Source organism: Pteronotus mesoamericanus, unplaced genomic scaffold (genome assembly GCF_021234165.1).
Source record: "Pteronotus mesoamericanus isolate MK-2021 breed Mesoamerican mustached bat unplaced genomic scaffold, CSHL_Meso_final contig_41, whole genome shotgun sequence".
Taxonomy (NCBI): domain Eukaryota; kingdom Metazoa; phylum Chordata; class Mammalia; order Chiroptera; family Mormoopidae; genus Pteronotus; species Pteronotus mesoamericanus.
In genome coordinates, this window is record NW_026555152.1 from 3,649,155 (window position 1) to 3,937,512 (window position 288,358).

The 288,358-nt window shown below is 38.5% G+C and overlaps 2 protein-coding genes across 7 annotated transcripts in view; one reads left to right on the forward strand and one right to left on the reverse strand.

The window, feature by feature from the left end:
• Positions 1-561: 561 nt before the first annotated feature.
• FLT1 (fms related receptor tyrosine kinase 1) lies at positions 562-188,334 on the forward strand. Its single transcript, XM_054577121.1, has 31 exons — positions 562-586; positions 710-1,078; positions 26,390-26,486; positions 26,872-27,098; positions 48,603-48,727; positions 52,243-52,405; positions 52,511-52,647; positions 55,166-55,340; positions 56,330-56,447; positions 58,527-58,696; positions 59,117-59,276; positions 79,695-79,809; positions 87,979-88,087; positions 94,261-94,569; positions 99,194-99,340; positions 128,979-129,110; positions 141,633-141,739; positions 145,863-145,995; positions 150,832-150,936; positions 154,179-154,292; positions 156,333-156,421; positions 159,863-160,019; positions 160,439-160,536; positions 161,199-161,321; positions 162,895-163,006; positions 164,605-164,704; positions 171,938-172,043; positions 172,314-172,456; positions 179,788-179,872; positions 182,288-182,382; positions 185,527-188,334. Exons 2-31 carry the CDS (start codon positions 1,015-1,017, stop codon positions 185,726-185,728), a joined length of 4,017 nt encoding a protein of 1,338 aa, XP_054433096.1. The 5' UTR covers positions 562-586; positions 710-1,014; the 3' UTR covers positions 185,729-188,334.
• A 5,224-nt stretch (positions 188,335-193,558) lies between these two features.
• Positions 193,559-288,358, reverse strand: part of PAN3 (poly(A) specific ribonuclease subunit PAN3) — a 140,906-nt gene continuing 46,106 nt past the window's right edge. For 2 of the 6 annotated variants that reach the window (XM_054577126.1, XM_054577122.1), the window contains 15 exons: positions 263,547-263,694; positions 228,860-229,107; positions 227,660-227,716; positions 226,363-226,467; positions 225,487-225,544; positions 219,171-219,332; positions 218,823-218,939; positions 218,634-218,735; positions 214,917-215,082; positions 213,713-213,803; positions 208,680-208,819; positions 206,019-206,148; positions 205,502-205,566; positions 199,666-199,804; positions 193,559-196,541 (listed from right to left, as the gene is read on the reverse strand). In XM_054577126.1, the coding sequence (XP_054433101.1) occupies positions 196,401-196,541; positions 199,666-199,804; positions 205,502-205,566; positions 206,019-206,148; positions 208,680-208,819; positions 213,713-213,803; positions 214,917-215,082; positions 218,634-218,735; positions 218,823-218,939; positions 219,171-219,332; positions 225,487-225,544; positions 226,363-226,467; positions 227,660-227,716; positions 228,860-229,107; positions 263,547-263,694 (1,869 nt within the window). In that variant the 3' untranslated portion in view covers positions 193,559-196,400. Of the gene's footprint in view, positions 196,542-199,665; positions 199,805-205,501; positions 205,567-206,018; positions 206,149-206,511; positions 207,039-208,679; positions 208,820-213,712; positions 213,804-214,916; positions 215,083-218,633; positions 218,736-218,822; positions 218,940-219,170; positions 219,333-225,486; positions 225,545-226,362; positions 226,468-227,659; positions 227,717-228,859; positions 229,108-263,546; positions 263,695-288,358 lie in introns of those variants that run through there. The other 4 variants (XM_054577127.1, XM_054577123.1, XM_054577124.1 and 1 more) reach the window with 3 other exon arrangements.

The window sequence follows — 288,358 nt, forward strand, 5'->3', positions numbered from 1 at the left end:
TGCATCTGCGGCCGAAGACACAGGCGCGCTGCACTTTCTAGGGACCCGAGCGGGTCCACAGTCTTCCCAAAGGTGCCAGGCAAGGGTCCGGTGCTCTCGGGTTCCCCTAGTCTGTCTAGTCCCTGGTGCTGTCGGCTTCCGGCGCCTTTCGACGTCTGGGGACTTTCAGGGGATTCCGGGGTGGAGGTGCGGCAGGACAAGGCGGGAAGACCAAGGAAGGGGACGGAGCCAGACTGCACTTCACTCTTTGGTGCCAAGGACACCGCGGCTAGTTTCCCACGGATCGGACTTTCCGCCCTGGGGGTGGGAGGTGGAGCGCTATTCCTGTGCCCTTACCAGCTTCTGGCGGCCCCCTGGGCTGGGTAAGCTGGGCGGAAGGAGCCTGCCAAGATTTCCAGAGCGCTGAAGATAGTAGGCACGCGGACTACAGGGTCGGGAACGAGGACCCAGAACCTGCCCCGGCCGTGCTCCTGGGCCAAGCCGTCAGCACCTCCCCACGCGCGCGCGCGCTCGGCCCCGTTCCCGCATGCCGGACGGCCCCCGCCCCTCTCCGCAGCCGTAGGGAATCAGGTCCCGGAGGAAGAGGGTAGGTGGGGAGGCGGATGAGGGGTGGGGGACCCCTTGACGTCACTGGAAGGAGGTGCCGGGGTAGGAAGTGGGCTGGGGAAAGGTTATAAATGGCCCCCGCCCTCGGCTCCTCTTCTACGAGGTCCGCTAGAGGCTTGGAGCGCGCCGGACAGACACTTCTCGCGACTCTTCCCCGGCGGCGGCGGCGGCGGCGGCTAGGAGCGGACTCTGGGACGGGAGCGAAGCGGCCAAGGACTCTGGGCTGCGAGGATTACCCGACAAGTGGCTGTCTGCCTGACTGGAGCCGCAGAGAGGGGCGCTCGAGACGCGGAGCCGGAGTGCGGGGTCGGCGGCGGCGGCTGAGTGGGAGAAGTCAAGCTCGGGCGGCTGGGTCGGTCGCCCGCCAGGAGCGCGGGCACCAGGCAAGCAGGCCGCGTCGCGCTCACCATGGTCAACCGCTGGGACACCGGAGTCCTGCTGTGCGCGCTGCTCGGCGGTCTGCTTCTCACAGGTGAGGCGCAGCCGGTGCCGCGATAGGCAGGCAGGGTCACACCCTGGGGGGGTCGGGGGCACGAGGGGAGGCGAGCCTCGGTGGGAACCTGGGACCCGAGTCTCATTGTGCACGCCTAGGGTCTTGGAGCCTTTCTCCTCTGCCGGGCGGTCAGGGCGCGCGCCTAGGAGAGCAACTGGCGGGGCCCGAGGGCATCGGCGCCCTGGACGGCACTGGGGATGCCCCTTGGCCACTCGAGTCGCTCACGCTCTGTGCCTGGTTCTGGGAGCGCCGCGCACCCAGACCTCGCAGGCGGCCGGTGCACGGGACCCTCTGGAGCCTGGCGCCGCGGCTCCCAGAACGCCCGCGATGCCGCCCGGGGGCTGAGCTGAATGAAGCCCGACATTGGTGATGTTGGGCACTGGCCGCGACGTCGCGCCTCGAGAGGGAAGGAGGAGAGCCCTCTTGGAGGCGGTCGTGTGCTTGCCGGGAGCAGATAGATCCCAGGGGGTGGCAAAGCCTGGTATCCTTTAACCCACTTGCGGCCCCCAAGCCCGACTGTTCACCGAATGTTCTACGAGCGTCCACTCCTCCCGTCGGTCGCCGACCACCTGACCGGAGCGCGCTGCGCACAGCCACACGGGTGAGGCGCTTTCCACCAGTCCAGCCCAAATCAGCTCAGGTCGGCCACCTGAGTGAACCTGACCGACGAGGGCAATCCAGAACCCAAATACCGTTAAGTTTCGGAATTGCAAGCTTAACCTTGAAATTCCGACAGCAGAAAGGGCGGACGATTTGTACCAGAAGATGCGGTGTGAGCAATCGGTGAGATCCACCCCTTTGTGGGGTGTTAGGGAAACTGGCTGCCGAACTGTCGGGGCCAGGAGGGCACACCGCTGTCTGGGTGGAAGGCGACCCAGCCAGGAGTCAAAGCCCGAGGGTATTTAAAAGCTTGGGTCGCGTTTCTGCCCATTGGGCCGAGTAGCCAAGCCTTTGGTTGAGTCCCTCTAGGCAAAAGACAGTAACACCAAGTAAGCTACTGCAGTGATTCAGGTAAAGTCAGTAAAGTTGAGCTTATTTTTAAAAAATGCTTGATGAACCCCAAAGGCTGTAACAGTTAAGTATTCTTTTTCAGTGGAAAGACTAATTAGACCGTCAGTTTTTAAATAACAAACAATAGTTCCAATTAGATTGGTGAAACCATGGACCCAAGAGGCAAGGCGCAGTCCTAATGTCTGAGAACCGCGCTGTTAAGTTGGAAAAAGTTGCCAAAATAACTATGAAATGGAAATATTGCTGTTCTAATTCAAAAATACATTATTTTAGTTTTGAAAAGTCTTTTGAAAAAATTGCTTAGAGCATCTAAATAACTTGCTGAAATCCATCCGTCTATTATGTAAAGCTATCTAGGTAAATTATTTTGAGTCCAAAAAATGGAAGGAAGAGTATATGTTGATTGCATTTTCTACTTCGCACAGCTATATTTTTATTTTTGTTTCAAAACTGTGGTTGACTAGTGAGGTATAGTTCTCTTCGTGGTTAAGGGCCACTTAGATTGGTGAGGATTTGCAGAAACTGGTAAAATCCTCTTGTGATTTGTCTTAGATTTTATTTTACTTAAATGAGGCAAGGGTCTTGGAACTCTTGTGTGATTTTTTTAAAAAAAATTTACATATGTAAAGGGGCGAGAACCCCTTTACCTGCTGGTTTAAGGAATGATCTATCAGCCTTTAGGCTTTGTAATTGTGAAACCCGCCTTCCCAGACCACAGGCTTCTCTGGTTAAAAGACATCTCAAAGCAAAAGAGTCGCTGCATGCTTTCTAAACCAAATCAGGACCTTCAACCTAAACTGAAGGGCTGCAGCTCTGGGTAGGGGGTCCTGAAAGGGGCCACGTTTTTTGCTGGGTGGATTTATCAGGAGTCCACTTGCACCCATCATGGGCGTGGTCTGCGCACCTTCAGGTACTCTAGATCCTTTGTATACTTATCAGTTATTATTACTGTTTGTGAGTGATGTGCACATGTGCCTTGAGAGAGAAAATAACCAGATGTTCCATAATACAAAAAGGTAGTGCATTTTCCCCCAAGAGTGTATTTCCACCTTCTTCCAAATATCCTGGGAAATAAAAAGATGCCAATAATTCAGGTATTTTTCAAGTCCTCAGTATGGCAATGTGTTTTTCTTAAAAAGGATACCAGTCCTCCTTTACTCTACTCAGTCTCATTTTCTTACTTTTAAGTCACCACACCCTTGATTAAAACCACGACTCCTTTTTCTGGCCCCATGTTTCTTGAGTTTTTCAACAGCTATCATTTAAAGTTTGCTGCAACTAGCTATAAATTCTTCACTTGTGAATTTTGTGAGGGAAGTCTACATTAATACATAAAATTAAATCAAAATGTACATGAAAATAATATCCATTTCCAAACTGAGTGTAATAAATCTCATAATAAAGTTAATTTTACATAACATTTTTTGTTGTTTTTCCCAAGGTTTATGCAGCCACTCCTTTTTGGTTGTGTTTTTCTGAATTACATATTGAAAACATTAATTATTTATAGCACCTCTGGCAATTCACTTAGTTTTCCAACTGATGGATCATGTTGCAGGTGAACTGTAGGTAGTCACCTACTCTAGTTCTTGAATATTTTAACCCTATTTGTTTCTTATTATTTGAAGTTTTTCTTTCCCTGTTGAAAATTCTATAAAAGACTATCCAGTTTCTTTTCTCGTGAAGTCTAAGTGTCTTTTTTTGTTTTCATATGTAAAATTTGGAAGTTACAATAGACGATTGTTTCTAAGACCCTTTCCCAACTCTAAAATTCAGTAAATGATTCCAAGCAATAGGCTGAACACTGTGTCTTTTTCTCCTCCCTTTACCTACATCCGCATATAGGATGGATAGTAAACCCTGCGATGACAGAGCTAAGGGTAGAAGGATGAACAGGGTTTCCCCTGTTATCAGTAATCACATTGTATTTTCTTTTTCACTAGCAGAATGTACCTGACCAACCAATTAACTTGGTCTCCAGTGGGTTGCAAGAGATAAGCTGTTAGAGTGTGCCCAAGCCAATCGTAATCATTATCTTGGGGTTTTTGTTTTTTCCTAGAGGAATGTGTAACTCTAGAAAGTAGAGTTTACTTTATAACTCTAGTTACATTAACTCTGCTAAGGATGCCAGTCATTTTAAACCCATATGCATTTCTTTTTATTATTATTATTATTAATGCTCACTTTATTCTAAAAGAAGTTTAGAATTCAATGAGGATACTAAGCCTCTATTTTATGTGACTTTTTAGAACAAATCAAATAATCACTTTGTTCTCCTTACCAAAAACTATTGAGACATTTTAAATCTAATTTGAATGTATAGACTATAGAAGTTGAAAATCGTGTGTTGCAAAAAAAAAAAAAATAGCTTTCTATTAACAAAAAAAATAGCATGTCTTTGAGGAAGGTTATCCAGGCCACCTCAAAGTTATGGCTGGTATTTACCCTGCCTTGGGAAGTTCTGCAAAGCAAGAACAAATAACAGGGCAGTAGTTTCTGTAGTGCTGCTTTAAGATGAGATGTGAATGTGAGTGGGCATAAGAATGGAGAGAAAGTGAGGAAAGCTCCCTTGGCACTTGGGTATGAAATGAAAAGCTTGCTTATTCAGGTTCTTGGTTCAGTTGGGTCAGGAGTTCATTGGATATCAAGTGCTTACTATAATTTTTCAGAGCATGTACTTTGTCATTGTGGATTGGGGAGAAAGGACATTTGAAATAACACTCAACCTTATATATATATTTTTAAGTACAATATATTATTAGGAATGGTTCGAAGCATTAGAAGCATCTGTTGCATTGGGTTTAACCAATTTACTGGAACAGAAGAATCCCTTCTGTTCCATTGGCCTTACCATACTGGTGAGCTGGTTTGGAAAGACAAGATCTTCTGCCACTTGCTTTTCAGGATTACTAGTGGTTCCTCACACACTTGGGTGCTTGGAAAGTGCATGCTGCTGATTAAATTACTGGATTTTATACCAGATTTGAGGGAAGGGAAGGAAATGGGAGGAATGGGGTAATTGAGGGAGACTTGAAAGGAAAGTCTCTGGCTTAGCATCTGGGACTGCAGGGGGATTTCATTAAGGAAATGGTTCCATTGAGTCTGCTGGAGATAGTGGACTAGATTTCCTGCATTGCTGTTGGGGCGGATGTGGGGGGATGTCAAGAATTCCTGGGGATTTCCCATCAGTCTTGGTGAAGCCATTTCTGATTATTGCTCCTCTCCTTGATGTTTTGGAGAGACTTCATGAACATATACATTGGGAAAGTGAGATAGATAGAACCTCATAGATGGAATCTATTCACTTCAGAGATAAGAAAACCGACCCAGAGCAGTTGAGTGATTCTTTTTCAACAGTTGGCTAATGGCAGATGCAGGAACAGAACCTAGTGTTCGTACTACAGATAACATTTCTTCTTCATTTTTATATTTCCTCTATCCCAGGCAGAATAGAGGTATTCAAATATTTGTTGAATGAAATTATTACAGTGCTAAACAAGGTCAACAGCTGGCTAATGGCAGATACAGGAACAGAACCCAGTGTTCATAGTTCAAATAATATTTTTCTTCATTTTTATGTATCCTCTACCCCAGGCAGGGTTGAGGTATTCAAATATTTGTTAAATGAAACTATTACAGTGCTAAAATTTCTTTTTAAACCCAACATTGTTTTTTTAACATGAAATTTTCATCAATTTTTTTAAAAAACCCATAGAGGTTTGAATTAAGAATGTCCAAGTTATGGCTGATCAGTGGTTCACTGAGAGATAGATGTAGTACAGAGATTAAATTTCCTTGTGGTCAGTGCTATACAGACTCTACCTCTGTCAAAAGAATTACTCATCTTTTTTAGATGAGCCTTGCACGTTCATTGCTCCATGTTCATTCATGCTGTTTGTCTGCTAGACTCTTTTTCTCCTTGTGCCTCTCCCCCTCCCCCTGCCTTCAAATTCCAGCTCATAAACCATCCCCATGAATACCTCCTTGTAGCCCCAGGCAGAATGAATGGTTTCTCCTGCTCTTATATGTACCCTCCTAAATAGAGCCCCTCTCTGTGCCCCTTTCTAGTTCTCACCTGGAGTTGTTAGTGTTCTACTTATGTGGCTGTGCCCTCACCCTTTGAGAAGAAGAGACCCTGTCTTAACTGTCCTTGGATCCCCAGCACCTAGTGTGATACCTGGCATGGAGGTTCTCAGGAAGTGCTGGGATGAATGTGTGAGTGAATTAAGGATGTAACCATACTATCATTTCAAAGAAGAAATCTCTCAGGGCCATATATGAATTTATTTCAGCATATGAATGTGCTTCTACCAGTCCATTTGGCCTCAGTTACAGTGGATTCTTTAGAGGGACTGTTCTTAATAAATGATGATTATATTCAATAGTGAGTGACTAAAATATAGAAAATCAGCTATGAACTTCAACTCTCTGAGATACTTATTCTCCTGTAATCCCTTCTTTTTTGTCATGATGCTTCACTGGGACCTCTGAACCCCCAAAGCCAGGTTTCAGTCTGTGCAGAAGTTCTGTCTTAGCCTCTATTGGTGAGAAACCAAGTACTGAGCTTTACTCTGCAGTGTCTTACCCAATTTTTAGAGAAAACAGTGCTCTTAGATTTTATGCTTTGACTTACTCATCCTCTCATAGACTCAACACTGAGTCCTTGGGTGCTAGGCTATAATGGAAAACTGAAGAACAGAGACCTTTCCAAACATAGCATCAATGCTCTGCTTGAAGAGCAGCCTTTGATTTCAAATCACTAGACCAGGCTAATCTGCATGATTTCCTCTTTCCTTAGGATGGGTTCTTCTCAACTGTTCATGCAAACAGGCTCCTGGCAGGATCATCCTACTAAGTAGGTGTGAAACATGGATCTGAAAAATCTAAATCCCATGGTTGGGGCTCAAGTTGATGCTTCCCTTCCCCCACTTCCACCCCCAGCCCTACACTTTACACATGTCCACAGCATACTCTAAAACATGCTTTTCCAAGTGTGGTCTGTGGTCCAGCATCCACTGAGAACTTAATGAATCAGAGCCTGTATTTTAATAAAGTCCCCAGATGTTTTCTTTGAACATTAAAAATTGAGAAGCACTTGGCCAAGACATGGGAACAACCTTAATGACCTTTGATAGATGATCAGATAAAGAAGACAAGGTCCATATACACACTCCAATACCGCTCAGCCTTAAGAAAAGACGAAATACAGCCATTTGCAATGACATGGGTAGATACTGAGAATATCATGCTTAGCAAAGTGAGTCAATATAAAAAGTCAAGAACTGTATGATTTCCCTCGTGTGTGGGATGTAAAACAGAAAGCAACAAATGAACAAACAAGAAAAGCAAGCAAACAGAAACCCATAGACACAGACAACAGTACTGTGGTTATCAGAGGGAAAGAGGGGCAGAGGGGTAGAAAAGGGTAAAAGGGGTCAAATATATGGTGACAGAAAGAGACTTGACTTTTGTCAGTGAATACACAATGCATTATAGAGATAATGGATTATAAAAGTGTACACGTGAAACCTATATAATTTTATTAACCAATGTCATCGCAAAAATTTTAATTGTTTTAAATTGAGAAGCACTGAGAGACTCTTAGCTCTGACATCAAGGTCTAAATCCTCTGATGTATCCTTTGATATATCCTTTGACCTGTGTGACCAATGGACTAGACCTGGGTCAACCAGGAGCCTCTTCTGGCTCCCACGTCGTTCTTTTGCCCAGCTAGGACTCTTCTGGAAGAGTCCAGAAGTAGGACTCTTTTTACAAAATCTTAGACTTAGCTTGGACCTGTAATCAAAGCAAACCAGTGTGGTCTTGAAGATACTATGGTTAACCAAATCCTAGGTGCAAGATTAAGGTTTTAGAAAATATGGACTTGGTGGAAAAGAGTAAAAATGAAATTAAATAGATAGGTTTTAACCATAAATAAAAGTTTTATAAGACAATGGCTTCCAAAACAAAATTACTTGGAGGTAAAAACCAGCCACTGTCTTCTCCAGAATCTTTGTTGTCAAGGAGGCATCACTGTCTCATGGTGTCATGCAATAGTTGATAACAAATACTTTGTGCTTCTTACTGGCTTGAAATTTAATGTGCTTTTCACTTGCATCCTTCCTTGTCTCATTATTGCAAATCTTGGAAAATGCTTTTGTCTTTTCACAGATTATCACAGTGCTCACAGGCATTTTTCTCAGCTTAGTCTTCAATTTTTCTATTTAATGGGTGGAGGTAAATAGATTTCCTTTCAAGCCACCAATCATGTGGTTTACATAAGCCAAGCTATAACAATGATGAGGTTCTTTTGTTAAAAGAGGCCTGAAGTGAACCTTGTATAAATGAAAAGCCTTGGCTTTCATTATATAAAAACATGAAGCCACTTAAGCTCAAGACCACCTTTAACAAAACCCTGAATAGTAACTAGTGTGCCCATTAGGGTCTGTGAAACCCTTTGCTTCTCACCTAGGTCCATGGTCTCCAGTCCGGCCCTACATAGAGTCATCTGGAGAGTTACGTTGGGTTTTTTTTTTAAAACTCTCCTTGCCCTGCTATACTCCTGACCAATTTAATCACAATTGGTCAAGTGGGACCCAAACATCAATAATTTTAAAGCTCCCAGGTGTTTTCAATGGATGGCCGAGGTTAAGAAACTCTTGTATTATCAGACATCCAAATCACCGGGAGAACTTTGCTACACTAGAGTGTTGGGCCCCACCATAGAGTATCTGATTCGGTGAGCCGGGTGGGGGCGGGCGGCAAGAATTAGCCTTTCTAACAATTTCCCAAGTAATGCTGATGCACCTACTCCAGAGACCAGACTTTGAGATCCTCTGCCCTAGGGCTGCTTTGAGAGGCCTGGCCACCTGGGAGGCACCTGCCCTGTGCCAGTCTCTAAAAGGCACTGAATCATCACCAGACCTATAGCAAGTTGGAGAAAACTGTATTTACAAGAATTCCTGCAAGGAAGAGTGTGTGTTACTGGTGTATAGAAGGGATACGAGAATAAAGTGCTCGGAGCGTGCCATCAGATGTGGTAGAATTGCCTTCTGAGGAAACTGGGTCACATACCCCAGTGGGTTATGTAAATTAGGAGCCAGAACTGAATTCCTGGTCTATACAATAGTCCTCCTTCTCTGCTTTTGCACCAGAGAGCATTCAGCCTTCCCTCTTTATAAATATTGGAAGACACCTATAGAGTTGTTTTTTTTTTAAGGTGCCATATATGGTCCTGTCCCAGGCACCCATGTGCTTTGGTCCAGCCCTGCCTCCCTCCACAGTACAGTGTTGTCTGAAGCCTCACAGTGCTTTCACTCTCTAATTGAGCCTCTGTATCCGTATTTCCTTTGCTGGGATGTGGCCCCTGACTTGGGTGGCTGAATTCTACCTGTTGGAGCAGCGTGGTTCTGCTGGTGTTTGTGATGTGCCAGAGGTCTGTCCCCATTGGTGAGAAAGGTCACTGCCTGGTTGGAGACAGAGCTAGCCTTCCACTGTGCGGAACCATGGTGCTGGGATATTTTTTGTGGATTACGGAGCATTCAAGCTGCTCCTCCTTCCCTGAGAGCATCTAGGGTAACTATAGGGCATTGAAGGCCTCATATTGTGTGAGTTCCATGTGGACACATTTTCAAATATAGAAAAGGCATATGCATTATACACTACTGAGACACTGTTTCTGCAGGGCTCAGTCATGGCAGCATTTGTATCTGTCATCTTTTGCTACCCAACAGGCTGCCCCCAAACTCCAGAGCCTAAAAGAGTTTACTCTGTCTAACAGTTCCATGGGTTAGAAATTTGGGGCTGGGCCCAACTGTGTGGTTTTTCTTCCAGTCTCACCTGAGTCACTCATGCAGCTGTAGTCACCTGGCATTTCAACTGGGACCTTGATGCGTGCTTGTCACTGGGCCTCCATCTGCATTCAGTCTTTTCCCTACATAGAGGCAGGGGCAGTCCAAGAGGGAGATGGTCGAGGCTGCATGGCCCCTTGAGGCCTAGGCTTTGGAACTACAACCACAGCCCTCCTGCCACCATTTGAGTGGTCCTAACCCCAAGTTAAGGATTGGGGAAATAGGCTCCTCTCTTGATGGGAGGAGCTGTATAACATTGTAACCATGTTTAGTACACCACTGTTTAGTACCTAACCCTTTATTTTCAGTCTAGATATTAGGTTGGAGTTTAGCCAAGATATTAATAGTGAATAATGCCTTGATCCTTCTACACAGAACCTGTGAGTGAGACAACTGGTCTAATGGAAAAACCTTCCTATTCAGAGATCTTTTGATTAGGGTACGTGCCAGGTTGGGGCTATTAGCCTCTTATGAATACCATGACACCAGCAGGGGAAGACAGTTGAGCCTCAGTTTCTGAGCATAGACAGCTCTTGGGGTTTATAGCATAGGACCTCTCTGAGCACCTTCTCCTGGAGAATGTGGTGAGGCCTCATGCTTTGAGCGAGGGAGAAAGGAGGAAACTAATCTCTATGGATTGTCAGGCACTTTGACTTTACATTTGTTATCTTACCCAGTCCCAGGAGGTAGCACAGTACTCTTCAGTGTGAGGAAACTGAGGCTGAGGTCAATTAAATACTTTTCCTAAGATCACAGAAGTGGTAAGTAAGACTGAAATTGTTTCAGTCTCATTGGGTCAGACTCCAAACCTCCCTGCTCACACCCCACCTCCCAGCCTAAGGGAAAAAGGGGAGAAAGAAACAGTCATGGATGACAGTGTACTGGTCTTCTCTTCTTTCCAAACCATTCAATCCTTGGAGTTTTGTCATCTCCAAAGAATGTGAGAAGCACTGCTACCCCAGCTTAAAGTGGCCTCGGGAGATTCCACTTCTGCTTCTGGCAGACACCGTTAAAAGTCTCTATGAAGACAATTTTAACCATGTGGGTTTTCTTATTGGGGCATTCAAGGATCATCCCAAAAACTCAAGTCCAATAAGAACTCCAAAGAGATTAAGAACATGATTTGGTATGGCCTCTCAAGCTGCTCTCCTAGAAGTGACTTGAAATGCAAGCAGAGGGACAGAAGGCTAGGCAGCGCTTTGATTCTGAAAAAGGCCTCATCACACAGGTACTCTGAAAAAGCTGGGTCGCCCAATGCTAGGTTGCTCCCAGGAACCCAGTGTCTACTGCACTTTTTAGATCCCAGAAACCTCAAAGACTTGGAGCTTTTTCTCAATGGAACTGTAGTACAGGGAAGGACCCTGGTGTGTGTTTGACCCTGAAGGCAGTTGCTGCCTGGATTGGAGCAGGGGCAGGCTAAACATGACTCCAGGGGAAGGCGGAGGAAAGCATGGAACAAACATCTCCTGGGCATGTACATTTTTTTCTTTTTTTCAATCCTCACCCAAGGACATTCTCATTGATGTTAGAGAGAGAGGAAGAGAGAGAAAGAGGGAGGAAAGCATCAATGTGAGAGAGTAACATTGCCTGAGCCCTGACTTGGGACTGAACCTTCAACCCAGGCTTGTGTCTTGACCTGGAATCGAACCTGTGACCTTTTGGATTATGGGATGACACTCCAACCAATAGGGCCACATGGCGAGGGCATCAGCATGTGCACTTTTAACTTTGCTTTCCTGATACTGAAACCTGGAAGCTAGGGAAGCTTGGTGATTTGCAGATGGTCACGCTTTTATGGAGTGACCAGACTAGGATCCAAACCTAGGTCTTTTTGATTTTAAAATCAGAGCCCTTTCCACTGACATTTACCCCAACATACCTTGAATGTTAAAATCTATGAATTAAAGAAAATCACTTTTGTTTTCAGGGTTTAGAATAACAAGCTGTTGTGTCTGAGGAAAAGACAACTAACTGTTCTAGCATTTGCCTGGAGGCGTTCCTTTCTGTCTGGAATGGCCACAGCTATGGGCCTTGACCTCTCCATTTGATTGGCAGCCCTTGTACTACTGTCAGAAATGGAAACAATTCTTTGGGCCCTGGTGTTGCTCCTTGGGTCTCTTTCTCTTCCTCAGATCATTCCTCTCAGGTATTCAAACCTGCTAGAAGTCAAGAAAAAAAAAGCATTTCACTTATTTCTTCATCTATTACTAGGACAGGGGCACTTTTCAATACCAGATAATGGCCATGTTTATCTAGTCTGTGAAATACCCTATCCTGCCACCTGTAAGGAGTTTTTTCTTCTTCTTTTGTTTCAAGGGAGCAGTGGGAAGTGGTCAAATAGATATATGGTTTGGATGAAAATTATAAAGAGTGAGATATATACTCTTTGATTTTAATGTTTGTTTTCTTTTCCAAAGTTGGCATTAGAGAAACCAAAAATATATGTAAACAGATGGAAAGGCAGGGATCTATTAGAGGGAATTGCAAACAAACAATGTTAAAAGGCTATGTAAACCCTTGTTACAGCATTTCAACTATGATTAATGATATTGTTTTCATTTTGGAAAATACTGTTTAACTCTCTTTTCCACTTAATGTCTACGGCTGGATCAGATTTTTGTTCTCTGTTGTTATTTGGAAATGTTTATAACTTTGAAAACTTCTCCATAGGGAATTCTGCTAAAACTAAAGGGAAAAAACCCATGGGGATTGAGTAATTCCCCTATTAGTTAATTTTTTATTATTCCCTATTATTGCCCTAAAATAGACTTTGTGTACCTATAGCTTCTTGAGTGTTAAGGGATTCTTGGCACACATTGTTGATGCACAGATGAAATGTGGTTCTGCTACTCACTCCCATTCCCTGTCCTCAAAACTCGTAAATGAAAAATACCATATACAAAATCATTTAGCATTCAGGAAATTAACATTTAGCATTCAATAAATTAACATGAATGCTAATTTTCAAGAATTTCTATTTCACTTTAACCTTTATAGATAGGACATTGAACTTAGTGATTCTATATCCAGATATAACTCTTTTTAGGAGTAGTAAAATTCTAAAATGTAGAAATAGAGTCATTGCCTTTTATTTTAAATGTGCAGATGAGCATGGGATTGCCTCCCTGGGAAATCCATTCACCATTTTGGAGGAATGTTAAGTACAAACCTGAGGGGATATGTCTTATAAGAAATATATTTTCTTACAATGTTTTGGAGTACTATATTTTCTGGTATGATTTCATGAGGAAAATTATGGATCATATCAACTCTAATTCTGCTCATACTAATTTCATAAGCAGTCTTCACTCTAGGTTTATGTCCAACTTCCAATGTGAGTTCAGGTAGGAACAGAAGATTCTTCTTTTAGAATATTTTAACTTTCTCTTAAAAGATACTTAACACAACTAACACCAATTAGCACATTATATTTTATTGCAAGATATAAACATGGTTGTATTTTTTTTTACTACATTTACCATTGTCTTATTTTGTGACATTAACTGAATTTTACTGAAGTGAATCACTTAGGCTAGCAAAGAAGTTGTGACTCCTTATACTCAAAAACAGGTCCTTTTTAATACATGGCATACATAGCTTTGAAGTGATCTCTACTTGTTGACTTAGTCTTCCACATTTCTTGGAATCCATCTAATCTATTTCTAGATGACTCATGTCCTAAGAGACCTCTCAGGGTTCAGAGGCCTTCAAGAAGAAGGGCTTGTTCTGATCCATCTTCCAGCCATGAATCCAATACAGTGCCTGGTACATAGTAGTCACTCAATAAGTGCTGGTTGAACTGACTGAAACTGTATTCTAACCATTCCGCTGGGTCTCAGAGGCCTTTGAAGGAGTCATGGTTCCACATTAGTTCTCCTTCCAAGAACATATGTGTGAGAGTATGTGTGGGTGGAGGGGGTTGGCAGGCATATGTCCAAATGCTTGTGGTAATGCCCCTCACATATCTGAAATGTTCTGTTTCTTCCATTTGGACCACTCTCTGGTTCCAGTGACCCCTTTCTGGTCCGTAGCTGAGCTTGCCATGGGCTCCTGAATTGAATCTAGACTCAGGATTCAGAGTGAGAAACTAAGCTGCCCAGACACTGGAGAAATGGTTACCAGGAGATATTTCCTCTCATGAATCCTCCTGCTGGGATACTCATAGCTGGGCAAGGTTTCCAAACAGCACAGAAGGACCATTTATGGAGAACTTTAGATTCTAGGTATGCCAACACAGCCTAAATGTACTAGGTAATGTTATTGCTGTTGCCATTTTATTTCCATCTTAGACAAGAACATTTGGTCTGAAAATTATTTCTTCTCAACTCTCAACCATCGATGGTGTAGCCTAGGAAGAGGAGTGCCAAGTGGGGACAAGTTAAGTCCTGGCTAATGTATCACATCCCATGGTTTTTCTTTTATGAGCCTCATTGCTCCATCTCCATCCCAGACCTCTTCCGTAGTTACAAAAAGTACAATGTGACCTAGGCATATATTCAATATATTCTAGCAAATGTTCACTTTTGGCTTTTTTTCTAGTGGCAAGTGAAGTCAGGTAGGCCCGAGACTATCTACCTGTCTATCTATCAATCAATTTGATCTCTCTCTCTCTAACTTGAAGAAGACAACAGGCCTTTCTCCTCTCAGTCGAGAGGTCAAGGAAAGCAGAATTGTAGAAGCCAGAGACTTTGAAAGGCAGTTGGTAAGAACTGCTTAACAAGGAAAGATGAGCTTACAGGGTTTGAAAATTGGGAAGTCTTTGAAGAGAGAAAGACTCACTGGTGTTTCCTTTAGTAAACACACACACTCAATTCTTTAGGCCTTACCTTCAACATCATTCTTCTGAGAGAATTTCCTCACTCCCTGGACTGGATTAGCTACCTCCACAGCTGGTACTTCCCTGTGATAACATACAAATATAATATACTTTTATATTTATGAAAAAAGGAGTTTTAAGTATAAAATTACATACATCTATATTTACTTGTTTATCTGTTATCCAGCCTCAGTTAGAAACTTAAAGAAAACAATCGTCTTATTATTGTATTTTTCTCTTAGTATATGTTTAAAATAGCAAGTGGAAGACTAAATACTGAGGCTAATGATTGGAGAAATCAGCACGGTGAGAGGGTGAGAGGAAGGGGTCATACGGGAATGTGATAGACAAAAGAGGGGGGGTTTCCCTATTCCTAGAATCATAGATCTTTTTCTGGGAGTTGAGTACTTTAAGTTTGTGGGAACAGCTCTGGTATTAGGGACCTCACTACCTCTCCACAGAGTTCCTCCTTCTGACTTTATGTGACTTCTACTGATTGGTTCTGATCTTGTCCTCCAAGATGAGCTTGATCATAATTTATTTTAAAGCCAATTTCTGTTATGAGTTGGCTATTATGGTTTTTGGGGTCTTTTTTTTAGCAGAGATGTGGTATCTTGGATGATATTTAAAAAAGACTAACTCTAGAAACAAAGTTGCATATAGATTAATGAAAATATAAGAGTAAAAATATCCCAAGAATTAAAAACAATGTTCTCCAGGTTTAGGGTACATATGACTTAAAGTCTCCTGTGGATGTTTGTCAGGAAGACCTTCACATCACATACTGAAATGAATGAAAATCATTCAATAAATTATTTTTTTAAAAGTTGAGATAATGCTGGTAGAAGCATACTGCTTTTACTAATTCCATCTAAGATAAGATTTTTTTTAAAGTTTGTAAAATCTTAAGAAGGCACAACTATTACAAATATGTGCTATGTAAATTTAGCAAGTCATAAGAAAACGTGAAAATTAAAGGAACCCAGGTTTTAAAAACAGAATACTAAGTCAACATGCCCATCCCATTGTCTAAGCAGGATTAGTCTCCAAAATATGCCCAGGGAAAAGCAATTATATTTCAAATAGTTTAATTTAGAAGGAAATTGATTTTGACAATAGAAACACAATGGTCAAGGATAGTGTTTAATGAGCCTTAGAAAGTATGCTTAACGTAGCCTTCAAAAATTCAGTTCTTCTATGATGGATCACTTTATTGCACACTCTTGGCCATTTAAATCTCGAGGGTGAGACGCTTTTGTGTATATTATTGGTTATGAAGACAGAGATATCTCAACTTTCCTCTTAATGAGTGAATTTACAAAGCACCTTCTTTATAGACAGTCTAAAATACTCCAGAAAAATGGTTTCAATATAATTAGTACTTCATAAACTGTCCAAGTAAGCTTAAAATTAATATCAAAATTTTATCACACTCAGCCTTCCAATTTCCTTTTATTTCTTCCCTGTTTTTATATGCAAAACAATTGGTATTCTCTCCTTATTTGTAATAGATTATAAAGTTAAAGACTACATGAAAAGAATAGACTAATCGTTGGGTTAGCTATAATAATATTTTCAGCTTTTTCTTGCATGAATAAATTGCCTGCCTCCCTGTGTGCTAGCCTTTCTTCTTCATTTTATTATACAAAAATTTTTAAATCATTTTTTATTTTCAATTATAGTTGAAGTACATTATTATATTAGTTTCAGGTGTATACTCCAGTGATTAGACTTTATGTAACTTACTAAGTGATTGTCCTGATAAATGTCACACGCATCTGACACCACACACAGTTATTAGAATATTATGGACTATATTTCCTATGCTGTACTTGACATCCCCATGACTATTCTGTAACAACCAATTTGTATTGTACTTCTTCATCCCTCCACCTCTTCCACCCATTCCTCCACCCCCTGCCCCACCTGGCAATAGTCAAACTGTCCTCTGTATCTATGAGTCTGCTTCTGTTCTGCTTGTTCATTTATTTTGTTTTTTAGATTCAATTGTTATAGATATGTTTTTATTGCCACTTTTTTGTTCATACTTTTATCTTCTTTTTAAAGAAGAAAAAGTTAAGGGAGTTTATCACCACCAGACCAGTATTATATGAATTGTTAAAGGGTCTTCTTTAAGAAGAAGAAGAAGAAAAGATAAAAATTATTATACACAATTTCAAAGACATTATTTTAGATTCAGAATGAAAACTTTAGCATGATGCATTTTTTCTGGTTAACTAATAGCATCACAACAATCGGTTCCATGATATTTTTCCCCCTAGAAAGATCTGTGTGAATCTGAAGGTTATCTGTGTTACATAGGTTTATAGGCAGTAGCTAAACTAAAATGTAAACATTCCAATTCTGATTCATGTGCTTTAACCATTATATGGCAGCTCCTACACTGAATTGATAAAATATTTCCCAGATCTTCTTTGATGCTTTCCTTCCTAAGGGAACCCACAGAGGCCCATGTAAGCAACATGTCCATGAAATTCAAAGACCTGCTGCCATCGTCTCCATAGATGCCTGAAACCTTGACATTGAACAGTACTAGATACAGAGTAATTGGTAAAATATTGGGTGGTTGACCAGATGTAATTCCAGTGCCATGTAGAATAAGGAAAATTTTTGATTTCAAATTGTGGCCTGCATACAATCAATATAATGCTGCCAAATGAATAACTGTTTAAAGTTCAAGCATTTTATTAATATTACTGCTATTCCTAATGCACCTCTATCTGAATGCTGTTTCAGCGATAAGCACTGACTTGATGCTGAAGTGTTTTAGAGTGTTATGATTCTAAAGAGAATGCACCAATTGAAGAAATATTAACAACAAAAACACCAGTTACTTCCATTGAGCCACGTGTTATATATTGAGTCTTGCATATATTGTATTTGTTTATTGAAATTGCACCCCTACTGAACAATCTCTTTTTCTGGTGTTCACAACCTGAAAGTTAATATATATTGGTCTGAAATCAACATGAACAATAAGTAGCATAATACTACTGGTGAATATGATCCATTCTATACAAGATGACATCAGGCCCAGCTACCCCAGAGTCCTCTGCTGAACGGTGACATCAGATAAGAACATATGCCAGTGGGGAGTATGCTTCAAGTGTAATCCATTTCCTGCTATTGATGGAGAAACAGAGACATGTCTGAGCCCTGCCTAGTGGATGAAACCACCCTCCCAGCATTTTTAGGTTACAAAGACCATTTGTTCTGCTCATCTCTTTTGCCGTAGCCAGATGAAGGTGTACCAGTCTTCTCTCTTGAAATACTTCCCGAGCTATGTCTCATGCACTGTCAACCAGATCTTGACCCCTGCTCCAGGCAGCTCAGATAACGTCCACAACATTGTCTGATAAACTGAAATGACATGTTGTTAGACAGCTCCACAGAGGTGGTTTTTGAACCTATTCAACAAAAGAACAGCAGTGTAGGAGGAGAGCATTTTGGGGGAATAGGTAACTCCTTGGCCGGCAGGAGATTTCTCACTGACTGACCTTAATTAACTCTGATGTCACATGAAAAGGAGCTGTGCATGGGTACAGGTCATTGGAAGGGTAGGCTCCTGATGGTAGCCTGTGACAGGCCTAATGATAAATGAATGTGCTCTTTTAAACCATGACCCTCCGAGAAGCCAGTGTCAAGTAAAAAGCTCAAAGAGGTATACTGAAGCTGTGCCCCCTCGTAAACAGCAACGGTAGGAATGTTGATGTTATTAGAGTATTTTTCTCTTAGTAAACATCTCAAACCACACAGAATTTTTCCTTTTAAGTAACTTTTATAAAGTTTAAGGAAAAATGAGCAAAGTCAATAATCCATGCCTGGATGGAATGAATAATGTCCAAGATCTGATCTTTTTAGACGTTGCCCACTTCAGTGGTTCATTTTGGATTGTCCGTTGTACCATGTGCTGCAAAAGCTATTGATGGATTTGATGGCCGACAATTGAACCATGAGTTGTAAAACAGCTTTAGAACAAACCACAGCAGAATTATTTAAATGAACTTATCTGCAGAGTAGTGGCAATGCTAACTGCTGAAATTAAACATTTAAAATAATTTTCACTTGTTTTTTTTACACTTGAATTTAAGACATAAATGTTACATAAATGACTACTTTAAATTTTCTGTTAAGGCAGGGAGACCAGACACTTCACTTTTCAAATCTAAAGATTTTGGGGATCACTTACTATAGCAAAAACTGTAAAGCAAGAAGCCAGTAAATTCTTTTTGTGAGTCCATGTAGTAAAATAGTGAGATTTCCATAATGTAAAGATGTCAAGAAAAATAGCAAATCCCTGGCATTAGCAACTTTCTACAAATAAAATGTACACGGTGCGGCAAAACTAGGTTTATAGTTATGAGTACCCAAACAGAGTTTATTCCTGTATTATTATTTGTTAATTATTGTATTATTTTCTATAGGAACAACTGTAAACCAACTTTATCCCCACACTGTATTGTTGCTGGACAGCAGACACCTAGACATTCAGTGCTCGAGCAACCCTGAAGATCAGTAACACAATTACTCTCACCTAAAATGTCCCATTTGTTCATCTAAAAGTCACAAATAATCTTATCAACCTAAGGGATTAGTCAGCAGTGAGTAAGAGCTTTGTGCTATTGTCCAGTACAAGTCCATTTCTAGCGCCCAGCCCAGGAGCTTTTTCAATGCCTAGAAGAATGAAGAATGTGATTAGGACACACACACTATAAACCTCTTTCATTTCTATATCCACCTCCTCACTCCACCCAAAACAAACTTGATGTTTTCACAAAGAGGAAAGTGTACATACTGGTAGGTAGGTACTTATGTGTATCTATGTAAACATTCTTTCATTTCTTTAGGTGCTTCCTTGACTTAAGGCCAGTTGATTAGGGGAAAAAAATAACATTTTACAAACTGATGTCATGGTTAATTGTGGCACTCAAGTTACGATGCTGCTGTGCAGATTCCCATGCCTGTCCCATCTTTGATTTAGTCTGTTGGTAGATGGAATAGGAGCCCTGGGGCCTTTCCCTATCATCCCATTTGTGAAAGAAAAACATACATATGAAGTCCTCCTTTACCTAAGGCCCTCTTGCTAATTAGTGCATTCAGTAATAACGTACACTTCATACTATCTGATAAACAGTTTACTGGAGGCATGACACAGAGATTAAGACCAAAGTGTAACTTTTTATTAAGTGCTAGAGCCCTACAGGAATTAGCATTTCAAACAAAAATGTTGGTAGTTCCTGGAAGTTTGGTTTACCTGCTATTGCATTCTTAACCAGTCTTCCCCTCTTGTCACCAACCAAAAAGATTCTACAAGATTTAGTCTGAAACTTAAGCTTTTAATAAGCTACATCTTGAAGAAAGAATATCTTCTCTTATGAATTATGTCTAATTAACCTCACCCAACCTTGGTAGAAGCTCATGATCTTAAAATCAAATTTTAGAAACATGATACTTGGGGATTTATATTTAGGTAAAGAGGTCATTTATCACATAGGATTATGCACTGTTGGAAACATGGTATGTTAAATCAAAGACAGATGCATCTCATTTGAAATAAATTTAATATACAAAGCTTTGTTAAAAAATATATAAATTAGAAATCACTAATTTTAATATAAAAGGAACACCAGCCGGTTTCTTCAGAGAGCTCTCACAACATAATTTTCAATGTGACTCAGTTTGTTAAAATTTCAATTTCAATAAAAATTTGTTATATAAAAATTCAGTTAAAATTCAAAATATATAATTAGAAGTGATTTAAAATTAACATTAAACTAAATTTATAAAAATATTGTGATTTGGGGGAATAATGAGTTTTTTGCAGTATGTTTGTAAAACTTGTAATACATAAATAGTTATGTTATTGATCATGAAGGAAAATGTGTTTCTCTAAAAGCAGCCTTGTAAAGCTTTGAGCAGGAAAATCAACTGCCATAAAATGTAATGCTGATGGGGTTGTATGTGGCAACAAAGTTCAAAATAGCTTGATGTTCTAAGCCTTCACCTTAACTCTGTGATTATTTTAGTCATGAGGTTTTCTGTTTTTTAAAAAATAACAGCTGTATTGAGATAAAAGTCACATTCCATAAAACTCACTGCTTTAAATTGTATAATTTGGTGGTTTTTAATATATTCAGACTTATGCATCTCTCACCACTATATGATTTTAGAACATTTTCATCACCCTGAAAAGAAACCCCAGTGCCTACTGTCAGTCACTTTCCATCATTCCCCTCTTTCCCTAGCACCAATCTGCTTTCTGTCACTGTGGATTTGCCTACTGTGAACATTTCATGTAAGTGGAATCATATAATCGGTAGGCTTTTGTGACTGGCTTCTGTACTTAGCATAATGTTTTTGTTTTTGTTTTTCAAACAAGAAAGATTTATTTTCTCACGGTTCCAGAAACTGGACATCCAAGTTGTAAGGAAGTTTGATTTCTCCTGAGGCCTCTCTCTTCGGCTTGTAGACAACTGCCTTCTCACAGTGTCCTCACACGGCCTTTTTCTGAGTGCACTAGAATAATGTTTTCAGGAGTCGTCCATGCTGTATCATGTATCAGCACTACATTCCCTTTTATTGCCAAAAAGTGTTCCGTTGTATGGCTGTACCACCTTTTGTTTATCCATCTATCATTGGTGGACATTTGGGTTGTTTCCACTTTTTGGCTACTATGAGTAATGTTGTGATGGACAAGTTTTTATACGGACATATATATTTAGTTCTCTTGGGTAGACACTTAGGAGCGGAGTTCCTGGATCATATGTTAAACCTATGTTTAACCATTTGAGGAACTGCCATACTGTTTTCCAAAGTGATTGCACCATTTTACATTCCTACCAGCAACATATGAGGGCTCTAATTTCTCCAAATCCTCACTAACGCTTGTTATTGTCTGTCTTTTTTATTTAAGCTGTCCTAGCAGGTGTTAAGTGGTATCTCACTGTGGTTTTGGTTTGCATTTTCTTGGTAACTACTGACAGCAGTATCTTTGCATGTGCTTTTTGGCCATTTATATATATATCTTCATTGGGAAAATGTCTATTGAGATCCTTTGCCCATTTTTTGAAATTGGGTTATTTGTCCTTTTATTAGTCATAAGTATCTTTAGAATGTGATTTCTAACTTGTACATTTGGTATCAATTCCTGTGATTTCAGTATCATAGAATTTTTAGTCTGGAAGAGATTGTAAGAATCTAAGTCTAGCCCCCTCTGTTGACAGATGAAGAATCTGAGGCTCAAAGTGACTTGTCCATGGCCACAACAGAGCTAGTTAGGAGCAGACCTGGGGAGATTGATGACTAAATAAAAAATGGAAACGTGGACATTTCATGATTTGTATTTGAATAAGGCCCCTTTCAATATAGGAGAGACAGGGGTTAGTATCTGGAAGAAGTGGAGCTAAGGTACTTGTCTTGAAGTGGCATTCGACTAAAAAGCATTGATATGAAATGGGAAAAAAACAATCAGTTGCCTCCCGTACGCACCCCATGGGCCTCGATGAGGAATTGAACTGGCAACCTTTTGCTTTGTGAGATGATGGCCAAACAACTGAGCCACACCAGTCAGGGCTTGTTCTGTACTTTCAGTCAGACTTTACATAATAGTCTTCTCTCAGCCTTAAAATGGTGAGCTGTGTATGGTTCCTCATGATCTATAGTGGGAGTTCAGTTTTTGGACCCAGCACTGTGACTTTGAAGAAAGAGCCCCAATCTCCTGATATAAGGAAATTTCTTTGCCCCTAATGATTATATTGTAGTTGACTTGGATGAAAACAATAGTTCACAGACCACCTAGTTCACTGAGAGGACAACAGTTCTTCAAAACCAGACCTCTAGGCTACCATGGCAAATGGGACAGTTTTGATCCCCATCTGAGCTTCACAATGGGAAAGTCATTGTAAAGTTGTAGCATTCCACCCTTGGAGATGAGGTAGTTTGTGGATTTGTTTCTGAATGAGCAGTGTGACTCCAAGCTACTTTCTTAGAAGAGCAAACTGAATTGCACATGGTATGAAGTAGACACATATGTGGACATGTACGTATTTATATCTTTATATACAAGTATATCACTCCTGAGAACATATCTGATATGCAGTAGGTACTCAAAACATGAAGTTGTCATTACTCAAGCATGTTTGTGGACATTAAAATGCCTCAAAGAAATGTTTTAAGGCCTAATGTCATTTCAGAGCATTTGAAGAATAAATATTTCACTTTCCTTTTTCCTTATTAGTTTTCCTGTTAAGCTGTATCTTGACACTTCCATCAATCTTTACGAGACTAGTTTCCTATTAACTGAGGAATGGTGATGTACTCAGGGTCCAGTTTCTTGGAGATACATTTTCCTTATACTTCTCCTTTCCTTTATTTTAATCAACTACTTTTATCTATCTTCTTCATTCCAAGTGCAAAATTATGTCAGTGGAGATAAATGATATAGCAAAATATTTTTCTTAGCCTTTTCCCCCTAAACTTTCCAACAACCCTATTTTGTCTCAGCATCTTATTTAGCCACTCAGCTGTGTGTCTTCTCTCGGTTGGAGGCTGGAATGGGAATGAAGAAAGGAACGTGCAGATGGCGTATCCTTCAAGGGATCTTCTCTCTGCTGGCATTCGGGTGGTCCTTTGAGGTCAAAGCTTCTCTCTGATGAGGGTTAGGATTCCTGGTGTTCTAGGTAGCTGATAAAGAAAGAGTCATATGATTTGGAAACCAAAGCATCAGGCAGTGGGAATAACCCGTGCCATGGAAAGGGAGGCAGCTTCTCCACAGCCCCTCCTAGATGAGAAATCTCTTTGGCTCCACAAAAACCACACAGATCACCTCAAGCAATGCCAGAATTTTCCTCAGGAAGCTGTGCTGGATCTTTTCCAAACACAAACAATTGTTCAACTAAATCCCCAAGGTCTCATGCCATAAAGAAGGGCAGAAATCGTTCGGCTTGGACATTTCTCAGGGCAGGTGTTATCAATTTTGGCCTGTGGCTTTTAGAGAAACCTAGCATTCCCATGGATCACTGGTTTTGAGCTTGATGTTGCCTCAGGGAACCCATAGATATGAATGACTACAAAAGACCTTCCTAGGCGCCTGAATGGGTTAACTTGTTTTATGGGGTTATTCGGTAGACCAGTTTTGTCCATGTGAAACAGTGATTTTAACTTAAATTAGTTAGTATTGAACTATTTTTTTCTAGTAGTAATTTGATACCAGGACCTATTATAAATAAAAGTTACTTTTAAAATAGTAACTTACATGATCAGCAACACTAGAAAAGTAGAAAATGTTTATTTCATATCTTTGCAATTACATACTCAGAAAAGTATTCCCTGACAGAAGGGTGGATAGGAGCAATTCTTCTGGATATTAGTGACAGTGGGTTTCTGCCACATGCCACACAGCACGGCCACCACCTAGATGGCACAGCACTGAATCCACACTCAATACCTGTAAGAGAGATCGTGGGTTTCCCAGTTTTATAAATAAATAATGCCAAAAGCCATACAATGAGTAAATGAAGAAACTAAGCTTCAAATGTAGACCTTTAACTGAGTCTAGTTTTGTTTTGTTTTGTTTTTTTTTGTTTGTTTGTTTCTAGATATTAGGACCCAAGAGAAACACTAGAGAGCACTGCTAGACTTAACTGTGGAATCAGACATGTGTCTCTCATCTCTTAGATCTGTGATCTAACATTAAAGCCTGGAGGACCAGCCAGCTCAACCTTCCACTTTGAAATCCATGGCATAAACCAATTTTTAAGTAAAAAATATTCTTTAAATTTGGCTCTAAATCCTTAACTTTCCTCCCTCCCAGAATATCTTTCCTCCCTCCCCCAACCATTATCCCTGCTAATCCCTGGGTTTTTACTCGGCCTTGCAGCTGCCTCAGCAGGAAGAGGAGGAGGAATGTGAGAGGAGGGGGCAGTGGGGGAGCAGAGAAGGAGGAGGTGGAGAGGTCTTTACTGAGATCCATCCTGACTAGTCAATGAGAGCTTCAGGAGAAAAATCAACCTCGACAGTACCAAAGGCTCAAATAGCCGTGAAACTGGGACTGGTAATGGAAAGTCAGACATCCAAGCTTATCCAGTCTAGTGTCTCATTTTCCAGATAAGAGAACTGAGTAGTGGAGAGGGGAGTGACTTGTCCAGGTTCACACAGCTAGTCAATAGGACAGGTGTTATTATTGTGTAGTATAGAGATGTACAGATTTTAAGGCACTTTTGCAAGGCCTATTTTATTGTCTTTCAACAATCATGAAATATGCTTGTCAAATGTCACATAGGTGCAGGAAATTCCTATTTTTCGGTTCCACAGCAGAAGGAACTTGGAGATTATGTGAGACAAACCAAATGGCTTCTAAAACTGATTTTGATTCTAGAATTAGTTTTCCAAATGAGGAAACCAGTTCAGAAAGAAAGTGACTTGCCCAAAATATTACGGTTTAACTAACGACTGAGCTATGTCTAGAACACAGGAAAATTTGTATGTGTTTTGTATTCAGAAAAAAAGTTCACACAAGCCATTTATACAGTTGACCTGCACTGGTATTAGAATTATATTTTGGATGACATTGATATTTTATCCTGAGAGTTTTTAGTAAGTTACTACTGTCAACATAGGAAACATCCAAACCTACAGAGAATTTTTATGGGTTTATTTGAGCCAAACTGACAACTTCCAGGAAGCAAAACCTCAGTGGATTAAGAAAATGCTCCAGAGAATGGCAGTTTTGCAGCTTATTTTATACATTAGCATCAGAGGAAGAGATGTGAGAGGGATTCCATGAAATCCATTGGTGGTAGATTAAGGGGTAGGAGAAAGCAAAGCAGGGAAATCTCTGGGATTGGATAAAAAGTAAAGCAGAGACACAGACCTCTTTCACATTGGTGGATATACAGGAAGGTTAATAGTTAACAGTTCCAGCACACAGAGATGGTATGTGGGGAATAAGATAACAATGGGTGGGGGAGTTCCGTGGTCTCTGCTCCAGTGCAGAGGTTGTGCCCTGAGGGGTCTGGAAAAGGAGCCGGCTCTGACATTTTGAAGGTATGCTATGTTAATTGCAAAACGACAATAGACCTGCTCACGACAATAGACCTGCTCACGTAAGGTTGTGGTTGATGTTTCTCAAGGAAGATAACAGCATAGGACGTGACTACCTGCCATGACCCACATTTGGTTAAGAATTTTGACGTCCAGACCATCCTATGTAGTCACTTTCAGTCTCTGAGTGTGTATGGCCACCATGCAGGCCTCCCCTGAGCTTGGAGAGTTTAGTATGGGGTCCCTTTTTTGTCTGCATTATGTAGTCTTAATGTAGTTGCATTTTAAACCACATATAAATCTATTAATGTTTTAAATTAATGGGCTTTTGGATATTAATTAGATCATTTGTCATAATAGGATATATAATATTCTTGAGTAAGACTTGGACTAGAAAAAAAATTAGTGAATTGAGAGAAATTTGTATTAGCCTTACCTTTCTGCATATGAAAGTAAGTTAAAGGTGAAAATTTATCTTTATGGAAAGATATAACTTAAAAAAATATGAGAGGACAATTTGTAAATAATACATTTCAAAAATTTATTTTCCAGGATCTAGTTCAGGTTCAAAATTAAAAGGTCCTGAACTGAGTTTAAAAGGCACCCAGCATGTCATGCAAGCAGGCAAGACGCTGTATATCAAATGCAGGTAAGTGACTGTCAGCTTCGGGATTATCTGGCTGCCCTTCCTAAGGTGGAGTAGGAAGGTCACCTCTCAGAACAGAAAGGTAGGGACTTCAGCGGTCTCTTCTGATTTGCAAAGTGCAAACCACAAGTGTCCTACTTCATGTAGAGGTAAATCACCTCCTAAAGAGACTCACTCACTCAAGAGGAAACAGGGGAAGGGAAGCCCTGAGCATTTTTCACCTTTATTCTGAGTTGTTTAAAAGTTTTTCTAAATTTAGCATTGCTTTTCTATAAAGAAGATGACAACACTTAAGAAAGGACCCCAGAATAGCATTTCCCCATGAGATGAGTGCCTAGAAGCTGGCCCCAGTCCTAACTGTGTTTTCTTTTCTTTTCTGTGATTGCAGAGGGAAAGCAGACCACTCATGGTCTTTGCCTGAAACAGTGAGAAAGGATAGCAAAAGGCTCAGCATAACAAAATCTGCCTGTGGAAGGAATGGCAAACAGTTCTGCAGCACTTTGATCTTGACCACGGCCCAGGCAAACCACACTGGCTTCTATAGCTGCAAGTATCTATCTATTCCTGCTTCAAAGAACAAGCAAACAGAATCTAAAATCTATATATTTATTAATGGTAAGACTTCCATTTTCTACGTTGTTTCTTTATAGTTTCTCAGAGGGTCATAAACATACCCTGATCCCTTGAAAAGGGGGCTGTCCCAGAGAATGGGAAAGAAGGGGGCCAAGGAAGAGTTTCTAGCCTAGTAGTAGAAATTTTTAGAATGCATTTTTAATGCATCTCTTGAGCGTCCGTTTCAACTAGAATTTTCATGGACCACTAGGTCAATTGTATGCTCCCTGAAGGAAAGAGATTCTTGTCTATTTTGTTCACAAAATAGAATCGGGTCTGGCACATAGAATAAACGAATGACAAGAATTTAGTTCTTTCTCTTAATTACTGAGAATCTCAACATGTAATGCAAGATTTTTTTGTCCTTTAACACAACTGCATTCTTTTATACATTAGAGTTGTAAAATATTGTTCTTTATGCATAATTCATAAATGTAATGTTGCTAATTGTTTCTTGAATGCTATAAAATTGGCTCCAATTGGTGATGTTGTATGATTTCATGCTCCTTAAGCAAGTGCCATTGATATAAGAGCTGGCATGTGCCATTATATAGGAAAAAGGGCAAAAGGTAAAAATGAATCGTTATTCAGTTATAATTTTTATGGTACTATTTTTCCTTAAAGAATGAAAAAAATTCTCTAAGGAAATTCAGAGGGAAGAAGTGTAAAATTCTTAAATATAAATTGACAATAGAAATGGATCCCTGAAGAAGAATAAGGAAGAAGGCCTGATATTTTGTTCTTCCTTGGAAGGGATTTTTTTTTAAAAAATGAGGTTCTGGAGAACATAAAGCAAAATTAGTAGGCACCTTAGGCCCAAAGGCAAATTAAAAGACAAAGCAAAACAATCAACCATACATATCAATAGCCTAAATATATATCGTGTATACATCCAGGTGAGTTAAAGAACTGGATCCTTGCATTGGAGACAGTACCATGGAATTAGGTTTTGGTGGAAATCTTTTTGACTTTTTGAAAGAAGGCAACTAGATAATGTTTTAACAGAGCCATATTAATAGCAGATTCAGGATTAGCCTTAGGAGACAGTGGAACAGTTGTGTGCTATTAGCAGTGATATCTTTTTAGCTCTTATCAGCCTGATTGAGATAGAGCCATTTTTCTGTTCCTGTTCCTCCAAACTCCTGGTTTTACATTTTGCACTTTTCCAGGTGGGTAGGTAACTGGAGGAGACACCATCTTCCTAGCAGTTTGCCATGGTAGGAATGCAATGATCCCACTTAAAAACAAGAGGAAGTAGGCCAGGGGTCTTTGCTGAGGGAAGTGAACCCACTTCTACAGGAGGGAGGGGCAGGTGTCAGGCAGGAAGGCAGGAAGCCAGACAGGGTGGAGGAGGTGCAGAATAAAGGAGAGACTTTCAGAGATTTACTGTTGCAGCTCCGGGAGAAAGCAGACACAAAGTGATGGGAAACCTATATACTCAGACATCTATTCTCTTCTTCTAGTTCCGCACGGTCGTTTTGCTCTTTCTGGCACTTGTGGAAGAAAAAACACTTTATCCCTGTCTTTCTGAGGAAGTGGTATAAAATTCATTCATGCTAAAATTATCATAAAATTATCTCCTATGGGTTTATCAGACTCTGACTTGCAAATTAAATAATTAAATAAGTAAAAGAAGACCATCTCTTTTTCTCTTTCTCTCTCTAAAAAATAATGTTCAGCTCTTTTTGCCCTTAACTCCTACACTGTTCAGCAGACGGTGTGCGTTTCTGGAGGTGGTAGGTAGGGAGTACAGCACCCATCTTCTTCAGTTCCTTTTGAAAATAGAGGAGAAACTTAGCCACTTAGAATTATTTCCATTTCATCTATACAACAAAGCAGATCTGGCAAGCAGTCATTACTCTGGTGTCAAATCAATTGCTAATCTAAGTGCCATGGGGGCAAGATCCATGTCTGTTTAAATCACTTCAGTCTGCAATGTGCCTCCCCGGTACAGTGCCTGGCACATAGTAAGAATTCAGTAATATTTGTTAAACAGATAAAGGAAGGGATTAACAGGCCTATGTAGAATACTCTGTTGAAATTGACACTGAGGATAAATTCCAGGCTAAGTAGAAAGTGCCACAACTAATTATTGATGTCTGTTATGTGATTGGAAGAGAGAGTGGTGGCCATTGTAACGTGTATTTATCATATCTGCTTGCTTGCAGTAGTCCACAAATATTAGCATAAAGTTACAAGTCCCAGTATCTCAAAACTCCTGCACAATCTGGTTAGATATTAGGGAATGGAGCATTTCAAAGACCATGTTCTTAGAGAAGGAAGGGTTGTGAAATGTGTTAACTGTGTATCATAGGATGTAACTGTGGAACATCTATAAGTGCTCTGACTATTATATATGAGTTCACTGGAAAAAATTATGGGACTGATTATTTTCAATAGCACTAATACTAAAAGATTTTGAATTAATAATAGTAGCCATAGAAGAGCACCCAAGTCTTCTTTGTTAATTAATTTAATCAGTAAATATTTAGGGAACACATGCTATGTGCCTGTCACTGAACTAATAATGTGAACCCTTACATTGATTATGTTATCTTTTTCCTCATCTCATTATCACACTTTACCGAAGTCCAGTGCAGCTGTGATATAATTCATTAAGCAGTAGTAACTTTCCCAACTATCCTAACATTTTATGCATTTCATATTTTCATTATTTTATTAATTCTCTTTCTGAGAAAATTTGATCTTAGGCTTCTCTTTCTACTGAGTCCTTACTACATTGCAGGTTTCATTTCATTTAGGATCATATAACTCATCTCTGGTCACGCAGGATTGGCTCTGGGATTAATAAAACTCCAACCAATTTCTAATATACAGCTGTGATTACTCACTAGTTATGAACTCATTATCACTTATTTATTGTTGTCAAGTCCTTACTTAGAACACATTATTCTGTTTGTGGAGGATTTCTGCCCCTGATAAGCACCTGCAGATATGTTGGCATTTTATTTTGGTTTTCTCTAAAGAAAAACACTATTAGGCATAGATTTGTAGTCTGATAGAGTTCCAAGAAAAAAAGAAATTAGGGATGCATAGCTTTGTCTACAAGAAGCCAAATTCAGTGTGTGGATGATAAACACACCATTACTTAGACATCAGTGATCACCTGCTGTGTAAAATGTGCAGTTCCCGTCTGAGCACTGATTTGGACATAACCTCTGCTATGTACTGTACAGAAAGTCAGTATCACCACTCTATCATTACAGCTTGTATAAACCCACAAAACCTCTGACATAATTTATTAACTTCATTTAGTCACTCAAGTAATTATATTTGACTACTTTACTTAATTACTAAATTGTCTGATAAAATTTCCTTTAATAACTTCTTACATTTGTAGTTTCTTTTCATTTAAAAAAATTGTGCTTACATTGTACTCGTTAAATCTCACAGTAATCCCTGAAGTTGTCTTCTCTTCATCTTACCTGCGAAGAACCTAAGATCCACTTCACGTCCAGGCTACACAGGGAGTGACGGGAGAGTGTTAGCAGCAGAGTGAGCAGGCAGGTTCTTCTCCTCAGAGTCTCAGTGGTGGGAGGAAATCGGAGGGGCCAAGACTGAGGCAGGCAGACCAGGTAGGGCCTTCTGCCAGAGAGGCAGGAGAACAGGCAGGCTAAGGTCATTGTCGTAGCTGTGATGAAGGAGAGGTGGTGGATTGGAGGGATTCCATCGACCTTGGTGAGTGGGTGGGGCAGAGTGGGTGAGGAGGGGGAGGTCAAAATGACACTCGGAATTCAGGGTAGAGAGGGCAACTGGGCAACTTGCTGCAGGTCCCCTGGCCAAGCAGAGCTTTGTTTCACTAAACTACATAATGCAAAGACAACGACCCTTCTCGATGATACTCCCGTGGCATGGTCTCCACAAACGGCTCTTGAATGAGAGTAGCCAAAAAATGAATGGAATCTCACAGGAACTATAGCTACAAAATTCTGAGTCATAAATAAAAATAAGTTGTAAAGCACTCCTTAATGCTTTGCTAATTATGAAGCTAAAATATTTCTAGATAAATTGTAATGTTAGAGCTGTTCAGGTGATATTCATCTCCTGTGTTGAGAAAAAAGGACCACTCTTGCGTTTCTTTTCTGTCCCTGTGGTATACAGGAGAAATGGGCTCCAGCCCAGCTTTTTCTAAAAGTTAGAAGATTTCATTGAAATTATTATTGTATCATATGAGTTGTGACTGTAAAGTAAGGAAACTGACCAGGAAAATTTTTAATGGCATCTCCAAAGTTTTAAATACTTTGTCAGCATCTCCAATTCAGTTAGAAAGACCGCGAACTTGGCATGCTGAGTTCCCCACACCATGAAGTCAGCCGGTACCTCTGCAAGCCCAAGCCTTTCAGGGCTATTTAAGTGTAATGTCTTCCCTTGAAAATTATAATTGAAAAGGGAAAATAATGGGGTGTGAGTGCTGTGGCTGAATGGATATATTCTACTTCTTCCCTGTTAATGAAATTCATCTCTTTTCTTCTGCTCCTTCTCACTTGATTATTTTTCTCTCTGAGTCTATTTAAGCAAATAGGTTGGACCGTTATCATAACAGGTTTTTCCTCCATTGGTTCTCCCACATGTATAAAACTGATGAGATTTGCATAACAGCTTAATTTCAGGTGGAAAATGATCAGACACACTGGGTATGTAATTGAAAAGTAGTAGAAGTTCTAACCACCCAGTTATTCTGTGAGAGAATAATCATTATGCTTTCACATAAATATACTTAGTAGGAAAATGTCTTACCTGGCCATGGGACCTTGAATAAGTAAAAATAATAACAGCACAGATAATCTGAGAAGAATTTAATGTACTTGTTGGTACAGCACTTCAGATTTTTCTGAGAGTTTTCCTATAATTATTTCTGAGATAAACTAAGTTGGTATTATTTCTTCTACTTTTTATATGAGAAAATAGCCTCAATAACCTGCACACAAAAGAGAGAGCTAATAAAATGACAAGCTAGGAGGGGACCCAGATCAGGTCCCTGGATTAGGGCTCTTTCCGGCACACTGGAGTTTTGGCCATCGACTTCAAAGTATGAATTAGTTGTTGTTTTAGTCTTTAAGAATATAGATTATATAGTTGGTAAGTTTTTTAAAATTTCAAATTTCATGGTGTTTTTCTGACTGATAGACCTTGAGAAACAAACCCTGATCCCAAAGAGCTTTGGGTTGTCCCTTCATGGGGACAGAGCTTGTTTTGGCACTGTGTGCACACGGTCTCATGGCTGCATTGTAACTCATACATCATGGGCAAGCAGTGCCACACTACTTACTAAGTCGAACAGGGTTTTATTTATTTATCCTTACCTGAGGACATTTTTTCATTGCTTTTAGAAAGAGAAAGGCAGAAAGAAATATTGATGTGAGAGAGAAATATCGACTGCTCGCCTTCTCTTAATGTACCCCCAGTCCTGACCAGGAATTGACCACGCAGTCGTTCAGTCTACAGGATGACACTCCGGCCAGCTGAAGCACACCAGCCAGGGCAGTTGACAGGGTTTTAAAAAACCTGCCTCCCAACCCCTTAAATGAGCTATGAAATCTAGTTAGTAGGCTGTGGTCAGCATTTAAAAAAAAAAAAGGCAGAATAGAATGGAAAAGTTTGAAGTATATTGCAAAAGGTAAAGGTAAGTATTGTTTAGTAAAAATTCTTTTTATATAAAAATTTGTTTCCATTTTATACACATACTTCCACATATACTTTATACCCATATATATGTAAAAATATATGTGTGTGTTTATGTTGTGTTTAATGAATTTCATGTAAAATGTATTTCTTATTGTGTAACTTGGTGTAATAAGTTTAAAAGTTTTCTGCTCTTTAAAGTTTAAACAAGCAAACATTAATGTTTTAACAGGCTTAGACAGGGTAAGTCATCTCTCTATATTTTTTCTGAACAAACAGCACCAGTGGTAAGTAGCATGGTGTTTTTTGTACACCGCTGCTGGAACAGCGGCCAGAGGCAGTGTGGCTGTGGAAGTGCCCCCTCTCTACCAGGTGCTGCGGCTGCACTGCTGCTGTGTGGTTCTGTGCAAGTACTTGTCCCCTTCCTGAACTGGGCTTCCCCACCTGTGGGTGTGACCCAGGAGGTGTGTCAGCAATGGAGTCTCCCTGCGGTGTGGATTGCACACCTGCTACATGTAAGGCCCTGTTGTTTGTCCTGTGAGAGGCACAAGGGCAAAGATATGGGATCTTATCATCTTGGAATCCCCTGGTCAATTTCTAGGACCATGACTTATACTAGATTTTTTAAACACACAAGTTTAACTTTTGTAATGAATAGCTATTGTTCAAAAGTGGGTCTTTCCAGGGGGTGAGGATGACTCCAGTAGTCCTGAATGAGGCCCCCATCAGGCATTCTGTTCCAACACTGCCTTCCCCTAGATTCCTACCCAGGTTGACATGCTGCAAGGCACACATGGCGTTCTTGGTCAACATTGCTTAGCTGAGGACTGGCTGGCAGCTGGTGTTTGTTGACCAATGCGCCACACTGGTGTGTCAAGTCCCACCAGCACCACCATTAGAACAAACAGGGACATGGATGAAGAGTAGCAGCTGGCGGCTTTACTCACAGATCCTCTCAACTGCCACTGTTCCCTCTTGGGTAGTAACAGTATTTGTGAGGTGGAAATGCACAAAGGATGTCAGCCCTCCAACCTGAACTGCAAGGTCTTGCTGCGTCCAACGGTCGCACACTCCGTCATTGGGCAGATCAGATCTGGGATAAGCATAGACAGCATCGCAAGGCTGCATGCACTTGCAAAGCCTCTGAAAACACTTCAGTGGAATCATGGTCATAGTTTTGTGAGAGAAGCTTGAAAATGGAAGTATTGGGTCTACTCATCAAAATTGGTCAAATTCTTTTGGCCTGAACTTCTTAGCAAATTTATGACATTAGCTACTATGGCTTGGTTATTTTTTTAAATTCATTTTTAATTTTTAAACTTTTATATTTTTAATTGAATTTATTGGAGTGGCATTGGTTAATAAAATTATATAGGTTTCAGGTATACCATTCTATAATGCATCATCTGTATGTTGTATTGTGTGTTCACCATCCCAAGTCAAGCCTTCTTTCATTGCTTTATCCCACTTTATCCTTTTCCCCCCTAGTTTCCTCCACCCATTCTTCTCCAGATTTAAAGGTTAGTTTTCAACGTGTGCTCATTTACCCTTCCCCTGCCCATCCACAGAGCTCCACACATCTTCCTTACTCACATCACCTCCATCTCTGGCATCTTCTACTTATTATCTGAAACTTGTGTCTAATCTGGCATGAATCTTTCAGTAAGACTTGGTTTCCAAAGTTTTGGTCTCAGGAATTGTCTAAGACTCCTACCCGAGTAGTTACCTGAACCCATAGTTGTTGAGGAGAAAACCTACCAGTCACCTTGTACCACCTGGAAACAGTGAATGCAGACAGGCTGGGAGATGATCATATTTTTCTTCTTACATCATTGCCTGATGTATTTGTTCAGCAGACAGATGAACACATTTGGATGCACAAAGTTGGGAAATTTGGACTTGTGTCCAAATGAACTGAGACATGTCTGAAACCCAGGTGGGTTTCCTAAACTGGCAGCAGTCCAAGGCTGACTTGCATTTGCAGAATTCTACTTCAGATGATCTTCTGTAAAGAATTCCTAGGAATTTTTTGGCCTGGCTCTGCATGCAGCTTCATCAAAAACCTAGTGCAAGGTCATGTTTTGCTGGAATGTCTTTTTCATTTTGATGAAGTTGTGTAAAAAGGGAAACAAATATTTCTAGGATTTAGAATATATACTGACAGCACTGTTGATTGGAATCGCAGACCACTCCACAGCCTGGCTCTGTGTTCTCTCTAGAGCTGAAGCGTAGAGGAGATTATCCATTCTATCCATCACTGGGGGACAGCTGATTAGGACCACATGGCTAGAGTTTAGACAAGAGCAACTTAACTCTTATCCACTCTCCTTTCCAGATACATGAAAGTTTGATGGAAGACATTCTTGATGTCTTTAAGCCCTGCCATTTCACATTTCCCTTCTAGGAACATTTTTGTCATTAGACACTAAGGGACTTTGACTATAGAAAACACTCATGGGCGATCGGGACAGAAGCCACTCATGTTAGTAGCTTTGGTGGCAGTCAGGTGTATTGCATCCTCTTCCTTTAGCCCCCGTCCCCGATCTTGTGTTCACCTAGCATGTTCCTAGGAATTTCATCCTTAGCGCTTGAAGGTACCTGCCAAATGTCCAGCCCATTCCTTCAAGAGAGAACATTTCCTGACGCTCCCTAGGCTCCATACCAGAGAATTTTGGCATGCCAGTTCCCTGGAGCCATATTGCTAGGTTTTGCTAGCAAAAACACAATTGTATATAACCAGGCATTAAGTACAACTACATAAATACTCAAAAATAATCAGAATGAACATAGGCTTGAATGAGCCATTTGGACATAACCTAAGACCTTGAAAAGTTAATGATTGTGGTAGAATTACAAAATCTCGAGATGGCAGTAAAGTCTGAAGGCAATAAAATTGACCTTATCCTTTCATTTTCCCCCTACAAGCAAGGAATATGGAAAATAGTACATCAAAACTTTATGGTTTAAAGGAGTATTTAAAGTCTCCTTCAAGTTATCTTTTTCAAAAATGAGCAAGGGACTTTTTCAGGAGAAATCCCCTTCAGCTGGAAAGGCTTCCGTTTCCGACATTTTGTAACTTTCTTTAACAATGATAAACAAGGGTCTGGCCTGCAGGAGAGGAGCAGGTGATTAGTTTTGGTCTTTATGGTCCTTACAGTTCGGATACTCGTAAGTTTTCCTTTACTATTTAAAGTTTTTGTTGTTTTGTCATCTGATGCATTTTTGCTGGGTTACCTTGGCAGTGCTCTTGGCATACTCATTGTGCTATTCAAAAATCAGTGACTACTAAGGCAGAATACTCCTCCCTTCCTTCCTTCATCAAATATCAATTAATAAGCTATAGCCAAAACAGTGTGGTCTGGGGTTCAAGTTAGGTTCAAACCCCTGTTCTGACACATTCGAGACATTGGCACAAATTCCTTCCTAAGAATAACGGTTAACACTGAGGTCTTGCTCTGTGCTGGACTCTGTTCTAAGCACTTTGCGTATGTTACCAGTTCCATTCTCACAACTCTCTCAAGTAATACTGTCATTTTCATCTCCTTTTCACAGAACAGCTAAGTAACTTGCCCATAGAACTAGTCATATAACTAGTACATGTAAGTCATATAACTAGTACATGGTAGAGAAGGCAATGAAGTTCTTGTCTTAACCACCTCTCATAGTCAGGAGTTCTTATATATAAAACCCTTAGCATCAGGGTTTGGCCTGCAGTATGCACTGTGTTAGTGTTTACTGTTACTGTAATGGGGAGGCTGTGTCGGAGACAGCCCTTATAAGAACAATCTCAGGCTTTTAATTGACTACACATTTAACAAGAAAGTGAGTACGGTCTTGGGCTACACTAATAAATATACAGTGTTCTACTGAGGGGGTGCCAACCTCACTGTTCAGTTCACACTCCAAGGGGGGCACTGGAAACAGGAATTCCAAGCAAATTAATCCCTCTCAGCTTCACTTTCATCATCTGTAAAATGGGTACCCATCTCATGGGGTTGTGATCGTAAAATAATTTATGATTTATCATTTTCATTGGCAAGGAAATTGAAGAAAATGGAATGTTTAATCTAAAAAGGGAAAGAATTGAGTGGGAAAATAGGAAACATGACTGCGATGGTCTCTTTCAACATTTTCTTAGGTGAGAAACAGGTTAAGCCTCATCTTTATAACCCCAAATGGCAGAACTACTATCTAAGAATGAAAAAAGTCAAGACAGGCAGATTTCAGCTTTACACAGGAAATGCTTTCTAACATGTAAAGCTATCCCAAATGAACTGTCTTAGAAGAAGGTGAGCGCCTCGTGTGTGAAGGTACTCCAGCCAGGACAGGTGCTTACTTGGTGAGATTGGGCAATATCAGGCCCTTCCACTGTTGATATTTGACATGAGCCTGTGGGTGTAACTATCATTTGTTGATAACTGCATCAGGTTCATTATATATATCATCTCATTTTATTCTAACAACCCAGTGGGGTAAATTCGATTATCAGTCATCTTTTACAGAAAAGTTGGAAAAATTCCATACCGTGTTTGAGGTTGTGTGCTTGTAAATTACCAAGTCAAGCTTTGGGCCCAGGTTGACTCCAAAGCTTTTGTTCTTTCCAACATGGCTTGGACTAGCCTTCCAGCCCAACTCCATCCAAGCTTTGTGTGCAGAATAAAATGGTGAGGAGGGAGGTAGGGCACTGTGCAAACTGAAAGTGTTTGGGTCAGATTCAGCTAATGTACGTTTTGATTGGCAGACTTACTGCTTTTGGCTGCCAGTATTTAGCAATTGTCTTAAAATTTGGAAACTCTAGTCACATTGGCGCAAATTCCCACTTGGCCACCACTGGCTGCAGCGTGCAGGAGTCGCCCCTTTGTCACAGCCCCACATTCTCAACCGCCGCCGCTCCTACCTGCCTCACATCCTGGCGTCCTGCTACTCCACTCGTTTGCCCTCCTTGCCAGGCCTCCAGAGGGATGCCATTGTGCTACACCAATGTAAACATTTTAGCAAGTGCACAACCAATCCTAAGCTCAGGAATAGGAAAGTGCCTGTCGCATTTTCTAGACGGAAAGATTGAGCCTCAGCCAGAGTCCCATGATGGCACAGGGCGTCAGCGCAGGTCCTGACCTCAGTAGAACCCTGGCTCCTAGGTCCCCACTGCACACACCCTGGAGGGAATGTTCTCCTCATGGGAAGTGTGGAGGCTGCACTCTGAGGAAACCTGTGTCCTGGCTGGAGAGGAATCTGACCAAGCCCCTGCACCCTTGGAGGGCATTTTATCTCTAGTCTTCATAAAACAGGACTTTCTCTGGTTTGAGTACCCTTGGTTCTCAGGTGTTTTCAGAGACCCTCCCAAGAGTCCCCAGCACCTTATATTTAGAGACCTAGGCAGAGGGCCCAATGCCTCAAGCTTGATTTTAATAGAATTACTTATCAGTCTGTTGTTTTATATTTCTAAGCTCTGTGAGAAGATCCCATATTAACTGTGTCTCTGTGCCACCAGCTCTCCCACTGGTGTGGATATTTGGAGATGAAGTTGTCACTCCCAAGTCCTTGGGGGAGATTAGACCAGGTTTTGGTATGGTGGAGAGAGAATGGTCTAGGATCAGGAAACTGGAATTCAGTTTTGGCTCAGCCATTAACATCATTCCTGTGCATATAGGAAGGTCTCTCCTTCTCTCTGGACCTCAGTTTCCTCTTCTGTAAAATCAGAGGCAGTGTTAGGGTATCTTAAAAGTCCCTGAACAATTTCATGATTCAGAGTTAGAGCCAGGAATAATAGGATTTGGGACATGGCCAAAAATCTTGGCAGTAGAAGGAAAAAATTATAGTAGTTTATCAGAGCTCCTTGCTTTTTCCTTTCCTTTCTCTTTCATTTCCTCCTTCCCCTCCTCTCTCCCTCCCTTCCTTCCATCTATCCATCTGTCCATCTTCCTCCTTCTATCTTCCCTTCCCTCTTCCCTCCCTCTCTCTCTTCCTAACTTCCCTCCTATCTTTGTCTTTTTCTCTCTTCTTTTGAGAAACTTTACTTGATCAAGATGAAGATATGACTGAGGTCATTCACTTGGTGAACATAGAAATCGAATAAGCAGCTTTATGTGAACAGTCATGGAGCAGAGTTCTAGGAAGCCTGGAAAGTCTGAGACCTTCTTTACATTCCCTGATCTTCTGGCCTAGTCAAGCTTACTATCTACCCAGCACTCCACTCTCTTCTAGATCTTCAACTAAGATCTTGAGATCTTAGCTCTAAGTTTGTAAAAATGCTGTCCCTATTCTCCTTCAATGCAGAATTTAGTACTTCTTCCTCTAGTCAACATGAAAGTGGCTGTGTGTGGGAGACATGTGTGTTGACCATGCAGCTAGACTCTAAGGACCTTGAGTTACTGGACTGTGCTTTATGCACAGTGCTAGGTACATGATATGTCCTAATTTCACCTTTTTTTTTTTTTTTTTTGCCTCATCTGATATCTTCTCCATAAACATGAGTTGACTATGTACCATGTGTCCAGCCTGTGCTGGACAGTGAGTTCAAATGATTGATCACCCTGGTCACCTGCTGCTAGCCATACACATTTCAAGGAATGGAAGATGCCAGAGGAAGGAAAGAGGGAGGCCCATTGTCTCTATTCTCTTCTCTCCTTTCTAACTCTCGTCCTTTTCTCTTCCCTTGCTATCCTCTCAGCTGTTGTAAGTCGGCCAGTCGGCCTTCAAGTAAGACAAGGCAAAACTACATCTTTCTCTTTTGAAGATAAGTAGGTAGGTGGGAAACAGCTTTTTTTAGAAAGAGGAATTTCTTATTTTATGCCACACAAACAATGCATTTTTAAATTTGTTTTTAATTTAGGATGGCACCTTAAGTTTGAAACATAATGAGCTTTCTCTACTTACCTTGCTCTAAAAGAAATATTGTGTAAGCACTCTGTCCAGAGGGCAGAAGCTGGCAGCTATCATTCTTGCATCAACTGTAGTGGGATTATTCACATTTGAATCCTGATACTGATTCACCACTAGTGGTGACAGTGTCTGTATTTTTAGGGCAATTGGTAAATTACAGCAGAGGTGTTACGATTTTCATTTGAATAACCATGATAACTCACAGGAAATACTTAATTGTACACTCAGTGTGGACTATAATGCTCAGACACATCAGTTAGGTAACTTCCCATCTAAAGGAAGACCGATACTTCATTAAGTTCCCTGCTGACCTAGGGCTGCCAAGGAGAACGGAAGGACATATTTGCAATCAGGATGACTTTGTCACAGGAGAAGATACCATTTTTGTGAGTGGCCCACCCAGGTGCAGAGGGGAGTGGGAGAGAAAGTTGCAAGACCCATAAGGTGAGGAGCCTGCACTGGATGATCTCTAGCAACTACTGCAGCTCAGAAAACAGTGGATCACCACTTCTAAAAAAGAGCCTAAAGTTCTGTTTTCTTCAATGTAAGGTTTTTGAGATATAAGGCACATACCATACAATTTATTTAAAGTGGCCAGTATAGTTGTTTTTAACATATTGACAGATACATGCAGCCATCACCACAGTCAATGTTAGAAGATTTCATTATCCCAGAAAGTGTCCCCATACCCTTTAGCTGTCACCTTTTATCCCCCAGCCCTAAGCCACCACCAATCTACTTTCTGTCCCTATAGATTTGCCTGTTCTGGATTTTTTCATATAAATAAAATAATAAAATATATAAATATGTGCTAGCTTTAGCCATGTTGTACCATTATCAGTAGTTCATATTTTTATTGCTGAATAATATTCCACTGTGGATCTACAGTTCAGCTATCTTTTTACCAGTACATGGACATTTGAGCAGTTTCCACCTTTTGGCTATTATGTATAATCCTGCCATGAATTTTCATCCTCTTGGGTAGAAATTGCTGTGTTATCTGCTTAACCATTTGGAGAACTGCCAGACTCTTTCAAAGTGGGCACTATTTTACACATACCAGCAATGTATGAGGGGTCTGATTCTTCCACATTCTCATCAGTGCTTGCTATTGTGTCCTTTTCCTTCTAGCCATCCTGATAGGTATGGAGAGTGTCTCATTCATTAAGTATTAGTAGGTTTTGTATAATCATATTATAAATATATTTGTATATGCAGTATATATTAGAGACATTATATATACATACTATATATCTAAATTTTAGTATATTCTATATATAAGTATATTTTATATATCCTAGATACAAGTCCCTTACCAGATGTATAATTTGCAAACATTTTCTCCCATTCTGTGGCTTCTTTTCATTTTCTTATTAGTATTTTTTGAAGCACAAAAGTTTTAAATATTGATGAAGTCCAACTGATTTATTTTTTTTTCTTTTGTTGCTTGTAACATGTACAAGAATCTAATGCCAAAACCGGGAGGTGAAGATTTACTTCCTTGGTGTCTTTTAAGAGTTTTACAGTTTTAGCTCTTACATTTAGGTCTTTGATCCATTTTGAGTTAATATTTGTTTGTGATGTGAAAGTCCAAATCCATTGTTTTGTGCTCCAACACAATTTGTTGAAAGGTCTAGTATTCTTCCCCCCATTGAATGGTCTTGGCACCTTTATTGAAGGTCAACTGACCAGGTTCGTGGGCTTATATCTGGACTCTTAGTTCCACTCCACTGATCTACATGTCTGTCCTATGCCAATACCACACTGTCTTAATTAATCATTGTTGTTTATGGTTTTAGTAGTAACTTTTGACATTGAGAAATGTAAGTCTTCCAGCTTTGTTTTCCTATTGCAAGATTGTTTTGGCTATTCTGGCTCCTTGCAATTCTGAATTTTAGAATCAGCTTGTCAGTTTCTACAAAGAAATCAGCTGGCATTCTGATAAGAATGGCATGGAATTTATAAATCATCTTGACATTAGTAAGTCTTCCAATCTATGAACATTTTTTCATTTATTTATATCTTTAGTTTCTTTCCATAATTTTCTTTAGTTTTCAAAGTATCAGTTTTATACTTCTTTTGTTAAATATATTCCTAAATACTTTCTTCTTTTTGATGCTATTATAAATGGAATTGTTTTCTTAATCACAGTTTCAGATTGTTCATTACAAGTATGTAGAAATAGAATTCAATTTTATACATTGATCTTGGATCCTGCAATTTTGCTGAACTAATTTAGTAGTTCTAATAGTTTCGTAGTAGATTCCTTAGAATTTTCTATACACAAGATTGTGTCGGCTGAAAATAGAGAAAATTTTACTTTTTTCTTTCAAATCTGTGTGCCTTTTATTTCTTTTTCTTGCCTAATTACACTGGCAAGAATATTTATTGCAATGTTATTTATGTAGCTCTTGAACCTCTAGTATGATGTTGAATAGAAGTGGCAAGAGTGGACAACCTTATCTTGTTCCTAATCTTAGGGGGAAAGTATCCAGTGTTTCACCATTATGTATGATGTTAGCTGTTAATTTCTTTTGTAGATGCCTTTTATCAGATTGAGGAAGTTCCCTTTTACTCCTAGTTTGTTGAATGTTTTTACCATGAAAGAGGTTTGAATGTTGTCAAATGCTTCTTCTGCATCTAATAAAATAATCATGTGGTGTGTGGTTTTTATTCTATTGATATGGTATATTAGTGATAGTGATTAATTTTTAGATGATAAACCAATTCTTGCATCCCTGGGACAAATTCCACTTGGTCATGGCATAGTATTATTTTTATATATTCATATTTCTAGTATTTTGTTGAGTTTTTTGCATTCACATTCATAAAATATACTGACCTATAGTTTCCTTTTGGTCTCAGGGTAATAATGACATCATAGAAAGAATTGAGAAGTTTTCCCTTCCTTCTTTTTTTTAGAAAAGTTTGTGAAGAATTAGTATTAGTTCATTTGATAGAATTCACTTGCATCTGGGCTTAGGCTCTTCTTGGTGGGCAGTTTAATTACTAATTCAATCTCTTTACTTATATGTCTAGTTGGGTTGTCTGGTTCTTGTTCAGTTAGTTTGATGTCTCTCTAGAAACTTGCCCATTTCATCTGTTATCTAATTTGAAGGCACACAATTAGAATATTCCTTTATAATTTTTTTATTTTAATAATGTCAGTAGCAATGTCTACTGTTTCATTTCTGATTTTATTCATTCGTCTTCCCTCTTTTTCCCTCGTGTTGCCTGACTAGAGGTTTGTCAATTGTGTTTATTTTTTTAAAGAACTAGCTTTTGGTTTCATGGATAGTTCTCTATTGTTTCTCTGTTCTCTAGTTCATTAATTTTCACTCTAATCTTTTATTTCCCCCCTTCTGCTTCCTTTAATTATTAGTTGTTATTCTTTATTTATTTTTAGAGAGAGGGTAAGGGAGGAAGAGAGGGAGAGAAACATTGATGTGCGAGAGAGACATCTATTGGCTGCTTCTCACATGCCACCAACCAGGGAACTGGCCTGCCGCCCAGGCATGTGCCCTGACCAGGAATCAAACCAGCAACCCTTTGGTTTGTGGAATGACAACCAACCCATTGAGCAACACCAGCCAGGACTTTTCATAGAATTCAAAGGTGGAAGATTAGGATATTGACTTGAGATCTTTCTCCTTTATCAATCTTGGCATACAGCTGTAAGTTTCCCTCTAAACATTGTTTTAGCTCCATCCCATAACTTTTGGTGTGTTGTATCTTCATTTTCATTCATCTCAAAGTATTTTTATTTCCATTTTGATTTATTTTTTGATTCATTAGTTATTTAGGAATATGTTGCTCAATTTCCACATATCTGTGAGTTTCCCAAGTTTCTTTCTGTTATTTATTTCTCATTTTATTTCACTGTAGTTGGAGAACATACTTTGTACTATTTTCATCCCTTTACATTTATTGAGGTTTGTTTTATGGCCTAACATATAGTTTATCCTAGAGAATATTCCATGTGCACTTGAGAAGAATGTATATCTTGCTGTGATGGGTGGAGCATTCTATAGATGTCAGTTAGGACTCGGTGGTTATTAGTGTTGTTCAAGTTCTCTACTTCCGTTTTGATCATCTGTGTAGATGTCCTGCACATTATTGAAAGTGGGATACTAAAATCTTTTATTATCATGGCATTGTCTATTTCTCTCTCTATTCTTTTCAGTTTAGTTTCATTTATTTTGGTGCCCTGTTGTTAGCTGCATATATGTTTATAATTATATCTTCCTGGTTGATTGACTCTATTGTTATTATAAGGTGTCCCTATTTATATCTAGTAACATTTCTACTTTTAAATTCTATCTTAATTGATATTAGTATAGCTATCTCAGCTTCCTTGTGGTTGCTCCAAAGCACTGTTTTGAATTCTCTAAGGTTTTGATGGGCAGGGTAAGTCAGTGAAGAAATTGCCTCTTTTCCTCCTTTTTTCTCATATTTCAAATGAAATACTTCACCAGTCAACAAACTCTTCTTGAGCAATGGGTATGGTTCACATCACAAGGATCTGCATGATGCGAAAACTCTTATGTCTGGACGAAACCCTGTTCATGGGATTGAATTAGTTCCTTATCCTCTTCAATTCATCCTCAATAAATTTAAATCACATCCCCTTTTAAAATAACTAGGAGTCCTCGTGACAATGACTTAAAGGTAAGGAAAATGAAATTAAAGGGAAAAGAAATCATAGGAATAAACAAGTGCTAGGAAATAAGATACTTACTTTTGAATACCTCAAGTCAGAAAAGCTCCCTGAGTTCTTTGGGTTAGCACTTGCTCTGAGCCCAGTAGAAGAACTGCCAGGTGAGGCCAGTGGGAAACAGAGTGGAGTGAGGATGGCACACTGGGGCCTCTGTCTGTGTGCCCTGATATGCCACTGTGATTACAGATTTCAAAAGGAAGAAAGAAAACATAAAAAAGAAAAAAGATGTAATGCCATCCTGAGTGAGAGTCCCTGTTGGATATTTCCCTGGTCTGAATCCACTTGTTTTGAGGGATGAGAAAACCTCATATTCTGTGCCAGTTTCCTGTCACTGCTTTGAGCTTCATGAGTTCAGAGAGGGGAGGGTGATGTGGCCTCTACCGAGCCGTGTGTTGGCATGGGCCCCTGGTGACAGTGTGTCTGCGCCGCCAGGACACTGGGAATCTTTGGGGCAGTTCTACTTCACTCTTTCAACAACTAGTCAGTTTGGTCTCAGGAAACCACTCTGCAATGATGGCTGGGTTTGAAAGTAATTTCTAATTTTGTGACAAAGAGAAATGTGTCCTATGGAGTAGAAAGTGGTTTTACTGGTGATATTAATGGAACTGTGACCCATTCTGTATCTATGATCCTGCAAAACAAAAGATGTCCATACTCTAATATGTCAGGCAAGTTCACTCTTAGTCCTTCCTTGAAGCAAACTGCAGAAGAAATATACTATTAAGCCCAGAGAATATTGTTTGTGAGTGTGTGTATATATGTGTATCTATAGTCATGAGCTCATTTGCAAATGGTCTATAATGCCACTATAAATGTGATACAAATGATGTGTTTTGAATTATGTTAGGAGGGACACACTTGTTGAAGTTCTGACATTTAACAGAATTGCGGTGGGCCCAGTGCTGAAGTTGGTATCAGCTTTTAAAGGCCAATAGCTGTAATAAAATTCATGAGTTTGGGGGATCCAAAGTGACAAAGGGAAAAAAGAAATCCAAAGGCATGTGGAATGAACCTCTTCTGTTTTCACTTGGCATTCACATTCACTAGCCTAGAAATCACTACACTGATGTTTACTATTTCTTGCAGGAACTTTTATGCCAGTGTCCTTGGTTGAAAAATGGTTGCTTAAGGCGACAGTAAATTAAATGTGACTCATTAGTAACATGAATTAAACTATTTCCTGGTGTTTGTGTTTACCTTGAGACTAACAAAGGAGACAAAAATATAGACTCGCAGGAGGAAGAAAAGGAATGATCAAATCCCGTGGTCTCTGCCCAAGTGTCTAGCTAAGCATCTTTATTCAGGGGGAGAATTTTGTGTTGACAATGAATCTTTGTCCACGTATAATTAACTTTTCCTCTCTGCAGATGCTACTACACACATTAAGCTTTCCCACCAGGCATATAACTGTTAACTGTGATACTTAATGTCTCATTCTAGTATGTTGGACAAAACAAAAGTAAATCAAATGCAAATTTTATACTGTTCCTCAAGCAAAAATGGATGGTGGTTTATAATTTATAACTTAAATTTAAAAATTAAAACTGTTTTTATAAAATAATATACAATTTCCAGAAAATCTGACAAATACAGAAGAAGATAAATGAGAAAATAACCCATGAAGCCACTACTCAAAGATAACCATTAATATTTTAGTGTATGCATTTTGGAGTTCTTTTTGTGCAATTATATGAATATATACTTATACTTTTACTAGTTAAGATCATGAGTATAGTTTGTGATTTTCATATATTCTAACCCCCTCTGCCCAGAAGTTCAAGTTTTTCACAATAATAAGAAAAGTAACAACTAACTTATATATAGTACTGACTATCTGCCAGGCACCATTCCAAGCACTTTGCATATATTACTTAACATAAGCCTCATTATGAACCTTTGAAGAAGATTTTATGAATGAGGCACAGAGGGTGAAATGATTTGCTTGCTGTCTCACAACTAATAAGGGGCAGAGCCAGGGTTCAGACCAAGTTATAAAGTGTGTGTTCTTAATCACAGTGGTCTGTTGCCTCCCTCTGACTCTCCACCTCTCCTGCCCCAAAGCTGCAGCCCAGCCCTGCCTCCTGCTGATCATCCTCTTCTCAGGATTCCTCTAACACTGGGTAGTAGGACATGCCACATCCTTTCTCCTGAATGTGTGAAAATCAGCCCCATCTCTGAAAAACAGTCTCCACCTACAGCCCTTCCTGTGGGGGAGCCCTTCCTCAAGAGAAGGCTGGAGATTCCCACTGAAAGAGAAACTGGCCTCCAGGCCTGGCTCTGCTCACAACTCATTTCATCTGTTTACACCTCTGTTTTCTCATGTATACAGCGATGGCGTTGGACAGCCCTTCCTTCACTTATTGGCTCACTCAGTCATTCATTTAACACCCGTTGGGCAGTTTTCCTCTATTTCCTCTGCTGTAGGAATTCATCATCCAATGTGTAGCCACAGAAGTGAACTGCAGTTCAGAGTCAGTGTGTTGTCATGATGGGAGGATGCTGGGGATGTCATGAGAGCCCCTGAGCTGGGCTGGGGCAAAGACGGTACAAGGAAGGGCTAGCCTGCGAGGTTTCCCAGAGGACAAGTAGAAATGATTTAGGCCTCCAGGGGCAGCTGAGGTGGGCTGTGGTGGCAGGGCCTCTCGAGGGCCCCTCTAGTGCGTTCCAAGCCATCCCGTCCTCAGCAGGCTACAGCAGTGTCAGCAATGGCACTTTTATTTTTTGGATCAAAACTATAGGAATTTATTGTTTCACATTCTAGAAGCTAGAGGTCTGAAATCAAAGTGTCAGCAAGGGCATGTTCCCCTGAAACCTGAAGGGGAGCATCCTTCCTGCCTCTTCAGAACTTCTGGCAGATGCCAAATCCCTAGACCTAAAGCTTCCCATGGCATTCTCCCCTGTATGTGTGTCTTCAAATGGCCAACTTTTTATTAGGACACCAGTCATATTGGGCCAGGGTCCACCTTACTTAGCTGAAGTAATTACATCAACAATAACTCTGTTTGTCTCCAATGAGATCACATTCTGAAGTACTAGCAGTTATGACTTAAACATACCATTTGGGGAGGAAACTCAGTTCAACCCATAACAATCTCTGGGGCTACCACTGAGTCTAGGCAACCTTGTCTTACTCACTGTTCTTGTTTCTCCAATTCCTTCTCCACTCGGCATCCAGAATGAGCTTCTTCCACTCCAGAAAGCAGGTGAGGGCCTAATTAGTTCTTTCAGGTCCAGGTGGAGAGTGTTAACATAGGACTTCTTTCTGCCTGGACATCTCAGGCTAAAACCAAGGGAACAAGATGGGAACACAGTAACTCCTGAAAGAGCTCTGTCAATGGATTACTGAAGGCAAGGTTATAGTACATGTGAGGATGTTTCTAACAGGATCTGATGCTCATCCTTGTCCCCCAGAGGAACTACAGGGAAGCTGAACAGGTGGCTTGGCTCCTAATGACCTCTGAGACTGGCCAAACGCCGTCCTTTTAAAAGGCTGTAGCTTGGTGACGATTTAAAGACTTTTCCTGACCTCTTTGCATGAACTTTTGTCATATTTTCTGTTAGTAATGAAGTGGTACATACTAAAGAAAAAGACCTACTACGCATATGGAACCAATGCAGTATTCACCACAACTTCTCCAGCCCCTCTCCGCACCCCCTAAGTAGCTCAAACCACCGAATTCATTATCAGTCTGCAGGAAAAGGTTTAAAAAACCTTAAGTCATGCTTTGGCCATTCAAATACTGTCACCTTTTCAACTTGACACCTTCCCATCACCTCTATCCATGTCATCTGCACTCCAAAGACATCTGATTATTGCACTTTCCTTTGACTTCTTACAGAGCTCTGGAGTGGCTTACAAAGCTTCTTACAAAGTGGCTTCCTGAGGCACTTATCATAGCTGTGGTGAGAAGTTTATGCAGAATAGTGTCCTTTCTCTCTCACTTGCATTTTGATGGCTTTTCCTCATAGTGGTCTAAACAATCCTCTCCCTCCTCATGTCACAATTCCATATCAGGCCATCAGGGCAATCTAACTGAAGGCCAAGACCTGAATAAGCAAGTCAACTTATTAGAGAAGCTTTCTCTTTCTGGGCACAACCGCAGAGAGCCAGCTTCAGGGGCAAGGATGTGAATGTACAGATTACAATAGGGGGATGGATGATGTACTATGGCAGTATCCATACTGCCTTGCCAGTTACAGGCTCTAGATGTTTGCGATATAATCATTTATATATGCATATATTTCTCCATTTTCTTCTCATTCAGATACAGATAGACCTTTCTTAGAGATGCACAGTGAAGTACCTAAAATGATATATATGACTGAAGGAAGGGGGCTCGTCATTCCCTGCCGGGTTACATCGCCTAACATCACTGTCACTTTAAAAAAGGTAAAGTTGAGCAACACTATTCTCAGAAGCTTTTTACTGCAAATGAGCATAATGAAATTTTCGTCATTTTATATCTGTGGAATACTTCTCTTAAAGACATTTGGGCTCCTCAGTGGGCTTTTAATAACATTTTTTTAGTATAAAGTATAAGAGCTTGAAGTTATACTTGTGCATGTATTTAAATGGATAAAATGATAATGTCTTAAACATAAATCTATGAGGAAAATGGAGGAACTGAAATCATGAAAGTTTTGCATTTGCCACATATCCAAGTATCTACAGATGTGAGAAAGAGCAATTCTATTGCTTATACAAATTAGTAACTTGGCACAGTGGTTAATAGATTTTTGCTAAAGACAGAACTGTCAGGCGGATGGTTCTCTGAGCTCTGGTCTTTGGTGGAGTTGGGGGTTTCCTGGTAACAAAAGGCTTTTCTCTTACTGCGCATCCAAACTTAGCCTCTTAAGAGGGGAAAAAAGGGAAAGAATGTTATAAATGAGATGGTCTTCCTATTATGTTGTAAATTGTGCATGAGGGGAAGGAAGATATTTAAGGTAGAATTTAAAAAAAGCAAAAAAGCTAAACTGTGGCAGTCCCACTAACTCACCAGTAGTAGGAGTTTAGGAGTACACGAAGACCAAGAATTGGATAAAAGCTCCTTAAATGAAAAAGTGCTGACTCCTGAGCGCTTTAAGGGGAAAAATTAAGGCTGTCCCACCACATAGCAGCAACTCAGGGTGTGTGTGGTGTGGTGGTGGCGGTCCGTAGGATCAGTTTAGGGTGACTTTCGGTAACATCTATCAACCCTGAATACTGAAAGGGGATAGAGGTGTCTCCCTGTCTTCATCCTTTGCATTCGCTCTCCTATGGTTTTCATTTAAGCCCTCAATACAGTCCACCAGAGGCAGGTTTGGGCTTCTATCACATCTGTGTATCATTGCCAGGAAATATGAAATCCTTGTATGTGAGAGTGGAAACAGCAGAGGAGGCTAATTCCACTGATGGAAGAAAAACCTGAGGCTCCCAGGGAGGCAGGGCCCATGTCTTGACTGCTCCTTCGGAGCCCCGCCGCCCTCCTGTAACTGCCCAGTTTGCACTGGGGGAAGACCAGTGTGGTGACGGGCAGGGGCCCAGGCCTCCCTGCGTGGCTTCTTACCTGCTGGGCAAACTGGCAAAGCTACCTCATTCTCCTCCTTTTGGAGATGGGAGCAGTCATAGCAGCGCTCACCTCACATGATTATTAGGAAGGCTAAGTGAGGTGATCTGTAGAAAAGCATTTAGAACAATGCCTGGTGCAAGGTAAGCCCTAATCAAGGGTTAGTATTTTTATTACTTAATCTAGCAGTTTAATACTACACTTGATTATTACCAAGAAGTCTTTTCAATAGCATGGCATTACTCCTCTTAGTCTGATCTGTTAATTGCTCTATGATTGATATGAAACAAACCATGGGGATGGGAAACTTCTCTGTTTCAGGCAAGCCCCTTGCTTTTTTGCCCTAATGCAGATCTGTTGCAAGGAACATCCCCAAATTCCCACATGTAAAACAATTTTTAAAGATCTATGACAGAGAGAGAGAGAGAGAGAGAATGAATCAAGTTCTAACAGGGATTCTGGTTTGGCACATATATATTGAAAATACTCTGACCTATTACATATATAAGCTGATTTGACGTTAGTAAAAGGTCTTTCCCTTCTGTTTCTCATATGGGGCTTTTTCTTCAAATTTGCTGGCCACACACCACCACCCCCGCCCCACCCCACCGCTTTCCAGTGCTTGCTTCTTCAGAGCCATTGTCAGCTGCAGACAGGCCTCCCTGTTGGCACTTCTTCCAAGGTACCCATCATCCACCTGTTTATGACACAGGCGGCCACTGCCACAGCTGACAAGCCTTGTAGTCTTTTGCTATTTGAGCTCTTGTCAGCCAGAAATAAAGTAACTTGTTAGTGAAATCCTAGTCGGAGAAGCTATAGATAGATTAGAATAAGATCTAAAGAACACTTTGGAGGAAATTTTACTGTTTTTAAGCTGTGCTGAGGAAGTCTGTCAGCAAACCTATCTTTCAGATTCAGCACAGGCTAGTCTTCACATATTTTTAAAGTACCACGATTTCAATCCCTGACTTAATTTTTTCTGAATTTTTCTCTTAATAGTTTGCACTAAGTTAGAAGAGAAAGTTGTTTTTCCCCACTGGATGCAAAGCATTCCTAAGTTTATAGATAGAATCCTGATTTTCTAAAACATAAAGTATGCCCTTCAGTCTCTTTAAGGTTTTTGTAAACAGGATATAACTCATTCCAACCTGAGTAACACTCAGGTAACAGTCACATATCCACATACACATAGTCACTGGGAGAGAGGCACTTGTGACGTCTGCAATAGAGATTCAGCCCCAGGACCACAAATGCCAGCCAGATTAGCTTCTTCAACAAGCAGTATAAACAAATGATAAATGCATAGCATGATGTAAGGTGTACTTTTTTAAAAAGAAGGTAGAAAAGATTTTAAACTTCTTCATGCAGTTTGGCTTTTCCTTTATGATCTCTGACGGTAAGGTAATCTGATTTTTTTTTTTTCCTTTTCCAAGTTGGGACAAACATTAGTGGCAGTGGGTAGATCCTGCCTCTCAACCTGGGCTGGCAACCTGGCGTCCAAGGGATTTGTCCAGGACCCTCTGTGCAGCGACGACCCTTTATAATGTCCAGTCCCAGGGTGGACTGTTTATATTGTAGTCTCCAGAAATGAAGTCCTTGAGGTTTAGAAGAAGGCATAAGGGGAGGGTCAGATCCTGGATTCTTTTCTTCTGTTTGGACTCCCTGTGCTTGGGAATACTTTGAAGAATTGGAGACCAGTCCATCCATCCCAGTGCCTCTGGCCTCCTCATCTATTGGCAACTGTCTTCACTGTTGGCAGCCTCAGCTTCAGTGAGGGGAGTGGGGGGCGGTTCCCCTCCAGAGGTAGCTGGTGTCCTCAGCCTTCTCAGAATGACAGCCCAGAGAAGGCTCTGAATCTTGAAGGATCTGGAATGATTTCTAGTTCCTTTAAGACTGCCACCTCTGTTGTGAATTGTGCAAAATAGGAAGACAAGTTACAGAATGTTAACAGCTCCAGATAAAGACATTCATGAGCATAGCCTGGCAGCCCCTTGGGAAATATACTAATCGGTTCCTCTATTGAGTATCAGGCCATCAGGCCAGTTTATTACAAAGGCTCCCAGAGGCCAGAGAGACACAGGCTCCCACTAGAAGTCTGACATGACAACTAGGTCCATCCTGGGTGGGGGCAGATTGTTGTTAAAGCTGATAATCAATTATCATAATTATTCTAATTTATCATAATAAATGTGTATCTTGCTACATGCAAAGAAAACTAAAGAGCCATTTATAACAAACTAGATTTTTTTACCTGTGCTATTTTTATTTTAGATGAAAATTATGTTTTCTCAAACTATTAGTGAAACTAATTGCCACAGTGTTAATATGATTTTGTTAGAGCATGTTTCTTCCTTTTCAGTTTCCACTTGAACCTCTGATCCCTGATGGAAAAAGAATAACCTGGGACAGTAGGAAGGGCTTTATAATTTCAAATGCAACATACAAAGAAATAGGGCTTCTGACCTGTGAAACAACAGTCAACGGCCATTTGTACAAGACAAACTATCTCACATATCGACGAAGTAAGTGATGTTCCAAAGGCATGAACATAAAACAAAATGCTCAAGGGTTTAATCTACCTAATGAAACCATGATTTTTTTAAAAATATTATTTCTTATGCTTGTAGCCAATGTAATCTTTGATGTCCAAATGAGCACACCAAGCCCTGTCAAGTTACTCAGAGGCCATACTCTTACCCTCAACTGTACTGCCAGCACTGCCTTGAATACAAGAGTTCAAATGACCTGGAGTTACCCTGGTAAAGTGAGTGACCAATTTTTCTATTTCTTCTATAAGATAGTATTTTCTACTTAGTAGTGAAATGACACTGTGTTTTTATAGTGGGAAAAATCAGAATGTTTTGTCTTCTATGGCAGTTTGAGTCAATAAAGAAGCTTTGCGTTTGGTTTGCGTGTTTTCCTTGCTTAGCATTTCATGAGCCTGATATGCATAGATAGGGTCTTTTGATGTCTGGAGGTTTCGTTTTGAAGTGTATAGAATGGTATTTCTATTGCATGATTCTGGGTAGAAAAAGGGATTGTTTCATCCTCGGAAACCATTCTCCAGGATTTAGAGATGAGAGAAATTTATCACTAATACCGGGCAGGGACTGTCTTTTGTAACAGCAACAACAAAAAGTTGTTGTCAGCACATTAATTTGAGATACTGGCAGACAGTCAGGCACCTGATTGGAGCATGTTTGGAAAAGATAATACAACCCAGCCATCCAGGCTTCCATTTGTTAAGTGACAAAGGAGCGATTCTGTCCCTCAGAAAAATCAGAATAATGAAGGTTGAGTTGGGTTCCCTTATACATATTAAACATCCTTGCAAACAATAGTTATTTTAAAAATGTGTAGATGGGGAACCTATGATAAACTGTTCAGAAATGTTTGACAGTAGTTCCAGCCCCCATTTCTTGTGTCAGTTTGATTTAAGTGGCACATCCCAAATATAGTCATCTGTTATGTCATTCAAGTTGCCAATCACCAAGTTCACTTATGATTAAATTATGTACAAAAGTTTCATGCATCAGCCCCAAGCTATTGTTTTTCATCAACATTTCTTGCCATGAAAATTGAATAACTTGGCAATGAAAAGGTGTAACAAGTGCCCTGTAGGGACACATTAAGGACTCATTAGTCAAAGTATTTTCTAGAAAGTAGTATTGTTTCATTTAAATAGAAATGCTATGACTTGTGGCAATATTTTCAGGGTTTTGATAGAAATCAAATATTCTCAATCAATTAAATATTTTCAATAAATGCCAAGAGGGAAGAAACTTTCATCCTGTTAATGTTGCTGCTCTAAGTGAAAGTATGATAGTACATCTACTGAAAGCCAATAGCCTTCTGACATGGCACTGCCCAATAGAACTTTCTGAGATGGAAATATTCCACATCACCGCTGTCCAGTACACTCACCACCAGCCACATACATATAACTAATGAGCACTCGGAATGTTGCTAGTGTGACTGAGGAAGTGAATTTTTAACTTTGTTTACTTTTAACTTAAATAGCCCCATGTGGCTGGCGGCTACAGTACTGGGCAACTCAGTTCTGAAACACAGGATCAGTTGTTTTCCAAGGCAGAAACAATATCAGTGTTACTCAAACTTAGAAAGGAAAACATTTTCAAAGGGAGAAGGGGAGGTAACACCTCTGTAAATTGCTGAAAGTCCCTCATCTGTTATTTTAGAGGACTGAGTGTCTGATTTTTGATGGTGGAGATTGACATTTTCTCCCTGGTTACTGCTGAGAAGGAATAAAATGGCCTAAATGTGTATCTGTCCCAACAAGACAAGAAAAGGAGAGGTGGGTAAAAGTTATGAAATATGGTGCAGAGGAGAGAAATTCAAGGCTCAAAGATCAGTTCTGGATAGTTTCCAAAGTCTTTTTTTCCATGCTCCCTCATGAGGAAGAGTGGAGAGAAGAACATAACATATTATGTGCTATAAAATAAAATGTTTAAAGAAAAAAAAGAGGGAGGGAAAATGAAAAGAAAAGGCAGTGTGACCTCATCTTCTCAAAACCAGGAGCAGTCAGTGTGGCCAGTTTACAGGGCCGACTCTCAAAGCCTGCTGCAGGTCTTCCCTGAAGGAAACACGAGACAGCGCCCCCCAAGTGGTAGCTAACCATGTCGGTGGCTTTCCCCCAGATCCATTTAGTGTGATTTAGCAGAAATTGGCAAGCATGGCTCAAATGGTGAAATAATGAAGCTGGGAGTGTTACACCTTAGTAGGTGTGGCCAGGAGTCACTACCTTTTCCTTCAATTCAAGTAAGGAAGCAGAAGAAAGCTCACATGGTGATTTATTAAGAGAAATACTGTCATTAAGCCAGATGCTGAAGGTGATTGTTGCCTGCATTTGTGTATGAGGTCTGTGCCTAGAGAACATGTTGCTGTTTAGAGAAGTGTGTGTGCTAGAGGGAAGACTCTAGATGTCTACACCAAAGACTAGTTCTTGCCTACTTTGGCTGGTGTCTCTGACACTTCAGTGTCTGTCTGTACAAGGACAAAAATCCTGCTAATATGACTGAGTAATGACGAGAAATGGTTGAGATAATGCATGTGAAAGTCCATCTGAAGGAGAGGAAGTGCTCAAAAATGCCACCGTGGTGCATATGTGAAATACCCAGACAGAGACGTAATTTCCAAACCTCTTGCTCCAGGTGGGTTTGCTTCTCAGCTTCAAATGTTGATATCAGTAATGAGCCAAGAAGTGCTATCACCTTTAAGTGTGAACAATTACTACTTCTATATTTGTTATGTTTTCTTTCTAGAAAAATAAGAGTGCCTCTATAAGGCAACGATTTGACCAAGGCAATTCCCATGCCAACATATTCTACAGTGTTCTTACTATTAACAAAGTTCAGAGCAAAGACAAAGGCATTTACACCTGTCATGTGAAGAGTGGCCCAAACTTCAAATCTGTTAACACCTCAGTGCGTGTATATGGTAAGCAACTCAAGCTCTGCTTTCGAGTCATTGTGGTCGGGGGGGGGGGGGGGGGGGTTCAATAAACTTTCTTTTGGCCAAGAGGAACACAGTCACGAACAAAGGCAATGTTGTCCCCTCCCACCCCCTGCCAAAAAACAAATCACATTAAGTGCTCTTTAAATTTAATACTTTTGAATTGAACAGAGAATCTTTTCCTTACAAGTTTATTGTGGTTAATAACAACTCAGGTCATGTTAAAATCTATATGAAATCCTTTATTTAGTGTTCCTTATAAACAAAACAGAAAAATAGGATTATTTTTACGCTTATTTTCAAGGGAAAGTTTCTAAGGTATTACTATGATTTAGAGAAATAAAAATATGCTATCATAAGTTATTTAGAACTGATACTCTTTTATCCCTGGTTTTACTCTCATGAAATCCTGATATTGTTGCCTAATTCCAAAAGGCAAATTCTGTTAAGAAAATACTTAAACCTCTTTAGAAACCTCAAAAACCTTATTTATTACTTTTCACTGTTGAAAATAAAAGCAATGTGAGGAGCAAAAACCAGGGGACAATTCTATCAATGCCTTTGATGCTCTTTTGACGTTCTTCAGTTGATTTTTATACCGAATTAGTTGTTTTAGGGTGCCTGGAGCAACTTTCTCTCATCATACTCATTTGGCCTGAGAGGTTTTTAGAACTGAGAGGTTTTTAGAACTGAGAGGTTTTTAGAAGCATCTTTCTACTTTTTTGTTATTTTGATGTAGACACTTAAGTTGTTTCACTTTTTGTTGGCCCAACACTGCTTTTATGCCTCCAGGACTTGCAACCATTTGATTCGAAAGTTTTTCACCACTTAGGATACTTTTAAGTTATTTCACTCATTCATCACTATTTGGGCTCATTGATAATTCATCTCTATTTATTCCTTGGTTGCACTCTCCTTTAATGACAGAGTGAGTTGGGTTTTTGATTTTAATATATCTATCACTTCTTTCAAAGATGATGCATTCATCACTGTGAATCATCGAAAACAGCAGGTGCTTGAAACTGTTGCTGGCAAGAAGTCTTACCGGCTCCCCGTGAAAGTGAAGGCATTTCCCCCACCGGAAGTCGCATGGTAGGATCAAAATTATTTTCCTATCAGTTCACAATAAGCTTTATAAGTCAAGATGCGGAGATCACTGCCTTGGATTCCAAAAATAATCAAGTTCCCCAGACAGCGGTGGAGAGCTAAGAGCTGTGTTGCATCTGGGCTGGGAGTGGAGCAGGCAGGAAAGAGGGCAGGGAGGGGCGATGCTGTGTTAGGAGGGAGCAGGGATTAGGGTTTTTGAGTGCTCATTGCAATTTAGTCTTTCATTCACTCTGACTAAATTTCTGCATCTTTAAACCTTCCTATGATGTCAACACCCTCTGAATGGAACATGTTGGGCAATGACTAGGAAGCCTCCTGAATAAATAGCATGCTCTATTAACCCTGAAGAAGTGGCCCTTGTGACAAGGATAGTAATTCTTTTATTATCTGAAAATAATTCTTTTCTATACAGCTGGGATGAAAGTTTCAGTCTTGTTGTAAAATTAAACATTATTAGAGACAAGACTTAATTCAGTTGCAGGGGTGGACAAATGCACCTACTTGAACTAATTTTGGGGGGTTTTTTGGCTCAAAGTTTACATATTCTGAAACTCCTTAAGCAGTTTTTTTATGCTTGCACAACACCTGATGTGAAACAATGTAATCCGTTTATAATCTGCAGTCGTTTTTTTAAAGCACTATTGAACGCCAGAATCCTTGGCTCTATTACATTTTAAAACAAAGAGTTTAGTACAAAGCTGATTAGGAAAACAACCCATGCAATATAGAAGTGGGGCCATTTTAGAATCTCCTCGACCAGAGCTTACTTTGCTTTCATTATCATATGAGCCTTGTGTTTGTTCTCAGTTTCCTCAAACAGTTCATAGGTAATTAAAGAGAAAATTACATTTGTGCTAGGTCCCTTCATGCTGTTGCAGTAGAAGAGAGATTTTCGGGGGAATTTCATAATATCTAGGAAGTTTAATAGTGAATTTCCTATTAGTGTACATTATTCCTTAATAGGAATTTAATCTCTCCAGGAGCTGCATTCCATCTTTCCGAGTCCAAGTGTAATCCCAAGCATTAAACGGTACTAATTTCTTTAGTCACTAAGTAGCAAGGACCTGAAACAAACAAACAAACAAAAAATCCATTTTCAAACCTACTGACTTGTCATTTAAATGCTTTGGAACTGAGACCCATCAGTAATGGGAATTTGTTTGCAGAGCTCTGTAATACATACATAGATATGAAGTAATAGCACTTTCAATGTTATATGCCTTTATGTAGAACACAGTAAACTCTTAACAGTAAAAATTGCTCATTTCAAGAACAATGCAGTTTAATTAAATGATGTAATTTTAAAGTTAAAAGAGATCCTTGAGAAACTCTATAGAAAACTTGGAGCAACCGAGGCCCACACGGACAAGCATGCACTGGCTGAGCCAGGCTCAGCACTCGGGCCTCTTGATGTTCTCAGTACTGTAAGCAGCTGCATGATATCTAGGCATCACTTCTATATTTAAAGTTAAAAACATTTTTTAAGTTTATACCTTTTGTTTGTGAGTTTTGTGCTTTAACTATTCTTCCTCAGGGGAAAAATCTTGGTAATCTTGATTTCACTCTAGTTTTTGAAAGGGACAACTGCTGTGACCATTTATACAGCTAATAAGAACTCCACATGAGATCACAATAGGAAAGTCTATTTTTATTTTTATCTGGAGAAGTGATCTAGTTGATCTGACTTACAATGGCCCTTGTACTGCTGGTGGAGCCTCATGGAAAACTCTGGAAAACATCTCGGAGGGAATCGGCTAGAGCTTCTGGGTCACTGCTTGAGTCGCAGTGGCGGCCAGACCCCGAAGGGCGCGTCAAACCATCACCTCTGTCTTCCGTCAGCTTACTGCTTCCTCTTTGCCCCGAATTAGAAGGCATGCCAGTCTGAAAACCACACCTGGTTTTATTGAAAAGTTAGTGTCTAAGTTTTTTTTTTTAATGAATGCTGAGGATCAAAGACTTGAAAGGCATAAATTTGAGTTCACAAACATAAATGGCAGTGTTATAAAGTGATGTCTGAGAGGCAGCATGAAATGACTTACTGATCACGCACTTAATTAACCACAGGCTAAAAGACGGGTTACCTGTGACGGAGAAATCTGCTCGCTATTTGGTTCGTGGCTATTCGTTAGTTATTAAAGATGTAGCTGCCGAAGATGCAGGGAATTACACAATCTTGCTGAGCATAAAGCAGTCAAATGTGGTTAAAAACCTCACAACCACTCTACTCGTAAATGGTAAGTTTACTGTTCAGGCTTTCTCCTGATTCTGGTATGGGTAACAATAATAAAAATTTGTAAATCAAAAATCAGTATAACAACATCAAAGAAAACAAATTTGTAAGTAATTATTTTAAAAACTACGTATGCCCCATCATAAGTATTTCATATCTACTTGTTATGCTCCATAAATAATACGGCTTTTTATCATTATAATCATACCTGCCATGTGATCAATTTTTCAATGTTCTCAAAACACTTCTACTTTTTAAAAAATTGGCATTATAGTGACAAGTATGAGGGCTTATTTGTTTTTTGTTCATGTGTTTGTTTCCCTACCATCAAAACCAGTGATAACGTGGTCCTTACTGTTGTGGCCCAGGAGCAAGTCATTGGAACAGCTCTTGACTTCCGTCCTGTTCTTCATCTTCTTTGCAGTGAAACCCCAGATTTACGAGAAGGCTGTGTCACCATTTCTAGAACCAATTCTCTACCCACTGGGCAGCAGACAAATCCTGACTTGTACCATTTATGGTATCCCTCAACCTACAATCAAGTGGTTCTGGCATCCCTGTAACCATAATCATTCGAAAGCAAGGTAGGGACAGTTAATTTCTTGAATGACTTTCAACTACTTTTTGTCACCTCGATCAAAATTCTTTCCTGAACACCAATGGGAGTTTGCAGATGGGATGTGCCGTATGTTGGGGGCAAAATCTTTGCCTGCCTTGGGAGAGAGGTAAGCAGTATCTATTCTTCTTCCTTACCCATTTCTAATTTTTTCTCAAGTTGATAGTTTTAGGAGCACAGAGACGGAACAAAGGTCACCCTGTGAGCCATCATTTAGAACTCAGGTTGAATGCCAGTCTCTTGTTTTCCAGTTGAGCACCCCCACACTTTGGCTCTACCACTGGTCTTCCCTCTTATCACCTCTTAAACGTTGGGTATGATATGAGATCTTCCCAACACAGATGATCACTACCTTTCAGGGGCTTTGCTCATACTCCCCCAGTCTGTCCAAAAGGCACCTCTACCCATTTTCTATTTCCTAAGAAGTCTTTCTTTATCCTCCAAGGCTCAGCTCCTATGTCACCTTCTCTGAAGCCTCCTGACTGCCTCACTGTGACCCTTCTCCCTCCCCAGAATGAACAGCACTTTATGTACTCCGTTATTATGGCACCATGCGTGTATACATGCATCTGCTCTCCAGATCTGAGCTGATGGAGAACACCTCTGTGTCCTTAGGGCCCGGCATGGTATCTGGCACACAGCAGATGCTCACTATGTATTTGCACAGCGAATACATCCCGACCTCCTGCTACCTGTGCAGTGTTTCCTTGCATCCTGTTGACAACTGAGTCCTATTTGCTTTCTTTCCATTTTTTGTTTAATTTAAGGGAATGGTACAGATGATAGTTTCTGGAAGCTAATTTGAAAAGTAGGAATGGAATTGGTAGGTAAAACAATATTATTGAGTTGTCCAAGAATTGTTATTATGCCAGATATTTGCTTTATTACTTTTAACTCCACTTGTAGAGTGTTTGGGAGAACTGCTATTAAAAATTTTAGCTTGATAAAAAGTAAACAAGACATAGCTCTAGCATAAACAGAAGTGGCTACTTGGTTTTCTGCATTCTTCCTGCAATTTCAGCTCTTCTTTATTTTGTGTTTAAAGCATGTTGTTCTGACATTGAAACTTGCTGGTGAGTTATGGAATTCCTGAGAAGTACCTGTTTTCATTCATGCCTGATTTCTCATCTAAAATATGGAGAACTTCCAAATTTTGAATATCTTGTTTACCACTGTGGATATTTTACTCAAAAGAAAGTGAGATATCCTGAGATTTTGTATTATTTTGCTGATTTTGGGGGTAGGCATCCATATTTATGAACCCATCCCTTTAAAGCCTAGATATTTGTGCCACCCTAACATGTTAATATAAATAAATAAATAATTTAAGCTATTAAATTTAGATAAAAGTTTAGAGTTGAATTTTTATGGAATAGCATAGCCTTCTATAGATATTTAAACTTTTGATAAGAGAAAACCTAGAAATTTGTTTAGGATTAGAACGAGTAATTGTTAGAAAATAACAATTATGAGTGATAGATAGAACATCATATTATAAAGTTAGGTTTGAATAATGCTGGTAAAATGCAGTTTGGGGAAGGAGGGCCACTGAAATGAAACTTTGGAAACATTAGCTCTCTCTTCCAGTTTCTTTGTGGTATATGAGATCCTTTTCTCATGTTATGGAGTAATGTTGCCAAGGCCTAAAACGATGTCTTATTCCTCTTGGAATTCTCTCAAGACTCAGAGCAGTGCCTTAAACCTTCAATATTTGTCAGCCATTTGATTTACCCTTTGTTAAAGGCATTCATTTTTTTTTTTTACCAGTCACAAGACATATCAGAAGCAAAACTTTAACTATGTCACTGATGCTTCATGTAAAAGAATATGTTGCTTGAAATTATCTGTTGAAAATGTGCACAGACACACAAAGTTCTCTTTGTTTTAGTCAGTAGACTGATTGAGGAGCTTACCTATGTCTGGCCCAGTTGTGGTGCTTAGTGGTTAAGTAGAACATTTAACTCAGAAGCATTTCAGAAAGATACATGGGGCCTTCGTGTACTAGCAAACACATGGAATAACTCTATTTCACCCTGTCAGAGAGAGAAAAGCTAAAATTGACAGATCAATGAAACCCTCTTTAATTACTAAAATTTTTAAAATATGTTTCTAAGTAAATATATTTAATATACTTATATTAACAATTAGATTGCACTGTAGACAGGAATTTAGTTAGTAACATTTTAATAAAGGGCTGTTCTATTGCATAAATTTCTTAAGTCTTACTTATTTTGAGTTACATAGTAACATATTTGCATAGTGGTGTCTGTGGGTGATCATCAAAAGTAATTTGGTGATTAATGTACAGCCAGCTCTCAAATAGTTGTTTCATTCAGTGTTGTTTCATTGTAACATTGGCGAGGAAAAAGAAAAATTCATTCCCAGCCAGGGTCACTGTCTGAGTGGAGTTCGCCCCTTCTCTGCACGTCTGGTGGGTTTTCTCTGGGTCCTCCAGTTCCCTCCTACCTCCCAGAGATGTGCACGTCGGTGAACTGGCGCATCTCCATGGTCCCGGGCTGAGTGAGTGTGGGTGTGGGTGTGTGGCCCTGAGACAGAGGGGCGTCCTGGCCCACACGGGTCCCACCTGGGACCCTAAACTTCTGGGAGCGGAATCAGTGGGTTGGAAAATCATTATCTTACCTGTTTTTCTTAATTTTTCTTAAATTTATGTAGAATTCACACTGATCTCAATGTTTAATATTAGAAGTGTTTGAGGTCTTTATTGAGAAGTTTGGTGAATTTTTTGGTGACCAGACATATGCCATAGGAACTGAACGCTTGTTTATGTCAATTAGCATAGGGTATAATTGGTTTCCTTATATGCTGTTTTGCTTCAAGTCAGTTTCCAAGAACCTATGAACATTAAGTGAGGACACACTGTATACACATCACTCTTGAATATGTAGAATAATTCTTGATATTTTAAAATTTAGGTTCTAGTTAAAGGACATATCTATATAGAGGTACAACCAACACATTAGTTTAGTTTTCAGGTTAGAATGTCCTTAAGTAGCTCAAGATTATTAATTGGGTAATGTGTCTAAGTTAACATGACCATCTGATTAATGTATCTGATCTGGCCAGCTGTTTAATCCACGTGAGTTAAAGAAGTTCACATGTTACTCAAATGATATAGTTATCTGAAGTTCAATAAATATATAAATATATTTTAAAACTAAACTACTGCTCAATTAGTTCATCTTTATGGATATTAAGAACTAGAAATAGATCTCAGAAAAATGTCCTCCTTTTAAGAAAAATGTGGTAAACTCCTGAACTGTTTTAACTGACTAACATTGAGGTTTGGGGTTCACCTAGAATTCGTTCTTATAAAACATTAGAAATTAAAGAAAGAAGGAAAAGGTTGTTCCTTTTTAACTCATACACCTAATGAGCTGAGAAGAAATATAGCAGAATCTTTCCCCTTTTATTTTTCTGCATATTTCAGTGGTAAAGTAGTAGAACTAGATTATTTCTTTTGAGTGTTTAATGATATTCATAGATGTTATTGACTCTGAATGCAGTGGATTTTGGATTTTTCCACCCTTAGCCACCAGCGGAGACTTCGGAGCAGCTGTCCCAGAATGCGCGCTCCATGCTGGCGTGCGTGTGAGCCTCGGTGGTGTGCAGAGCACCTGTAGCACCTTTCACATGTGTGTAGTTTACAGCTTCTGTTCATAGAAAATAAAGACAGTTATACACACTTCATAGAGAGAATACGAGGGTCAAATGAAGCAATGTATTTGGGAAAGGTAAACAGGGCCAAAGAAATGCAAGGTTGTAATTCCTGTTAGCAGTGGGGTAAATAAAGGCCACAAAACTTTTAAGAAATTTTGAAAGAATTTTAGGGCTAATTTCACAACAGTGAGAATTTTTACCCAACATTTCTGAGATGTGAACACAACTGTGGAACATAAAATGTAATTTTGCTGTACTTTAGAAATAGAAATTTTTTAGGTCCAGGTTGTAGAATTGAGGAAAATATAACTTACAACTTGGCAGAAGAAGAAAAATGAAGGAAATAGAAATGAGTTAGACAAAAGTAAAAGTAAGAATTGACAAAAGTGTGTAATGAGGGAATGGCGTCCCTCCCCCCGTTCATGTGGCAAGTCCCATTCACTTGTTTCCCCTCATGGGAGGAAGTGATTCTGACCTGTGGGCAGAGTGGAACATGGGAGAGCTGACTCCTCTCCACGAGTTCCCGTTAGGGTTCTAGGATTTCACCTCCCCCCAGCTTTTGAAGAGCTAAGTAGGTGTATGAAACTGCCCCTGCAATGAGCTAGTCTGATCTCATAGTCCTTGGTGAGCTTTGCCATGGTGTTGGCTCCACCTCATAGTGTTTGGAAGTAGTGTTTGGATAAGGTTGCCTGTTGCAAGGAGATTGGTTTCTAAAGGAACAGCAACTGGACTGGACTGGAGAGAAGAGCCTTTCTTTGGGGAATGGAGGAAAGGATGGATTTGAGGGGCCCAGGAGAGAATGGGGAAAGGACCATTTTGGCATAATAACTGTGGATTTCAACTGCCCGTTTTCTCAGAAAGTATCTAAGGCATTGAAAGACTGCTTTTATTCTCACACACTTGAAAGCCAAGGAGCCCCTCAGGTAACTGACTGGACAGCTGTGTGCTGGGACAAGTCATCTGCTCCCGCAAATGTGAGGGTGCTGAGTGGGCTTCTGCTGGGCCACCCTTCCCGACAGTCTCCATGAACTCAGATCACGTCCCCATTACCGTGCAGTCTACCCAGTTGTCTTTTTAAAACTAAAGCTTGCTTGTAAAATGTTGACGATGGTTGGGTCTTTTCCATAGGGAGGTTCAAGGCCTGCAGCCTTTAATTCTGGCATTGGTTTTTAGAACACACATTCTTCAGATCACAGGATGCTTTAATTCTCTCCCTCCATCTAATGATTGCAAGTGATAATTTCAAGACAGCTTATAATAGATGGAGTCGCAACACATCGTATGATGTTGTCCTTTAATGGAAAAAAATGTTAGGTATATGGTGTGCTGGGTGAAAATCTCATTTTCTTCATCTGGGATGACCAATAAAAATATGTAGCGAGAAGCTTCTGCTACTTCTGTTGTGTTAACATTGCTCACATCTTACGCATGCATTTTGTACATTATTGGTATTCAAAGTAAATACACTATCAACAATTTGTTTATCACACAAATATTTATTGGGCACAAACCATGTGCAAAACCTGAAGATGCACACCATTTGTCTTCAGTATTTATTTTTTAATTATATAAGATGAAATGTATTTAGTGGTTACTTATTGTATCTGTGTATGTTTCTGCAGAATATGTATACAGCAGACTCGGGGACAGAGATCTGGGAATCAAGGAAATGGGTTCTATTTTCGGCACAGGCCCTGACTTCTGAGTGCCCCTGGCTGTTTATTTAATCTGTGCTTCACTTTCCCCTTCTGTAAGTGCAACTGCCATGCTTCCCCTTCCCTATAACACACAGCTATCGGTAATTGGAATGAGAAAATCACTTCAGATTACATTATCTTCTTCCAAAAAATGCTTGAAATAATTTGCTAGTTCTTGCACACCAATACTTCCCTCCTGCTTCTTATAAATCCTAAGGCCATTTGACCTGAGGATTAACTCTGAGGATCAGTGCAAAAATAATCAGAAAAATCAATTTGTGAAACACTGAGGGAGGACCCAAAACCCTCCCTCTTTTATTTGCGGAACAATGAGGGGGGACACAAGACCCCCCCAGAATTTATTAAAAATTGAGTATTTATTCTTACATGTTTAGACTTGTCACCTTAAAAGTACTCTCCATCTGATGCATTATACCTATTCAGATATTTTTTCCCCTACTCAAAACAGTTTTTGAACTTGTCTATTTTGATGCCTTTTAGTGCTTCTGCCATTTTTTGTTTCACCTCTTCCACATCCACATCTGCAAAATGTTTCCCATTGAGGACTTTTTTCATCAGAGAAACAAACAAAAAAAGAGTCACTCAGGGCGAGATGGGGTGCATAAGGAAAGTGGGGCACAGGGGTCACACTGTTTTGGTCAAAAACTGCTGAACACTCAGCGTGGTATGGGCAGGTGTACTCGTAAATCACCCATCATGAAGTGGGCAAACAGGTTGAAATAGGTTTTTGTCTTCCAAAAAAATTCACTGAAGCCAAACGCAGCCTCTCATAACCACGCCAGCTGCTACACTGACACAGGTAGGTTCCTAGAACACTCAGCTAGTAGGGGAAGCCTGTATGTACTACAAGGGGCCCGCCCTCTAGTAGATAATTCTGGGTTTATTTTGGGTTCCTCCTCATAGGATGGTAGTAAAAGTCTTACATGGAAGTCTGTATTCTGGGGTAGAGAATTGACTCTGTAATTATAATGTCAGTAATTACCCCCCGAGGAAAAGAAATGCAGCCACTCCTCAGCCGTTAATGTCAGCCCATATTTTCTTCAAAGCCAACCTGCCCTTCCTTTGCCACACAGATGAAGACATTGCCTTTCTTTTCCCAGTCAGCCCCCAACACCTTGCTTGCTTTATTTGGTCTTTTGCTAAGGAACGCCTTCGGAATGTGAAAAATGGCACTGGATTCTTAATTTGAGGGATGTGGCAAGGAGGTAGAGTATTCTTTCTTGACTTTCTTAGCTAAAATGGTGGATTTTCTAAGGAAAACCTAACACACATCCATGGAATCTCAAGGAACCGCTTTCAAAACTCTAAAGTAGGCCATACTGGGAGTCTCAAATAGTTACATACTTTAGAAGTTTAACAGAACATAATATTCCCTGCCACACAATTTGATGTCCCATTTCTGAAATGCTCTTCATCTGCCCTAGCAGTAGGGTACTGGGGGGCGTCTAGAGAAAGCTCACCACTCCAGGACTAAGTGTGCTTTGCTGGAGTTTTGGGGGATTGGATGAGGGTTGGGGATGGCCTGCAAAATAGGAGAAGGAAGGGGCATCTAGTAACTGTGAGATGGCTTTGCCTAATTGCATTTCTGTTTTGTTTACGTCAGCAAATTGGCAAAGAAAGGAAGGCCTGAATCATTAGGGATGTATTGGGGGTAGATCATTTGGGAAAAACACAGTTTTGTGCATCAGTGAGGTATGTAAAATTAACAGGATGGAGACAAAACGATTGTTCATGGTAGTTAATTAGAAACGTACTTAAGGACCCAAATTTAATTGACTGCCAGCATGAATGGCAATCATTTTTATGCTGAAACAGTTTTATGTCCCATATTCTATTTTCTATCTACAAAATAAAAGTTTTAACCATTTAAACATGAAAAAAGGCAGCATTTTCTGAGGGCTAACCATACGTCAGATATCTGAGGGAAGCTGTAATTTGAGAAGACCTCTCCTGAACTGTGGTCACATACCTCATATTTTAATCTTTAATGCACTCCTCAAGGAACCGCTTTCAAAACTCTAAAGTAGGCCATACTGGGAGTCCCAAGTAGTACTACATTTAACTATGCACACAATTGGTGTCCAGGTTCTGTGGATGTGTATTCTGCGCAGTGTGTATACGGGTAGGCAGATTCCAACCAGGTATGCTACAGAGAATTTTACTGTGCCACCCACACAACCTTGAATCAGAATGGGGACTTTAAAGACCACTTGACCAAAGATCACTTTGGCAGGACTTTGAGCTTGAACAAAGAATCAAATAAATTTGGCCATCTTCTACAGAAGGCTTTCATCACAAGCCAAAAGTGAATGTTCACTTACTAATGAGAGAATTCTTGCTTTCTGTTATGTAATTACTGGCTGAGGAGGTGCATGCTGCCCTGTGTGAGTGTTCGGACAACAGCCCTTATTAATATTTCATACAAAGTCCTGAGAACTGAGCAGCAGTTCATTTGCCAAGTGCCTCTTTGCCACTTTTCTATGCTTTGTGAGACTTTTGTTTTTCCCACTCTTCACAGCTATACAGTGAGTCTGATGAGTAATTGTCTCTTATGAATTAACTGTCTCCTGTAATTGCTATCAAACATTTCATTATGTGTTTAAATTAAACCAAAAGGCTGAGTCATAGGAAGGCTACACAGGGTGGTTTTTCATAAGGAAGTTCTGAGCAAAATTCGGTAGCGATTCCCAGGTTTAGGAATACCAGATGGTAGTGACGCACAATTTGGGAAGATTCTTTAAGAAGATTGGCAGATTGTCTTGAATTTTCTTTGGCCATCTTTATAGATTTTTAAAAATTGAATAGGCACTTTCAGTAATGAATCTGGAAACTGACATCGTGATAACAAGATCCTTAGGTAGTAGAAAAATAGGACAAATCACATATAAAACAGGCACTTGTTCTTGGAAATCTATATTTTAATTCTATCTCCTATGACTTGGTAGACTTTCTTGGAATATGGACTGTAGTCTGTAGTTTTAATGTAAGTTCACCGCCCTCTTAGGTGAAAGGCAGAATCCGCTGGGCTGAGAAGATGGAAAGGGTGTTGCGGATTTAGATTAAGGCCCATGTAGTGCCTCATAAATGAGCTTCAAATCACTAGACCCTGTTTCTTCATACTTTCTCTAAAAGCCTCACAGGATGTTTTATCGCCTTAAATGCAATTGTCTACTTAATGATAATAGCTGTAATAAATTTAATCAATGAGCCCTTACTAATGTCAAAGTAGTGTTTGTCCTTTTACATACATTATCCCTAATCTGTATAGCAATTTTACATAATGGACATAATTTCCCCCATAAGGAAGCTGAAGCTCAGAAAATTATTTCTCAGGTGTTTTCAGATCATAGAGTAAAAGAAGCTAAGTAGGTTGGCATTTCAGAAGATTGTTTTTCATTGGTGCTCCACAGGACCCCTCAAAGTTGATCCCTGAGAGTTGCCACAAGAAGGAGCAGAAATCTTTGAGGAGACAGGTTTGGGGAGCACTGGCCTAAACGATGAGGAATAGTCTTGTCACCAGTGATCCCACAGAATCCATCTGTTGAGCTAGAGCTGAACTGAGGGTGGGAGAGGAAAGGAGAAAAGCTTGCAGCAGTTGGGAGAATTCAATCCCAAATTTCTTTGGGAACCACTGATGACCTGCAGCTGGTTCAGGCCCCAAGCCCACAGGTGGGAGTAGACCCTTTTGAGGAGGTGTAAACCCCAGTGGGATGAGCAGGTCTGAATAAGGCCAATGTCACGGTGGGGAACAAGTCAAACAGTTAATTTGGCACTTCACTGTGGCACTTTCCCCTAACAGTACTCTTCCTCTTTGTGACCTCACCACGCGGGGGTATTTGATCTTTTGCAGTGAAGTTCCATTTCCTCATCTGTTGTTCGGGATTACTTTTTGGTATCAGCATTCAGGGAGCACTCAGCTGTCAGTGGATGTCTAGGCAAGAGACGTGGGAGATAGTTAAAGGAGATGAAGAAGGAGAAGTGAAAGAAAATGAAGAAGAAAGCACAGGGTTTCCAGTTGACAAGTGTACAAAACGAGGAGAAGGAAGCTGCAAATGTCAGCCTTGGCATGCCTTGTCTAGCCACTTTAAATGACGACTTCACTCACAATCAAGGAGTTTTTGAGATTTTTTTGAAAAAAGCTTGTTTTATAGATGAGAAACTGAGGCTCAAAGATAACAATTGCCCGTCACCTCTCTTCTAGTTAACAGCAAGCCCAGGACGAGTCCCAAGTCTCAAATTCCCTGTTTCTTCTTCTGCTTTATTCTTATTTCCACAATACCATTGTATTGACGCCCCATGGGAGGTGCTGGTAGTCCGGTTTCAGTGGATGGCAGGGTCGAGTGCTGCCGCTCGGGGGCAGCACCGCGGAGGAGGTCCGACCTGGGTCCTACAGATGGTGGGCGCACACTGGGACGCCAGATGGAAGGGGAGAGGAACACAGACACGACAGGGTCTCCTGGGGCTAGGGATGGGTTGAGGATTTGAAGAAGATATTGCTTGAAGAAGAATTGGGCTGGCTCTTTGGATTGGGGTTGAGAGAAAAAAAAATGGAAAGGTAAGTTTGGACTTGACATGGAATTTCTTGAATGGGGGCTGAGTAATTGAGCCCGTCCATCATTCTACTCCAGGTTGCCTTCCCGGGCTCATGCCTGTTTACCGCAGGTCCACCCTGTCATTCCCATAGATTGATGAGCTTTTACAGATTTGTGGTCTTATTCCTGTGGAACATCTTAAGCATGTTATGTGCATTGCATCCCTGAAACTCTGCCTTCCACGTCTGAAGATCAAGACCTTGGCATCCAAGAAATTGAATTTCCACTCAATCTTTTTAAAAAGTTTTATGCATACATACTATCCCACTCTCTTTAAGCGTCTAATGTTCCACCTGCCTTAGCCTTTTTATTGAAAATTATGTAAGATGATCACCTATTGCCACCTTATTGAGACATCCTCTCTTGTGTGAACAAGTCTTTGGATAGGTAAGGTGAGGAAGACAAAAATGGGTATTTAGAGACTACGTCGAGCCATAAAGAAGAGTATGGTTCTTAGAAGACTATATGGCTTAGGATATCTTCTTTTTATTTTCTTTATAGCAGAAAGTTATGAAGCACCTATCTGCAGGATCTTAAGTGATTAATATGTGCTTTGTTTGTATTATCTCGTTGAATTGTTACAGAACTTCTATGAGGCAGATACTATGATTATTACCACCTTCCAGGTGAGGCACAGAGAGTTCCTGGTTGACATGTTAGGGACTGTAAGTGAGTGGCCGTCTAGTACAACATGAGCCAGGAACTTCATTTGTCATTACTAGGATTGGTCCTGTAACAACTACTTAGACATTAAAATGAGTAATTTTTATCAAAAACTCATGACCCAGGAGGCAAATATATTTTGAGATGCTTGTGTTATGACATCAAGAGCCAACTTTAAAAGTATTAGGATGCAGAAAGGCAAGAGAGTCCAGAGTTCAAGGACATGGGCTCTGGAGCCTGAATTCTGGCTCTGGCACCTACTCCCATCTACCAGCTGTGTGATTATGGGCAGAATAAACCACCTCTCTGGGTCTGAGTTTCCTGGTATGTATAATAGAGGTAACAGTGACATTGTAAGGTTGGTTGGGGGAATTAAATGAGATAATATATTATATGAAGTCCTTAGCCTAGTGGCTGGTGCATTGTAAGTGCTAAGTCCATTTGCTGTAAGTTGTTCAGTGTTTTTAGGTTGTTCTTGGGCTGCCCATTGCAAAGCAACTTCCCTCCAAGGTGACACAACACACACCAAGTATCCCGTGAAAGCTGATGATGATCTGATGAAATGAGCCATGCCGTTAGGTTTGTGTTCGCCCAGGAAACAGGCTTGCATTTCTGGACTGGTCTTCTGGCTATGGTGAAGAAATTAAGATGGGATCAGCCATGGTAGAATTTTCAGGTTATTTAGGAAATTAGAGGAGTTACAATATCCTGGATCTACTCACATTTGTTAATTTTACCTCAGCTCTCCAAACACTCATTGACCCAAGTCGTCCAGCCTATAGCATATAGACTCTAGACATTCACTTACTTGTGCTCAATTGCATTCTGATGTTTTTTCCATGTATTTGACTTTTGTCTTCAATAAATATATATGTTCCCTTATAAGAGAAGGAACTATCCATAAATCTTGTACTTCTTTTAGAGGACATGATTTTATTTCTTACCTGGAATATGTGTGAATAAGTTGACTAATGTGGTGCTAGTCATTATGAGCCAATATTCTTGTTGACCCTTGAAGAAAAGGAGGAGACCATTGCTGGTTTGTGTTCTGTTAAACCTGAAGATGCATCTCCACGTGTCAGCATCATTGCCTAAGCTGAAATCATCCGATGTTGGTACTGCTGTGACAAGCTTACCCAGTCCCAGTCAGATTCTCTGTCTTCATTAATATGCCTCATTGTGACTGGAACAGGCACCGGTAGAGGTGACATCGTGTTTCGTCAAGGGAGTGTATGTGAGGTCATTTGAGGGTCAGTGGTGCCCCTTTTTTCAGCACATTTGAGGTAAGTGATGCATGGCAGGGTTGACAGCTGACATGAGGTTGAGCTCACATCTAGTCAGACCATTTTCAGAATTTACTCTTCTCACACAGTCGCCTGAGCAAGAGATGTGTGCTCTTGTACTGTTCCCCAGGTGGTTGGCTAGGCCCTTAGGTTATTATAAAGACAAGACATAGCCCCTCAGTAGCTCTCCTCTAGTCAGACAATAAAATCACAGCTACTGTTAATGACCTGTCTGCTCTGGGCCAGGCACTGTACTAAGTTTGTTACACAAATTAACTTACTTAGTATCATCCTATTGTGTGCTGATACAAAAGGATCTTCTTTGAGTTAGTTCCCTTCTGTTTGTTTTTTAACTTCATAATAAAACTAGTGAGACAATGTAACATGAGGTCGCTTCTTTCAAGTTGGCCATGTTAAGAGTCCATTCCCAAATGATGTGAGATGATTCACACAAAAAAGTACAATAAATAATTGAGCAAACCTTGATGAAAGGAGAAAATGGGGTTAATGCCAGTGTGGAGATATGGCCCACAAGCTTTCCTTTCTAGTTGTCCAGAGAAAAAAGAGAAATAAAATAGACATTTGCAAGAGTAAGGGGCCCATGAGTGAAAAACAAACCAAAAGAAGTACAACCTTTCAGGGAACTGAGAGCTGAGAAAAATGATTTCTCATCTCCTACTGTGTGGGGCTATTCCGATGGGCTCCTCAGCCACATTCCTATGCGAGGGAGTGTCTCAGGGCTGGGAACCACAACGGCCCTCAGCAGGGACTGGTGCAGAGCACCAAAGCCGGATTTATTCAAAGTCATTCTGTGGGCTGATAGGATCCAATGATTTCATAACTATTCAAGGAGTGAAACTTCTGAGCAGTTTTCTGTTACTTTGATTCTCACAGTCAGGCTTTTGCTATCCAGGGTTACATAACTAGAAAGTTATAAAACCATGATTTGAATTCAGGTCTGGCTAGTTCTAGAATCTATGGTTCTTTGGGTAAATTGTGACTTCCCACTCCCACCCCACCTCTATGCTTTCTGGACATTTCAGTATGGACTGCTATTAATAAGTAATGTGTTCTCCTCCTTTTCATGAGAACAAACTGTTAACAATATTGAAATATTCTTCACTGAGTGAGTGGCGTTAATACCATAAGACTCCTTGCATGTGTCAAAGTAAAAGATATTTGTAGCCACTTCTAACATATCCCTAAAGACTTCTCTTTATCAAATCACTCTTCCTCAGCTGACCAGCCTTTCACTAAGAAGAAAAATCAACGAACAGAATAGGTGTGTTCTTTGAGGCCCATATCTGGATGTAACCAAGTACGTATTCACCCATATAGCCTCCCAGTCACCTCGGTGTAGAACAGAAAGGCTGCCTTGGTCCTGGCCCAGTTCTGTAAGAGAGAGGCAGAGGCAGAGGCAGGGGGATTGCTGGAGCTCTCGGTGGAGGCAAGCAAGAGAGAAGAGGAAGCCAAGCAGAGACGGGGAGTGCGGGCCCTGTGCTGAGTGTGAATGGACCATGGTGCCCTTGAGAGCAGGAAGCCGTGCAGGCCAAGGCGCTCACGGAAAAGCTCTTATCCAAACAGAGGTGGCCGGGATGCTGGATCACCTCCACCATTGTCTGAGGAGCTGACCCAAAGCCTTCAATCCCTGAAAAGTCTTCTCCACTCTCCCCTCTCCATTCAGATGAGAAGTAATTTTCACTACGGGCTCCAAGGCGTCGCGAGGTCTCTCACTGCACAAGAAAGCCACTCCTCCAGAATCCCCTCAGCCTGACCCTGTGGCCACCCTGAAGGCCCAGGCCCTTTTCCTGGAGCTGAAGGAGCAGGAACCTTTCTGTCTAAACACTCCTTCCAACTCTATGCCTTTTTCTGCCAGCATCCTTTCCCCTACATTGTTTTATTTGTTTTAAGAGAATGTGAGAGGAGGGGAAAAGATAGTGTTTGCAGCTCCTATTAATCTGATGGCTCAGACACGCTATCACTAATGTTTTGACACAACACCCTCAGTGGCAGAGGAAAGTTTACATCAGGCGCTCTGCAGGGGGGCTGCCACCAAGGGGAGCCAGCCCTGGTGTGCCCTCTGGCAGACAGCCAGGTGGTCTTTCTTTTTCTATTTTTGAGAGACATTTTACAGCCTCAACTTCTTTATTGCTGCTCTTCCCCTTTGTTCCCTAACTTGACCTGATTCCATATTCTTTACAAATAGATTCTAATCACAGTTAGCACTCATAGTCCAATCTCATTAAACAGATAAGCAGTCTACACAAAGAGTCCTCAGATGTTGTTATCCAAAAAAGAAAGAGGGAAATAATATTGTCTTGGGACTCTTTAGAGATTTCTAGAGCCTCTCTCCACCTCCTGCCCCCTCCACCCCCAATAAATGTGCTATAATTATAAAGTAATGTATACAGTCACTCTGAAGCAATGGCTCAGGCTCAAATAGGCAGCCGTTGAGTGCTGGGGTGCTCAGTTCACCACTGCAGACCCCCACCCTCACCCCAGAGGCCCTCTTTAAAGCCAGTTGCCTGCTATAAATGTGTTGGAGTTCATAATAAAACAGGCTAGCTTTACCTCAGAACATGTTCAGGAATCATGCAGACCAAGTAAGTTAACAGGGAAAGAAAAAGACTGTGATAAAGTTAGATTTTATGTTTCGTTGCAAAATTTTTTTTAAATGACAAAATTTATCAGCCAGTAGCAGGCCAAGAGTATCTATAATTTTAACATCAAAACATTTTTATGATTAAAACTAACTGGAATTTATATCCCAATGTAATTATAAAGTATTCCTCCCTTCTTCCCCCCTCCACCAAAGGACTGGGTGCCTCTTCTCCCTTCGGAAAGCTTATACTTCATTTCTCTTGGTGTCTGACTTTGTACCAGTGGGACTCAGGGGATCCCCCCAAGCTTTCCCTCTAGGTAATTCTGAGCCAGACACACCCTGTAATGAGAATCTGTGGTAAAGGCTGGGGAGGTTACATGGGAACAGAATTCATCCTGTGTGGTGGATAGAGTGCTGGTGTGGCAGTTAGAAAGATCTGGGTTCTCATCCCAGGGCTGCGACTTTTCTCTGTGAATCTGAGCAAGGCATTTGATTTTTTGGAGTCTCAGTTTCCTTACTGGTGAAAGGTTTTGTGAAATGGAGATCGTAATACCTGCTTCATCAGGTGACTGAGAATTTGTTGGGCTTAAATGTGTGTATATAGCCCCTAGCCTGGGCCTGGCATTAGAGTCAAAATTTAGGAGAACAGAGATTTTGAAAGAAAGGTCAACTTCATACCATTTATCATAGGGAGAAAGGAAATCCTAAAAAAAGGAAAAATCTCTTTATCTTAAGATTCAGGCTGTAGAGTAAATTTTCCAGAACTGGGGTGGTTATGAAACTTGCCAGAAATCATTTATGAAACGAGACTTTTGTAATGACAGGAGTCTTGGTTACCGTAACAGGCACTAAACAGATGGATAGTCTCTAGAAAGGTGAAATGAAGGGCTGAACCATCTCACCTCATTCTTCAGAGTCTATCGTTTTCTCACAGAAGAAGAGCCACTTCAAAGAAAACATAGATACTAACCATCAGTGGCTAAAGCTCGCCCAGCTGGACTGTCCCTTCTGATTCTGCGAGATGCAACAATCCGTCCTCTACAGAAAGAAAAGCACCAGCTTCGCACTTAGGTAGGGGGAGGGGGAAGAAAGGCAGAAGGAATGAAGAAAGTCTGAAAGTTGGAATTGCTCAAAGCCAGCACCTAAGGAGAAGCACAGGGGAACACAGAAGGGCCCCTTTGGGTGCACACTGCACATTGTATTTCCTGTGCTGGATTTGCAAAGGTGATTGGGGATTAAGTTCAGAACTGTGGGATGGCAAAGTCAGCTTTGCTGTAAACTAACTGCAGACTGCACACACATTGGACACGCAGCACGTTTTGGTTGTGTATGATGAGAATTGTTTGCCAAACTTTGAAAGAAGCTGACTGTGTTATACAAAAAGGGCTAAACAAGACTAACATCCCTACAGTGTTGATGGCATTTGTGTAGTGAATATTTGACAAGCCTCATCTTCCTGTATACAAAGAAGCACTGAAGTGTAGCAGCTTCTTGTTATGTGATGATTGTCCATCGATATTATGTTACACATGGATTAAGGGTTAAGTGCACAGATTCTGGAATAAGCCAGAACTGATTATGAATTCTGCCTCTGCCACTTATTAGTTGTTTAACTCTGGGTACTTACTTAACCTTGCTAATCCTCAATATCCTCATCCATTAAATGAGAGATGAGAGTACCTGCTTCCAGGATATTGTACAGATTAGTGAGGTAGTGTGCATGAGCTGCCTAGTGCATAGGAAATATAATCCTTATTGTAGTAGAGAGTAATATGCATGATGTATAATAGAATTATTCTAACCTGTGGCTAGTTAACTTGCCTGCTGGACCAGTGTTGGCTTTGCCTTTATCTGTAGCCCCCGACTGCCTTTATCTGTCTGTGGCCACAGAGAAGCCCAATACTTACGAATGTGAAGGGATCAGGGCAAATTCATCACTACTACAGGAAAATCAACCCAAAGCCTGTAGGTCAGTAATGTCATCTGTGTCTCTGGAGGGTGGCATTGCCCTAATAATGTCAAGAGAAGAAGAATGGTAACCGAGACCAGATGGGAGACGCCCACCGATGGCTCCTGCCTTGGAGTTAAACGGGCTGACATGTCACATGTAGGGCACCAGCTCTGTGTGTTAAATACGAAATTGGCTGCTTTCTTTTAATTTATTTATATCAATCTCTAGTCTGAAACTAATTTGTTTCAACTCCAGGGCGATGGATGAGATGACATGAAGTACACTCTTACCCCGGAAAAATTGTTTTCCTCTCAATGGTTATAAATACCTCCATGCTATTGTGCTTGGCATGCTGCATGCAGATGGAGGTCGGAGTCCTAAAACTCATTAGGAAAGGGACAGAGGCTTGGAGCAGAGAGAGGACAGAGTGGAGCTGAAGCTGATAACAGTGGCCTTGTCCAGAATAGTGCCTGGGAGCTTTCTTATCTCCCCTTGGCAGGAGGTGCTGTGGGCTTCCTGTGCGAAATCAGGAGTGAGCGCTGCTTTCCTCTTGTTGTTCGGCTTCCTCCCCCCTCAAGACGGTTCCCAGCACAGTGATTATCTTTGCATCTTCAAACATGGCACAATCTACTTCCTTAAGAGCTTGCTGTATTCTTAAGCCTCAGGCAAACTCTCCTCCCCCTAAATCCCTTTTCAAGTGCTGTTATATAGTTGGGCTCCAAAATGATATTCTATTTTTATGGTTCCAATTACAAAGAGGGAAAAATAATAGCCCCCAAATTAGAAAACAGCCACAGAATCAGTCTGTCCTATTTTTTTTTTTTTTTTGGATGGCCTTGCAGTAGTCTAGCCTATAGTTTCCGTGTGCTGGGGCTTGTGCCATCCGTAACTGCCCTTAGACTTAGGGGTGGGGGTGGGGGTCAGAAAAAAAGGTCAGAGGTTGACAGGCCCTAGTGAACTCCGACAGCAGACTGCATTTTCCTCCGGAAATGCCCAGACATGCTTTGCTCTCACATATTTCTTTGTATTTCCTGAAGACCAAGAGTACAAAACTATGATCTTTGTCTAAGGCCACCCTTATTCTTTTCACTTCTTTGGGGGCAAAGAATTAAATTAAATGCTTCTCTTCCAGATACCGTGGAACTTCAGCAGTTTGATGTTCTAATATCTGGTATACGCACACATGTCTAGTATAAGTGTATGCATATTCATAGAGGTGTACACATGCCATAAATCCCATATGCCTATAATGTATATAGATTATATACACTCATACATGTACTAAGCATGTATGAAAGATGTGAGGTCAAATACTAGTTCAAGGTATAGATGTTATAGTCTAGAAAGTGAAGAATACTAATAATGAAAACTAGGGCAAAATGACATGATGTCTGGGATTTGTTTTAAAATACTTATAAAAAACAAAAAGAAATCAGGGATAGATGAAACATATGTGGTAAAATCATAATTGTTAAATTTCGGTGCTTGGGTATATGAAGATTTATTACACTTCATCTACTTATCAGTATGTTTGAAAATAATAAGCAACTAAAACAAATGAAAACTCTTACTAGAAACAACATTTAAGTACCTTATCCCAGTTTGTATGTTTACATGTGTTTACAGAGTGTCAATTACCTGCTAGTCCCTTGCTTAACTGTGAGGACAGGGTGAAGAAGTAGATGTGGCTCCTGTCGCCCTGTAGCTGTTGGCCCAGTGGGGCCTAGGAAGCATGAAATGGTAACTTAGGAAAGTGTGGGTGCTCTGGGGGAGGACCTCACAAGGCAGCATGCTCAGGAGGGGAGCCCAGTCAGAAGACTGGATAGTTCCACATTCTGGAGCCATGCTCAGCTCTAGGACCAGAAAGGACTATCAGAGGACTTTCTACTGGTCATTGCAACCCCGTCTGTCTTCCCTTTTTCTCATTTGTTTTATCCTCTCACCTTCATCTCCCATAAGTCACGGCTGCCCTTGGCTTCTTAAGATTATCCACTCAATTCTTTCTGGAAATTGGACTCTAGAAGCTCCTCCTGGTTTGAAAATCTCCAAAATCTGCACAAGACATGTAAAGCTGAGCGGCCTTTCTGCTCACCACAAATTCTAGTCCAAAATGTAGCAATACAAAATGCTTCAATGAAATGGCCACTGTACAAGAAAACAGAAAAAAAAAAAAAGAAAAACACTTAAGTTAACTGCGAAGCACGTAAGTTAACCTGGCTGAGGGCAGCTGCAGGTCCTCGATTCAGGCTTCCGCAAGCGCTCGTCTCCCCTTCCTGCCCAGGCTGGCAGAAAAATGCAACACTTGGGATCCCACAGATGCCGTTTTTGAGGCACCTGAAATCTCTCTCTACTTCCATTGTGTCTCAGAGAGATCCATGTTTAAATCACAAAGAATTTTTTAAGGTGATCTTGCAATAGGTTCAGCGCGTTGTTCCAGCCGTGAGAGCAGTGAGGAGTCACGGCGGTCGGAATAAGCAGTTAGACAAGGTCAGGTTGTGGGAGGTGGGGGTGTCCAGTCAGCGGCAGCCGTGCAAGTGAAGGTGGGCAATCAGAGTGCACACGGCACACCCGTGACACCATAAGGACATTTCCTTACCTTTCTACGGCGTCTTTAATTTACAAAACCTCTGCAGGTAAATTAAGCCGTGTGATGCTTATATAATCCTGTGAGATTAACAAGGCAGGTATATTTTTATTGTTATTTTTTAGAAGAGAAAACTTGTCACACAGGGTGGGACTAGGACTTAGGAGCCCTTGTGTGTCTGGGTCCAGGACTCTGAACTAACCAAACACAAAGATGATTTGGCTAGAACAGAGTTTCTGTAGGTGAGCAGGTAGGGAATCAACTGTGGGTGGCCTTAGCTGTCAGACAAGAAAGCCTGGGCTTTCTACCGTACAGTAGCAACAGGATTCCCCTGGAAACCACAGCATTCAGGGGTTGGTCTGGCAGCAGTTTGGGGGATATTGGAGGAGTGGGAAAAGCCAGGGGGCAGCAAGGCCAGTTCAGATCCTAGCGCACTGTCCAATTCAGAATGGACTTAAATGTAATTTTTGTTGTTTGGGATTTTATTCATGCAGATTGTAAGATACATAAAATATAATAAATGATTAAAAAATACTTAGACCAGTGATTTTCATAGTGAACCATGTGAAAACAGAAGCTTACTGATATCAGCGTGCTTGAGAGAATATGTTAACTTCCAGCTATTGGTCAAAATCTCTCTAGTAACTAATTTGAAATAATAAGAGAGATTTCATGGACTTTCAGAATCAAAAAAGTTCTTAAGGATAAACAACTTTAACATCCTTATTTTATAATTAAACACTTGAGGCCTAAGAAATTAAAGAGCTTGCCATGATACCCCCAAATGTGAAAAGAAATAGACTGAATTTAACAACTGTTCCATAATGTGTTTCCATATACACCTAATTATCCCTGGAAAATAAATGCCTTCACGATGGAATACTCTGGTTAAAAGCCAGCCTTTTACAGATGTGAAATGCTATTATTTGAGATTTCCATTCATTAACATAACTTCATTTTTTCCTATGGTTGCATGTTTCCTCCACTAGGAACTAGTTAAAATCTAGATATTAAAATTTTCTAATTTATGCATTTTTATTTCATAATTAACATTTAGAACATGAAGGGTGTATGGTGATACATCAGTGTAGGTTTTTCAGATCAGACAAAATATGTTGGCTATTTTTAAGCTTTGAGGACATATACTGGGGAAAATCTAAGGGAAAGGAAACAATGTGATTTTTGTTACCAAAGAACTTAACCAATGATTGTTTGTTTGTTTTTGCTGTTAGCCGGTGATTTTCACTTCACCTAAAGCCTTGGGCTTGACCATGCTGCAAAGCAACATAGTAACAACTTATTTTTTTTTAAATAGGTATGACTTTTGCTCCAATAATGAAGAGTCCTTTATTCTGGATCCTGACAGCAACATAGGAAACAGAATCGAGAGCATCACTCAGCGCACGGCAGTAGTAGAAGGAAAGAATAAGGTAGTCTTTGTAAAAATAAGCATTGGGATGTTTATTCTAAAAACACACACTCAGTTCCCAGTTCTGGGTTGATTAGAACCAGAAGTAATTAAAATGCTCAACATAAGTTCAGAGAAAAGAAAGTATTGAGATATGTCTTCAGGAGAACTGAACAGAGACCGCTCAAATGGCAGTAATCTCTTGCTGACCACCAGTTCCAAAGAAACGGTTACTCAGTCCTAACAGAAGAGGTGAAATTGCCTCTCGAACATCAATCTTGTCCACATCAGTGCTTCTCAACCCTTGGGGCATATTAGAATACTCTCCCAAGTATTTCATTTGAATCTCCAGGGTGCAGCCCAGGGTTCATAAAAGCTCCCAGGAGAGTAACCAGGACTGAGAATCACTGCCATACATAAAGTGGGGTGATGATAAAAAAAAAAAAAGCTATAATGTATTGTTCCCTTTTCACAAAGTGTCTTGTTTTTCCCTTTGTCTTTGACTACATTAGGGTATACAAACATACAGTATCAAGATTTTCTGACTTAAGATATATAAATTAAAACCACAGTGAGATACTATCTCACACCTGTTAGAATGGCCATCATCAAAAAGACAAGAGGTAACAACTGCTGGCCAGGATGTGGAGAAAGGAACCCTTGTGTACTGTTGGTGGGAATGCAGACTGGTGTTGCCACTATGGAAAAGAGTATGGAGTTTCCTCAAAAAAAATAAAAATGGAACTATCATATGATTCAGCAGTCCCAGTTGTAGGTATATAGCTGAAGAAAATGAAAATACTAACTCAGTGAGATGTATGCACCTCCATGTTCATTCCAGCATTACTCAAAGTAGCCAGGAAATGGTAGCAACCTAAGCGTCCCTCAATGGATGCATGAATAAAGAAAATACAGTGTATATACACAACAGAATATTATTCACCTATAATAAAGAATGAAATCTTGCCATTTGTGGCTACATGGATGGACCTTGAGGGAATTATGCTAAGTGAAGTAAGTCAGGGAAAAACAAATACCTCATTTATATGTGGAATCTAAAACAAAACAAACAAACAAACAAAAACAAGTTTATAGATACAGAGAACAGATTTGGTGGTTACCAGCAGCAGAGGGTGTGGGGGTGAGCATATAGGGTAAAGGGGGTCAAGAGATACAAACTTCCAGTTAAAAATAAGTAAGTCATGGGATGTAATGTACAGCATGGTGACTATAGTAGTCATACTGTATCGCATGTTTAAAAGTTGGTAAGAGCCCTGAGCGGTGCGGCTCAGTTGTTTGGGTATCATCCCACAAAGCAAAAGGTTACCAGTTTGGTTTTCCATCAGGGCAGTTACCTGGATTGCGGGCCCAGTCCCCAGGTGGGGTGCATGTGAGAGGCAACCAATCAATTTTTCTCTCACACATTGATGTTTCTCTCCCTCTCTTTCTCCTTCCCTTTCCCTCTCTCTAGGAATAAATAAAAAAAAATCTTTTTTAAAATGTTGCTAAGGGAAGAGATCTTAAAATTTCTCATCACGAGAACAAAATTGTAATTATACATGGTGACAGATGTTAACTAGGGTCATTGTGGTCATCATTTTGCAATATGTACAAATATTGGATCATTATATTGTGCATCTGAAATTAATATAATGGCATATGTCAATTAAATCTCATTTAAAAGAGAGGGACTTCGACCCTTCCCCGCCAAAACATCTCTGACCTCATCAGGGTCTAGCAGGCGTCTTTTCTGCCACTCCTGTGCTGTTCATTCTGTACTCTCCTGACCTCCACTGAGTCTCAGCAAAGCTGACACCTTGTGAACCAGGCAAATCTCAGTGGCCCTCAGACCTGGTGGCTTTTATTCTGTTGAATTAGTGAAAAGTAGATGTAAAAGTCTGCTATTAAAGGCATGCGGTAGTGATGCTTTAAAAGGGAAAGATATATATATATATATCTATCTCAAATACCCTTTGCTGAAATGTCTATTTATCCTTGCACATCTTGATTTGGAGTCATCTGTCTATATGGATGCTGTCTGCTTGGGTGTAATTAGCCTATGTTACCTGTTTATTCAGCTGTATTCTTTGCATTTGAAGGCAACAAAATAGATGGCATCATTCTCTGTATAGGATTTGACAATAAAAGTAACACCAAATAACATCTGAATTCTTCATTGTGTGAAACTTTTTGACATATGCTAATATCAATGTCATTCTTTGGCTGGCTAAAGTTGTTATCTCAATTTTGAAGATAAGAAAAACTAGGGTGATAAGGTGATTAACTCAAACCCAGACAGCTTAAAAGTGGAAAATGAAGAGCTCAAGCCGAAGTCTTCCTGTTCCAAAACCCAGTATTCTGCCAACTTAAGCCAATAGAGAAATTAGTTAAAATGGTGATGGCTCGCATGATACTATCAGCAATCACTTGTCAAGGATTTAGGAAACATTTTTATAACTAGCAGTAGTTGCAGGTGGTTTACAGGGGTTTTTCTCTAATACAAATGAACAGTAGCTTAAAACATTCCATGATGTGTAGCTGTTGATGAGAGAGCAGATTAATGAAATACTTAGGAAAGAGGAACATCTATAAACTTGAAAGTTAAATTCACAAACATATGCTATAGAAAACAAAATGGAAAATGAGAAGGCTCGGTGAGGTTTTTGAGTAGCCAGAACTATGAAGTGGCTACCTGACTCCTTAGAGAACACCTGTGAGAGACGGTAAGCGTGGAGCCACAAAACAGTGGGAGTTAGAAAAGGAACTTCCCTGATTTACATGAAAGTCTGTAGTTATGCAGAGGTTTTAAATACAGAGCTGCCGACCCAGCAGGCACCTGTGCCTTCTCACATGCAGTCAAACTCTGCCACTTTCTATCTTGTATAACCATGTGCAAATCAGTTCACCTCTCTGAACCTGAGTTCTCCTCCCCCTAAAAATGGAACTAGTAATATTTGCCCTACCCAGCTTGCCTATTGTTATAAAGGTGATTGCCATAGCACTGGCTGGTGTGGCTCAGCTGGTTGGAGCATTGTCCCATAGTCCGAAGGATCATGGGTTCCATTCCTGGTCAGGGCACACACCTAGGTTGCAGGTTCGGTACCCAGCTGGGGTGAGTATGAGAGGTAGCTGATTGATTTTTCTTATTTACATTGATGTTTCTCTCCCTCCCTTGCCCTCTCTCTAAAAATCAATAAGTATGTCCTCAGGTGAAGATTTAAAAAAAAAAAAAAGAAAAAAAGTGATTGTCATATAGATCCTAATGCGATTCCCAAATCAATTAGGCGCATATATAATGAAGAGTATTTGTTAAACAATTATTTGCAATGGAAACAGTACTTAATAGTCTTTCTAAACAAAGTTGATATTTGTGTGTGTGTGTGTGTGTGATCCTTAGTGGCTATAACTAGAACACATTAGTCTTTAAATTATTAATTTTATGTTCTAAATTTCAAAGAATTTCCTACTTTTACTATTCAATACCTTTATGTATGAAAAATTATCTTTCATATGATGATAATGAATGGAAGTTTTGCTATTTCAGAATGATATGTGCTGGTCTTCCCTTTACAATTAAATTCCCTTTATTTTCTGTACATTTTAAGCAAGTAAAGTCCCACCTTGTACTATACTCCCTGTAGCATAGTGTTGACACGGCCAGCAACACGCGCCCTCCCACCCCGCCCCAACCAGATCAGTGGAGAGGGGGCCTGCTGGGCCACCTGTTGGATTTCAGGGATTTGCATTTTCTTGTTTTGTTTTCCTTTATTCATATAATTCAAGTGAGGATGCAGGGGACAATAAAATTCAGTTCCTTACTGGCAAGTTTGGCCTAGATTTGTGAAAAATGAGTCATCACGGCAGTTGCTAATAGCAAACGTGGAGTTTTTGTATTGTTTAAATGGGTCAGCCAGACTATGAGGTCTGTAGATTCGGAGTAGGAAGTGGAAAGAGCGCTGTGGTAGAAAAAACACACAGGAAATACGTATCAGCATGAAATCTGTGAGGCTGGAGAACTGTGACAACATTAAGGTTTTAGCACCATTTCCATTGAAGTTGTTTTGAGGTGTGAATGAGAAGTATGTGTACTGCAAGAGACAACCCATGACAGAAGCATCAGTACCTAATTGCAGAATCACAGTTGGTGTTGCATTTCCCACACACTCCTCAATTTTTCTAGTCTCATGTTCCTTTCTTCTATCACTTGGCTCAAATGTGCCACCATAGGTTAACTTTAGATTCTTCCATGACCTTCCTCCATGTCTCCTTTTTATATTTCCCTGAAACACTTGAAAGGAACTATATTAGAAACATCCCAAGATTAAAATCACTGTTCCGGATACAGAGTTTAAAAAAAAACTTATGCTGGAGATAAGGCTGAATTATACATCATCCGATCCATTCTATTCCGTGAGGTTCAAACTATATTGTAGTGGTGAATTACTAATACTTAGCGAAAGGGAAGAAGGGAATATGAATAACTTCCGGACTTACAGTACGTGACAACAGTTTTCATCAGTGTCCCTGAGTCATACAAAAGAACCAGAGAATGACCTTGAAGGACCTGTTTCTAATATCTAAATTTTTGAGGTCCTGGCAGGGCAAGTAGAGGCACCCCCAAAGTGAAGGTTCAGAGCTAAAAAATAATTGTGGCAAATGAAAACTAATTATAGTAATAATACAAACATAAATCTTGGTGAATTTCTTTTGGTGTGCCTTATAAAATAAGTTATTATTTCAAACACATGTTACAACTCAAATTCTTGGTACTTTTTCTTTTAAAGTATTGAGTTGGTATTTGGGTTCCAACTGTTACACTGTTTGTAACTTTTCCCCTTGAAACAATAGTATTTGGTTATGAGCGTCCAGGAATGGGTTTGCCCCTTTAACACAGAGGACTCCTGCATTGAGACTTACTGCCTTGGGTCCAGACAACTGATACTCACCGAAAATTCATACTTGAGCTTTTTCTTCTGACCCTAAAAAGTTTACACTTCAGTTGTCAGAAAGACTTCATTTTTCATGAAAATGTTTTAACTTATAATTTATATTCTCTGAAAAAAAGAGCAGTACTCTAGAAATCAGATAGTTTTTAATAAAGTTGATCAAAGGATACAAGTTTCCTCGTATTTCAAAAATTTTTTTAATTACAAATTTTTCATTCATCATATTCTCCATATAACACCATATCCATTGAAAAAGAGCTCGCAGCTTATGTAAAATACGAAGGAAGAAACTAGTATTCCTGTACATAGTAGCATTTAGCTTATGTGACCTCTCTCTGCTGGCTGAAGGAAGTATTCTCAAGGGAAAACCAAATTTTAAAAAATAGACAGAACTCTACAATAGATCTGTGCTATTAATTTAAATAGTTTTAGGGTACGAAGTAGTTTCATGTAAAGACTGGGCATAGGGCACTGGAGTCAGACAAACCTCGGCATCGGTCCTGCCTCGGCCCGTCTGTGTCACTGGTGTATCTGAGTGAAGCACTTAACCTCCTCTGACCTCAGTTCCTTCTTGTGCGGAAGAGGATAATATACCCACCTTATGGGGCTAGAGGGAGGGTTAAATGAGATTAAAGCCTTGCAACACCATATGGTACACAGCAAGGGCTACATAAAGGTACCCAGAACCAAAGAAGTAATGAAAACTCCCATCAAGGTCATTTTTTAGTTCCATTTCAATAGCAACTTTGAAGAGGTGAGTTCTGTGATAGGCTTGACTGTAAGTAAGGTTTCTGTTTTAGAAGGGGTCATTCAAGCAAAGTAAGAAATTCAAATGCATTTCTATCTCCATGGTCCATCATGAAACCTGGATTCATTTCACTTCTAGGTACCTTGATTTCATTGATTACACAAAACTTCTGAGCTATCTGACTGTGTGTTGGAGTCTTGTAAAACAGCCATCCCCAGGTTGCCTTCGCAGGTCTTAAACATAGTAAATTTGGACATCTGATGATTTTCCCATGTCACGGAACCCAGTTCTTGTTCTTAGTTGCTTTGAGTTCAGTGAACTCATAATCATTTTTAATAGAAACCCAAATATAACATTCAGATTCAGGCCATTGCTGTCCATAATATCAGCTATTCTCAAGCCAAATAGAAATGAGTTTTTCACCTATTTATTGAGAAATAATAAATCCTAGGCTCTAAATAAGGTTCTGCTGAGGCCCATTAGGAAAAACACTGGAGAGCTAACTTCATAAGAAAGCAGCCCTTGGCCGAGAGGCAAGCAGCAACAGAGGGGCTGTCAGAGGGCCCAGCACCGGTGCTCCCTGCGGCTGAACCTGTGGCCCGGGGCTCCGGGCACCTGCGCTCTGAGCTCAGGATTGCCGAAGTGAGAAAGAGGAGAGTTTGACTCTGTCCTCCCAGCTGCCGCCAGCTGACACTTAATTTCAGAACACCACCTCCAACCTTCTCTCCTAACTGCTTTCATTTTTTTCCCATGATTCCTAAGTGGTGGCTGCAATAATTCAAAGGAAATGGCTATGCAGAATTTTTTTTATTTCCTACCTCTTACAGATTAATAATCAAAAAGGAGACACCTGAGCTCTCTTCCATACTCTTCACTGCTTATCTGTCTTCATGTGAGTGTCCCTCTGCCAAAGAGAGTACTATATATTTAATCTTCAAGTAGGGACATTCTTTTTTATAAAATGGTCCTTTAAGGTTAAGAACAGGGATTGGGTCATATTTGTCTGTGCGTCCCTTAAAACATCTGGGCTGTGCCCAGTAGATGTTTGCTAAATTGAATGAAAAATACCACATATTGTAGACACTTTAATTTCCAATAATGTCAATAATACACAAAGGATATATGGGTATATGTAATTAAGCAGATCCAACAAACAGAGGAGGAACCATCATGTAATACTCACTGTATCATAGTGAAAATTACAGAGAATTTAGAGCATTGAACTTGACTAACAATAAGGAGTATATTTTTAGTCTTCCCAATCTGTAGAATAAAGACAGAAATAGCTTAATTTATTGAATGGGATATGAGAACATGTAAAGTGCCTAGTATATTACTTTGCAACTCAGAAAAAATGTACAAATTTTTATAGAACTTGTGTTCTCCACTTTAGAAAGTCCATGATCACATTTCAGCCTATATATTACTTTAGCCTGTAAACCACTTGACTGTTATACTTCAGTTAGGACACTTCCTTAGTCTGGAAGCATCAGCACAGCCCGTACAATTTCAAAGCCAGTTATATGTGTCCGAGGAGATAGGCTGCAACAATTTATAAATAACTGGTTCAACATTTTAAAAATAATCTTAAATACGAAAAACTTGCTTTTTCATTTTTTTCATATAGTATGCATTACTTTTTTGCAAGGTTGGGTTGGATTTAAAAACTCAGCAATTTTTTCAGGTTACTAATTTTATCTTTAAAAGGAGATAACAATGCAAGTCTTTAAGCTGTGTAAATTTGTGTTTCAGTCCTTTTTGAGACATATAGTTTCTAAGGTGCTGTCAAGTTTACAAAAATTTGACTCATTTCTTTTTTAGGGGATAATTTGTCAAATAGCAGCACTAAAGTCTAGTGAAACAATTATTGAATTAATTCATAACTTACATCTTCATTTTCTAGATTAGGAATTGACAGGCTGAGAAACTGAATAATTTATAAACACATGCTATGATCTCAATGAGCTCTCCTTCCTCTCCTCCAGCGCTATCGGGCTGCAATGCCACAGTCTTTGAGCACATAAAAAAATGGTTCAGCCAACCTTTCTCTTCTGTCCCTGCTCACTTAACACACTGAGGCTCCTGTTCCCAAAGAGCACCCACGATCTCAGGCCATCCAAATGAAGGAAGGCCTCGGCCTCACCTGTTGCTCTCATTGACGTGGAACTGGCCACCTCAGAGGGCAGGACGTGCAGTCCCGCATCTCAGCTTTGGGTCTGTAATTGTTGCACCAGCAGCATGGGATAAATAACCCTGAAACCCTCATACGAGGCGGACGTCATAGGCTCCGGTCTACTGAGGACCTGCTTTCCTGTTATTTTTCCATTCTTGCTGGGGCTCAGAAGGGGGAGAGCCTTCTGGGAATCACCAGGGGTGCAATTACTGTCTTTGTTGAATGAATGAAATAGCTGAATCATTTCAACCCTCAGAAGTAGCTGACAGATGTTCAAATGGTTCTTTGTCCCATCACAAGCTAAAATTTCCTTTTCTTTTACAGACTGCTAGCACCTTGGTTGTGGCTGACTCTAGAATTTCTGGAATCTACAGCTGCATGGCTTCTAATAAAGCAGGGACTGTGGAGAGAAACATAAACTTTTATATCACAGGTGAGCCACACATCCTATATTCAAAGAGACAGCCTTGTAGCTTCAGTTGCTCAGATCCTCAGACCTTGTTTGCTTTTAGTGCACTCACAGATTGAGCAATTTTTATTTAAAGAAAACATTCCATAGAATCGTTGAAGTTTGAGGGTCTTCATCCTTGCTCTTGGAATAGTATTCTACAACATCATTGAATCTTCTAAAGAGTAATTTCCCTAAATTCTCTTTTAGCGCTCTTTGTGTGTGCCTGGCTCCCAGGCTGGATTGTGAATTGGGGATCTCATCCTGTTGATTTTTTAACCCCTTTCAGTACCTAGCACAGGGTCTGGCACACAGCAGTTCAGGAATAATCAAGGAAGCCAGTTATAACACATGGGATAACACTTTTTTAAACCAAAACGCTAATTGTTTCACAACTTAATTTCAACTTTTTGAGAAATGAGGCTCTCCTACAGAAAGAAACCTGAAACTGAGCTTTGCTGATGATAATTAATGTACTGTATTTTGGTAGCATTTAAGAATTTTTGGCCTTAAATAGGACCGTCTCTGCACATCTTAAAACTTCCAAGGTACACAAATGGCACTCCCTCTGTCCCTCCATGGGTACAGGAAGGAAGAAGTAGCTCAAAGTATAAAAACAATTGCCTGACTCCACACTCCCCCAATTTCTGAGGAAAGCTGGGCAGTTGCCAACTCTTCGGAAACTTCGCACTGCGTGAGGCAGGCTGCAGTAGTTGCCTAGAGTCCTCCAGAAAGAAAGAGGTAGGTCCAATTTCCTGAGATGTATGGGCTGTCAGATCATAGGGAGCCTTCCGGTGAGGAAGCCAACCCAAGAAGCTGTCCTGGGACACACCCGGACCAGGTTGCCAAAGCATCTGAGCTGGAAGAGACCTTCGAGCCTCGCGTTCTGGACGTGCGGAAATGGGGTCTGCAGGTGGGAGGCACCCAGCAGAGCTCCTCTAGACTAGACCAGTCCCTGTCCTCTCAGATTTGAGACATGAAAGGACAGTCATCTTTGCATTAATTCCAAGTAGGAAAATCCTTTACTTCGAGAAGGATTCAGATAGCAATTTCACACAGATCCAATCTCAGATGATTTGGATTAATTAAGTACAAGGGTTTGTTTTGTCCTGTGTAATTGATTGGAACCAAGTTACCATCCAAATCAATAGGCACAGTATGTGTGATTCAGAGTACAAAAGAGTGAGCAACTCCTGTTCTGTTTTGAACAGTCTGCAAGTGTGTACAAGTTAATAGCAGCGGCTATTAGTACCAGCTATTAGTACAGTTTAACTCGTACTGAGCACTTGCAGAGATATCAGTGATGCCCTGTCTTTCTAGGAAGACAGTTGTGACACCAAGGAAACAAAGAAGAAATGTTGAATTATATATATCCTAGTATCAAAAGGTATGTGCAGGAGTAATGTGACGTGAGTTTACCAGTGTTAAGCCAACGCAGTCCAGCAGAAATATGAGCCACATGAGTAATTTAAAATTTTCTAGTATCTAGTATTTTTAAACTGTAAAAGGAAAAACATGAAATTAATTTTATTTAACCCAATATATCCAAAATATTATCAACCTGTCCTTGACATCTTTAAAAATATGACACTGCTTCGGTTTTCAGATTTTTAATTAATTGAAATAAAGGATTGAATAAAACTCGGTTCTTTAGTCACACTGGCCACATTGTAAATGCTCGATAGCCACACGTGGCACCTGAGTATTGTACAGTGTAACTTGAAGCCTCAGAGAAGGAGGCAGGACTTGAGAGGGTCCTGGATTTGAGGAGGTACTGAGGGGAATGAGAATCTGAACAGGTAGAAAGAAGAGAACAGCGCTGCTCTGGCATTTTCAGACTTAAGGCAAGAGTACCATGAACAAATACATCTAAACACATACAAGTTCTAACTCAAGCAAATAGCTGTTAAATATGTTTCAACCTCTGGGGATGAACATGCCATCGTGATGACCTGAAAGACCAGGCCCAAATTTCAAGTTTGGGGACAACTCAGAGCCCCATAGCAGAATGCGGCAGCACCTGGAGGTGCAGACAGGAGCTGCTCCTGGCTCACCAGTCTTATCTTTCCACTCCTGCCTCTGTCCCACATGGCAAGGGGCCATGCACTCATGTGTACGGGCTCCCCAGCCCACAAATGCAAACTCTATCCACCCCCTCATGAACAGTCTTCCCTGGGGCCTTGAAGTGTGCTCAGTGACAAGAAGTCTGAATTCAGGAGGACAGATCTAGTGAAGAGGAAAGAGATGTGAGAGTCTGGAAACAGACTTGGGATCATCTTTACAGGGAATTCTGGGATTCCTGGGACCACCCACCAAGAAAGATCTAGAAGTGGGCAGAAGTGGGCCTAACATAGGCTCTGAATGGGCATTCCCACTTGGCCCACAGACTCTTTAAATTGTGAGGAGGGACAGCCAGAAAGAGCCATCCAAAGATCTAGGACAAGGACCCCTCTCGCCTGTGTCTGAAGGAGTGTTGGAAGAAGATGCACACAGTGGAGGGAATAGCATGCTCATTCCCTTATTGTGCAGCATCCCCGGGAAAAGTCCATTGATGCCCAGCATGAATTGCAGCATCCGCATCTTGCCTGTCCGTCCCACTGAGTTTTCTCGCTGTGTCATAAACCCATGCATGGTATTGTTGCTGATAGGTCCCCAACGGTGAAGCTGATTAAGATGATCAGCTGAATTCAGAAAGAAATTCCCCCTCACCTCCCATCACTTGATATAATTAATAACTGTGAAGTGGTTCAGATCTTTCCTAGATCCCAAGATTCTTGGCCACAGAAAGGAACAATGAGAATGCAATTCAAACATACCTGCTTGAAGCTCTCACCGATTTTCCGCTAGAAATTCAAGAATCTTAATCTTAAAACAGAGCACAAATTCAGCCAGTCAAGCCCCTCTTGCCTGAAATATAATTTTTCTGAACTCTTCTCTACCAGTCCTGAAAAGTTCTAGTTTTGATTGGTGCTAATGGATTCATTTGCTTACACTCATTATTCTTAAACTAATTATTATCTTTTTCTTATTCAAATCTTTGTCCCAGGAATTTCTTTACCTAGAGAGGACACTAAATACTCTTAGGAATGTTGCACCCTACTTGTCTAGTTTGTGTGTTTATGCTTGGACCTAGTTCAGATAATGTTTCAAAAATCTGTCTAAAATTTAACTGCTTTAAATCTAGATCTGGATTTGGATCTTTACTAAGACTCATTTCAATCATGTTGCCCCTTCCTTAAAATACAGGGTCTGGCAGAAGTAGTGCCTGCTTGAATGTGGTGGGTAGGGTATGTGAATGTTTTGCCTGAGGTAGACAGTAATGTGAATCTTTCATCTAAAATGTCACATGTTGTGCTTAAGTGTGATGTTGTTATGTTACAGAATTACATGCTTATGATTTTGTAATAAAAGATTTTGTAATAAAAAGAGCCATTATTTGTGCCAGATCTTGTGTAATGATAAGTTAGAGTTGCCTTCCAAACCGATGAGAAGTAATTACCTGCAGCCATTAGAACCCTCCACTGTTTCGACCCTAAACTGGGCCATTGCATGTATGTAGAAGCAACTTGAAACAGCAAAACTTTTTAGTAACCACTGACTTTCTTTTTAGAGAATGTTATTTCTGTTCTTCAGTAGAAGAAAAGCATTCTTTATTCCCACCTGACAATTGAGACACTCTCCAGCCTTTTAACTGTCTCTCATGAACTCACTTCACATGTTTGACCAATCAGGTCAAAATGTCTACCCCCTTCATACATCGATGAGTCTTTCACCTAACCCTAGCCCTAACCCTAGGTTGAATGTGTCTCTTGAGCAAGGGTCGCTTCTTCTCCTTCACACCTCATAAACTGCCATGGGTGTGATGCATGTTAAATAGATGAGTATTAATGGGTGCGGATGATGCTAGTGCTGAATCTTCAACAGATACTTATGTGTGGGAAGGTTTCTTGTTTTCACTCTGAGAGTTAGAAGGCAATTCTTTCTTGGGTCTGGTTTTGTACTTAGGCAAAAAGAAAAAAAATCAACATGGATTAAGGAGAAAAATCCCTCTGGATTCATTAACTAGTCTTAGGACATTTTATTTATCATCTTCCATGGATCAAAAGAGAATACCAACGGGGTGATACTGAAATACAAATAATCATTTCTAAGAGGCTGTCTGATAACATACACCAAATTAGCCTCAGTGACAGTGTTCCCCATGTGAAAAATGGACCTCAGAACCTATTGGGTTCTTTTCTTTTCCTGTGTGTGTGTTTTTGCCGTTTTGCTGGCACTCAGCATGACTATGGGTGTGTTAGCAATTACTGAGTGTGAAACAGGAACAGCACTGCCTTATCTCCCTGGTTTCCCAATGTCACTAAATGCATTTTATTTTGAGATTCCTGGTGGTGCTTGGCAAAGATAAACAAAATCTTCCATGAGGAAACCTGTGAGCTAATTTCCACAGGAAGTTTCAAATCACTGAAGTAAATAGAAACTCTCTGCTTGATCTCAGGGGTGTTACTTGGGCTCACTGAGGTTCTAGTACCAGACGAGACCTCATAAATGGAGTCTGTGGTCTTTAGAGAGATGATTTGATTGCTATCAGTGCACAAGACTTCTGTCCTAGTATGTGTGTAAAAGTTGATGGCTGGTGTTTTGATCCTTATGCTTGGAAAATGTCCCAAATATAAAAAGATGCTGAATTACAGGGGCTATTTCAGATACCTTATTGTTACATTAGAAATGATTGTCAGCTGCTTTTGCATCTTCTGGCACATTATTAGTTTTTCATTTTCAAAGCAGGAAAACCTCCCCTGGTCTTCTCTCCCTCCAACCACTGATAGCCTCATAAGCCACTGTTACTCCTGCTCCCAGGTTTCAAATGAATACTTTGGCATTTCTTCAGACGTGACACTTTATAATAAAGCCAAAGCCCAGAAAAATCAGAAAAACAAGCAAAGTGAGACTTAGGAAAGAGTTGATATGATATCTAATTTTGGACTATTGTCTCTTTAAGGTTTAAAGGTTCCTTTATAGCTTTGTGTGCAAAGGATAATAATAATAATAATAGCTTTTCATCTTCAAAGTACTTTGTAAAATGTTGGCCCAAATTCTTTGCTCAGATACAGATATGCCACCAGTAACAAGCAATTCAAGGGTTTTGAGAGCAGATCAGTTCAGGGCCAGCAGCCAATGGTTTTTTTAAATCCTCTGGTGAAATGATCCAAAATGAGACTGGGGACCCCTCGGTGCAAAAGCTAATGATCCAGGGTGAGAAAACTGAGGAGAGGAGCTCATGTGGTGTCACCAGAGGCACTTAGAAGATGGACATGAAGTTTAGCTAGGAATGGGCGCTGGAGAAAATGGCTTTTAATGGCACAGTCACTTTCAGAAAATGCTTGATAAGCTTTTGAGAGCAAATTTGATTTTTAAAATTTCCCGGCAACTCTTCCAGACTGGTCGTCTACATATTCAGAAGAAATCTTTGCTCTTTTATGTCTGAGGGGGGCGATCACCAAGGAGAGGACCTGAGCAAGTAAACTGGCTCTTCCCGCCCTCTGAGCCCACAGTGCCAGCGAAGTGCAGGCAGGGTGGGGGACCGCAGCGGGGGAGGATGCTAGCGACCCAATCGCAGGGAACTTGGGGAAGCAGTTGTTCTTTCACCGGAAACATTTAGGATTGAAGTGTTGACTGGCATGACTGAGTCTTCCTTCTGTCATGTACCTGGGACTTCTAGGCTCACCTTTTACAACTTATTTTTGATGAGGTTAGCTAAAAGAGTACTGTTGGTTTTCAGTACAAATTGCTGTTATCACTTTACTGTTTTGTCCATTTACCAGTAGTTCTGTTCATGACAAAGAAATGGGAAACATGGTTATCATCCCAAGTTGTAAAAAAGAAAAATCAGGCAAATAAGGAAAATGTCCCATCCTACTAAGTGTCCCGTTGGGCTTTTCCTGCTTCTGATGGAATGAACTTTGTTGGTTCCCACCTGCTATGCTTGATCAGTTCCCCTAAAATAAACAGATAAATAATCATCTTTTTAATGCTGATGCTGAGAGAATCTATAGGAACACTTCTTCAGACCTTTGAATATCTCCTGATGATATCCTGCCTCTGTATGACACATTGGTTTTTCTATGAACCAAAAGTCCTTTACTCTTATTTTGTAGATGTGCCAAATGGATTCCATGTTAATTTGGAAAAAATGCCTACTGAAGGAGAGGACCTGAAACTGTCTTGCACAGTTAGCAAGTTCTTATACAGAGACATTACCTGGATTCTTCTGCGGACAGCTAATAACCGAACCACACACCACAGCATTAGCAGGCAAAGAGCGACCGTCACTAAGGAGCACTCCGTCACACTTCACCTCATCGTCAAGAATGCTTCCCTGGAAGATTCAGGCATCTATGCCTGCAGAGCCAGGAACGTGTACACAGGGGAAGACATCCTTCAGAAGAAAGAAGTTACAATCAGAGGTGAGCACTGCAACAAAAAGGCTGTTTTCTCTCGGATCTCCAAATTTAAAAGCACAAGGAATGATTGTACCACACAAAGTAATGTAAAACATTAAAGGACTCATTCAAAAGTAACAGTTGTCTCATATCATCTTGATTTATTGTCACTGTTGCTAACTTTCTGGCTCAGAGGAGATGCTCCTCCCAAAATGAGTTTGGAGATGATGGGAATAATAATGAGCCCCCAGGCCTGCACTGGGCTCCCCATCAGGCTGAGGGGTCCCCTGCGGCCAACCCAGTGACCTGGTGCGCGTTTGGATTTGGAGGATCCCCACAGGCACACTCTGTGCTTTTGCTCTTTGCTGTTTTCTCCTGCCTGGTAAACAACAACTGGGAACTGATCCTTTCCTTCCACTTTGACGCCAGCCTCTAATTATTTTTAAGTTTCAAAGCTGCACGAACTGAAATGTTGGTTTCTGCCAAAGATGGACATGAATAAGTTAATTTTCCAGCTCAGAATGAGTACAGTTGATTTTGTGACTCTGTCGGACCTCTGCCTGGTTTTATTTTGTATTATTTTATCTGTTCTTCATTTGTAAATAGCACCTAAATACCAAGTTATAATGCTTATTTATTTGAAATGCTTTTTTTTTTTTTTTACATTAAGCACATTAATCTTAAACTGGAGCTTCTAAAATGGGTTCCATGGGTGCAAGTGTTGTATGATTCAGAGGTATTGAAGGTTTATCACAGCAGGAATCAGGAAAATTCACCCAAATCAAGACTACTCCTGTCTCATGCGATTCTGGGTGGCGGATAAGCCAGTCCAGTCGCCAGCTTCTCCACACTGCTTCTGAGTGGGCTGCACAGCTACTGACAGCACCTCGCAGAAAGTGGATCACACCTTTGTTTTAAATATTTTTGTTCCCTGGTTATTCTTTTAAGAACTTTGTCCTGTTTAATTGATGGCATTCAAAGGTGTACCACAATCAATTATTAAGCAAATAAAGACCATTGTGACCACAGGTTTAATGCAGTCTTCTAAATGTAAATCTAAATTTGTCCATTAAAAAAAGTCTACTTCTCCATATACCTATGATAATAGGTTTTTTATGGGGATTTAGAGATGGCAAAACTACAGAAGCAGAATTCAGAGTCGTTGAAAAATACACATTATTTTTAAATCAAGAGAGATTATAATCTCTTGTTTTAAGCTTGCATTTGAGAGAAAAGTGACTTTTTTCATTAGTTTAATATGCACTCTTCTGTTATTTCCATTTATGATTGATCATTTTATGTGCCTTGCATGAACTATTGGAAAACAAACCATAATTCCCAAAATAGCCAAGGCTGAGAACACAGTGGCTGGACAGTCCAACAGGAGCTGACAGTATGACAACTTTTCAGGCTTGGGAACTCTGGAGCGTTTCCTACTTTAGGTAACAGGCTCTGTCCCACGGCTAAACTTGTCTTTCACGTGGGAATTGCTTTTGTCAAGTGTGAAAGAGTAAACAATACCATTTCCCCATAATGCCAGTTTTATGGAGCCCTGAATGCTCTGAAAACAATTAGTAACCTGGAAGTTGTCAGCCCAAAGGAAAGAATAATCAATTGTATCTTGAAATTTTACCTATGGCTCTTGTGCCGGGTGTCTTTGTTCATTATAAATCAGTGTGTTTCTTCAAGAAACAATGCCTTAGACCCACAGAGCTTATGAGCCTGATTTTTAGAGCAAATGAAACTGGGGGGTGCTTTTGAAAGCCTGGTGAATTGGACATGCAGAGTCTATCATTTCCTTCCCCTTAAAATTGCAGTTGCAATTTTCATGGGGAAGGGAAGGGTCTTTGTATTCACAGAAGATGATTTTAAGTGCTTTCAAGAGATGATTTTAAGAGTTCTGTAATTAACTGTTCACTGTGTAATTAATCCTTCCAGAGAGTTTCAGTAAGAAAAATAATTTTTTTATTAGGTAACTCTTTTGAATGTGGAGTAAGGGGAGGGTAACCAGAAAAAGAAGGAACAAAAGAGCCAGTGAGGAAAATGAGAGGGATGGAATGGAGGGCGAGAGGCTGGTTCCCCAGTCCCCATCCGGGGCCCCATGGACACCCAGTACTCGTGGGGCCTGGTGGGTCTCTGGGGCAGCAACACCGAAGCGGAAGGGAGGAGCTGGCGGGGGCTCTCTTTGGCTATTGAGAACCAGCAGAAATATTCCGTTACTTCTGATTTTCTCAGTTTGAAGGAGTCAGCTCACTTTGTTTAACTTTTGGAAAGCAGCTACCTATTTCCGTCTAATAACTTAAATTTAAAAATATATGTTTGATGTAACTTTCTCATTTAAAATGTCGAATCAGATAACTATAAAGTGGAAATTGGTAAAATGATTTGTTGATTGACTGATCATTTAGAAATTTACCCAAAATGAGAATTTGCTCATAGGAGAACTTTTTTCCAGAAATGGGTACAAAAAAAAACCTTTAATACTGTAAGTTTCAGACATGTTTATGTAAACTTTGTATTTAATTGAAAGTCCTTTGTTTATTCTGAAGCCTTTCTTCTGTTTCTCATCTGAAATTTGTGTAGGGCAGATATAGCCTTTGGGCGTTCTTCATGACATTTTTGTTAAAAGCAAATGTTCTCATCTACATAAGCATTGCTCTCCGGTATACCTGCCAGGAAAACCAAATCCTGCCTGTGTTGATGATGTTACAGTTTGTAGCTATGAAAATCACCTGGGTGCTGTAGGCCCTGTGGTCAGACTTTCTTTCTATAATAAGGCCTATGGACAGTGATAGATTATTTTAGAATTTTTAGTTCATGGGAAATGGCAAATGTGCTCGGAGAGGCAATTAAAAGTATAATGTAATGAACTGGGTCTGAATTTTGATGAGATACATCACAGTTGGATTTCCACTGTAAAAGATAGTAAATAGTAAGTGACACTGTTCTTTATTGCTTTCTATGTTTCACTGACATGTCTGGGGTCTTTCTCACATAAAACTGTTAAAATTGTCATGATCAAGCATGTAAGGATTACCAAAATTACAGATTTTGATAGATGACTGCATTTTCAGTTAGTAAAAGCTATTTGACAGATTGCACAGAATGCAGACACAAAAATACTCAAATGGTTCTGCATGGGGGCAAAGGTAGATGAGGAAAGACACACAGAAACAGGCAAAAGGGTTGGGGGAAGCATTTACACAGCAGAACATTCCCTTCAGCGTTCTTATTTGCCTTCAGATTCCATTTTGTATGGGTCAAAATTTAATTGGAAATCAGTTTCTTCTAACATAGTAACCCTGCCATGTTATACTACGTCAATATGTTTAAAAGTTATATAGTACAGTTTTTAACCTGAGATTTCTAAATTGCTTCAATGAACGCTAAACCTGAGAGTTTCCCCCAGGAATAGGAGAAGGGTTTGGGGCCTCAGCAGAACTTCAGGGACATGGAACCAAAGCCGTGGCAACATGTCATCTCTCATAGCATTGTAATCCCCGCAAGCTGCTTTCACAGTTTAGTACAATAAGATAAAAAAAAATCAGAAATGGTCAGAGAAAGCATATACTGTGTAATTGGAACCAGTGACGTAGAATGTGTGAGTTATGCCAAAACTCTTTTGGTTCTGTTCCAGAATTTGCTACAAAGTGGGGAATGGATGATTTGGGAGGGTAGAGAAGACATCAGAAGTTGTTTTTATTCTTTTACTGTGGAAGTGTGAGCACCCACCTAACTAGAATGTATACACATCAGCAGGACTGACTGCTTCATTAAATAGACACTGTACTCATTGGGGCCTCGGGGGTACTGCTGTTCCTATGTGGGATTTTAATGTTGTAATGTATTGCATCCTAATGTATTAAGTTCATTTTGTTGTACTATATTGGTTGGCATTTTATTAAAATAAATTGTATTGTATCATATTTGTATGTTTTAAGAGAAAATAATATAAAATACAATATTGTACTATTATATAGTGCAAAAACCACAAGTCTGTGCCTCTGCCTCTTGAATGAATCCTTTGGTGGCTTGCATTTGGGAAGGGAACGGAGGAAGGAAATAATCAATAAAGCTTTTAAAGTTCAAGAAATTCTGCTGTTTGGTCTGCTGCCTTCCAACAATCCTGGTTACTGACAGCCAAGCAACACAGACATGCCCTCACAAACACAGCGACACAAGTGCATACAAAATTGTATTAGCTCATCACCACTATGCTATGTTTTTATGTAAAAAGTCATTACAATCCTGTATTCAAAATTATGTTTTTCCTTTCTAGTTCCTAAAATATTACGCAAAATCCTTAGGTTTTAGAAAAGCTTCTCTCATAAAAAAAAAAAAAGAAAGAAAGAAAGAAAGAAAAAGAAGAAAAGAAAACCAGTTGGCCAGGCTAAAAAAATCTTCATATTGAAATATAAAAATAAATAATTTAGTTCTTGATTTTACTCTGTGTTCTAATGAATTTCAATGTATTGTACCAGCTTAATAAAGAGGAAGCAGTAGGTTAATCATAGAAGAGATATTTAGGGAACAAAATACAAATGAAACCTTACAGTTGAGTTTTGCTGTTTACATATTTCAAATGTTGAGATGCATATACAAAAAAGAAACAGATGAGTAATAACAGTTCTCTTTCTTCATTCATTAGATCAGGAAGCACCACACCTCCTGCGAAACCTCAGTGATCACACAGTGGCTGTCAGCAGCTCCACTACTCTAGACTGTCATGCCAACGGTGTCCCTGAGCCTCAGATCACCTGGTTTAAAAACAACCGCAAAATACAACAAGAGCCCGGTAAGAGATGTTTTCTTTGTGTTTACTCTTCCTCATTGTCCCCATCTTCCTTTAACATTCCTACAGTATCCAGTCAGTACATCTAGAACTACTTGCTAATAGAGCTGCAAAAAGCTGGGCTCTAATTCATACTTATATCAACTTCAGGAAAGGAGTATTTGAGCCAGGTCTTATGCAGACCATGTTTCTAACCCTACAGTATCTGCTTTAAACAGTGCATTCAGGAAGAAATGGCAAGAGCCACTTAGAAGAGGTTTCAGTTCACCTTGACAACAAGGAGAGTGTTGCGAGGATTAGTTCCTTGGCTTGAGGGATAGCAGAGCTTTGAACAGTTGACATAGATGAAGTTCAAAGTAGATTTATAACCTTTTAAATTCACCTATACCAATTTTAGTGGTTTGGTAAAAAGAAGGTTTTTAATTTATATTTTATAATGTCGGTAAATAAAACCTAAACTAATGACCATGTGTTTATTTTCCTTCAACAAAAAATATATTTAAAAACAACTAGACTTAAATCAGTAAGTATAAACACTATCTATTGCTTGCCTCATAATTCTATGGTTAAATGAGTTTAAAATAAACTTATAATTTTCATTAATAATTACATTTATATTAAAAATAAAATTGCCATTTATTTGTAATACCCCAACAACCCAAATCAAATAACTGGCCATACAAAGTGGTCCCTAAATATGAATCCTCTACTCACGGTCTCCATTTAAATTTAATGCACAGAAAGGATTGAGGTATAATGATTTCTCCTTCAGTCCACTTCCCTAATTAATCACCAGGCTGAAAAGGTTCAACCTACTCAATACTGAATATTCCTCAAAGCCATTCTTTCTTGTGTTTTCCTGCTGTTACTCTCTTGATTCCGGTGCCCGTTATCTGTCCCCGAACATCTGCAGTAGTGTCCTCATTGGTCTCCCTAGCTCTCTTTTCTCTTTTTGTATCTAGTTTCCACACAACTGTATACAGTATAACTGGGAACATGTCACTTCCCTGTTGCAAGTGTCCTGTTGGCTCTTCATCACAGGACCAAGTTCAAGCATCCGGCAAAGCAGGCCCTCAACAACTGGCCCTGCCTACTCCTACAGCTCTGTGCACCCCCTTACACTTCACATTCTAGCAACTGCCAAACTCTCCGAGATCACCGTGCACACTCAGAGACCACTGCACACGTTATGCTCTTTCAAACCCCTATGCTTTTTCTATTCCCGTGGCCCCTCTGCCTTGAGTACGTACCTCCCCTTCACCTGATACTCACCCATCCCTTAAGACCCAGATTGGGTGTTCACCCCCCAGAGAGCCTTAACTGAACTCCTGCAAAGGGGTGGCAGGTCCTCTATGTGTCTTTATCATTTATGAATGTTTCTGTTCTCTCTTCCTGAGTTGTTTTATCATCATCAGTTCACATTGCCCTTTTACTGTGTTGCCCATCTTTCCTCTCCATGTTCCCTTACTCTCTGTGTGTCATCATATCGTGCCCTCCCCCTGAGGGCAGACAGTGGAGCTTAGTCTTATTTGCATCTTTTTCGTCTTTTTAGCCTCACAACCTGGCATAGTTCTTGGCAATCAATAAATGTTTATGAATGAATGATTTTCAGAAAATCTTATTCTACCCTTAGAAAGTTCACTTGGTAGCACAAATGCTTAAACTTGGTGGGGAGGGGGAGCTATATCATAGAATTTTTTGAAGCTAAAGGGATCTTTTGAATATCTTTAGCTCCATTTGTAAAACAGGAAATCTAGGTCCAAAGAAGTGAAGTGACTTGTCCAAGGTGATACATAATTAAGATATATAGTTTCATAGAAAACTAATCCCTTGAGGTGTATTCTTCCAGAATAAAAGAATGAATAAAAAGCTTGTGAAACTATACCTATGAGTATAATGTCCTCCCCTTAGAGATTCAGAGTTCACACCAGTATATTAAGCATCAAAGAAGTCCTGTACTAAAGAAATCAGGTAAACTATGATTTCAAGTTCTGTATTCTCTCAACTTTCTCGGTCACAAAACACTTTTTATGAAATGTTAATGTAAGATGTTGGGTATTCTTTGAAAAAGTAAATTTGACTTAAGTTCAGTTTTCACACTTCAGATGTAGGTTAAAGAATTAGAGTTGAACCAATTTTGAAAGCTCAAAAGCATTCTGGGACTAGAAGATAAACAGGCAAGAGAACGTTGCTAGGCAGTTACTACAATGGAGAAATATTGTGAGGTGTTAGGGAGGGTTTGAGTCCTAGCCTTGTCCTCATGGGTCAGAAGATTTGGGCAACTCACCCCATACTCTCTGAGCCTCAATTCCCTTATTTAAAAAATTGGATAATATCAACCACATAGTCATGTGGTGAGGTTTAAATGAGTTACTATAGCTAAGCTGGCATGTAGTCATGACTTACTTAGTAAATGATACCTTCTGACCTACTTCATTTTTTAGAAACTGGCCAGTGAGTTGTCAGAATTGATTGGAAGGTGTCAGGTCAAGTGTCAAACAACTCTAAATCTAATAAAGTTATCTTCCTCCCAGCTTTCTTTGATCTTCCAAGGGCCAAAAGAAGAATTTCTAAAGAGTCTTATAAATTCTTATATAAAATCTTTTATAAATGTTATTCTAATATGCTACTATTAAGATTTATTTAGTTCAACTCTACCAAGCTGTCAATTACCTTTTGAAAAGGAATTTCTACATTTTCTGGGCATAATCTCTTCCATGCATATAGTACTTATAAAGTTTCATATGTAGAATTTCTATCTGATGCAGAGAGTTCAGCAGCCAATGAAATATGCTCTGTGACTATGACCCTTATGTTTATGCATGTAGATATCTTCAAAAATACCAATTCTTTCACAGTTATTTCTTCTACAAGCCTCTGAGTAAAGATTACAGGTCACCAAAGTGGTAATCTTTGACTCACTGGTTCCAAAACTAAAATGGAAGAACATAGAGATTATAGCCTGAAAAAGACTGAAAACTGGCTCATAATTTGCTAAGCCTTTGGAAAGCTAGACTGAGTTGTAAAGCCCTCAGAATAAACTACATCCTTTAGAGACTTGAGAGGCATCTTTTATACGAAGCCTAGCAACTCAGGAAGAATTTATACACTGATAGTGTTTCAGTGACCTTGGATCACTGATAGGATCCAGCCCATTTTCATTGTTATTTGTTCAATGACAACTTACTCTATTCCGAGAAAATAGGAGAGAGGAAGCGGGGCACACATGAGAGCTCACACTCTAGACAAGTGGCCACAAAAATGCCTGCTGCAAGGACTAGGCATTTTTCCTCCCTTCTCATTTCCTTTCAGGAAAACCTTTCAGTGGGGCACAGCCATTCTATAGAAGAAATGTAATTTCAAGAAAGTGTTATGAAAGCTGAGTAATAAAGTCTTGGGTATCAAGCAGGAATAAAAGGGACCCTCAGCACACAGACCCAGGAAAGCATGTGCAAAGGAGACATCAAGCAATTCCACCAGGGCAGCCCATATGAGAAGAAACCAGGCACCGTAGAGACCATGCTGCCTGACACCCCCCCCCCCCCCAAAGAGAGGGCGCGGTACCACAAGCCTCCAACTCTAGCACAAGGTCAGGCTCTCCAGGGCCTCCACTGCATGGCCCACACTACTAATTCTGACACACCCCCAGGACCCCCCGCACCTCCGGCACCCCAAGATGGTGTCTCCTCTCTCCTCTTCCCCTCGGCCTCTGGGCCACAGAGGCTGCCCTCAGCAGGGATCCTTCTTTCACACTCCTTTTCTCTGATGTCTGGCTTTAGTTTCAATTCCTGTCACATAGAACATCACTCAGTTGTTCTCTTGTTCTAGGTATGCTTATTTTTAAAAGCTTTGTAGATAGATATATCTTAATATGTCTTCTTTATTAAAAAAATAATAAAGATTGATTGAGCATTCACCAGGTATCAAGGCACTGTGTTAGGAGTTTATAAATATCTAATTTACTTTTCACAGCTGTCTTCTGAGGTAGGTAATATTATTAGGTGCATTTCACAGTCTCTTTTAACAAGTACTTGTTAGGTACCCAGTACTGTTCTAAGCACTTTATTAATATTAACTTCTTTGCTCCTTAAAGAATTTGACAATTCTCCTTCACAAATCTGTGAAGTTTGCTAAATTGTTGTGCCTGGTTTACAGATCAAAGGATGAGGAAGTGGAGGCAGAGAGGAGTGATAAGTGGCTCCAAGTTGTAGAGTTCGGGCAGGGCAGGTGTTGACCAAGGCTCAGACCAGAAGTGACTGTACCTGAGGAGGTGGGGCTATGCATCAGTTCATGTCACTCACAAAAGAACAAAGAGGTACTAGTTTTAAATGACCTCGTGGCCATTAACAAGCATGTATTTAAATAATGAATATTTTCTCATTTCCAACTCTTACTTCCTAAAGACTACAATTTATTTTTTAATTTATTTATTAAAAATGTTTGAAGCATAAAAACATTTAAAGCACTTTTGAAGAGTCGGCATGCCATATATAAAGTTAAAAATTATTTTTAACCCAAATTAAGTTACTTCTCAGTTTTTAAAGGTCTAGGATGCACTATACATCAGCCCAATACTCTTTTACTCACTCAACAAGCATTAATAAGACACACTTTTGTGTTTGGTGCTATTCTTGGCTTGGCTAGGCTAATGCAGCAGTAAACAAGAAAACTAGAATCAGAACAATCAAATATCTAAGGTAGTTAATTCACGTGTTTAAATGAAGACAGCTTCTTCAAGCAGGAACCATGTGTGTCCCAACTTATTCACTGTTGTCATGTCTATTAGGAACCAGATTTAATGAGTCTAAAAATGGGATAAGGTAAATTAATAAATGGGACAAGCAGAAATTATGGCTTAATCACAGGATTAAAAGTAAGAGAAAATGTGTGACAAGTAATAAAGGTAGGAGAACCTCCAAATTAGAATTGAGTAAAGAAGCAACTGGTAACTATGAGGAGAGACTGATAGGGTGCAAAGAGTTGAAAGAAGGAGGTACTCTGAGACATAGTTACTTTGAAGAGAGAGGTGAAAAGAGAATGCACTGGGCATATGAGAAACTGTGATGTGAAAGGACCCATACCAAAAAGCACCATGCAAGAGTTCTCATTGGGAACAAATTCTGTGTGACAGTGGCTGCTTCGAGTATGGTTCGATTCGTAGAGGTGCAGAGACAGCAAAGCTCTTTTAAGAAACATTCATTTCTGTTGGGCTAAAAATGTAAAAGGTTTGCACCCAGACTTGGAATAATGGAACGAGGTCACCATGCAAAGTGTGTGTGACTCCCCGGAGTGTCTTCATTACTTCTCTAGCCACCTGCCCAAGGGACCAGCCGTTCCTTCAAAATGATCAACAGTCATCTTTCTACCTCACACTTCACAGATTCTCCAAAGAGGCCCTACATATGTTTAAAGGACATATTGTGTGAATAAGGGATGCTGTTGGCAACTTCCTTCAGAGTTGGCACTGTGAAAAGCCAAGATATATTCACAAAGCAGATATGGCAAAAGGCCTATCTAGTCTGGTTTTACACTCACACCAGAATGAATCATCATATAAACAACTGTGCAGAGAGATTGGAGTTTCTGAAAAAGTCATTAGAATCCTGAACAAAGTAACAAACTCTCCATCTCTGGAAATATTTAAGAGAACAGAAGGCAATATTGACCTGAGATGTTTTTAGTCAAGCCTGCCTGAACCCAAAAAACCATCATCGAACTATTACTTAACTAAATTTCTATGACAGCAGAATATTTTCAGAATACTTTAAGATCAAAGCTGTAAAATTGGAACAACAAAGAGTTTAGAAAGAATACATTCTGTCTTAAATAGACTGAGGTTGGAAGAGGAGAGAGTCACTCTAACTCACTGATTAATGATATTCATTATTAATTAGTGGCCTAGGAGCCTTGGCCACTAGAACTATTTATCTAGTGACTCAAAAGGGACATCTTTCCTGTCACCACTATATCACTGACACCAAGTATCTGCACCTATAAATGCATATTCAGATCAAGATGACCTACTATTCTAGTACCTGGGGAAACAAAATTATATCTGAAATTTAAAGTGGTTTTCATAGACCTAGGAGAGATCTTAAGGAAAAGAAAGATGAATTAGAATGTTAATGCCTAGAGATGACCAACTGTCACTCTCAGGCTATCAGAATTAGCAGCTTTGCTTGATTTCTTAGTAAAAGTAAAATTCAAAAGTGTCAGTTATCTTTTTCAAAACTTGAGTAGTAATTGCATTTTCTTACTCATGAAATCCACCCTTATACTACATAGTGAATTAAGAAATATTGCAGAAAAGAAATGTGTACCAGATTCCCAGGCACAAGTAGGGCCTTGCAAGAGAAGGGGAGCTGCCTGCTCCACTCATCACCTCCAGGAGCCAACCAATCTGCTGATGGGATTGGCTAAGCAGCTCTTCTCACCATTCTTTTCTCTTCAATGTGTCATGTACCCAGGCCCAGAAGGGCCCAGATTCTCTAGTAGATATACCAGTACGTCTTCTCCCCTGCCAGAATCTTCAAACAAGCTCTTAAGGTTTAGTTGTACCTTTGACAAAAATATAAGCACAAGAGACATCCTAAACATGTTGTAGAACCAAGGCTTGGTTCTTTCCTAAGGATAAACTTCCATTTAGAAGATGAAGAGAGAGGAGTGAAATTAAGGAGTAGAGTACGGTCATAGCAGGGAAGACATTCAATTGTTTGGCTACAAGCCCAATACCAGAAAAAAAGGGAACCCTGACTTGAACCACTGCCCTAACATGGTGAAAAATGGAGAATATTACTTTATTCACTTCCAGAAATTCTGCAATGACTTGTTAATGTCTGGCTAGTTCGAAGAGACTGACGGGAACAGCTGTAGAGTTCCATTACATATACCCAAGAAAGTAAAGCGGCCCATGAGTAAAGTCCCATTTTGTATTAGAAATCAGAAGTTATTTATGGAGAATCGATTTGACCCCCTCCAATATATCTCTTTATTGTCAAGTTCCAGCTTGTTTAGGTCTTGCACATACATATACGACATCATATTTTATCATAATTCTTTGCCCCCTAAAATTTCTTGGGTGCATTTTCCAGCATATCATCCTCATCCTCATTCAGCCCAGAAAAGCCTCATAGCAAGATCCCACCCACCTGAGGGATCACACATTAGGTGGCACAAATCCATTTACATCAATAGCAGGGCCCCCTGCCAGCTCTTTAAGTGCTTGTGTTCTTTTTTTAAAGTCTTGGAATTTTCAAATGAAAAATATAGGATGTAAGAAATGGGAGAGAACTTAAAAATGTGGCCGTCACTTTGGGAAAAGCCTCTTTCTTTTTTTTTAATTGTGGCAAAAGACACATAACATAAATTTTACCATTCTAACCACTTTGAAGTGCACAATTCAGTGACATTAAGTATATCCACAGTGTTGTGCAACCGTCCCCACTATCTAGTTTCACGATTTTTTCATCATCTCAGATGGAAACCTCATACTTATTAAAGCTCCTCCCTATTGATTGTGAATTAGCCTCCTTTTTTAACTCTTTTTGTGACCGCTAATACAACACATGGAACTGTAGTTTGACATGGCCAAGATCAGCAGCTTGTTTTGTCTGAAGGGCAGTCAATGCTTGACGGGCCAGTAGCAGAGAAAAAGGAGTCAGGAATGAAAGAACAAAGAGAAGAAAAATAAGGAAATACAGAAATAGAATGAGGGACAAGGGAGAGTAGATACCCAGCAGTCAATCCAGAGATTTTAGGGATGTACCCCATCCAAAGTCACTAAGCCCCAAACTAAATTCTGTTTGGGCTCTTAGAGTAGGAGGGGTCTCAATGCCCAATCTGCACTGAAAACAGGGGCACTAAAGAAGGTAAACTCACGCAGTACCTTGGATAAGCCTTCACTTCTACCTCTTAGCAAAATAATTAGATGAGGTTTTTCTATTTCACATGTCTAGAATTATCATGGAAACCCCTCTTCTACCCAAGTACAAACTTGAAACAGTTTAATCAGAACCAAAAGTGACAAACAGCACTGCCACTGGGGTCACCACTGTGCTCAGTTCAAGTAAGGAATATACGCTCACAAAGATATTCTCGGCTAATTTACTCAGTGAACTCAGCCCATCGCTCACATTACTCTGAATTACTGTGGAACAAGTCAAATCAGAAAGTTTATTCCTGGTCCACCCCACACCCAAGTAATAAACTTGATTTTCATATAACCTCTGCTACTGAGGAGTCTTAAACAATAAATTTGCATATTAGCTTAGGTAGCCATCTCATTAACTTGGTCATAATTAAACCGAACATCACTGACAAATAAAATAAAATGAAAACATACTTATGTGTCATGTTACCCCCCAATACACACACACTTTATAGAGGGCCAGTTGATGGAATGCGTTTTGATTTGTCCTTTTATTGCTTTAGTCTAAAGTTGTAAAATGTTGTGAAGTATAAATACATTTTTCTTGCTTCAAAAATATTTCATCATTCTCTACATAGTATTATAAAGGTTTGCAAATATTTAAGTATTTGGATGTATATAGCTTTTAAACTTTAATCTAATGACCCTTTGCTGATGATTAAGATGCCTACAATTTCATTTTTAAAACAACCATTATTTACTTTAATTAAATAGGCAATATATGAATACATTTTCATGGTAAAAGATTACATAGTACTGAAATAAAAAAAAATATAAAAATTTCTCTTATGGAGAATTAACACATGGTAACAATGTGATGTGTATTTTGTCAACAATTTTTCTGTTTTTTTTACATACATATGTCCATATATACAAATGCAAGGCAACAGTGGTACAAATAATGAATAGGATTCAGTCATACATTCCTTCAACAGCTATTCATTGAGAGCCAGCTCTGTGTCAGAAATACACTAGGTGCTGGGGACAAGACAGGAACCTTGAATTTACATTCTAATGAAAAATTACAGGTAATAAATTTTGTAAACAAAACTATAAGCATATAGCATACAATGATATAGTAATATCTGCTATGATGAGCAAAACAAGATAATGGATTACAGTGAGTAGCCAGTAGAGGAGTTATATAGGAAAGCCAGCATCTGTAAGATAAATTTGAGCTGAGATCATGCTGTTCTGTTTTATGACTGGCTTTTATCACAATTTATCTTGGAGGTCTTTCTATGTCAGTACATATTATTCTAGCTCATTCACTTTAGCAGCCGTACACTATAATATACTATGTATTCCCATAATTTAGCCATTCTTCTTCTGATGGAAAAACACTTCCTTAACTTTAACCTCTTATGCAATGCAATACTATTTCTCAGTTTTAAAATGGTCATAAACACACCACTTTGCTACGCACAGGAAGACCATTTAGGTGAATGGATATATCCTGTAGTATAAATACATCCAACCTCATGGAGGAGCTATGGCAAATTTAAACATATCACAAGAACTTACTGTGGTATATGTATGTGTGCATATGTGCATTTCATAATTTGTAGATATACATAGTTGATAAGTAAGTCTTTATAGCTAATAAGCATAGAGTTAGCACCACTTGACACATTTTCAAGACCATTTGGCATGCCTGAATCATTTTGAAGTACATCATTAGAACAACAGCAAAGTTCACAGTGAATAGGCTCAAAAATGCTTTTCATTTTTAAATGTTTAAAAATACATGTGTTTTTGGCACAGTTTCAAGGTGCTCACTTCCACGGTAACCCCTTCAAGTCAACCAGTTTACAATTTCTTGAAAGCTTTTGGAAACTTTTCTATTATCACAACCTAATTTTCAAAGTTAAACTAGCAAAGAGCTAGACATTATCCCAAATAGAAGCACCTTGGTTTATGGCTTTTTCTTTATTACATGGAGAAGAATATTATATATGGCTTTTTTCACCACTGTCATCAATATTACTCTTATCTAAGAGCTCCTCTTTTTTCTCTGTCTTTTCCATGGCTAAAGAGTAAGTTGTCTCATCAGGGGTCACATTGCCCATCAGATTTCCTTTAGACCATATATTTTTAACATCTCATAATTCTCTTCCTACTTAACACATTATTGTAAGGCTGCTTTTCACTATCTCTCAGATTATTCCACCCTTCACTAACTGTATTTTTTTTTTCCTTACATCTACAAAGGCTTTGCTATGAGACTTGATCTTAGGGTAAAATTCTCCTTAGAGAAGAAAGAGTCCACATGGTAACCATTTGAAAACACTAGAGTCATTTATCTTTTAGTGCCATTTAATGACTCTATCATCCCTCATTTCCCAATGTTGTCAGTCTATATAGTTTACTAAACTTGGATTTCTCTTCCTCAGACATAGTTTTCCAAACCTCCAAAGTTTGACTGGATATATGAAATGGCCTTTGTATTCTTTGTGGGAAGTCAATCAGACATCCTGTCTCTAATTTTTTTGGGTTACCTTTAGCAATCCTGAATCTTTGTTTTGGTTCTTTTGGTCCTTAGTTCAAATACAGCTCTTAGGTAATCAATGCCTTTAAGAGCTACCAACTGGCTGCTGATTGGAGATAGCAATGGGAAGCAGGTCTTATGGGGAGCCCTGCATACAGGGCTCACTGCCCATGTTCACTTCCTAAAGATAGAGCTGGTAGGTAAGGGGCTTGTTCCCCTGCAGTATATGTTCTATCAAGTTTGTTAAGTGTAAGGAAAGCTTAGAGACTTCTGGTCAAGATGGTGGCATAGGCAGACAAGCTCACCTCTTTGCACAACCACAACAAAATTACAACTAAAACATAGAACAACCATCATTCAGAACCAACAGAAATTGAGTTGAATGGAAGTCTGACAACTACGGAATTGAAACCACGTCCATCCAGACTGGTAGGAGGGGCACACATACAGAACGGGCTGGTTACACATCCACCTGTGGTGGATAAAAATTCAGGAGGAATATCTCAGGAGTGAGGAGTCCCAGCCCCACACCAGGCCCCCATCCCAGGGTTTCAGTGCCAGGAAGATAAGTCCCCGCAACTTCTGGCTGCAAAAACCAGCAGGGATTGAGTTGGTGGAAGGAACTGCTGGAGCCCCAAGCAGTTCCTCTTAAAGAAGCCACATATGGACTCACCTACTCAGACTCACTCGCTCTGGGTTGCAGTGCCGGGGATGTGGCTTGAAGAGCACCAGTGGCATGCAGTGAGGAGGCTGAGGCATCTGGCATCAAGGCGAGCAGAAGCCATTGTCCCTCTTCTGGGCCCTCCGCCCACAAAGCCAGCAGACTGGTGCTGTATCTAAGATCCCATCAACCTGGTTGACACTGTTTGACCCACCTTGGAAATCTCCAGAGACTCCACCCCACCTAACTTACAGGCCCACCCAAGCTGCTTTTCAATGTGAATGTCTGTCTTGGCTCACACCGCACAACTTCCTAAATCCTCTCAAACAAGCAGCAGCTCGCCTCAGTGAGCCCCAGGCTAGCAGCCTAGGGTCACAACCTGGAAATCTCCAAGCCCAGCACAAGCAGCAGCCATCTCAGATTGTTTTATAATTCAGGCAGGGTGGCCCCAGGCTAATCATAGGTGGGGGCTGATCTTGGCCTGCACCACCCAGGAAACCCTAAGGCCAGCACACCCAGTGGATAGCTACAGACAATGTCAGAGCACCACCACCCTGCCCCTGCATAGCTGATCCTCCATGGAGGGCAGGGGTTGGTGGTCAGTGGTCACAGCCAGTCCTTGCAGCTGACTGGCCTGCATAAAACCCTCCCATGGATCTGCCAACAGCAACCAAGGTTCTACTACAAGAAGAGGGTGTTCTTAGCCCATACAAACAGTGCACCTCAAGTACCCAGCTTGCATGATAGGGGAGTCTGCACCACTGGACTCTATAGGACACCTATTACAGTAGACCACACTACCAAGACATAGAGTCAAAGCAGCTCTACCTAATATATAGAAGCAAATGCAGGGAGGGTGCCAAAATGATGAGACAAAGAAACATGACCCAAATGAAGGGACAGATCAAAACTCCAGAGGAAGAGCTAAACGAAATGGAGATGAGCACTCTATCAGATGCAGAGTTCAAAGCACTGGTTATAGGGATACTCAAGGAACTTAGTGTGGACTTCAACAGTACAAAAAAGATCTGGTCAGGAATGCAGGATATACTAATTGAAGTAAAGAACAATTTACAGGGAAACAACAGTAGAGGGGTTGAAGCCAAGAATCAAATCAAGGATTGGGAACATAAGGAAACAAAAAGCAACCAATCAGAACAGGAAGAAAAAAGAATTTAAAAAAAAAACAAAAACAAAGATAGTATAAGCAGCCTGTGGGACAACTTTAAGCAATCCAACATTCGCTTCATAAGGGTGCCGGAAGGAGAAGAGAAAGAGCAAGAAATTGGAAATCTATTTGAAAAAATAAAGAAAGAAGACTTCCCTAATTCAGTGAAGGAAATAGACATGCAAGTCCAGGAAGCACAGAGTCCCAAACAAGATGGACCGAGGAGAACCACTCCAAAACACAAGATAATTAAAATGCCAAAGTTTAAAGATAAAGATAGGAGAGAGGGGGCATGGGAGAATGGGTGAGAGGTGAGGGGATTAAGGAGTACAAGTAGGTAGTTATAGAATAGCCATGGGGATGCAAAGTGCAGTATATGAAAGGAAGTAGCCAAAGAACTTACACACATAGCCCATGGACATGAACGATGGCGTAGGGGTTGCCTAAAGGAGTGGGGGTGCTGGGTGGAGGGGAGAAAGGTGAGAATATCAGGACAACTGTAATAGCATAATCAATAAAGTATAATTAAAAAATAAACGTAAGGAATGCTTAAATTATTGTATTATTAAAAGAGAAAATCTTATTTAACCCTTTTGTGTCCTAGATTTACTTATTCACACACATAGTCTAGAGCTCAGTTTTATTTGAAACATTGTAAGAACATTAAAAGAATCTTGTAACTTTATTCTTTGTTCTCTTGCTAAAAAAAATTAAACCAACTGCATAAAAAAAGAGCCAACAAACTAAAGGTATGATTATTTACTATGTACCTGGAACTGCACACATCATCATCATCATCACACCTTCTATTTATTGAAAATATATCACGTACCAACTTCAGAGAATTTTTTATTTTGTTGGAGAGCCAAAAGCATTATAACAATAACAAACAAAAATTTACTCTTTACTTTATTAAAACAACAAATATATATTAATTACCTACCATGAACTAGACATTTTGTTGTATTCTAGAGAATATGAAAATAGCAAAACTTAGTCCTTACCTTGAAAAACTTACACATAATAGGTACAAAGGTGATTCATAAATATGCAACATGAATGGTATGAATGCTATTGGATATAATTATCACCTCTGATTGAGGTGTTCAGGGTAGACTTCATGAAGTAGATGCCATTTGAATTAGACTTTGGTCAATGAAGAGAGTTGTTGTGATGACAATTTGGCCACATTGGATGGACATAGTATTCTTTAACTCATAAGTACAAATGCTCAACAGAGCAACAAAACAGAAGTCACTGGTCATTCTAGTAGCCAATTTAGGAAAGCAACAAGTCAGATTTTTGTATAAAAAACAGAAAGCAAACAAATGAGATGCCTTTATTTCATCAAATGGGTGAATCCAAAATCTGCAGACTTATTTACTCATTGGTGAACTGGATTAAAGTTCTATTTCATGCTCTTCCCTGGAAAATATGGTACTACTATATAAATGGCAAGATTGCAAATCCCTTGAAAATACTAAAAACTTAAGGAGTGGACATATGTTTAAAATTTAGACAGTATCCCATATATATAGACCAACATCGTCACAAAACTGCTCCACAACCCCCATCAGCAACCAACATGAGAGGTAATGCAAGTCCTGACAGTGAGTCTCATCATTCAATTTCTTGGAGTACATTGCAAATTCCTACAAAAAATAACTCAGTGTGAAGTTACACTTGACCCTTTAGAGCCAGTGTTCTAGGAGAACTATGAAACTACCTGAGTCTGCATTCCTAAGCTCTAGGAACTGGAGCTCTTTGAATCAATTGTAAGATAAAAATATTAACTGACATACAATTTTACAGACTGAGGAGAGCTGGGCATTCAGCAAGTCATAAGTCGATACTACACAGGGAGTCAGCATTTTCTTCCACCTTAGCTTTATAAATTCAGAAACATTGCAAAGCTCACTCCTTTCCTCACCCCTAAATTCCCTTTGCCATTGTCTTGGTTTATTTGGACATTTGCTCAGTTACTGAGTGTCTGCTGTCTGTTGGCACAGCTCTAGACACTGAGGATTCAGTAATGAGTAAGGCAGAGTTACTGCTCTCTAAGAGCAAGTAAGAAAATCAGCAAATTCACTACAATATGGAAAGTGCCAGAGCAGAGGCACACACAATGTAGTACAAGAGTAATAGAGAAGAGGTCCAAGAGCATCAGAAGGTGCTTTCCAGAGCAGCTAATCTTTGAGCTAAATGTTAATAACAAGCAAATGCCAATCAAGTGGCCAAGTCAAAGAAGTAATACGTGCAAAGTTGCTGCACCTTATCAGGAACTGTCACTAGATCAGCATGGTTCACACCAGGGATACATTACATTTAGCGGTATAGCAGGGACAGACACTGGAAAGCTAGGCAGACCTAGTTTTCCATGGAGGTCTTTGCCTAATAAAAATATAACAGTGTATTTCCATGTGCATACTCTAGGTCAAAGTTGTGTTTAATCTACCTAGCATACAAGCTGTATTGGTCCTCACAGCAAATTGAAATAAGTTGATTTGGTCGCCAGCATTTAAAAATTACGAGCTTTAATGTGAAAAATCCAGATTTCTGTCTTCTCCTTAAAACTCAGAAGATAATTCTGGACTCAACTTCCTAAATTCCAATTGATTAGAGCTAATGCTTTTGCCTTCAGATGGGAGACAGGCCTTCTATGCTCCATAGATACAATGCTTCTCCCATGATCTCATCCCCTACTCATTTATGTTATGTGCCTGGCCCCTGAAGACATCCACATTGACAAATCCTGCTCTGTGTCCTGTTGATACAATCTGATACAGCGTCCTATAGTAAAGGGAAATAAATTGTAAGTTTCTACGGGAATTGTTGTTTTTAGTGGTTGTAAATTACTTAAGCCATCCCTCTACAAGCCAGCAGGCTTACAATTAAATTATGTCAGCAACATAAAGCAGAGCATGGTGTTTCTAAGTGAATTCTACTTGTTAAGTCTGATGACTAACACCCAAAGGGGAAGGAAAAAATTCAGATAGAGTAACTTTTTAAAGAACCTAATACCATTTTGCATAACAACAAAAATTATAACATATCTAGGAATAAATATAACTGAAAAGCACAACATTTAAAGAGAAAATCATACAACTTTTAATGGTATAAATGAAGACTTAACTCAAAAATATTTGATATTCTTCAATGAATAATTATTTAAGTTGAACTATTTTTAGGTCAGAATACTGGCAATTTCATTTGTTTCAACCTAAAAATAAATGACAGTTTCCCCCAATTGTTATATAAATTCAGCAGAGTTCCCATCAACATCTGAACAGTGCTCTTTACAGAACTGGACAAACCAAATCTGAAATTCATATTGGAGTCATAAAGAGCCAAGATAATTTTGAAGAAGCAGGGATCATGCCATACCAAATATTAGAATATTATCAAGCAATCATAACATGTGTTAGATAAATAAATAGGTCATTGTTAACAAATAGAGAATCTAGAAACAGAACCATACAAATATATGGAAACATCATCTGACAGAACTGACACTGTAACTCAGTGGGAACAGAATACATTACTGAGTAAATGATGCTGGGATAATTGGCTATTTATATGATAAAGTCATATAAATGACATCAACTTGAGGGGTGCCAGAGACAAACAGAAAAACTGAATTGTGTGGCATTGGGATAAGGGCTGCGTGGAGGGACAGCTGCCGTTGTCTTTATGTTGAGCCCTCTCTCCACATAACCAAATCTGAATCTGCATCAGCCTAGTGATCTCCATTACCTCCACCCTGATGACTTCCTGAGAGCCCACCCACCACAAAGGTCTGCAGGCCCTAGGCAATGGCAGCTGGTCCTGGTATTCCCTGAGACTTTTGCTGAGTAGCCTCAGGCCCAGTACTGGTGCCAAACCTGAACATGGTTACTGGTGAACACCACTCACCGCACCCTGGGGATTCCCTGAGATCCTGCCTCACCCAGCCTGAGGCTCTTTCAAGAACAGGGACTTATGGGTAGCCAGCAGGCAGTGGCAGGTATCAGTGTGCCTTGGGTCTTTTACTGACCTGTCCCAGGCCCAGTTCTGGTGGCAGCCAGTGTCAGATCACAGCATGGCCCCTCCCACACACATCCAGACCCAGCACAGGTGGCTACCAACCGTGGATCAGTTTGTAGCTCCTAACAGATAGCCCCAGGCCTTTCACAAGCAGCAGAGCAGCACCCAAATAGCCCCACAAGCAGCACACCCAAAGGGAGTTCTCAGCAGGCACCAGGCCCTGCTAGGGTGAATCCCTCTTGGTGGAGTCAGCCAAAGACTGCAATTCATACACTAAGGTCATGGCCAGTACTCACAACCAGCCAGCCTGAGGGTCAGTTCCATCCACGGATGTGCCAACAGAGGTCAGGCTCAACTACAACAGGAGGACACACACAACACACACAAAGGACCCTCCTGGAGCACCCAGCTCAGGTGCTTATGGAGACTGTGCCACTGGGCCTTACAGGATACCTACTATATGGCCACCCTGCCAAGACTGGGAGATTTGGCAGATCTACTTAATATATAGAAACAAACACAGGGAGGTAGCTAAAATGAGGAAACAAAGAAACATGTCCCATATATAAGAATAGGAGAAATCTCCAGAAAAAGAACCAAACGACATAGAAGCAAGTAATCTGCCAGACACAGAGTTCAACACACTGGTTAAAAGGATGCTCTAGGAACTTAAAAATAAACTCAGTGAGAACTTCAAAAAAGAGATAGCAAACATAAAAAGGGCATACCCTGAGAAAAATATGATCCAGAAATAAGGAATAAAATAGCTGAAATAAGGACTACACTAGAGAGAATCAACATTGATTAGATGAAGAAGAGGATCAAGTCAGTGATTTAGAAGACAAGGAAGCAGAAAACACCAAATCAAAACAGCCAAAAGAATTTTTAAAATGAGGATAGTCCAGGGGACCTATGGAACATCAACAGTAACAACATAGGCATCATAGAGGTATCAGAAGGAGAAGAGAGAGAGCAAGGGGTTGAGAACCTATTCAAGGAAATAATGATTGAAAACTTCCTTAACCTAGCAAAGGATAAAGACATACAAGTGCAAGAAGCACAGAAAGTCCCAAACAAGATAAACCCAAAGAGACCCACACAAAAACACATCATAATTCAGATGCTAAAGGTGAAAGACAGAGAGAGAATCTTAAAAACAGCAAGAAAAAAGTTACCTACAAGGGAGCTCCCATAAGACTGTCAGCTAATTTCTTGATGGGAACTTTGCAGGTAGAAGGGATTGACTGACAAAAAATATTCAAAGTGATGAAAAGCAAGGACCTACAACCAAGACTACTCTGTGTGCCAAGGTTATTCATTTAAAATTGAAGGAGAGATAAAAAGCTTCCCAGCCAGCAGAAGGCTAAAGGAATTCATCATCACTAAACCAGTATTACAAAAAATGTCAAAGGGAATTCTTTAAAAAGAAGGAAAAAACCCATAAATATGTATAATAAAATGGCAATAACTACATACCTATCAATATTCACTTCAAATGTGAATGGATTAAATGCTCCAATCAGGGTAGCTGAATGGATAAGAAGACAAGACCCATACATACACTGTCAACAAAAGAGCCACTTCAGATTAAAAGATTCATGCAGACTAAAAGTAAAGAGATGTAAAAACATATTTCATGCAAATGGAAATGGGAAAAAAAAGCTGAGGTAGCAATACTTACATCAGAAAAAATAAACTTTAAAACAAAGATAAAGAAGGACATTACATAATGGTAAAGGGATCAATCCAACAAGAGGATATGACACTTGTAAATATTTATGCACCCAACATAGGAGCACCTAAATATAGCAAATCTTGATGGACATAAAGGGAAAGATCAACAGTAATATAGTCATAGTAGGAGACTCCTAACACCCCATTGACATCTATGGATTGATCTTTCAGACAGAAAATCAACAAAGAAACAGTGGTCTTAAATGACACATTAAACCAGATAGTTAATTAATATTTTCAGAGCATTTCACCCCAAAGCATTAGAATATATTCTTTTCAAGGGCATATATAACATTTTTCTGGGATAGACCACATGCTGGGCCACAAAACAAATCTCAATAAATTTAAGAATATTGAAATCATCTCAAGCATTTTCTCCTACCACAATGGTATAGAACTAAAAATCAACTACAAGAAAAAGTGAAAAACACACAAACAGTGAAATCAAGAAAGAAATCAAATGCAAATGAAAACACAATGATCCAAAATCTAAGAGACACAGCAAAAGCAGTCCAAATAGGGAAATTCATAGCAACACAAGCTTATCTCAAGAAACAAGAAGAGTCTCAAATAAACAATCTAACCTTACACCTAATGAGACTAGAAAAAGAACAACAAACGAAGCCAAAAGTAAGGCGGAAGAAGGAAATAATAAAGATCAGAGCAGAAATAAACAATATAGAGTCTAAAATATACAAAAGATTACTGAAACCAAGAGCTGGTTTTATTTTTTTTAATCCTCACCTGAGGACATGCTTATTGATCTTAGAGAGGAAGAGAGACATCAGTGTGAGAGAGAAACATCAACTGGTTGCCTCTTGTACATGCCCTGACTAGGGACCAAACCAGCAACCTAGATTGTGTCCTGACCAGGAATCAAGCCCACAACCTTCTGGTTTACAGGATGGTGTTCCAACCAAATGAGCCACACTGGCCAGGGCCAAGAGCTGGTCCTTGTTTATCTTTGAAAAGATAAACAAGATTGATATACTTTTATCTGGACTCTACAAGAAAAAAAGAGAGGACTCAAATAAAGTCAGAAATGAAAAATAACAACAACTGAAACCACAGAAATAAGAAGGATTATTTAAAAATGCTACAATTATGTGCCAGCAAATTAGACAATCTGGAAGAAATAGATAAATTTCTAGAAACATACAATCCTCAAAGAGTGAATCAAAAACAAACAGAAAATCTGGACAGATTACTACAAACAATATCAAATCAGTAATCAAAAAATTTCAAACAAAAAGGTCCTGGACCAAATGGTTTCCCAGGAGAATTTTACCAAACATTTGAAGAAGAATTAACACCTATCCTTCTCTAACTATTCTAAAATATTCAAAAGCAGATAAGGCTCTCAAGCTTATTTTACAAGGCCACCATTATCCTGATTCCAAAACCAGAAAAAGACATTACAAAAAGAAAATTATTGGCCAATATACCTGGTGAACATACCTGTAAAATTCCTCAACAAAATGTTAGTAAAGCAGATTCAGCAATACTTTTAAAAGATCATACACCATGATCAAGTGGGATTTACTCCTTGAATGCAAGGTTGCTTCAATGTCTGTAAATCAGTTAATGTGATATACTATGTAAACAAAATGAAGAATAAAAATGATATCGTATCAATAGATGCAGGAAAATCATTTGAGAAAACCTAGCATCTATTTATGATAAAAATCCTCAGCAAAGTGGAAACAGAGGGAACATGCCCGAAACATAATTAAAGCCACATATGACAAACCCACACTAATATCATACTCAATAGGAAAAAACCAAAAGTGTTTTCCTTAAAATAAGAAAAAAAAAGTTATCCACTTTCACCACTTTTATTCAACAGTATTAGAAGTCCTAGCTATAGCAATCAGACAAGAAAAAAATAAAAGGCATCCAAATTGGAAATGAGGAAGTAAAACTATCCTTATTTGCAGATGACATGATACTGTGTACAGAGAACCCTAAGGATTCCATCCCAAAACTACTAGAACTGATAAATGTAAAGTATACAAAATTAATATTCAGAAATTGGTGACTTTTTATATACCATTACTGAACTATTAGAAAATTTAAGAAAACAATCTCATTTACACTTGTATCAGAAAAAAATATGAAAAATTTAACAAAAGAGGTAGACCTATATTTGGAAAATTATAAAACATTAAAGAAAGAAATTGAAGAAGATACAAATAAGTGGAAGTATATACCATGCTCATGGATAGGAAGAATTAACATCATTAAAATGTCCATACTACCCAAAGCAATCTATAGATTCACTGCAATCCCTATCAAAATACCATTGGTACTTTCACAGAGCTAGAACAAATAACCCTAAAATTTACATGGAACTACAAAAGATCTTGACTATCCACAGCAATCTTAGGGAAGAAGAAGGAAGTTGGAGGTATCATACTACCTGATATCAAACTATACTACAAGGCCATGGTAATCAGAACAGCATGGTATTTGCACAAAAGCAGACACATAGATCAATGGAACAGAATAGAGAGCCCCAAAATAAACCAATGTCTATATTTTCAATCAATATATGACAAAGGAAGCAAGAATCTAGAATAGGATAATGACAACCTATTCAACAAATGGTACTAGAAAAATTGGAAAAATACAGGCAAAAATATGAAACTATGCTACCTTTTTACATCATATACAAGAATAAACTCAAAATGGATTAAAGACTTAAATGTGAGGCTCAAAACCATAAAACTCCTAGAAGAAAACATAGGCAGTAAAATCTCTGACATTTCTCTTGGTAATATTTTTTCTGACATACCTCCTCAGGCCAGGAAAAAAAAAAAACAAATGGGACTACATCAAACTAAAAAGGTTTTGTAAAGCAAAGGAAACCATGAACAAAATGAAAAGACAACCTACTAAATGGTAGAAGATAAATGCCAATAATACATCTGATAGACAGTTAATATCCAAAATTCATAAAGAACTCATACAACTCAGCACCAAAAAAATCTAATTAAAATATCAGCAGATGACCTGAATTGACACTTGTCCAAAGAGGACATCAGATGGCCACTAGACATATGAAAAGATGCTCAACATCACTGGTCTTCAGAGAAATGCAAATTAAAACCACAATGAGATATCACATCACACCCACCAGAATGGCTATCATTAATAAATCAACAAACAATCAGTGTTGGCAATAATGTTGAAAAATGAGAACTCCACTGTTGGTGAGATTGCAAATTGGTGCAGCCACTATGGAAAACAGTATGGAGGTTCCTCAAAAAATTAAAAATAAAACTACCTATGATTCAGCAATTGCACTTCTGGGTATATGTCCAAAGAAACCACAACCACTAATTCAAAAAGACATAAGCACGCTTATGTTTGTTGCACCATTATTTAAAATAGCCAAGATATGGAAACGACTCTAGTGCCCATCAATAGATTAGTGAATAAAGGAGGCATGGTACATATATCCAATGGAATATTACTTGGCCATGCAAGTGAATAAAATCTTACCATTTGCAGCAACATGGATGGACCTAGAGGGTATTGTGCTAAATGAATTAAGTCAGAGAAAGACAAATATCATATGACTTCACTTATACATGAAATCTAAAGGACAAAAATACATGAACAAACAAAAAACAGAAACAAACTCATAGATACTGAGAACAAACTGAGGGTTGCCAGATGGAAAGAGCTGGGAGAATGGATGAAAAAGGTAAAGGGATTAAGAAATACAAATTGGTAGTAACAAAATAGTTATGGGGATGTAAAGTCAATAGGGAATATAGTCAATAATATTGTAATAACTATGTATGGTGCCTGGTATGTACTAGAATTATTGGAGGGATCTCTTTATAAATTATGTAACTGTCTAACCACTATGCTATGCACCTAATAGAAACTAATATTGAAACTAATAATAATATACACAAACTAATAGAAAATAATATTGAATGGCAGCTGTAACTGAAAAATGTAATTAAAATAAATAAAAAAACAAGCTTACAGGGAACAGCTCCAAGATATATTGTTAATTATAAAGAAATAAATTATAATTTACTTACAGATATCTGTACAATTATGAAAATACGTTATTCATGTAGATGTTTGTGTTTTTTAAAAAATCCAATAAGATCAAGTATTGGTAAGTATATGGAGAGGCATGAGCTCTTACTCATTGCTAGTTAAAGTGTAAACTGGTATCTTTTGGAAAACAATTTTGCAATACTTGGTAGAGTTCAAATTGGGATTACCTCGCAACCCAGCAAAAGGAGATGTGCATAACTATGTACACATAGCTATGTCAGATGTGCATTGTAGCCTTCTTTGTAGTAACAAACATAGTCAAAACTACTTATCTATCCTATAGTAAATAAGTATATTTTTTTAAAGAAAATCTGTAGCTTTTTTATGCAATGGAATATAACACAGTTAAAATGAACTCCATCTTCTGGGGACTCCTTATGAGTAACTCTCTTCTTTTCTCTTGCTGCTTTTAAGATTATCTCCTTATCTTTAATCTTGGGTAATTTAATTGTGATGTGTCTTGGTGTGGCCCTCTTTAGGTCCATCTTGTTTTGGACTCTCTGAGCTTCCTGGACTTGTCTGTGTATTTCCTTTGCCAGATTGGGGAAGTTTTCTTTCATTATATTTTCAAATAAGTTTTCAATTTCCTCCTCTTCCTCTTCTCTTTCTGGCACCCCTGTGATTCAAATGTTGGAACATTTACAGTTGTCCCAGAGGTTCTTAAACCTCTCAAAAGAAGGGACTGGAAAGAACTATTCAAAGTTATGGAAAGCAAGGACCTACATCCAAGATTACTCTATCCAGCAAAGCTCTTATTTAGAATGGAAGGGCAGATAAAGTGCTTCCCAGATAAGGTAAAGTTAAAGGAGTTCATCATCACCAAACCCTTATTACATGAGATGTTAAAGGGACTTATCTAAGAAAAAGAAGAATATCAAAACTATGAATAGTAAAATGACAACAAACTCACAACTGTCAGCAGCTGAACCTAAAAAACAAAAAACAAACAAACAAAAAAAAAAACTTAGCAAACAACTAGAACAGGAACAGAATCCCAGAAATGGAGATCACCTGGAGGGTTATCAGCAGGGATGGGGAGTGGGGAGAATGGGGGAAAAGGTACAGGGAAAAAGAAGCATAAGTGGTAGGTTCAAAATAAACGGTGAGGTTAAGAATAGTATAGGAAATGGAGAAGCCAACGAACTTACATATACAACCCATGGCCATGAACTAAGGTGGGGCAGAATGCTGGAGGGAATGGAGGTACCGGGTAGAGGGGGATAAAGGGGGGAAAAATGGGACAAGTATAATAGCATAATCAATAAAAATACTTAAAAAATGAACCTCATCTGCATGTGTCAACAAGGATAAATATTAAAATGTTGAATAGACAAAAACAAGTTGAAAAAGTATACATGCTGTATAACATTATTTATTTAGAATTTTTAAACCCACAAAACATCATTATATAGTCTATAGAGATACATATCCTATGTAGAAAAGACATGAAAATATTCATGAGAATGACACACACCAATTTCAGGATAGTGGTGCCTCTAGAAGGAGAGGGAACAGAAAGGGATGAGCTGTACATTTTATTCATATGAAAGAGAGGGAGGGGTCTAAGGGCAAATATGGCAAAATATTGACATCTGATTATCTCTTTTAAATAAATTTTTAATATATATTTTATTGATTATGCTATTACAGTTGTCCCATTTTTTTCTCCCTTTTATTCCCCTCCACCCTATGCCACCCCTCCCCCCAGTGTTCCCCGGCCCTTAGTTCATGTCCATGGGTTGTACATAGAAATTCTTTGGCTTCTCCTTTTCCTATACTATTCTTAACCTCCCCCTGCCTATTTTGAACCTACTACTTACGCTGCTTATTCCCTGTACCTTTTCCCCCATTCTTCTCTCTGTTTTACTGTTCATAATTTTTGATCTTCTTTTTCTTAGATAAGTTCTTTTAATATTTCACATAATAAGGGCTTGGTGATGATGAACTCCTTTAACTTTACCTTATCTGGGAAGCACTTTATCTGCCCTTCCATTCTAAATGAGAGCTTTGCTGGATAGAGTCATCTTGTATGTAGGTCCTTGCTTTTCATGATTTTGAAAACTTCTTGTCAGCACCTTCTTGCTGTGCATCTGATAGACTGGCTATCTGTTCTTTTGTGGAATCAGCTGACAGGCTTATGGGAGCTCCTCTGTAGGGAACTGTCTCCTTTTCTCTTGTTGCTTTTAAGATTGTCCCCTTATCTTTAACCTTGGGTAACTTAATTATGATGTGCCTTGGTGTGTGCTTCCTTAGGTCCCACTTGGGACTCTCTGAGCTTCCTGGATCTCCTGGAAGTCAATTTCCTTGACCAGATTGGGGAAGTTCTCTTTCATTATTTTTTCAAAGAAGTTCTCAATTTCTTTGTTTAATGGGGAATATATTTGATTTTTAGAATAATTGCTATCCTCTTGTTAATCAAAACATCTTTGCTCTCATTTTGATGAAAGCAACATTTCTTGCTCTTCCTCTTCCCCTTCTGGAACCCGTATGGTTTGGATGTTGGAATGTTTATAGTTGTCCCAGAGGTTCCTAAGCCTCTCCTCAGTTTTTTGAATTCTTGTTTCTTCATTCTGTTCTGGTTTAATGTTTATGTCTTCCTTCTGCTCCAAATCATTGATTTGAGTCTCAGTTTCCTTCCCTTTACTGTTGGTTCCCTGTATATCTTTATTTATTTTGCTTTGCATAACCTTCACTTTTTCCTCCATTTTGTGACCATACTCAACCAATTCAATGTGCATCCAGGTTACCAATGTTTTGAACTGTGTATCTGATAGATTCACTCTCTTTTCATTGCTTAGTTCCATTTTCGGAGCTTTGATCTATTCTTTCATTTGGGCCATATTTCTTTGTCTCAGCAAGCCTGTCACATTGGAAGAGGTGGAGCCTTAGGTATTCACCAGGGTGGGGCAACCCTGGTCACTGAGTTGTGAGGCTGTCTGTTGGGGAAGAGTCCAAGAGGGAACAGTGCTGCTTGCTTGGCTCTCTGCCAGCTTTCAGTCACTTCCCCCGTTACCCACAAGCAAATTGAGCCCTTCTAGTGCTGTTTCTCGGGTGGATGGGTTTGTGTCCATTCTAGGATCTCGTGGGTCTCTCCAACAGACTCTCCTGAGAAGCTGGGAGTTTCTCTTGTGGCTGCAACCCTCATCGGTTTTGCAGCTAGAGGTTTTGAGGCTTTCTTTTCCTGCACTGGAACCCTGGATTGGGTGGTCTGTCTCGGTCCTCTGGTTTATTGGCAGGCAAATGTGGGACTGCCTCGTCCTCCAGGTGCTACCTTGCCACATGTCCTCTCTACCCTGGCTGCCTATCTCCGCCCCTCCTACCGGTCTGGATGAATGTTTTTTCTTTAACTCCTTCATTGTTGGACTTCCATACAGTTCGGTCTTCTGGCAGTTCTGGTTATTTTTTGTTTTTAAATTTGCTGTTGTCCTTGTTTTGGTTGTGCAAGGAGGCAAAGTGTATCTACATATGCCTCCGTCTTGGCAAGAAGTAGGGCTGTATCTGATTATCTTAATGGTAATACAAAGGTCATGATTTTTCTGTATTTTTTAAATGTTTAAAATTAATCACAATGGAAAAAATGAACCAAAAAGAGAGCTCTTTTTAAAAGGTGAGTTCCTCAGTAGAACAAAGCCTGTATCACAGGAACTGGGTAATAGGAAGTGAGTAGTGATAGGTTAAGTCATTAAAGAAGGAGACAACTATGAATAAATATGGGCAGAAGATTTGAATTATGAGAAAAAATACTAAGGGCAGTAGCTGGCCTATTTTTGTGAGAAGGAAATAAATACCAAGAGTAGAGAATGAGATTTTGGATGGCCATCAATGTCTATGCCATTTGGTATGGTGCAATGTGACAGCAAGTCAAAAAGAAGAGCTTTGCTTGCTGATTTTGGACACCGTCTCACCCCATCTCCTCTTCTCCACATGATGGAAAGAGGAAACTATGCCAGGTATATTAGCTTATGAGCATCCTTGGTACTATCCTCTCACCTTTGCAATCATGCATCTGTCTCCTTGGCTGAAATCCAAGTCCTTTGGCTGTATTTGTTCATGGTGTTGGACTTAAATTTGGATTTGGGTGATAGAAAAATTGGTTGAGGCTCAGGTGTGCTGCAGGAGATGATTATGGGTAACAAGATGGCTGCTATTCATTGCTCCTGACCACCTACTACTATCCAGCCATACTTTTACTTTCTGTGATTGCCACTTAAATCTTCATCTTTTCAAAGCTTCAGAGCTTCACTTAAATGATCTTAATTGACCTCATAACAATACCATGAAATAGGCAAAGCCAGTGTCCTTCTCATTTTACAGATGGGGAAACAGCCTCAAAGAGATCAAATGGGTTAGCCAATTTTACAGGAGAAAACTCTCACTTTTTCCCTGTCATCTGGGCTTAGGACACTGAAACCCTGTAAGACTCATCTCTGTCTGTTCCTATATCCAATAAAGCACTAATTCCTGTAGAGTGTTCCTACACAGTGTCTGTTTCCATCTCTCTTCTCCACTTCCTTCCCATCCACCCCACTCCCCCAGGTTTAGGTCCTCACCATCCCCTGCCTGAATTACAACTAGTGAGCTGGCCTTCCAGATGCCATGTTTTCCTCATTTCTCTCCATCCTGCATTCTCCTTCTAGACTAAACTTCCTTAAACATTGCTTTCATATGTCATTTCCCTGCTAAAAAATCTTTGTGACCTTCTCTTTCCTTCTACACAGGATGAAAACTCCTCAGCCAGGATTTCAGAGCTCTCCTTCATCTGTACTCACCTTTTCAACTACTCAGAACAGGTGCTTTGAGAGTAAGAATGGCTACCAAACACATGAAAGAATGTACAAAGAAACACAAATTAAAATGACAGTGATCTCCATCTACCAAATCAGAAAAGTTTTGTTTTGTATTTTTTCAGTGATTCTGCTCAGTACTGGCAGAAGAGTGGTAAAATCGTCTCTTATCTGCTATTAAAGTGTTAATTGATATGATCTTTTTGGAAGCCATTTTCATTCTATGAATTAAGAGCTTTTGACCTAAAATGTTTCTGGAAATCTATTCTAAGGAAATAATCTGAAGTATATAGAAACCTTTGTGCCTAAAGACATTAAATGCATTATTATTTATAGTTATGAGCAATTAGATATATAACCTAATGCCAATCAATAGGGTACACACACATAAAGAATGATTTTATTAAAAGTATAAGGTCATGGGGGAATACTTACGCTATGATATTGGGGGGGAATTAGTATTTAAAAATGAGGAAAAATCTGACATTTCAGTACTGAATTTGTTTTCTTTCTCTTCCAGCGTAGTATTTCATACCTTTTTCTCTTTCTACAAAACTCCAAAATTTCCTCCTCTTCCTGAATTTAAACAGATGAGTATCACTTATTTATTGAGAATATATATCACCAGATTATCCAATGTGCCTCTCCCATTATACTCTGCCATCCTTCCTGTTAAAATGAGTTAACTATCTCTATTCCTACCTAAGGCCAAATTGGCTGCAAAATTCCATTCCCTCTCACTTCAGAAATGTTACTCCTGGCATTCACATTCATATTCATATTCTCTCTTTCTCTCTCTCTCTCTCTTTCTCTTTCTCTCTCCCCCCCCCCCCCCCAGATTTTCCCTATTAGCATAAGGGCATGAACCCTGGCTGAGGTGGCTCAGTGGATTGAGCACTGGCTTGTGAAGCAAAGGATTGCTGGTTCGATTCCTGCTCAGGGCACATGCCTGGGTTGCAGGCTAGGTCCCCAGTAGGGGGCGCATGAGAGGCAACCACACATTGATGTTTCCCTCTCTCCTTCCCTTCTCCTCTCTCTGGAAATAAATAAATAAAATATTTTTTAAAAAAGAGCATGATATAAAATCCCACATTTCAAAAAAATTCATTTTGGGGGCTCATGTTGTTCTCCAGCTACCTCCTTGAAAGTAAACTCCTACCTCCTTGAAAGTAAACTCCTACCTCCTTGAAAGTAATCTCTACTTCATTATCTCCTATTCTCTAAGTTATATTAATCATGACTTTGTGCCCAAAGTTTGCCAAAATGGCTCATTGTTAAATCTAGTGGTCAGCTATCTCCCTTTGCCATAATCTCTCAGCAGTATTGCACAGAGCTGACCACTCTGTCCTTGTGAACTCTTTCCTTGGGCTCTAAGCATCCTGCTCTCCTATGTTCTTGCAACCTCAGAGGCTACTCCTTCTTGGTCTCTGTTTCTGCTTCCTCTTCTCCAAGCTCCTATTGCTCAGCCATCAGATTTGCTCTCTTCTCTATCTGGACTCATGTCTGATGAGGTTTATTTCCATCCCAGGGCTTTACACGCCTTGTGTATGTTGATTCCACATAGCTGTCTCTAATTCCAATCTCCTGCCTGAGCTCTCAATGAAACCTAATTTTAGATGTGTAATAGGCACATCAAGCTTACTGTGTGTGAAACAGAACTGTTGATTTTCCTCCCTCGAACCTGCTCCCCCACAAGAAAGGTACCACTATTCTCTCCCAGGTATTCAAATCATTAACTTTTATTACTCCTTTTCATGTACCATATACTAATCCAAAAACAAGCTGATTGGTTCTGCCTTTGAAAATATCCCCAAAGTCAACAATTCTTACAGCTTCCAACATAGTCACTCTAGGATAAAGCCACACATCTTTCATGGGCAGCCTCAGTAGCTAGCCAACTGCTCTTGCTGTTTCCACCCTGGTCCTCATACATGCCATGAGGACCTTTGGCCCTGCCTGTGGCCCTGCCTAGTTCTCATCTCTCCTGGTACTCACTCTACCCTAGTCACAATGGCCTTTTCATTCTTCCTTAAACTTATTCTTGCATAGTGATACTTAAGCATATATTTACTACACACTTACTATGTGCCATATACTTGCCTTCATTTTCACATTTATTGAGTAGGAACTGCTTTCATACTCCTATCAAAACTGAGGAAACTGAAATCAAGAAAGGTTAAGTAATTTGCTCAAAGTGACAAAGCTTGAAGCAGTAAGGTCTAGACTAAACATAGCCCAAGCTCACTACCCCTATGACAAATGAAACGTGATTTCCTTTGACTCCAGTGCCACAAATGTGATTTTAACCCAGCTGCATGCTTTTGGTCAAGTTGCTTAACTCGCCAAACCTCAGTTTCCATGTTGATAAAATGGAGACTATACCTCACAGATGGCTCTAAACCCAAGATAGTATCTTGCATAATTCCCACAATGTAGCAGACACTGAGTGAATGGTAGTTATCATTATTAGATACTCTACCTCCTTGATATTTGCTCCTCGCAGTTGGGTATGACAACCTCATCTCTTTTCTTTCACACAACGAAAGGCCTTGGTCAGGCGTATCCCAAAAGCTGAGGGTCAGAGTGCTGCTGGGTGGTGAAGGTGCTATTAAAAAGCCTGGACCAGAGAAAACAAATAAGCAGGCCTGCCCCAGGTTAGCCCAAGCTCGGATTTCCTTGTCTGAATGCATAATGATAGGAAGGGGGTTGTGTTACAAAAGGAGCTGTTTATGCTTGTCATCTAGGCCCACTAATCTAAACATCTCTCACTCCTTAGGAATTATTTTAGGACCAGGAAGCAGCACGCTGTTTATTGAAAGAGTCACAGAAGAGGATGAAGGCGTCTATCACTGCAAAGCCACCAACCAGAGGGGGTCTGTGGAAAGTTCAGCATACCTCACTGTTCAAGGTAAACAGCTGCTTCAGAAAGCAACCAGAAACTGTTCAGACATCTATTTCCCTGTTTGTTTAACTTTTCACCTCCCAGTCTCCTGCTGCCCCTCCTGTCTGTGCCTTTCCCTGACCTCCTGCCCCTTCCCCCGTCCCCCTGGGAAGAGCCTGTCTGGTTCCACTTGGCAAGGCAGAAGGTGAAGACACTGGCTGGCCACCCTAGAGAGCCCCCATCTGAACTCAGTCCCTGTTGGGGGGCAGCCCCAGGGAGAAAGCCAGCTGCTGCCAGTGTGATGGCATTGACCCACAGAGAATGACCGGGTGGCCACGCCTGTGAGAAAGAAATCCAAGAAGGAAGACAGGTGTAGATGGAGGAAGAGAAATGACACCCTGGAAATTGTTCTTTTTTTTTTCCATTTCTAATTCCCACAAATTAGACATATATTCCAAGTTTTTCATAAGCTGGTTTTTAACATGAAGTAGGCAGCAAAATACTATTGGAGAGAAGCACCATGATAAACAGACCACATTTAAGAAAAATATTCCGAACTATCTATGGGCTTCAGATAGTTTGTTGAGCAGCAAAATCCAAAGAGACCTCATCCCACCCGGATCTGCGGCCATGTGGCTTCCACTGAGAAAATAGTTTAGACCTCAATGCCAATTCTCCAGTACCAAGAAATCACCCAAAACATAACAATTACAGCATCATAAAATATGAAATTGGCACTTCTTCAATGTAAATATCTATGGCACATTGAGGTTTTACATGAAAAGATGGAATTTTTTCAGTAGCCTATTTCCAAATGCTCCCCAGTAGACTTCAGAATATGTAAGGAGAAGGCAACATATACCCATTCTTCTGCCCTAGAAACTGCCATTGCTTAAAGATTGTAACCCTGAGAATTCAGACTCCTTTAAAAGAGAGCAGCATCCCCACACCTTTACAAGGAAATGATTTCAGAATCGCCTGAAAGATCCAAAAGTAGTCTCCCACAAATTTATGCTTTCAGAAAAAGCCGAGGTAGCATTCCCAAATACTTTCAGTGATGGTCTTATTTGTCTCCCAAACAATCCTTGTTTTAACATATTGTTTCAACTTTTCTGCTCATACAGGGAGAAAATAAGTTAGTAAGTGTGAATCTCACTTTAATGCCTCCTTCTTCAAAGGACTGTTCATTTATCTCTTATCAAGGACCCCAGATGTGATTCTCAGGGAGAACCTGCATCAGGCCAGGGAGGGACCTCCATCTGAGAGAGAGGTAACAGCAGAGAGCAAGGAAGAGTCCTAATGCTCAGTCCAGAAGGTATTTTCCCCCATTTCTTCACAACAACCCTGCAAGATATAAATATATAACCCACCACATAGCTGTCCTTCCTTGCCAGGTGTCTGTACCCACTTCTGTCTGAGCATGGGTCAAAAATGGCTATGAACACAGCCTGGGAGGTCTTTGTCCAGTCCCCACTCCTTCATTGAAATTTTCCTTACCCTCCAGGCCAGTTTAGATGTGTTCTACCCAGTAATGTCCTCCAGGATGAACAGATGTTCTCATTCTCTTCTCTGCTCTCCCACACCATCGTTCCTAGGTCTTTAGTCAGACTCATTTTACTCTGCATTTTGTCATTATTTAGTCATTGATATGCTTTTCTTCCCTACTGAATCATAAACTGTTTGGCATATCTTTGTATCCCATGCCCATACCTGGCCAGCACTTAGCAGGAGAATAATATGTATTTAATTCAAAGAAGTATTATAGTATTATCTTCAGTCTACAGGTAGGAAGATGGAGATTCAAAGAGGTTAAATTACTTGCCCAAAGCCACACAAAGAAGCCTCACTACCTAATGAGGCTGAGACTTGATCCCATGTCTTTGGAAATTCTTGGTTTCCATCCTCCCTCCATTATTCTCATTCCTAAGGTGTCTTGGGAATTGTCTGCAAGGCCTTAGTGTAAAATTGAACCTTTAGACTCAGTTATCCTATTTTTTGGTTTTCTCTCTACCTGCTTTTAGATTTCCTACACTATTCCTTTTCCCACTAATATTATGCTTTCCTGAAAAATCAGACAGGATACTGCTGTCACTGATAAGTTCTGAAAGTTTCTATCAGCCTATATCATTTGCTCTTGAGGAAAGGGGAGATAATTGTCACTTGAGTTGCCCATATCAGCTGCCATTGAAGGTGCTCTGATCCCTATCATCTCTTAATATCATTTCTTAGTCTCCAATGCAGCCTATCTATTCCTCTCACCCTCCCAGGCATTCCCAAATCTAGAGTAATCTTACTGAATGAGTAAATTATTACATGTTACTTCCCTGCTTCAAAACTTGCAAGGGCTCCAATCACCTGTTCCCCTCATCCAGGCACACAGGTCCTCTGGAGGCTCCTCTCCGTCCTCATCCCATAGCCTTCCCACGCCCAGCACTGCAGCTGGACTGCACCACTTGTGATTCAGTGCACACACTGTGCTCCTTCTAGTCTTCTGCCTTTACACCATTTTTTCGTGTGTCTGAACAGCCTTCCTTTTCATCTCCCCTGCCTCCGCCACCACCACAATCCCACTCATCCTTTAAAATTCACTTTCTCTACACCTGACTGCCTGTCGCACCGTCATTTGCCCTTCTGTGCTCCCATGGCACTTGACATGTATCTTTAACGCAATGTTTATCATTGCTTATTATTCATTTTTCTGTCCCAGAACACTTGGTAAATGTTTGTTGGATTTATCTATTTAGAAAATCACCACTGAATATCTGAAAAAAGAAATACACCAATATATTGTTTAGGGATAAAGACAGAGATAAGCTACATTCAGTTTGTTGTTAACACATTTGTTTGCCCAGGATTATACAAGATATGGAAGTGTAAGCCACGATCTACCAACTTCAGTTGGCTTTGAAGACCTAGTTGGAAGGAGAGTTGGATGCACATGAAATAATTAGAACCAATACTAGTTTGTACAGAACTAGTTTGTAGAAATACTAGTTTGTATAAAACAGACTACACAAAGCAGCTAATAAGGGCTCAAGAAGTTCATAGAGGCAATAAAGGATATAGGAACTTCATCTCTGAAGGAGGCCTTGAAGGATGTTGGCTTGGCAAGGTGAATGAGGCAGAAAAAAGACAGCAAGTTATGAAACAGTTTTGGACCTTCTACATCAACATCTTCTTTGGTAATAACAGAGTCTAAATAATTCTAAATATTTCCTATTATCTAGTCCATTGAATTTTATGAGGAATCTGTATTTTTGACTCATGACCCCTTTTCCCTTATGTGGCATTAATTTTTACTATCACTTAGAGAAATGGTAGTTTGCAGTACAGCCACAGATGCTAAATGTACCCTTCTTTCTACTGGTTACTGCCCCAGCTGCCATACCTTTTCTTGTGTCTGCTTTTCACAGTGTTTCTGCCTTCTCTCTTGCTCTGTTTTGTAGTTTATTTTTCTGCTTTGAGAATAATGGCTGCATCCAAACTCTGTGTTCAGCCATTCTGAGTAGCTGAGAAAACAGATGACCTGACCTGCAATCATCAAACCACACCTGAAACATTACACCCATTGATAAGAGAAGCATAAATAAGTGGCACCATAGTCCTAACAGGGTAATGATAAAGCAGTACAAAGAAGTGAGGATGTTTTCACTAAAAAAGAGGCAACTTGGGATGACATGATTGTTTTCTTCAAATATTTAAGGAACTTTCAGACTAAGGAGACATTTAACTCATTCTTCAACATGGACAAGGAGAGAACCAAGGAGGGAGACGGTGGTGAAGTTTCAAGGAGGCATGTTTTGGCTCCATTTAAGGATATCTATCATTTTCAGTAAGAAAACTTTTTGAAAGTTGATATTATGTGAATCTTATGAGTTAGATGCAATCTTGAATAAAAATACTTTGGGTTCACAGAATAAAAATTTGATCCTTGGATGCTGTTCAGAACAGTAGAATGCAATACCTGCTTACTAATTTTATCGCTGAAATTAGATTCTTGCCCTAGAGTCTAAAGCACTATTCTCCTCACTCCGGTGGCTGCGAAACATTCCCTGGCTTTAGACTGATTTCCTAATATATGCAAATTGACCCTTCCCACTGACCTATCTTGTCAGGTTGAGTTTAGGAAATGAAACCAGGCGAATAAGTTGTGTCTGTGGCTATGTTTAACAGATTTAAAGAGGTTCATGAATTAGCCAGGAAGGAAACTGTCTGCTCTTTTTATTTCCTTTGAAACACGATTCTTATACTCATAGATAAAACAATGTGTTATTTTTGTATCTGAAAAGGATGAGTGGACTGTGGAGTCAAAGTAGCTTCTTTAAATAATCATGGCTCTTGTTTGCTTTGGACCACACACAGCACACAAGCACACGTGGAGCTCTCACAGGGGAAGTTCTAATATTAAAAACAACAACAAAAGTGTTACTAACCAAAATAATTGCTGAAATTAACACAGCATTCAATAGCCAGGGAACTCAGTGGACTATTACAATGAAAGTGTGGTCCATTTTAATCCAAGGACTTAAGATGAAACTACATTTTATACGTATTATGGGAAGTAGTAATTGCAATATGTATAAATACATTCCTATAAGAGATTTAGGCCTTGCAATTGAAATGCTATTTCAATAGCATTTATAATTACACTAGAGAAAAAAACTTGAAGAATACCATATTAAACATTTTTTTAAATTAATTAATTGTTTTAAATCATGTTTATTCTATTACACTCGTCTCAATTTTCCCCCTTTGCCTTCCTTCATCAATCCCACCCTGCCCCACCCCCCCACCCCCGCTCCCATAGTCAGTTCCCACTCTGTTGTCCATGTCATGGGTCGTTCATACGTGGTCTTTGTCTACTCCCTTCTCCTTCTTTACACCATTGTCCTCCTTCCCCATCCCTTCTGGTCACTTTCGGTCTGCTCCATGTTTCCTTGCCTGTGGTTTATTTTGTTCATTAGTTTATTTTGTTGAATAGATTCCACTTAGAGGTGAGATCATATGGTATTTGTCTTTCACCGGCTGGCTTATTTCATTTAGCTTAATATTCTCCAGTTCCACTCATGTTGTCGCAAAAGGTAACATTTCCTTCTTTCTTTTTTTTATAAATGCAGATTGATTTTATTTATTTATTTTTTTAAATGTCAATATCCATTATAAAATATTAAAAAATTTAAATCCATTATAAAGTCTCAGCAATTAAAACAACATGACACCAGCAGAGAAATAATCAAATAGATCAGTGAAATAAAATGAGCATTCTAGAAACAAACATAGATATCTGTTAAACAATGTAATATATGATTAAGTTGATATTTCAAATCAATAGGGAAAATAAGGCTTATTCAACAAGTAAGGTGCATGGACCACTATTACTTAAAATAAAACAAATGTAGAGCCCTATTTCACACATTATACAAGAAATATTCAGGTGCGTTAAAAATCAATATGTAAAATCTAACGAGTTTTAGGGGAAAATACAAAATTATATTTTTCTTACCCTGAAGTAACATTCAAACCCAGAAGCTAGAAAGTAAATTATGACTATATTAAACATTTAAGCCTATACAGTAATACACATATAAAAAAAGATAAAGGACAAGCAATAGAACAGGAAAGTATTTGCAACACATCTAAAAAAAGGTTAATAGTTTTTTTTTTTAGGGAAAAAATTCTACAAACATTTAGTCAAAATATGAATAAAGAGTACCAAAAAGTCATTTAAAGCTTTTTTAAAATAATAGAAATAGGCAAGAAATATACAAAAACAGGTTTAGTTTCAACAAATAATAAAGAAACAATCTGATTAATTAGTATTAAAAAATATTGGTAATATCAAGTATTGGTGACTGTGAAAGGAACTGGGTATGCATAGACTCTTTTTCTTCATCTTCTTAAAGCAGTTCCTTTAGCTTTATATTTTGCAACGCTGATTTGGTGGAGGTGTATTCTTTCAGCCTTCTTTTGTCTTGGAAACTCCTCATTTTGCCTTCCATTTTAATTGAGAGCCTTGCTAGGTAGAGAAGTTCTGGTTGCAGGCCTTTGCTCTTCATGACTTGGAATATTTCTTTCCATTCCCTTCTGGCTTGCAGTGTTTCTGTTGAGGAGTCAGCTGCTAGCTGTATCGGGGCTCCCTTAGATGTTACTACCTATTTCTCCCTTGCTGCCTTTAAGATTCTCTCTTTGTCTTTGATATTTGTCATTTTAATTAGGATGTGGGCCTCATTGGATTCCTCTGAATGGAACCCTCTGTGCTTCCTGTACTTGTGTGACTTTTTCTCTCCTCCAGTTAGGGAATTTTTCCACCATTACTTTTTCAAACAGGTTCTCTATCCCTTCCTCTTCTCCTTATGCTATCCCTATTATATGGATATTATTACGTTTCAGGCTGTCCTCCATTTCCCTAAACACCCCTTCACTCTTTTTGAGTCTTTTTTCATTTTCTTGCTCTTTTTGGGAGCTTTTTTTCCTACCTTGTCCTCCAGCTTGCTGATTCATTCCTTTACTTCATCTAGCCTGCTTTTGATTCCTTCTACTGTGTTCTTCAATTCAGAAATTGTATTCTTCATTTACTCTGGTCTCTTATTGATAGTTTCTATGTCTTTTTTCATGCTGATATAGTTTGCAGTAAGTTCCTCATAGTTTCCCTGTGGTTTTTGGTTATTCTCTCTGAGCTCACTGAGCTCATTGGTCTTCCTTAAAACCATCGCTTTGATCTCAGTATCTGATAGTTTACTTGCCTCTCTTTCATTTAGTTCTCTTTCTGGGAATTCTTCCTTTCTCTTCAAGTGGGGGATGTTTCTTTGTCTTCCCATTATTTGTGAGACTCTTCTTTTTTGCTTCTGCTCCTTAAATTGATCTGTCTTCATTTCCTGACTTTATAGTGCGAACTTCTATGGTAGGAGACTGCTGTTTTTTCTTTCTGGATCTGCCTCTAATGATGTCAGATGTTGACCCTGTCTGACCTTAGGCAGTCTTTTAGAGATTCCCAGGAATATACTGTCTGTGGCTGTCTCCTTCAGTTGTTAATCTAGTCATTCTTGACTCAGTAGTCAGGTTTAGGCACCGCAGGGCAGGGCAGAGTCCCTCCTGTGGGTGGGGTTACTGCTACCACTCAGGGCAGTGGTCTGCCTGCGCCAGATGGCTGCTACCATATGGGGGAGGAGTCAGCACTGGGATCCAGATGTCTACTCTCTCAGTTGTCTCCCCAAAGCCTCCTTCCCCAATCTCTCCTCAGGCGTTTCTAGCCCACTCTGCCCCTGCCTTTGCTGGAGACCAGGGTAGGTGGCTGCAAATAAAAATTTATGCGTTGGCCCTTTCAACGGTTGTTTAAGTCTCCAGCCAGCCATCTCTGGCAGAGAGCAACCCTGCTACTTTTCGCATCTGGTTGTTATCTGTGTACTTTTTGGGTTCTGGTATTGTAGGCTGGAGATCCCTGCTTGTGATTTAGGCCCCACTCTTTTTGGGGGGATCCACCTGGCCATTTCAATATCCTTCTGGTTCTGCCACCCATGGGCACCCCACCCACCTTTTCGAGTCTTTACTGCACTCCTTACCAGTTAGGTTGTGCTAAAGCTGATTCTTCTGTCTGTCCCAGGTAATAAGGCTCCTCTCTTGCTATTTATTGTTCAGTTGTTTTTTCCAGGTGATTTCTCCACAATTTAGTTGTAATTCCAGATTGGTCCTGAGAGGAGGTCAGTGTGACTTCCATTCACTCCTCCGCCATCTTGATTTCTCCTCTTAAAACAGTTTTTTGAGGATGACTGATGGATACAAAAGTCATAGCAAGTGCAGAAGGACTGCCTCAGGGCCCTGCAGGCCTCACTACTTGGAATGGCATTAAAGGTGTGATTTATAAATTTTGTGCCACAATGACTGCACATTAACACATTTCAGAAAAGGACTTATACAGCAGAAAGTACACACCATGTCCTTTAATAAAATTCCAAGAGTAAAGAATAGGAAAATATCAAAACAAAACTGTCTTGGATATGTAGCCATTCCCATATCTCACCATTGGCCAGCTTTCAGTTTTCATTTCTCCTCTGCTTCCTGACTGTCCTCCACCTTAGCTCCTTTCTTCATGAATCCTGCCCCCAAATTCATTCCCATGGCTCTTCGGGCACTAGAAAGAATGTGATAAACATTCATGTGATGATGTTGGCAATTGTCATTACTCCTTTCACTGGTGTTTGCAGTTCAAAAGGGTTTCCCAAGGAGAGAATAGTGCTGAAAACAGAGAGCTGAATTGGCAGCCCAGTAATTTTACACAGGAGGGCCAGGGGCAGGATATGGCTGCCTTTGGGCTGCAAATCCACAGTGAGATAAAGCTGGACTTGAAGAAAAATTTGAAAAATGGTGATGGAATTAATTCAGTTATAATATCTTATGCATATGGAACATGCAGTGCACTTTTTAAAGCATGTAACGTGCATTAACCTCTAACTTTTGCAATAATCCAATGAGGATTTTTTTTTTTTTAATTTGCAAGTGAGAATCTGAGGCTTAGAGGGGTTTTGAACTTTGTCCAGAGTTACTACTCTAGGAAGTGGCAGAGCTGAGAACTGGATCCATGTTTAACCATTCTGCACTATTGCCTCTCAGCTCTAAAGCAGCAGAGCCCAGGGGGAAAGAAGACCCACTTTAAAGCGAGGCGTGTCACTGCTCATGAGCTGTGTGACCTTGAGCCAGTTACCTACCTTCCTGGTGCTTTAGTTTGCTCATTTATAAAACGGATGTTAATAATGGCAATCCAGCCTTACAGGGTTGTGGTAAGGATTAGCACATTTAAAACAGTATCTAGAATATAACAGAAACTTTTGAAATACGAGTTAACATCATTATTTGTTAATATGATAAACCAAATCCCATTTCAGCAAAACCTTCTGTATTGTAGTTTTCTGAGACTCAACCAATGAGTCACCAAAATGGTGTTCCAAACCACAAAATTCTTATTTGACCTGAGAATCTAACTTGCTGCAATAAAAGTGTGTTACAGAACTGATGGCGCACAAGAGCAATTTTAAATATCTTTACCTAAAATTACTCTTGAAAATGTACTTCAAATTTAATACTAATGCAGTATCTACATACATCACTAACTTTAAGAGGGATTCCAGACTGGTGTGCATAAATGCCTATAAAGCTTCAAAAATAGTATGAAGACTAATTTTAATATTCCAATAAGCCTTAGAAAAATTACACCAATTTCAAACCACACATTATATGGAAGTGACACCTTTGAGAGCCTATGCTAACTCCTAGTCACTGTTAAATCCCACCCACATTTCTGCTGGCCTTCTTTCCCCTGGCACATGCAGCTGGACTATTTCATGCACTGAACCTGTCAACTATCACTGGCAAGTTGAAGCTGGCTCTAGTCAGGCTAGAGTGTGGATGTTTGACCTCTGAGCAAACACCCAAGAGCTGTATAGAAAGAAATATTGCTGATTTAAGTCAGTCTACCCAGCCTCAGGTCACTGTAATGGTTACTTTCCAAATAAAGACAGAGATCAAGCTATCAAACGAGAAAGAGCATATATACTACATTACATCTTATAAAATTCTTAGTTTAGTATTCAGTAAGCAGGAATAGATTAAACAGATCTTTCTCTCCTAATAAATGTCCATCTTGAAGATGTTTTTAGTAAGTTGATTCTTTCAATGTGTAAGTGCACACAAACGCAGATGGAATTTTGCCTGAGTAAGGACTATGGAATCACTTTGGGGGTCAGTTTCCTGCCCCCTGGAATGCAGCAGGAACTTTCCACAATGGGAGGGAGCCTCTCTCAGGGCACTCTATGCAGGAGGCACCTGCAGAAGCTTTATGCAGACATGCCAAGTCTCGAGATGGTATCAGCATCTCCAATAGCCAGAGGCCACTGTGCCCTCAAAAGGTCCCAATCGGATTCCACAAAACCGATTTGCATCATAAGCAAAGAAGTGTGTGTGTACGGCCAGGCAGCATCAGACCTCTCTCACTGCTGGGGCCGAAATCCAAACTTATATTCACTTGAGTTTACCATATCCCCATGGAAAGGATGCGTACTGAGAAAAAAAATGTGATCATACTTTGAAATTTCTTCAAGGAGGTTGTTCTCAATCAATCTCATGAGGTTCAGGAAAACTTAATCCCAAGCTGACTCAGGAGCAAATGTAGCCAAATTCATCTATTCACTTATCCTGTATTTGCAGGATGCCTATTACATGCTAGGACTCTTCTTAACACAGAGAGGTCGTGGTGAACTAGATAACCACATCCCTATGGTCTGCTGCTTCACCCTGTTAACTCTGAATATAGTCATCAGTTCAGATTTGAATACCAGACTATGAGCTCCAGACAATGCCCTTTTATTTACCACTGTATACCAGCACCCAGAGCAGAACCTGGAACATAGGTCACTTTCCTATGTTTATTGGATTAACACACATGAATAGGAATTTGGCCCTGAATGCTTTGAAAGCTTCATCAAACTCTGGAGACAAACTAAAACACAATATATCCATTAGTTCAGCCACTCTGATGAGTGGAGATATAAAGATGAGTAAGATGTGGCCTCAGCCTCTGGGAAGCTTACATTTTGGCAGAGAAACAGCAAAGGGCAAAGAATAGAGGCACAGAAGGGCTGGCATATTTACACAACTACGAGTATTTTGATGTAACTGGAGCAAGTGGGAGGAGAACAAGAGATGAAGCTGAAGCAACAGGATAGGTTAGGCATACAGAATTGAAAGATTTTTTTTTTTTTATCCTGCCAGTGATGGGGGAAGGGAGTTGGCAAAGATGGAACTTAGGTAGAGGAGTAACAGGATTAAATTTGTGATTTGGGAAGATCACCCTGGCTATAGAGTGGAAAAGAGACTGGGGGGAGTCAAGGCTCATTAAGAAACTAAGGCAGGGTCCAGGTGAGAGCTGATGAGGCCTTGCTTTAGGCAGTGATTGTGAGGAAGAACAGGAGGTACTAACTTCATGAGCCATGGAAGTAGAATGGGCAGAACCTTGTGATGGACTGGATGGAGAGAACATGTGGCTAAAAGATACACTGCAGAAAGTATGGCCTACAGGAAGCAGATATCCTTGGTGGCTGAATGTATAGGAGAGAAGAAGGAAGAGGGTCAGGTTTCTAACTTGCATATTTGCTATTATTCAGGGCAGAGAACCTTCACACAGATGTTCAAACTGAGGTCTGGTCCTATCCTAGGTCTTACATTATACTGCCATCACTGCGCTATCATTTCCCAATTCTGGGTCCTAACTCATACTGTTTGTTCCCTCTGCCTTATGATGCCCTCTTCTGTCTTCATCTCCTTAGGGCAAGTCCACTTCAAATGTCACCTCTTCCGAACAGCGTTAGATTCCCTCAACCTCAGATACTCTTTCTAATGCCTTTGTATTTGCCTTAAGTCTCTGGGTTCAGTTTGTGAGAGAGCGCTTTGAGAGGGACAGCTCTCCCTTCGTCATCTTCCTGTCTCCTCCAGCCTAAAACTTTGTTGAATTGAAACAAAGAGCCAATGAGACGACATATTCATCTAGGAAATGGGGATGTTATTGCCACCTACTTCATAGTGTGTTTATGAGGGCGTGGTACATAAGTGCTCAATAAGTGACACCATCCACATCATCATTTCTAAAATGAGCAAGTTCCACTTAGTCTTGGACTAACAATACTAAGCCTCTAACTCCTCTTAATGAAGTTGAAGGATACAGGTATTACTTTAGAAATTCCTGGGAAATTGTCCCCTGGAGGCAATAAGTAGGGAACCACTATCCTGGCCCCCCGGGGCCTTCCTTTACAAATCAGAGTTTTCTCTCTGGAGGCTTCTGGTGACTGCTTTGGGCCTTTTCTTTTGTGGTCATGGGAGAACAGTACTCAGCTTTTGATCTCTGTGATTCTGAGAAATGAGGTGATTGGGAAGAATCCTACTCAGGCAGTTACCTCTTCTCACCTCAGCCCCTGCAGGCTGACTGCTGAAAATATCAGAAACAGAGCTGTAGCCGCAGGGAGGTGAGGTGAGTGAGTTGGCCTGGCTGTTCCAAAAGGAGTTGAGCAGGCAACTGTGACAGGCCTTGAGTTTTATTTTTATTTTTACATCTACTTTGAAGAATTTTGTGAGTCCCAAAGGAGCCCTTTTATGTAATATTTTTCTTTTTCTTTAGAATTTCCTCTAAAACCCATTAGGGAGATTTAACATATTCCAGATTTAGCACTTTAATGGGCTTTTGTTCCTGCCATTATTTTTCCCCCATTTTTAATTTCTCCTCGGATTTTTAATTAGCTATGTCTGAGATTATGGAGTTTACAAACTCAACAGCAACATTTCTGGAAGGATTTTAATTCAGTTTGGGAATTTATTATGATAATATCATGGACCCTGCCTGAATCAGAATGGAAGGGAAGATCTATCCCAGACACTAACTCTTGCTCCAGCAGACGGCGCTCACCACGATGAACCTTTTAGGGGCACTGGACCTCTTCTACAAAATCACAAAGGCCCTGAGCTTGAGAGTCGCTGTTTAGCAGCATCTTGGTGTCTTTGTCTTTCCAGGAACCTCAGACAAGTCAAATCTGGAGCTAATCACTCTGACGTGCACGTGTGTGGCTGCAACCCTCTTCTGGCTCCTATTAACTCTCTTTATCCGAAAACTGAAAAGGGTAAGGACATTTCAGAGAAGTTCTATGCTCCTTTTTACATAGTATTCTAGAATGCTCATCTGATGTCTGGAACAGGCACTAAATAAATGGTAGACCTTTTCTTCCCTTTACCTCTGACCTGGTGAACACTGGAAAATGAATCATAAAAATGTCTCTCAACCATAAAGTGGCGCATTCAAAGGGAAAAGCTAGAGCAATGGACAGGTGACTATTTCCCAGGAACAGAAAGGACATTTTTTATATAAAAATATGTAATAAAGTCTTTAAGGTAAATTCAGCATGAGACCCATGAAGCCTTAATTTTCATAACCTTATTCTCTGCTAAGAAACAAAAAGAACAAAGCAGAACAAAGACCCGACTCTCACTTGTCTCTCATAACACAGAAACAAAGACATACACTGCTATGATAAAGTGCCGTTCTTTAAAGTGTGAGGTTCAGGTTGGAATTCGAAATATCAAATTTCTATAATATGGCCTATAGCACGACTTGCTTCTCTGAAGTTCAGTGGGGAAAGAGCCAACACTAATTCTTTCATTTACGCCTCAACTATTAACCGTGTGCCAGCTCTATGCAGAGTGCCAGGCCCCATGAGGCTCTCTGATGACAGTGTAGAGCAAATGCTACTGTGTACAGTCTGGCACTTTAATCAAGTACACAGACACATGCAAAGTGTAACTGGAGTGAGTTGACTGCAATATGCACTGTGGGTGGGGAGCGGCCAGGGAGTAGTCTGGCAAAGAAGGAGGGAAAATATTCCAGGCAGAGAGAAGTGTGTATGAGGCAGGGGCAGGGCAGAGGGACACCATGACAATGAGCGGCTGACAAAAGGCCAGTATGGTTGCAGTGGCGGAAACAAGGCATAAAGTGTGTGTGGCAGGGGAGGACAGGAAAGACCGCAATGCCTGACCAGGCAGGGCTTTAGGCTATGGTAAGGAGTTTAGCCTGTATTCTAGAAGTAATAGGAAGCCTTGGAGCAGGGAGGAGGGTTGTGAAACAAAGGTAGGTGGTTATCAAGTGTGAGAGATTTGTGTCTGCAATGATGATTTTGGCTGCTGTGAGGAGAATGGACCAGAGGGCAAGAGTGACTAGAGAGGCACCTAGTGGAAGACTTTACAGTATAGTCCAAGTAAGAGATGATGGCAGCTTAGTCTAAATGATTAGAGTCAGAGATATTTAGGAGGTAAATTCAAGAAAGCAAAGAGTGTCAAAGAAGCCCACTCAATGTCTAAAAATTTGACAGCCCTTAGTAATGTACCAAGCTTGTGGGAAGCTTTTTATGTAGTGTCTCAGTTAATCATTCAAAAATTGCAGAGGTAAATATATTATTATTACCACTTTATAGAGAAGGAAACAGAGGCTCGGGGAATTAAAGTAACTTGTCCAAAGTCACATCGCTAATTAGAGTTGGAGCTGAGGTTTGAAGCCAAGTTGTTTGACCTTAAACTGGATATTCAAAACCAATACTGTGTACTTTATAGTGTTAATTTGAGAAGCAAGGCCAGCAGCCATCCTCTACATTGACTGCATAATACTAGGCTTTTGCTATGTGGAGTGACTGGTTTTGAAACAGGACATTTCAGGCCACTACTTTAGAAGGAAACAGACCAAACAATAGCATTTGAAAGTGGAGATACATTGTATTGGAAAAAGAGATCTAACAAAAGAAAAACTCGCCAAATCTGTAGGGGGGAGTACAATGACCATAGGAGTTCAAAGGAGGAGAGCGGGAGAAAACACTTCAGGGAAAGCAAAGCTTAGAGGCAGACTTTGAAGGCTGTGGCTAGAAGGAAAGAAACAGAAAAACACAGCCCCATTTCTCCTTCCCACTCCCCAGATGAGGGAGGAAGTCCAGTGACTTTGCCTGTAGGAGCAGAGTTGAAATGAAACTAGAAAGGCAAATTGAGACTAAATTGAGTGTGTCTCCTGTATTCTAAAAATGCCATTTCGATGTCAATAAGAAAGGATGAGAGCAAGTGATAGAAGGCCTATGAAACCTGCCAAGTGATTGGTTGTGGGAGGCAAAGAGGAAAAAAGGCATAGAAAACAATCTCCATGGGGTTTCTCTAACCGCATTGTAAATTCCTCACTGATAAAGCCTACTTTATCTTTTTATCCCAGCCTGGTATAAGCCAGTATTATAATTATGAGCCAACATTTATTGATGCTTAACAGCTTTACATGGATTATTTCATTTGATATTCACAACCCTATGAGATATGTACCATCATTATCAGCATTTTACAGATAAGGATACTAGGCTTAGAAAGGTTAAGCCATTTTCCCATTGTAATGTGCTGGTCAGAAATCCAGCTGTGATTCAAATCCAGGCAGTCAACCTCAAGGCCTGGGCACTGGCAAGCTGAGCTGAGCAATTTTCATGCCAAGCACCTAGTGGCTGTTCATTGTTAATGTTGATTAAAGGAGTAAATATGTCTCAACTAAGATTCTACTACCACTCTCCTCAAACCCCTAACTCTTTTTGAATGTCTCTTCTCATCAGCCTTATTGAGATAAACCATAAAATTTCACAGGTGCCACATGAGGAGATTGTCTTCCATTGACTGTCCCCTGGCCTCTATCAATGCCACTGCCAACCTCCCCTAGCACCCTGCAGAACCCAAGATGTCCCTGCCAGGCTCAGCAATCCTATGCTCTCTGGAGACTGGAGGTTGCCTCTCATAGCCTTGGCTATACTGGACATTGAGAAGTTCAGTCATAACCCTACTCGCTCAGCTTGTCTAATGAACCCCCATGCCCTGGCACAGGGAATTATACTCCACAGTCTTACAGACGTGCACTGTGTCTGACAGGCTGGGCCTTTGCAGTCAAACCCCAGTGGCAAGTGCACTTTGTGACAAACATGCTCCAGATCTTCCTCCATTATCCGCTCTTTGTGGGGCCAGGCAAATCTTTCTGCCTTGAGCTATTTGTCACACATTTTAGTGATAATTTTTGTGAGAAAGAGACTGATTGCAAGTGATGGATGAGCTGAGCGGTGACAGCCCAGAACAGGGTGAGTAAGGGCTGAAGAATGTGGGTGGGTGGGTGAGTGGGAAATGGGGTATGTGGAGGGGTTGTCTTCTCTGCTGAACTCTGATCTGGTTGAGGGAGAGGCCCTGAAAGGAAGGGCCCTAAAACTCATTTAAATGAAGTTTACATAACTCTGGCAAACGTTATCAAGACTCACCTTATATGGGAAAGCATACTTCCTTTCTGTGCTGCCCACAGAAAGGCAGTCAATTCTACAATTAACTAAAAGGAAATACACACCCATGGATGTGAATCCAAGACACTAAATGTAAATCCAGTTATGATCTGAAATAAAGGGTATTTTCTGGGCTTCATTTGCATTACCAAGATAAAACATGCACCTGAAGTCAGAGGTGCACCTTATTCACTTGACATCCTACCAATGTTCCAAGGAACTTGGAATGAATGTTGTTGTGTGTAAGCCTTACTCCTTGGTATTTGAAATAATCAACTTCTATTTCTTACTGAAGGTAAATCTTATTCCAGTCTCACTAATGGACCTTATAGTCTTTACAGGCAGCTGTAATAACTAAGGGCCAGGCCTTCTGAGTATATTTAAACAGTTCATATGAAACGTGCCTTTAGACTGTCCCAAGGAAGCACCCTGGGCTTACCTTCCCACCTTTGGCCTTTCTTGCAAATGTAGAAAAGCCACTAACATGAACCCTGCTGTCAGTCCAGCTGTAATGTATATTCCTGCTTACACAGAATGGCCATGGAAACTCATTTTTAGTCATTGTTTGGAATGATTTCATAAAAATGCTTTGCATTTTTTAGAGAACTAGGCTAATCATGTGCTAATTCTTTAAGAACAAACAATAAGGTTGCTGGAGAAGCTGAGTGCATTTTATCTGAGATAGTACTACAGAAATGCAGGGTGGGAACAGTATGCGTTGTTTAATAGACTTCACACACCCAGGTGTGATGTGCATATGTGTATGCTGAGGGGTACTTTCTGTACTCGACCATATGGTTTTAACCAAATGAACAAAAATAGCAACAGATATTGCCGAGTATTGTTTTAAATTGGATATTGGGGGATTTCAAAGTTGTTTCCTTGTTGATGACCTTGAGATCTTTTCATTTTTCAGTCTTCTTCTGAAATAAAGACTGACTACTTGTCAATTATAATGGACCCAGACGAAGTTCCCCTGGATGAGCAGTGTGAGCGCCTCCCGTATGATGCCAGCAAGTGGGAGTTTGCTCGCGAGAGACTTAAACTGGGTAACATTCAACAGATTCCTAAACCCATACTGAGCGCCTACTACATGCAAAAGATTGTGTTGAGGGATGCAAAAGTAGACTAGACTCGGGATTATCCCCTCCGGCTGTTCACAACCTAGCAAGGGAGATGGACACAGAGGCATACGACTCTATGAGAATGCTGAGAGGACAGTTCAGGGGACAAGGGGCACCTTTGTGTTCTTTCAACAGTTATCAAGTACCTTTTCTGAGCAGCAGACACAAAGGTGTTTGAATCTCTTCTTGCTAGGGGGATCACTATAAAAATAGATGAGTGAAAAGAAAGGAGAAGTTAGTTCCACCAAGAGCTTTACAAGTATAGGCACTTTTAAATAAAGACATTTTTGAGGAGTTAGAAACTTATGACCTGGAACACAATTCAGGATGATGAGGAATAATAAAATCAAACATGTGGTAAAAGAGTTGGTACTCTTCAAGACTGTGGATCCAAACCACTCAGCACAAACCCACCACTTACAAACTTTGCAGGTCCTATGGGTTCATTTAAGGTTCTTTAACAAAAAAAAAAAAAAAAAAGACCTGCCCACCCCCCAATTTGAGTATATGTCAGGCAACTCTTTTTTTTTTTTAACCCTCATCTGAGGATATGTTTTTATTGATTTGAGAGAGAAAGGAATTAAGAGAGAGAGAGAAACATCAATCAGTTGCCTCCCCCATGTGTCCAACCACGGATCAAACCCACAACCTAGTTATGTGCCCTGACAGGAATCAGAACTGCAGCCTTTTGGTGTATAGGACAACAATCCAGCCAACTAAGCCACCTGGCCAGGGCTAAATTTCACTTTTGAAGTGCAAGAACTATTGTTTTCCAGGTAACACAGATGCTATAAACACCGGCAAATGTGCTTTCCCTCAGCTTACCCCCAAGTTGCTCCAGCTTGGGCACCACAGTGCAAATTAATCTCCAGCCCAGCTGCTACAAAACAATGGGAGCCTCAATTACTCCCGCTAAAAATATTTGGATTGTGGCTTCTGAAAGTTTTCCACTCACTCCTATGCATGCCAGAGTCATTAGTAGCTGGATCTAAGAAAATAGATCATGCATCCAGTGTTCCCAGAGCTTGTCACTCAGTGTAAAGAGCCTGTTGTTCCAAGTTCAGTGGCATGGCCCCCTCTTTCTCCCTCCTCCCTCCCACGGACTGTATGGAGGTGGAGGTGTGAGGTGACATATAGGAAGAAGTAGCTCTTCTCATTCTCTTGGGCCTTGAAATGATTCCACTTATGTTTCTTCCTGCGTGAGAAAGAGTACTTGGTCCCCAAGAGTATGTTCTGTTTGGCTTGGAGACGAAAATTAGAAATCAGTAAAAAGCTGGAGAGACAGACAAAAGCCATTAATGGCTGCTGACAGGAAAAAAAAAATGAACCAAATTTAGAGTAGTTAAGGGCAGGTGGCACACTAGATGAGTTCCTTCTGCAAGCCTAAATTATGTGGCAGCTATCCAAGCCCCTTCAGCGACCTTGGCACAGAACATGGGATAATTTTCCCACAACCATAAGCCATTCTCAGGCCACATTGCTTTCCAGAGTTATTAGTCACAATCAAATAGGCTCCTTCCAGCATAGGACACATGAGCTTTCTGTCCCATTTCTTTATTCTTTGGCCTACTGTCATTGTGATCCAGAATACATCCAGGGAGATTGCTAGTCTGTCTACCAGAGTTCCCCTGGAGCTCTGTGGGTTTAGATAATCCCATTTTAGGAGATTCTCCTTGTTGAAGAGCTTTCTCATGGTTCTTTTCCTTCCCAGAGTTGTCAGATGCTATAATTTGGCTAATGTACATGTGAGTGTCTTTGATGGGTGAGAGGAGGTGTAGCAAGTCAGCTAACAGCCTTCAATGCAGAGTGTGACTGCAAGGGCCAGAGAAATGCTCCTCTAACTAACTTGGGAACAAAGAGGCCCAAGATCTGTTTGTTTTTTTAAGCCAAATAAATGACAAAGAAATCTGAAGCAGTCTGGCAAGTGAGAGTAACCAAGATTATGTCTGGACAGAAGGGGAGAAAAGGCAGGTTTGATAGACAGAGTACAGTAGAGTTATAAATGCAGAGAAATGCACAGGCCAAGCTGTTCTGATCTCAGCTGTCTGCATTCTGTGGGTTAGTATCAGCCCTGGGGAGAGAAGTCAGAAATTACAATACCTGACAGATCGATACAGTTGGAGCTTAGGTCGAAGGTGTTGCTACCATTGAAATTCCTGAAATCCAGTGACCAAAAAAATCTATTTTGGTAGTGATTCCTCACTCAGCCTCAGAGAGAATTCCTTTCCTATAAATTTATAAATGTCTGACACTGCCCCTTTCTATTGGAAAATAAAGTCAGAATTAGCAAATATGGGAAACAACACAGGGAGTCTGGAATTTGGCAGGTGGATGATGCCTGGGCCGATGCTGCCTCTTGTAAGGCCGGCCCTGGATGCCAGAGAAGAGCTGAGCCCCATGCTGCTATGACCTGTCCCCAGATCATCCCAGGGACCCTGGCCAGTCATTCTTGGAAGAAATTCCAATATCCTTTCATTGTATGAAAATGACTTAACCCTTATCCAAACTAGCTAGTGGCACTTGAGTAACACCAAGGAAGACTTCAAGTGAAAAGGACGATCAGGCAAGGTCAGGTCCAGTGTGACTGGGCTCCATTGAAACTGGCACTGTGGGTCTGCTGAAGGATTCCAGTGCGTCAGATGATTAAACAGCCCATAATGGCTTCATGCTGTTTTGTGAGGCAGCAGTCAGCTTCCAAGAGAATAAAGGAAAGACTGAAGGAAGCCAAGTGAAAATGAAATGATTCTCACTGATTGAAACAAAGTCCCCAAATACTGGTTAAAACGAAGTGTCTCCTGATGGCTACAAAAGGAGTACATGGGGGGCTGAAGTGTGTGAAGAAAAGGATTCCATCTGCCCCAAACAAGCAAGAGTCTGCAGTGTGTGGGGAGGTGTCCTGAGACAGAGGTTGTCTTACTATTTCCCGGGCTCAGGACACTTTTCATATTAGAGGATAGAAGGAAAGCACTCCTAAAGGTAAATATTGTTCTTTTACCCTAAAAAAGCAAGGAATATGCCTACGACCAAATGCAGCAATATTTACAAGTCTGGAGAAGAAATCTGCCAGTGCTTTTCCCATACATGATCTCCACTTCTAGAGCCTCTTCTCTGTAAACTAACAGTCCTTCTGTTGTTCTGTATCTTGGACAATTTATCTGAAGAAGTAAGCACTGACTACATCCTGGCCCATGACGTGTGCTCTGGGTAGAATCCTTGTCAGTCACTACAGGTGCAGGTGTGACCAGAGGAAAAGCATGTGATCTCACCAGTGTTTCCTTCCTGAGTGCATCCCAAGAGGTAGATGCAGAGACTGCCATAAAGAGGCTCATATGACTGCCTTGGTAACTGAACTCTTCACATGTCCTATCCGGATGCCTAGGGTGCTTGATAATGGAAGATCCTAAACAGAGACAGGGTAAAGACATCTTTGTTACTTAGTAATTGTGCAATAAAAGTATAAAGATTCTAATATGATGAAGCAGCAGAAAGCTTCATTACAAACTTTGCAAAAATCTTTAAAAAACCAATGTCCTTTGGGGGAAGGGATTGGAGCATGAAGGAGGGAGGGAAGGAGGAAAGATGGCTAACTAACTGAGGGCTTATTATCAGAACAGTTTGAGAAAGAGGACTTGGTTGGGAGAGCAGGTGCTGTGTTAAATCACCACTCATTACTACCAGGACTTAACTTTTCACCAGAGGCATTTTGTTGGGTTTTTTCCCCGACAAGGACCTAAAAGAATGACTTCTTTGACTCACTCATTTTGCCATATCATGCTTGAGGTGAACTATTTCTCTAGGTTTCACTTAACTCCCTATCTCCTGATGATCCAAAAGGAAGTCCCAGGGGACTTTGTCATAAAAGGTAGCTAAGGTTTTCCAGGGGATGCCCTCCTCACAGAGCATCACTCTCAAGGTCTCTATCTCATGGGCACTTCTATGCACCAGGCACTGGGCTAGGTTCTGGGAAGTTTCAGATATGATCATTGCTCCTCTCAGTCAAGTCGCCTCATGCAAGAGTGAGGAAAGAAACGTGTGAATAGTTGGAGCATTACATAACGGGTACCGTGAAAGGAACCTTGTTTGTTATGGCATTTGGCAACCGCCCCTCTATAGTTGAAACAAATTACTACTGGTGGTTGATAGACTGATGTGCTGAACCATGAAGATTTATAATAATCATGTGAAGACATGGTAGAAATACTGGGGCTATTTTGCCTGGCAAGAAAGTCAAAGAAATGACTCAGTGGTTTTTTTTTTAATCTATGAAGCATTGTTATAACCAATAGCAATAACTACCGCTCTCAATTTCTCTCTTTCTGATGAAAATAGGTCAAAAGAAATGACCTGAAGTGGCAGAAAAAAAAAAAAAATGGGCCTACGCTAAACACAGGGAAATATTCTGGTTAATAATGTCATTAAGCAATGGAAGAGACTACCCAGGATTTGGTGGCCTCCCCCTTCCAGGAGGATTTTGTAGATAGGAAACTGGCCATCCACTTACACCAAAGGCCTTCTAGGGGCCAAGCACAGCTGTGAAGAATGAGGGCACCACAGATACACAGCAAAGAGCTGGAAAGAAGATACTTCAGAAATGTGTCTCTCTTACTTTGATTCTTTTGGGGTCAGTTCATTGGAGATTCCATTTAAAGTCACATGCCTCACATACACGCATAGGAAAAATGGCACTTCGTTCCTGAAAAAAAACTTAAACTCACCCTACTGGCTTGGCATACAATTCAGTATGTATTCTTTTCATTGTAGGCAAATCACTTGGAAGAGGGGCTTTTGGAAAAGTGGTACAAGCATCTGCATTTGGTATTAAGAAATCACCCACATGCCGGACTGTGGCTGTAAAAATGCTGAAAGGTAAGGACACTGTAATTTGGCTTTCAACTGACCCATCACATTCCCTACATGTTGATATAAGTTGGATGTGGCCTAGAAACAGATTCAAGCTATTTCTGCTCTGGTCACATAACTTCCTTCTACTGCTGGGAGCCCCTTTACTTCAGGAGTCTAAGATTAGGCCAGCGAGATTTCATAATAAACCTTGGTAATGAAACAATCAAGATGGTTCATTGGAAAATGATTTCTGTCACCTCAAAGATAGTTCTTCTAACACATCTCAGACTCTAGACTATCAGGAACTTAAGCCCATGATAACCACAGGTTCAAAGTTTTGAAATGACCCACTATGACATTATAATGGAAACTTAACTGTACATCATAGATCCTAAAGGCTTAGCTGAGGCTTGGCCTAGCTCTAAAGTAAAACTATGAAACTAAAACAACTGAACTGATCAAAACCCTAAACTATTTTATACTCTTAAGTCCCTACCATAAAACGTCTTCTCTTTAGAAATTAATAACAACAACAACTAATTATCTTTCTAATGTGGAAAGATACTACCACTCTGTGACGTACTGGCAGGTAGAGCCAGATCCAAAGGCATATACAGCCGCTGCCACAAGACAGACTGAAAGTGAAAATTACGTAAACCAAACAAATCAAAGACTCATGGGTCCTTTGAAGTTTAGAAAGTAAATCATTTCCTCATTTATGATGGAATTTTCATGGTACTTCAATGCATTTTAAAGTCCCCAAAAAGAAACAAGACTGAAAACCCAAAGGGCAGTTTTCAGCTCACCAAGTCTCCAAGGTACCACCAGGGGCTTCAGAGGCACTGGAAGCGATGCACCCAGCAGAGCAGGTGCCTGGCACAATCTCCAGGAGGAAAAGGGCCGTTGGCCTCGGGAAACCTCAAAGCTTTTCATCTTTTTCCTGCCCTGACACCATCACTGCCAAAGTATCATGTCATGATATTTTCCACCTCAAAAGGCTATCCTTTGCAAAGAAAAGCTTTGATAAAACTCTGCAAAGAACCTGACAGTTCTACTCTGAAAGTAGCCAAAAAAGAAAGGGGTTTTGCATCCACAAGTCCATACTTTTGTTTGAGGTGGACGGCCCAGGCGATGGAAGGATTTCTATGAGGAAACCAACATTCCAGCACCCCACCCTTCCCGCCACCCCAGATTCTGAAGAAAAGAGGCATCAACATGTCTTCTATGTGAGAAAGCCCCAGACTAGGTACTTTTATGTATTAGGTTGAACCACTTGAAATTGCCATGTTTCTTATGGTAGGTATTATTGTGAGATAGATATTGTTATCCCAGTTTGCAGATGAAGAGATATGGCCCAGAAAGGTTAAATAGTCTCTGCAAGGCTACACAGCTCCCCATTGTAGACCTAAGTGTTCAAGTGCAAGTCTTTAACTTTGAGAGCAACGCATCCTGGAATTGCCCATTGCTCCAAAACCCTGAGAATAATCCTGACCTGAGTTCTGGAGACAATCTAGTATCCAACCCTGAAATACACTGAAATTAAATCTGGAAGCATCTGCCTCCTCAGCTGGTCCATTTCCCTGCTTACGACCACACTCTGTCTCTGAGGAAGGTGAGTAGGCTGTGCTAAAGGGGTATAAATAAATGCATGGAGGCGGTGTGAGTTTGAGGAGGGAAATTCTGACCTGAGATTTTTTTTTTAAAGGCCTGAAGAATCTATGTAATATAGAACTAGTATGTATAATATCTTTATAAATGGTTACCTTTTTTAAGCCATCAGCTTTAGTTGAAAAAGATTGCCAAATCATCCACTACACAAAATTCCTAAAACTATTTTCATTCAGCTCTCTTGTTTTTAAATTGGCTGGCCATCTGTTTCTAGGAGAAACTGAAAAGGCAGAATGTCAAACAAAGGTCATGAGTCAGAAGGTCTTTCAAAATGCCCTTGAGTGAAATCTTTAACCTTTTGGGGGCATTATGCCCATGTCTGAAATGAGAAGAGTAGTGATGTTGTTTATTTATCTAACAAATATTTGTTAAGCGTTTTCTGTGAGCCAATCCCAACTTCACTGGGGGGCTTCCAAAGTTTATCTAATTATTATTAAAAATGATTTATGCTTATGAAATACATGTCAGTATCTACCACAATGTTAAATGCATACCCTTCAACCCATTCCAGGACCATCTTACAGAAATACTTGCACAAAATATTATGTGTACAAAGTAAAAATGTGTACAAAGATTAACACAGGCTATCTATTACAGCATTGTTTGTAATAGCAAAAAACAAAACAAAACAAAAAAACCCCAATAACTATAGATAGACTAAATGTTAGAAGTGCCACAAACCAATTAAAAAGAATGGAAAAAGCCTCTGACATATTAAGAAGGAGGAAAGGCAAATTTTAAATATTTTTAAGTGTGTGTGTGTGTGTGTGTGTGTGTGTGTGTGTGTGTTTATGTATTTATAAAAGCATACAAAGGTCTGAAATTCCAAAAGATTAACAGTGGTTACTGCTAAAAATTTAAGTGGGCTGGACTGGCTTTCACTTTTTACCTTATATACATCTTACCATTGAAATATTTTACAGCAAGATTATATGACCTTTTTATTTCTAAAAATAACAAAACATTTAAATGCCTTAGAAATTAACCAATAAAAACAGAACGAACTTAACTTAGGCTCTGCTAATTCTTAGACTGATGTTGTTTATCTCTGAGAATGAAATTGAAGTCAGATGCTTATGGATCCTCACAACTTGAGATAACCTTGTGGACACCAGAGAGGAAAAGGTTATAGGGAGAGAATAACACATTGAAAAGATGTTTACAGAAATGGCCATTCCCCTCCTTCAGGTTGTTGTGCTCTTTCTTTGTAATTCCTCAAAGAGGGGAAAATTAAGAAAAAGAGGCGAGCTGTGGCCACATCCCTGCCTGGAAGGTTCTGATGGAGGGAAGCCTGGAAGGCGCTTTCACAAAGTGCCCTGCCCTGAGTCAGCACATTGCTGAACAGGACTGGGTCCACAAAGAGGAAATGTGCAGTGACTAACCCCACCACTGCTCTGGGCCTTACTGCAATCAAAAGGATGTTGGCTCAGGAGGGTGGGAGTAACGAAAACAGTCTGGGGACTTGGCCTTTCTGCAGAATGTGGGGAAGTTAACGAAGCAACAGGCTGAGCACCAACAAACATGGAGGGCAGGAATGCCACCTCCGGCGGAAAGTCTCATTGTCTTGTTGCCTTTACTCTTCCTTGCTTCTCACACAGAGGGGGCCACAGCCAGCGAGTACAAAGCTCTGATGACGGAGCTCAAGATCTTGACTCACATTGGCCACCACCTGAATGTAGTGAACCTGCTAGGAGCCTGTACCAAGCAAGGAGGTAATGCTTCATCTCCCGGTTCACCTGCTAAAAGCAGAGGTCTCCATCATGCAGCTCTTTCTCCCCACCGGTTTTCCTCCGCACCTGCTAGAAAACGGCCTTTCAATAGGTCCAGAGGAAACAGTTTGTCCACTTATAAAAGGGGGGTCCCATCCTGGAAATGTCTTCCCTGTACAGTTAATTTAAAGGTTAATTTAAAGGACTGTCTCGTAGATCACCTTCCACAGGCTCCAGGTGGAGTGGAGGGCATTTTAAATTTGATGGTGATTTTGAGGGACTGTGACCAGAGCTAAGGTAAATGCATAGAAGGTAGCACATTCCTTGAAGCTTCACCTAAAGGAATGAATGTTCTTAAACACCTTTCTACCCTCCCCTGTGGCAAGGTTAGTCTTTGGTTGTGATCACTGCTTGAGACAGAAAGAAAGGTGTAAGGTACCTGTACATATAAATGTTTCCTAAGCTTGATAAAGATAGAAGTGAAGGATAGCTGGGGAAGACCTACCTGCTGGAAGTGGCAGTGGGTAGAAAAAGAAGTGAAGTGCTGGGATGGTCAGAACTAGAGCCGTAGGGACGCAGACACAGCCCCCCTGCTTCTCATCATCCTTGAGTATTGCCAAGTTATAAGCTCTTTCTATTCATTTACCCTGGCTCTGGTCAGACCCCTTCAAAGTCGCCATCAAAACTGACCAGGGCTAATCAGAGAACCCACCTCCATCTGTGTCTCAGAGCTCCCTGTAGCCGGTTCAGGAGGGAAGCCCCTCCTGAGGGCAAGGATTGCTGGACTCCAGGCAGGCAGCCAAGACACTGAGAGTTCTCTTAGGTGGTGGGGAGACATACAGCCTGTAGAAGTAACTTCCTGTTCTGTAACTGGGAAGGATGATGAGGTGCTGTCAGGGTTTTCCACATCACTCTTAAACCAGCAAAGTCCTGGTGAGACGGAACACCCCTCTTCTGAGCAGAACCGGCCTCTCCTGAGCCTGGAAGCGCTATTGTGAGCCTTGAGCCCAATTCCCTTAGGCTCAGAAAATCCTGGCAACTGCCACTCCCAGCGTGCCCTAGGGCAGCAGTCCGCGGGAGTGACTGCGTGGTGCACACGCTTTGGCCCAGAACCCGAAGCTGTTCTAGCGGCAGGTCTCATGCCCAGCCAGGGGCCTGTGGCCGATGGGCCAGGAACCGCAGGGGCCTGATGAGGCAGAAGCAGCCCTCAGGGCAGCACATACTTGGGACCTGCATTGCAGCTCAGTTTTTTCTTTTTTTACCTTCTTAACTCTCTTGCTTTCTTTTAACTAGGAGTTGGCAAACCATGGGTCCAGCCTATGAGCTTAATTTGACCATTTTAAATTGTTGAGGGGAAAACTCAAAAGAATAATATTTTGTCATATGAGAATTCTATGAAATTCAAATTCATGTTTTCATAAAGTTTCACTGCAGCAACAGTCTTTCATTTGGTAGTATTGTTGACTATGGCTGCTTTCACACTGCAAAAGTGTAAGCAAGGAGCTTTATGGCCTACAAAGCCTAAAATAGTTATGGTCTGGTCCTTTACAAAAAAGTTTGCCTGCCCCTGCTTCAGCCTTCCTTACAAGCCCCAAGGCAAATGCTGGGCAGACAATCCCAGTGGCCAGGCGACTGGGAGAGACAGGCCGGACAGAAACAGCCTGTTTTCAGCAATGGAAGGAAGTTGCTGCTTGGCAATCCTGGGGTTGGTGTGACAATATCCTGAGGCCCCTCTACTCATTAGGGTCCTGCAAACAAGCAGAGAAGATGGCTGGCAGTTAGGGGTAGGAGCCCTGGTTTTGGACCCTCCCCGCCTCAAAGTTCTTTCTTTTTCCTCTTTTTTCTGCTTCTCCCCCACCTCCAACCCCCAATTGTCTTCTATTCCTTTTGTATTTTTTAATTGAAAAACAGTTTCCACCCTAAGTTGCATCCCTAGACCCCACTAATGTAAAGGCAAGTCGGTTTAAGGTTTCTAAGGCCCACTGAAGGCTGGAAATGGCTGACTGGCTTGGTGTGTCTGAGCAGGTGTTGTTTTGATTGCAGGGCCTCTGATGGTGATTGTTGAATATTGCAAATATGGAAATCTATCCAACTATCTCAAGAGCAAACGGGACTTATTCTTTCTCAACAAGGTAAGGAATTTAGGGGTTGGAGGTTAAGAAAGCAATAACTTTCCATTTAGGCTGTAACAGGATAAAGCAAGAGAAACCTATATTTTTCCATTAATGACTAAGCTTAAAATTCAATGTCTGGTTTTCTCTCCTTTTTAAAATATTCCTTCCATGCTAATATGTCATACTCTTTTCCATGGGCAGCACAGAGAATATTTGGCCCCAGTGTATGCAGTAACAATTAGGGGTTAAAATTTACTAGCCATCTATCTAAATACCCATAAAATCATCTTGATAACTTTATCTGCCTCTCTTCTTCTCCGTCTCCCTCTCTCCCCCCAGATATGCTGGACAGACAGAAATCACTTATTCACTTGTTTTTTTAAAAGATGATAGCAAGTGCAATTGTCTCAATTCATTATATTACAGAAATTAAGGACTCAATCAGCTGAGTGACTTTACAGTCTACAGGAGGCCAATGATGAGTCCTGAGGAAACATGTTCTTTCCTTCCTACTCCGCTTTCGCCCACGCCCCCACACCCGCACCCCTACCCACGCCCTGGACCAGCCTTGTCCACTAAAATAAAGCTATGTGATAAAAGGAATACATGGGTCCAAGTCCTAAAGGCCAACCAAGTTTAAAAGAGATTATTGAGTGGAGAAGAAAAGAGTTTAATAAAACTTTGCTGTATCACCCATCCCACCAATGTTCTATCCTTCTCTGGTCTGGAGAAGCTCAGGAGACAGTGATTCAACATTATTAACTGATAATCAGCAATATAGGTGATGAATCCATGTGTGTGGTGGTTAAGTACTCGGACTCTAGAATCAGACTGCCTATGTTTAAATCCTATTTCTAGCACTCATGAGATCTGGGACCTTGAGCAAGTTACTCAGTCTAAGTTTCAGTTTCTCACTTATTAAATGGAAGGAGTGACAAAGCCTAACTCACAGGATTGTTGAGAGAATTAAATACAGTTAAGCACTCAATGAGTGTTAACTATCGTCATCATCATTATTGACCCACTGAGATGTAAAGATTGGGTGAGTCCAACTTATGCAACTGATCTATATGATTTGTGTTATTGATTAAGTATCCATCATCCATGAATGGTGCAAATAAGAACCCCTGGACAGCTCGCCCAGTCTCTCATCTCCTAAACTTCGATCCTACTTGACTGGCAGCATATATGCAAAAACATATTTTCCCAAATTTTAAACCATGCCCTCTCATAATTAGAATTTTAAAGCTGAAAAGGGTCTTTGTGATCAGCTAGTTCACACTCTTACAGTATAGATGTGCCCAGAAAACTCAAGTGATTGACTTAAGAGCACACACCTACCAAGAGATGAAGTCAGGGAGAAGGAACCCAGCTCTCTCGTCTCCCCTTCCAATGCTTTTTCTGTGCCCTACGCTGGATAAGGAGGGGAAAGCATAGGAAGAAGTGGAAAGTGGTGCCCTGGGCAGAGAGCAGTGCAAATTCCCTTCAGTCCCTGAAATCCTGGACTGGCTTCAGGAAGAACTAAGCCAGCAGAATACCCCAGGGATCAGGGCAGGATGGAACGTTTGGGTTCGTGCGTCCTTTGTTTTGAAGAGTTTGCTTCCTTCTCTGGCTATATTTAATGATTCACCACCCTGTTGGTGGAGCCTAGTGTTTTTGTGGAAAACACATGGCTGTATTTCATATTTGGAACCTAAAGGAATATAAAGAGAAGGTGAAGGGAAAACCAAAAGGCAAAATAGAAATGGGATATTTTGTTTTCCAAATAAATCACTGTATTCTGACCGAGTCCCAAAAGTTCAGTAAATCAACCCTTATTTAACAGAAATGGTTACCAATAAACAAAGCTGAATAAACCGTTGATTGAGAGTCAGGAAGAAGGTGAGGGAGTTTGAATTATGGTCTTGGAGACATGCCCCAGGCTGAGATTTCTGGGAAAGTGAGGAAGAAGGCTGCCCAGAGAGCGCTGGCTGCCGCAGACCTGTGCTGCGAGCGGCCCGTCAAGCTCTTTCCTCCCCAACCCCTTCACCAGCGCTCTTCCTCTGCTGCCTTCTGTCCTGCAGGGGGCCTCGTCAAAAACAAAATTCCAGTGCCCAACTGAGCAGAATCAAATCGAACTGCCTCAGGGAGATGACAGTAACAAAGGCTTATGTTCTTCACCAGCTCTCAGGCGGGTCACCTGGGGTGGCAGTAGGTGTTCCCTCGGGGCCGGCGTCCCCTCCTGCAGCACAGGAAGGTGTCTTTACAAGGGCAGGAGCCTGATGCCCTCAACACCTCAGTTTGTCCCGCTGCCCCTCCTGAAGCTCCCTCCTCTGTCCTCTGCTTGCTCCCATTGTGCCCTCTAGTGGAGGGATCACTCCTGCTTTGTGACATGTGGAGGAAAAGCCCCGGAAGGAAGGGAAGACTGGTTAACCCTAGCACTGCCACATCGCACTGACGGATCAATGGACACCCCTGAACCCCAGGACCTCTAGGCCCCTTTTCAGTTGTGCCATCTAGCAGAATTGAGCTTAGGTATGTGGTCCTGTCATGAGGCCACTGTGAGTGCTAAATTTCTGTTGTCACGGTTAGATGAACTACTAATTGTGGTAAAAATCTTTGCTGATTCCACAAGAACACCCAGAGCAACAACTCCTTTTCAATGAGTCAAAACATGATGGGATGGTAGAGCTTTTCAGATGGGGAAAATGCAACCCAGAAAAGTAAGGTGATTTGCCCAAGATCACATATTTAATGGAAGAGCCAGATTACACACCAGGACTTGGATGCTCAGTCCAGGATGAAAGACCTTTTCTGCCCCTGTAGGGACCAAACTGTATCTTTGTTGTCATTGGAGGCCAGGGTTGGGGGAGGTTCATGTTCCCTCCTTTCCTGAGGAAACCAGAGAAATTGATTACTCTAGCCTTCTCCTATTACTCCTCACAGGGATTACAAAATGAAGCCCCAAATTCACTGGGGATCCTTTTCTATCATTCATATCATCTTCCACAAGATGGTGAGTAGTATGGAAAAGTGGTTAATGGTACAGACTAAAGATGGCTAACCTGAGTTCAAGCTTTCCCATTTACCAGCTGCATATGACTTTGGCCACTTGACTTCTCGGAACCTATTTTTTCATGTATAAGCAAGAACTATTTCACAGAATTGTTGGAAAGATTGAATGAGAAAATGTACCTGAAAATCCTAATATCCTGGCTCACGCAGCATAAGCTCTCAGTGAGTTCCAGCTGAGATTAATCCTCCCTTATCCTACCTAAGTTGCTGTCTAGAAGCCCTGTCAAGAGCAGCATAGACTCCACAACCCCAGGAGTAGACAGGCGCCTGGTCACCACGGGGCCCTTGCTGCTCACTTGCTCTCCATTGTGTGGCATGACATTCTCTCAACTCGGGCAGTAGCCAACTTGAGAGATTTCAGTCTGGGGCTTCCTTTCACCTGTGTCCTTCTTGTTCTGTGCAAAGGATGCAGCATTACACGTGGAACCTAAAAAAGAAAAAATGGAGCCAGACTTGGAGCAAGGCAAGAAACAACGACTAGATAGTGTCACCAGCAGCGAGAGCTTCGCAAGCTCCGGGTTTCAGGAAGATAAAAGTCTAAGCGATGTTGAGGAAGAGGAGGGTAGGTATTAATTCCTTCCTGTCCTACAGTCTGAGATATTTTTACAACCTACTGTGCATCTCTGAAATTTTTTTCTTATTTATCACCCTAATAAACATCCATGGGAGACTTGAAGGTTAATGTCCTGAGGAGATAAGATTTGAATTAGGATTATTTACAGAGTTACTAATTTTGACAAGGAACTCTGTACAATTGTCTCCCCTCAAGCCTTTCTGTCTTAACACACCCCTATGCTTGGGTAAAATGGGCCAGAGGCCTGGAAAAATCTCTGATATTTGTACTGAAACTCAAATGCTCTTGAAAATGAACTCTGATCCACTTGTTGGTTTGTTCTGTTTTATTAACATTGTTCCCATAAGCTGGGATTTGGCGGAATAGCAAGTGCCATTACAGACTGCTTTGGTTTTAATGCTTTCCAGATTCCGATGATTTCTACAAGCAGCCCATAACCATGGAAGACCTGATTTCTTACAGTTTTCAAGTGGCCAGAGGCATGGAGTTTTTGTCTTCAAGAAAGGTCAGCCTTGCTCTTCACGGTTATTCTTTGCCAAGCCTGGACATGTGGACACTAACATGGACAAACACACGTTTGCTCTAAATCCACTTTTCTTAGTATTTGCTTATGCTTATGTCCTTAAATGCAAAGTAAGCATCATGACAAATGCCTGAGTTTGTCCTGATAGGAGTGAGGAATTTTGATAACACGAGTCTTAGATACCAGGGGGTAGTACTTAACTCTAGGGAAAAATCTCAGCAGACAAACTTAGCCCCTATTTCCCACTTTGCCCTGCAGTGTATTTGCAACACTGGCCAGAGTTTCAGCATACACCACTTCCCAGCAGGGCTCTGTGAGCGCTGTGTAGTTTCCACAGCTCAGGATCAAAGGTTGGGGGAAACTTTGGCTCACTAGAAGAATTCGGTTGCAACTTCATTGACCAGGTTGCTGTGCTGTGAAACAGTAGCAAAGTAGATTCAGGCCTTGCCTTGACTGTGGGGCCTCCAGGGGCCTCTGTTTGCAAAGAGGCCCTCCACGTTTATGGCGACTCCGTGTGCACTGGGGGTTGCTTCCGTCATGTAACAGATCCTCGAAATAAGAAGAATAATGACACTGAGAAGCCGCAGGAAATTAGTCAGTTAGATTGAGGAAATGCATTGATTATGCAACTGTTTTTATTATAGTGCATTCATCGGGACCTGGCAGCACGAAATATTCTTTTATCTGAGAACAACGTGGTGAAGATTTGCGATTTTGGCCTTGCCCGGGATATTTATAAGAACCCCGATTATGTGAGAAAAGGAGATGTAAGTCAGTTTGATGTTTATTTGGCTCCTTTATACCCTATCACTTTTAAACCACAGACCAAAACCCTTGGTAAATATTTGCACTTCCTTGACAGTGGTCCCTCAAAACCATCGTGAGCTTTCTGGGGAGAAGCAGTTCAGATGGGCTGTGTCCCAGGGAGACCAACGTCTCCGGTTCTGTTCTCCCTCATTCCTGGCTTGGTCCCTGTCCTCTGGGCAGCGCTGCCTGAGCTTGCTAACCTGAGAAGTGTTTAGCAGGGCCCCGGGTGCCTCCCTTTGACTCCTGTGGGAGTTTTCAGCACCACTGGAAAGAACAGCCTGGACTCTTTCCCCAAATAAACCCGGGTGATTGATTCAGCAGGTGTATACATCTCAGGAAAGGGTGGGGGAAGGTACTGGTATTATCTTGCTGTTGAGGAAGCTGTGTCCCCACCCCCCTCTTCCCACCTTCCATGCCTCGTGTCCCCCCTGCTGGCTCACACTGGCTTCTCTTCCCTGCTTGTTTGTGGACATAGTGTTATGTTTCACTTTTGTAAGTGACCTCCTGTGTCCTCTCTCCTCCTGACTATACCCTGAGAGCTTAAGCCTGTGTGTGGGTTCTGCTGGTTACTCTACAGGAGTGGTTCTCAGACTTTAGTGAGCATACAAATCACCGAAGGGGCCTATCAAACTACAGATTGCTGGGCCCCACCCCCAGAACTTCTAATTTAGTAAGTCTTGGGTGAGGCCGGAGAATTTGCCTTTCTAAAAATGCCTAGATGCTGCTGACACAGCTGGGCCCAGGACTCTACTTTGAGAGCCACTGCTCCTCAGTTTCTTTTTATAAAAGAAAAAAAACAATCAACATACTTTCCTGGGGAGCCCTGGTTAGCAGAGATGGCATCTACCTATGGTGTCTGTCTGTCCCCTTCTGTTCATCTATGTCTCTTTCAGCCTCTCCCTGACCGTCCCCTTGCATTTTTCTCCGTCCCTCCACTGTCCCATACTTCTGGTCAATTCCCATCCATCTAAAGTGGTAAGGCCTAACTCACTGGGATTTCTGCTACCTAGAAGAGAACAAAAATTTGTCTGCACACCTGAACACCAGCCACATGTTGTCCTAAATACTGTCTCTCACTTTCTTTCTTTCCAATGTCTTTGCCCACTACACCATTCAATGACTTTTAAAATTCTGTATTGCTGCATAAGAATGCCTTTCAAAAATCCTCCTTCCTAAGAAAAAAATGCTGGAATTAATGGATTTCAGGATGCCTTCTAATTCAGAGCACTCTTTACCGGGTTGCTGAGGAGGGCAAATTTTGGGCAGGGAAATGATTTTTACAGAGTCATAGAGTTAAGACATACAGGACACATAGGAGGGGCTCACTAAACATTTATTATCTTCATAGGAATCAGTATAGCTTTTAGAATAACACTGCATGTTATAAGAGTTTACTCTGTGTTAGAAAACCGTAATTGCTCTAGGAAATTATTTCTGGCCAAATGTTATCTGGGAGGTGACCCTACGGGCCCTTGGGTTGAATGTGCTGCATTTGCATGTTCTTCTGCTCAAGGCCTCCTTGCCCTTTTCCAGACTCGACTTCCTCTGAAATGGATGGCTCCTGAATCTATCTTTGACAAAATCTACAGCACCAAGAGCGACGTGTGGTCTTACGGAGTACTGCTGTGGGAAATCTTCTCCTTAGGTAAATTTGGGGGAAGGAAGAGATCAGATAGACCTGAACCAAATGTCTACCAAGTGTACTTTGGATAGATACAACCTTTAGGTCAGCATCTGAAAGAACTGAAATCCCTTAGAGGCATGGCTCCATGTAGAGTCTCCAACGAGGAATGGTGCATGAATATGTACCCTGTATAGTAAAGGTGCTTTATACAAACACCAGAAAAAGTCAGACAGTATAAAATCTGAAGTCAGGTTTACATCCAGCCAATCCGGCTACTCCTTTTCCTGTCCTTTGCCCGCTTCTCCTAATTCCTCAAACACCTGGATTCCTAATGCCCTTCCTTCCTCCCTCTCTGCATCACTCCTCTTCTCAGAATTTTCTAGAAAAGGCCCCAACAGACACAGATCCAACAGTGTTAGGAACAGGAGGCCTTTCTAGCGCCACTAATAGTGACACAGCTGGTCCTGGACCCAGGTTTATGTGGGATGAAAAAAATGGGAACACTGGTTGTATTTATTCTTACAGTAACATCCACTGTGGGTGGCTAGAAACCATGTTCAAGGCCCCTAGCACAGAGATGTGCACAGAGCCCACATCAGCTTGCAGACACACACTGATGCTCTGAGGCCGCCCAAATGTCCCCACATCTAGCCAAGAGTCTTCTGGACTTTGGCAAAAATTTGCCTTTCAGAGCAAATAAAAGTCACCCAGTAACATCCCTGGTTTCCTGTAATGTGTGAAAATCATTCCTCTGCTTTCGATGACAGGCACCTGTTGCTTCCAGTCTTTGAAAGCAGTTTGGCGGCCACAATGGCCCTGACATGACACAGCGCCAGCGCTGCACGCCTCCCAGCTGCTTCCTACCAGCAGTAATCACTAGAAAGTGCAGACAAACAAATGCTGAGATAGACAAGGTTCGAGGTCTGGAACAGAGCAGACTAGAAGACCTGGTTCGTCACTACCTCCAGCCAAGAGTACCCCTGAAAGGAAAGGTTACGTGGGCATCCTGAACAGTAAAACTAGCAAAAGGCAAAGTCTGGACCCCTCTGGGACCCTCTGGTCCACAGACTCCTGTCCACAGGCAACCCCTACACTCAGCCTACTCCTGGAGCCCAAGGCCGCCCTTTTCCTCAGGCCTATCATAGCAACTAGGCTCCCTAGGTCCCAAGTTTACAGGAAAGTAGTGAATTAAAATCATTCTTACTGAGATGTGAATAATCCACAAGAGACCTATTCCAAGTCCCTTGTTCTTTTAAAAAGAAAGTCATTGACCCAGGGAATGAGTCTCTCATAATAGGATTTCTTTAGAGTTCCTTGCAGGGAGAGGGAAGAGACCCTTTAGATGATACCCTCTCTCCTGACCAAACAGACAGGAGTAGCCACAGGAATGACTGGGGGGCATCCAGCACCATGGGACAAACCAAGCACATGTGTGTCACTAGCAAGGATTTGCTGAGCTTCAGTATGGATTGTCCTGTGTGTGGAGATCCATTGCAATCACTGGGAGTTTATTACTAAACTATCACTTTAAAGGGAGGAAACAGGCACTGAATTACCCCTCATGGTCTTTTGTACCCTGAACCCATAATGTGCACTGTGCTTTCCCCATGTCCCGGCAGGTGGGTCTCCATATCCAGGAGTACAAATGGACGAGGACTTCTGCAGTCGCCTGAAGGAGGGCATGAGGATGAGGGCTCCTGAATATGCAACTCCTGAAATGTGAGCCCTTGGGCCCCTCCATTCCCTACCTGACAGCTCTTGTCCCAGCCGGATATCTCAGAAAGGGGATGTTCTGTTGAGTTTTAGCCTCGAGCAGGCCCAGCTGTGCTGGGAGTATTTTCCAGAAGTGAGAGACACATTGTCCTTGCTCCATCCTTACCTGTTTCCTCTCTTGATCACTGGCATGACTTTTTAAGACCTCTGGCTGGTAACTGAAGTCAGAAACTCAATTCTGGTATGAATCTGGGCAAAACCAACAGACAACTCAGGAGCTGAATGTAAGACCTGTCCTCACGCACAAAGTAGAAGCCAGATGCACTAAGCAGCCACAGGGATGAAGGACTAGAAGCCACCAAGGCCAGTCCTCTATCTTCACTAAAGACCAGTTAGGGGATTTGGTTTGGAATGCAGTGGAAGAGGAATAGGAGAGGAACGGGGGCATTTCCTGATGGAATTAGTAATTACATTCCCCAGAGGCTACTTGGGCAGTAAGACTGCTTTAGGCTCAGTTGAGGAATCGGCTGGACAATTGTCTGCAGCTTCTTCTTGAGGTGATTTCCTGTTGTGCAGCCCTGTGACTCCAGGAAGATGCCGGACTCTGTGTGAAGGTTTCTCCATTGTTCAGTGCTTGCTTGCCTCTCTGGGATGCTCATTTTTCCCGAAGCTTTGTGGATGTTTTGCACTTTGAGTCCTGAGCAGGAATGTGATGACACTTGCAATTTTGTTGAGCTGCTGACAAGGACATGGGCCTCCCCAGGGTGGCACCACCTTTCCTGAACTGACAGGCGGCCCTCCACACCCCACCCGCACAATGGGGTCCTGTCCAAAGCCCTGGGATGGCCTTTGAGGAGGAGTCAGAGAGAATGAAGGAAGTGTGGGCTTGGCCAAAGTGCAAGGTCGCGGTCTCTTTCCTTCGCGTCTGGAGACAAGGTTAGGTCAGATGCAGGACGAGGACAGGGGACTCAGGCCTGTGAAGGCAGAGTTAGTGAGCAGCCTTCATGCAGAGAGGAAAGAAGGGGCAGAGGGGACCCGTTCTTGTCAGTCCTACACAATGCTGTCCTCATCAGGAACATGCAGGGAGTTTGAGGCAAGGCCCCTGTCTGAGAGGTGGGGACAGATCCATTAGCCCCTGGGCAGCATTGGGGTTATAATGTTGAAGGCATTGAGAGTTTTTAATTACTTGCTTCCTTTTACTTGGTAGAGAGAGGAAAGCACTGGGAGATCTGGTTTAAAATGAGATTACTTTACATTTTAGGTTTTCTATGTGTTTTCCCCCGTACCATCTCATTTGAAGTTCCCAGCAACCTTGAGGAGCAGGCAGGCAGACGTATAATCTGACTTTGATAAATAATGAAACTAAGCCCCTAACAAGTGAAGTGATTTGCCCACCATCAGCTAAGTAGTAGAGGAGACAAATTTAGAAGGCTGTCCCTGGGGCCGGTCTCCCTAGATCCCAGGAAACTGTTAAATTAGGAACACACCCCACGTGCCTTAGTAGAAATGTTTCTCTAATACGTCGCAGTCATGCTCTGAATTAAATAGTCCTTTCCACTTTTCACATAATGTGGAAATCACAAGAGTGAGTTCTTTATTACTAACAGTGATAGTAATAATTGTAGTCATTATTAAACAATGTTTAATAGTTATTTAGTGCTTATAAAGTTCCAGGCACTGTTTTTAGTACTTTTAATATATATTAATTTTCTTAATGCTCATAACAATTCCATGAAGCAGGTACTATTATTATCTCCATTTTGCAGAAGAGAAAACCAAAGTATAGGGCATCTAAGTGCTTTGCCACATCACTTGTAAGTTAAGCAAAATCAGTCTGAGTCCAGAGTCCACAAAACTATGTTACATACCTGCAGGCTATATTTCCAATTCTTACCCAGCTCCTGGTCCAAAATAACTGTAGGGCTACACAGTCATATCAACTTTGGACTAAAAGCTCCCTTGGACTTTACCAAATCTTCCAGTCTTCACATAAACCTCTCCCAGGTAGCCCTGGTACCCCACGCAGCCCTTAAATAGGATTGTTTCTTAATTCTAGGGGTTTATTTCAGGAATGATAGAAAGAAGCAGCTTTTGAAATGTTGTCAAGCATATGAAAGCTGCTGGGGTGAGGATGAAGTGCAGTTCTCAGAACTGGGATTCTGTGACCTGAACTCGGCCTAAAGTGGCATGCACTTGGGAGCTTGGGGGACAGCTAGGACAGGAAGTTCTTCCCCTAGGCCCCTCACCCCTGGCTTGTTGCGAGGAGGACTGTTGGATTGAGTGCACTGGTGTCCCTTTGCTGTACTAAACCTGTTTACTTAGTGATGTAAAACTGTTTAATGCTCACTTGTTGGTTTTCTGCCCAGAGCCTATTTAATCAGATGTCTTTCAATGTGGAAATAAGCGGTTTATGTTTTTTTCCTCTTCCTTTGGTGTTTGCTGAGATAATTTGCATTGAATTTTAGGCAAGAGAAGTGGAAACTAGAAATCAGAAACCAAGAATCAAAATACAAAACACCAACAAGTTGTAGGTGGTCTGTCTGGCTAGCTTCAGCGCTGAGAACTTGGAAGAGCCCTGCAGGGTGGCATCCCCCTGGGCTCACTCAATGGGAAGTGATGCCGCTGGCTTGAGACAAGTCGGTGCTCTCACTGGTGCTCCTGCCTTGGGGGCTCCTTGTTGTCTTCCCAGCCCAAGCCTTTCCTGCTTTGGCTTCTTTTTATAGCTCATCTGCGCCTGTTTCATGTTCTTCCAATGGCTTCTGCGAATCTGGTTATTGCTAAAGGTACAGGAGCCTTGGACAGTTAGGCTTGAATGCGGTCAGGTGGGAGCCGGCCAGCCTCTGCCGTCACAGCCCATGCACCTTGGGGTGAGGGATCTGACTTTTCTCTAGTGATCAGTGGTATATACATTTTTGCACCTATCTTAGCATTAGTAAAATGGGTAAACTTACCTTAAAATGAGATTCACATAGGATTTTGCAGACTATCTGTGTTATGGTGGTTCAGACCTGGGCCTGAACGAGTGCCTTAAGCCCTCACTCTGAGGCACTGCTGGCCAGGGACAGTTTGAGACCTTGGGCATTGAAGCCCTGGCCTGTGTCTTCCTGAGAACAAGGGCAATGGCCCAGAGTTAGAGTTCCCATCTTCGTTCCCAGTCTCCTCTGTCTGTAATTGAGTCCCAATGCAGTGTTCCACACACACCCTCGAAAGGGCCCTCACAGCTCCCAAACTGGTTGGCCCACTCCATACCCGCTGGGAGTTAGGCAGAACAGGCACAGGGTGAAACATAAGGGTGGGAGGGAACCAGAGTCACCTGAGAAGAATAGGAGAATTTGTGATTCAGACAAGTAATCTTCATGAGCTCCTGTTCCCAGTCAGAGGCCTCAGACATCTGCTTACTGAGTACTTGTCAGAAAACATAACCTCGACACCAAACTGTGAAGAAAGCTTGCATTTAAAGACTGGTACTTGGGACGGTGTCCCAAGACCACTGGTGCACCGCTCCCCTGGGCACCGAGAAGTTTATCCCTGGGTTAATTCAGAACCTTAGGACACATCACCTGGACCGCGCTGTTTTGCCTCTCAGAATTGTTTTTACTGAATGGGATTTTTTCTGTGAAGACTTTGGGCAACATTAAAAGACAATGTACGAGACACTCCCACAAAGTCATTATTACCTAGGTAGCCATGATGTTGAGAGGCATCCAGCGGGGGGCCTCCTTTCACATTTCAGTTCTAGGAACAGCCATGCTTCTTCCAAGTAACGAATTTGTTTTGAACTTCTGACTTATGTGTGTCATGTAACTGATTGTGCTGTATTTTTGCCAGCTGCTTATGAATCATGATATAAACTTTGCATATTAAATTTGCCTGTAGTTCCACTCTTTTAATCTGTTTTACCTTCCTTCTGACACTCTCATTTTCTCTTTTTTATATCTTTCTATACTCTCTCTTTACCAGCTGCTTCATACTCTTTGAAGCCAAGTCGGGCTCTCCTTCGAAGACAGCCTGAAAGTATGAGGCAGGGAAGCAGCAGAGGTCAGAGGGCACTGGGTTCCTTGGGTGCCCTCCCCTCCCCAAGAACAGTTTGACCTCCTTCAGCTTATGTGCCAGGCCCTGAGCTGGGAAAGGAGTGTGGCCATAAGGTCTCTACCCAGTACCAAATTCTGAGCCCATTCAGACTTTTAAAAAATATATTTTATGATTATGCTATTACATTTCACTCAATTTTTCCCACTTTGCCCCCCTCCACCCAGTGCCCCCCATTCCTTCCAGCAATCTCCACACAATTGTTCATATCCATGGATCATACATTTAAGTTCTTTGGCTTCTCTGTTTCCTATATTGTTCTCAACACCCCCTGCCTATTCTGTAACTACCAATTTGTACTTCTTAATCCCTGCACCTTTTCCCCCATTCTCCTCCTCCCCCCTCCCAGCTGATAACCCTCCATGTGATCTCTATTTCTGTGATTCTGTTCATGTTCTCCTTGTTTGCTTAGTTTCCTTTTTAGACTCAGTTGTTGATAGTTGTGAATCTATTGCCATTTTAATGTTCATCACTTCGATCTCCGTTTTCCTAAATAAGTCCTTTTAACATTTCATACAATAATGGCTTGGTGATGGTGAACTCCTTTAGCTTCTCCTTGTCTGGGAAGCACTTTATCTGCCTTTCAATTCTAAATGATACTTTGCTGGATAGACTAGTCTTGGTTGTAGGTCCTTGCTCTTCATCACTTTGAATACTTCTTGCCAGTCCCTTCTAGTCTGCAAAGTTTCTCTTGAGAAATCAGCCGACAGTCTTATGGAAACTCCTTTGTAGGTAACTATCTGCTTTTTTCTTGCTGCTTTTAAGATTCCCTCTTTATCTTTAACCTTTGACATTTTAATTATGATGTGTCTTGGTGTGATCCTCTTTGGGTCCATCTTGTTTGGGATTCCCTGCGCCTTGTGGAGTTGCATGTCTATTTCCTTCACAAAATTAGGGAAGTTTTCTTTCATTATTTTTTCAAATATGTTTTCAATTTCTTGTTCTTTCTCTTCTCCTTCCAGCACCCCTATGATTCAAATGTTGGTACGTTTGAAGTTGACCCAGAGGTTTCTTAATCTACCCTTGTTTTTTTGGATTTTTTTTTTCTTCTCGCTGTTGTGATTGAATGTGTTTTTTTTTCCCCTTATGTTCCAAATCATTGATTTGATCCTCAGCTTCATCCATTCCTCTGCTGGTCCCCTGTAAGTTTTTCTTTATTTCACTTAGTGTAAGCTTCATTTCTGCCTGGGTCTTTTTTATGTTGTTGAAGCACCCAATGAGTTCCTTGAACATCCTAATAACCAGTGTTCTGAACTCTGTATTGGATAGATTGCTTATCTCCATTTTGTTTAGTTCTCTTTCTGGAGTTTTGTTCTGTTCTTTCATTTGGGCCATGTATCTTTGTCTGCTCATTTTGGCAGCCTCTCTGTGTTTGTTTCCATATGTTAGGTAGAGCTGCTTTATTTCCCTGACTTAGCCGCATGGCCCATTGTAGAAAAGTGCGCCAGTAAATTGGATGGGGCAGTGCCTTAGGTAATTGCCTGGGTGGGACAACCTATATGATAAGATTGATGGAGCCTCCGACATGATGTTGCTGTTCTGTGGCTCTGTGTTGGTGAAGGCTCAGAAAAGGGACAGTGCCACTGCCTGATCTCTGTAGTTTTGTCGGGGAGGAAGCTGTCCCCCAGCACTCACCCTGATGTCAGGCACTTCCAGTTTCTCCCTGTATGCCACTGGTGCCCTTCCAGCTGCTGCCCCAGTGCTGAAGCCCAGAGGGAGTGAGTCTGCTTGAGTCCTGAATCTGTTGCAGGCCATTTAACAGGAGACATCTGAGAATTCTGCAGTTTCTTCTATTACCCCAACCCCCACTGTTTTTCACAACCAGAAGTTATGGGGACTTATCTTCCTGGCACTGGAACCCTGGTCTGGGTGATCTGGTGTTGTGCTGGGATCCCTTGCTCCTGACGTATCCTGCCTGATTTTTATCCACCATGGGGTTGTGGGATCACCCATTCTGCGTCTTCCCATCTCCATGCTTCTCCATGTGTCTCCACATCCCTGCCCCTCTGATCCATCTGGATGAATGTGACTTTTTTAATTCCTTGATTGTCAGACTTCCACACAGCTTGGTTTTCTGACTATTCCAGGTGATCTTTGTTTTGAGTCCAGTTGTAATTTTTGTGTGGGAGGTGAGTCATGTTTCCCTATGCCTCCATCTTGACCAGAAGTCTCTGCATTCATATTTAGATCTTATTCAGTCAGACTCCTCTCTCATCCAGATGATCTTCTGAGAGAAGAGATTACTTACCATAAACATCGCTTGAGCAGAGCAAAGAGCCAAAAAAATAAATCCTCAGGCCAGTATGTGTGCAGACAGCTTGGGTGTGTTTTGCTAAGAGGGGCAGGTAGAGATCTATACTCCCTGCAGACACAAGCAAGAGAAGGGCCCAATACCTTCACTTCTTAAATGTCAGAGAAGAATCACAGAGCAACATGCTGACATTGAAATCCCAGGACAAGTTTCAGCTTCTGTAATATTAAGACAAACATTTTCATGTCCAGAAGCCCAGCCTGTATTTTTTGCCTTAAGTGGTAGGAAGCTAGTTTGTAATGGCGGCTTTGAAATGCTAGAGGAAAATCAGCCACACACAAGGACCTTGCACACAGCCCAGGGAAATGCTCACACTAAAGGTGATGTGAGTCCTGTACACAGGGCCTTCGCCATCAGTCTCCACAGCTGAGCTCAATAGCGTAACTGTGAGGAGTTGGAAATGCCACATGCCGACCTCTGTTACAGCCCGAGAATGTACTAAGTGCTGCAAACTATGCATCCACTAATATTTGTGTCTATGTTAACTTTTGCCTTTAAGGACATTGTCTTTTGGCAGTGAGGAGAGAAGTACTACACTTCAGATCTAACTACAAGTGAACAATGTTTTTTCCTTTCCAAATAACTCTGGGTCAGGGATGGACCCTGGAGAGTAGTTCATTAGTCTGCCCTTGTAGACATATTTTCCACTACTGGCAGGACCAGACCCCAACCACCACTTACATGTTGCTGCTGCATATGCCAATCTACAAATGCAGGCAGATATCATACAAAAAGCATACTCTTTATATGCATGACAACACTCATCACTTTGCTGTCATGCCATTGATCTTTGTAATTACCCTGCTCTCCAGCCATTTCTGTTGTGCTCCCACCGACAGCTACCAGATCATGCTGGACTGCTGGCACAGAAACCCCAGAGAAAGGCCAAGGTTTGCAGAACTTGTGGAAAAACTTGGCGATCTGCTTCAAGCAAATGTACAGCAGGTAAAGCTAAATTTGTCTAGCATATGAGAACCCAGGTGCCTTTGAGTGTTAGTCAAAGGGACAAAGGGATGTTTTAATAGGTGAGATCAGCAGTTAAAAAAGTGGTGTGTTTGCATGCATACATGTGCACACAGTTGTCTTTCACAGAATGATCTTTCCAAAGCAAAACTAAGATTGTGTAAATGACATAGTTGAAGCTGACACAATGTTCCACAGAAATAGGTTGAAGTAGAAATTTCTGCACTTAGAACTTGATCTTTGGTATTTTAGGATGGTAAAGACTATATCCCACTAAATGCCATACTGACAGGAAATAGTGGGTTCACATACACAACTCCAGCCTTCCCAGAGGACTTCTTCAAGGAAGATAGTTCAGCTCAAAGGTTTAATTCAGGAAGTTCTGGTAATGTCAGGTAAGATTTCTTTTTTCCCCTCAACTTTATACTATTTTTAAACATACAAAAAATTGCACCTCCTAAATTTAATGGTAGTTAACAGCCCTATTTTGTCTATATCTATATTGATATATCTATACATAGTTTCTCTGTATTTTTCTTTTTGCTGAAGTGTTTGAAAGAAGGCTTAAGTCATTGTGACACTTGATGCCTAAATACCTTGGTATATATCTTGTAAGAAGGACATTCTCCTGTGTAACCACACAAAATTATCACACCAAAGAAATTAATACTTTAATATTGTTAAATATTCATATTTCCCCAAATGTATTTTACACATTCTTTTCTTCAGTTCCTTTTATCTCTTATTCTAGAATAATTCCTCTTTCTTTAATGACATCGACTTTTTTTCATGTGTATCACACACGTTCAGTACTAACAGTTACACATATGACATGTTACTAATTGTTATCACATGTTATCACACATTAGTACTACTGATTACACATGTATGGCACCTCCATACTAATGGTTATACATGTATCATGCACATTCAGTACTAATGGTCACACAGATGCATGCTGTGTGTGGATTGGCACTGGGCTAGGCTTTTTGCATATATCAACTCCTTTAATGCTCAGAATAATCCTATGAAGAAAATACTCTTATTCATGTTATACAGTTAGGGACATTAAGGCTCAATGGAGAATAACTTGCCAAAACTGTGTGCCTAGAAAGGGCCAGAAGAGCATTTGTAACCCAGGTGTTCTGACACTCTTTTCTGGTTCCCATGCAACTAGAACTCTTTTTAGGACTAAAGATCCTGTAGGCCTCTTAGCATCTTTATCTGCAATACCAAAACCCTTGGACTCTGCCCTCACTTCAGCCAAACTTGGCAGAGGACCACGGAAGGCACTGGGAAATGCTGCACAGTCCGAAGAGACTGACAGCCTAGAAGCCCAGAGGCCAGCCCAGGTTTGTCATAATGGGTAATAGGTCAGTGGCACCGCTTACACTTCACAACCAGCCCAAGAAGCTGAGACAGATGAGTCATCTGTTTTTTAAAGGTGAGAAAACTAGCTTGGGTTAAATAAATTGGCAGGGTCTAGTTAACTCAGAGATTGGGGGAGAGGAGTGTCAAAGTTATTTGGGCCCTTCCAGTATTGCTTTGCCTTAGACCCAATAGAGAGCTTGTCTAAGAAAATGGGCCTTGCATGACTGCTGAGTCCAGAGCGGCAGTCACAGATCGTAGATCCCTGGCTACAGGGGGTGCAGAGTAGTCTAGAGATGCTTGAGGAGAGACTAGAGACAGAAGCTTTGGAGTGAGAACTGAGGGACTAGCTGGCAAGAACGTGGTGCTGACTGTTCCACCATATGGCAGCAGCCATCTTGCTCAGGCAGACCACTCCCCTGAGTGGTAGCAGCATGAGATGACACAATAACCCTGCCCACAGGAGGACTCTAACCCATCCTATGATGCCTAAGTCTGACTGCTAAGTGCATAGTGACTAGATTAACAATGGGAGGAGACAGCCACAGGCAGTAGATTCCTGGAAGTGTCAAACTGACTGCCTAAGGTCAGACGGGAACAACACCTGACATCATTAGAGGCAGATCCAGAAAGAAAAAAAGAGAAGAGCAGATTCCTACCGTAGAAGTTCACACCACAAAGTCCGCAATCAAGACAGATCAATTTAAGAAGCAGAAGCAAAAAAGAACAGTCTCACAAATAATGGGAAGACAAAGAAACACCCCCAACTCGGAGACAAAGGAGGAATTCCCAGAAAGAGAACTAAATGAAATAGAGGCAAGTAAACTATCAGATATTGAGTTCAAAACAACGGTTCTAAGGAAGATCAGTGAGCTCAGTGAGCTCAAAGAGAATTACCAAAAACTACAGTGAAACTATAAGGAACTTACTGGAAACTATATCAGCATGAAAAAGGACATATAAATTATCAAGAGACAAGAGGACATGAAGAATACGATATCTGAACTGAAGGACAGAGTAGAAGAAATCAAAAGCAGGTTAGATGAAGCAAAGGAACAAATCAGTGACCTGGAGGACAAGGTAGAAAGAAACTCCCGGAAAGAGCAAGAAAATGAAAAAAGACTCAAAAAGAATGAAGAGGTATTTAGGGAAATGCAGGAAAACCTGAAACATAATAATTTCTGTATAATAGGGATACCATAAGGAGAAGGGGATGCGGAAGGGATAGAGAACCTGTTTGAAAAAATAATGATGGAAAAATTCCCTAATTTTAGGAGAGAAAAAGTCACACAAGTCCAGGGATCACAGAGGGTTACATTCAGAGGAACCCAATGAGGCCCACTCCAAGACACATTTTAATAAAAATGGCAAATATCAAAGACAAAGAGAGAATCCTAAAGGCAGCGAGGGAGAAACAGGTAGTAACATACAAGGGAGCCCTGATATGGCTAGCAGCTGACTTCTAGCAGAAACACTACAAGCCAGAAGGGAATGGCAAGAAATATTCCAAGGAATGAAAAACAACGCCCTGCAACCAAGACTGCTCTACCCAGCAAGACTCTCAATTAAAATGGAAGGCAAAATAAGGAGTTTCCCAGACAAAAGGAGGCTAAAAGAATACACCTGTACAAAACCAGCAGTACCAAATATGCTAAAGGGATTATTTTAAAAGATGAAGAAAAAGAGTGAGAAAGAGAGGAACACAGGTACAAAGAGAAAAAATAATTAAGTACCTATCAATAATAACTTTAAATGTAAATGGATTAAATACCCCAATCAAAAGACATAGTATAACTGAATGGATACAAAAACATGACCCACACATATGCTGCTTACAAGAGACCTACCTCAGAACAAAGGACCTACAGAGACTGAAAGTAAAGGGATGGAAAAAAATATTACAAGGAAATGGATAGGAAAAGAAAGCCTGGGTAGCAATACATATATCAGACAAAATAGATTTCAAAACAAAGGCCATAAAAATACACCAAGAAGGACACTTCATAATACTCAAAGGAAGAATCCATCAAGAAGACATCAACATTGTAAACCTATATGCTCCCAACATAGGAGTACCCAAATATATAAGGAAATCTTGGAGGACTTCAAGAAAGATATGGACAGCAACACACTGATAGTAGGGGATTTTAACACCCCACTATCAACAATGGATAGATCTTCCAAACACAACATCAACAAGGATATTGGGGAGCTGAACAATGCATTAAATCAAATGGACTTAACTGATACATATAGAACCTTTCATCCCAAAGAGGCAAAATACACACTTTTCAAATGCACACGGAACATTTTCAAAGATAGAGCACATGATAGGACACAAAACAAGCCTCAACAAATTCAGGAAAATTTAAATCATAACAATATTTTCTTGGACCCCAAGGGCTTGAAACTAGAAAACAACCTCAAGGAAAAAACTCAAAAACATTCAAACTCATGGAGACTGAATAGCACGCTATTAAACAATGAATGGGTCAATAATGAGATCAAAAAAGAAATCAGAAAGTTTCTGGAAACAAATGAAAATGAACACATAACAGTCCAAAATCTATGGGACACAGCAAAGGCAGTCCTGAGAGGGAAGTTCATAGCAATACAGGCCTACATAAAAAAGATAGAAACATTTAAAATAAATGACCTAACCCTACAGCTTCAAGAACTGGAGAAACAACAACAAACATAGCCCAGAGTGAGTAGAAAGAAGGAAATAATCAAGATCAGAGCAGAACAGAATAACATAGAGAATAAAAGCACAATTCAAATGAACAACCAATCCAGGAGCTGGTTCTTTGAAAAGATAAACAAAATTGACAAGCCTTTAAGCAGACTCATCAAGAAAAAAAGAGAGAGGACCTAAATAAATAATATCACAAATGAAAGAGGAGAAATTACAACTGATACTACAGAAATACAAAGAATTATAAGAAATTACTATGAACAATTATATGCCAAGAAATTTGAAAACCTGGGGGAAATGGACAAATTTCTAGAGATATACAGCCTTCCAACACTGAATGAAGAAGTAGAAAGGCCGAACAGACCAGTAACAGCTGGGGAAAATGAAGTAGTAATCAAAAAACTCCCAACACACAAAAGCCCTGGAACAGATGGTTTCCAGGAGAACTTTAAAAAACATTTAAGGAAGAACTAACCCTTGTCCTTCTCAGACTATTCCAAAAATTCCGAGAAGAGGGAAGACTCCCAAACTCTTTTTATGAGGCCATCATAATTCCAACACCAGATACAGACACAACAAAGAAAGGAAACTACAGGCCAATATCACTGATGAACATAGATGCTAAAATCCTCAACAAAGTATTGGCAAACCACATCCAGCAATACATTAAAAAGATCATCCATCATGATCAAGTGGGATGCATCCCAGGGATGCAATGGTGGTTCAATATTCACAAATCAATAAATGTAATACATCACATAAACAAAAGGAAAGACGAAAACCACATGATCATATCGATAGATGCAGAGAAAGCATTTGATAAAGTACAGCACCCATTTATGATAAAAATACTCAGCAAAGTGGGAATAAAGGGGCCATACTTCAACATAATAAAGGCCATCCATGAAAAACCTACAGCCAACATCATATTCAATGGGCAAAAGCTAAAAGCTTTCCCACTAAGATCAGGAACAAGACAAGGATGTCCACTTTCACCACTTCAATTCAACATAGTATTGGAAGTCTTAGCCACAGTGATCAGACAAGAATAAGAAAAAAAATGCATCCTAATTGAAAATGAGAAAGTAAAACTATCATTGTTTGCAGATGACATGATAGTGTACATAGAAAACTCCTTAGACTCCACCAAAAAACTACTCGACCTAATAAGTGAATTTGGCAAAACAGCGGGATACAAAGTCAACATTCAGAAATTGAAGGCATTTTCATACAACAACAATGAAATATCAGAATCAGAAATCAGGAAAAAGAATCCCACTTGCTAGAGCAAAAAGAAAAATAAAGTACCTAAGAATAAATTTTACCAAGGAGGTAAAAGACCTGTACGCAGAAAACTATACAACACTGAAGAAAGAAATTAAGGAAGACACAAATAAATGGAAGCATATACTGTGTAATTAACATCATCAAAATGTCCATACTACTCAAAGCAATGTATAGATTCAAAACAATCCCTATTAAAATACCAATGACATATTTCACAGACATAGAACAAACATTTAAAAAATTTATATGGAACCACAAATGACCCCGAATAGCTGCAGCAATTTTGAGAAAGAATAACAAAGTAGGCGGGATCACAGTATCTGACACCAAACCATATTACAAGGCCACTGTAATCAAAACAGTCTGGTATTAGCATAAGAACAGACACATAGATCAATGGAACAGAATAGAGAACCCAGAAATAAACCCATGTCTCTATGGTCAATTAATACTCAACAAATGGGGCAGATGCATAAAAATAGCCTCTTCAACAAATGGTGTTGGGAGAGTTTGACAGCTACATGCAAAATATTGAAATTTGACCACCAACTTACACCATACACAAAAATAAACTAAAGATGGATAAAAGACTTGAATATAAGTTACAACACCATAAAAGTCCTAGAGGAGAACATAGGCAGGAAACTCTCTGATATCCCACACAGTAATATTTTCACCGATATGTCCCCTAGAGCAAGGGACATAAAGGAAAGAATAAACAAATGGGACTTCATCAAAATAAGAAGCTCCTGCACAGCTAAAGAAAACATCAGCAAAATGAAAAGGGAACCAACTGTATGGGAAAATATATTTCCCAATAATACCTTGGACAGGGGTTTGATCTCCAAAATATATAAAGAACTCACACGACTCCACTCCAGGAAGACAAAAAATCCAATTAAGAAATGGGCGAAGGACCTGAACAGATACTTCTCCAACGAGGACATAAACAGGGCCCAGAGACGTATGAAAGGATGCTCATCATCACTAGCCATCAGAGAAATGTAAATTAAAACCACAATGAGATACCACTTCCCACCCATCAGAATGGCCATCATAAATAGATCAACAAACAACAGGTGCTGGCGAGGCAGTGGAGAAAAGGGAACCCTAGTACACTGTTGGTGGGAATGCAGACTGGTGCAGCCACTGTGGAAAACAGTTCAGAATTTCCGTAAAAAGCTAAAAATGGAACTGCCTTTTGACCCAGTGATTCCACTGCTGGGATTATACCCTAAGAATCCCAAAACACCAATTCAAAAGGACCTATGCACCCCAATGTTCATAGCAGCACAATTTACAGTACCTAAGTGCTGAAAGCAACCTAAATGCCCATCAGTAAATGAATGAATCAAAAAACTATGGTACATTCACACAATGGAATACTATGCAGCAGAAAGAAAGAACTACTATCCTTTGTAACAGCATGGGTGGAATTGGAGAACATTATGCTAAGTGAAATAAGACAGGGGTGAAAGACAAATACCATATGATCTCACCTATAAGTGGAACCTAATCAACAAAACAAACAAGCAAGGAAAATGTAACCAGCAACATTGAACGAAAAAAGAAACTGACAATAATGAGAGGGAAGGAGGGAGGGGAGCAATGGGAAAGGGAAGGGGAAGGGTCAAGTCAAGGAACATGTATAAAGGACCCATGGGCAAAGCCAAAGTGGGGAAGGATTGAGGGAGGGAGGTAGAAGTGGGTGGGGCAGGGGAAAGTGGTGGTATGAAAATGGAGATAAATGTATTTGAACAATAAAAAAAATTAAAAATAAAAAAAGAAACTGGGCCTTGCAGATGGTGACAGGGTATGAGGCTGAAAACTTGTCTTATGAGTAGTCATATGGTAGAAAGCTGACAGTCCTTCCTAACAGGTCACCAACAAAAGGCCAGGAGATAGTTATGGGCAATCACACAAATATTACCCATTTTTGCCAATCTGTAACACAGAATTTAATATACAAGACTAGCTTTAGTACTCAATTGTACCATTAAATCAGCTGTTTGACTGTCACAGGTCATTTCATTTATTCCATCACATTCTTTTAGAAGTAGGCAGCTACATGATAAAGTCAAGTCACTTCTCTGGGCATTATATCCTCTCCTTTGTAATGTGGGTGTTTAGACTGGATGACTCAGGTCTCTTCTAGACCTCCCATTTTCTGATTCCACAAGGGGCCAGAGGCCTACCCACTACTGGGGGAAGGGGCGTCACTGTCAGGACTCCTAGGGGAACTTCAGTCTCAGGAGTAAGGTGATTCCTTATGGTATTTTGGTTCATCTTTGCTGGGATGTGGTGTCCATGGTCTCCTGACTAATCAAAGCTGGATGTATTTTCTTGTCTTGATTGTTCTTTCTGCTTCTTCATTAGATATGTAAATGCTTTCAATTTCATAAGCCTGGAAAGAATAAAAACATTTGACGAACTTTCACCAAAAGTCATCTCCATGCTTGATGTAAGTAGAGGGATTAGCTTACTCAGTGCACCCTGGCAAGGCCTTTTGCCAGACTTCACCCAAACACAAACTCTAGTAGTCTGGTGGCTCTCAGTCAATGCATACCAGTAATGAGTGGTGGCTGAAATGGCAGTTTCGGGGGGATTGAAACAACACAGTTATACAGAGCTCATTTGAAAGCAGGTAATTCCATAGTTTGATGACCCAGAATTCACTCCAGGATCCAAGTCTTTGCCTGGTCATAATTTAGTCCCTTAGGAAACTTCATTGTGTGTTTGTATGCTTCTTGGCTACCAGCAATGAAACCCTGCTTTCAGAGGAATAGAGACACTCAAAATGATGAGTGGCTGGGCCTTTGTGATGTGACACAGAACTCTCTCAAGAATAGCCTGAGACCCCAGAAGAAGTCTGTCTGGGCGCATGCTCCCTCCCACTGAGGTTCCAGAGACTGAACAGCCACGTTCCTACCCAGACACACTGGGAGGAGCAATCCATGTTGCCTGGCACACAGGAGGGCTCAACCAGCTTTGTCTCTTTAAAGCTCTGAGGTCTGGGGTTGAGGAAGTAGGGGAGGAGAGGGAGTGCTGCGCAAGTGTACCCCTGTGGCATCACAGACCCCTACACTCACAGTGTGATCCCCAGGAACATGCTGCTGCCACTAAGTGGGCTACAAAAGTTGGCTCTCAGGACCAGCCACACTCTCTGAGTCAGCCTCTGCACTGTCACAAGATCCCCAAGGGACTCACATGCACATTAAAGTTTGAGAAGTGCTGGTGATGACCATGTCCCACAGAGGGCCTAGAAAACCAGCTATAGTGGGCAGGAAATGACCACAGCGTGGCCTTCAGAGACAGCACAGTTACCATAAAAAATAAAAACAGCAAAACCTCTTCAAACACACCAAGTAAAGAGGAAAAGATTATTTAAACATTTAAATATTACAAATAAGCGCAAATACAAAGGTAAAGTAGCTGGAAATCTTGTTTCGCTGCTTAGTACATCAATTTTAGGTCCTGGGAAATGGTACTGAGCAAACATGGAGGATTTCTCTCAGTCTTACCCTCCCCACCCTCACCCAGTGGGGAACTACAGCAGCTTCTGTGCTGGCTCAGGCCTGCTTACTGACAATTAAGGACATGAACACAGCCCAGCAACAGGATCAAATGGTGGCAGGAAAAAGTATGGAATCTACTTACTGGAAATGGTGTATTAACAGAGTAATGAATCTGCATAAGATGTTAAAGATGAACCAACAAGAAAATAGAATTGTTGAAAACCGTGACCAAGAAGGGCCTGAAAATTCCAGAGTCTTCAAGAAAAAATAATAAGCTGTATCTTTATAATTTCTCAGAATTTTTGCATGTCATGGCCACCAAATAATAGCATTCTTATAGCCAATAGTCATCTGTCAGAGTTAGTTTCAATACGAGTTTGTCCAGAAAGAAGCCATCCATGTACTATGAAAAATAAAGATACTTATTTAAGAAGATATAGTACACAAGAAACATTGTACATAGAACAATGATGCCTCAGTCCCCTTCAAAGGAGGCACCTTGGGACTTCACATTGTTCTCCCAGTCACCATCAGCCACCCCAGCATATTTCCTTAATCTCAACAGTCTGAAATCTTTTCCCTTTCAAAGGTGATTTTAGTTTGGGGAAAAGCTAGAAGTCAAACGGCACCAAATCTGGGCTGAAGGGGGGCTGAGTCACCTGGGTGATTTGATGTTTCACCAAAAAATTCTGCACAAGACGTGATGCATGAGTGGGTACATTGTTGTAATGAAGCTGCCAATCAACAGTTGCCCATAGCTGTGGCCTTCTGAATCACCCAAATTGTTTCCGTGGAGGAATGTTCAAGATTAATGCAAAATTTGATGCAGATTCGTTACTCTACTCAGTCATTTTTTAATGCGATGGCCACACAGTACACATGCTCTCTCAATGGCATCTACCACCCCCACTGACTAATACAGCGAAGTCATCATTGTTCACACATGCGCATTCCAGTCCACTCTCCTTGGCTGCCAGGTTATATCAATGTCTTGCAAACCACTCATTAACAGCAGTTGGACTTTTTCCATACAGACCTCATATATTTATAAGATAATTTGCATAAAAGTTTACTGTGAAAAGTGCTCTTCTGTTACCGGCAGTTTCCCTTTTTGTTTTAATTTTTTTCTCTGCCTTTAGGAAGAAGGGCCTCAAAGCCACTAGGAATAGGCATTTCTTATGACTGACAAAGTTTATACTTACCAATATGGAGAAAATGCTTTGTTTTAATGGGCAGGGGTTGTGGAAGGTAAGGTCACAGCCTGGAGTGACTTTAAATGTGCATCCTCCTATCCTCCCCCAGATTTGGTGTGGACACATAGGTCATGCAAGAAGTATAACTTCTGTCCTTCTTCCCACCAGGATTACCAGGTGGACAGTAGCACTCTGCTGGCGTCCCCTTTGCTGAAGCACTTCCCCTTGACTGAGAGCAAACCTAAGGCCTCACTGAAGACTGAGTAAGGAAGCTGGGTATCTTTCCTATGATCAATTGATGGGGGGCGGGGGGTGGATGAAGAAAGATGTTGGGAAGGTGGTTTAATGGGGATATTTGAGAGCTACTTGTCCTCCTGAACCACAGTGTTCAGGCATTACAGAAAAATATTTTTCCCCCTCAGAAGAACAAGGAGAAGGACATAATATGAGCACTAACCTCTGGAAAGAAAAACTGTGTTTTAAGAAGAGAAAATATGCAGAAAAATCCAGCAAAGACAGGCAGTCCAAACACATGAAACACAGTGCCTCAGATGAAAGGAGCCTCATATGCCCAACGGTGAACAGAGCAAGCATCAGACATGCTGTGGGGCAAGAGAGAATTCACACCCATTGCTATACCCGGGGCTAGGGGCAGCCATATGAGAAGGGTCGCAGTGCTGTTTCCCAGTCCTAAAACAGGCCATCCTGAGGACCCAACCCTTCGAAGGAGGACTTGCTCCCTTTTGGATCCTGGCACTCCTCCTTATGTACAGTGGCCAGTGACAACTACTGTCAGAATTACTTCAGCCCTTGCTTTGTACTCCACTGGCCCCAGGTCACTTCAGCTCCTCTGCTAGTCTCTACCTGGGAACAGTGCTGGGCAGGGAAAGGCTGGGCCTGTCAGGCATTCCATCCTTCCCTAGTCCCAGTGCCTGCCCATCTCACTCACAGGAAGAACCTGCTCCTCTTTCATCTAAGTCAGGGGTCAGCAGGCTCTTTCTCAAGGGCCAGAGAATAAACAAAGACTCCATTCTGCTACTGCAGAGTAAAAATAGCCCGACAGTATATAAGCAAGGAGGTATGGCTGTGTTCCAATAAACTTCAAAAACAGGTGGTCCTGGCCAATGAGCACAGGAAAAGATGCTTATCAGTAGTCATCAGGGACATGCAAATCAAAACCACAATGAGATACCACTTCACACCACTAGGATGGCTAGAATGGAAAAGTCTCTTGGAGAGGATGTGGAAAAGTTAGAAGCTTTATACGCTGCTGGTGGGAATGTAAAGCAGCGCAGCCCCTGTGGAAAGCAGTCAAGCAGTTTCTCAGAATGTTCAGTACAGTCACTCTGTGACCCAGCCATTCCATTCCTTAGTATACACCCAACAGAAAAAAAAAACTATGTCCACCAAAAACTTGTACACAAGTGTTCATAGCAGCTTTGTTCATAACCAAAAGTAGAAACAACCCAGATACCCATCAATTGATGGATAAAAAACACAGCATATCCATACAGTAGACTATTATTTGACAATAAAAAGTATGAAGTACTGGGGGTGGGGGTGAGGGTGGCAAGAGCAGGACAAAAGGGGAAAAACAGACAGCTCTAATAGCACAATATTTTTTTTAAAAAGCATAATGTACTGATACATGCTACAACATGGATGAACCCTGAAAACGTTGTTAAGTAAAAGAAGCCAGTCATAGAATACCACGTATTGTATGAGTCCATTTATATGAAATGCCCAGGAGAGGCAAATCTATAAAGATGGAAAATGGATCAGTGGTTGTCTAGGCTGTGGGTGGGAGGTGTGGGGAAGAGGGCGGCAGGTACACTGATCGGTATGTATGGGTTTGGAGGGATGATGAAAATCTTCTAAAGTTAAGTGTGGTTATGGTTGTGCCATCTGTGAATATACTAAAAACCATTGTACACTTCCTATAGGTGAATTGTATAGTATGTCAATCACATCTCAATGAAGCTGTCATTTAAAACAAAAGCAGAAACAAACAGGTGGCCAGCCCATAAATAGGTCTGTTTGCTGGCCCTGATCCAAATCAAAGGAGGGTGATTTAATGCCTGTAGGTGACATAGTTAGCAGAGATCATCAACCGCAGTAACTTTGTTGGAGAGAAACATGTCCAGGCAAACGTCTGCACATCTGTTTGCTTTTCCCATGAGCACAGTAATGGTACCAGAGTTGAATACCATCAGTGTACTTAAGAGTACAACAAATCGGAGTGCACGGATGAGAAGGAATGGGGAAAAAGTGTAGGAGACCATGGTCCATTGTTTCCTACTTTGGAACACTGTAGAAAATGTGTGGCCACATTTATCTAGATCTTTGTAAAGGAAGGAACACAATTAACTGCATCCTCTAAGACTGAAAATACAGAACACAGGGCAAACTCGACATGCCAGGCCAGAACCCACCCAACCAAGTGGTGGTACACAAGCTCCTTTTGTCTTCCTCCCAGCCATCAGAGAAAACAATTAAACAAATACAAAAGTAAAGTAGAGCTCTTCTTGTGTGTCTGTTTAAGCTTGATGTAACGTGCAGAACCCACAAGTAAGTTTTTCACCATTGAGCCTCGTCAGTGATACAAGGTCCCGTAACTTAGCTTTCTAGAATGCGAACATGATAGGAGGACAACTGGACTAACCTTTTTGTATGAAGCTTTCTTAGTTTCTTCCACTTAGTTTGTTCCACTGTAACAAATTACAACCAACCTAACGGTTTAAGACGAGAAATTTATTTTCTTGCAGATCAAGGTGTTGGAGGCTCTGGGGGAGAACTCATTCCTTGCCTCTCCCAGCTTCTCATGGCCCCAGGCGTTTCTTTGGTGTGTGGCCACGTTTCTATACTCCACCTTCACATCACTTCCTCCTGTCTCTGGTTGTAAATCTCCCTCTGCCTCTTTTATAAAGATACAGGTGATTGTATTTATGGCCCACTGGGATAATTCAGGATAAGCTCCTCCTCTGAAGATCCTCAACTTAATCACATCTCTTGCCATATAAGGTGCTATTCACAGATTCCAGGGATTTGGCATCAATATTTTGGGGAGCGTTTTTCAGCCTACCACAGAAGTTAACTGAACCAAGAGTGGAGGAGAGCTATCCCCAAGTCTTAGGAGTTACTTTCCTGCTGGAATTACAGATTTGCATGATCTCATCACCCATTGCAAACCCCAGCCAGCGGAACACATCCTTCTGCCCGGTGGCGCACGGCTGGTAGTAAAGAGGCCGTGTGCCCATCCAGGACAGTCTGACCCTAGTCTGAGAGGGGATTCAACAGCCATCAACTCTAGGACAGTTTGAGCAAATGACACATTAAGAAAGAGCAGACTTCAGTATGATTTCAAGAAACTGGATTTGTACATTTGATGTTTTTCTTTTTTTCTGTAGCATGAGAGTAACCAGTAAGAGTAAGGAGTCGGGGCTTTCTGACCTCAGCAGGCCTACTGCCTCCCATGCAGCCTGTGGGCACGTCAACAAAGGCACGTGCAGATTTGCCTCTGACGACTCTGAGCTGGACAAGAAGGTCTCGTGCTGCTCTCCTCCCCCAGACTACAACTCGGTGGTCTTATACTCCAGCCCACCTGTGTAAAGTGTGCAACACAGTCTGATTTCTACAACCACAAGTGTATTTATACCCCGAGAAAATGAGCTTTTGCCAGTATTATACATATATACATTTACACCTCTACTTTTCCACAGGGACCACTTGCTTTCTTGTGATTTTTAATAGTGCTTTTTTCTGATTAACAAAAATGTAACCCCAGAGAGGGTAACAGTGACAGGTGAAGGCCACTACTGCTAAACCCTCACATTACTCAGTGTGTTAAGAGAAAACTGTTCAAGCCCAAAGGGCTCCTGCTCCTTCTCCCCAGGCCTCAGGGCACGGATGACGGAGACACACTGACCACGGGAGGCCGGACACTGAACCCTGGAACCAAGCTGGCCAAAGCGAGGCCCCCAGGTTCCTCCAGCAGACGGGACGTGCAAGGGAGAGAAGGGAGACATGAAGAAAAAAGAAAACAAGGTGTGAGAAAGGGGAGTTTGAGCTGGACCATAGGGAAGGAGTAGGAGAGGGCTTCCCACAAAGCCCATCCAGTGGCTTTCAAAACCCTGACCTGACCTGCTTCCTTTGAGAACCCAGCTGGGGAGCTGATGAAATAGAGGGATGAGCAGGTCTTTCCTGATTCTGGGAGGCAAGGGAAGGGCAAACATTTTTTGGAACGAGGACTTGTTCTTTGTCCATTCCTACATATGGCACATTTTTTATTTCTAGCACTGAGGGTGGTACTCAAAGCTGAGCCCATACAAAATACACTGAATACTTACCAAGGTAAGTTGGCATATTAGTTCAGGGTATATAGCATATCGCTCATAGTAACCTAACTGGAATGACTCTGGTCTGTTAGGGTTATCTGTTGGGCTTAAGACCCCATTTTAAAGAATAACGTCAGCTTCCATTTTGTGTATCAATGTATAGTCAAGACACTTACCTCAGTGTTTTGTATTAACCTTTTTTTTTTCAAGTTAGTTATAAAAGGAAGCTGAGGAGAATGAAAATGTGGTCCTGTAGATGGCTTTCTCTGTATCAAAACTAGGATAGAGGGAATAAAAAAGAAGAGGCAGAGTGAAAGCCCCTCTACCAACCAAACCAATTCACAAAAACGGTTGGGACCCAAAGGATAAGAGTTAATCATGGTTTTGTTTTGGTTTTTGTTATTCCAGTTTGTCTCCTGGGAAGATGTGTTAGAGCATTAACCAAGGTTTATTAAGCACTTTATGCTCCTTGAGAAAAGAGGTGATATGTAAGGTAATCCTAGAATCAGGACTCAGGATATTAATCAGCCATCAGTAGGAGAAAAGCCTCTTTTCCTCTGCTTTGGACCTTGCCTTGGTCTGAGGATGATGGAAATAGGGAACAGGGTACGCAGGGTGCCTACTCTTCAATAGTCTGAGGGCCCTGGGTCTCCCAGATGGTTCTGTTTGATGCTTAGTATTTAGGAAGTTTGGAGCCAGTCAGAGCTGGACAGGCAACAGTGAATTGCTGCTGTCAGTAGAGAAGATATGGTTCCCTTGATGCATGTAGAGTTAAGCATGTAGCTTAACTCTAGAACCTGAAATATGAGTAATGAAAGCCCTTCCTGTGTGACAGCCTTGTTCCAAGGTTCTTTGTATGAAGAGATGGGGATTCGTCACATTCCCAGTGAGACGGTGGCTGCTCCAACGGTAACTCTGCCAGAGGAGCCTCTGGCCGGCAGAGCAGTGTGTCCAGTCTTTCCACCAAGAGCCAAGGCCAAACATCAGGCCAGGACCAGAGGGGGCAGCTTTGCTCTTCCTCCCTTCACCTGTGACAACTGGTGATAGTAGAACCAGGAAACCAAGAGGACGTTAAACTTGGAGAAGATAAAAGAAGACCTCAATCAGTTCTCTAGTTTTTCCAGATCAGATAAGGATCCAGCAATTAGTGAAAACCAAGGAAAATCATAGCTATAGATGTCCTGATTTCAATAATCTCATTCTTAATCATTGAAACCTTAGTAATACCATCATACCAAAAGAAAATGATTTATCACAACTATGTTAATTCAGTTTCTTGAAAGACTCAGGTTTATAACCTACATGAGTCCATCTGCCAACAAAGGTTCCTATCTGGAGGCTTGGCAAAGGAAGGAAAATGGCAGCCTGTAGTCACCTGTACTGTACGTAGTTGTGAGGTGCTTGCCATAGATGAGTTCATTAAAACAGCAAATTAAAACACTGATGGTGTTATGAAAATCATTTGTCACTTAAGACAAAAATGGTTGGCACTGACAGGACAGACTCAGCACTTCTTTCAGGATTCGTGAGATAATGTACATGTAATGGCCCACGTGGAAGGGGACAGACCACACGGACGTGTAGCTCTAGTTAGTCTAAGGAACAATGCTCAAACCTTAGTTTGAACCCATGCAACTTATTTGTCCAAATCCTGAAAAACGTTACTTAGGTGTTTTGGCTGTGCCTTGTTTCCCAGCCTGTAAGAATGTCAAACATAAAACAGGTATTTTCCAGCCCCTTTTAGTTGATTAAAGGAGGAATGTATCTTTGACTGATATGGTAGTTACTATATGTATATATATGTGCGTGTGTATGTTTTGTGCAGAACTATTTAAGGAAACTGGAATTTTAAAGCTACTTTTATACAAACCAACAATTATGCTGCAGGTATAAGACAGACATAATTTTGTCCTATATCTCTAGTCACTATGAATGTATTTTGTATACTATCTTCATATAATAAAGTTAACTTCCAAAAACATCTAGGTATTTTCTTTCTGATTTGCTTAATAAAGAGAACAGGAGTCAGAGGTTGCCCCAGGGATGGGGAACTGGCATTCTGGGAGATCTCTTTAAATACCAATCACTGAACGCAGCAGGAGAAGAGTAAAGTGAGCACGGCTAGAGACAGAGAAAAGCCTTCTCTCAACACTGCAAAATGGCTGCTTAACAATAAAATAAAATCAAAGTAGGCAGATTGCCCAGAAAACTAAACACAAAATGAGTAAGATCACAAAATGTACAGAGTGCTGGCTGCAGATGAAAGTGCCCTCAACTTTAAAAGAGGCAGCCTTTTCCAAACACTAGTTTTCAGCTAATAAACAATTACCATAATCACAGGGTGTGTGTGTGCACGCCCGCACACGTGTGTGTACTGTATTAGAGGTTGTGTGCAGGAAACGATACAAAGTAATTAGGCAAAAGCCTAAGAAGAAAAAAAAAAGCACACTAGCTAAGTATTCTTCAATTTTGTTTTGTGGATTAAATCCTAGTAAGAGAAATAAACAATTCAGACAATCACTGTCAACACAGAAAAAGTGACCAATACATTGTCTTAGAAATTGGTCATACTATCACCTTCCTAGTACCAGAGGAAACTGGATTGGAGAGAAGTTGTAAAGGAACACATACCTGCTTTCTTTGGGACAGAGGCAAAAAGTAAAAACTAAAGAGATAAATGACTAATCTCAGTAAATACGTGGTTAACTAAAGATGGCAAGAGACATTTGATCTTAAATAATCTGAAAATCTTTAAAAATATTATTGGTTTTCACAACATGAGTAAAATTCATCTAGGCAAATGATTTGAAGAATGCTCGAGGAATTGGTTTCATGTCAGTTTAGAAATTTTCTCATGACTCTGGAAACTTAACAGTTCATTTGGGAATTGATTTTTAAAAAAATTTCCTCCAGCAGAAGGATGACCCAGTAAGGTTTATTGGAGTCCTTGGTGTTAAACATATTACCAGACTTTGGAATTTCACAGGCCAGGAAATTTTTAAAAAATACCTTGGGTTCCAACACACGGATGACTGGCTTTCTATTTTTTTCTTTTTTTGAGCTTAAGACATTTAAGGGGAAAAAAGCAAAACAAGCCAAAAACCAAGGAGATGGTACTAATGTTCTATTTCTGGACTTGGATGTGGTACATAGGTGTGTTCACTTTCTGATAATTCATTAAGTTATATGCTTAAGTGCAAATTTGTGTATATTCTTCAATAAAACATTATCTTAAAAATCCCATTTAATTCCGGGTGCCCAAGAAAACCCAGAATTATCTTCTGGAATGTCCAGCTGGCATTGTTGTGAGAGGCTGCATTTGGCTTCAGTGAATTTTTTTTGGAAGACTTTCAACATGTTTGCTCATTTCATGATGGGTGATTTACAAGTGCATCTGCCAACACCACACTGAGTGTTCATCAGTTTTTGACCAAAAATGAAGTGACCCCTGTGCCCTAACCTCTCTATTCACCTGATCTTGTCCCAAACAACATTTTTGTTTCCATGGATGAAAAAAGTCCTCAAAGGGAAATGTTTTGCTGATGTGAAAGAGGTGAAACAAAAAATGGCAGAATTAAAAGGCCAATCAGAATTGACAAGTTCAGAAACTGTTTTGAGCAGTGGAAAAAATGTCTCGATACGTGCATTGCATCAAATGGAGAGTACTTTGAAGGTGGCTGAAGTTTAAACATGTAAGAATACACATTTTACAAATAAATCCCATGTTTGGGGTCCCCCCTTGTATTAATAAACTCTTCATGTCAGTGGGAAAATTGAAGTAATCAAAACAGATCTTCCAAATCCCACCATCACATATACCCTCCTACAGCATCTGTGCTTATACTCTGCCTTCTCTCTGGGATGGCCAACTTAAAACACCTACTGGGGAACTTGATCACTTTCTCTCACCTGCCTACACAAGGGCACTGCTCCAGCAATTCACCACTCCCTTACTCCCATCAATGTTTCTGACCTCTCTTCCACTGAATCATCACCCCTTATCTTACAAAACAGACACCCCTATACCTTCCACTTCAGCAACCACCCATTTCTCTATTCCTCTTTACAGCACTATTCCTTGAAAAAAATTGGTTATACTCCTTGTGTCTAATTCCTCTCCTCCAGGCACTTTGAACCTCCTTGAGACCAGTGTTCACTGTCACACTCACTGAAACTGCTTGACCAGGTTATCAGTAACCTCCATACTGCTCAACCCAATGACCAATTTTCAGTCACAATCTTTCTTGACCCACCAACAACCTGACAACAAATATTTACTTTGATCCAAGGGCATCACGCCTTCCCCCGACCCCAACTCACTGGACACTGATGTTTCTCTTACTGGTTTTCTTTTCTCCGACCTTTGAACATTGTTCCAGTTACCCCAGAACTCTGCCCTTGGACCTTTCCTCAGTCTACACTAACTCCCTTCATCATCTCGACCAGTTTCAGGGCTTTACATAACAAATGTATGATAATAACTTGTTAGTTACATGTAGGAGCTGGATCTCTGCCCTAAATTCCAAAGTCATGTATAGTCAAGTGCTAAATTCCCCTCTCTCTAAAATCAATAAGCATGTACTTAGGTGAGGATAAAAATAAAAAATCATGCATTTTCCCAGTCTTTCGGTATACTCATTCTCTAAGAGCTCCCACTACAGACCCAGTCACCATGCGTGGACAAGCCTAAGCCACATGAAGAGGCCATAGTAGGTGCTGCCACTGACAGCCCCCAGCTGCGCCCAGCCTTCAAGTCATTCAGTTCAGGCGCTAGATCATATGGTTTCCCAGCTGAGGCCCCAAACTTAATAAAATAGAAAAGCCATCCAGCTGTGCCCTGCCCAAACTGTTGACCTGCAGAATCCCTGAGGATAATAAAATGGTTGTTTTTTGCCATTAAATTTGTAGTTGCTTATTACCAAACCAGAACAAATGTGTACAAAACATCTCAAACAGGCCCCAGACCGAACTCCCAATTGTTTTTCCTCACTTTCCCATCCTCCCTGCCCCCAACCCCCAAAACCCTTTGTTCCTACAAGTCTCTTTCAGTTCAGTACAATCCTCCACCTTGACAGTAATGAACCAAAATCTTAAGTCATTTTGACTTCCCTCTTCCCTTCCTCCTCGTCCAATAAATCAGGATATCCAGTGGGCTCTACCTTTAAAATATATTCAAAATCCATTCACTTCACACCACCTCTACTGCTGTCATCCTATCCAAATCCCCACCATCTTTCACTTGAAATAATGCAAGAGCTTTCTTACCAGAAGCCAAAGTGATCCTTTTTAAATGTTCTACCATGTTATTCTGCTCCAAATCCTCCTGCATCTTCTCCTTTCACTGGGAGTAAAAGCCAAAATGGTCCTAAAACCATCTACAAGACATTTACCCTCATTACCTTTGTCTTCATTTCTGACTCACTGGATCCTAGCCACATGGCCTTCCTGCCATCCTTCAAATACTCCTGGTCTGGAACTCTTCAAATACTTCTGGACCTGGAACTCTTTCCCTCCGATGCCTTCATGGCTGCTGGCAGGTTTGCTTCAAGTCCTTCTCAGTGATCCTACCACACGAGCCCTCCCATTTGAAATTCTATCACCACCAGCACGTTCCCCTTATCTAGAGTTGCAAGATTAAACACAGGATGGCCAGTTTTCAATATAATTCTGTCTCATTCAATATGAGACACACTTAAGCTAAAAAATAAAGTTTTATCTAAAACTGAAATTCAACTTTGTGTTCTATATTTTTATTTGCTACATCTGGCTACCCTGCCTACATTCTTCATTTTCTTTTCTTTCTGTAACCATTAGTTCCTTTTAATGTACTATATACTTTATCTTCTTCCTGCTAGAATAAAAGTTCTGTAAAAGTAGAAATTTTTGTCTGCAGTAGTCAGAGTTGTTTGGTGGGTTCCTAGAACAATGCGCCTGACATATAAGCAATACTCAATAAATATTAAATGGATGAGTGAATCTCAATTCACCCACCTGTGGCACTGAGTGGGCAAGTGGCTTACCCGAGCTCTCAGAGCTCTAGGTGGTAGAGCCAATAATTGAACTCAGGTAGTCTTGTTCTTGCAAGATTATTTCTTAACCACTGTGAATACTGTTTGAAATAAATTTTAAGGACATGCATTTTTTAATTCTCTTTCCTCACCCCTCCTCCCACCCCATTTATGTAGAAGGGTATTTTACAAATGTGTCCCTAATTGTCCACTTGCTAAAGGTGGAAGGAAAAAAATCACTGGTTTCACAAGAGATGAAAACAATAGAAGTCCTTGTATCTCCATTTGCCAGAGTTTATCAGGTGTAACACTGGCCTAACATTAACAGTATTTTTAATGTTTTCTCCTAAGAAATTTAAACTTTAAAGATTGCTAAACACATCCTCAATTCTAGGCAGACTAGTTTCCCTTCTTCTCCATGAACCCACAATAGGTCATTTTAATTTGTATCTGATGCCACAGATTTTTTTTCAGGATCCTTGTACACAAAACACCTTCTACACTTATTCTCTCCCTTCTTGGAATTCCTAAAAACAATTCATCAGTTCCTTCAGCTGAAGATAACCTCTCCTTCTTTACTCTAGTTACCCTGCACCTATGCCTGAAGTCCCTTATTACTTTGCATTCTGTACATTTTCTCAACTTTTCATTTCAAACATACAGAAAAAACAAACCCACAAAACACACCAGTACCCAGATCCAACGAATGTTCTATTTTGTCCTGTTTTGTCTATCCTTATCTTCTAAATAATGCTTCTGAAGGACTTGGGTGGGGAGACACCCTTGACCTTTATAGTAAATAAACTCAGTACTGAGAAAACTAGCTATGTATCCCTCCCATCCTTTCACACAGTAGGTCTTTTCTCCTCAACTTCACGGTAATCCATGTAGTATATAGATATGTTCGGGTACAACTACACATTTTGTAAGTAACAAGTATTCATATATGCATGTTTAGTGCTTAGAACAAATCCAAGAAGGCATTTAACAAATACATAATAAATCAATACATCTGCTACCATTTCATCCAAAGACCAAAAATTCCTTCAAGACACACAGGAAATACTTTTAAATTCCTATCATTCAACAAATCATCTTTTTAAATCAACCGATAACAACAACAAAGACAACTTTCTCTCTGTAATTCTTTATTAAAAATACTGCTGTACACATAGAGACTGAAAACAGAATTAAAGATGAATAACTCGTATTGGGATCATGACATTAGAACTTAACATACTGGTGCTTTTCAGGGAAGTTGTTGACATCCAAATTACAGAACCCAGGTCAAAAGCAAAATACAAAGGTACCCTCAAAAATATTTACAATGAAGTAAATACACTAACAGAATTTAAAACAGGTACAAAAAGTTGAAATGGCCCAATGCTACATGATTTCAAGGGTTGTCCTTTCTGTGCTTTTATCTATCATAACAGGAAGGTATGGAAAGTTTTTATCTTTAATTTGACTATTTTCAGATATTAAAATCTTCCTATTAATTGAAAAGACTTAACTTTTAGACAACCTCTTAAATGCAATTACACTATGGAAAAGAGGGCTCCCCCAAAAAACACCTAAGCAGAAGTAAGAGTTCTATTGAAAACCATTCCCAATAAAAACTGAATGAAAAATAAATATAAAACAAGGCTTAAAAAAATGTTATTTACCTGACACCGACTGTTTTTAGGCTGATGATATTTACTCATGAAAACATATCAGCTGTCTACCTTTTATATTCACACCAAGTCCTGAGGTTACTAGGGGCTGAAGCAAACTAGCATTTATGACACAAACATTCCTGGGTTTGTGATTTGAACCTGCCTTGCAGAGGAAAGTTTGCTGGTCTATACAGAATGAGAAATTCAAGCCCTATTTTACCCCTGCCCTTCCTTAGCTTTTGTAAAACATTGGTCCACAAATTAAATTTTCAAAAAGTTCCCAGACCCCAAAACTAAAATAGATGATCCCCTTTCATTTTCAAAGAAAACAATATTGGAAAAAATCTCCAGCCCGCTTATAAATTAAGCATTTCATATTTCTTCTAGAATACAAGTAGTTCTTTTTTGTACAAAAGAATTACAATATGATTTGTCAAAAAACATATAAAAAGACAGCTGCTCTTCCTCAAATACATGAGCTAATGATAAAAGACTTTTGCATGACAATGTCTTCAAGTTCCTGTTCCTTTTACATAAAAAGAACACCATGGTGGCAAATGTTAATTATCCTTTGAATAGTGAACATTATGTTCTTTTAAAATCCATCCAGATCAAATGCAATCACTGATTTTCTTTTTCACAACTGATGCTACCACACGTGGACTCAAACATACTTGTTACAACATGAGAAGAGTGTCTCTAGTCTTCAAAGCTTTCAGGTGAAGAGAGGTGCTTTTCTTGATGCAAATCTCAAGGCAGAGAAAATCATTTTAAAGCTTATAAAAAGTGGACAGAGAAATATTAAAAACTTCTCTGAGAACTACAAATATGTATAATTATTAAAATTGAAGACCATAACATCAGTTGCAAGTGCTTGGAAGTCTTTCCTGATCTTCTGAGTTTCCACATTTTCTTCATAGTTGCATGGTGAGCACCCAGTGCTAGTAAAACATTCAGTGCTGGGAAAGGAGATATAGTCTTCATTACTGTTTTTTAAGAAAGAAAATTCTATGTATTTGGCAGTCTTCAGTATCAAAGTTTAAGTATTTCATTAGCTAGAAATTCCATGAATACCCAAGTTTGGCGACAACTGCACATCTAAATATTAAGAAAGGTAAGAGGAGGAAAATTCCAAACTTTTGAGATTGACTTATTCAGGAATATTCCTCATAGTTATTATCAAAAGTACTATTACTTTGGACTAAGCAGTGACTGCAAAGGCACAGCAGATTGTTATCCCTCCAGATTCAGGTTGTAAAACTTCAGAAAGCTCTTGATGCCAGACCACTGCTGTGTTTAGTTCATCTTCTGAACAGTGTCTCTGTGTCTGTATCCAGTGTAAAGTACCATAATAAAGCTGTAGTTCAAAGAACAGAACTTTATACAAAAAAAAAAAAAGAAAAAAAAAAGAAAAAAAAGGCGAACTGGAAAGAGGCTAAAGCAATATACTCCTGTACTTCAGGCCGTTAACAAAATTTAATTGTTTTTCTATATAAAAAAGACTGCATGAATGTAAATGTATCTGACTAGCAGGGAAACACCTTTTTCACAAAAGGTTCTGGTTGAATTTGGAGCGAAGAGCTCTACGTGCTCCTTCAGTTACTGTTTGTCCAATCCTTACAGAAAGGACTTAAATCAGATAATAGGAAAATTCGTATCTAACGATTCACTGATATTTCTCCTTGTGTTTTTAAAAACAAAACAGTCCCCCCATCTCAATATGAACTAACAGTGGGTGGCATATAGAGCTTGAATACAATACTCTTACAAGATTTATGCACTGTACTGAATTCCTATGAAATTATTTACCTGGTCCATTACATTATTCAGGGCAACCCATCCCTGAAAAAGCAAATTCTGCAACCCTCAGTGACAAAAAATGCTGCCCAGCATAGTTTCCCAAAAATGTCCTTGCAAATAGATTCCCTTAATAAGTATACAATGTGGCAAAAGTTCAAAGATCAGAAAAAAGTCTTTAAAAAATTAAAATTAGTGCATATACAAATGGAAAAAACCAAAGCTGGAACATCATTCACCTAACGGTGCTTCTTAACCTAAAAAAAATTCTTCACAGATATGGCCCCAATGGCAGCCACAGCTCTAGGATGATTGAAACATTCTTCCTTTCAAGCAACAGTGTACCTGACTGAAATGCAAGCAGCTTTGCTCATCTTCTGTTTGTTTCCCAGATATGAAATGAGATGATGAAAACAGTTCAGCTGTAGTGCAATTCACTATTGGTTAAGTTCCTCAGCCGTGTCCTGCGTGCTGTTAGCAAATACTACAACTGACCATTGGCAGCTGCAATCAGTTCTTGAAAAGTATTTTCAAAGCAACGCTTTAAGTCACTGTAAGTCACCACAAGCACACTCTTCTCATCTCTGGAAATGAGGCTTATTTTTTCTGGCACACCAGCATCTAACTGAAACAGATACATAAAATACGAAGTTGACAGCATGTAGAAGATTATCTACTTTATCTATTTGAGGACAACTCTACAATGATGATAAACAACTTAAAATTTCTGTCCCATTCACTTCTGCAGATACATAAATATTTCATATCACTAATCAATAGACACAAACATTTCGGCTCAGATGCTTTCATGCAAATACCACCCTGTTTTTTCTCCCTATCTTTCATGCTTTTCCTGGCTGATCGCATTATAGTCCATAATTTAATTATTCCCCCAGTATTTCCCATTTTTTGTATCACAAATTACAGTGCAATGAACATATTCGTCTTAATTTTTTTCTACAGAATTACTTCCTCAGGAGAAAGACTTAAAAGTACACTGACAGAAAGTATGAGTAATTTTACAGCTTATACATACAGCCAAATTGCTTCCCCAAAGATACCAGACACCACTGATTTGGAAATTGTATCAACTCCATATCAAATAAGTGCTTTGCTGTTTTAATTTACATTGTTATCACATCACCAAATACCCTCATACATTCATTTTTGTTATTTCCTCTTGGATGAATGTCAGTTTACGGTCTTTACTCACTGATCTGTAAGGATTCAGCAGTAGTATTTTAACAAGTCTGTACAGCGTAAATACTAATTCTTAGCCCATCAAATAACTTACCTTGTTATGGTCTTCACTTTATTGTTCTTAGTTTTCAATGCCTATTTTTCCTTTTTTCATTAATTAATTTATTAAAATATATTTAAAACTAATTCTGAAGACTCAAACTCTCAAATCATTTTCCAGTTAATTTCACTCATTATTTTCACCAAAATAAGCTATGTTCAATTTTGATTTTTATATTATCAGTATGGCAATTCCTCCTTTTTAATTTATTACTCTCTTTTCCAAATTTTAAAAACTGTCACATTTTTAGATTTGGGGTAGATCTTACTTACTAGTAGTTATTTCATAAAATGAAATAGAATTTCCTTCTTATTTTCAATTATCCTAATACTCATTAAAAGGCCTTCTCATGCTGGGGCTCAGTAGCTCACTTGGTTAGAGCATCGTCCTGACAGGCCAAGGCTGCAGATTCAATCCCCAGACAGGGCATATACAAGAATTCACCAATGAATGCATAAATTAAGTGGAACAACAAATCAGTGTTGCTCTCTCTCTAAAATCAACCAACCAACCAAATCAATAATAATAAAAAAAGCATTCTCTTGTGCTATCTGTCCCCACCTTATTCCATCATATCCACTTGTCAGTGTTTATAGTAGTGATACAGTTTTTTAATTTATTTTAGTTCTACATAGTTTTAATTACTGGTGTTTTTATATTACATATACTTTTTAAAAAAAATCTGGTAGAATTATTCTCCACTCATTGCTCAAGAAAAATGTTTCCCCATTAAGGGAAAAGGGTAAATGGATATATAAATCACACTGGATTAGTTCAATGGTACATACAGTTTTGTTCTGTCCTAATATAGGTTACTGATAATACTCTCTAAAGAATTTTAAACAAGACAAAGCAGTACTTAAAACACTATGGTAGTTTCCCTGGAGGGTTAACATAATATATGAGGGGGGGTACCCCCAAAACCTGGAATTATATTCCAGAGGGCAGGCCTCTTGTAGTTCAGTCTTCCCTCACTACGTGAGTGTTTTAGGAACCCATCTGTATCAGTGTAGCAGTTGGCGTTGTTGTGACAGGCTGCATTTGGCTTCAGTGAATTTTTTTGGACGACTTTTTCAATCTGTTTGCCCATTTCATGATGGGTGATTTATGAGTGCACCTGCCCACACTGCGCTGAGTGTTCAGCAGTTTCTGACCAAAAATGGCAGGACCCCTATGCTCCCCCCGCCATTCACCTAATCTCTCCCCAAGCAACTTTTTTTTTTTGTTTTCCAGGATGAGAAAAGTCCTCAGAAGGAACAATGTGGAAAAAGTAAAACAAAAAATGGCAGAAGCACTTAAAAGGCATCAAAATCAAGTTTAAAAACAGTTTTGAGAAGTGGAAAAACTGTTTCAATAGGTGTATTGCATCAAATGGAGAGTACTTTGAAGGTGACTGAGGTTTAAACATGTAAGAACAAATACACGTATTTTACAAATAAATTCCTTTTCTTGGGGGTGGGGGGGATGGAGTCCCTTCTCATATGTTAACAGTTCTAACTCATGTGACAGAGCAGGTATTTTCTCCTCTAGTGCTTGTCATTTAGGGACAAACTGAGACCAGGAGACAGCAAGTGTTTTCTATAAAGGACCATTAGTAAATGCTTTAAATTTCAGGGCCTCATAGAGTCTCTGTCAAATATCCCTTCTGAGTTTCTTTCTCTTTTTTAAACAATCTTTTAAAAATGTAAAAACTATTCTTAGTGTGCAGACTATGCAAAAACAGGCCATCAAATGGATTTGGTCCATGGGTCACAGTTTCTCAACCCCTGATTTAGATATAAACCTTTACAAAGGCTAGGATTTACTTCTGGAGACCCATTCTAAGCTCTGTAATTTTAAATAATCCATAAGGAAAATGGATTACTTCTGTCCTCTGTAAATTATCTCTTTCAGCCCTTTCAAAAACACAAAGTTCGCCTCTCAAGTACATTATATATCTTTCATGTAATCTCCCATTTATAACAGCTGGGTTTACTGACATTCCCAGTACTGTGCTTTTATGATTTTATTACTTGATTAGTATACCCACAGTTAACAGCAAATAAACTGTTGACATGTAGGACAGTCAACATGACTCAGAATGACTTAGAAGAAAGGAATTCAACTTTTTAAAGATACTGAACACAGAATTATTTTGGTATTTTCCCATTCACTGTTCGATTTGTAAAACAAAATAACAATGTAAATAAAATACAGTATAATGGGGTGGGAGAGGCAGTCATTTTGTGACATTACCACAATAAAAAAATCCACAATGAAAAATGTTATACATTTAGAGGTATTTGAAAAAACCCTAATCTAAAAATTAAGCGGAGACATCTAAAAATTAGTAAAATGTCTTGCAGACTATATAGTAGAGCACATCTTAATTTCTTAAGTCAGTATTAGTAGCAAATGCAACTGTACAAACTACAGATAACATTAAGTCTTAAAAATCGATACAAATTACCTTGTTAAGACAAGAAATGATATGACTGAGGTCAATCCAAGGAGCACCTGCTTCTGTCACTTGATGAAAAAGATGATCCCTAAAGAGTTTCAACAGATAACGGTCTCCAGTCTCTGACCAGGTAGGATCCTTCTGAAACCTGGAGAAGGTAATACTTTACCTCAATAACTCATGCTATATGCCACAGGGCTGTATGTTTATTCTTCAGACTCAAAACTAGCTTTACTTTATTTTCTCTAATAAATAAAGGGGCTATGTATAGTTCTTTTTAATCCTCCAAAAGTTATAGGAAGGCTACAATTTTTTTCATACTTTATGCTCATATTGCCAACTTGTATTTTAAAAATAATCTCATTTAACATGCAAGTATACGAATACCAGTTTCTAATTCTCAAGGGCAATCATCCCTTACACACCCCTATTTTAGAATCACTTCCTTATTTAAACTCCTACCATTAGATAAAATGGGGAAGAAAAAAATGGGTTTATATATCCTTAGAAATAGGTTAAAGAGGTTATCCTTTTCCCCCTCCCACCCTCAGGTTACAGAGCGGAGATAGTGAGGCAGGTGTTTACTGGTTTCCTAGTCTCACATGAGGACGTGAAAGTGCGCAGCAAAAACCAGAGAACTGACCACACTACCAGTTTGTTTTCAGCGACCTTTGAAACGTATGGTCTAATAGGGAAAACACATTCAAATAATCAAAAAAAGCTGTAACTGCATATAAATAATGTGGTTAATAAAAAGAGATATAGTACAGACAGAAATGATCAATATTTGCAACGGACAGAGCACAGAACACTTAAGAAACATAAGAAAGGCCAATGTGGTTGAATGGGGATGGGTGAGAAAAGACTACGGAAAAAAGAAGTACAAAGGGAGGGTTAAAGGCAAGGAAGAGAAAGAAAAGGCAAATACAATGAGTAAGAGACAGAAGAGAGGAGGAGAAAATTAAAAGAAAAAAGGCATATCTGAAGCAAGGATAAGCAGAGAGAAGTCAGATTATGCGGCCTTTGGTCATGTTAAAACATTATTCTGCATTCTAAGAATAAGGGGAGAGCCCACCACAAGATAGAACATACATGTGTGCTTGGCAAACATCATTCCAGGGACTTCCAATTAAAATTGATTACCCATTTACCTCTGTTCCCTTTCAAACCCTCACTAAATCAACAATAAACATCTTTAAACGGGTATAAACACACAAGAACAAAGGGATTAGAAGCAACAGCAGCAGACCAAAAAAAACTGTCACAGAAATTTGCAAAGTAGAAAGCAGACAGGTATGACTTAGCAGTATTGAACAAAACTGAACTCTAACACTATAGGGGGATGTGAAGAGGAGGGATCACAAGAAGCCAGCCAGAAGAGTTAAGACTCAGGGGCTGACATCATTAAGTAGCCTCAGTGTAAACTGAGGCTGGAAACAGCAGAGTGATAAAAAGTTCCATACACAATAAACAGATAACCCATTTTTCATTCCTGCCCCCCACCAGAAATCTTTCTAGACAGGGCACACAGTAGAGTCTACAGCCTCCAGTATGCCAGGCAAAGCAGGAGCTCAGGAGCAGTGGGTGAGACTATTCAACCTACATTTTCCCCCTCCTTGACCTCCCAAAGCTTGGCTAACGTGTTTACTATACAGAGAGAAGGTTGGAAGATTCTTTCCTGGAGCTGCTGACCTGCCCAACAAAAAAACTGACATTTGGGAGTCTACCAAAAACAAATAAAAATCATACCTAACAGCATCACACTGCTTTATCACACATTCTACTTGTGTCACAATTTCTGCCTGCACAAGGAGCTTCCCATTAGCTTTTTAGTACCTCATTTTTAATATAAATGGACAGTCACGCATCAGAAATGCTTTGGGGAATAGAACAAAGCAAAACAAAACAAAGCAAATTCTGGTTTCCTATAAAATAATGAAGGGAACAGAAGAAAACTTAACACCAAAAATCTGATAGCCTCAGAGAGAGCAGAAAGTTCTTAAAAATGAGAAATATGATACCAGAAATTTAAAAATTCAAAGACTAGAAAAACCTTTAGTTTTAGACAAAATAAGTTGAGATAATTGCCCAGCAAGTAGAACAAAAAGATATGATACAAAAAATAGAAGAGAATATTAGAAAATCAGTTGCAAAGTCTAACATCTGACCAATAGGAATTCCAGAAAGAGAAGAAGTTATACACACCAAGGCACATCAATATGAATTTCTGAACATCAGTGATAAAGACCCTAGAAGCATGGGGGAGGGTAAGGATTTGGAAAGGAAATGGCTTTAAACCTGCCTGGAAGTTAAAAGACAATGGATCAACACCCCAAATTTTGAATAAACTATCATTACTATTAGTCAGATATGTACTACCAGAAGTAGAACACAATCACTCAAGAGGAGTTAAAATTATGGAATTTAAAAAGGAGGAAATATAACCAACAATATTTGAATATATGATTACATACCAGGAAACCCAAGAGAATCTATAAGATAACAAGGTACAAAATTTATAGAAATCCGTAATTTTCATGTACACTGATAAGGAGTCTAGAACAGAGAATGAAGGGAAAACTCACATTTATAGTAGCAACAAGAAAAAATACCTAAGAATAAGCTTGGTGTACTATAAGTATATAAAGAACAACTTAAACACTGAAGAAAACAGAAGTCAACAAATACAATGACATGACATTATCTTGAGTTAAGAGAACTTGACATATAAAAACACAAATACTCCTTCAGCTTATTAATAAACCTAACATGTTATCCTCTCAATAAAAAGACCATCAGGTTTATTGACTTGGTTTTTCAAAAACTAAAACAAGCTGATTATACAATTTATACAGAATAGTAAACAGTTTTAGAAAACCAACACAAAATGGACATAAGAACTAATACTACTAGATTTTAAAATGTCAAAAATCAAAACAATGTGAAAGATGCTGCCTTAAACCAGTGAAGGAAAGCTAGACTACTCAATAAAATAGTTTTTGGACCCCTGAGTGGTCTTCTGGAACTCATACTATAAAACATCCTACATCCCAAATATATTTAAAAAAATTAAATATGGAAAAAAATTAAGCAGAGTCAAAAGAAAAATGAAAAGCTAAAAGAAAAAAATCACGAATCGTAAATCTCTCTAGTTCCTATAACCAAAAACAGACAATCCAACTGAAAAAAAAAAAAAGAGCAAAGAAAATGAACTGACACAAAAGGATACAAATGAATCAAAAACATAAGACAGGCAACATGCCTATTAAGAATAAAAACAAGCCCTAGCTGGTGTGGCTCAGTGGATCAGTGTTGGCCTGTGAACCAAAGGGGTTGCCAGTTCGATTCCCAGTCAGGGCACATGCCTGGGTTGCAGGCCAGGTCCCCAGCAGGGGGATGCACAAAACGCAACCACACACTGATGTTTCTCCCCCCACCTTTCTCCCTCTCTTCCTCTAAAATAAATAAAAATTAAAAAAACAAAAAGAATAAAAATAAAATAAGACTGCGTTTATCAGGTTGGCAAAAATCTACAAGCTTTAAAAAAGTATTGTTGGTGAAAGACCTGCATGCATTATAAACATTTCTGTAATAAATTACAGTGACATTCCTACTAACCTAATAATCACAAGTGGGCCTATATTAACGCACACACAAAATGAAGTAGAACTGGTCCCTGCACTGAAAACAACCCAAATGCGCATCAATAGGGAACTGGAGAAGTATTGCATCCATAGGATGGACTATTAAATGGCCCTAACTTATGAGGAAGAATAGCGTATTTGGTTAGGAGCACAGACTCTGCAACCGTAATGCCTGAATTCAAACCTGGCTCATATACTTACTAATTATGTGAGCCTGGACAAGGTATTCACCTTTCTATGCCTCAATTCCCTGTTAAATGGGAATACTAACAGTACCTTCATCACAGGGTTGTAATGAGGATTATGTTAGGTCATTTTTGCAAGCTACTGACAATAGTGTTTCAGATACACTAAACATATCTGAACAAAATGATTTCCAAAATATATCGTTATGAGAAAAAAAGATATACAAAAAAGCAATTGTATGGTTTACAATCTCTACATATTGAAAATCAAGAGATGTAGGTGGGAGTTTGGGGGGAGGGGAATAAGAAGACATGGTCAAACCCTAGGAAGTATGTATAAGAAACTAATAAAGAGCGGTGGGAGAAATTGGGAAGACTGTGTATGTCAGGTATAAAGGAGAGATTTTGTTGTTTTTATTGCAAACCCTTTTCTACTTTTTTAAAAAATGTGTCTACATATAATCTATTCAAAAGATTTAATTAACAAGAAATAATTTTCTGAGGACAACCTAGAATTTTATACCCAATCATACTATTAACATGTAAAAGAAGAATAAAGATATTTTCAGACTGGTAAAAACTCAAAAAACTCAGCTTTCTCAGGAACCTACAGGAAGATGTACTCTATTAAATCAAAAAAGAATAAACCAAGGGGAAAAAAGGAAGAAACTGGATATCCAACACAAAGGGAGAGACAATGAAAACTCCCAGGATAAAAGTGAAGGGAAGCTCCAGTTTTTAAAGCGTGAGTGTGAGCAGGCTTAAAGCGCAACCAGCCCAGAGAGGAACAGGACAGAAGCTCCAGGGGCAATTACTCTAAGGGGGATAAAAACAAAGGAACTGATAGGTTACCTATTTCTGACCATATGGAAAGGTGTTTTATTACTCTGGCAGAGAGTATGGAATGGACTGGCAGTAAATAGTTTTTCATTTGCTTAGCAGTTTTCTATGTAAGATATTTATTAACTCCATGAAAACAAAAATCAAGAAAGCACAAAAGAAAAATAGTTATGATTTATTATGTGGTGCAGCTATTAAGATTTATCTTATAATGTCAACACTCAAAAAAGTCTGAACTCAAATTTATGGGGCGGAGGGGAGGGGGAAGAGAGAGTGTTTTCAGTTAAGAGAAGGGGTGTGAAAGAAAGCATCTTTCACAGGACAAATTAGCTGAGTTAAATAGTGAACCAAAGCAAAAAGTAGTACTGTAAGAGTACATTTAAAAATAGAGATAAATGCCAAGAGAAACAGAGAAGTTTCTAAACAATGGTTCAACATATAGTCATGTTCTCTTCATTCAGAAAAATTATTAGGAAAAAAACTGAGTCTTTTTTAACTCTGAAGAAAGGTAAATGGACTTGAATTCTGTGGTCAAAAAAAGTCATTCAAGCAATGACATTTATCTATCTCTATGACAGAGGTGACATTCCTGAAATATAACTTACACTACAGTCACAATAGCTGCAACACTGCTGTGCCTGTCTTTGACAGTTATGCAGTTCAAACATTAATTCTGCTTCTTTCTTGAACATATGACTAACTAACTTGCAAATGAGGCAGAACTAAATGACAAAGAATGTAAGATGGTGATGCCTTTCCACCGTCACTGATATGATAATGTGTTTTAATAGAAGATAAGAAACATAAAACAAGTAGAGGTTTTTGAAGTCTCTAATCTGAACAGGTAAACTGAATTGATCAGGGTTCAAAAAGGAGTCAGGGTAAAGGTAGTACTGATCATCATAAAACGTTCAGTCATGTGCAAGCCGTACTGGAGATCTAACACAGTGTATTTTCTGTATGTACGTATGTGTATAAAATCCTTGAGGACAACCATGCCTAGGCTGTAATTAAAGAACAGCACCCTAATGACTAACAATAGGCGTAAGGTCATTTCACATGAGTATTTTTCTCTTTTTCCAAATAAAACCAGTAAGGATAAGGTATTCTTATTTTTATTATGCAAAAATCATGCCCTTGATTGAAAAAGTGTTGTAAAATACTGTAAATCCTTACTCCGGCCTCTCATTGATTGTTCCCAATTTTGCTAGTAGCCTAAACAGTCTTCCATTTTGAACCTCCTATAAAACATTTTAAAAAGAGACAGATTATTAATGTTCCAGCTAACTGAATATAAAAGCAAAAGTTTACAAATACTGGTATCCTGCACCAATATTACTTTAAGCAATACATCCTAATACGCCAAACTTTTGGTTATACTTATAAACACAATGTGTCCAAGTCATTCAATAGTCATACTCAAGATTATGCAGCTGGCCATTTTTAAGAATTGTTAAAGTAATTCACATTTTAAAAAATCAAGATTTTGTCACATCACTATAGCAAGGCCACAAACAAAAAGAACAAATGCCATGTAAAAAATTAAAATACTAAGCAGTAAGTTAGGCAAAAATATCTGCGAACAATCTTAGCCAACTATACACTATATTCCATTTAATAATTACTATGCTTTATATCTATTTGTACACAAAGATGCAAGCTTTGTATACAGGCTCTTAAATGCACTCTTTACCTTCGCAAGGTCCTCCTCTATGACATCATTTCTCATTTGAGCAGCATCCAATTGAGTATAAAATCGAGCACCAATCATGGGCATGATGTCATTGACACTTCGCATCCTGTTTTGGTCAGTCAACAGATATCTACCCAACATACAGAAGAATCACTTGAATGCCAAACATGCAATTAGAAAAACAACATAACCCCCAAACAAGTAGCTATCAGTGCTGTTATCTTATCAGTGCACACAATTTTGAAAACATTCTTTCATGCAAGTCAAGTTCACTTGTAAAACTTAGTAATTATATGTCTTTTCTCTGGAAAAATCTTAAGAGCCAATGGAGAAAACTGTAAATGTGTCGCTTTCTCTACATTTTTACAATTATGAAAATGAGAAAGGAAAATTGAATAAGGTTACACTTACCATTTCCATTCTCAAACCCTTCTTTACAATAGTGAGATAAAAAGATGGTTACACATTTTTTTTTGGAGAACTGAAATAGGGGGTTGTTGTAGGTGGGGAAATTTTTCCATTACTATTCAAAAATAATGTTTGAAATTAAAACTAGGTCTTCAATTTTGATAAATCAAATGAGACTCAGCTTTTTAGAAAGGTGTCCTCAGCTCTGCTACTTCATTTACCAGCTGTCACGGTATATTTATTTCTGAGAAATCTTCATACACTAACACGTGTCAGAAGAGACAATTAAATTTCTTCTTTTGTTACAACTAAGGCAGGAAAAAATTACGTTTCAAAGGGCTACCTTCTAGAATACAATTTTTATTGATCACCTATTTTTGTTCATTCTGATTGGCAAGCCATTTCCTAACCACTCTCATTAAAGCAGCCTCCCATTCTTTCACTCTGTGCTTATACTTGTCTTATTTTCTCCATAGGACTTATCATTATCTGCAAACATCTTACTTGTTCACATGTTCATTAACTCCTCCCCATTAGGGTGGAAGCTCCAGAAGATGGGAATTTTGTGCATCTGTTCAAAGCATCTTCAGCATCTGGCATATAGCACACATTCTTTCGTTGAATAAATAAATAGTTATAGTCATGTGGAAAATCTGTATCTTAGCTATTCGTCTGTACTTACTGACATATTTATATCTAACTACTCACACTTAAAGTTTTACAAGCTACATGACTTTGGCGAGTTAACATTCTTTGCCTCGGTTTTGCTATCTTTAAAATGGAGCTAATAATGTTACTTAATTTATAGGTTATTGGCAGAATTATGTGAATTAATTTATATCAATCAGTTCGAAAGTGCCTGACACATGGTTTACTACCCTATAAATTTTAGTTATTGGTTAGTATTAAAGTATGACTTTTTTGTTTATGCACTTTTTATTAAGGAAAATTTCAATCATTTATGAGTAGAGAAAATTATATACTTAATTTCCATGTACCCATCACCCAATTTCAATAATTATTAATATATGGCCAACTGTGTTACATTTATATCCTTTAGTCTCTCTTTTTAAAAAGGAAATTTTGGAGATTATAACTTGAGATTAGAAACATCCTAGGTGTTGCAAACTAAGGCTATGAATCACTGTTGTGATAATATATGAAACAAGTATTTTCACTTAAAGAAAAATCATGTAATTTGATTATAAATAGGAACCAGGTACCACTGGCTTCAAGTGCTCTGTCACAAACAGGACACTTATGCCAATGTAACAAAGCACAGGTGGGCAGCCCCATCCTCCATCTCTCAATTCCATACCCCAAGGCTAGTCCAAAAAGAAAAAGGATCATCCAGGGCCACGAGAAAAATCAGAAGGAACAGCTGGAAACTAAAGAAAGAGTAAAAAGGATCAATAAGCTCCAATTGCTTCTAGAACACAATAGGATGATAAATCTCAAAAGAGACTTCTTAGCACGTGTCCTCTAGAATACTTCATAATAAGGGTTGCCCACCCTGGGAATTCCCGCATGTAGAGGTATCTTAGACAGGGAGGGGTCCTTCTGTGGTGACAGTAATCCACAGTGGTTTCTCTTAAGCCAAATTCATTTCAATCCTGTACATAAAGATTCCTTGGAGTTTAAAGACACTGGGGTAGAAGTACAGAGACTTTCACATATATGCTATCTGGAATGGTTATGTGTGCAATTCAGTCACAGGTGTCACCTACACAGTCAGAGAGTATGTGACTGAACTGTACCCGAGGTCTATTTATGACAGCTTTCACAAAGATACTGACTACTCTCTTGAGCAGCACTAACAGAACTTTCTGAGATGATGGAAATGTTCTATGTATACACTGTCCAATATTAGCCAGGAGCTACATGTGACTTTTGAGCTCTTGAAAAGTGGTTAGTACAGCCAAAGAACTAAACTGTAAATTGTATTTAATTTTAATTAATTTAAACTTAAGAGGTCATACATAGCTAGTAGATACCAATGCAGCTTTAGAGGGTGCCCTTTGGCAAAATGCTTAAAAAACATCAGTAACTGATTCAAACACACTGGTTTATAAATTTATTCCAAGAAATATATAATTAGCAATAAAAATAAATTACAATTTACTTAATTGTGTTTTGCCTGGTTTTAAAGAGTGGAAACTAAAATAAACACAAGCACTGTTAAAAGGTCCTTATGAAAAAACTGTCTTATCTCATATGATCATGATATATACTTAATCATATATGAAAACTTACAAAATCAGATTCTTCAGGTCAGAGGAGTAGTTGATTGTCACCAGTTCCATGGCTTTCTGTAAATTCTCTCGCTGAATTCCTGCCAAAGAGTTGCAAGCCAAAGCCAACACAACTTTTCCTAATGATATCAGATCTGCTTGCTGACATGAAAGAATAAATACAACTTTTAATTTTTATTTTATAGGTACAAATTTAATACACTCCCACTATTGCCTTCATGGAAAAAGCACTTGTACAAAGAAGCTGCAGAGCTCAGCATAAGTGCTCAAATACTGGTGTCATCCAAATCAGCTGGGAGCTTTTCAAAGAGTTTCTGAGCCTCTCCACCAAAGATTGTCACTCAGTAGGTCTGGGAACAGGCCCGACATTTTTAAAGCACCCAGGTAATTCTGATGAAGGTAGTTCTAGAACTATACTTTAAGAAACATTACTCTATAATCTTCACATGACAACTACAGAACTTCTGCCTTAAAATTTAAAAAAATTATTTTATTTAAATAGAGCTGTAATACTCTTACCATTACAAGAAATTTAAGGCTGCTTACTATGCACTTGTCTTACTATGATCACTACAATTTATAAATGCATATTTTCATTTTCCACAGTGCCTAAAATATAGTGGGCATTTGAAGACTTAAAGTTATTCCGTTACTCTAAACACATCAGCCAATACCTGATTCAAGTATGTTCTCCAGAATATCAAAAATGCTGCCAACCCATGACATCCCATCTGTTGCTGTTCTAAAAAGACAATTTTACACGCACTGAAATAGATCTTTGAGCTCTGTAACCCCCTGTTTCCCTATCTTTTCTTTTTTTAAAAAAATTTCCAGTCTGAGGCCTTCTTTCTAAAAAGATTTTCAAAAGACAGCACATTGAATTGAGATGAGCTCTCCATTACCTATTATATTATAACTCCAGGAAACAAAATGGTGACCCCACAAGGCCCTGCTTGGCATATACCTGGGAGAATGGAGCAGCTCAGAGTTAAATGAAGTCATCTGAAGTAATTTCTACAGAAAACTTCGGTAAATCTTCAAAATCTGAGATCTCATCTGAATTACTGGATACATGTTCAGTTACTGACTACTGGTTTAGTATAAGGAGTTTTCAAACCTAGTTATACATTAAAATCATCTGCGGAGGTTAAAAACAAAAATCAGCCAGTGGCCATCCCCTCATCTCAGCTCTGGTGTTATTAGTCTGGGGTAAGATCTAGGTATTGCTATTTTTCAAAGCTTCCACAAGAGATCCTCATATACAGCCAGGGTTAATAACCACTGGTTTTGTGAAATGTTTATAATGGTATATTTGTAACATCAGGGGAATATTTCAAGGCAATCACTAATGAAACTGCAGCACTATATAGCTATCCTTAACAACATTCTACCCAAATACTAAAGTATAAGAGAAAGTCAAAGTCCATTACTAAAATAACATGAAAAAGTTCAAATTTAAAACTTTATCCCAAACTAGCATTTGTGAATCTGATGCTGTGAAAATAGGATCCCATAATCAGTGGCAAAACTGATTACAAAAACATGCTACTGTGAATATACCAGGACAAGAAATACCAAGGATTCATGTCAGAGATAGTATTTAAAACTTCATAAGAGGTACAGAGTTAGGAGCCAGAGGCAGAAGGGAAGGTGGCATGGGAACTCAAAGCACCCAGGTAATTCTGATGAAGGTAGTCATCTCTGCCATAGTTTCTTTCTCTGGAGGGCACTGCAGTGAATGAACTCAAGAAGGACTCCCCTCAGTCATTCTCAAGATCAAGTAAACATTCTAAGTTACATTAATTAAATCATAAATCAGTGCATGTAAATGCCAACGGGAAATTTCTCTAAGTGTTGCAATCCAATGTCATCAGCAAAGCAAAGTGAAGGTTATTATTTATCAAGCATGTTAGTAGCATGTACCAACACACAGCCTCTCCACCCTTAAAACAGAAGAATTTTCAGGTTAGCTCCACCCTGAATTGAGGCTGTAAGTGAACCTTCCACTTAGAACACACCATTAGTCCCTACCACAAAAAAGGAAAACAAAAGTCCAAGAACACTGAAGGACTGATGGGTTTAAAAAATAGAAGCATCTCACTTGAGTACTTACTACCACCTTTCGAAAGCTGACTGACTGAAGGTACGAGTACTTATTTCAGAAATAAAATATTCGTGTCATATAATCCAGATTAAATTAGAACTATTTTTTCTTTTAATAAAAGAGGTTAACCAAGCCCTGATTAATTAAGAGTGTCTAACATCATAAAAATTCAGTAACTCTTCTTTCCTTATTTCCTAGCTAAATACTGGGTTGGCCAAAAAGTCCATTATGTTTTTTTCTGTACAAAGACTCCAGTAGTGCTTACTTGTCTTTAACTTCATTTGAAACAATATTGTTAGATTGCATTGTGACAGCTGTAATTTCAGTGAGAATTTTTAAAAAACTTATCAAAATTTTTGTGCAGCCATTTTAATATTAAAGATGGAAGACGATATGCAACATTTTTGGCATATTATGCTTCATTATTTCAAGAAAGGTAAAATGCAACTGAAAAGCAAAAAAAGATTTGTGCAGTGTATGGAGAAGGTGTTGTGACTGATCGAATGTGTCAAAAGTGGTTTGCGAAGTTTCTCGGTACTACTGACATTTTGGCCAAATAGTTCTTTGCTGTGGGGCTGTCTTATGCATTGGAAGATGTTTCCGCAGCACCACGGCCTCTACGCACTAGATGTCAGTAACGGGAGACAGCCGGCATACTCAAAATATCCAAATCAATAAAGTTATTGGTGAAAATGAAAAATGTCTTTTATAATAGGGGGAAAAAAATGTAACGGGATTTTTGGCTAACCAAATACTTTTCCAGGTGTTATTTTGCTTCTTACCTCCATCTGATTTCCCCCCCTCATTTGTTGAATTATGGAGGTTCCCCCCCCAACTCATTTTTAGTTCCTTCCTGATTATTGATTTCTTGATTTTTCTATCTATTGCTCTATGTCATTTTCTATTCACATGTCTGAAACAGACTATGAAAAATAAGCCTGTAAGAAACAATGTACACCTTTCTCATGTGCCCTCTTCCCTATTAAATCACAATTCCCTATTTGGAACTATCTTTAATTCTCTCTTTTATTTTACCATAAACTACATGAAAAATCTCCCACACATATATACCCACCCCCCAAAATATAAAGAAAAAGAAAATCTGATATATCCTTTACCACCGAAAAATAAAGGGAAGTTAACAATGGGTTGAAAGTAGCCTGAGTTTATGAATGAAGGCAATTGCTAACTTACCCAATCAGTTGCCCCAAATGCTTACATAAAAGTTGTATGTTTGGAACTCTGGGATTACTTTTTCTTATGAAAAACTGTTTTTCAAGGTTAACTTGACAACCCATAACATAAAAGAAAATAATATTAAGTAATACTCTTATGACATAGGGGAAAAAAAAATCAAACTAGTCTTATTTTATACTAGTAATTAAAATAAAAAGGAACTCTCTTCAGAAAGAAGAATAAGTAAGGCCATTTTTTAATGCAGACACAAGGTTTCCAGATATATGCAACAGAGATTGATGGCATTAGTTCTAAATAATGCCTAATTTCTCTTCAAATATTTAATATCACTTTCCTACATATATGAAAATCACTTAACTGTCAGTTATCAGTCACTTTTAGGAGCACAATGATTATGAAGAAAAATTTTCAGAGCCAATTATATAAGACAAAACATAATAAGGAAAGTAGGTGAGAACCCCCTAGATTTAAAAAAAAAAAAGGGAGAAAATCTCCTTAGGCAGAAGGAAGTTCCTGCCACTAGAAGAAAAGCAGCCACAGTCTTGCATGCAGAGGCTGCTAGGTGATGCTACCAATCAGGACAGCTTGGCTGCTACTGAGGTCAGATGGGCACAAGCAGAATGGAAGGAGACATGAAAAGTTTGCATACAACTCACTAAATGTGATGAGTGCCTCTAAGTCTTCAGGGCTGCACTGCCAGTGGTAAGAGAAGTTTATATATGAACTAGAATACTAAACACTACTTAGACACTACCTCTCAGATTATTCTTTCCTTTTTGTTGTGAAATTTTGTTTTACAATGAAGTGAACTAAAGTCTTCTTTCAAGATTTAAACAAAAGAAGTTGAAATGAGAAGGGCAATGGGAAGATACGGCGTTCTTTTCCTTGTTTTTCCATGTGACAAGAGATTCTGTTTTATATCAAATCTCTGTAAGTTAATAAATGTTCAGAAACACAAAAAATTTCTTACACAAAGAGAGCATTGCTTTAAAATGACAGTTGCACAGCCTCCAAAAAATGTACTGTAATATGAACTGAATGATCTGAAACATACTTGAAACAGCCATGTCACTTGCACAGAGTAGTCAAGACAAAAGCAGCTACACTTAACGCTCCTTGTAGGGATAGGTTCTTATTCTGTACCTTGGATTATTCAAGAAATAAGAAATAAATAAATAGCTAAGAACACAGTAAGACCTAAATCCACATTATTATTATGAAATCAGACAGTAACCAAATTCTGATAATGTACAAGGAGTGATGGGTTTTGATTAAGCAAAAAAATAAAATAAAATAAAAAATTAACAAAAATTGTTAAAAAACAATACAACACTATTCCTCTGAAAATATTTCTAAAATTTTCAGATCAGTAGTGGGACAACTGTTCTAAAAGTAAAATCTCATTTAGTATAATTCTTTCAGCTGACCAATTAATGTTTTAATTTCTGCCAAGGACAAATTTCCTAATCACATAAATACATTTTCATTTGAACAGCTAAAGTCTCTGACACTGTCATTAATCTGTATATCCCAATTTATAAGGGCTCTACACTAAATGTATCACAGGGATTAAGAAATACCTGTTCCAAGTTTGTATAAATACTACCCAGAATAAACCAAAAGCTATACTTAAAACCCTAAAGTACTTTAAAATAAACAAAATTTGTCTTAAAAAAAAAAAAAAAAAAGATCAAGCCTTAAGTTATTAAGTATTCATGTTAATTCTTACTTACCTGATATTGAGCCATTAATGCCAATGGATTATTATTCTGACTGTTATCAAATGTTAAAACATCAAAAACTCCAACACAATTTACCCGCAACCTTTAAAGATCAGAGAATTTAAAAAATAATTAAAATGAGATTTTAAAAATTATATATCAATGGAAATTTATCATTTCCTGTAATATCCAGAAGGATCTCAAAATCTCCTAACTCTACTCTAACCTCCTGTTCTACTCCTATATAACTTCTACCAATCACCATTTTAGAGGTGAGAAATATCAAGTGATAGACCTAAGGCTATAAAAGTCAGCAACTAATAAAGCCAGGACTCAGGACTATAATTCATTTCTCTGACTACCAGCCCAGTGGTCTTTCCACTGCACCAAGGTGCTTCATTTATGTAAAGACAACTAGTTATCTTCCTAACACTTGTTGGACATGTACTAGTCAACACTGGAGGCATTTTACATGTATTGACTCATTCAAAATCCTCTCAATAATCTTAATGAGACAGGTATCTTATAAGTGTGTAAAATGGAGAGAACACTACTTGCCTCATTAAGGTTCTTGAACACATAGAAGTAACTTGATCAGGGTCATAAAGCTGGTAACAGAGCTAGGATATGAACCCAAGGTTACCTGGTACTACATTCTGAGCTGTTAATGCTACGCTACCCAAGACAATTCTCAAAATTACAAATCAAACAAAACTCTGCTCAAGTCAGGATCTGTGTATTTAGCGCTATCAGTAGTTCTCAAAGCATAGGAACCAATCAGCAGCAACAGGACACCTAGGAACTTGTTGGAAATACAAACTCTCAGGCTCTACTCCAGATTTATTGAATGAGAACTCCAGGGTTGGAGCCCAGCAATCTGTGCTAAATAAGCTACCCTCAGATAATTCTGATTCCTATTAAAATTTGAGAACCATGGTTGTACACAGAAAAGCTATATTGATACTTCTATATCCCACCCCTCCCCAAACCCTAACCATACATACCTCCAAACCCTTACAAGATTCTTGGTTAATAACCAGGCATTTTATTAAGAATTCAACATTTTAAAAAAATTTACAAATGAACTCAAAGTCACAGCAGTTCTTCTGGATGGAATATATGAAAAGGTAAAATTAAAACAAATCATCATGCTTTGTTTAAAAGCTGTCACAGGTTAAATGTTCAGCAAAGAAGACCAAACTAAAAATGCTAGTACCTAGTTTTGCCAGTTATCAGAATCTTTGTTGGGTCCATAACTCGACATGCCAAACCTGCTGTATGAATGGTACGCAATGCAGAACTCAACTGGACAATATATGCCCAAATAAGAGATTCTGGCAATAATCCAGCATGCTGTCTGGGCAATGGGCCATCGTGTTGACCTATAAAGTAAATAATAATTTTTAAAAATCTTAATTTAAGTAATCAACTAAAACATTAAAACCAAAATTAACAAAAAATTTCTTTATAATCATGGCATAATTTGTCAATTTATACATATGTATATAGGTAATATTTAAGTTTAGTCTATAAGTAAGAATTTAAGGGACAAACCCAAAATTTCCCATTTTGAGATTATACCTTTATACTGTTAGCAGTAGCAGAGCTCTCACTGAACTGCTCTTTCCTGTGACCACTGTAACTGACTAAAAAAATTATTTAAAGAACTTATACTTAATTATGAACCAAATAAATGCAAATTCTGATTAAAAAACAGGAACTGTAGAGAATGTTATTTTACTTAAAATATGGATATTCCTAGCATATTTTATTGTCCAAGCATGTGAGACCTGTTCATTCTATGGACTGAAGGAAATAAAAGTCTCTACCATCATTTATGCTGAATGTTTTCTTGTTCTTGTACTGCTCAGCCGCCTCTATTACAGCCATGTCAGTTAGATATGATGACATCCAATTCACAAAAACATGAATGTTAACATACTGAATGTCACTTATGTGTAAAGATAAAATACAAAAAAAACTGGTATACCATGAAAAGCAATCATTTTTATTCTATCAATTCTTATAAATGATACTATTTTCTGGGACACTGTTAATCCTTAAATCAGTAAAAAAGGAGCCATAAAAATGTAATGCAGATTTCATAATTACAGTAGTCCCCACTTATCCACAGTTTCATCTTCCATGGTTTCAGTTACCGGTTATCAACCATAGTCAGAAAATATTAAACTTCCCCAACCATCAACATCGTCTGCTCCTGACATCCAGCCACTGACATTGTCATGGCTCAGCAATCCAGGATCTATGGAAGCAGAGGGTTCTCCTCCAATGTACCATCAAGAAAGTCAACAGTAGCCTAACACTACATCACAATGCCTACCTATGCCATTCACCTCACTTCATCTCATCACATTGGCATTTTACCATCTCACATCATCACAGGAAGGGGTAAGTACAATAATACATTTTGAGAGAGAGAGAGAGAGATCACATTCATTTAACTTTTATTACAGTATATTGTTATATAATTGTTCTATTTTATTATTATTACTGTTGTTAATCTCTTCCTGTCCCTAATTTTTTTTTATCGGTACTACTCCCAGTTTCAGTATCCACTGGGAGTCTTGGAACGTATGCTTCCATGGATAAAAGGGGACTACAGTGCTTCAGGGAATACAGTCTTATAAATTCAAGTGTCCACATGGTTGTAAACAAACCTTTTGTAAATCATGTCTGAAAACAACACAGTTAAATGATTAATTGTGGAGATAATAAACAGCAAATAGGTACGTTAAGGCTTAGGATACAATTTTCAGGAAAAAAGCTAATACAAAATTCAAAAATTGCTATTCCTGAATTTAGACAGAACTAAACATAATGAAATCAGAAAAACAGTGTTAGATGACTCAGAAAGTGGCTCTAGTGATAAATGCCAAAACATTAAAGACAACTACAAAAAATTTAAATGAAACTATTTAATAAATGTAATAAGAAAAAGGAATGTTTATTAAAAAACATGTGCTTACTGTGTAACAGATTCTGTCTAGTTAGTTTACCCACATTTTCTCACTTTAAACCTCTTATCACTACTCCTATAAGGTATGGCATTACTATTATACCCATTTTCTAAATTAGCATATTTCTTAGAGTATGCAATTTTTTGTTTTAAGTTAATAAGTTAAATGGTTTAAGAAAACATTAGGTTTCCATCATGTCTCTACGAGTTTAACACTGGCCTTTTATTTTCTTTTTTTAATATTCACTTTGGGAAAACAGAGAACTCTCTTAGAATTTTCTATAAATTATATATGGTATGTTTAGGGATGTCATTAGCATTCAAACAATACTTTCAAATATTAGAAGAAGGACTGATTCCTGTGAAATTGTAAACATATCACATAATCACCAAAACCAAAAACATAAGTCAACACCAAAAACAGAATGATTTTTTGTTTTGGGTTTTTTTTTTACAAAAGAAAAGCAGGAAAAAGTGCTTTAAATCAGTGGTTCTCAGCAGGACTAAATTTTGCCCCCTTGAAGGGACATTTGTCAATGTCTGGAAATATTTTTGGTGCCACAACTGGAGTAGGGGGGTGCTACTAGCATTAGTGGGTAGAGGCCAGGGATGCTGCTGAATATCCTACAAAGCACAGGGTGGGCCCTACAGAAGTAACTATCCAGCCCCAAATGTCAACAGGGCTGATATTGGGAAACCCAGCTATAAATTATAGCCAACAGTCATTCACAGGTGGTATTACTAAAATAAACTTGAACAACTACAACTATGTTCATCTATAAAAAGAGTCATACCACATCCCCTTCAACAAAATTATGTGTCTACAGATGACATGGCAAAAGGAAAAGAAATGACCACACTATATGAGCAGATTTTTAATGTGAAACAGCCATGTAACCACAGCTTTCTTCTTGTAACTGTCAGAAAGCAAAGTTACAAGTAAACAAAATATATTTTTCTCCATTATTAGAGTCCTTAAAAAAGTTACAATCCAAAAGAATACTGTCATGTGACTCAAATCTTTCTCCCTTCTTAGTTTCTCAGTATGTATTCAAGAAAATCTTTAAAATATTAAATCATAGGTAAATACCATGCTTCTTTCCTGCCCTCAAGAAAATGACCCATACTTTTCCCTCCCCAAATATATAAATTAACAGACATTTCAAAATGGATTTACCTTTACTCTGAAATGATTTATCCTTTAAATAAACATTTGTCAGAATATAATTAAAATATTTTGGTTCTTTGCAATATTATTAGAAGTGAGAAAAAAAAAGATAATATTCCCCTTTTAAGTTACTGAAAATTTATTTTTAAGACTAGTTCCTTAAGTAACATGGACTCCTACCTTTAAACAAAAGCGTTGGTTTAGGGAAATAATTTCATAAGTGATATACAGTCACATCCAACTCTGAGGGAGTCATTAAATTATATTCAGAAAATATAAAAATTAAGAGAAAAATACTTAAAATAAATAGAAAATGCAGTATGATATTAAATAACAATACAAAAGGGAACCAAATAAACCAAAACACAACACCAAGGCTGGAAAGAAATATATCAAGAGGTACATAATGGTTGTTGTGTTTTGCATAGTGAAGCTACAGGGATTATTTTTCAATTTACTGAATTTTCCAAATCATCTCTACTCAGAAAGAAACAGATTTTTAAAAGAAAAAAAAATGTTAAAAGAATAAAACTCCAACCATATTCTGTTATTAAAATTTCAGATATCTATGTGAGTTTTTCACAACCCATCTTCATCTCAGTCTATACATATAATACATTATATTGCCTAACTTGTGACAGAATGACCCATTTCTTTTAAAAAATGGAACAGGGTCTCTAAGTGGAATGACTAAAGGGATAAATTTTCATGTACTTTAAAATACAACCTACTCTCCCACAGAGCAAAAGTATTTGTCAACATATAGCTTGCTTGCATCTTTTCCTTACCCCACTTTCTCTTTGTGAAATAGGCATCAGCACTGGGGTCATTAAAGTGTCTGCTCATCATAGTCTCTCCTCCAGCATGGAAATCATATGCAAACACAAGAGCTTAAAATAAAACACAAACATTCATTACTGAAATCTGGTTTCAAACAGTGAAGCTCACAAGAAGAAAGACAACAGCAAATTACTTACATGGCTCTGCAAATGCTTTAGTGGTAAATACCTCACGCAAGGTTACAATATTTGAGTGCTGAATTTTTTTCCACATATCAACCAACACCATGCACTTTGTGTTAACAAGACGAAAACCTGAAAAAGTAAATTTTCTCTACTAAATTGTCAATGACATCTCCCCTTATTCCATCAGAAATGTGAAGGAAAAAAAGTTATACATTACTATGAGTTACTAATTGTCAAATAAAATCATAAATTTATTATCCTCTAAATTCATATCTTCGATAAGTAAATATTTTCAGGAATGTCTGAATAATCTTAGCATCAATAATACGCTTCTAAAAGAGGATAATTTATTTTCCTTACCATGTATCCTCCGAAGACAATACGGCAGATCATCTTTGCTATTTACGGCTTTGTAGCAAGATGTAATGTAGCCGAAATTACTTGATTTCTGTATCCGGTTGGGGGGTGGGAGTGGTTCTAGAGGGAATAGGCTATGGTAGCTATCAACTTCTGCAGGGACTGCTAGAGTAATTCATAAAAAGACAGATGACTTAACTTTCAGACATTCTCTCAGAATAATACAGAAGAAATCAAACCTAATATAAATAACTGGTATCAAAACATATTTGCTGTTCAAGAACATTGTCAACATCCATAATTATTATATATAACTGGTTTCAGTATCAATAAAAATAAGCATTATAAAACAACCATAGAACAAGATTGCATACACTCAAAATTACAACAGAAACAATTTGTCTTATCACTTAGAAATACTAAACATTTCTGATTCTGATACTGAGTAAAATCAAGAAATATGTTTCTTTAAACATTTATTTGTACAAAATATATTTAGACAATGATGCTAAGCTATGAATTCTTGTTTTTAAAGCATAAAGAAATTCAAAAGTAACATTAAAATGGAGAGTGTGTATATGTAGTATGTAGTATGTATGTATAAATATGGCAATCTGTATCAAAACTCTCCAACCATTCAGTGGAACAGCATAGTTTTAATCCCTAGCAAAACATAAAAGAAAACTAAAACAACTTTACTACCATGCCTGCTATCTTCCTAAAGAAAGAAAAGTTATGTTTAAGGATATATGATGCACTGGGATTTGCTTGCAATACTGTTGTGCATTAAAAACTGTTTATCTTGAATCCTTATGTGCTGTGTCTTAATAAGACCGCAAAGTTGAATATGAAAACATACTCAGTGGTTGGTTTTTTCTACTGAGTATAGGCAATTTATTATCCCTTCTTTATTGCTCCCTATTGTCTAGAACAAACATGAGTCAGTGTTACAATCCAAATAAACAGTTTTTAATGTTTCAAATAGAATCAACTATATTTTCTAACTGGACAGCTTCCATTAGTGAAATGTCTTAAATGATTTAGGAATGCTCACCATATCTCAACTGAAAAGCAAATGAGTGAACATGCAGAATATGCCTAGAAAACCATCTAGTAAGGAACACAGCAAAATTTTAACAATGGTAACCACAGAGTGGAAGGATTTTCTCCTATTTATTACACTATTCTGTATTTGCCAAACTTTTTACAATAAACATGTTTCACACTATTTGGAAACATGACAATAAACCTTATGAAAAACTCACAAACAAAAACAACAAATAATTTTTGACCTATGACTATTAAAATATCCAGCAAAATCCTATTAAGAAAACTCTAATTCTAGAAAGCAGGTTCAAAAGGACCCCTCCCTCCCTGCCTTTGCCAAATACTCACTCTCATTATCTTAGTTCTCCAAACAATTTTATGATAGAACTCCCTACTTTATAGATAAGGAAAACAAGGATTACTCCTCTAGAGAATGAGTAGGGAGACAAACATGAGACTTTGATTTTGGAGTCTTATGCTCTTAAATCCTACATGGCATTTTTGCCATAGTGCAAAACATTGATTCAATGTAATTTTCAAACCAAGGTCAAGTGGCATATTCTACTGAAATAAAGGCAGTATAAGGAAAGTACAGACAAGTGAATGTGGCTGTTAACTTTTGCTCATTTATTATTTGATCAGTGTAATATCCAAAAACAAATGATAAACTTTGTTTTCTAGCTATAAGGGAAGTAATTAGTTTCAAATTAGTAAAACTGTTTTGAGTACCTACTATGTGAACTGATATTAACAAAATAGGTTTTCTTAACAAGAAGCTTAGACATTTATGTAAAATACAGTACAATGACATGCCTGGGTTGCAGGTTCTGTCCCCGGTCAGATGTGTAAGAGAAGCAACTAATCAGTGTTTCTCCCTCACATAGATGTTTCTCTCTCTCTTTCTCCCTCCCTTCCCCCCTCTCTGAAAATAAATTTAATCTTAAATATATATGTGTGTATAGACAGGAATATATATCTATATATGTTATTTATATATATGGGGAGAGGCAAAATAGTTATTTAAGAAGTGCAAATCATCATGGTACTGGTTCTTAAATATCAGCACCCTGCAGAATCTTGTGAAAACAGTTTGCTGGGCCACCTGTTCAAAGTTTTTTATTCAGCAGGCAAAAAGCAGGGCCCAAGAATTTACAATTCTAACAAGTTCCCAGGTGGTGATGAAAGGACTAGGGAGGGTACGGTAGAGGGTTGGGGGGAGTGTCAAGGAACCATACTTTGGAACCACTACACATGGAAACACAGAAAAGGGAACCATTCCCAAGGATATGAGGAAAGATCTGACAGCTGATTTGGCATGTTTACTACAAATTAATGAGCTAAAACAAGTGGAAAGAATGCTTTACCATGAGGGAGTAAACAGAACAAAAACAACAAACAAGGAATGAATGTCTACATGAATGTGTACAAAAACAACAGACAAGGCCTAACAGTGAAATCTCAAGTGGTTGAGGAACAGAGGTTGAGCACAGAGGAGGTACAGAGTGGAGATAAAGCTGAGAGAGGTATATTGGAATTAAGTCTGAGAGAAATTTAAAAGCTACACTAAGGACTTGAAATTTACTATGCTAGCAGTGTTACTCATACAGTATCAGTGTAAAAAAAGAGATTACAGGAGGGACACAATCAACTAAAAATCTTATGCTATTAACTCCTTCATCCCTGTGTTTACTTTCAACCAAGTCATGCTGAATTTCAAACAATGCAGAGGGAAAAAAGTGTGCTTCAGTGGAAACATACTTAAGTTGCAGGAGGAACTCCCCGGTCAGGGCACACGTGAGGGGCAACAACTTGATGTTTCCCTTCATCTCAATGTTTCTCTCTCTCCCTCCCCTTCCCCCTCAAATCAACAAACATATCCTTGGGTGAGGATTAAAAATTAATTAATTATATGATTCTACTTACCTTTGCCTTCATTCTCTTTCACTTCCCTTTTATATGATTTTACTATATCTACATGTACTCAAGTTTATTATGTATGTATGTGCATGTTTATGCATGTATATGACATACACATGTATTTACATGAACTCAAGTACACTTCATATACACTTCAGTTAAGTTTATAAAAAGCTGTCAGGCTATATATAATCTCTTGCAACTTATTTTTTTACTTAAAATTACATTACAAAGATTCTTTTGTACTGTTGCATGTCAGCATACTTTCTTCATTTTAACAGCTATATAACAAAGTCCCATGGTCTAACACTCTCAGAGTTAATTCGTCCTCTGTCCTTTAGATGGGCATTTAGATTGACCAAAGTTTTTGATTTTATGAGCAGCAATGTTATGGCTATCTTACACATTTTCCAGTTGAAAATGTATAGGAGTATACCTATACCTAGGAGCAGAATATCTGGATCATAGGGAACATAGATATTCAACTTTAGTTTCAAAAGTGGTAACAAGTTCACAAATTTACACTACCAACAGCAATGTACTAGAGAACCTATGGATCCATACGCTCATGCTTTATATGCTCAGACTTTAAAATGGTATTTTATTTGTATTTCCATAATCAGTGATAGTTGACATCTTTTCTTATATTTATCAGTCACATGAATTTCCATTTTCTTGAAGTGTATATTACTATCCTTGGTCATTTTTTTTATTGGATTGTTTAGGCTCTTACTGATTTGTTTTTTATATTCTTTGTCAGTTGTATAAACACCTTCTTCCAAGTTTTTTCTTTACTATAGGTACCTCTGGAGTGTTTTAAATTTTAATCTAGTGAAATTTATCAATATTTTCTTTGAGTCAACAATACTTGACTCCTGTTGAGGAATTCTTTCCCTACTGAAATATTAAATCTATCTATTTATATTTTATATTAAGAGCTTTACAGTTTTGTTTTAGACATTTAAGTTCTCTATCTGGAATTGATTTTTAGATGTGGTTTGAAATGATCCAATTTTCTTTTACATAAAGACAACCACTTTTGCAATGTCTTGCTTTCCCAGCTAATATGCCACCTCTATCACAGAAAGGGCCTGGGCTCTCCCCAGGCTGTTCCACTAATCAGTTTGTCTAACCCAGTGCCATGACCACACTGTTAGTTACTGCAGACTCAAATCAAGTCTCCCCTCCCACAATATACCCAAATTCCTAATCATAACCTTTAAAGTATATTGGTCCTTTTCTCTTTAATGATTTTATCATATACTATGAAAAGCTCTGCTATGTTATAATATAATAAAAAAAATAAAAATAAAGACCAACCTCTATTAGAAGCTTGGAACTTTTAGACCTCCTCTATCCACAAAGCTGAGGGAGAAGAGAAGGGAGCTGGTGACTGAATTGTCACGAACAGCCAAAGGTTTAATCAGCCATGCCCATACAATAAAATTTCCATAAAAACCTCTAAACAGTGAGATCAGAGAGCTTTACAAGTTGGAGAACTCAGAGGTGCTGGGAGGGTGGCACATCTAGAGAAGGCAAGGAAGTTCCCTATTCCATCCTCCCTCAGTATGTACTAATATACACCTCTTCCATTTGGCTGTTCCTGAGTCATATCCTTTATAATAAACCAGTAATAGTACGTAAAGTGCTTTCCAGAGTTCTTTGAGTCATTCCAAATTACCAAATCTGAGGGGGGTGTTGAAAATGCTCCACATTTGTAATTGGCCAGACAAAACTGTAGGTAGCCTGGGTACCCCATTTCAGCTGGCATCTGACACACAAATAACCTTGTGGGACTGAGCTTTTAACAATTAAACTGTTAGGACACAAATTAGATGTCAGAAGTATTTTCAGTTAAAAAAGTTCATATGCTTTGATTGGTATTATACTGAATCTATGTCAGTTTAGAAAAATTAACATCTTAGTCATTATGTATTCCTATTCATGAATAAAGTATTTCACTCTATTTATCTTATTTAATTAATACGTCTTAATAAATCTCCCCCCACTGAGAACTTACACATCTTTTGTTGTATTTACTCCTAGGTACCAATATTCTGTAACTACGGTAAATGGTTATTGGCTACCGGTCTACAGAAATGCAACTGAAATGTATTAATCTTATATACAGCTATTTTCTAAACTCTATTATAATTTCAAATTACGTCTAATGTACTGTCATATGATTTATACGTGATTGGAATCATAAAGACTAGAATAATACATAAACCTATTTATTTTTCTTTTTTTCCTTTTACGCTCACTAGGGCCTTAAATGCAAAGCTAAATAATTAAGAAAAATCCCAACCTGTCAAAAGTTATGACAGGTAACTTCCCTGCCTATCTAAACTGGAAAAATCAGTCTTAAGACATACAACCAGACACACTTCTTTTAATTCTTTAGCAGTCAAGAAGACACATAGTAGACAAGGCTGAATCCTTGATAACAATAAGGTATTTTAAGATTATCTCTGTGGCAAATGTATTCCTACTATTATTTACGAAGTTTTGTTAAATTATACCCTATTTATTCTTGCTACATACAGAATAAGCTAGGGAAAGAGATTTTAATGCTCTCTTAGAAAACTGTGGTACAGACAGAAAAACCTAGGTTTAAATCCTGACTCAGCCAGCCAATTAGCAGCCGCTGGTCTTTAAAGGTAAGTCACTGAACCTGCCTGTCAACTTCAGTTTTCCTCATATGTAAAATGGACATGATAATATTATTATCTATGTCACAGGATTTTTGTAAGAAGAAAGTCATAAAGCATTTACTCATCACACTGCCTGGTACACTGTAGTCTAAAAAATAATAATAAAAATCACCTTTCCCCTCTGCCTAAAAACCTATATATTTCATCAAGTTTCAGAAGACAATAAATATTCTAGTGCATAATGAGATAAATCACCATAAATTAAAAAACTAATTTTTTGATGAACTAGAATATTGTCATGTGTAAAATTAATTTAAATAAACTAGGTAATCCGTGGCATCCTGGAATTCTTAAGTAGATTTGAAATAAATATATTCATAAAATAGTAATTAGCTAGTTTAAGACATAAAAACACGGAGGGCTATATAAAAATTATAATATCCTAAAGATTTTTATTATTTATTTTTAGAAAGGGAAGGGAGGGAGAGAAACATCAATGTGAGAGAGAAACACTGATGGGTCGCCTCTCATAAGCACCCCAACCTGGGACTAAACATGCAACCCAGGCATGTGCCCTGAATAGGAACGGAACCTGCAACCTTTCGCTTTGTGGAATGACACCCAACCAACTGAGCCACACTGGTCAGGGCTAAGGATTATAATGTCCTTTAAAAGGAAGAATCAATCAACTTGAATTTTACCTGGCATATCTGCTTGATCAATTTGAGCCATTGTTATTAAATGTCTGTTAATGAGCTCCTAAGGGGGGAAAAAAAAAAGTATATTTATATCTAAACACAGGTTCTAAAATCTGGATTTTCTATTGTAACTAAATAACCTAAGTATTAATGTTTCAGTATGTGTACTTTTTAATGTTGATATCATGAAATAGCATTTCTAATTATGATATAATGCCAAAATTCCAGTCCTAGATATACCTGCCTCTAATTAAGGTTGTGTTCCAGTAACTGTGCTATAACCTAAAGTATGTAACTAACTCTGGCTGAAGCTCAAGGTCTATGCTAAGCTCATCAATAATTCATTCTATGAACATTATACAAGTATAATATTCTTCTGTGAAACAAAAATATTTCTAAGAATATAAGTATAAAATGAAATTCAACATATCATATAATATCTAGCTATCTTAACAAAAAATTATTTCATAAAACCTTCTTAACAGAAACTATTGAGCCCTCCTAAAATGAGTTTATTTCTGGGTCAACCTACCTAGTCTGAACCTACAGATATTAGCAAAAAGCTGCTGAAGGATAGAAAGCATTTAAATAATTTATTTATATACTTCAAAGAGGCCTTTTAATGCACAGGACATGACATGCAGAAAGATGGCCCATTTAAATAGCTATTCTATGTTTTACATCCAAACACATAATTACCTGCCATTTTCTTGAAAAACAGCTTTCCTTAAATGTCACTTAGAACTCATAAATTCCAAATTCTCTCTATCTGTGTTAGGACAGTATATTTGATTAAATAATGTCACTTGAAAAGAGCAGTGTTGTTTCTCCAGTTCTTTACTAAAGCACAAGAGACATTAAGTATCCCTGCAAGCATACCTGTCGGAGCTCATCTGCCATGAAGAAGGAAGGTGCATTTGCTTTCGGTTGCATATAAGCAACATGAGGTGCAGTTGGAGGATAAATATGATAGTTTGGAAATACCTAAAAAGGTAGGGAGGGAGAAGATATAATGATCAATTTTTCTCAATTGAATCAGTCATTGTTCTATAAAGTTTTCATCTTTAAATGACAGCGATAAATTGATACATTTTAAATCTTTGAATGACAGTGAATTAAACAGCTCAGAGAAAAACTGTTATCAGTATACTTTCTGAATTCATTTTAAAAGTAACCTTATATTTAATAATCAATTTGAAAAATCTAAAGAAACATTTCTTCATATATAGTCAAATATAAACTCCAATGATAGGCAAAAGTAGCTCTTTGGATGAAATGTCACATATTCTCTAAGTATTCTGAAAAGCAATTGGAAGAGAGAAAGTAGATATTAAAGGTGCTGAAGCACAGTCAGATAATGAAGTAACACTGCCCTTGCTGCCCAAAGAACTGGTCCCTTGCGGCCTTTTTGTGGCCAACCTAAACAAAAGTGTTACCGAAATACTTGTTAAACACTTCAAACTTCAATAGTTCAAGGGGACCGATTTACTCTGAGTCAATAAGTTAAATGAACAGAAGGGTGCCATAATGCATTTATGTTCCAAGCAAACTACAACCAAGTTACTATATCTGCTTCCAGCTTCCTGTCTCTTTCATTCTTCCAATTAGGCTCTCCCCACCACCCTGCTTTCTTTTTTCTCTGCCTCTACTTCCCTTCACTAGTCCATCATACAAAATCAAAGCACAGTCTAAAATATCTTTTCTTTTGCTTTATTTTTTCATTTTTAAAACTGAAAAAACATTTTTTTTCCTTTTAAAAATTAACTCAGCTGTTTTCCGTTCCTCCCAGATAATTATTCCATTCTATACTCAACCAGGTAGTGATTTTGCAATGCTTGTCAAGTTTCCTTTAACCTATATCTGCAGGGAGAATAATGCCTTTTTCCTTGCCTTGGTTTCTTTACACCAGATAGCACAGTTTGGTTTAACTACATCGGGTTTACCATGAGCATATTTTTGAGTGGTCGGAAGGGTAAAAACATAAAAATGTGCCATATATAATCTCTACAAAAACAGCTCAGACAGTTTTGTGACAAAAGAACCTCTTTATAATTAAATCTCTTCTACAAATATAAAATATAATAAAAATGTAAATAATTATAAAATATAAGCCCCCAAAAAGGTAAACATTGATAGAATTCTTACTTGAAAGAACCAAGGAAAGTCTCTACTCTACCTCAATTATTTGACCTTCTGTTCGGCAAGCTGATCTGTGATAATTTTTGAAAGATCTCTGACCAAAAACAAAACAAAATAAAAAACTATTAGCTATTTCATTATTTCTTAGAAAGCATTTTACATGATTTACAAGGACTTCTATAAATGTTTTCACAAAATGGTTAGGTATTATTAACCCCATGTACAACTGGGGAAACAATCTCAGAGGTACCAAGATTCAAGAGTCACAAAACAATGGCAAAACTAGGACTCTTAAAAATCAGTAACAAAAAAAATCTGTTGTCTTTCTATTCAAATTGCCTTTTAGTAAAATATTAAACTTAATCAAAGTAAATCATTACTTTAACTTGTGGGAATCAAAATCTGCCTTACTAAAATCCAACTATACTTTTCATCTAAGCCACTCATTTATGAACATGTCAAATGTCTACAGTTTAGATCAGCTTTCATATTTTAATGGAATTGCACTTTTTTGCTCATGAATTCATCTGCTAATTTTCTATAGTTAAAAATAATTTTTGAACAGAAGCAAAATAATGAAGCTAAAATGGTACAATTTACAGAACACTGCAATGCTTCCCTTCTCCCCTCCCCCTCCTTCCCCTGTGAGTGCTTTGGCAGCTCCTTCCTCATCTATAATTAGGACTCCCTCAATGCCCCTCCCCTCTTAACAGTGAATGCCCCATATTGGAGGCTTCTTTTTACTTCACTCCACTATCCAGAGTCTAGTTAACAAATCACTGACTCACCTAAGGCAAGAGTTCATCATCAGTTTGCTTTCAGTAAGCACTGATTAAAAAAATAAATAAATAAATAAATAAATAGATAGATAGATAGATAGCATCTCCTTTCTTACTAGAGGTAAAACTACCTGTAAACAAATGTCATCAAACATCAACTCCAGCTAGCACAAGTACTAGATAACCCCATACACAAAACATGCTGTAAAAGTACTAAACTAGGGCTTGACTATAATCTAATTTCTAATTAAAACCAGATTTGTTCAAAACTCAAGTTCTTACTAACAAAGAAAAAGATTACTTTGAAAAGAGATTAGAATTACTATCTAAATTAGACAATTAAATACTTCATAGCAAAATAAAAAAATGCAAGCAGGGGAACCGCCTTGTGAATCTCATCAGTTAGAAGGAACTGTATTTTAAGGGTACTCTCACTTCCCTTTAATGCAGAGACATACCATTCCTGTCAAAGGGGCTGGAGTTGTGTCTGTATAGAAGTATGTCGTCCCACCAACAGTTTCCTTTTGAATCACCTGACCAGAGGATGGAGTCTGGGTAACAGGATTATTAACAGGTGTAGAGGCACTAGAAGGCACCATGTAATTTGCTGGATTTGGAGTGTGACTTCTTCTTCTAGGAGCAGGAGAAGTATGTGGAGTGATCTTGGGGGAATGAAGAGGGGAAGACCCAGCAGACAATGACATTCCTAAAGAAGACAATAAAAACATTTCTTAGGGAGCAAATATTGGTTTTAGAGGGGAAAAAATACTGGAAAGTAAAATGCAAACATTAATTTGGAAGAAACATCATTTTTAGCAATTTCTTTAAGTGCAAGGATATAATTTTATTTTGTTTTGATTAGAGAAAGCTCTGATTAAAGCAAATGTAAAGAAGCTTATTTTCAAATATGGGTATCTTCAAGTTAATCAAAAATTTATTGCAACAATAGTCTCCTCCATATCAAGGTTTACACGAGAAACTTAAATAGTAAGACTCACCAGTAATTTAATAAATTAATGAAAAAATGAGAAATAATAAACTGAGACACTTTATAAAAGTATGTCTTCTATTAAAGTCTTTTATAAAAGGCATAATTCCTTTTTTGGCTATTTACAATAGAAATACCATAGTCACCCTAAATAAAATATTATAGTATTTTTTTAAACATCAAGCTATTTAATGAGATTTACTAGATTTCTTTTGGTTAAACACAATTAATAGAATGGTTTGAAAAAACAGAAAACATAAGTCTTAGTTGAAATACATGGCAGCTTAAACACCGTATTTTTTTAATCAAGAAGTATATTGTTTTGATGCCTTTTGTCTTTCATTCTAAATAGGCATACACTAGATCTCAAATTTTCTGCAGGTGCATACTTTTTAAATTACACCAAGATTCACTATGTGTTCTAGGGAAGTTTTACCTAAATTCAACTAATAAGAAACCATTATATGCAAAGCATCTCTATTATGAATGAAATCTGCTGTGAAGAAAGGGAAAGGACAATTGTCTTTACCCTTCAGGAAGATTCCAAACTAGCTGAGAAAACAAGACCAGGTCACATGTAGAAGACATAAAATGACTTACAAAAACACTCAAAGATAAATTAATATACTGCAAACTACATGCATAAATGCAGATGGATACAAATTAATTAAAACCAGGCAGAGTTAATTAAAGGCTTAATGGAAGTGATCAGTTCTGAGCAGAAATTGAAGAGTCTCTGGCGCTACAGTTACACTTCCTGAAAAAAATTAGCTTATCTAGGAAATCTTTTCTGGCTACTTGGGAAATGACTAAAATCTTTCACCTTTGAAGTAATATGCATCTCACAATTAAAAAAAAGTTACCAGAATGCCTCTTGTCACATAACAGGATTAACAGGGATATAAATTTCAATTTCTAAGAACTCATTAAGATACCAATAGTTTTCTGAAAAGATGTAAACAAAAAATAGGGTGAAAACTGGGATAAAACATTTATCTTTACTTTAAATAGCCCTTTGCATTTTCTAAAAAGCCTTAACAATTGTTTCATCTGATTTTCTGAGCAACTAAGTGGGTAGGTAAGGTAGGTGAGGTTACAAGCACCACAGTACAGATCAGAATTGAGAGAAAGCGAGCATTTATTTGACCAAGGACATGTGCAAAGTCAACAGCAAAGCCAGGCCTCAAACCCAAATCTCCAAACTCCCAATTTAATACTCCTACTACTATAACACAATGTATACTGCACTGACATTAAAATAGGCCAGTAATTCTCAAGTGGGTATCAAATGCATCTATGAGAAACTTTAAAACCCCTTTAAAAAAAAAAAGTATAAGGAACCTAAGCTATTATATCAAGATATAAGCCTTATTGTTTAAAAACAATAAAAACAAAAAACAAAAAAAAACAAAAAAAAGTGTTCCATAGTTCTCTGTGTTTTTCTAACTCTGTATTATACACTTAATGCGGCTTAATTCATATAGTAAAAATTGGGAGTATTATTAAACTATTTTCAAAGGATAAATATTCTCCAGTTAATATAAAGTACATTTAGATTGTTTTCCTAAACTAGTCTGTAATTTTAGGCCAAGATAAAACAGGCCGAGTCACCAACGATGAATATAACCAATTTAAGTTACCAACTCTTAAGCACTGTCATATGTCAGGCATTAATAAAAGTGCTTCATATGTATTAGTCTATCTGGTCCGCACAACCTTCTGAGGTAGGTATATCACATTATACTTCACAGAGAAAACTAACTTAATAATATTTTAAAACTTATTGTAAGGACAAATATAGGTTATTAAACAAAAGAATCAAGATTCAAAATCAGGTATATTTGATTCCAAAGCCTATGGTCTTAGCTAATAGGCTCTACAGTTGCCCAATCCCTATGTCTTACATTTGGTGAGTGGGCCTGAGCTCTGTGAGGAGGGGAAGGTATAGCATGGTGTAAAGGGAGATTCTGACATCAAAGTAGATGTGTAAGTGAGACAAAAGTAGAATCTCTCTTTAAGGCTGAATGCAGGGGCACTGGCTGGGTGGCTCAGTTGCTTGGAGAGGCATCCTGTGCATCAAAAGATTGCGGGTTCATCCCCTGTCAGGGCACACACCTAGGCTGCAGGTTCCCTTCGTGGTCAGGGCATGTAGAGGAGGCAACCAATCATGTTTCTCTCTCTCTCTCTCCCCCTTCCCCACTTCCCCACCTGCCAAAATCAATATTCTTGAGGGAGGATTTAAAAAAGAAAAAAGGCAACACATGGAAAAAGATTACCAAAAAAACCTGAAGTCAGTTAAGAAGGAAATTCATATATAGTAGAATTTATAAGTTGTAAGTAGTAATCATCTTTCATTCAAGAATTTTTAATCTTGTGGCTATTCTAATACAAAATTGCAACAATGAAACTTGAGTTCATAAATCTGCCCTTAGGCTGACTGGTAAAAATAGTTTATCACTACTCAAAAGGATAACAGGAAATTTAAACTACACAGGAAGCTAGAAATGAAATTAACCCTTAAATTACAGAAACATGAAATCAAATCACAAAAGTCATGGCTTTGTGCCACAAGAATATTTTAAAAACATGTTAAAGAACTGAGTAAAATATGCACACATCTTCTTGGAGTTACTCTGTACTCTTACAAAAATAACGTTTAGGTGACATCATATACAATAATTGCAGTATAATTTCTTAGTAATTGAATATGCAAACTGAGATATTCAAGTCATATATAATAACTGCCTTCAAACATTTGAAAAAAATTCTTCTAAAAAGTATCCAATGCAAACAAAAGTTAGAAACAATATAGAAATGCTCACTGGAGAAATTAACCAGAACAATTAACAAAATAAATGAAATGCAGAAAATTTCAAGTTTAACTTATGTAGGCAAAAGTTAGTGTTTTGTGGGGACATTTTTTCTTTACCTGAAAAACCAAAGTAAACCAACAAAAAAGAGTTGCAAATAATGACATAATTCATTATAGTAAACATTTACAATACTAATACAGGGTGGGACAAAAGTAGGTTTTCAGTTATGAGTACGTGAAATAGAGTTTCCTCCTGTTATCATTATTATGATTTATTAACTACTGTATTATTTTCCATATGAACTGTAAAGCTACTTTTGCCCCACTCTGTATATACCAAATGAACAGCCTCCCTAAATACAACCAACCAATTAGGGCAATATGGTTTCTGATGGAAATGAGAGACTAAATAACAGGGGTTCCCTCCCTCAACCCCCACCAATGTTATAAATACTTAGAACCTACAAGATAAAATATGATATGCATTCCTTAAAATAAAGCTGAGATAAAAAGAACAACAACAACAAAATTCTAAGAGCATAAAACTAAGGTAGAATTTGGAATTAAGAAGCTATATTGTGGGAAGTTTGGAAACTCACAACCTAAGCCAGATACAGGGTCTACAACTTGAGGCTTGAATGCCTTATGGGTACATGTGACACATGGCCTTCAGCCCACTAAATGTGGAGAATAGAACTCAAATCCCAGTGTAAAGACAGGAGTCTTGAAAAGCTGCACACCAGTGAATCTAGGACAAGAAAATTTCAAACTATCAGTCCACAGTGGCAAAGTAACCTTGTTTGTGACATAAAGGTGGAAGAAAATCAGAAGGCTGGGGTGGTATCAAGGGAAATGGAAACCTCATGCCTGTACCATCCACAAGCATGAGAGAAAATTCCCAGAAATTATAGGAATCCCAGTAAGAGTTTAACATAAAACTTGAAATGCTTTGGCACTGAACACCTAGATGAAGCAAACACCAATTATTTTGATGAACACTTTTACAACCCGTAATATACAGGATATCACCCCAGAAAATAATCTCACTTAAAAGAATTCTCAAAATGAAAATCAGCATGCAAAATATACTTGAGATTCAGCACCCTGAGAACAATGAATCCCAGATAATAAAACCCTGTAAATGAGATAAAATAACTACAATTAAAATGATTAAGGACATGAAAGAAGTTACAAATATCACAAAAAAGAAACATTTGTTTCTCTTAAACAGAATAAACTACACTCTACAAGAGTAAAAAAACATAATCATTAAAATTAAAGGGAAAAACTCAAAGGATGAGTTTCAAAAGCAAAGTAGACACAATCAAAGCAGAGAAAAACTAAATCAGAAAAGGAGTTGAGGAAATTAACTAGAAATAAAACTTGGAGAATATAAAAGAGTGAATTAGAGACACAAAAGGAAGAATGAGAAGGCAAATTTCCAGAAGAAAAAAAAGAAAGAATCCTGGAGAAGCGATATTCGAAGGAAATATCTGTAATTTTCAAGACCTAATTTACCATATAATCCTCATTCAAAAAGTCCTGAGCAAGCCCTAGCTGATGTGGCTCAGTGAATTTAGCGCTGGCCTGCAAACCAAAGGGTTTCTGGTTTGATTCCCAATGTAGAGCACGTGCCTGGGTTGCAGGCCAGGTCCCCAGCAGGGGATGCATGAAATGCAACCACACATTGATGTTTCTCTCCCCCTCTCTCTCTCTCTCTCCTTTCCCCTCTTTAAAAATAAATAAAATCTAGAAGAGGAAGAAGAAGAAGTAGCAGTAGCAGTAGTAGCAGTAGTAGTAGTAGTAGCAGTAGTAGTCCTGAGCAAGAGTTTTGAACAGAAGTAAAAATACATACCTTTCAATCTATCAGCTGAAACACTAGCATGCCAAACACAAAGAGAAAAACATCTGAAAAGCTACCAGAAAAGTAACAAATTATCTAAAATAAAAGAACAATTACATTAACAGGAGACTGTATAGGCAACACAAGGCAATGAAATTATACAGTCAACGTAAAGAAGAAATATAACTATGACCTTAAAGTTTATATACAAGTTGCAAACAAAGAGAAAAATAAGCCAGTTTTAGAGTCTGTCATAAACATCTCCTTGGTGAAAGAACAATTAACTGATCAAATTCTGTAGAGAGAAAACTCGTTCCCCAAGAGGCACAGAATTTAAGAATGTGTGGTAAAACAATTAAGCATTAACAGTAAAAGAATTAGTCTGAGATAGGTTAAAGTCAAAGTATAATTAAAACTCAAGAAACTATAGCATTGAAAACAGGCAGAAAGGAACAAAATCATTAAAAACCCTTGTATTAATATCCTTCCTCCTCTACAATTTCACACTTAGTAAATCATGAATGGTAGAATTCTAGGGGTGACCACCACATAAAACAGAAACAGAAGCATATAATAACCCACCTCTACCTTGTGCCATATACAAAAATTATGTCAAAACAGATCAAAAACCTCAGTATAGGAGCTAATATGGAATTCTAAAAAGAAAATGAGTATAAACTTTCATGACCTTTAGCTAAGCAGTATTTTCTCAAGATACGACAACTAAAGTACACACAGCCAAAAATAAAATAAAATGAACTTTAAAATTTAAAACTTTTTGTACTTCACAGGAAACTATCAAGAAAGTGAAAAGGCTGCTACAGAATGAGAGTAAATATTTACAAATCATATATTTGATAATAGTCTAATATGCACAATATATAAAGAACTCATATAACTCAACAATAAAAAGAAATAACTGAATTAAAAAATGGGCAAAGGATTTGAATAAACATTTTTCCAAAGAAGATAAACAAATAGTGGCAAAAGACGTAAAAAGAAGTTCAACATCATTAGTCATCAGGGACATGTAAATCAAAACGACAATACCAACTTCCAGCCAAGATGGAAGCTTAGTTAGATACACTTTGCCTCCCCATACAACCAAAAGGAAGACAACAAAATTTAAAAACAAAATATAACCAGAACTGCCAGAAAACTGAACTGTATGGAAGTCTGACAACCAAGTAGCTAAAGAAGAAACATTCCTCCAGACTAGTAGTGGCGGGGCAGAAGCAGGCAGCTGGGAAGGTGAGGCCCTGCAGCAAGGCAGCGGATGGAAGACAAGGCGGGCAAGGCAGCGGCTGGCAGACTGGCTGGACCCACATTTGCCTGCAAATAAACCAGGAGGAACAGGTGGGGAATGAGACAGACCACAAAAATCCAAGGTTCCAGCAGGGGAAAAGAAAAGCCTCAAAACCTCTGGATGTAAAAACCTGCGGAGGCTGTGGTGGCAGGAGAAACTTCCAGCCTCACAGGAGAGTCTGCTGGAGAGACCCACAGGGTCCTAGAACATACACAAACCTACCAACCAGGGAATCAGCACTAGAAGGGCTCAATTTGCTTATGGGTAACAGGGGAAGTGACTGAAAGCTGGCAGAGAGCCAAGCAAGCAGCACTGTTCCTCCCTTGGACCCCTCCCCCGCAGACAGCATCACAACTCAGTGACCTGGGTTGCCCCACCCTGGTGAATACCTAAGGCTCTGCCTCTTCTAATGTAACAGGCTTGCTGAGACAAAATATGGCCCAAATGAAAGAACAGATCAAAGCTCCAAAAACAGAACTAAGCAATGAACAGAGAGCAAATCTATCATATATGCGGTTCAAAACACTGGTAATCTGGATGCTCACTGAATTGGTTGAGTATGGTCACAAAATGGAGGAAAAAGTGAAGGTTATGCAAAGCAAAATAAATAAAAATATACAGGGAACCAACAGTAAAGGGAAGAAAATTGAGACTCAAATCAATGATTTGGAGCAGAAGAGAGAGATAAACATTCAACCAGAACAGAATGAAGAAACAAGAATTCAAAAAAATGAAGAGAGGCTTAGGAACCTCTGGGACAATTTGAAATGATCCAACATCATAATCATAGGGGTGCCAGAAGGAGAGAAGGAAGAGCAAGAAATTGAAAACTTATTTGAAAAAATAATGAAGAAGAACTTCCCCAATCTGGCCAAGGAAAGAAGACTTCCAGGAGATCCAAGAAGCACAGAGTCCCAAAGAAGTTGGACCCAAAGAAGCACACTGCAAGCCACATCACAATTACACTACCCAAGATTAAAAGCAGCAAGAGAAAAGGAGACAGTTACCTACAAAGGAGTTCCCGTAAGACCAGCACCTGATTTCTCAAAAGAAACTTGCAGACAAGAAGGGGCTGGAAAGAAGTATTCAAAGTCATGAAAGACAAGGACCTACATCCAAGATGACTCTATCCAGCAAAGCTATTCATTCAGAATGGAAGGGCAGATAAAAGTGCTTCCCAGATAAGGTCAAGTTAAAGGAGTTCATCATCTCCAAGTCCTTATTATACGAAATGTTAAAGAGATTTATCTAAGAAAAAGAAGGTGATCAAAAACTATGAACAGGAAAACAACAAACTCACAACTATCAACAACTGAACCTAAAACAAAACAAAAACAAAAACAAACTAAGCAAACACCTAGAACAGGAACAGAATCATAGAAATGGAGATCAGAAGGGAGGAGGAGGAGGAAGAATGGAGGAAGAGGTACAAGGAATAAGCAGCATAAATAGTAGGTACAAAATAGGCAGGGGGAGGTTAAGAATAGTATAAGACAAGGAGAAGCCAAAGAACTTATATGCAAGACCCATGGACATGAACTAAGGAGGGGAGGGGGCAATGCTGGTGGGAGGGGAAGTGTAGGGTGGAGGGGAATAAAAAGGAGAAACAAATGGGACAACTGTAATAGCATAATCAGTAAAATATATATTTAAAAAAATAATTAAAAAAACCCACCATACCTCTTCATTCCCACTAGGATGTGTATAATCAAAAGCAAGGGCAGTAACAATTGTTAGCAAGGAAATGAAGAAATTTAAATCCTCACATACTGCTGGTAGGAATGTAAAATGATTCAGTCACTTTGGAAAGCAGTTTGGCAATTCCTCAAATTGTTAAACACTGAGTTGCCATTATGATCCAGAAATTCCACTAAATGTTACCCAAGAAAATTGAAATATATCTTCACACAAAAAACTTATACATGAATGTTCAGAGTGGCATTATGCGGAAGTCAAAAAGTGGGAACAACTTAATGTCTATCAACTGATAAATGGTTAAACAAAATGTGATCTATACTTAAAATGGAAAATATATTCACCTAAAAAGGAAAATACTGGTACATGCTACATGGATAAACCTTGAAAACAAGTGAAAGAAGCCAGATACAAAAAGGCCACTTATTGTATGAGTCTATTTATATGAAATGTCTAGACTAGGCAAATCCACAAAGACCAAGAGTGGATTCGTATTTTCCAGGGACTGGGGAGAGGGACCAGTGGGAGAAACTACTAATACATAGGCAGTTTTTTTTTTTGATGTGATAAGTATTTTGTGGAATTAGATAGTGATAATGGTTAAACAATCTTGTGAATATACTGAAAACTACAGAATTGCATGCTTTAAAAGAATCAAGTTTATGTTATGTGAATTATATCTCAACAAAGAATAGTTAACATTTAAGTCATTGCTGGAGATAAGAGCAGAAGGATCAAAAAACCTCCATTAATCCAACAGGAAGAGAATGGGCAATGAATAAATTACAAAAAAAAATCCACTTACATTATTACCAAGATAAAATATGTAGGCATAAATTTAGCTGGAAATGTGCAGGAGTTATATAAAGAAAAGATCACACTCTACTGAATTAACATTTTTTAAATTAGCCAAACTAATTATAACCATGTGAAAAATAAACATTAAAAATAGCCAGAAAAATTACTTTTAAAAGAAAGCCAGTTCTGGAAAGGAAAGGAAAAACAAAGGAAAAGAAAGAATTAAAATATAAATTAAGAAGAAAATGTATAGTATAAGACCAGTAGATATTAAAAAGCATATGAAGTTATACTAACTGCCATCACTAAATGATGGAAGAAATAAAGACATAAGCAAACAGATGGTTATTTAGAAAAATAAAAGCAACTCATCCTTTTATTCATTATATCCACATAAATTTCTAATAGAGTGAATATTTAAAAGTTTAAAGTGAAAAGTATCTCAAAGTATATTTCTAAAAAATATGTTATAAAGACACAAAATGTAAAGGTCAAAAAAGAAAATTTTAGTCAGTTTGACTTCTAAAATATAAATATTTCTATATCACAAAAAAGGATATTTGCAACACAATAAGGGGTTAATCTGCTTAAAATATAGTTCTTAAAATCTTCAAGAAAATAGAAATTTACCAACAGAAAATAAGTTACACAACTGGCCAGTTCATAGAAAAAAAAATTAAATGCCACAAATATATAAAAAGATGCTCATTTTCACTGATAGTTAAAGAGATGCAAATTAAAACCAGTATAACATCAGCCACTTCATGGACTGGCATAGATTTAAAAGTTTATTTAGACAATTATTAAAAGGGTGCATGGCATATAAATACTGTCACACAGTATTTATACATCTGTTACAATCTCTTTTACAATCTCTTTTGGAAGAAAATTTGTCAATACCTATGAACTAAAATGTTTTAATTGACATAATAATAAAACACAATTCAAACAAAAAAAAGTCATTGAATAAAACATAAACGCTATGAATTCCATAAAAGTGGATAATTTTGTCTTGCTCAACTTTGTGGCCCACCAGAGTTGCTGAATAAATGCCTCATGAAAAAGTGCTTAGGTAACTATTAAGTACCTTCCAGGAAAAAACAAAAGTAATGTTTTTTTTCTCCCAGAGGACTCAAAAAGTCCTCTCAGATACAAATGCATCTGAGATGCCAGAGTGAAGATACTCCTAAATATGAAGACATTTCAAAACATTCTTTTTAAAATCAGGAACAAGATAAAAATGTCAACTATGAGTACTTCTGTACAATAGCACACTACAGGGCTTAGCCAATGCAAAAACAGAAAACAGATTACAAAGGAAAAGATAAAACTATCATTATTTGCAGGTAACTGTTCAAATATAAAAATTTACAAAATGTTAGAATTTATCAAAGGAACCAACATACAAAAGTTAACCACACATCTACATACTAGAAATAACCAATCAGAAAAAAAATTATTTTCTAAAGACTCCAATTATGATACCAACAAATACAACAGATCTCAGAATATGTACCAAAATATGTATGAGACCTGGGCACAAAAAATTATGAAATTGTGTGAAAAGACCTTTAAGACCTGGAAGAAATGGAGAGATAGCCCATATTCATGGATACAAAAGTAGTAACTAAAATGATAATTTTCTTCATTTTACCAAGAGTCCATACAATTTTCGTAAAGACATCATGCTCCTTCATGAATCCGCAAGCACAGGAATTACCAAATAAACTCTTCTAGTACATTAATCAACAACTCTCCTTGCCAACATCAAATTCTCTAAACTCCATCCTCACAGAAAATCCAATTCATCCTTCTGAAAAATCTTCTTACTCTATAAAAATTTTGACACCCAAATTTAAAAATTATTATCATTTTGTATTTGATCTTTTGCTGCGAGTACCACACAATTCAAATTATCTTTCCGTAGGGAAGAATCACGCCTTAATACCCTCTATATTCTCAATTACATATGTAATGGTAAAGTACCAGTACACAAATTTGTTGAAAGGAAAAAGATACAGAGGTTAAAGTTTCCTCAGTTTGGTGTCAACAATCAAGATGCTAAGTACAGCAATAGCAATAATCAGGAAATGGAGAATGCCATCACAAGAATTGCCTGAGTAAAGCAAGAAGGTACGAGAAGAAAAGTAAATGGTCATGCTATCAAATGGCATATATGTCAGTTATCACTATGTAAAAACAAATGTGAAACAAGCCACAAACCATTGTGAAAGAAAGAAGAATTTTAAAAAATTTGAGATGAAGGATAGTCTTCCAAAAGCAATCTGATTATTCTACTCTTTAAAGGTCAATGTAGCCCATGTATATCTCTAAGTTATACTAATGATTTTGACAAAGTTTCAATAACCAAACTGAGTGCACAATAATAAATTGTCATATATGACTACATTAAAAAGTATGGTTTAGATGATCAAAATACATCTCATATCGATCAAATGAATCTAAACTGAAGACAAATAGAGGGAAGTATAACCTTCTTAACAACAGGGACAATATTTGGAGCTTCATCCAAGAGGAAAAAAATCATACTAAATTTAAATGAATATATTCAGAAATACAAAAGAAAAAACAAAGCTACTACTAAAAATGAACTTCCTCCTTTTTTCATTATCTAACTAAATTCCCCCATCATACCGATCTCCCCACAAATAATAAAACAATGCGCAGTTATAGTGTCAAAAAACGGACACTAAGTTTATACTGCATTCCTAAATTCTAAAAGGGTCTTAAGCATATTAAGAATTAATTATATTCTTTGACTTTGCTGCTAATGTAAAGGATCAGTATAAAAGGTTCACCCCGAAGTTCAGTTCAGAGCACTTTTCTCTCTCCATTTACTCTTTCGGTGCTTCAGAGACAAACTTTACTACTTAGTCCACTTCCATCACTAGATGTTCTTAGCAGAAGAAGGAAGTGAGTTAAGGGAAAGTATTTAATTGCATCATTTTAACAATTTTAAGTTTAGATCCAGTAGTTATTTGCAATTTGATGCAACATGTCAAATCTCTAAGTGACTCTAGAACTATACTGCCTGCAGATAGATTTCTGTTGATTAGAACTTTCTAAAATAAAATGTTAAAATTTGCAGAATGTCAGAAATTCACTAAACTCTTCTTACGATGGCAGTGGTTATTATACAAATAAAATTACTTTAATCTACAATTCATAGAGTTTCTCAGTAAATTTAGTAATAAAGATACTTGACTGGGGTCCTCAAGCCCATCCCCAAGTTCAGAAATTCACCAGAACCCAAAGGACTCTGCATACAGTGGCACTCACAACTAAGATTTATCACTGCAATGCGGAAAGCATACATATCCAGATCTCAAGTCAGAAAAGACACAGAAGATATCTAAAAAAAATCATGTGTAAGATTCCTTACACTCTCTTCCTCTTATGAGGGATCACACAGCTTACTCTTCTTCCAGTAACGTGAGCTATGTATATGTTCAGAGAAGCTCATTACAGACTCAGTGCCCAAAGTTTTAATAGGGGACTGGTCAAACAGGCACTCTCTGCCTAGAACATCCGAACTCCCAAAAGGAAAGTAGATATGCAGCATAAACCACACTGTTCACACAGAGTCTAGGGACAGTTAACTACTTTAGTCAGTGGACAATGGAAACACTCTCCAAGTTTCCAAATATCAGCCCAGGGCCAAACTTGCAAGCAGGCTTTTTTAAGGACAGCAGCCTACTGTGGTAACTAATTTCTGCACAAATGGCTTAAATTGTCTTCAGTTCAGTTACCATAACCACTTTTTCACAAATCTGCTCTACAGTATAGTGAATTTTGTTATAGAGAAATACAAGAGCAAATGTTTAGTTTTCTAATCTACATAGACATATTCCTCAAACAAGGGGGAAAAGAAAAATAGTAAGCCCTAACTTAGGGTAATGGATTTATGTTGATTTCACCACTTTTGATCCCTGCACATTGATAAAAATGGCATGTATTAATGAATGTACACTCCATTGCTAGGAAATAGAGCAAAGAAAAACAAAATACAGTTCATACAAAAAGGAACTGAACCTGTTTCACTAGCTCCTTTCCCTTGTATCTGAACTATCTAACTATATACACTAAATATATTTGTTATGGCTTAAAATAAGATTTTGGCTACTAACATTAAATAGGAAAGACTTTGTAAAATCATTAGTTAAGTCATACTTTAGCTACTAACATAGTAAAATCATACAAGCCATTCAAAATGTTTACTTGAGTACTAGAAGTAACAAGCCTTTCTTCATAGTATCAAACTTTTAGAACAATCCTACAGGATCATTCAGGCTATGATTTGGCATATACATCATAAAAATAGCTGTTTTCAATTTTGACAGCTTAGAAACCATTCACAGCCTTTGTCCCAGAAATTCTAGTTCTGGAAGGAATTCTAAAAAAACAGTCCGAAATCCTGAAAGATATTTATAATTGATGAATATATATAAGCGCACACAGAGTACATACATACATGCTGCTTTTTAAAAGGTAACACAAAGATTTAACTTTTTAGTAAGTAAGTTTTAAAAAATGAATGTAATAAGGTTAGAGAACACACCGTTTATCAACTGAAGTCTATTTTAAGGTGGTAAGAATGGTTTTAGGGAAAAACAACTGATTGTAAGTGATGCTCTGTGATGTGCATTAAATTTTTTCCCATGATACAGTTATTTGATTGAGAGGAAATATAGAAAAGTTGTTTGAATACTTAATAACTTTTCCTAAAATAAAATACATTTAAGTGTACATTTTAAATAAGCTTGTGCACAAGTTTGCAGAAATATTAGTTATCATTGTCTTTATTGCCTTATAATAAAAAAATACAGTAGGTTCTTGAAACATAGTTTTGTTCAATGTCATTTCATTAGTGTTGATGAGATGCTGTAGGAATACCCTTGTTTATATTAATTAGCTTATTGTAAAACTAAATTCATTCATTACATGTATTTTAGCTTAAAGTCACAGAACCTATCAATGACATTAAGGGAGGCCTTATTGTAAAAAAATTTTTAAATCCTACATTTAGAAATCCTTAGTATTTTTGCTTTATGATAATCAACCCATCAAATCACCCTTTAACTCATAATTATCTTTTTACAAATACTGAAGAATCAACCCATCTAATTAAATTTAAAGATAAATAATAACCTACTTCATGAACTTGCCAGCAGTTTTAAAAAATGTTTTACAATTTCCAACTTTTAAGCCACAAGTAAACAGCATTTTTCCCTCTTTTGATATATTAGACAAATGGGGCTCAACATAGTTCAGTGATTTGTTCAGTCATACTAACTCAGTGATGAGAGAAATCAAACTAGAATCTAGGTCCCGTGAGGTCTAATACAGCCCACAGTAGCACCTTCGTGCTACTGAACTTAAACCTAAATTTAAATCCCTAACGCTCATAAAAATAATGCCCCTAAAAGGAAAAGTTAAAGAGTATAAAAAGAAAATGTGATTAAAGGGAGAACTGTCCAATTTCAGAACATGTATGTTAAAAGGAAGAGAAGATTGTACAACCAGTTCAAAACATTTATCTGCTCAAGTTTCTAGATTCCACACTATGCCTCAAAATTATACTGTCGGTCCAAAAGCTTTAGGTACTGTGAAGAGAAAGCAGTCCTATGAAGCCATGTACAACTGCTACAGACGAGTAAGATTCAGAAGGCCCTTGAATTAAAATTTAGTATTTCTGAAGAATCCTAGCAATACTGATGTTTGAACTATTTTCTTTTATTAAAGATTGATTTTCGATTTATATATCTAGCAATAATTTTTCTCCCCCCAAAAGCTTATTATTAAATTGATGGGATCTATTTTATAACCGATGACATGACAGAATCCAGGAATATGATAAATCTTGATTATGTGGTCACTTTTTTTGACCAATAAGAGTATTAATGGCAATAGTCCTTCAAGATCATGCCATAAAGGGTAGGGCAGGGGGGAAGTCAGTATTTTACTAAATTTTAACTTGGGAAGATTTTACCATCCTTTTTAAGTCACAAAGAGGTGACAAAGGAAAACTAAAAAGTAGACACCAATAAAGATATTACTGAAACAACCATCACATAGACATGTGTGTATTTTAAATGTGGATCTAATCCTCAAACAGACTGTACAAAATAAAACAAATGATCATCCAAAAAGCAACAAAATTAGGAAACAGAAGCTAAGATAAATACTAGCCTTTATTTCTTTGCCCTTAATAATTTGATTGTTCAATCAAATTCTGCTTCGCAGGTAATTATCAAAACTGGCTAAAAATGTTCTTAAAAGTACTACACTTAAGATCACAATAATCATACAACTAATGAACCTTAAACTGCACTACATAAAAGCTCCCTTGTCTAAAGCCCAATTTTTAAAACTCTGATATGAATGAAAATTTGCCCTTCTGACCTAAAAAATAAAGGATATTTAATAATAATAAAGTTAAACCTTGGCTAGGTAAAATTCCCATTATCTCTATATATGTTAAGTCGAACTACCTTTCAGATAATTAAAGTAAAATTAATACAGTTATAAACCTTTAACTCTTAAATCACAATGTTGTGTGTGTTACCATGCAGATGTGCCTTTGGCCAAAGTATTCCCTAAGTTACACCACACTGTTTTTAAAAGCTTCTAGATAAGACAATCCACATTATTCCTGCACAATTAATAATGGTCTGGACTACTAGGATATGAATTCTTTTTTCTTTCTGTTGCTTAAATCCTTCATGTTTCAGATTTTAAAAAATCCATTTAATTAAACATTATTCTTATTTTCTCAAAGATCGATTACTAAAATGTACCATAATTTTTCAAGGTAAAAATTGCTAATTATCAAAAGCATATTATAATATTAGCCATAATCCAAACTATAAATTATTTACTGATCTAGTAAAATATACACTAATCAAACTAAGTTCAATTTAACCCTAAAAGTTTCAGGGCACAAATGCAAACTCCCTTTGCAAAAATGAAACAACCCAAATGCCAAAACATTTACTTGAGAGAACTGTTTATACCCCATGTGACAAAGGGGTAACTTTTCATAAGTAGACTGCAAAATTCCTAGGTTAACCTCTTAGGAGCAGACTACTTCTTGGTGACCAAACACAGCAGTAAAATTTCTACACTTTAAAGACCTGTTCCATGAAGTATGGTGAGAAAAAGAAAACGAAGTAAAAATACTGATGTTAAATGACAGAACTGATTCCTTCACAGACCCTGTTTTTACAACAGCAACCCCTTATGGTCGGGGAATGAAAAGTTGCTGAACTCAACAATTCCCTTCAGTTGAACAAACAGACCCCTCACAGAGCTGTCCAACGCTGCCCAAACTATCCATCCTTTAGTCGAATCAGTCAGTTTCATGAATTGTAGGATTTATCTTCAAGTCCAGTGCTGACTCAGAGGGTAGCTTGTTCCCTAGAGAAAACAACCAACAAAAATCAGAACAGCTACTGCTCATAAGCTCTTTCAACACCCAAGTGGAAAGGACAACTTATTGGGTCCAAAAAAAAAAAAAAAAAAAAAAAAAGTTCAACTTCCTTTCACCTACTAAAGTAGCCAAATAAATCAAAGGCATGTATATGCCTGTGGCAGTTCTTGGTTAGAGGTTTCACTCAGTTAAAATAAATGTTAAATAGCTTTTAAAAGCTTACAAGAAGTTATACAAAATACAGGGTTTCTCACTCAAGAAATTTGCAGAGAATATAAACGGAAAGTATTCCAGGGGCCAAAGCTGTTGTGTTTGTTTTGTTTTAATCCTTGAAAAACAGCTTTCCTAGTGTGCACGTATGTGGAGTATATATGTGGAGTGATTAAATGCTTCCCCCTGCCCAGAAGTAGTCAACATGGTAACATGCACACAGCCTTTGAGCTTCAAGATACACCACAACGAAAATGGCGGCTTCCCATTTTGTGTGTTAGCAGTTTTGTCTACAATAATAAATCATGGATGTGAGAGGGGAAAAACTCAGTAAGAGGCAATTAAAGAGCTCAAGCTAATTTTAGAACACTGAAATGTCATTTTGCCCTTTCACATGATTTAGGTTAAAGTGTTTTCATAAAACAAACATGTTACTGAAGACTGCATCCAGAAAGGATCATGAGGTCACTGGCACGACTTTTCATTTTTAAAAATGTATTAATTCCACTATTTATTCAAGTGCGGGAAGAGCTCCAATCAAAATTTTTTCCTTGTCATTTCCACTTGATATAGGCATCTGGCACTTTGGAAATTTGCAGGGGGGCTGGTGGGGGACACAGGTATTGTTTCGGTTGGTTTAAAGCCTTACTGATTCCTCATTTTCCTAGCCTTTCTCAGAGAAAGAAGAGTTCAGTCCTAATGACTAAAACAGCCCACTGTTCGTATATAATGAATGGTACCTGTTGTATACTGTCCGTAGAAGAATTCACAAAATGGTCACTCAACACTAAATCATTTTCTGTATTCTGTGGTTCAGATGAGGAACCTTAGCTAAGAAAAGCTGCAACCCTCCCAGCTTAACCTGTGTACTAGTTAAGTTCCCTCCCACAGGCCCGTGCCAGTGGTTTTCAAACTGTATTAAGCAGAACCCTGAGTTCTGCAAATTCTTGGTTTGAATTTCTTCTCTTTTTTCACTATTTATTCAATCAATAATAAAATCACAAATGCTGGTCCAAATTAGTATGCATTCATTTTTTAAATACTAGAGATTATCACCAACATACTTAATTTGTTGGGTTAGGATATTTTCAAGAAAACCTCAGAATAAAGCTTCTCCAGTCACCCCATGTATGTATATGGATTTTTTATTAGGAAGGTAGTGACTCTGCGATAATCAGTATTTAAATGCACAGATACTCAGATAAAACTAAATGAATAAGTACATATTCATGAGAATCACGACTTTCATGTTTTATATGACAGAAAATTGAGAAAAGGAGACTGAGAAATATAAGACAATTATTCTTCGCCCACCCAGATTAAGCTACTGCGTTCCACAAAATACCTCCAGACTTGTTATTCCTGCTGAATATCTTTGAGTAAACTCACTAAACCTGAGCCTGAAAACACCAGTTTTATCTACTTTATACAATTTTAGATTGGGGGATTGCACATAGGCTTCACAAGAGCTCTGTTGCTTTTTAAAAATGTTTAAAAACCACTGTGCTAGTTTTTGGATTCCTGGTTCACAGGATCTCCTAAGGGCAGAAACGGCAATTAAGTCTTAAGCTCTTGATGCCTGCTGAGTGGTAAGTTCCTGCTATGCATGTTCTCTAAACCAGGCACCCCCAACCTTTTTGGCACCATGGACCAGTTTCATGGAAGACAATTTTTCCACGGACCAGGGTTGGGAGGATGGTTTCAGGGTGATTCAAGTGAATTATAATCAAGCTCACCTCCTGCTGGAGGCCCAGCTCCTAACAGGCCAGAGACAGGTACCAGTCCATGGCCAGTGGAACAGGGGTTGGGAACCCTTGCTGTAAACCATCCTTCCAGTCTCACCTCCTGCTAGTCTTCTCCCCCACAACCCCCTGCATCTGACAACTCTCAAAACACAATGTGCCAAACTCTAGGGTGCTAATGGCAAATAAAGTTGGAAAAGATTTTGAGAGTTACCAAGTAGCTTAAATATATGAAAATTTTATCCAATCTCAATGTCATTTTTTATTAACTTTCCTAAGTTCCTGACCAATCTAACCTTTTTCACTTGGATAGCAATTTTAATTTTTGAAGAAAATTCTACTCTTGTGATATTCCAGAGATGGTGGCTCTCCACAACACACAAATGGCAGAGTTCAAAAATATTTCTTTAAAAAGATTAGTAAAAAAGAAACTCCATATAACAAAAACAGTGACTAAGAGCCTAAGGTACAAAACCAGACCTATCCATATGAGGTAACCAGTGATAGTAATTTAAACTGTCTTGCAGAATCGTTGCACACTGGTACCAACACACAGTTTAAGAAAACAAAACAAAGTGCTAGTTGGTTTAAAAACACAAACAAACAAACAAAAAACCCCTGCCCGACTCTAGCTCTCCAAGGGAATTCCATGGACTTCCCCAAAATCAGCATTTAAGGGTAATACCTGTTCCAGCAGGACCCTGTTCCAGCAAAACCTGCTCCCTACCTAACCGATTTTCTTCACATATATTCAGTCTTTACCTAACTCAGAATGAATTACTTTTTACTAAATTACTTTTTGAAAGTTCACTAGGTAAGAACATTTATTATCCTATAAACCCATTAAAACAAAATGGAAAAAAATCTGTATAAGTTCTCAACTGTCTATTTTTAAAATGTTTAAAGAAATCCTATCCATCCTTAAAACCCAGCTCAAATACTTCCTTTTTCCATGAACCTTTCTTTCTTGGATATCCTCATTTTAGTCTGATTAAAATCTCACCTTCCTTCAAATTTTCTGACATTTTGATCTTTTTCTCTCTCAAAGTAAAGGGAGTGGATGTCAGAATCACCTGTGAAGTTTTTAAAACTACAAAGGCCAATACTCCATATGTGGAGTTTCTGTTTTATTAGGTCTTAGATGAAGATGGGGGAGCTGGAGTGTCAAAGCACCACAGGTGATTCTGACCTGTAATCACATCTGAAAGCTTTCCTGCAGAGATTGGGCTGTGAGCCTGGTTCCAGGAATTCAAGAAATAGTCTAGGCCTGACCTTACAAAGTTCATACACCATCATAAAGTTCCACTAAAGTGCTTAAATTTTTTCAATTTTAATATTTACTCTAGGTCTCCATGTGTGATCATAATAATGGATGAAATGATAAAAATGCCTCTTTACTGTAAGAAATAAAGATGTATAAAACACACGGATGAAATTTTAAAAAATATTATACTCAAAACACTACAGAAGCACAGAGATGGGAGCTATTAATTCTCAAAAAGGTTATGTATTTTACAGTAGAGTAGTTCCTCTATGAGGTAAAGTAAAAGGCACTAGACTCATTTAACCAGAAAAGAAAGCTGGTAGTCTTCTAACAGGAATCTTCAATTATTTTAATTCTACAAATATTTACTGAGCATCTAGACATAGTTCTTGCCACAAGGGAGGTTATATTCCAATGGAAGTGAGGAGGACCACTCATCCTAATTTAGACAAAAATAAAACTTCAAATTGTAATAAATTCCCAAAGGAAATAAACAGGGTAACATGACAGAAATTAATGGCAAAAAATTTCCTTTACACTGGTCAAAGGCCTTTCTTATAAGTGACATTTCAGCTGGCAGGTAAGAGATGGGAAGAAGCCAGACAAGGAAAGAACAGGTGGAACAATATAGGCAAAGAGCATGAGCCAGAAAGAAGCCTGACATACCTGAGGAAGACCTGTATGGCTGGAACTGAATACACAACGGAGAGTGAACAGGTGAGACTGGAGAGGTGTGCCAGACAGAGATTACATAGGCCATAGTAAGGTGCTTGGATTTTATTTCAGTGACAATTAGAAAGCCAAGATCTGATTTATATTTAAGATTATTTTTGCTTTTATATGGAAAATGAACTGCAGGGGTAGACCAATTAGGCTGTTAAAACAGTACACAAAAGAGGCAATGATGGCTTGTTCTAAAATGGAGGCTGTATATTCTAAAGATCTAATGTAAAGATGAATTGACAAGATTACTCATAGACTAGCTGTAGAAAGTGAAAGAAAGAGAGCAAAGATAAGTCTTGTTTCTTGATCAAACATTTTTCAGAGGGTGATGGTAGGTTTACTCAACTTCATAAGCTGAAAGCCCAGACAAGAAAAAAATCTTAACTCAGCAAATGGAATGCAGAATAAGAATAATAATTATCATATTCTAAAATGAACTTGATAAAGAAATCTGATCATATCACTGGGAAGAAGTAAGGAGGGGATATAGGAGGAAGTTGCCCAAGGCAATAGTAAACAGCCTAGGACAGGACTGGCTGAGAAGGTGAATGCTTCCAGAGAACATGGAATTATGGGCAAGGAGATCTGAAATAAAAGAAGCAGTCTTGGGTTCTCTGGCTCTCTTCCCTGAGGATGCCTGGATGATCATGCTCCAGCTGCCTGCATTTCCCAGTGGACAGTATTTTGGCTGGGAAGGAACTCCAGGTGCAGCCTAGGATCAGGCTGGCCTGGCCAAGGGTGGCAGGGTTATTTTTCTTTGCGTATTCTAGAGGGGATGGGTCCTGAGGCAAAAGCCAGCTATTCTTGCAAAACTGTGCAGCTTTTGTATCTTACATTGTTTCGGTTTGTAAACTAACCCTACGGAAATAAGAAAATTAAAAACTAACAAAGGGAATGACAGAACTCTTGTGAAGTTTGGCCTTAATTGATAAGTTTAAGTGATTAAAGCTGTGACTAAAGAGTTAAAGAATTTAGCCTTAATTGAGACACTTAATGACTAATGTATGTGGAAAGTTATTTTTCCACAATTGTGAAGCTTTTGAGTAGACTCCTTTTCTTTATCATCAAACCTTTGCCTCTGGAATTTTGTGTAGAGGGTGGTGGTGGACAGCGCAACCCCAATTGCTGTTCAGTAACAAACTGATGTACCAAGGGAAGTCAGGTATACTCTTCTAAGGTAATTAGGAGATTTGCACATGGCTTAGCTAGCTTAAGAGGGAACTGAAGCCAGGAGAGGAATTCAGCAATTTGGGATCCTTGCTACCTATAATTGTTTTAAAACATACGTAAGTTATACATCTGCATGCACATAGACAATAGCTCCATAATTATAAAATATTCCAAAAGTGAAAAATTTTATGACTATATGTTAACATTTTTTTAATTATAAACATGGAATTGAAAGTATCTAAAGCAAGAAGAAGTCCTGCTCTACCTCACTGTAACAAGATTAGTGCTTCCCCACTACCCCAAACCTCCCAAAGGTCTAGCTCTCAATCAGAAACGGACATCATAATTATCAGAAAGGCTTTTGGAAAATAGACATCTGCAAAAGTGGAGGGAAAAGGAAGGAAGGATCTGGATAAGGAACTGGAATGGCAAGTTTAAGATGGGTCCTGGTCAGGACCTGTATATATTTTAAAAGCAGTTAAAAGCCTGCTTAAATTTTTTTTCCGTAAAATAAGAGACACATTTTTCATTTTCACCAATAACTATTGATTTGGATAGTTGAGTATGTTGGCTATCTCCTGCTACAGGCTTCTAGTGGGTAAAAGCCAGGGGTGCTGCTGAACATCGTCCAATGCGTAAGACAGTCCCACAACAAAGAACTATTTGGCCAAAATATCAACAGTACCCAGAAACTTTGCAAACCACTTTTGACACATTCAATCAGTTATAGGGCCTTCTCCATACTGTGCACAAATCTTTTTTTGTGTTTCAGTTGCATTTTAACCTTTCTTGGAATAATAAACCATAATGTGCTGAAAATGTTGCATATTTTCTTCCCTCTTCAATATTAAAATGCTGCACAAAAATTCACCAATTGTGATAAATTTTTTTAAATACATGCTGATATAACAGCTGCCACAATACAGTCACACAGAATTTTTCGAATGAAGTTAAAGACAACTAAGCACTACTAGAGCCATCTTACGGAAAACAACTAAACAAACTTTCTGGCCAACCCAATATGAGAAACAAAACCCCTCAGTAACTTAAATTTCTAAAAATTTAAAAACACTGGAGATGCATTAATATTTATTTCACCAAGTAATTTTTTTAATGCAGCAAAACTAAAAATTTCTCTGGAAATAAACTACTTTTAATTAGATAAAAACTTCAAATTACAAATATGTTCTTATACAAACAATGAAAAACTCAGACGTCTATCAGGAAAATTAGATTAGAAAAACCATAACCCTAATTTTTTCCAGTGAAACAATGAAAACCCAACTATACCTCTACCTTGATTATTATGACATCCTGAGATAGTGCTAAATCTTCCTCACACACAAGATTAGTTCACAGCATTAAGAATGCACACAAACCACACAATATACTTTTCCTCCAAAAGATAGAAGTCACAACTCCAGAAACATGATTGTCATAATTTCCAAAATATTAAGAAACAATGCAACTGAGGAAATCACAAAATCCCTGCTTCTATATAGGAGATATTAAAATGCATAATTAAAAATTTGAAATAATATTGTGTGAAGTAACTAATAAGATGAATGACTAAATGGAATATAAGTAATTAACATGGAAGGATCTAGAGAACTGTATATTGAACAAGAAAAAACTATCCTATTTATAGTGTTTTTATGCATACTGTTTTAAGATTTATTTTCATCATTAAGAAAAGATATATGAGCTTATTAATAGAATTTCTCCTGTTGCTTATTATTTAAGAATGACTAAAAGCAACCATCCAAAGCTACTACCTATGACTCTTTCAATTATACCATTACACTTGTCTTCATTGAAACTCCCTATTTAAAATTCTCATTTTCTAGTTTAACAGTATGCACACTAGACACGTGTTAATCTACTCAAAAAAAAAAAAAAAACAACCCAAAACCAAGATAAAATAGTGTTCCAATGCATAAATTCAGGTAAAAGTTTTGGACTGAACCTAAGCTAAAATTTAGTCTGTAAAAATAATAGGAAATATGTATACTCGGAGACAATTATTTAACAGAAGCACAACTTCGCCACAGATCTCACCTGTTATTTTCCTGTTAACAGATTAAGAATTTTACTAGACATTATAAAAGAGAGCATTTTTAAAAAATTTTGTGGATGAAAGTTATTCATGTGAGACCTCAAATTAAATTAATAAATATCTTACCTAAATACTTATTCTGAATCTTAATGCACATATATTTAAATCTGTGGATATTATTTGTTTTTATGTCTATGGAAATTAAATCCTCAATGAAGTATGCACTGTAGAGATATTTTTTGTATTGTAGCTTCACATACTACATAGAAATATATCCCATGTAAAGGGGAACAGAATCAAATCATCCGCTACCATTGAAACAATGCTTTTTATAAGATCCAATAAAACAACTTTCTATTCATAAAGTCCCCAAAACCTAGATTCATGGTAAACTGAACCTTAGATTCGAAAACCCTCTACTACTTGTGGTATACCCCATTCTACTCTTATTTTGCCATCATTCAATTTCTACCTTAAAGCTTCTAATATAGTGATGAGTGGAAGAAACGTAAATCTTGGTTTTAAAGCCTCCATCAAGAAAGAATTGAACTAAAAATTATATGAATAGGACAATGAAGATATCACCAATAAAGTGTTCTTTTTCATTTTTTAAGAAATGTAATGAACCAGCATTATTTTTACTTTTAGGAAAATACAAAGCATGAAATGTTTAATTACTGAATTATAGTAACATTTCAATTATAAAATTATATTTGATTAGAAGTACAAATATTTTCTGTTCATTACCTTATACAATAAAAATGACAAATTGCAACATTCTCCAATAAGTTTTATGTATTTTCTTTACTTTTTTTACATGTAAATTACCTTTTTTAGAAGCCATGTGGATCTGGCCAAATTAATGCAATTTGGTTTCCATCTCTGGTTTTCCCCTCAATACCTAAAGAATTCCAGCAACTGATTTATATAATCATACTTCATTTTGACTGAATATCTATCTGTGATTAAAGGTATTTGAACTACCTGGATATTAGAAATACTGTAAGCATTATTAAAACCATCAAGAACCCTAAAGCTTCCTCAAAATTTATTGAATTTCACTGATCAAATTTAGGCAAATAACTGAATTCATATTATGAACGTAGACTGAGTTTTATCAACCACACATACTCAACCTATTTGATGGGGACCATACCCTGCACAATTGTTCTTTCCATGTCTACACACAGTTTTCTCCTTAACCTAAATTCAGCCTTATTCCAGCAATAGCCTCATTTCCATGAGTTTTCATTGAATTAAGTCAACAAATATTAGAATATTGGCCATGCGTATATTATAGTGCCTAAACCCCTGACATATAAGAAATCTAAGTTGTCCACATTTTTTAAAAAATACACTCTTAGGGTTTGAATTACAATTCTAAGAACTGCACCCACTGGCCTACATAAGTAGATAACTTACTTTGATCACTATCACTGAAAAAACAGAACACTGAGCTGCTTGACCTAAACTTGGTCAAATAATCTAGCCTCTGCAATGATCACAATCTTTTAAATCATTAACACTTAGGTTATTTAAAACTAAAGGTCAAAACAAAATAGGAAGAGGATAGGAGTTAGCTACCAAACTCTTTTGGATCAAAAGAACCATTTTTTTCTTCTCAAGTAACAGTGAATGTTTGTGAGCAAATGGTATCCTTCATTAATAGTGGTAAATTATGTTGTATTGTTTATAAACCAGAAACTTACTCTAAGGTAAGTGTGCCTGGTTATATAAAATTATAGCTATTCACAAAAAATAAGATTATTATTAGTTAACACTGTAACTTTAACTTTGGATTTCTGAATGAAAATTTTAAAACATATGTATTAAAATGCAATGTGCAAGTAAGATATTTGATTACTAGTTCTAGACCCATGGGGTTTTACATTTTAAACAGCCAAGGTACTTACGCTATTCATTTTTCAGGTATTCTGAAAATTTTGTTAGATTATAATAATTGATTTATACTATTTTTGTCCCATTAACTTTATTAAGGTACAAGAAATCCCTGTTGCCCAGTTTTATTAAAATTGTATTTGTGATCTTGACTTGAGCTTCAGTAACCCCTATAAAAATTCAGTGGTTGCTTGTCTGATAACTTCTCTTATCCAGAACACAGAGAGAAACCAAGAGTGAAACTAGTCTCAGCCAAAGGGTAATTTAAAGCCTATTTACCTTATTCACAGGCAATGATTCAAGTCCTTACCTCAAAGCCCTTTTTTTTTTTTTAAAGGTATTAAAAGTGTATTTGTATTCTTGACCCCAAACAAACCAGGAGTAAGAGAAAGGGGTTATAAGAAAAAAGAGGAGAGAAGACAGCACAGAGTGGTTCTCAAAATGGCATCCCAGAAAAAATAATCTTATCAGCATCATTTCATATACAGAGAGCAAAAGAAAGGCCTTACCTTCAAGGAGTTATAAGCTAATATATTAGGGCAGGAAGACAATGGAAAGGGTGAAGACTCTAATTACAAACTGCTCTAGGAACTCTGACACCTAAAGGATGTAACATTTGTATTCTGGTTCAATACAATCACTGAGGTACAAGGCTGAGCACAAGTCATTTAAAAAAAAAAAAGTTGTATTTGTCTGAAGCAACAGAGGACTGCAAATTCTGGAAATCTTTCTTTGAAAAAGTGCTGAAAATGTAAAGTTTGGACAAAGCCATGAAGTTTCTGATATCCAAAAATGTCATATGTGGAAAGCTTCATTTCTTATGATGCTGGTAAATCAATTATTGCAGCTACAGATACAAAAGATGCAATAAGATAATGCCCAAAAATTTGTATACATGATTCAACTGTTAACATTTTGCATCCCCAAAAGCCTGGGAAATGTAGCCAAGCTGCTTTAAAAAATGGAAGTCCAAATTTTGATAAACAGTTATCACTGACAGAGCTTCCAATTTCCAGGCTTGTCCATAAAGATTTCGCACTCATGCTCCACCATGCTTTCTCCCTTACAGGCAACTGTAGAGATACCTAGAAGCCACCCGACCTGAGTTCCTAACTAACTATGTGGAGGAATGCATCCCAGACAATGAACATCTGCCTTCACTGGTACAAAGCAAGAAATAAATTTCTGTCCTGTGAAGCCACTGCATTTTGGATCTATTTGTTTCAACATCACAAACAGTGGGCAATGATTACTGTCCACAGTAATTATGACTTGGCAGTTTAGTGACTACAATTATATTAATATCCTATTGAACTTAGTGTTTTCTAATAGTAGCAAGGCCCCCCAAAGAGACTTTTAATTACTACTTACAACTTATAGGAATACTAGCCTAAAATCTGGATAACCACATCTAATATATGGGAAGATGTTTATGAAATCATAAGAAAACACCTCACTTCAGACATATCAATATGGAAGAGATTTGTGACTAAACAAAATCCAGAATGAAACATAACCATCATATAAATAAGCAGTCCACATTTGAGTATTCATGGTAGGCTTTACATGTCTGTGTGCACTAAGAGTTTTAAAAGGGATACATTTCTTAATTCCTTTCCTTTTACTAAAACCCTTCCCACATGGCCTACTCAGGGTAACCACACATCTGAAAGGCAAAAAGAATAAGAAAAAAGATGAATAGTCAAGCTGAGAAGAATCAGAAAAAATTCAAGAAACAGAAGAGGCTGCCACCAGTGAATTCATTCCTATAGAATTAGAGGACCACTCCTAACTAGACATGTTACACATAGCACACTAACTTTATTCAAACAGTCTAGCTCTCCACTGAGTAGTTTGCATTGTACCCAGGCACCGCACAGCCAAATGGTTAAAGAAAAAATGATCCAGGGAGCTCTCAATCTATTTGACTAAAAGGAAAGGAAAGGAAACGACTGACTTCTAACTCTCCACATCCAGCTAATAATCAGGAATGTGCTGTGTCCGCCTTTCAGTTCATCAGAAACCACTACAATGCTCTAAGTTACCCCAGGCTCTAATCTTATACTGCAGAAACAAAACTCCCCTCATCTCCACCTAGGATGCAAAGGGGGCCTTGGTGGGATTTCCTATTTATACAGACTATGTCGAGGAAGTCCATATGCCTTTGAAAGTCTTTTTAAACTCTAGTACAAAAATCAAAACTCTTCTCTCCTTTTTAGCTACCTCTCATCACTGTCTTCATTTGTCTCCTTTTAGTGTACCTATCTCCTATAGATCACTGCATCACAAAACAATAGAATCCTCTTTGCATAGACTTTTAAAATCCTCTATATTATAAAACAAAGATGCTAAAACACAATAGGGACCAAAGGGGGCGCCAAAAGTCACACAGCTACTTTAGTATAAAAACTGGTACCATATTCTAACGGAAATGGAGTCCAAAGAAAGTGGCTCAAGAGCAGCAGATGTTGCTGCAGGAGTAGACCATTGAACCTATAGTGCAAGGGAGCCCTACCCACTCCCATCAAGCCCCTACCCTTTAATTAAAAGACAAGTTAGCCAATATATGAGATTTAAACAGGGAAGTCCACAACAGGAACTCTCAAACCTAACAGGACACATTAACCAGGGATTACCAACCAGTAGAACAATATCTACTGGAAGCTATTTAAGCCTTACCTGACAGGTCTCCAAGCCAGCTCCAGCAGCCACATCCCCCTCTGTGCCATTAACGTCTCGCCTCAGTTTCCTGAAATTCCCAACTGGGAAGGGAATGTAGCCAACAGGCACTCCCAAACCAGTTATGGTTCTATTGTTAGTAACCTTTCCTGGGACATCAACATCTGCAACCATATGCATGCACACACAGAACAACCCCCATCTAGGATGAGCTTGACATTACAGGACAGTGAAAAGGCCCTCTACACAAAAATTCAGGGGTCCCTTAAATTTTATCTTAACTATAAATTTTTATTTTATTTTTTTAATGTAGAAAGTAATCCCCAACTAGAAAACCTGGAAAGGTTTAAGTGATTCTGCTGAATATACCTGAAAAACAAAGTAGTTACAAAAAAATGGAAACATGCAATGTAAACATAATACTTAGAAATATTTTAACTGGTTTTAATGTTTTAACACCTCAAAACAACACACAATGACTCTAGGTCTGAAGCAGTTAACTTTCAACAGGGATATTTCTGTTCCTCATATGAATATTCATCTATATCCTCTTGAATATTTGCATTTTCTAGAAGTTCATCAAAGATGTTTATTGATTAAAATTCACTATATTTAGGAGATACCCACCAATGAATTTTTTTCCCAAGACAGAAATGAAACTTAGTTAAATGAGTAAATATTTAGGCATCATCAATATAGCTAAATTTGTGCAAGGTAAGAAATGACAAGACCCCTTCTTCTTAGGGAATTTGTAATATTCTTGGGAAATCTAGACTGGTATTTAAAACAATTAGAACACTTTTAATGCTAAACTACCTTTATTGCCATTAAGTGTAAAAATAATTCAGTGAAGTCAGTTGAAACTGAGTATCAAAATAAACTCATGACAGAATTACTTGGTGGTCCCACATAATCCAGCAGACTTTTGAAAAATAAGTGCAAGGAAAATCTGCTTAGAGTTACATCATATAAAACATGACAATGTTTAAGAATTATGTAACTATATTTTATAATTTTTATTTTCAACAATTATTCCATTCAGTAAAACATAATCTAAAATGACAGCTAATGAAATGTTTATGCCTTTTGTGATTTTAACCTAGAGCCTAAGATATAGAGGGAAACATTAAATATGAACTTAGACATTCACCATCTGCAAGACTGTTAGCAAAGTTCCCTGTTTTCCTAGAGGTACATACATTCCTTAGTAGGGTATCAGGGTAGTAATACAGTGAGGTAGACAGATCTGTGGATTTAATTCTATCTAGCAATTATGACTTAAAACAGTTCACAATTTTAACCTATATGGCTTATTAATTTTAACAATATTTTCTCAGTTTGCCATCTCTCTTGTTTTTCAGTCATACAAGTTATATGGACACACATATAAATATATGACTATCCTAAAAAATAATTGAAAGGACTATCATACATAAAAGATTTTGATTTATTCCATTCAATACAAAGGATAAGAACTAGGACTACTGGATAAAAGAACAGAGATTAGTTCAGGTGAGATATAATTTTCTTCACTATTCAAACTGTAAAAATGTACACTGGGTTGCCGTGGTTAGCTAATGAATCCCTTATTGCTTCTATTAAGTGACATAGAAGAAGCTAAATGATAATCTGTCAGGAGTGCTACCACTGAACTGGTGCAAGACTGAACTATGTGAACCCCAAAGGTTTCACTGAGATCAATGACCAGTATCAGATTATCACATAAATCAACTATTCTACAACTGAATGAACTAAGCCTCCATTTCATTCATCTTTGATATGAAATGCAATAGAACTAATGAAATCACAAAACTTTATTTTTTAGCATTGAACTTTAAAAGTAAAAGGGATCCCCTAACCCTAACCTTTCAACAATATAAGAATAAGTATTTTAGCTATGGCTGGTGTGGCTCAGTGGACTGAATGCCAGCCTGGGAACCAAAGGGCTGACAGTTCAATTCCCAGTCAGGGCACATGCCTGGGTTGCAGGCCAGGTCCCCAGTTTGGGGGAGTATGAGAGGCAACCACACGTTACTTTCTCTCCCTCTCTTCCTCCCTTCCCATCTCTTTAAAAATAAATAAATGAAATCTTTTTTAAAATAAAAAGGAATAGATATTTTAAATAGTATATTATATACAGGGTCCAGCAGAAATAAAGCTTGCTTGAGTGTGGTTGCTAGGGTACGTGAATGTCTCACATGAGATGGGACAGCAATCACCTAAAATATCATATGGTGTGCTTGAGTATGATATTGTTATGTTACTGAATTACATACAATTTTGTAATGAAACATTTTGTAATAAAAAAGAGGCATTATTTGTGCTGGACCCAGCATATAAAGTTTAATACTTTAATATTTCTGAACAAGAATGATGGATAAATATTACTTTTCCCCCACAACTTGATCAAGCCAAACAATATATCAAAGAATTCTAGACAGCCCTGACTGGTGTGGCTCAGTTGGTTGGGCATCATCTCACAAAGTGAAAGGTCGTGGTTCGATTCTTAGTCAGGGCACATGACTGGGTTGCAGGTTCAGTCCCAAGTCAGGGAACGCATGAGAGGCGACCCATTGATGTTTCTCACTCACATTGATGTTTCTCTCCCTCTCTTTCTCCAGCCCTTCCCCTCTCTCTAAAAATAAAATAAAATAAAATCTTTAAAAAAAAAAAAGAATATTAGCCAACTTTACCCATCAACTTGGTACCTCCACAGTGATTAAGTATTTCAAAAACTGCATCTAAAAACGTGATAAATGAATATACTTAATAATAAGTAGTTCAGTATAAATGTTTTTCCCCAAATCAATAAAATATATATTTACAATAAAATACATCAAATGGTCCAAAAATCTGCACCATCCTCATCCTGAAAGAATAAATATTTGAAAATACTGAAAGTTACTTATGGCTCTCTCATTTATGAATCAATGGTGGCATTTTTCAAGTCCAAGAACTCCCCTCTGACCCTCCCAAGTGTCCACACACAATTAAGCAGAACAAGAGACACTCAATTCCTGAGTCAGAATTGTAGACTAAATCACCAGGTGGTATATTGTAATACCATCCAGAAATGTATCCTCCTGTTGCTACCTCTCTCTCAAGCACTTTCAGACAGACTGCAGCTAATACTGAGGTAATTAAAGCACACCAAGTGAGTTTACAGCATCTACTACCAAATCAGAACACTCTTAGGAAAAATTCTGATTAAGAAGAACATTTAGCAACTGCTTCTCATAATAGAATTATTTTTCAATGGCACAAAAAATTAAAGCATAAACTATCATTTCATATACTTACTGTAGTCATATTTTCATTTCTAAAGACCAAATCAAAATATGTTTGCCTTAAGCAAAAGCTATTTCAAAATATGTATCTTTAGACTGCATGTTCTGGAAATAAATTTAAATAAATTTTGCTAAGACTGTGTTAAACCAGTGATTATTAACTTCTGAAAGCTGCAAATGTCAGGATAATACAAGCTGTGACTAGAGAGAAGTGCATATTTACAAATTTAGGTGTTTTCAAAGACAATGAAGCCCAAGTTAAGTGCCATTCCCCATGCTCCTTTAACAATTACCTTCACAGAAGGTTCTTAGAAATTTTGCTATTGTTCTTAGATTGAGTGGATAAAACAAGTAAATCATTGATTTCTTATATGAAAATAGAATAAAATGATTGTGTATACAATTCAGTGGAGATGTGCTGCATATTTTTAACACTTTCAAGTACCTTATAACCTAATTGGCTATGAATTCAAATAACTTATGTATGAAGTTTTACTTGTTGCATTAAAAAATTCTTAAAAACACAAATCATGTTTTAAAGATGACCAAAACAAGTTTTCAAAACAGAGACTTGATTCACTCAGGATCTACTTTGTTCCCAGAATTATGCTTTTGTTTCTTACAATTTGAGGAAATTCAGAATCTTAATAGCTACTCAACTTTGCTCAAGTGTTTTTACATTTTGGTCAAGAGATATAATTTAAGTATCTATTTCTTTATATATAATGAAAATGACATTACTCTAGTTTACATTTGAATGCCAAAATATTTAAGGCTTCACACTTTTTAAAAAAAAAATAGTAGTTGTACATATTTTTGAGGGTATAATGTGGAACAGAAATTGGAAAAAAGAAAATGAAACTTTGTAACTTAAAATGATCAATAAGTTATACATGTAGTAGACAAGAAGCAGTAATAATCAATTACATCATCACCAAGGTAAACTTTATGACCTTTTTCACTCTACAACCTTAAGGTAGAATGTCAAGAACCTTTCTTAGTCCTTGAAAAAAAATAGCACTTGTGGGTAAGATGTAATGGAAGACATTGAAGGGGTAAACGGTGTTTTGAAAATAAGTCAGAATTAATTTTTTTCCTTTGCTCATCTCCAGAGAGTGTTAGGACATTAACTAAAACAAGAAAATATGGGGAAATGATAAATGCAAAATCATTCATCTATTTTTGGAAACTATTTTAGCTTTGTTGGTTGTCACTTGAAATGAAGAACAATTTTTAAATAACACATTTAAAAAATTTAGGAATCTATTTAATATAATATACTAACCTATTTCCAATGGTTCCAGACAGTACTTATTCTCATCAGTAAGAAGGACCATTTTAACATTAGAGCTATATAAAAGAGTAAGTAGTTTCTCATCTAATTTAATTTTTTAAATTAATTAATTTCACCCCAAATTTAGGTTATAATATCCAATTGGGGCCAATAAAACACTTACCTACACACAAGTTAATACCTAATGAAAAACTTAAATACCACAGCATTAATGGATTTCTTAACTAAACATTTTCAAGATCTAAAATTCCCTTTGACATATTTAATGCCTCCAATATTTAAAAAGCTTATTTTTTTAAATGGCTAACTTGAACTAGTCTGATCAAAGATGTGAACACAATATTTATTTTTTGAAACACAGGAAAATGTATTGTTAAGCCAAAATAAATTGGTAGTTAATTATAAAAGCCAAAGTTTTCTATTGGCATATGGATACCATTGTTGAGTGCTTTATAAAAACTTAATCAGAAGTCTGGACAATCTCTAAGAAGTTTTAGATGTATAGCTGAGATGTAAATTATAGCTGACATGTAAATTATGCTCATGTACACAATGTCAACACACCTCAATGAGAGAAAAATCATAGTAGCACATTACTTACAAGTAAAACTTTTAGGCTACCAGGGATATTCAATTCTGACACTGCTCTCTAGGGAAGAAGGGAACATGTTTACAAATTTAACTAAACCTGAAAAGAGCCAAAGTAAAAGAAAAGGTAAGGGTACATGTGAAGGAAAGGGGGTTGAAAGGTAGGGGGAAATGAGCAGAGAGGAAGAGTGAGAGAAAGGTAGGGGAAGGAGGCACTGATAAACCCTTGGCAACACAAGGTTATTGAGTCTCTAAGTACACTTAATACTTTTCATACTAAACCAAATGATCTGTTCCATAAAGTTATCATTACCTTCTCTCATTTTTCCCCAAAAGGTCCTTGATTCCGTATCAGTATCAAAGCCAACGATTTTCTTACTAATTTGATTAAGCCCTTAAGGCAGTGCTAGTTTCACGCTGATCTAGATAGGTATTTTGTTTTCATTTAATGCACATACATAATCTGTGTGGAGAGCTCAAACACTTTACAGACACAAGATAACCTGCTTAGCACATACAATAAGTTCAATATAATTTTGCATACCTCACTTTTCAGATTAAGGTACAGAGCAGTAGAGATGGCTCATGTTAATTATCTAAGAAGTTTTTCATATTTTTATATTATAATAAATGTCATGAACTAGAATGCAAAATTTGCATGAATTTTTAAGATAAAAGAGAGAAGTTTACAAAAAAGTTCTCTAAGGGTCACTATGAACCATTCCCCAGAACCAGTGGGGTCTAAGTACATTTGTTCAAATTCTTCTGTCATTATGGGTAAACTTGGAAGAAAATGATTAAGAAACACTGTTTTCCCTACCTCAATGACCCCTAATACTTTTACATTTCTTTCCTAATATTGTTTATAATACTTTATCTAATAAAAAATTACTCTTACAGATTTATAATCAAGCATCTAAAAGTTAATAAATACATCTGAACTTGTGTTCTGAATAATATAGAATGTTATCTTTTAGAAATTTAGTACAAAAGGACTTTTGAAACACATTCACATCAATATTTTATTTCTTATGCTTTTAAAGAAGCTTTTGAGTGAAACAGAATTGACTTTTTAAAAAGGGAAATACTGAAGTTCAGATAGTTTTCCTAAATGACCATTTTCTCCTTTAAATTTATTTCTGTGCTTTTAAACCCTTTTTGTTCACATTTATGCTTTGCTTTCAATTTTTCAACTATGGTACCAAAATCTAGAACATAAAACTCACAGTGTGTTCAAATGTGAATCATTCAAGTATACAATTTCAGTACTGATAAACTAATAGCAAATGGTGCTTACACGTTTGATATCTGGAACTCACTGGAAATAGTTACTCAACTTACCTGGTGCTAATCCAGCAGTAGCAGGACTTCCCATGGATGGGTGAGAGAAAACTTGAGAGAAGGCAGACATATTTGACTGGGACACGTTACTCAGCCTGGAGGTTGATCCTCCTTTAGGAATAAACTCGCTTGCAGTAGGATTTGGTGTCTATTTAAAAATCAAATATAGTAAGTTAACACACTTTAAGCCCAAAAAAGACATTGACTCTACGAGGCATAATTCCACAGTGTTTTATTTACTGAGTAAATATTTTACTGAAAAAATTTACAGTGTTTTTTAGTTTCCATAATTTGGAGTGGTAAATTAAATTTCTTGAGGGAATTTTTAATATCAAATTTGTGAATTTTAATCATTTCACTTGCAGGGTTTAACCTCAGAAACATGTAAAATTTGCCTTTATTGTCAAATATGCATCATTACCAAACTATCCTAACACATTTTAGAGAACTGGGAGGTTGAGACTACCTCAAAACTGAGCAACAAGTTTCAAATTTAATATCTTTAAACCACTTCTACCAGTATAAAGGTCAAAACTGCCTTTATTCCAAAATTAATCACTTCCTTTTTTGTAAGCACTTAAGACATATTATTTTCTCAATAATATGGTGCCATGTATTTAAGTAACAGAGTAGAGACAAAAAAAAATACACTTATAAACAAGGCAAACATGGGAAAAACCAAGATATAAGAAAAAAATTAGAGGCCCCAATGCCTGTAAAGTATCACATGTAACTTGTGTTACATCAAAAATATTTTATCAAAGATTACATTTAAAATATTTCTCCATAGTTGTACTCTATCACATTTTATATATTCAAGTGGCATGGTACTTTTGGCTTTAAGAACTAGTAGAACATATGAGACTGTATTTCAAATTCACAAATGGACTATATTTCTGTCCATGTGAAACAAATGAATATCCTAAATATTTTTCTGAAATGGTGAACACTTTAAATTCTACATGCTTAAGTGTGCTAAAGATTCAATGACCATTAACATGAATAATATAATTTGAATTTAATGTCCAATAGGGTCAACCAAGGCAGTAATTCGGTATGTTCATATTTCAGCTCACATTTTATGTATACATAATAAACTCAGTTTAAAGCACTGAATCATGACACAAAGAATTTAATAACTCAGAAGTATTCTAGAATAAATAATTATTAGAAAATCAGAAAATGGACGAATTACTGCACAACCCAAGAAAACTTCCTATTTGATATGAATGACACTTTGAACTGTCAAGTTAGAGTTCAAAATATAAGATTTGGAAGGTAAATCAACAGGCTAACCTAATTTTAAACTCTAAAACAAATGATACTTTACCAGTTGCATGCCAGGGAAAATTAAACACAAAGTGATAAAATACAGAAGAAATGTTAATCTGAGCTTAATCAAAATATACTAGATATGTAAAATGAACCTCTTTTACTGACACATTTAAGACATGAAATTCTGGAAGGAGGAAGTAGAGAATCAGGCCTGAGCCAAAATATATTTTCCAAAGAGAAAAATAAAATCCTCTTCTGTCTCTCATACACACCCACACAAACACATAGTAAACCTTCCAAATTCTAAAGTTTTCAAACATTGCTGCATGTTCTTCAAAAGTGCGGTCAATTTCTTAATTTCTGGAGTAGAAAATAAACCAACGCATTTTACTGACATGTTAATCCCTAGTTATAGGAAACAAATGGCTACTGACAGAAGAATCCCTTCTAAGCTACATCTGTGTGTACCATTTAATTATAAACCTATTTTAGAAGATGGAATCAAGATAAAGCAATCAGATGTCTTGGTAAGAGTTCAGAATGCCTATGAAAGATGGGGACTTCAGGATTAAAAGATTACTAAGAGACTAAAAGTTAGATTTAGACAAAGAAAATTATATATGCATGCAAAACTTTTTAGTGGCACGTTGCTGAGAAATAAATGATACCAAGTTTCCATTTCACATATATCCTATGCTTATTGTGAATAACAGTATATCTGATTTGAAAGTCGAGCTTCTCTAAACTAAATCTATTTAAATTGATATGAAAGCCTGTATCAGGCATCCTATAAATGAGAACTAGGAAGAACTAGGAGGTGAAAGTATAATCTACCTTTGGCAAACAAATCATACATAAAATGTCATTATAACAAAGTATAGAGGACCTTAAGATTTGTAATAGAAGTTATTAAAAATAACATAACTGAAATTTACACACTAAACTCGAACTTCTAGAGATTCAACAACAGACGCAAAAAAAAAAAAAAAACCCTACCCAACAGTGAATTTTAATTAGGAAGTGAAAAAAGGTCTAAAATTCTCCCTCCTCCTTTGTTTAAGTCCTGATTTAAGATGCAAGGCATTTCCCTTGAGTAGGTGGTTTGAAAGTTTATTTTACTCAATTCAGAGTATTTGAGTAAAAGAATTTAAACAGCAGAAAATAGAATTATATAGGATTAAGATACCAAAAACAAAATCTAGGAATAATAGAGTAGTGCTACTATTACTAACAGATAATATAAATTCCTACAGCCAGATTAGCAACTAACAGAAATATTTAAAGTAATGGTAAATTATTATAATGAATACTTTTGATAAAATTAGTTAAAATAACTACAATAAAAAGATGTACTCTTAAACCTGTTTAATATTACCACTTTAAAATATAAATAAGGGTTTTATAAAGTAAAATAGCATGGGCACACACTTTAACATGTTAGGAATACCTTTTTAAAAGACAAGGCAAAACTGATAACTAAAACCAAACAAATTACAATGAATTACCTATTCATCAGAAAATAAACAATTTCTCTTAGCTTTAGGAGGTGATGCTACTATCTAGAAGCTACTATCTAAACTCAAACTTGGGTTATATATATTATTTGTCTAACTTCAACAACACTAAAAATAATAAAATGAATTACAAAAGGGACAGTGGAAAGAAAATCAAAGTTTTATTATTCCTGCTCTGTGATTTAGAAGATAATGCCTTTCTAACTATGTAGGTATATTCCTATATCAAATTTGTATTTTTTTAAAGACACAAATGATTATATTTCCACTATAATTTATACTTCTAATTTCTATCCATATTATAATCCTAATTTTTATTTATATCTTAAACACTATACATGCATATTTGAAAACAAAAATCAATGTTTCATCAAGTTAAATAACATTCTCTTTGTGACAGTTTATCAATAAAAATGGAGTTTTGGTTTTCATGTACTTAAATTTATACTGCATCTTTCATGTCAAAAACAACCAACTACTTTTTATATAGTGAGTTCCTCAAATTGACATCCCCCAGCGTTTGAATGGCACCAACCTGTACTCTCTATAGACAGCAATATACTAAATCGAGAATCCTGACCTTCAGCTTTAAAAGCACTGTTATAATTTTATCATTATATTTTAAATGAAATAATTAATGCTTCAATCCACATATCCTACCCAACCAAAATGATACAGTATTTCCTATCTACAAATGACTGATAACGGTCTTTCTACAAATCAAGAGTTTTCTAATGAGGTTTCTAACTCAAATTTAACACAATTTTATGCTTTCCTACTATGTATGATTCCATGGAACCTGTTAGTTTTAAAGTAGCAGTATTTAATACTCTGCTGGATTCCACTACAAAGAGATTACTTACTATTTAAGACCATGATAAATTAGTCTCACGAATTAAGAAACTAATTTAATTAGTGCAATAAAATTAAAGGCGCAACCATCAATTTTTTTAATTAGGTAGAAAGCACAGAAAGGGATTTATACTAAACAAAAACAGAAAACAAAATATTATGTAATATTTCATTACAAATATATCAAAAAGGTATGTGAGAAAAAGAGTCGTCTTAAAGTGAAGTGAATAATTGAGAAATTACTATATTCCTGAATATTGGTCAGGTTTCTTTTTAATCACATAGTAAGTTTATAAAACCATAAAATATCTTCTATGGTTACAGCTCCTTACAATGAGCTCTACTTGCTCTACCCGTCTTAATTGCTTCATAAGTTGTTATCAATAATCTTTCTACTCTCTGAAATACGACCTGGTGACTTTTTCTTAACAGCTTTATTTAGATATAATTAACAGATAATAAACTGCACATACTTAAAATATAAACTTTGATAACTCCTGACATAGGTCAGCTATCATGGCACCACCACCCAAATCAAAATAATGAATATATCCATCCTGCCCAAAAAGTTTCCATAAGCCTTTTAAATCCCTCCCTCCTGTTCCTCTCTGCTCCACTACTTTGGTCTCCACTCAAACACTGGTTGATCCAGCTTTCTGTCCCTAACAATTAGCCTGCATTTTCTAGAACTTAATATAAATGAACCTTACATACATACATATGTGATTTTTTTTTAACTTTTTAAAAAACTAATAAGCTGTTTCCTAAAGTAGTTATACTATTTTAATATGTCCACCAGCACTGTATAGAGAGCTCAAGTTGCTCTGTGAACTCAGGAACATGAGCTTTGGTAGGACTTTCACATTTCAGAAATTTTAATGGGTGTGTAGTGATATCTCACTGTGATTTTAACTTTCATTTCCCAAAGGACTTATTTGCCATTCTTTACCTTCTTTGGTAAACCGTCTGTTCATATTTTGACCAATTGTATTGGGTTTGCTTTCTATTAAGAAATTTTGACAGTTCTGGATAGAACTCCTTTTTCCTCCAGGTATATGTCTTTTCATCCTCTTAACAGTTACCTTTCAAAGAACAAAAATTTTTAAATTTTGATGAGGTCCAGTTTATCAAATTTTTCTTTTATGGATCATGTATATGGTATTGTATCAAAGAAATTTTGCCTCACCAAAGGTCACAGATACTTTCTCCTGTTTTCTTCTGTTTTTTGGTTTCATGTTTTACATTTAGATCTATGATGAATATTGAGTTAATTTTGGTATATAGGTAATTTTTTTGCATATACTCAGTTATTCCAGGACTATTTGTTAAAAACATCATTTTGTCTCCACCGAATAGCCTTTACTACTGCATTGAAAATCAGCTAATAAGTTTAGTTAATTTTTGGACTCTCTAATTTATTCCACTGATGCCAATCTACCTTCCTGCCAATAGCACTTTATCTTGTTTACTGCAGCTTTACAGTAAGTCTTAAAGTCAGGTATTGTTAAGTCTTACATCTTTTTTTCTTTTTTTTAATCTGGTTTGGTTTGTAGATCCTTGGCATGTCCATATGACTATTAGATTAAGTTTGTCAATTTCTATTAAATAGCTTACTGAATCTTAACTGAGACTTCACTGAATCTACAAATCAATTTAGGAAGAATTAATATCTTATAATTGACTCTTCAGATCCATGAATATGATACACATCTCCATTTACCTGCCTTCTTTAATTCCTCTTAGGAATGTTAAGTTTTCAATATATAGGCCTTCAGACATTTTATCAATGATATCTATTTTATATTTCTGATATTTTAAGTTGCATAATTTTTATAATTTTGCTAGAATGTATGCATCAGTTTCTTGTGGCTGCTGTAACAAATTATCAGAAACCTGATGGCTTAAAACAACAAATGTTTATTCTCTTACAGTTTCTGGAGGCCCGAAGTCCAAAATCAAGGTGCTGGCATGCCCTCCAAAAGGACTGAGGAGAATCCATTCCATGCTTCTCACCTAGCTTTGGGCTACTACCAACATTGTTTGGCATTCTTTGGCATCCACATCACTTTAATTTCTGATCCTGTCCTCAAATCACCTTCTCTGTGTGTAATCTCTCTCTGCTTCAGTCTTAAAGAATATGTGTTATTGGATTCAAGACCCATTTGAATAATTCAGGATGATCTCATATCAAGAACTTTAATTTATCACATCTACAAAGACTCTTTCTAAATGAAATTCACAAGATCCAGGGATGAGGAATGAACCTATTTTGGGGGGGGCCATCATTCAGCAGAATATATTAGAGAAACAAAACTGAACTACATGTGGTAATTTTGCCACAAGAGACTACAGAACTTGCTTATTTATCCTAATAGCTTTTCTTGTAGATCCTATCTTATTAATAATAGATGTTTATATTTTAACTACAGATGTTTATGTCTCTGTGAAAAAGACATTATTCCTACTTTCCAGTCTTTTATTTCTTTTTGCCTTATTACATTAAAATACCCAGTAAAAATAAAAGTGGTCAAAGTATTCTCTCCTTACTTCTGATCTTAAGAGAAAAGCATTTAGTCTTTCATCATTAAGTATGATATTTGATGTAGTTTTTTCCCAGATGCTCTTTTTAGGTTAAAGAGATAGGTACCCCTGTATTTCTAGTTGGCTGAAATTGATAAAGATTTTTGTCAAATGTTTTTCTATCTACTGAGATGATCATCTGGTGTTAGTTGGTAGTATCATTAATTACATCAATGGGTTTTTAAATATTAAACGAACATTATAGTATTTAAACCAACTTTATAGTATTTAAAGTTGGTTTAATATTTAAATTAAAATTATTTAATTTTACCAGAATTTAAATTTAAATTATTTACTTTTACCATAAATAGATGTAGATTTTTGTCAAATGTCTTTTGTATTTCTTAGATGATGATGTGGTGTTAGCTGAGTAATATAATTAATGAGTTTTAAAATATTAAACCAACTTTACATTACTGGGACAAGTTCCAATACTTCATGGTATATTACTCTTTTTATTTACTGTTAGAATTTAGTCTGCTAAAAGTTAAGAATTTGTACATCTATATAAATAATAAACACTGGTTTTCTTCTTTTCTTTTTGTGCAATCTTCATCTGGTTTTGCTATCATAGTAATGCTGACATCATGAAATGAGTTGGGATGTTTCACCTTTTTTTCAATTTAAAAAAGTCTGTATAGAATTCATATTATTTCTTCCTTAAATATTTGGTAGAATTTACCAGTGAAGCCATCTGAGCTTTCAATTTGTTCACAATATTTAGCAATAGCCATGTTTTCTATTACTTCCTGAGTGACTTTGGGTAGTTTGTGCCTTTCAAAGATTTGTCTGTGAATCAAGATGGCAGAGGAGTGAATGGAAGTCACACTTATGTCCTCCTAGGACCAATCTGGAATTACAACTAAATTGTGGAGAAATCACCTGGAACAAACAACTGAACAATAGCGAACGAGGAGCCTGATAACCTCGGACAGACAGGAGAATCAGCTTTAGCACAACCTAACTGGTAAGGAGGGCTGCAGAGATTCAAGAAGGCAGGCAGGGTGCCCATGGGCGGCAGCACCAGAATGATACTGAAATGGCCAGTTGGATCCCCCAGAGAAGAATGGGGTCTAAACCATAAGCGGGGATCTCCATCCTACAGCACCAGAGCCCAGAAAGTACACAGATTTTTTGCCACCTGCGAAAAGCGGCAGGGTTGCTCTCTACCAGGGGAGGCAGCTGGAGACGCAAAGAGCGTTTAAAAGGTTAACGCATAAATTTTTATTTGCAGCTACTTACCCTGGTCTCCAGCAAAGGTGGGGGAAGAGTGGGCTAGAGATGCCAGAGGAGACACTGGGGAAGGAGGCTTTGAGGAAGGAACTGAGGGAATAGCTGGCGGGATCTCAGTGCTGACTCCTCCCCCAGACAGCAGCAGACACCTGGCTCAGGAAGACCACTCCCCTGAGCGGCAGCAGCGTGAGAGGACCCAATAAACTTCACCCACAGGAGAGACTCTGCCCTGTTCTGCGGTGTCTAAGCCTGACTGCTGAGTGCAGAATGACTAGATTAACAGCTGAAGGAGACAGCCACGGACAGTAGATTCCTGGAAGTCTTGAACAGTCTGCCTAAGGTCAGACAGGGTCAACATCTGGCATCATCAGAGGCAGATCCAGAAAGAAAAATCGGCAGTCTCCTACCATAGAATTTCACACCACAAAGTCAGGAAATCAAGACAGATCAATTTAAGAAGCAGAAGGAAAAAAGAAGTCTCACAAATAATGGGAAGACAAAGAAACATTCCCCAATCGAAGGGAAAGGAGGAATCCCCACAAAGAGAACTAAATGAAATAGAGGCAAGTAAACTATCACATATTGGTTCAAAACAACGGTTCTAAGGAAGCTCAATGAGCTCAGTGAGCTCAGAGAGAATTACAAAAAATGACAGGGAAGCCTCTTGGAACTTACTGCAAACTGCATTAGCATGAAAAAGGACATAAAAATGATCAATAAGACATAAGAGGAAATGAAGAATACAATTTCTGAATTGAAGAACACAGTAGAAGGAATCAAAAGCAGGCTCGATGAAGCTGAGGACTGAATCAGCAAGCTGGAGGACAAGATAGAAAAGAGCTCCCAGAAAGAGCAAGAAAATGAAAAAAGACTGAAAAAGAATGAAGAGGTATTGAGGGAAATGCAGGACAACCTGAAACATAATAATATCCATATAATAGGGACACCAGAAGGAGAAGAGGAAGGGATAGAGAACATGTTTGAAAAACTAATGATGGAATACTTACCTAATTGGAGGAGAGAAAAAGTCACACAAGTCCAGGAAACACAGAGGGTCTCATTCAAGAGGAACCCAAGGAGGTCAACCCAAGACACATTATAGTTAAAGTGGCAAATAGCAAAGACAAAGAGAAAATCCTAAAGGAAGCAAGAGAGAAAGAGACAGTAACATACAATGGAGCCGCAGTACGGCTAGCAGCTGACTTCTCAACAGAAACACTACAAGCCAGAAGGGAATGGCAAGAAATATTCCAAGTCATGAAAGCAAAGGCCTGCAACCAAGACTGCTCTACCCAGCAAGGCTCTCAATTAAAATGGAAGGCGAAATAAGGAGTTTCCCAGACAAAGAAGGCTAAAAGAATACACCTCCACCAAACCAGCTTTGCAAACTGTGCTAAAGGGACTGCTTTAAGAAGATGAAGAAAAAGAGTCTATGAATACCCAGTTCCTTTCACAGCCACCAATTCTTGATATTACCAATATTTTTAATACTTACTAATCTGATAGTGATGATGTGTTATTTTAATTTACTTTATTATTTGTTGAAACTAAACCTGTTTTTGCATATTTCTTGCCTATATCTATTATTTTTAAAAAGCTTTAAATGACTTTTTGGTATTCTTTTATCCATTTTTTAATTAAATGTTTGTAGAGTTTTTTCTCTAAAAACAAAAACAAACAGAATATTAACCGTTTTTTAGATGTGTGGCAAATACTTTCCTTTTCTATTACTTGTTCTTTTCCCTTTTTTTACATGTATATTACTGTAGAGTCTTAAATGTTTAATATTGTCATATTGTCAATACCTTACTTTATAGCTTCTGGGTTTGAATATGTTATTTCAGAGTTAAAAACATTATTTTGTATTTTCTCCTCAAACTCCTTAGATTTTACATATTGATTTTTAACTCTCCTGAATATTTCGTGTATAATGTGTGAAATAGGGCTCTATATTTGTTTTATTTCAAGTATAGTGGTCCAGGTACCTTATTTGTTGAATAAGCCTTATTTCCCCCATTGATTTGAAATATCAATTTAATCATATATTACACTGTTGGACAGATATATATGTTTTAAATAAATAAATAAAATCTGTATTTAAAAATAAGTAAAAAATTTAAAAAAAGAAGGAACTCCTACCTTTTGCGACAACATGGATGGAACTGGAGAATATTATGTTAAGTGAAATAAGCCAGTTGGTGAAAGATAAATACCACATGATCTCAGCTATAAGTGGAATCTATTCAGCAAAATAAACTAACAAACAAAATAAACCACAGGCATGGAGACATGGAGCGGACTGAAAGTGACCAGAAGGGATGGGGAAGGAGGACAACAGTGGAAAGAAGAAGGGACTAGACAAAGAACATGTATGAATGACCCACAGACATGGACAACAGAGTGGGAATTGAATGTGGGGGGGGGGGGCAGGGTGGGATGGGTAGAAGAGGGCAAGAAGGGAAAAACTGAGACAGCTGTAATAGAATAAACATGATTTAAAAATAAAAAATTAAAATAAAAAGATTTGTCTGTTTCATCTCTTATCATATTTACTGCCATAAAGTAATTCATAATATTTCCTTAATGTCCTTATAACATCTGTACAACCTAAGAATGCCACCTATTTCATTCCTGGTAATGGTAACCTGTGCCTTTTATCTTTTTTTTCTTACTCAGTCTGGGTAGCTATTTATCAATTTTAATGATCTTTTCAAAGAACCAGTTTTTGGTTTCATTTTTTCTCCATTGTTTTTGTTTCGTACTGATTTCTGCTCTGATCTTAATTATTTCTTATGCTTTCTTTGGGTTTAATTTTTCTTTTCCTAGTTTTTCAGGTAAAAGCTGAGAGCACTGATTTGAGAACATCTGTTCTTTTCTAACATACGCTTTTAGTGCTTTGAATTTCCCTCTGATTACTGCTTCAGTGGCACCCCACAACTTTTGACATGTTTTCATTTTCATTCAGTTCAAATACTTTCTAATTTCCCTCTTTTTTAAAAAGATTTTATTTATTTTCAGAGAGAGGAAGAAAGGAGAAAAAGAGGGAGAGAAACATCTATGTCCGAGAGAAACATCAATCTGTTACCTCTCACATGGCCCCAACTAGCGACCAGTCCTGCAACCCAGGCATGTGTCCCAACTGGAAATCAAACCTATGACTCTTTGCTTTGCACCCTGCACGATGATGCCCATCCCAGTGAGCCATGCCGATCAGGGCTAATTTCCCCTTCTATTTTTTTTTTGACCCATGAGTAATTTAGAAGTATGTTACTGAGTTTCCACATATGGAATTTCCAAAGGTCTTTTTGAGACCATATTTGTATGGATTGAATCTCTTTAAATTTATTGAGGCTTGTTCTATGGCCCATAATTGGTCAGTTGTGGTCAATATCCCATGTGCACTTGAAAATAAGTATGTCTTCGGTTGTTGTAGGGCACAGTGCTCCATAAAAATCAAACTTGTAGTTAGAATCATTCAAGTCTCTCATTTCCTTACTGATTTTGTCTTTCTTCTATTATTGAAAGTGAAGTATTACCCTGATTGGCATGGCTCAGTAGGTTAGGTGATGTCCTGCAGATTGGAGGATGGCTGGTTTGATTCCCGGTCATGGCACATGCCTCAGGTTGTGGGCCAGGTCTTGGTTGGGGGTGTACAGAAGGCAGCCAATCTATGTTTCTTCCCTCTTCTTTCTCCCTCCCTTCCCCTCTCTCTAAAAATAAATAAATTAAATCTTTTTTCTAAGAAGTGGAGTATTAAAGTCCCTACCATTGTTTCTCTATTTCTCCTTACAACTCTATTAGTCTTGGTCTCATATTTCTTAACCCCATTACTAGGTGTGTAAACATTTAAAAATGGCATATACATGTCCCCTTTACCTTTACCAAATGATACTCTTTTTCCGTGGTAATATTCCCTGCTCTAAAATCTACTTTGTCTGATATGAATATAGCTATCCCAGCTTTCTTTTGACTACTGCAAGGTATAATTTTTAATCTATTTTTTTATGTTTAAAGTAAGTTTCTTATCAGTTTTATATAGTTGGATCTTGTTCAGTTTTTCTAAATCCAATCTGAAAAGCTCTACTTTTTTCTTGGGATGTTTACAATACTTACATTTAATATGATTATTGTTTGGGTTGGGCTTAAATCTACCTACTATCTCACTATTTATTTTCTATTTGTTTCATCTGTTCCTTTTCCCCTTTTTCCTTTCTCTGCCTTCTTTGGGATCAACTGATACTTTATTTAATTTTATCCCCTCTCTCTTATTAACTTAACTCTCTGCTCTATTACTGTAGTAGTTGCCTTAAGTTTTAAAGCACGTATCAGCAACTGTCTTAGTCTCCTGGAGCCATAACAAAATACCACGCACTAGGTGACTTAACAGAAATTGAAGGTAAGAGTCAAAGACCAAGGTGCCAGTAGTGCTGCTTTCTTCTGAGGCCTCTCTCTTTGGCTTTCAGACAGCCATCTTCTTGCTCTATCCTCATAGCAACAGGCCTTTTCCAGTGCACATGCATCAGGTACTTGTCTTCTAAGGATACCAGGCATCAGGTTAGGGCCCCCAACGTTAAGACCACATTGAAGCTTAATTACCTCTTTAAGGGCCCCATTTCAAATATAGTCACATTACAGGTTAGGGCTTAAACACATAAATTTGGGGGAGACACAATTCAGTGCATAATACTCCCTGTCATAGTCTTAAACTACTGCAGGTATAGTACAACAAGCTTACAATATTATACTTCTATTTCTCCCCTCCCAGACTTTGTGCTACTGTCATCATGTATTTTATTTCTACATATGTAATAAACCCTACATATGTAATAAATAGTAAAATACAGTTACTATTTTTGCTTTGAAGAGTCAATTATCTTTCAAAGAAACTTAAATAAGAAGGAAAGTTTCTTATACAGTTACACACCATTTTGGTCAACAAAAGACTGCTTATATGATGGTGTTCCCAAATATTAAAATTGAACTGAGAAATTCCTATCAACTAGTTAGTTGTATCATAATGTCATAGCACAACACATTACTCATGTATGTGCTGGTAGTGATGCTGGGGTAAAGAAAACTACTGTGCTGTCAGTCATATAAAAGTGCAGCATGTACAATTATGTACAGTATATAATACTTGACAATAATAATAAATGACTTACTGGTTTATGTATTTATCATACTATATTTTAGCACTAGACTGTACTTTTTCTACTTATAAAAAAAGTTTTCTATAAAACAGTTTGCCAGTTTGCCTTGTTACACCAGCAGTAGCCTCATATCAGTGTTTACCATGTCTCTTGATTGCATCATTTTCTCTTGTACTTGATTTAATCTTATGTTGTACTGTACAGTAATGGGCTGTACAAGTTTATAGCCTAGGAGCAATAAGTTATACCTTACAACCTATGAGATGGCTACACCATCTAAGTTTATGTAAGTGCACTCTACAATGTTCACAAAATGACAAAATCCCCTAACAGTTGATTTCTCCGAACGTATTCCCATCGTTAAGCAGCGCATGACTATTTACTCATGTAGTTAACTATTTCCTGTACTCTTCATTTCTTTGTATAGATCCAGAGTTCCATAGGCTATTGTTTTCATTCAGACTGAAGTATTTCTTTTAATATCTTAACATCTACAGAAGTATACTTCTGCTGATGGCAAATCCTTTCAATTCTTGTATATCCAAGAAAGGATTTGTTTTTTAAAAATATTCTTTAAAATTTTATTTTGAAATAACTTAAGATTCACAAGAAGTGGTACCCATCTTTCCCCAAACATAACATCTCACATACAGTATGTTTTTCAAAACCATGCAATTAACATTGGTGCAATAGGTTAAACTAAATTTTACCAGACTTTACATGCACTCATTTGATTTTATTCTCACAAGATAGTTTTCCCCAAGAGCAGAATTCTAAGTTGACATATTTTTACTTCCTATATTATAAAGCTATTGTTCAATGGTCTTCCAGCTTGCATTGCTACCAAGAAGAAATATGGTGCTATAGGTATCTTTGTTGCTCTGGCTCTTATTTGTTGTGCCTTGACGTAGTCTTATGTTTTTTCCCATGATTCTTTTGTGCTCGTGTTTTTTGGGCTTCTTGGATCTGTGGGTGTACAGTTTTTATTCAAAATGGAAAACATCTGCCCATCATTTCGTAAAATAATTATTTTGTGCACGCACCCCTCTTCTACCCTGGTTTAGGGACTCCACATACAAGTGTGTTAGAATGCTTCAAGTTACCCCACAGCTCACTTTTTATGTATTTTTAGATAGTTTCTATTGCTATGCCTTCAAGTTTACTAATCTTTTCTTTTGTAATGTCTAATCTGCCACTAATTCCATCGAATATATTTTTCATTCATATATTGTAGTTTTAAATTTTAGAAGTTCAATTTGGATTTTAAATTTTCATGTCTGTACTAACATGTTTAATCTTCCCTGTAGCTTCCTGAACATATTGAATACAGTTATAACTAGTTTGATGTTCTTATATACTATTGATGTGACATTTCTAGGTCAATTTTGATTGATTATATTTTCTTCATGAGTCATATTTTCCTACTTCTTTGCATATCTGCTAATTTTTGCTTGGATGCCAAATATTGTTACTTTTACCTTGTTGGGTGCTGAGTTTTCTTTATTCATATAAATCTTCTTCAGTTTTGCTCTCTATTGTAGTTAAACTGCTTAAAAATTAGTCTGATCCTTTTAGGTACTGTTTTTAAGCTTCACTAGGAATGACTAGGGCAGCATTTATTCTAAGGCTTTTGGCCCCAATACTGAGGCAAAAGCCTCCCATTAGCCTATTTGATGATTCATGAATTATGTTTTCCATGTTAGCTCATGAGAACAGGAACTATTCTTAGCGTTGTATAAGCTCTGAGAATTATTTCCTGCGGTCTTTTCAGCAATTTCTTCTTCTAGTTCAAGCAGCCTGCTCACTCCTATCTTCTGATCAATACTCAGCTAAAGACTGAAGGGAAACATTTACAAGTGTCCAAAATTCTCTCTGAATGTGAGCTCTCCCCTCTCCAGTACTTTTTCTTGTGAACTATAGCCACCTTGTGCTCCGTAAATTTTCAGTTTGGTGTTCTCCATTAGAGAGGCTCCACTTGAGTTCCTTCTCCAGGCACCAAGTCTGGAAAACTCTTTCCAGGCAGTAAGCTAGGATTATCACAAGGCTCACTTCATTTCTTTCCCACTTATCAGAGATCAGAATCCTCCATTGCCTGGTATCACATGTCTTGAAAACTGTTCTTTCATAAGTTTTGTTCAGTTCTTTTTCTATTTCTGGAGAGAAGATAAGTCCAGCTTGCTGGAAATCAAGTAAACAATCCCTGTTCTTCTGTCTTGGCCACAAGTCAAATCTAATCGTGATGTTTCAAAACAAGGTATTCCTGATTTGATCTTGTTATTAATACATAAAAAGTAGCCAACTCCTTGATTTGGTTAGATCAGACACCAGTAAAAAGTAAAGAGGTACTTTCTAATTATCGTTTCAAACAGTTTGTAAGCAAATCAACTGCTTCCTTATAAAGCTCATCTTCAAGTCTTGTTTTCTTTTCTACATCATCTCTTTCCAAAACAGATAAATTATGTCACAAGTAATTATCCTTTTGATAATGCAGATATCTTTGTAATATCAAATCTTAGAGTCTATTCTATATCCTAAATATTTCTCAAATTCAACTATTTCTACTGATTTCACTGTCAGTACCCTAGTCTAGGTTACCACCATCTCTACTCAGATTAACTACATCATCTCAATGGATCAACTTCACTCATCTTGCTCAACTGCAATCCATCTTTCATTTTCAGCCAGGATAAAACAGAGCAAGAGAGAAAAGTAGAAAAAGAGAGGAAGAGAAGAATGAAAAAAAAGAAAAAGGAAAGTAGAAAGAAAGGAAGAGAAGGTTTTATTTAATGACTTTATTGCTGAAATCCAATTAAATTAGATTGACAAGGTCAAGTCTCCACTGTCCTTGACTGAATTAAATGAACTTAAAAAATAGGAAATATTAATATTAATTTTAACCTTATCTATTTTTTCCCAAAACCTACAACTCCAATCTCCCATCTTCACTACTGGTCTTCCCTCTCTGGAGTGACAAAGGAGCCTACTTGAGACTAATTCAAAAGATACATGTCTAAAATAGGTAGGCAAGTGTATATGGGGGGGTGTGTGTGTGTAACTATGTGAGCGGGAGGGGGTGTCTTGGCAAGGGAAAATAACAGTGAATTATTTGGGAAGGTAGAAGAGACTGACAATGAGGGAGAAAGAAAGGAACAGGCAAACATTTTGCCTTGATAAAATGATCTAAAAAAGTGTAAAAAAGATGAGGCCCATGTCCATAAAGACCAGCCCTAATCATTGTTATTTTTACTAGTCTTCAGTGTTCATAAACAACCCAAAATAAAGAGGAACAGGGGTGAGACAAAAAGGAGAAGTCAAATGGCTAACCAGAATATCCAAGTTCACATTTCTACAATTTTTTTATTTTAATGGGTTATTTCCCCACATTTGAAGCGCAGCCAAATATGGTAAATTATCATCAAAATATAATCAACTTCTGAGTTATTCAGAAACTCACCTATTTAAGATCTGTCATGGTTCATCTTAATAAAATTTCACACTTAAATGCCACTACTATTTTGAAATTAATCTACTATCACAATTCACAAATTTTCTGAAACAGGGTCCTCTGAGAAATACCCAATAAAGAAAATGATATTCTAAATAAATCAAAATCAAACTGATGAAACTAGTCAAAGAGAGCTTACTAGTGTTTCCAAGAGATTCACATAAGTGTTCTTTTAAATTCGAGTTCTCATATTTATAATTTGACTACTTAAGGGAACATAGCATGTATAATGCCAGAACCTGCCAAATGAAGATCAGTTAGTAATAAGAGCTTTATACTATGGTAGAATTAAACAGAAAAATTTTCATGTACTCAGCATAAAGTAATTATATATAACAGCTTAAAATTACAGGCACATAAATTTCCAAGAACACTCATTACAAAGTTTGTCAGAAATAAGTAATACTATGAACACTATTCTTGAGACTTAGTTTGATACTATGCATCAAAATTTAAAAATAAACATGTCCTTTGACCTAGTACTCCCACATCTAGGAACTATAGCTAAGAAGAAAATCAAGTAAAAAATATTAAATTTATCACATTTTTAATTTAATTTTTTAAAAAGGAAGTAACTAAAATATCAGTAGGAATATGGTTATGTGTATCATGGTACATACAATAGTGTGTAGCCATTAATAATCATGTGGATTAACATCAGAAAAATACAAATTAAACCACAATGAAATCATCACCTCATACCTGCCAGAATGGCTATCATCAATAAATCAACAAACAAGTATTGACAAAGATGTGGACAAAAGTGAACCCTTGTGCACTGTTAGTGGAAAAGCAAATTGGTGTAGCCACTGTGGTAAATAATATAGAAGTTCCTCAAAAAGTTGAAACAGTATGGAGGGTCCTTAAGACCCAGCAATTCCATTTCTTGGGTGTATTTCAGAAGAAACCCGAAACACTAACTTAAAAGAGTATTACACCCCTCGGTTCATTACAGCATTGTTTACAACAGCCAAGATATAGAAGCAGATCATGTGTCTATCAGTAAATGAGTGGATAAAAAAAGTTGTAGTAAATATATACAATGAAATATTGACCATAAAAAAGAATGAAATCTTACCATTTGCAAGAGCATGATTGGGCGTAGAGGGTATTATGTTAAGTGTAATAAGTCAGAGGAAAAAAATTCCACATGATTTCACTCATATGTGGAATCTAAAGAACCAAATAAATGAACAAACAAAACTGAAACAGATTCATAGATACAAAGAACAGACTGATGGTTACCAAAGGGAAGGGGAGTAGGGGGACTGGGTGGAAAAGATGAAGCCATTAAGAAGTACAAATTGATACTTACAAAATAGTCACGGGGATGTAAAGTACAGCATAGGGCATACAGTCAATACTGTAGTAACTACTGGTGTCAGGTGGGTAATGGAAGTATCGGGGTGAATACTTCTTTAAAGTATATGATTATTTAACCACGGTGCAATACACCTGAAACTAATACAAAATAGTGTTGAATGTAAACTGTAATTGAAAAATACAATTTTTAAAAATCATGTTGATATATTTTTATGTACCATGAAAAGAGGCCCACACTTCTTATTGAGGCCACCACAGCAATTACACTAAATTGTTATTTCTGTAAAAATGGTGTTTATTATGTCTAAGAGAAAGGAAGGGAGAAGAATGTGTGTACAGGTGTACACCTGTGTGTGTGCAGGTATGTAAAGGGATGTTAGCTAAAGATGCTTACTACAATGTTAACAGAGATGTTATCTCTTTGTGGTGAGAACACTGGGGACATTTTTCCTTCCCTCTTTGTACTTCTCTGTAGTATCTGTTTTTTTTTTCAGTAAGTATATATAATTTTTACAAATACGTTTTAGGAAACTTTGTTAAGATTTGTAAAGCATGAAGCCACCTACGCCTGCCTTTCACTTTTCTTTAGCATTTCACTTTTCTCAGCGTTATCATCACTGAATGGAGTAGGATTATTGTAAGAATTCACAAAAAAAATACATAGAATATTTAAATTGAGACCAGTAGAACCAGTGTGTATCAAAAAGCAAACTCTGTATCTGGAAGATAGGAGACATTTAAAAATAGAAACAGATGAACTCCTCGTCTATTTAAAAGTTAAGTTACATGTCAAAGTCCTCCCATTACAATAATCATTAATGGTCATGGAGGCATACTACCTAATTTATTCTCAATATTACTCTCCCTATTTGTATGTAAATTATATCAATAAAGCTGCAGGGGGTATTACCCTCCATAAAAAGAGGGAAAAAAAACACCCATTTAGGTCAGATAATAAGTAGCCCAGGAAAAGTGAGACCATCACAGCATTCGAGAGGCAAGAATTACTTTATATAGCTATAACAACTTTCTATACTTACGTACATCTTCTAGTCATAGCTATATAATAGTAAAATCTATCTGTCACATTGCATAGTAAAAGAGGTTTATCTACAGGCATTCTATCTAACCAATAATCATGTCATATTTAATCACAAAATTTAACATATATTAAGACTTGTCAAACATTTTTCCATAATATCTTGTCATGAAACAGCAACAAACAAAAATTTAAGAAAATGTACAAAACATTAAATTTGAGGACTAATATCAGGTCAAAAACTCATCTTGCCAGCCAACTTTTAATCTGGGTTCGTTCATTCAACCTTTTGAATAGCTAACACATAAGGCACTGTGCTAGGCACTGTGGATAAGATATAAAAAACATAGCCACTGTGTTCTAGAAGTTCACAGAATGACATTCCACAGGTACAGAATGTGCCCTGCACCCAATTCCATACTCTCAAAGCTCAGAACATCTGCATATCAAAAATATTAACTATCTACAGGGTGACTTAAACTCTTAGCCTATAAAACAGTTATATGTACATTTATTAAAGCAATGTAAATTCTAGGGAAAAGCTCCTAATGCTTAAAGCTGCCTAATTAGATCATAAAACCATTATGTTTGAACTGAATCCTAAAAGACAAGTTTGCTAAGTCAAGACAGAGGGAAGGGCACATCAAGCAAAGTGAATATTCAAAGGCAGAAGCAGAAAGAGCATGGTACTGCAAATAGTTCAGTAGCTCTCAAATAGTAATCAGGAGGGAGATACCTTAGACATCTTCTAAAATATGTGGATTCTGTTCTAATGGCAAAGACCAGATGACAAAAATGAGAAACAAATTCAGATAATTACCCTGGTAGTGGTTTGAAAGATAAGACCATTAGCAGGGAACCAGATAAGAGACTACAATAATAATAGTCCAGGTAAAAAATAAAGGTAGGCCTAAATTATAACTTAGTGATATTAAAAGTGAAGACAATTTCAAAGTACCACAATCAATAGATCTCAGTGGCTGAAGGATATGGCCAATAAGGAAGAAGGAAGAGTTAAGAGCTCAAAAATCAAATAACTGTGTGATGTCAATAATCAGGACAAATAGTGGGCATATACTTGTGAGCATGAACCGATGCATGTAAATGAAATGAAAGAATGGGTTTGAAAGAAAAGATGTGGTGATCACTGTATACATGTTCGATTTAAAGGCTTATGCCATAGCAAGAGAGATATTTAAAAGAAAGTAATATTTAGAATGAGTGAGTATAGAGGACTGGGAGAATAATAATATATCTTGGAGTCCACTGTGGATAGGGAATAGTTGACGTAATGAAGATACATGAGATCACCAAGGTGCACTGTGTAGAGTAAAAGAGAGGAGAATCAAGGACAGAGCTTGGGAGAGTTCCTGAGGGCAAGGCAAAGTCGGCAAGAGGTCCCCAAAAGAGACCAAGAACAGTCTAAAAAAAAGAAAACAGAAATTTCAAGGGCTGAGGAATGGACAACAATGTCAAATGTAGCAGCAGTCAAGTAAGAACTGTGACAATTGGTAGTTAAGTAACCTTATCAAAAGAACTTCAATAGAGTGGTCATATTCAAAGCCAAAATGGTAGAAATTACGGAATAAATGAAAGGTGAAAAAGTAGTGACAATAAGCCTTTCTCAAACTGTATCAGTTTCCCAAATGCACTGACCATAGAACACTTCCTCATGAAGCATTCCTTGGTTCCTTGGTTCTGGTGCTTCTAAAACAGGAGGCTTCAACATGGCATGTCAAGAGAGAGACTGTCTAAAACTGAAAAGGGATAGGTAATGGAATAAAGACAGGTTCTGAAACATATAGTAAAGGAACACCCCTTTGTCTGATCAGGAAGAAAAACACTAAACAAAGGTACAATTGAAAATGTAGTACATAGGTAGAAAGCTGACACATGGGGCAATTCTTTCTCAATAACCTTTCCCCAACTTCTGAAGAACATAAGTCATTTACTCAAAAGTGACAGAGAGGGAGGGATTAGGTTTTTAAGATATTAAAGATTTAGAACAGCAGCTATAGATAAAAAGAAGAGGTTCTAAGGTAGGATGGGGGTTAAAAAGTAGTACATATATAGTTAACACCATTTTAGCTGCACCATAGTCCTATAGCTCTTCAAAGTAGTGAGAAACTCTGATAGGTTGAAGCTTCCCCCTTATACATGCCATCTAAAGCCCACATGATCCCATTTTCTGGGGCCTAGAGACTAGAAATCACCTGAAAAAAATACCAAAATTCATAAGTAACCAAGATTCGAGCATATGCAGTAAGCTTACAGTACCTCTCTGAGACCTTAAAAGCACAAGGAACAAGAAACCTGAATTCACAGGACAATTTCTGGGCCAGGAGATTTTAGTGTGAGCATTCTTAAAATTAAACACTTCTTAAAAGAAAGGCCATTTCATCAGACAACAAAGGGGGAAAACACTATCAAAAGAGATGCTGACAAGCATGAATTTCCTAATACATCCAACAGTTCTCATACATTTACACCACATTGGGAAAAAGCTAAAACAACAATAATACTAAAATTTATTATTCATAACCACAGTATTTCCAAAGGTCTGAGACAAATGAATATAATTTTATTTAACACATCATTATTTTTAGGTAAATCTAACCTGGAAGACCCGGAGACAATTACAAAAGAATGCATTTTCCATCCTTTCATTGAAGCTAACACCTAATTCCCATGTGAAGGATGGGAAAACAACGTTATTTTCTCAAAAAAAGCATTTAAATTTTAAAAAATTTTCCAATGCATCAACATTAAAGTGGGAGCCTTTAAAAGACGCCACTGCTTTATTCTACACCATGGCACCACACATATCTCAATATAACTTACAGCTACCACCCTAAATAAATATAAACAAAGTAATATATTAGTGATATATTAAAGTATCACTAATATAATGATAAGGTAAAACTGGAGGAATGGACATTTATTTAGTATCTACTGTGTGCCTGGAAATTTGAATCCTCACAATAATTCTGAAAGGTAGGTGATAAAATTATTTCAAACCTGAATGACAGCATTTGAACTTTATGCAAATGAAAAATCTTGAATTCACAAAGATTCATTAGGTAGAGAGATGGGTAAACATCCTAGGCAGAGACTGAGAAAAGATAAAAGTAAATTTGCAATTAGGTGAAATATAGTATTGCTGATGTGGAGTCTGATGTGAACTTTCATCTACCATCTGCTTGGTGTTTGGGCAGAGATCATGATAAAAATACAAAATAGAGAAGCTTTGTCACTCAAGAACACTGTCAAGAAGTCATTAAGACTACTACACCAGGCTCAGAAAATTGAAAAATATCAAGAATACTTGAACAATGTTAACTTTTGCATTTTAAAAAATAGAAGATCCACCTGGCCAGTGTAGCTCAATTCACTGGAGCGTCATCCCGTGGACTGAAGGGTCAGGGTCTCAAAACCTGGTCAGGGAACACACCTAGGTTGTGAGTTTGGTCCCTGGTCCAGATGCATATACGAGAGGCAACTGATCGATATCTCTCTCTCACATCAACGTTTCTCTCTCTCTCTCTCTCTCTCACCCTTCCTTTTTTTAACCATGTAAGCATGTCTTCGGGTGAGGATTAATTAAAAATAAAGAGATCCTCAACATTTCAAAAGAAGTTACCATCCTATGTTCTAAGTCAGTTGTGATAATAAAACTAAGCACTAGTAATATATGGTGGCTATAAATTCCAAAAAACCTATGGTCAATTTTTTTAAATATATAAAAGTTTAGAATAAATTGCCACAAATAGCTTATATTACCTAATAAAAGCAAATTAGATGGCAACATTTAGAGTCAAGCAAAATACCTTAAGGGTACAAAAAATAATAACCACATACCTATTTTCAAATATTTACAATCCAGGGGCAAAAGACAAACAGGTAAGCAAACTTAATATAAAACATAATGAAAAAACTGTTAACATCAAGTATTTGGAAACAGTTTTTTAAAAAAAGTCAATTTCAAGTGTTTGAGCAAGTATTCACAAAGATGGTAGCATTTGAGCTAACTCTTAAAGGAAAAGGAAGGAAAGATCTTTTTTCAGACTCCATTAACAATAGGGATGCAGAGGTACATAACAGAGAACTGACAATGTATTTCATTTTACATGAGGTATGAAAGATTCTGTACGATTAGAATTTAGTATGTATGGATCGTTAAAGAAATAACGGCAGATATTGTTCTGCCCATAAGGGCAGAACAGATCCTAAAAGGATCTGACAAAAATTATTCAGAAGATATACTTAAGGTATAAACTGGTCAGTAGTGTTTAAAAAAGGAGGGAAGAGAAAGATACTGCAGAATTTTAAAGAACAGGGATTATAAGAGGATGATATAGTAGGAAAATCTCAGGATTTAGAATAAAACAGATGTGGACTAGAATCACAGCTCTATTTCTTACTAATAATGAGGATTTCCTACAATGTCATTTCCATATTTGTCAAGTGTGGATAATGTCATTATTGCGGTAAAACTTAATATGAGGGCAATGAAACCTGCCCAATGTACTGTTTTTCAATTTCCTCCTCATAATAAAAGGTAGAGAGTGAATGATAATGGGGAAAAAGTCAAGTAACACAGCCTTAGTGACTAGGAAGATAAAGGCATTAACTAAAGAAGGAAAATAAAAGAGTATTTTGAAAAGCAGATTTGGAAGAACGGAAAACTACAGTCAGCTTACATGTCAAATTTGCAGTAATAGTGGAATAGTATATCTACATGCAAAGGTAACACAGGCAGGAAAAATGTGGATCTTGACTCAGAAAACAGTACTAACAGAAATAAAATTTTAAGAACCTTAGGTATACAGAGGAAAGCAAAGAACAAGTAAGCCAAGAACAGGAGCTCACAAGTAGCCAGGATGAAAGAGAGATAAGAACACAAAGGGGAGCCCTGGCCAGTGTGGCTCAGTTGGCTGGGCATAGTGCAGAAAACCCAAAGTTCACTGGGTTCAATTCCCAGTCAGAGCACATGCCTGGGTTGTGGGTTCAGTTCCTGGTCGGGCCTGTGCAAGAGGATGTTCTGTCTCACATCAATGTTTCTCTCTCTCTTTCTCCATCAATTCCCCTCTCTAAATCAATAAAAGAAAAAAAAAATTTTACAGAACACAGACTTCTGGTCAAGATGACGGCACAGGTAAACTTGGCTCGCCTCCTTGCACAACCACATTCCCTCAGAGCTGTCGAGCTGAATGAAAGGCTGACAACTACAGAATTCAAGAAACCACATCTATACAGGCTGGCAGGAAGGGTGGAGACATGCACCAGGCTGATTCCACATCCATATGTAGTAGATAAAAATTTGGGAGCAAGGAATCCTACCCCCACACCAAGGTGCCCAAGCCCAGTGTTCCAGGGCAAGGAAGAGAAGTACCCGTAAGTTCTGGCTGCAAAAACCAATGGAAATTGAGTTGGTGGAAGAAGCTTCTGGAGTCCCAAGCAGTTCCTCTTAAAGAACCCACACACGAACTTACTCAGACTCTCCCCCTCTTGAGCTCCAGCACAGTGGCATACAGGGAGGAACTGAAGAGTCTGGCATCAAGGCAGGAGCTGAGGGACAGCTTTCTCCCAGACAGAAAGGCAAATAGGGGCCACTGACCCTTTTCTGAACCCTCTCCCCACCACTGCAGAGCTGCAGGAAGGTGCCATATCTGAGATTCCATCCACCTAGCTAATACTATTTGCCCCATCCTGGAAATCCCAGACTCCTTCCCACCCAACATACAAGCCCACCCAAGATCTTAACAGTGACTTTTCCATATGAATGGCTGCTCTTAGCTCAGGCTTCACAACTTCCTAAATCCTATCAAATAAGCAACAGCCTGCATCAGCCAGTCAATTCACAGCTTGGCTTCTGGGAATCTCCAAGTTCAGCACAAGTAGCAGCCATCTCAGATTGCTTTGTAGCTTATGCAGGGTGGCCCCAGGCAGAATACAGGTCGGGGCTGACGTTGGCCTGCACTACCCGAGAAACCCCAGAACCTGTGCACCCGGTGGAGAGGTACAGACCATGTCAGAGCACTGCTGCTCTGCCCCTGCACAGCTGATCCTCCAGAGAGGGCAGAAGTTGGTGGTCAGTGATCACAGACAGTCCTTGCAGCTTACTGGCCTAGGTAAATCCATCCCACTGATCTGCCAACAGGAACGAAGCCTCAACTACAAGAGGAGGGTGTACTCAGCCCACATGAAAGGCACACCTCATGTACCCAGCTTGGGTGATAGGGGTAGCTGTGCCACTGGATCCTAAAGGACACCCACTACACTAGACCATGCTACCCAGACAGGGAGTCACAGCAGCTCTACCTAATACATAGAAACAAACA

What these genes read in the sequence shown, in the direction of transcription:
- FLT1 (XM_054577121.1), top strand. Translation starts at nt 1,015, where the DNA reads ATGGTCAACCGCTGGGACACCGGAGTCCTGCTGTGCGCGCTGCTCGGC. An exon ending in CTATCTCACATATCGACGAA is followed by an intron (nt 52,406 to 52,510) that starts GTAAGTGATGTT and finishes TTATGCTTGTAG; the next exon opens with CCAATGTAATCTTTGATGTC. An exon ending in GTGGGAAATCTTCTCCTTAG is followed by an intron (nt 163,007 to 164,604) that starts GTAAATTTGGGG and finishes ATGTCCCGGCAG; the next exon opens with GTGGGTCTCCATATCCAGGA.